Genomic DNA, 288358 nt, shown 5'->3' with positions numbered 1-288358 from the left:
TGAATTCTTTATCATTCTTATATCAATCATTCACAATATTTAATGTAACCCTCAGAGACAAGAAATAAATCCCTTTGAGATAATTTTTTATCACCTTAATGATGTATGAACTATTTGAAATGCTTAAGAAAATCCCAATATTTAATCTTATTGAATTTAATTCCCCTCAAAAGCCCAACAAGATAGTAATGTAGATTGATCAATCAATACAATACTATTGTTTTCCAAACACTGAAATCCCTTATTGCATTCACTCAATTGGATAGTCAATTAAAGAAAACTTTGAAAATTTTATCAAAGGAAATAAAATGAGAGAGACAAAAATGATATCACCAAAAGATCAATTGAGCACATGAATCCTTGTATTGAACTTGAAATACTTTCACCACAAATTACATGTGTTGTTGGTGCATACAAATGGCAAAATCCAAAGTGGACAAATGAATCGACTTCTCTCTATAAAACTATATATAACAATGTCTAGTAATGAAATCTATATCTATTCCAAATTTGTTCCTTATAATTATAGACATTGAATTGGTTACAAAATGAAAAGATGTGATGTTTTGTCTACAAAATTTGAACTAAACTACTAAGTAATAATTAACTATCAGGTAAACAAAACAAGTTTATAAAAGAGAGATTCATTTTGTCAAATCTGATGATGATTATTCCTCAATGAAATTACTGCATTTTTTAATGTGTTCCTAATATTGATCATCTCTAATAAATTCTATATTGTTGATCACCTTTCGGGCTTTAACTCCAATCTCAAACATTTTCTCCATCTGTTGATTGGTCTTTGTCATCTCCAGGTCATCATTTTGTGCTACTGCTAGGGTCTGGTCCTTCATCACATGAAACATTCCCATCCATGTCTCCTAGTAAATCATATTTTTGTATGTATCATGCCAAGATATAACCCCATGTTCTGTTACCAATTCTTCAATCAACCAAAAAGTGGCCTTGAACTCTTGTGAATATATAATGTGATCTTTGATCAATCTTTATGCTTCCTGTATATCTTCATCTTCTTCAATTTTATTCTTTTCCTCAACCAATTTTCTGCATATCTCATTATGTTGTAAGGCCATATATATATATATATATATATATATATATATATCAAACCTACTCCAATTTGATTAGCAACATTCTAAAATGGTTTCTCAATACTATGCCAGATATCTCCTTTCGAATCATAGACACATCCTTCAATTTTTTATTTGCTTCTTGTAACCTTTTCAATTCAACCCTCAAAGCATCATCAGATGATTGGATCATAGGCTACACCTATGACTTTCCTGATTTGAGCATGTTTTCATAGAATACCTTCCAATTGTCTCTCTCAAATGTCATTTTCTTCATTTGGGCTTGATTAAAAAAAGCCATGTCGACTTGCATACCTACTGATTTATTAGGGTCTATCACCCCTACCTTTAGTGTCATCAAATGTCCAAAAGCCTAGTCTACATCAGTAATGTGTGGCCTTTTTGTAGAGGGTATAAAGCCCACAATAACATTGATCTTTCATCCTCAATAAACCTAGAACTGATAATTACATCTTTGACCCCGTGTACATTTAGTTTCATGTCTTGTTTCCTAGATTTGATTACACTATCAAAATTATAACAGGCACTCAAATCCCAACTAGGAAAGACCATAATCTCTATTTAATTTAATAATTGTCTCCCTCTAATTGGAGTCATGTGTTCTACTTCCCTCTTAATATCCTCCTGCAAATTTTTCATTAGTTCCTGTTCATTTTCTAGAAAAATATTTGGGATTCTTTGCCTCAATATTTTCCCTCTATAATTGTATAGAAAAAAAATAAATTCCTTAGATTTAATGAAAGCATCATCATTGAAAAATTTACTTGATTCAAGGATTCTCTCATCCTTCTCAACAAATACTCTGTCAAGCACTTGAACATCATGTTCCAAGGCCTCAAGTACTAGCCTATCCATAGTCCTTATTACTAGAACAAGGGAGTCTAGTATTTTTTGAATATCATCTTTAAAATATTCCTTAGCTTGTTTCCTTTGCTCTTCCAACTCTCTTCTTTGATCTTGAATCTTCTGTTGTACCTCCAACCATTTCATGTTTTTAAAACTTTCTTCATATTCAATACCCTAGTGAATGTAATCACCAAAATTTTGTGATTTTTTGCATGCATGAATATATCCCTCTAGATCATAATGACTCCAAGAATCAATAGTATATATGTGATATTCATTTCACAAATTCTCTCCAATCTTATCATAAGATTTTGTAGCAAAAATAGTAAAATCTCCAAAAGATAGAGTGGCAAGGAGAAAAGTTTATTTTCTTTTCTTCCTTCTAAAATGTTGTTTAGTGGACTCAAAAATCTTCCTTACAATCTCCAAATATGTAATATTGTCACGTACCAATGCTAGCAATTTGAACAACTTCCCTTCAAACCCAAAAAATCTAAAGCAAGTGAAGCAGTCATTAGCACACCAGTCTCTCCAATTATTCTTAATTTTCTATCCCAACCCATTGTCTTTAGGTCTTAGGAACCTTTTAATATCAGGGCTAATAGAGGTTTCACAAAGTGATCTTCAAAGGTGAGATAGTAGGAGGCACTGTATCTATAATCCCATACTGATGTCAACATTTAAATTGGCCTCTCTTCACCATTAGTTTTCCTCACATTTAATTTCAAATTTTCACCCCACAATCCTCTCAATTGATGATAGTACAAAATCATATGCATAAGCAGAGAATAATAACTAAAATTAGGATATTCAACATCATCAAAATTGACAAAAGATGTATGAATGTTGTCAACAACATACTCTACATAATCATAAGGTCTAGGCTTCAACATTTGAATGTCAGATGATAACACCATAGTTCTAATATCCATCAAATTAGGAGCTTCCATTCCTCCTACTTGTTCATAGGATTGATATGTCATGTCCAAGTATGTCATAAACATATTGATAATGTTGAATGGAGGTCCATTAGCTATAGTTAAGGGCTCTTTGACTATGTTGTGCAACATTAGTTTCCACTACATAAATGAGATGTCTGACCTCTCATATTCATTCTTCGATTCTATGAATGATAACCTCTTAGTGCAACCATATGTTAGTCTTAAAACTTCATTTAGAGAATCAATTGATATCTCCATGAATTTTCCCCTAGCATTATTATATATACATCTATCATTAGCATTGTATTTTATGATGATGACCTTAAGCAACTCCACATTGACAAATACATTAGCCACTATCAGCTTCCCTAAATTTATCTTCCAAGGATGAAAAATAGGTGCCTTATGATTTCTTTTGACATAGTGATAAAGAAAAAGCTCATATCCCCTAGTCCTAGTCCAAATATCTCCAACTTCACTATATTTGTCATCTACTTTGTATAGAGAAGTGAACTTTCTTCTTTTGGACTTCAAAATGGAAAAATCCATTTTCTCATTTAAATCTTCGTTCAATTTCGTTGGTAGGACTTCATCATTTGTCTTATGTTTCTTCTTTGTTTTGCCCTTTTTCACTTTCTTGGCTTTCCACTTTTGTGTTGGACCAGAGTTCTCCATATTTTCTTCTCTGAAATTCCCTCTACAATGATTTTCTGCAAAGTTTCTATGTTAACAAAAAATCTCACATCTTTCTTCTAAAAATTTGTGTACAAAACTAGTAATATTTCCCTTTCATTACAAAATATCTAGCATTTGTGCATTTATTCTTCCACATGAATCAAAATCATAAAGCCTTTTTTGATCATTGTAACACTACACTAACTATTAGAAGTCACTTCATGTAATCACCTTCGTGCCTTATAAAATATATTCAAATATTTGATCGTTGCAACTCCTAGAGAAAAGCACATGCATACCTCTGACGCTATATCTCAATTCTAGAAATAATTAACTATTTTTATTTTTATGTTTTATCACTATAATAATGGTGATAATTCCTGCACTCATCACTATACTAAAATTCATATGTCTATGATCTTTGATAAATATTCTTGCTATTAGGTATGGCAATCAAAACCCTCAGAAATTGATACAAGTTTTACTTTATTGCTATAACATACAATAATATGCCAAAGCTCATTGGTAATCGTTATTTCACTATTACTCCAAATGTGATCTGTAATGGACCAATTGGTACATGTAGATGCTCAAAAATGGTTCGCATCTACGACTTCATCACTTATTCATACTAATTTGTCCCATTTTCTCATTCTACTAACTTTGATCTTTTGGCCAGATTGACCATATTTTGTCATTTGTATCCCCTTTCACATCAATTTCATATCAACACAAAATCATATCAAATCAACTCGAAATCATATCAAATCAACTCAAAATCACCCCGAATCAACTTGAAATCACTCGAAATCAGTCCTAATCAACCTGAAACATATCAAACATCCCAAATCAATCATCATTTATCCGCTCCTAGGAATTGTTGTGGCTTTCAATGTCTTGGAAACCTATCAACTTATCAATCTTATCAATCTGACCTTAGTACTGTCATGGCTCTCAGTACTAGGTCAAAATATCATTCATGTCATTCAATCTTTGACGTTGTTGAGGCTTTCAATGTCAGATCATGGCATCATCAACCATTTTAATAATATTGACAGTGTCCGTCAGTGTTATTATGATCAAACCTTATCAATCAATTTCAATCCTGTAGCATTTACAATGTCGGTTAAATGTTACATATCAACCAATTCATGTCATGTGTCCTTGGCATGTTATCAACTTCAATCAATCAATTTGACCATGGCTTTGGTCTACCTTTTTATCATTTTATTTGATATCCATCATCGTCACATTTTTATCAAAGGATACGGTCGCATTCATTTAATCAATTTGGCCAATTATCTACTAATTTTCTCTATAGGATTAAATAACCCATAATTTAATCCTATTCTTTCTAATTATTCTTCCTAATTATCATCCTCAATTAATTAATTTTATTAATTAATTGATTCATTATCTGCAAACCATGGAAATTTACAATTTCCTAAGTTCCATTTTCCATCATTAATTCCATTTTCTACTAATTCTTATTTTGTGGAATAAGAGGATATTTAATTCAAATATTCCATAAAATATTCCATCATCATGACACTTGGATATGACACCTCGTGGATTCTCCTTTGACACTTGGCTAACATTTGTCATAATCAAATATTCTTATCTCTTACAAATGTCCTATTTGGCTTATTCGACATAGATTCTTGGCTTTAAGTGGGTTGAGGAATCTTACGATGCATCATAGATTCTCTTCCAAATTTGACTCTCGTGTGTCATAGAATCTTACTTTTGGCATATTCTATCATATGCGTCATAGGAATTATTATTACCTCTTACGCATGTCCCTATTTGGCTTATTCATCATAGATTCTTGGCTTTAAGTGGGTTGAGGAATCTTATGACGCGTCATAGATTCTCTTCCATATTTAGCCAAATTTGACTCTCATGTGTCATAGAATCTTAAATTTGGCATCTTCTATCATATGTGTCATAGGAATCTCTTGCCACATCGCATGTTTGTGGGTGACAAATCCAATGCTCTCACCCTACATGAAAATTATAAAATGAACACTTTTTCTCTCATTTTGGGTCCTTGAATCCCTGGAATGCTTAAGTTTTGAAAGTCCAAATCTTTGAATCTTTGAGTCTCTACTTCTTTGCATGTTGCATTCTCTCTCACACATAAAATCACACTTCAAGTATTCTCATGGCATTATCACTATCATAGGCTTTTGCTTCAATTTTGTGTGCACTATAGGTAACTTTGGAGCTACAATCATTTGGAGAAGAAAGAAGGACATGGGAGCTACAAACGGAAAAGGGAGTTTTTGATTATGTTTGCTTTCTTTTGTTTATTTTGGCTTTCATGATAGACTAGTGGGTGCTAACGTATGATTATTGAGTTTGTGATTTTCTCATAGTATGTTATGCATTTTAACCAATTTTTCTGGTCCTACAGTACAATACATGGCAATGCCTTCTTAACAATTTTACCTCTTTATCATTGTATACTACAAGGATCATTTAACTTCATCGCTCACCACTGCAACACAACCTAGCTTCCTTCGATCCCTGATAATATTGTTTGTTGTATCCTATAGTGATTTCCTTCAACTTATCACTAATCGCCAAGACTAAAACCTTATTACTTCGATTAGCAATAATCATTGAAATTCATAGTGACATCCTTATTTTATCATTCATTTCCATATTGGTTTTATTTCTTCCCCATATAATGATGAACTTGGATATCTATAAGATATAGTGATATCTCACCAAGATTTTGAAACTGACCCTATTGTTATCGCTATATGATATAGTAGCATCAAATGCTACATTGTTGTAGCTATAGCGATATGCACAAAAATGAGGACATTTGTCAAAATTCCAATAAGTTCATAACCATGATCGATTGATAGGGATCACTGTGTAATGAGTAAGCCCTAGGAGTGTAATTTAAAACATGAGCCTTTGACTTTAGATGGTAAATTATAATTTTCTTCCCATACAAAGAAATGCAGTAAGTGATTCTTTTATTTGATCACAATCATACAATCAACCTAAAGTAGGAAAATGGTACATAATTAATAGTAAATGCATAAGAATCAAAGCAATTAAAAGGTGAAGAAATATTTGTAAAATATTGAGTTCCACCATGATTGAGAGCGGAAGTACTTTTGGAAATTGTGGGAAATTAAAAGGAAAATCAAAGGGGAAGAGGTCTCAATCCAAAGGACCAAGAGATTATTGGTACTGTGCGAAACTAGGGCATAAGAAGAAAGATTATTGGACTTGAAAGAACAATGAAGGATATAAACTAGAAAGAAACAATGATTCTTCGATTTTAGATTTAGGGGATTCATTTCATGCTACACCCCATACAGGTTATTTTATTGATTATGTCTAAGGGGATTTTGGGCTTGTTTATTCGAGGGATAATGAACCCTATTAGATTTTTGGAAAGGGAAAAGTTAAGATTAAATTTCAAAATAGGAATCATTGGCTACTACATGAGGTAAGACATGTTCCTAGGATAAGTATGAATTTAATTTCAATAGGACAACTAGATCATGAGGGTTGTGAAGTTATTTTTAATGATAAAAAGTTAGAAGGTTTCAAAATGTTTCCTTGTAGTAGAAAAAGGTGTGAAAGTAGGAACCTTATATCTTTGTGTTAGTCATATTTACTCTCCCACCAAAATTAGGTTTTTTCTGTCAAATAGGCCCAACAGTCACATTTATTTCAATATTCAAATGACCTAATGTCACAAGAAAATACATTTTAAAACCTTAGGTTATGTTTTATTTCCTAAGTCTCCAAGTCATTGCATGTTATTAAAATTCTGGTAGGCCCACATCCTTTCATCCATCTGAGCTTCCAAGATCTATAGTCATCACTTTGTCATTGTCAGAAATTAAAGGACCAAAATTCATAACAAAATAGTGACAACATGCCATGTATCCTAGGTGGGCCTTCCTTCTCTACAACTGGTGAATTTTTTAGATGAAGTATAGCTAGTGAGATTTTATTGGTACTTCACAAAAGTGGGCTAGTTTCTTAATGTGCCTTGTCCACAGTTAGATTGGAATCGATCAATGATTATTGTCAAATCGCTATTGAAAAATGTCATTTCATTTTCCTTAGCAAGATAGTGATGATGTGACACATGGACATGTGGGTCCTATTTTTGTTGTGGGTCACATGTAAAGGGAAGAGTTTCAAATGAGTTGGCACAGTGTAGGGTTTTCATTTGTCAAAGTACTAACATGAATCAACGCATCTTTGGGACTATCATATTAAAAGTATAGATTGAGCATCATCGTTATGTTGCCAACCAAACATGCAAGGTAATTATCCATGGTGACATAATGACAGGTAGACACATGTCTCAATGGGCTTGGGTGGAGAGTAAAGTAGTGGCAGTTATGATTAAGTTCATGGTTTTGCAAAGGTTAACAATTAATAAGATTAAAAAGGTGGTGAAGTTGTGCCATGTAAATGGTCGATAAGTCAACATAGAGTTAGAAGCCAAACAAGGTGGTAGAATATTTAAATGGCATTGGGCCACATGGTGGATTTGGCAGTCAAACACATTTGACTTGTTGACTTGTCTGACTTGGCATGTTGATAACAAAGAAATACAGTCTTTTAATGGAAAATTAGATCTTCTCAATCATTTGCAACCACTCTTTGTTATTTTCCATGCTTGATAAATGTAAAGGACACTCTTTTCATAACTTGGTTATCCATCTACTTGGTTGAAGTATTAATGGCCACCATTTTTGTCTTCTCAAGGTCTTTATTCAATGAATATGTATGATTTTCTGCATCTAAAGACATACCATGATCAAATTCTTCCCCCAAATTTGCAGTGATTGTTTTCTATCATCTTAAATATAGTTATTGTGCTTTGCCTTAGCATAGAAGCTATCAAAGTTATGCTTGAACTATAAAAGTAGATTTTGTAACACTTATTAGGGTCAATCAATTCTTCTCTAATTAAATAACAACAGTATTCTATACTCTACTATGGTAAGTGAATGTAATCTCAAATGTGCCTTATTCTCCATTAATATAAGTGTAAAACCTTCTTACCTTTGTTGATGTATTTGTTTTCATTCTTCAGTCTGCATAAGAGTATCTACTATATGCCTTTGAATATTGTGGAGTGAAGTTCCTTCCTCATAATATCCACTTGGTTTTTTGATCTCTATGTGGTTGTGGAGTCAAAAAAAGGTTGTGTCTTTTGAGATCATATTCAAAAATAGTGCATTGTTAGGCAAAGATATGACTGAACAAAATATTTTGGTGTATCACCCCCTTTAGATTAGATTAGGTAGTTTTCTTCCATGCATTCCTTCTCCCTTTTTCTTCCATAGGGTAGTTAGGTACACCCTGATGGTAACAAAGTTGGCCTTCTCTAGAGACTCAATCTCATAGTTCAAGTCCCACAACTTGGAGATTATTTCCATGTTTCACAAGGTTACTTGAGAAGTAATTCCTCAGGAAAGGGTGCAAAATTTTGTGACAATAATTTTTGGCATGTCCAGTGGGACTCTCATATTCAAAACATTCTACTATCATTAGTGTCAAAGTGAAGAATTTCAAAAACATGCTGAGGAAATAGTGCTGCTCTTAGTATTCAGGCCTTCAAGAGGCTCAGTTTTAGGTACTTGGCAATTCCAACTCTACATTCTAGTTTCTAAGACCAAGGTTGATGTGATTCATGTCCAAAGCTCATAAAAGGGCATCTTCTAGAGGTAATTTTCAATACACTGAGCTCTCATTTTCAAACCCTAGAAGAAAGAGAAATATATTATCTCTATCACTAGTTAGGAGTGTTGTAGTAACTCATACACTTGCAAGATCTCTTTCCACTCCTCTTGTTGATAGATCACAACCTAGGGTGTCATCCTTCTGTTTGAATAGGTCATTATTCCATATGGCATAGCCTAGAGCACATGTGTTTTCCACCTTCAATGCTGGAATTCCTTTCCATTTGGCTCAAAGACATGATATCCCAGTATCAGCCCTCAAAAGAATACATGATTTTACTGGTGAAACCTCTACTTCCCCTATAGAGCATATCCAAGAAATATCAAATGTCTGCGACATACATGGTATTACTGAAGATGATTTTGTTGATAGGCTTATAGCTTCATCCCTAAAAGGAAAAGCATTACAATGGTATAGAGGTCTTTCTCATAACTATATTACTGATTGGGATGGGTTAGGAGTAGGGATTTGTAAGCATTTTGAGAAAAAAAAAAGTGATCACCTATCACTTTTAGAGTAGCTAACAACTATAAAGAGATCACCCCATGAATATATGATTGATTTTAATTATAGGTTTCAAAAGACATGGGATATAATAGCTACTACAGTAAAGCCTTCCCTTGGTAATGCTTTCTTGCATTATCTCAGAGCCTTCAATAGTGATATAGCTAGTATAGTGCAAACCTTTTGGGGGGGGGGGGATACTTAACCAGATGCTTATGAAATTTCTATAAGGGTAGAAAATATATTGATACAAGAAAGGAAGTTAGCTCCAAGACATCCAATTCCTTTCTTTCCTAACATGCCCAATCATCAACCTACAATAGCCCCTATTCCTACTACTTCTACATGTCAACCCCTTGCTATAGCTCCTCAAGCCTCTACATCTTCTAAGGAATTGGGTGAGTTGATGGCCCTAATGCAAAATATTGACAAGAAGTTGTAGACTCAAGATAAAAAAATTAGAGGTAGTTTCTCAATGGTACAAAAGATACGAAACAAGGTGGTGACCCTAGAAAGGTAGCAAGCTCAAAACAACAAGCCTCTGCAACTTCAATACCAACCCCTATGCACAATAGGCCCCAAAATAAAAATTATATTTATGCTCCACATAATTAGAATAGACCTAATGGAAATAACCCTACTGTAAATACAAGTAGGGCTTTAGTACCTCAAAATAATCTTGCTCAAGATTGAGACTTTTCCCCTTCTTGCAATTATTCATATGGATATTATATGTGCTAGAAGACAAAGTCTTACTTAGCTTTGACTACACAAGCAACATGGTAACAATATAATGTTAGTCAACCTATTGATAGTTCACATACTCAACAACAGAGTGATTTTTCTTTTATGAACCATAAATTAGAGGAGCATTGTCATGCAAATTATGATGTTATAGCCCACAATACCAAAAAAGAGAAGAGCTATTGAGGATGTTACACTTCCCTCACCTAATCAAGCTTCAATTTTAGGTGTTGCTCCTCATGTAATAGTAATGAATGCTCAATCTAATGTTGCCCCTCAATAGGAGTAGAACATAAGCAATACAAGTGTTGTTGAACCTCAAAGTGCTCGATTTTGATCAACAATCCCTATAGCTCCCAAAGCCTCACGCAAAAAAATTAACACTCTTCTCAATATTTTAGATCAAATGAAAAATACTAATTGCCAATGTCCCTATGTGGGATGTTGTTACTACATCATCCTAGAGGAAGTTGTTACAGTAGGAGTTAAAGGGAATAGAAGTAAAGAACCATCTACCTAGAGAAGGAAATGCAATAATCCTAGTGCAACAACTTGAAGGAGGAGAATCAAGTAAGAAAATAAAACCTCCTCCCTTTTATGTTTGCTTGATTATAGGAGATAAAATAGTCCATAATTGTATGATTTATTTAGGGGCTAGTAGCTTTTCTATGCTTAAAAGTGTAGCTAATCTCCTTGGTATCAAGTATGAGCCCATAGTTAGGCATGTCCTTCAGTTGGATGGTAGTTCTGTCAAGACTCTAGGAATCCTAAGAAATGTGAATATGGCATTACATGCTTGCCCTGGTGGCATTGTAACCCAATATATATTAGTAGGATAGGTAGAACCTTATTTTTCCATTTGTCTTTCTAGAGATTTCACTACACAAATCGGGTGCCACATTGCAGTAGATTGGTCCTATATGCTTTTCAGAAGAAGATATGGGGCAAGAGCTTCCTTAAGAGTAGAACCTTTGGCTCATAATCATATAAAGACTTATAACCCAACCCCTATAAACATTAATTTCACTCTTTTTGAAGAAGAGGATGGAAATATAGCAAAGGATAATATTATTTCTTTAGCAGAGGTGCCTGATTATCTCTTGGATGAATGGGCCACTGCTTATCAGTTTGAACCAATACAAGAAGCTCTAGAGACAAGCCTTGGAACATATTTCATATCTAAGAGGGATGTTTCTATCCCTAATCTCATAAAAAAGGAGGAGAATATGGATGGGTTGCAGAGCATGTTTTTTGATGGATCAAGAAATAAAAATGGTTCAAAGGTCAATCTCATGCTCATTTTTCCTAAATTTGCCTAATCACTTTAGAAAGTATCTTCAACCTTGATGATTAGGAAAAGGGAAGAGGTATGAATTTAGTTTCTAACAAAGATGATCACATACCAATTTCCATTATAGAGCAAAGGACTCTTAGCTTGGGAAAGGTATGCTATGAAATTGAGCAAGAAAATTATGTCCATCTACATCAAGAATTCAATGATGTTTTTGCTTGGACATATGATGATTTAAAGGGTTTTGAACCAAGTTTTTTTTAGCATACCATATATTTGAGTGTTAATGCCAAACCTATTAGAAAAAAATAAAGACTAGTCAACCTTAAGATTTAGCCTATGATGAGAAAGGAGTTATCCAAGCTAATAGAGGGTAATATTATCTTTCCTATTAAGCATTCCTCATGGGTAGCTAATAATGTTCCTATTAGGAAGAAGAGTGGAGAAATTATATTGTGTGTAGATTTTAGAGACCTTAATAGGGCTTCTCTAAAAGATCACCATCCTCTCCCTTCCATGGAGCAAATCTTGTCTAAAGTTAGTGGTTTAGAGATATTTTCTTTCTTAAATGGGTTCTCTGGTTATAATCAAAGTGTTGGTCCAAGAATATGATAGATACAAGATTTCTTTCACTACCAAATGGGGTACTTATGCCTATAGCAAGATGCCTTTTAGACTAACTAATGTAGGTGCTACTTTTCAAAAGGCAATGGAGATGACTTTCAAGAATCTAATTGATTAATTTTTTTTGGTCTATCTTGATGATATAATAGTCTACTCCAAGAATATGGTAAACAATTTTGGCCATCTAAGGCAAGTTTTTATTAAGTGTAGAGAATATGGTGTATAACTAAATCCAAGAAAGTGTGTGCTTTCCACTAATCAAGGGAAATTTCTTCGACTTATTATGTCTAAAGAGGGTTTGACTATGATCTAGAGAGAACAAAGGCAATTCCTGCTCTTCCACTTCCTACTCATAAAAAAGGGTTGTAAAAATTCCTTGGTAGAATTAATTTTGTAAGAAGATTTATTCCTAATCTTTCTACCATGGTTAAGCCCCTTACAACTATTCTCAGAAAGAATATGGTCTTCACATGGACAAAGGAGGGGAGAGCTAGTTTTGAAGAGATTTAGTTAGCAATAGCATCAACTCCTACCCTTATCAATCCCAATTTTGATTAGGATTTCATTCTCTATACCCTTTTTGGTGATTCAAGTATATCATATGTCTTGACTCAATTAAATGATCTAAAAATGAAGAACAACCCATAACTTTTTTCAATGAAGGGTTAAAGGACTATGAAGATAAGTACAGTTATGTGGAAAATTAGGCCCTCTCTATCATAAGAGCCTTAAAGAAGTTCAAAAATCTTTTGTCACATAATAAGATCCATCTCTTGGTTCATCATGCAAGTGTGAATGAGTTTCTTTTAAATAAGGATGTCAATGCGAAGAGGGTTGGATGGATCACTAAAGTCATGGAGTATGACATAGATATCAAGATCACAAGCTAGCTAGAGGGAAAGGACTATGTGAACAAATGATTTCAACCCAAGAGCCAACTGAGGTTCCTCTAGTTATATAAAATGTGAAACCACTAGGTGATGGAAATCTAAATGATTGGATGCATGACATGATAACCTTCTTGTCAGGAGGAGGATATCCACAAGGGTTAGACAGAGCCAAAAAAAGGAAATTTAGATTATAGTCTATCCCCTTTGTCTTAGTGGATGTGATTATTTTTAGAAAGGATTTTAATAGAGCCCTATTGAGATGCATCAACACTAATCAAATTGATAGGATGATTAAGGAGTTTCATGATGATCCTAATGATGGCTATTTTTTAGCTAGAACAAAAGCTATGAAGGTCATGAGAGCTAGTTATTATTGGCCAACTCTATTCCATGATTTATATAAAAATGTGAGGAAATGTGAGAAAAATGCCTTTTTCTCAGGTAAATAGCCCTTCCCTTGCATCTTATTCAAGTTGATCAACCATTTACTCAATGGGGGTTAGATTTTATTGGTCCTATTAATCCACCTTCCAACTCTAGCCACAAGTGGATCTTAGTTGTTATAGATTACTTTACAAGGTGGGCAGAGGCAATAGCCTTGAAGGATGCCACAAAGAATTTAGTGGTAGAATTCCTTGATAGAATTGTAGCCAGGTTTGGCACTCCTTCGACCATAATATCTGATAATGCTAAGTCTTTTGTTAGGACCTACATTTTTTCTTGGGCAGTTAACCATGGTATCTACTTGAGTACCTCCTCAAATTACTACCCCAAAGACAATGACTTAGCTAAGTCCTCCAATAAGAACCTAATCAAAATCATGAAGAGGACCATTGAGGATCACCAGAGGTGTTGGCATTCAAAATTAAAGACTACCCTTTGGGCTAACAGAATTACACCTAAGAGGGCTATTGGGAATCCACCTTTCATGTTGATTTATGGAAGAGAGGTCAGACTTCCTATCTCATTAGAGTTCCCTTCCCTAGAATTAGCTCATCAATTAGAACTAGTGGAACATGATGCCATGCATATGAGGTTGGAAAAATTAATGGAGTTGGAGGAATAGAGGCAACAAGTTATGCATACACTTGGAAGACATCAGGAACTAGTCAAGAAGACCTTTGACAGGAGGGCCAAAGCTATGATTTTCAGAGAGGGAGATGTTGTTCTCAAGTGGGATGCAGACAAAGCCAAACTAGGAAAAAACTCTAAATTTGATGCTATCTAGAGTGGACCTTATGTGATCACCAGTTGCAAGCAAGCCAATGCTTTCAACCTATCTAGGTCCAATAGTGATGTACTGCCAATTACAGTCAATAGAATTTATCTCAAACCTTGTTTCTAGTGAGAGTTAGGATATCTTATACATATTAGGTTGGTTCCATTTTTCCAAGAAGTGTCAAGCACGGGTTATCTCTTTGTGAGATAGCCAAGTTTTGAAAATTTTGAGGTTGTAAAGAAGACAAAGGTAGAGTTTTCAGAGTTTTGCTATTACAGAGGTTATAGCTTTTGAATGTTCCAGTATTGTAGACCAGATCTCATGTTTTTTATGACTTTGTAGCCCCCTATATACTTAAGATCATTGGTTGTATGCATAGAAGGCTTGCATCCCCTCTGAGTCACTGAAATTGTTAGTCATATTTTCCTTCCCGCCAAAATTAGATTTTGTTAATAAAATAAACCCAACAGTCACATTTATTTAAATATTCAAATGGCCCGATGTCACAAAAAAATACATTTTAAAACCTTAGGTTATGTTTTATTTCCTAAGTCTCCAAGTGATCGTGTGTTATTAAAATTATGGTGGCTTACATCCTTTCATCAATCTAATCTTCTAAGATCTATGATCCTTGCTTTTTTGTTGTCAAAAATTGTACAACCAAAAGTCATAACAAAATAGTGACATCGTTCCATGTATCCCAGGTGGTCCTTACTTCTCTACAGCTAGTGATCTTGTTAGATGAAGTACAACTGGTGATATTTTATTGGTGTTTCACGAAAGTGAGCCAATTTCCTAACATGCCTTGTCCAATGTCAAATTGGAATTGATCAATGATTGTCATTATATCACTATGCAAAAATGTATGTTAATTTTCCTTAGTAAGATAGCAATGATGTGACAAATGGACATGTGGTCTTGTTTCTATTGTGGGCTATAGGCAAAGGGAAGAGTGTCAGATGAGTTGGCACAGGGCATGGTTTTTACAAGAATTAACACATCTTCGGGATTTTCAAATTGAAAGTATATCAAGCATCATCATTATGTCACCAACAAAAGATGCAAGGTCATTATCCACAGAGACATAATGAGAGGTAAACATGTGTCTCAGTGGGCCTAAGTGGAGAGTAAAGTAGTAATAGTTACAATTAAGTTCACGATTTCACACAGGTTAACAGTTAATAAGATAAAAATGTGGCAAAGTCATGTCCTGTAAATAGTCAATAGGTCAACATGGAGTTAGAAGCCAGAAAAGGTGGTAGAATATTTAAATGGCATTGGGCCACATGGTGGATTTTACAGTCAAACCCATTTGACTTGTTGACTTGTCTGACTTGGCTGATAACAATGAAATATAGTCTTTTAATAGAAAATCTTATCTTCTTAATCATTCTCAACCACTCTTTGTCATTCTCCATGCTTGATAAATGCAAAAGACACCCCTTTCATCACCTGGTTATCTATCTACTTGTTTGAAGTATTAATGGCCATCATTTATCTCTTCCCAGGGCTTTCATTTGATGAATGGATATGATTTTCTACGTCTGAATGTGTACCATGATCAAATTCTTCCTCCAGATTTTTAGTGATTATTCTCTTCCATGATAAATATAGTTGTTGCGCTTTACCTTAGGGTAGAAGGTATCAAGTTATGCTTCAACTATAAAAGTGGATTTTGTAACCCTTATTAGGGTCAATCAATTCTTCTCTAATTTTGTAACAATGGTATTCTATAATCTACTATGGTAAATTCCTTTTTTTTCTATGTGTGAATCTAATCTCTATTGTGCCTTATTCTCCATTAATATAAGTGTAAAACCTTCATACCTTTGTCGATGTATTTTTTTTCATTCTTCAATCTGCATAAGAGTATCTACTATTGACCTTTGAATATTGTGGAGTGAAGTTCCTTCCTCATAATATCCACTTGGTTTTATGATTTGTATGTGGTTGTGGATTCAAAACAAAGGTTGAATCAATGTCTTCTGAGATCATATTCATAAATAGCACATTGTTAGGTAGAGATATGACTAAATAAACTATTTTGGTGTATCACCCCCTTTAGATTAGATTAAGTAGTTTGCTTCCATGCATTCTTTCTCCCTTTTCCTTCCAAAGAGTAGTTAGATGCACCCTGATAGTAAGGAAATTGACCTTCTCCAGAGACTCAATCTCATAGTTCAAGTCCCAAAACTTGGAGATTGTTTCCATGTTTCACAAGGTTTCCTGAGAAGTAGTTCCTCAGGCAAGGGTGCAAACCTTTGTGAAAACACTTTGTAAAATTCATACTATTCCTTCTAATTTAATTATTTTAGAGAAAAATGAATGTTCATGAATACTTGTTGTAGTTGAGCAGGAAGAACAATTGTTGTAGATTTTGATACAACACTATGGCACAATAGACGTAGACACAAGATTGAGAAATTTATGACATTACTTCACTCAAATAAAGTTTTATTGGGTCTAAAATGTGTTAATTGGGATTTCTATGAAAGTTGTGTGTGGAAAACAAAAGAGAGCTAGTTTTGCAAAGAGTGGGAAGGAAAATAAAAATGAGAAATTAGAGCTTGTGCATACAAATGCATGGGGACCATCTCAAGTATCTTCCCTTGGTAGCTCTCATTATTATGTTACATTTATTGATGATTCAACTAGAAAATTATGGTTTTATTTCATTAGACATAAATTCGATGTATCTTAAACTTTTAAGAAATGGAAATGCTTGGTTGAACATGAGACTAGTAAGAGATTAGAATGTCTTAAATCTGATAATGGTGGTGAGTATCGCAATCATGAATTTAAAGATTATTACTCCACTAATGGTATTCACAAACATTAAACTATTCCAAGGACTCTATGGGAAAATGGGGTGGCAAAACATCTGAACAAGACAATAATGGAGCGTGCAAGGAGCATGAGGTTACATGTTGGGTTGCCCTTCAACATGTGGACAAAGGCTACCAATATTGTTGTATATTTAATTAATAGAGGTCTCTCTACTCCTTTGGGCTTTGGTATTCTAAAGGAAGAATTGATTGGTAAGAAGGTGAGTTATTGTTTTCTCAAAACCTTTGGTTGTGAAGCATTTGCACATATAGATTATGAAAATAGAACCAAGTTGGAAGCTAAGTCAAAGAAATTTATATTTGTTCGATATGACATTGATGAATTTTGTTATGGATATAGTATTTTGAAAATTGTAAAATTATAAGAAGAAGAGATGCCATATATAATGAGAAAGTGTTGTACAAAGATTTATTACAGCAATATGAGAAGAAAGAAAATGATTATGTAGTGTTGGATGATACTCTAGAAGATGATGTTCCAATAGTCCTTCATGCTTTACAACAAGTGAAACAACAAATGCCACACACCCTAGTGAATATTAGATGGTCAACAAGGCTTAGTAGACCTCCACAAATATTTTCTCCCTCTTTGTACTATATTTTACTAACTGATGCCGGTGAACCTGAATGTTATGATGAAGCTATGTAGGTGGATACTAAGATTTAGTTGGAGTTTGTGATGGCAAAAGAAATGGACTCCTTGCTGAAAAAATTAGACTTGGGATTTATGCAAGTTACCTGTAGGTGAAAGGGGTTTATATAATAAATGGGTTTACAAGTTGAAAGAAGAGGATGAAGGTAAGAAAATATTTAAATCTAGGTTAGTGCTAAAATTATTTGCACAGAAAAAGGGCATTAATTTTGATGAGATTCTTTCTCCTATTGTTAAAATGACTTCTATTCACATAGTTTTAAGTATTGTGGCTACTAAAGACTTGCATTTGGAGTAGCTCAAGTGTTAAAATAACGTTTCTTTATTTTGATTTGGATGAAGAGATATATATGGCACAACCACAAGGATTTTAGGTCAAAGGTAAGGAGAAATTTGTGTGTAGATTGCATAAAATTTTACATGCTTGAAGCAAGCACCTTGGAAATGGTATTTTAAATTTGACATTTTTATGCATGAGCATGGATATAGTAGGTGTCATTCATATCACTATGTTTATTTTAAGAGGTTGGATGATGAAAACTACTTGAATTTTTCATAATAACTGAGAGGGGAGCGAATCAGTTATCTAGGGTCTAGATGTACAAATAAAACTTTTCACAACTTAGTAAACCCATATCCGTAAAACATTTTCATCATGCGTGCATCCATCAGATCATACAATCACTTAAAATTTGTATGTTATTGTCAAATAAACTTTGCAGAAATGTAAGCATGAAACATAACATATTCAATAACACATTTGACATAATTATTTTACATGGAAACCTAATTTGGGGAAAATCATTAGTAACATGCTATTCATTCTCACTCTTTTGAAGTGATGCCCTATGAAAGGCCCTATTAAAGGTGACAATGTACACTATTAAATGTGACCTGGTTAGAGGATTTCATCACCTTATTAGGAGTGAACTTTGTTATAGGACTTTAGATCATTCATTTGGAATATCACCCAATTAAAGGATTTACATATGACTGTTAGGTCAACCTTAATCCAAAGGATTTAACCTAGATTGGTATAATGATTAGAAAGTAATAATAAGACTTGACCTGATAAAAATTTACAATATAGTTTATAGATTATAGATCTTTGTTTCAGTACTCCATTCTCCTTGGCTTTCACACACTTCAAATCTGATAGCTTGTTCACCCTTCAAGCATCCATACCCTTAAACCTTCTTTCTTTGATAGTAGTCTCTTCTCTTAGGTCATTGAATGAAGCAACACACTAGACTCCTTGTCTTTCTTAAGTTCTCGCACTTGACAACCTTTTCTTCTGATTAACCATCTCTATAAATAGAAAATTAAGATTTTTTGTTGTTCATCCTCCAATGTCTAATTTAGGGTTAGGTTAGATTAGGTAGGATTCAATGATACTACTCATCTTTTCATTTTATTCCCTTCTAGAAACTTTTCATTCAATCCCCTTTGAATTTTCCTAAAAAAATGTTCATCTTGAATTCCGTTCCACCAGCTCATCAAGCTTATCTTCCACATTATTCACACAATCCAAGAAATCAAGCTTGTCGACTCTAATTCATCAAATTCACGATCTTTCTCATAATACTGACACTTGGCATTAACTTGCTTATAATTCTTGACACATACTATGTTGCTTGACATCCACTATCAAAACACTCGACATGAACTAAATTTTATTAGTGCTCGGCATCAACTAAACTTTACCAGGCTTACACTATATCACTCGGCATACACTGAAATTTGACATTGCTCAACTCCAACTAATTTTCTACTCAGCTTACACTAACATTGCTCGATACCTACTATGCAGGATTGTTAAGATTGGCAAACAAAATTTGTTGTGCTTGTTCTTCTAAACTTAATCAATATATCTATCCTTTACAACCTTAAGTAGATAAATAATGTACTATAATGTCACCATTTTAACTAGTCTTTGTACTCATTTTCTATATCATAACTCAACCTTTCCTCTAGGTGCTATTGTTACCTCTTTTGATCAAATCCTTTTCATCAATGAAACAAATTATAGTACTCATATCATCTAAGCAATTATCTTACTAACAAGTAGTGGGTTTGACATCATTGACAAAACAATGATTGAAACACATTTTCATACTTGTATGAATCTATTTTCTACATTATTTTATGTTTATATGTTGATGATATGGTTGTAGCCGAGTCTAACATGGATCACATTAAGGGGTTAAAACAATGGTTAGCACATTCATATTCTTTGAAGGATTTGGGGGAATTAAAATAAATCCTTGGCATGAAAAATTATCAATATGGGAAGAAAAAAAATTGACATTATCTTAGGCTGATTATATTGAGAAGGTGTTGCAATGTTTCTCTATGGAGAATGCTAAAACTAGCAGCACACCTTTACCTGGTCATTTGAAGTTGACTAAGGAGATGTGTCCATAGACACAAGGGTAGGAGGATAAGATGTCCAAGGTACCTTATGCTTTAGTTTTAGGAAGCTTGATAGATATGGTATATACAAGGAAAAATATTGCACATGTAGTGGGAGTCATTAGCAGGTATACAAGTCATCTAGGAATTGAGCATTGGAATGCAGTCAAATAGATTCTCAGATATTTGAGAGGAACATCAGTAAGAGTTTACACTTTGGGGGCTCTACTACTAACTTATAGGGCTATGTTAACTCAAATTTGGTAGAGGATATTGATACAAAACATAGTACTACAGGTTATGTATTTATTGTTGGTGGGCTAGTAGTGAGTTGGGTTTCTCAATTATAGAAGGTGAATGCTTTGTCCACTATAAAGGTAGAGTATGTTGTTGCTACATAGGAAACCAATGAGATGATATGGCTTTAGTTCTTCCTAGAAGAATTGGGACACCCATAAAGGGATAATTATTTGTTTATAAATAGCTAGATTGTCATTCATCTTGCAAATAATTCTACTGTACATTCATAGACAAAACACATATAATTATGGTTACCATTTCATTCGGTCATTTCTAGATGATGAATAGTTAAGATAGAAAAGATGTAGATGAAAAACCAATAGATATGTTTGCAAAGGTAGTGATAGGGGAGAAGTTGAACTCCTCTTCATCTTTGGTTGGTATTCTCAATTGAACAAAATAAAGGTACAACTAAGTCTAGGGTGGCTTGATCCACTGGGAGCCTCATGGAGTAGTGACATTGCTATAGGATCACTCTTTAAGTGGGAGATTATTAGTTTATGGTAACTGATCATGGAAGTAACATACTCCATAATTCCTCGGTGGGGTTCAAGGGCATAGTCTCCTAGAATTATTTCTTTGGAAGCTATTTTATCAATATTTTTGGGTCGACATGTTGTAACTAATTATAACCCTAAAGTGGCAAAAATACTTTTATAAAATGGCTTTTGGTTAGGGATTTCATAAGGTGTAATGTGATAATTACTTCTTGCGGTGGTATTGAGATGTAAGGGATTATAGATTATAATCAGGTTATAATCACTAGATAATAATAATATTGGACTTGTTGTTTAGTGGACATAGCCCAAGGATTGGGTGAACCACATTAAATTTTGGTGTCTTGTGTTCTCTTCTATGTGATTTATTATTTTCTAACATTCGTTATATTTGCATGTAATTTTCATTTTTGTTCGTGGTTAATCGTAACACCTTTAACATCTCAGTATGGGATTGTTAAATACCTCTAGCTTATTATATTCTATTTATAATGAACTCATCCCCAAATGATGAGGACAACATTCATAGTTTAAATACAAGTTAATTATCTGGGTCCTTCACCACACGATATTATAAAAATCATGACAAGCATTAGAAAAGGCTTTCACTAAGATAAGAATAAATAAACTTATCAGACATCTTGAAATAAATTAATCTATTGATAGAAAAATCAATTTGAATATAAAACACATGAAAAAAACATATTACAATTACTTTCCATCAACTTCAAGGAGAAACTATAGATTCATTGTTTCAATTCTTTCTAATTTTTTCTTATCAATTTTACTTCCTTAATGCTTATTTATAACATAATTGTATATAACAAAATGAATATCAAATAAATAGTATGCTAGTCATGTACATGGTTGTATACATTAGAGGAATAATACATTACCTATCATCATTGGTGTACAATAGATTTCACCTTAAAAATTAGTCCAATACCAATGAGATATGCATACTAGTATGATAATGCAATGTCATGCAAAGCTTAAAGTTGGGGCATAATAGACTCCACATATTTTTTGACAGAGATGTATAAGACTATATGAAAGCCTAATGAAAGATAAATCTTAAATTGTGGGCATCATGGAAAACACCTATTCTCTAGTAGAAACAAATTTAAGACTTTAATACTTACTTTCGTATTTGGAAAAAAACAAGATACCACTTTAAAAGCCATAGTTCAAGCGGATCTAAGATATTAAATTATAGTACTTAGACAACCTTAGCCTTGAAATTCCCATTTCTATTGTTATCAAAAAAATTGTATTAAATTTTCAAATTCATCAATTCCTGGAAAGCAATGCCAATAATTTTAATTTTGTAAATTTCAAGAAGACTACCTGGTTTTTTATTCCCATTGAATTAGATTTTTTATCATATCAATATTTCTAGATACTCATAAATATGGTTGTAAAATTTAGTAGTTAATGTGCTACGATTGCCAACTACTTGGTTTCTTTTGCCTTATTGAGAAAAAGGTCCACTTATGTCAAAAAGTAACATTATTTTAAATTTTCATACAATATATACATCATTATTATTCATTTGAGGCTATCACTTGTAAATAGAGTTAAGGGTTATTACAAAATCTAACTTATAGAATATGTTGATGAGACTTGCAAACCAACTTGATACTTGTGGCAATAGATCTTGGTCCATAAAAGAAGCAATAGTATAAATAAGAAATAAGAGATCCTTTAATGTTTGACAGATGATATGTTCTAGTGTCTATGAAGCTTACACAATAGGAGGAGATAGATGTCACAACCACTTCTTCACATACTAAAAAACTCATTATTGGACAGCCACATGGATTAAAACAAATGAATCATTCCTTAATTAAAATCAAATTATTATATTAATTACCTATTCATTTTATCCGATGATGGGAATTTATTAAAAGGAAATAGTTAGTTGCTTTCCAGTGAAGTGAATTCTCTCCACTAAACTTAAAATGGTTTCTTTTTAAAGAAAACCATGGAAATATTTTTGGGGGGGTTGGTATACAATGCATTCTACCACAATAAATCCACTTGGATGATTTCTTCTCAACATCAACAATTTTGCATCTGCCAAAATCTTTTGAGTTCGAAGGTAGCGAAGTTGTGGGACGGCAATGTGGCCATCATTGGTGTTAGAGAAGATGCGTAGACTAAGGTTGAGAATCATCACAATCTACTAGACTAGAGACAATGTTGTGGTTGTTGGCATTGTCAGATCAGGCAAATTTGTTGCTCCTTGTTTTTGGAGATTGTGTTCAGTAGACATGAAGAGTATTTCATCTCCTTCCACTCCTTGAAGAAGAATATTGGACATTAGGCCAAATGTTTCTTCAGGTTTTCCTTTCTTGCAAATTTGGAAGCTTGAAATCTTTGATTTTCTTTAAAGATGGGGTAGAGAAAGTTGTGAAAGATGGCTCTTCCAAAGAAAGTGTAGGAGAAGTTGGTACAGTCTTTAGCTATCCCTTCTGCAACCACAATGCTAGTGGTGAGTGCAAAATTGATAAAACGGATCTCATAGGGGAGGCTAAATGCCAAATATGCCAAGAGAGTTATAGTACCTTTATAAATGCAGAATCAAAAAGAAATGACTAAAACTTTGCATGATAATTTGATTGGTTTTAGGGAAAAGAGGTGGAGAGCAATGACAAGCCAGTGAGGAGATCTTTGGGGCACAATACAACGATATTACTAGGTTCCATTAGAAAACATTCCTTGTTGTTTATGTTGTTAGCTTAAAGTTAGGATTTAAAAAGCCATATTTTACTATAGCAAGGAATTGATTACCAAATCAAATATGCATGATTGTTTCTAGTTAATCTATGAATTCATATGAAATTGATGCTGGCCTATGCGGTTATGATTCTATGTACCTATCCTTAATTGAGAATTGCCTGGGTTAGATGTGGAAAATGTTGACTTTGGAACTAATCCTTCCAATCAGCCTTATTGGCAGACAAAAACCTTAGCTTTTGAGTCTTCGAAAACATTATTGGCATGGAACATTATTGAGGTATAAAACTTACTGTCTAGCTATGCAAAAGTGAAAAAACCTAACTAAATGCGACAGATTCATTAGTAGAAACCTAGTTTTGTATCTTCACCCTTAAATGTCATTTTAAATCTAAAGTCTAAAGGTGTTCTTGATGTATTTCATGCCATGGTATGGTGTCATATATGTATAATTGGCTGAACACGCTCTTTTTAATTGCTTTGATACCACAAGGATGAGTTTGGGAGGTAAGGAAATTGTAGGGTAAAAGTATCTATTTTATCAAAATGTGGCTGCTATTGACAAGAGAAATCAAACTAGTAAAAAAAATTATAGCTGCAACATGTCTTCTTCTTAATCTATGTATGCTAAGATTATCATCATAGCATGAAATATTGTAGATTAGGGAAAAATAAAAACTAAGTCTAATCACATCAAATGAGCAATGTATGTTGTGCCAGACCAATGATGATTGTGCAATTCCATACCTTAGCATTTAAGGATAACTCAAAATATTCCTTCATTCTTGTCCATTAACAAACTAGGTTTAGACTTGTGGATGTACATGTTCAAGAGTACATTATCTTCTTGCTGAAATAATAGATGGAATTATGTTGTAACTTGTATAAATGTTTTTTGTTTTTGTTAAAAGACAAGTAAATTAGTTGTTAACCATTAGATCCATGCATTAAATTTAGTTGCACTAGAAATTTCAAATACGTGAACAAAATGAATGGTCTGAGATTGAAGTCTATCTTTATGGGTTGGCATGAACCTTTATATGAGATGAGGTATTCATTGGCTCATTGTTCTCTTATAGAATTGACATTAGGAATAAATGGGTACTCTTATCAAATTTGTCTATTATTTGTTTAATTTTGGTGAAGTCTCTATCAGTCCTGAATAGGGATAAGGAATGGTTTGGTTTAAGAGTAATTTACTTATTTCCCTTATATTTAGACTTTCTTGAAGTAAAAGACATATCAAACTATATGAATAAATAAAGGAAGCATTATGAAATTGACACTTTTGATAGTTAAGTGGATGATTGCATTCCTTAACATGTATAGAATGCGAATTAGAATCATGATTGCTAATTGTTAATGGAGAGTCTTGGCATAATGTTTCTATATATATGGAATGGAATTAGATATTACAAGGTGTGACTTTGAAGATGATAGGTTGATAAAGTTGTATAATGATTTCATGATGATTTTACATGGCATGTTGAGGATGACACATTATGGATTGCTTATGATTCTTATTTTACATGTTTCACATACATATGTGATGGTTATGATGTGAATTGGAAATAAGGTTTAATTATTTTAATTATGATAAGATAGATAATGATCTAATTAGGTGGTTTTGTGAGTGTCTATGTAGTATATTAGTTTTAGAATATGATTTCTCATGACTACACAACTCCATTACTTTCCTCTTAGTTTTGCTTGTTTAGTCTTCCTTGTTGTCAGGCTAGGTATGTTTCATGTCAGGAAAGATTGCAGGGAAGCTTAACAACTTCATGGTAGGGTGGAAAAGCACTCCTACAATATTCTCGCCCTTTTGTTCCTAGGCAAGTTCTGGAGCTCATTTCAACATTGGTCGTCATGGTTAGCCCATCTGGTATCTGGTATCTGGTATTGTTAAATCTAGTAATGAAATTATAGTTTCTTTTAGAATTGAACATATATGTAAATGTGTCATTTATGTTAAAGTTAATGATAGTTAATTAACTAATGTTGACTAGTCAATATTCAAAACAATTTGACTCTCGTTGAATTTTCCACATTTTGTGGAGATTGTTGATGTGGCATTGGTTTTGCAGGGGAAATCTTTACATATGGTATCAGAGCTCTTGGTTCCACACTTGGGCCTTGAGTTCACTATGCTAGACACATAACTGTAAGTCAACTAGTTTAATTCATTTTGTATGAGATGATGACATGGGTTGCATATTGTATCTCTTAGCTATGATTACTTTTGACATAGAAGGATATAATGTTCCTTATGCATGTCATGATTGTGAGTTAAAAAATTGCATTCCTTTAAAAGTTGTCAAAATGGAAACTTATGGAATGATTGGTAAATTTTGTACCTCATGTGTTTATGATTATATTTAGTTTAAACAATATGATGGTATAATATGCATATTGGAGTATTAACTATTGAGGTAGTCAAAGGATAGTTGACTTTTGCACTAGGTTATGAGAGCCTACCAAATGAAGATTTGGCTTGTGATAGCAATGAAAAATGTCTTTTTATTATGTAAATGATATGTGATGCATGAATTTATTTCTATTTTATGTCAGATTCATGAGGTTCATTGATTAACCTAATATAATAAGTAGGAAGAACATGGATTTCATTTACAAAAGTATTGCATGTTCGATTATGCGTTTAGAAATGTGTGATTATCAAGATAAATTGCATGTGATGCATGAGAAATTTGGTTATGTTCTTAGCGACCCTTGGATGCAAGGTGTTGTTAAACATCTACTCCCTCTTGGTGACTAGTGAGAGTCATTGTGCTTTAAGTGAATTGGGTTTTCATTTTATTATGTTCAGTTTCATGAACTTGGATGTGATGAAGGATTGGCTTGAAATTTTATGTTCTTTATGATCACAAAGCCACCAATTTCTTATGTGACCTATTTACTATGACTCTTGTTCACTTTTATTTTGGTTTTGTATCTCCTTTTGGACTTTGACTTGAGAATTATGAATCTTTTTTTCAAGATTTCTTTAATCTTGAGGTGGCTAGGGTGTGTGTGTATTTTTGATGATGTTATTCTTGTGATTTGGAAGTGATGTCATCTATGTGTTCATTATGGAGCATTGATGGGATGTATAAGGGAGTATATTGTGAAGAACATGTCATTCTTATATGTGAAGAACAATCATATATATGATAAATTAGTTTCAAAAGTAATCAAACAACCTTGATATGATGATTATACCCTACGAAAGGAATAATCATAAGTGTTCTCTTTAATAAAATTAGAATTTGTTGAACATATTGTTGTAGAGCAATGTTGAGATGTATACTCTCCTTCATGGTTGGGTGTAATGTAGCAATTATGGGAAAGATAGATGGATACTTCACCTTTAGTTTCTTCTATCTACCAATTCTATAGAATGGATACATGTTGTTCTTGTTTCTTCTACCATTAAATCTGGCTTTATAAGTGCTTGGCCAAGCCATTTGATTTTTTAAATAGTGCATGTGTGTATCTGGCTATTCTTATTTAGCTTTACTACATATGTGTAGATGTGTAGTTTTATTTTTTATTCCCTACTACATTCTGTGATTAGGCTACTAGGCACATGGCTGCATGTAATGTGTTTCATGGCTACACCAAATCCATTCGATCCATCTTGTTTAGAGAAGCTAGGCTACTCATGCCAAGGTTAAGGAATTCTTCATTTCAGGAAGAATCTCGAGGGAGTAATCACTCTACGGTTAGCAAGGTTAAAGTGCCTCAAACCATATTTTATGTGATGATTTAATGATGTGAAGGTCATACATCACAACATGTGCTTATATGTTGGTTAAGTACACTATGGTGACAAGATGGACTTGAGGGCCTAAGGTCACTAAATTGATAAAAAATGGATTTATTGATCTTTGCAGGTGATTGGTGAGCATACCTAGATGATGTACTTAATGGTGTTGATCATCTAGTGGATGACATTACACTTATATGATGTTCTTATTGTTCCATGTCTGACGTGTAGGTCAACATTTTCTATGATGCCCATTGAGGTATGATGCTTTAAATTATACTTCATATATTTATTAAATCATGCATTTTGATGGATGGATTCCTTGGATAATGTCATGTGTTACATTCTCAAATGGAAAACTATTTTTCTAACTTGTGAACATGGTGAATGCAATAGTTGTTGACTATTCAACTAGGACTTTGCTTTCTTATTTATGTATTCTTGTAATTGATAATGTGGAAATTGCTTAGTAGGACATGGTTCTTACATATGATAGACTAAAGTTGGACATGTAGGTCAACTTCTTTTGATATTTCATTTATGGCATAGTCATGTGATGACATGTTATGCTCAACAATTTGGTTGATAATCAGTTATGATATCATTTTGACATGTAAGTTGGAACATAAAATGAAGTTGTAAAAATTAATTGAAGGATATTGTATCTACTTGTTGATTCAACTAACTTGACTTGAATTTTTGGCCTATGTGGCAAGTGTATGGAAACATGATCTTCCTATGAGAATGGAAAAGGGTATGTATGGATCCTTCCTTTATCTATCTTTGAGAATATATATATTACATATGAGTTCTAATTTATAGAAAGTTCTTGACTCATTTTATTTAGTCAACTTGGTCGATGAATGACAATTGATGATCTGGTCATCTCAAGTTGTAATTTTTGGACTCTTAGCTGATATGTTGTTAAATATAGACTTGGTAATTATGTATTAAACTTATACCTTTGGTCGATATATCTAATTGGGATTTGGGTTTATTATCTAATGATAAAGAATTGTGGTTCAATGTTGTGAGATACATTTGACTATGTGGCCTTTATATCATTTATTCATTTATCATAATGGTTGGATACATGTCATTCATTTTGAGCTAAATGATGTAGTGTGATGTAGATACATTTGGATGTCAACTTTTGCAAGCATTTAGATGCATAATTATGATTAAATGCTAAAGATTACATTCAGGATGTTATATGTGCATGTCATTATATTTTATGATGAATTAGATGTAATGGGATTGCATGATGTGGATGATTAATCACTTAGCGAGTGCAACATGTTAGATGGTATGTATGGTACACATGGTATGAATGACTAATTATTTATGTTACTCATGATCAAGATGTGATTAAAAGATGAGTTAATAAGTCATTAAGTAGAAAAATAATAATTTGACTCCTACTATTTGAAGTGATCTCCTTGAGATACTAATATTGTGAGTGCAAATGTAAAAGTATGGTAGGTTGTAGACAAGAAGTACCTACTAGTGAGGCAAAATCCACAGATGATGCCAAGGTATGGTAAGTGCACAGGTATGTGTGTGATATCATGTGATTTTAAGGTAACATTTTACTAATTTTGAGATGATGAAGTGATTAATTTGATATTCCTTGGGTATTTGATTGATTTGTGATATATGGTGGACTGACATTTGGTGTTGTTTCAGTAATGCAAAAGAGGGCGCACTTCTAACCTTGTAAAACTATAGAGACGTAATGGAATTCACACACTCACACATATAAAATGTTCTTGAAATGATTGCTTATATACAATGTGTGTTATTTTCTCTAAACGTGTTACCTTAACTATGTGTTAACATGTCTTTGAAGAGATAGTTCCATGAGAGTTAATGTATTAATGCAATGTAGGTTTCATTTATCGAACTCAAAATTTGAATTTATTTTAGTAAATGTGAGTCAATTTTGTTGTTGGCATTGTTATAAATAATAGAAGTTAGATTATTGATCATTACAATATGGAATTCTTAAAATTCTATAGGTATGATTGTAAGCATATCTGCATCGGGACAATGCATTTTCTAAGGGAGGGAGGATGTCACAACCACTTCTTCACATACCAAAAAACTCGTTATTGGACTGCCACATGGATTAAAACAACCTTAATTAAAATCAAATTATTATATTAATTACCTGGTCATCTTATCCAATGATGGGAAGTTATTAAAAGGAAACAATTGCTTTCCAGTGAAGCGAATCCTCTCCACTGAACTTAAAATGATTTCTTTTTAAAGAAAACCATGGAAAGATTTTAGGGGGGAGGGGTTGGTATACAATGCACTTTGCCACAAAAAATCTACTTGGACGATTTCTTCTCAACATCACCAATTTTGCATCTACCAAAATCTTTTGAATTTGAAGGTAGAGAAGTTGTGGGAAGGCAATGTGGCCATCATTGGTGTCAGAGAAGATGTGTAGACTGAGGCTTAGAATCACCACAATCTACTAGACCAGAGACAATGTTGTGGTCATTGGCGTTGTCAGATTGGGAAAATCTATCGCTCCTCACTTTCAAAGATTGTGTTTGACAGACATGAAGAGTATTTCATCTTCTTCCACTCCTCAGAGAAGAATATTGGACATTAGGCCAAATTTTTTTTGAGGTTTTCCTTTCTTGCAAATTTGGAAGCTCAAAATCTTTGATTTTTTGTAAAAATGGGGAAGAGAAAGTTGTTGAAGAGGGCTCTACCAAAGAAAAAGTAGGACAAGTTGGGTACAGTCTTCAACTATCCCTTCTTCAACCATGATGTCAGCAGTGAGTGAAAAATCGATAAAAAGTATCTCATAGGGGAGGCTAAATGCCAAATATGCCAAGAGAGTTTCAATACCTCTGCAAATGGAGAAGAAGAAAGAAATGACTAGAAATTTGCATGATAACTTGATTGGTTTTGGGGAAAAGAGGAGCGTGGCGGTTGGAGAGCAAGGACAAGCCAGGGAAGAGATCTTTGGGGCACAATACAATGAGATTACCAAGTTCTATTGGAAAACTTTCCTTCTTTATGTTGTTAGCTTGAAGTTAGGATTAAAAAAATTGTATTTTACTATCTAGCAAGGAATTTATTACCAAATCAAATATGCATGATTGTTTCTAGTTAATCTATGAATTCGTATGAAATTGATGCTAGCTTGTGCGGTTATGATTCTATGTGCCTATCCTTAATTGATAAATTCCTAGATTGGATGTAGAAAATGTTGACTTTGGAACTAATCCTTCTAGTCACCCTTATTGGCAGACAAAAACCTTAACTTCTGAGTCTCCAAAAACATTATTGGCATGGAACATTATTGAGGTATAAAACTTAGTGTCTGGCTATCCAAAAGTGAACAAACCTAATTGAATGTGATAGATTCATTAGTAGAAACTTTATTTCTATATGTTCTCCCTTAAATGTCATTTTAAATCTAAAGTCTAAAGGTTTTCTTGATGTATTTCATGCCATGGTATGGTGTCATATACATATAATTGGCTGAACACCCTCTTTTTAATGGCTTTGATACCGCAACGATGAGTTTGGAAGATAAGGAAATTGTAGGCTAAAAGTATTTATTTTATCAAAATGTGGCTACTATTGATAAGAGAAATCAAACTAGTAAAAAAAAAATACAGTTGTAGCATGTCTTCTTCTTAATCTATGTATGCTGAGATTGTCATCATAGCATGAAATATTGTAGATTAGGGTGATTTAAAAACTAAGTCTAATCACATCAAATGAGTAGCGTATGTTGTGCTAGACCAATGATGATTGTGTAATTCCACACCTTAGCATTTAGGGATAACTCAAAATATTCCTTCATTCTTGTCCATTAACAAAATAGGTTCAGGCTTGTGGTTGTACATATTCAAGAGTACATTATCTTCTTGCTGAAATAATAGATGGAATTATGTTGTAACTTGTATGAATGTTTTGTGCTTTTGTTAAAAGACAAGTAAATTAGTTGTTAACCATTAGATCCATGCATTTAAATTCAATTGCACTCGAAATTTTAGATACATGAACAAAATGAATGTTTTGAGATTGAAGTCTATCTTTATAGGTTGTCATGAACCTTTATATGAGATGAGGTATCCATGGCTCATTGTTCTCTTATAGAATTGGCATTAGGAATAAATGGATACTCTTATCAAATTTGTTTATTATTTGTTTAATTTTGGTGAGGTCTCTATCAGTCCTGAATAGGGATAAGGAATGCTTTGGTTTAAGAGTAATTTACTTATTTCCCTTATATTTAGACTTTCTTAAAGTAAAAGGCATATCAAGCTATACGAATAAATAAAGGAAGCGTTATGAAATTGACATGTTTGACATTTAAGTAGATGATTGCATTCCTCAACATGTATAGAATGTGAATGAGAATCATGATGTGTTAAAGGAGAGTCTTGGCATTATGTTTCTATATGTATGGAATGGAATTAGATATTACAAGGTGTGATTTTGAAGATGATAGGTTGATAAAGTTGTATAATGATTTCACGATGATTTTACATGGCATGTTGAGGATGACACATTATGGATTGCTTATGATTCTTATTTTACATGTTTCACATACATATGTGATGGTTATGATGTGAATTGGAAATAAGGTTAAATTCTTTTAATTATGATAAGATGGATACAGACCTAATTATGTGGTTTTGTGAGTGTTTGTGTAGTATATTAGTTTTAGAATATGATTTCTTGTTACTACACAACTCCATTACTTTCCTCTTAGTTTTTCTTGTTTAGTCTTCCTCGTTATTGGGCTGGGTATCTTTCATGTCAAGAAAGATTCTGGGGAAGTGTAACAGCTTTGTGGTAGGGTGGAAAAGCACTCCTAGAATATTCTCGCCCTTCTATTTTTATGTAGGTTCTGGAGCTCATTCCAACATTGGTCGTCATGGTTAGCCCATTTGGTATCTGGTATCTGGTATTGGTAAATCTGGTAACGAAATTATAGTTTATTTTAGAATTGAGCATATATATAAATGTGTCATTTATGTTAAAGTTAATGATAGTTAATCAATTAATGTTGACTGGTGAATGTTCAAAATAATTTGACTCTCGTTGAATTTTTTGCATTTTATGGAGATTGTTGATGTGGCATTGGTTTTGCAAGGGTAGTCTTTACAATAAAACTTACCATTATTTTTTAAATGTCATTTAAAGGATGTTTCATGCCCATATGAGTAAGATCATACTATCAACAAAATACTAAATTGAAGGGAAAAAAAAAGTTTAAAACATCTCCAATGATAGAAAATGTTAAGTATTCTTAAGAACACCTTCAATGCACTAACTACTAAAAAGGCCTTCATTGTCTATTCCTACTAAAAATCACTTTTCTTTCTAAGATTTGTGTTAATACAGATTGCCTCACATGTAAGCAGCAATGACTAGCCACTAGAACTAGCATAACAATTCATTTTCTCTCTAACACCAAGTATAACAAATCCAACTTTCATTTTTGATATCCAACAAGTGGCCCTATAGATTTTTACTAAGAAATTTTTGGTTGTACATAGCGAAAAACCCAAATTTGATGGTTCACATTTCTTGTGAGACACCATTTTGTGACAATAATTGACCAAATATGTCTGGAAAAGTTAAAAACATTTTCAAATTTTATAGACTAAAACTATACAACAAAAAAGTAATTACTCATAGCTAAAACTATAAATGCCATGTGTTATTATTATTATTTTTGATAGGTAATTGACTAAAGCTTATATTATTTATTATTCATTATTATTTTCATTAAGATTAATTATTATTATGTGTTAGTCATGAGTATATTCAAACCCAAGACCTCCGCGATGAGAGGCTCACAATATATTGACATGTTGTAGGCTCTTGCCTACATTTGTTAAATTTTCAGCGCTACTTAAATGTTAGGTAAAATTTCAAATCTATGGTTTAGAAAATTTAAATTTTATAGTAATGTTACAAACAAGAATACAATAGATTTTGACCTTCCAAACCGAAGATTATCTTGAAATGCAAGGTTGTCATGCACATGGGTTATATTAAGTTGAGCAATCCACTACTCCCAAAGGCCAAATCGATCCCTCCAATAAAATTTTCCTTTGGCTCTAGATATTAAGAGATAAAGTGTAGAGCTAAGTATTATAGACACTACATGTATTGGAGATCACAACAACTAGGATTTTAACCCCTGGATTTATGCTCTAAGGTAATTGAATATGTAAATATTTACATATTTAAATTTAAAAATAAAAATAAAAAATTCAAAGCCTAAAGTAATATCATTGAAGTGAATTTAATCCAAATTAGGGATATACAAAGAATGCCATGACAAGGAAACAATGGGTAGAAATTGCAAAAATGAAAAAATATAATAGAAAAAATTGTTAAAAACAAAAGGCTAACGATCACCCTCTATAGGAGTTATAGTAATCGAACATGCATTTCCTTCCCTTATCACAAGGATTGACCAAGAGAAAGGCATAAAATACTAGCCATAGGAATTGCAAATGTCACAAACACAACAATACTAAACATTGGATTTACAAATGACCGATAACAACAATCACTAATACTAACCGTACATAAATTTCTACACAGTTCCACCAAATGCCCTACATACATTCCTATATGATTAGAACAACTAATGGTAGAAGAAAACATTAGAAATTATTTCTAAAGCTTCTTTGTATTTGCAGTCCTTGACATTGTTTATCTGAATTAAAATAAATAAAAGACGAAGACCAAGTGGTTTTGAAGATAACATTAAGAATTTAGCTTCATTTTGTAAATACAAGATATCTCAATTTTGGATATTGTAATACAAGGTATCTAAATTTTGAGAATTTATATGGTGAACATAGGAGATCTAAAATTCCTATAGGATGATAACACCTACAGACATAAGAAAAAACTAAAATGATCCACAAATATTTGTGTATGGAATCCTCAACATTGCCTCTCTAAAATTCAAGGAAATGAAAAATCTTATTTATTTTTCTTTAAAATGTTGAACTATTAAAGACTTATGGATAGCTTATAGAATGCCACTACAACACAATTATATGGCGGTAAAACCACGATCTAGATTTTTTACAAAATTCCCAAAACAAACTAATATTATGAAATGTTTCCTATTTATATTTATTAAACCCTAAGAAAATTCAATTAGATTTTTTTTATTATAAAATAATAATATTAAAGATCTATGTATTTTAACCTTAGAACAAGTGTCATGTAATGGCTAAGTACTTGCCTTTAGTTATGTAGCTACCTATAGTTTGAATTTTATCTATATATATTTTTTGTAATTTATAATGTCACAAGTATGCAAAGGGGTATATGTTACTATAAAACTTTATATGATAAAAAAAAATCATATACATAAGGTGAATAGATATGATAATACATATTTTGATAATGTTTACTATTTAATATAATTTAATAAACTAACTATTTATTTTGCATAGATTTTTATGATTTTTCATAATTAGGAGATAAATATTCATATCAATGAGCATTAAATGAAAAGAATCTTGAAATCAATTGATTTATTAGAATATGATGAATATAATTACCCACATTATTACTTCCTTGATCTTTAATGTTAATATAGATTTTCAATTAACTAATTTAATTTAGCCGATAGGCTATTTGTGGGAACTTTGTTCCTAGAAATAGAAATTTTAACGAAAAAGTTGTTAGTTAGCCAGAAAAGTTATTAGTTTGGCTAGAAAATTGTAATTCCTTCACGTTAATTACTTACCGGCCAATTTTTTTTATCGCACTCCACTTTTAACTCTTGTTAAAGTAATATTTATTAGTTGTTATTGTTGGAAATATAAGATGAGTAACTAAGAGGGGAGGGCTGAATCAGTTACCATAAAAATAAATCCTAGATCCCTTAAATGTCAATACAAATCATAACATAAACTCTGATTAAATTGTATTATGTTGCTACTTGGTAAACACACAGGCACTCAATTAATGCTAGCAAATCTTGTAACTTGACAAGTATTGAGAATCAACTATAACTTGAATAATGTGATTAATCTTAAGTTTAAATTAGTTGCATACATAAAAGAAATAGCATGAACACAAGTGGCACCGAGATTTAACATGGAAACCCAATTTGGAAAAAACCACCAATTGCAATTAGTTACTGTATTCACTCTTATGAAGTGAGCCCTATTAGGAGCCAACCCTTTTAAAGGTTACAAAACACACTATTAGGTGTGATATTGTTAGAGGATTTAATCACCCTATTAGGAGTGGCCTTGTTAGAGGTCTTCAAGACACTTCAAATAGAAATGCCACGTTGTTAGAGGAATTACAAATAGTTGTTAAGCCAAATCTATTAAGAGATTTAAATCATTGCTACAATGGTTAGAAAGTAACAATGAGATGACCTGATTTCTAATGCAATTGAATTGCAAATTACAAATCTCAATTCTAGCTTGTATACTTGATCCTTCCTGATCAAATGTATCTTTGTAGCTCAATAAGGATATTTTGTTTATCCTTCCAATTTTCTTCCTCTAAGCATCTTCAAATCTTCTATTTTCTTTCACTCATTCAATCCTCCTTGACCATATATTTATATCTTATATATTGTCAAGTCAGCTTGAATACAACTTAGAATACTTAGTATTCATCTCCTCTGTTAGCTAAAACCAACAAACAAATCAATTGAAATTAATATGCCAAAATAGGAAAATCCTTTGTTAGCCAACCCTACTCGGTAGACACTAACCAAAATAGATTTTCCTTTGTTAACCAAGTGAGCTCGATTAACACTAGTTTTCATGCCAACTTTCTTTGTCTCTTGAGTGAATTCGGAAGACACTACCTTCTATGAATTCTCTTTGGTAACCGAGTGAGCTTGATTAACACTCATTATCTTCCAACTTTCCTTAGGCTCTTGAGTGAACTCGATAGACATTAACTTCTGAACTTGGCATAGACACAAATGCTCGAAAGACCTAGAAAATTGTCTTCATTGCTCGAGTAAGCTTGGCATACACTAACTAGCAATGATATGATATTTTGTATAACCACAAAGACAATACACAATTTGTTAGTGTAGTTTTTTATTTTTCTTATTTTGCTAGGTTTTTCCTACACTTTTAATAATCTCGCTTAGGTTAATAAAGCATATCTTATTAGGTGAATGGTTGTGAGGTGTCACCTTCCTACATGTGAGCATCCATTAGCTATCTTGGAAAGATACTTTGCTATCTTTAGTCCGATAGATGGTTGCTCCTCATTGGTTGGTGTTGTCACCTCCTCCCTCTTCCTAGCCTATATAAGCATGCTACCTAGCTTGTATTTGTATCTCTTGTTTTTGCATCCTCTTAATGATATTTTGCTTTCAGCATTTGCATTACTCTCTTGGAGACTAACTCTATGATGCTATTTTGATTTTGTATCATCTGCATTCATAGTTTAGATATTTACTCTTTGCACTAGTTTTCTGGGTTATTAATCTTATCAGATTCTAACATGGTATCAGAGCTTTTTTATGTGCAAGAGTAGATTTTAGTTTCCTTATTTGAGAGATTCGGGGGGGGGGGGGGGGGGGGGGCAAATAAACTTTATTGTAGTTTTTTGAAAAATGAAGTATGCTCTTCTCTTGCATCTTTGGATGATCCTGAGAATCAGAAAAGTTTTGGCAAAAAACTTTTTTTTCTGGGGTTTCAATCTCAAATCTGACAACCAACTTGCATATTTGGAGTTTTCAATCAGTATTGCAGGTTCCAGCATGCCATTGATGGACTTAAGAAGCTGATCCAACATTTGCATGTCATACTCTAGTTGCTGGGGTCATTTTTTGATTTTTGGAGCCATTTTTTACTGTTAAAGACGTTTGATTTACACTACAACAACATCTTTTGTACATCAACAATAAAAACGCTTTTTGGGTTTTGTTCGCAGCCCCAAAAAACCATCTGGGTATCTTTTAGATTTTGCATGCAAGCTGTATATTTTGCAGAATTGAGCATGCAAAGCTACAGCCATACCCCTCTCCGTTGGCAGTTGCAGATTTGAATGCAGTTTTCAAATGTCTTGTTGTTGCTCATACAGACTCTGATTTTGATGATTCTTATTATGAACTTGGCTATTTTTTTGTGCTCTATCCACTAGTGGAGTTGTTTTTTGATTTTCATGCATGAATTCTTCAGAAATTGCAGATTCTCAGTCGTGACTGTGCACAGTTCTCATTTTGGAAACTTCGGAGGATCATAACTTTCTCATACGACCTCGTATCAAGGAAATTCTTTTTTTGAAAGTGCATGATTTTTTGAGTAGATTCAGTTTTTGTTCCTATGTACTAGGCGGATGTAGTGGCTAGGCACCTATGCATTTCGGTGAGATGGTTCATCTACTATATAGACACTCATTCATTCTTACCTTTGGAGGTCACCTCTTTGATTGATCAGCTCTTCAGACTTTGTCTTCTCTACCTGGTCATGCACTATTTCAGTGGGGGTTCCAACAGTTTCTTCTGACAGTGTTTGCAGCTTCATGCTTTGGAGATGCTTCATGCTCTTTTTTGTTCCTCTCTTTGGGACATTTCCTAGATTGGAGGTTTAGTTTCCTTCATCTAGTTCTTTTTCTTGTATTGGGTACCTGATCAGGCCTTGTTGCCGGGACACATTTTCCTGCTTTCATAGCTTTGCTAGGTTAGCATCCACCTAAGCTTCGCTTACGGGGGGTGTTAGTGTAGTTTTTTATTTTTCTTATTTTGCTAGGTTTTTCTTACACTTTTAATAATCTCACTTAGGTTAATAAAGCATATCTTATTAGGTGAATGGTTGTGAGGTGTCACCTTCCTACATGTGAGCATCCATTAGCTATCTTGGAAAGATACTTTGCTATCTTTAGTCCGATAGATGGTTACTCCTCATTGGTTGGTGTTGTCACCTCCTCCCTCTTCCTAGCCTATATAAGCATGCTACTTGGCTTGTATTTGTATCTCTTGTTTTTGCATCCTCTTAATGCTATTTTGCTTCTAGCATTTGCATTACTCTCTTGGAGACTAACTCTATGATGCTATTTTGATTTTGTATCATCTGCATTCATAGTTTAGATATTTACTCTTTGCACTAGTTTTCTGGGTTATTAATCTTATCAGATTCTAACACAATTAACCAATTATTTTCAACAATCTCCCTCTTTGGAATTGATGGCAACACATGTCATAATACGATGAAATTTTTAGAGAAAGAATAAAGTACGAAACATATCAAACATATCCTTACTTTCATTTTGATTATCATTTATGAGAACTCCCTCTATCAATGTGAACTCCCTCTATCTTTAGTTTCTCCCTTTATTAGCAAAACTTTGTCTTCAACATCTTCTTTTGATAGTAGAATCTCCCTTTTTGATATCAGACCAAGTTCATTTTCTTTCTATTCTCCCTCTTTATAAATTTTTCTGTTATATGACAACAAAAAACTCCCCCTCTTTAACATCTCATGTCAAAGATGATATTTAGAGAATATCAATGTACCTTATGTATTGATTCATATGCAATGTTCCCTTTTCAATATTGCATCAACTGATTGATCTTCAACATGCTTTGGTTGATGCATCACTAAACTTCATTTAGTGAGCTTTAGATAGGGGAATGATCCCTAACTTACCTCTTAGATACAAAAATGCATCCTTGGGTAATGGCTTGGTGAATATGTCCGCAAGCTATTCTTTGGTATTCACATATTCCAACCTTACTTCCTTGTCTTGTACCAAGTCTCTTAGAAAATGATATTTTATAGCAATGTGCTTGGTTTTGGTATGCATCACTGGATTCTTTGATATGTTGATTATACTAGTGTTATCATAGAAGATAACCACTAGGTCTTTGATTTCTATCTTCATACCTACCAATAGTTGCTTGAACCAAACAATATTGGAACAATTAACTGTTGCTGCCACATATTCTGCCTTTGTTGTGGACTGAGAGATGCAATTCTTCTTTTTTCTTGTCCAAGGCACTAGTCTTTTACCAAGAAAGAATATCCCACCACTGGTGCTCTTTTTGTCATCAATGCTTCCTACCCAATCAACATCAATGAAGGCTTATAACTCTAAGTTGCCTCCTTTTTTGTACCATAAGCCATAATCTTCAGTACCCTTTAGATACCTCATGATTCTCTTGATTGCCATCCTATGATTTTCTTTAAGATTTGCTGAAAATCTCTCCACCATACCAACTACAAGAGCAATTTCAGGCCTAGTATGTACAACATATTATAAATTTTCAATCATTGATCTGTATGTGGTCTGATCTACCTCCTTGTAATCATCATTTTTGGAAAGCTTATTTCCAATAGACATAGGTGTTCCAACTGATCTTGAATCTTCCATTCCAAATTTCGTTAGTATCTCCTTGATATATTTATGGTGAGTAATGTAGATACCATATTTCTTTTGTTGAAACTACAATCCAACAAAGAATTTTATCTCTCCAAACATGGACATCTCAAATTCTGTACTCATCTCTTGTGAAAATGCTTTGCACAAGTCATCATTTCCAATAAACAATGTGCCATCCACAAAGATTTTTCCCAATATAATTTTCTTGTCTAGTCCTTCTTTGATAAACAGACTATTGTTATCATTTGCTCTTTGAAAACCAATATTTATCAAGTAGTTATGAAGTCTTTCATACCAAGTTCTGGGAACTTTCTTGAGACCATATAATTCTTTGTGTAATTTATAGACTATATCCTTTTTTCTAGGATCCACAAAACCTTCAACTTGTTCTATGTAAACTTCCTCTTCAAGAATGAAAATTTCACATTCATTAGATAAACTTTGAAACCTTTAAATGTTGCATATGCTAGTAAAGTCCTAACACCTTATAATCTTGCAACAGGAGCAAAAGTTTCACCATAATCAATACCTTCTTCTTGATAATAACCTTTACAAACTGACCTTACTTTGTTTCTGGAAACTTTTCCATCTTCATTTAGCTTATTTTTGAAAACCCACTTTGTGCTAATCACATTTTTATCCTTGGATCTAGAAACAAGAGTCCAAGTTTTATTCCTTTCTATCTGTTCTATTTCTTCATTCATAGCTTCAATCCAACTTTCATTATCCAAAGCATCTTTTATTGATCTAGGTTAAAATTCAGCAAGCAAACATGTACCTTTAAATTTGTTTCTTGTCATTGTTCCATTTGACTTCTCTCCAATGATCTAATCAAGTGCATGATACCTTTTGACATATCTTGCTAATACAGGTACTTTGGATTTGGAACTTTTTTCACATAACTCGACAGGATCTTCAAGTTTGGATCCCACTGTCTATGACTCAGGTCCTTTTGATGACTCGGGTTGCACTGAATGCAACTCAATAGCTTTTGATTGTGACTTGGGTCCTTCAAACTATGACTCAGGTTGCACTGGTTGCAACTTAGGTACTTCTAGAGATTTTAGGGACTTGGGAGATGAAACTTCCTAGCTTCCTGTTAGATTTGACAATGTATCAGGTTCATAATACACAAATATTTTGTAATCCTCAAGTTCTTTGTTGCTTTCTTCTTCACTCTTTTCTACAAACTCATCAATTCTCACATGTGCACTTCCTATGTTTTTATGAGTAGTTATATTCAAACACTTGTATACTTTACTTCTACTAGAGTATCCTAGGAATATGCCTTCATCACCTTTGACATCAAATTTACCTTTCCTAGATTCCTTCAAGATATAACATTTGCTACCAAATACTTTCAAGTAACTTACATTAGGTTTGTATTCATACCATAGTTCATAAGAAATTTGATTTGAGTCTTTCTTTAGTTGTACTTTGTTCAATGTATGCACTATAATACTGATTGCTTCCTTCCAGTATTTGATTGTAACACTCTTTTCTATCATTAAGGTTCTTACACAATCCATGATAGATTTGTTCCTTCTTTCTACTATACCATTATGTTGAGGTTACCAGGGGCTAATACTTGTCTTTTGATTCATCTTTTAATGCAAAATTCATTGAACTCATTGGAAATGAATTAACTACCTCTATCTAATCTCAAACACTTTAGTCACTTTCCAATTTCTTTCTCTACTCTTGCCAGATACCACTTAAACTTTTGAAAAGCTTCAAATTTTTCTTTTAGATACATTATAGTCATCATTTTAGAATAATCATCAACAAAAAAAATTAAAAACTTATCTCCAATGTAGCTCTCTATTCCAATAGGTTCACAAAGGTCTATATGAACCAACTCCAAGACTTCTTCATAATGATAATACTTTCATTTGAGACTAGTTTTTCTCATCTTTCTAATATGAAATTTTTTGCATAGACCCATATCAGGTTTCCTTAAACTAGGAATACCTCTTACTCTTTTATTTTTTATTATCTTGACCAGATTGTCAAAGTTCACATGATACAACCCTTTATTCCATAACCAACTTTCTTCTACTTGAGCAATAAAACATGAACTTTCACTAAGATCTAGGTAGAATAGGTTACCTTTTGTTTGTTTGCCAAACCCAAACAATTTTATTTTTCCATCTAGAAGCTTGGCCTTCACATTCATGAATTATACCTTGAATCCAATGTTATTCAAGAGTGCCACACTCAGTAGATTATGCTTTGGTTCTTTAAATCAATAGGTATTGTCACATCTGAGTTCATTAGTTGGTGAAATACAACCTTTTTCTTTTATGCAACAAGGTTCATTATTTCCAAATCTAACATTTCCACCATCATAGTTTTCCATATGTTCAAACTTTGATTTGTCACCAGTCATATGATAAGAGAAACCACTACCAATAATCCATGTATCATTCTTACTAACATGAGAAACAAGCGTCATTTTATCTGATTCATCATTTGATTCATCTTTCACAACTATATATACCATTTCATCATCTTCACTATTATCTGAATCTTTAGCCATAAAACAAGACTTCTTACCTTTTTTCTTTTAGTCCTTGTAGCTCTTGAATTCTTTCTTTCCTTTGAACTTACTGCCTTTCTTTTCATCTTTTCCTTCTTTGTTGGGGCATCTTGCAACAATGTGACCAACTTCTTCACATGAAAAATAGATTAGAGGAATTTTACCTTTGTACTTTCCTCTGCCTTTGGAATATTTCCTTACAACTAGGGTTTCAACAACTTCAAGATCACTGTCTAAACTTTCTTCCTTTTCTTCACTTTCTGATTGTTTGGCTTTTGATTTTCCACCTTTTCTTCTTGAGTGAAAGCTTAGCTTCAAATGCAGACTCAATACCTTTAGAACTAGGGACATACTTATCATAGTTATCCAATTCAAATGTTGCCAATTTTCCCACTAGAGCATCTAGATTTATCTTATTATTTGGATCACATCTCATCTCTTGAATAACAAATACTCTAATTGCATAGATAGGAAGAAGGGTTTTGAGTAATTTGCTTACAACTATTTTGTCATCAATGTCTCCTCTAGATGCTTTGATTGCACTCACACTTGCTTTAATTCACTCAACATATTTTGCAATGTTTTCATCCTCTCTCATCTTTATTTGATCAAACTAGCATCTCAAGCTTTCTGCCTTGGCTCCTTTTATGTTATCATCAACTCCATAGATATTTTTTAGTTTCATCCACATTTCATGAGCAGTAGTGCAACTTTTGACCACATCAAATTCAACATAATTAAGAGTAGAAGCAATGTCAATCATCATGATGTTATGACTTTTATTTTCAACAATCAATTCCATAGTAAATGTTCCAGTAGGAGCCTTGTAAGCATTTTCTAAGTATTTCAAACTTGAATCACTAATGGTTGCCAAGTGCAACTTCATAAGTTTTTTCCATGCTACAAAGTTGTCTTTGTTCAACTTGGGAATCCCTCTTCTGTAAGACATCTCGATCTTAGCTTAGGTCCTTCAAACCTTCTCTACAAGCACCAAAAGCTCTGATACCAATTATTGAAAATATAAGAGGAGTAACTAAGAGGGGAGGGGTAAATCAATTACCACAAAAATAAATCCTAGATTCCTTAGATGTCAATACAAATCAAAACATAAACTCTGATTAAATTGTATTCTATTGTTACTTGGAAAACACACAGGCACTCAGTTAACAATAACAAATACTGTAACTCGAAAAACATTGATAATCAACTATTACTTGAATAATGTGATTAATCTTAAGTTTAACTTAGTTGTATACATAAAATAAATAACATGAACACAAGTTGCACCAAGATTTAACATAGAAACCCAATTTGAAAAAACCACCAATTGCAACTAGTTACTATTTTCACTCTTATAAAATGAGCCCTATTAGGAGTCAACCCTATTAAAGGTTACAAAACACACTATTAGGTGTGACCCTATTAGAGGATTTAATCACCCTGTTAGGAGTGACCTTGTTAGAGGTCTTCAAGAAACTTCAAATAAAAATACCACCTTGTTAGAGGAATTACAAATAACTATTAAGTCAACACTGTTAAGAGATTTAGATCACTGCTACAATGGTTAGAGAGTAACAGTGAGATTACCTGATTTTTGATGCAATTGAATTGCTAATTACAGATTTCAATTCTAGCTTGTATACTTGATCCTTTCTAATCAATTCTATCTTTGCATCTCAGCAAGGATATTCGCCTTATCCTTCCAATTTGCTTCCTCTAAGCATCTTCAAATCTTCTATTTTCTTTCACTCATTCAATCTTGAACTTGACCTTGTATTCATATCTTATATATTGTTAAGTCGACTTGAATACAACTTAGAATACTTAATATTCATCTCCTTAGTCAGCTAAAACACACAAACATATCAATTGAACTTAATATACCAAAACAAGAAAATCCTTCATTAGTTGACCCTGCTCGGTAAACACTAACCAAAATAGATTCTCCTTTGTTAACCAAGTGAGCTCGATTAACACTGGTTTTCATGCCAACTTGCTTTGTCTCTTGAGTGAACTCGGTAAACACTACCTTCTACGAGTCCTCTTTGGTAACCGAGTGAGCTTGGTTGACACTCATTATCTTCCAACTTTCCTTTGTCTCTCGAGTGAACTCAGTAGACACTGACTTCTAAACTCGGCATACACAGGAATACTCAAAAGACATAGGAAACTATCTTCATTGCCGAAATGAGCTCGACATACGTTGACTGTCAATTATATGACATTTTGAGTAACATCAAAGACAATACACAATTACCCAATTGTTTTCAATAGTTATATCCACTTTTAACTATTGCTTTTCTTTTTCTGTTTATTTTAAACAACAATTAGTTATGATCTCCTCATTAGCTCATATTGTGATCTTATTTATTTTACTTTTGACTTTTAAAATTGATTTAGATTTAGATTTTTAATTATTTTTATTGGTTTTAATTTTTAATTTTTTAGTTTCTATAATTTTTTTAGTTAACAGAATATTTATCGTTGCTATTTTTTCAAATTATTATTATTATTCATTTCTCTTATTAATTTTTCATATTAGATTTTTTGATGAGATTTTTAAAATATTTTTTTCTTATTTAATAAATTGAATTTAAATAAATAATATTTATTAATCTATTTAAAAGATTTTAATAAATATTATGTTATTTAAATTGAAAACTATTAATAATCTAATTTGTTCACATAAGATTATATTTTAATTCTCTACTTTTAACTATTATTTTTCTTTTCTTATTTATTTAAAAAAAATTACATGTGATCTCCACATTAGCTAATGTTGCAATCTCTATTTATTTAACTTTTGATCTTTAAAATTGATAGAGGTTTTAGTTTTTAAATTATTTTAATTTTCATTATTATATTAGTTTAGTTTTTCTTTAAATGTTGTTTTTTAGTTTCTATAATTTATTTAGTTAATAGAACATTTGTTAGAGAAGTTATTTTTTCATATTATATTTTTGTATTTCTCTTATTAATTTTTCATATTAGATTATTTGATGGTTTTTTTAATGATTATTTTTTATATTTCATAAATTGAATTTAAATAAATAATATTTATTAATCTATTTAAAATCTTTTAGTAAATATTATGTTATTTAAATAAAAAATTATTAATAATCTAATTTGCTCACTTAACATTATATTTTAAAAAATAATTTTATTATTGAGCACCTATCAACTTATCATTGCAAGCACAAAAATATGCAACTGCTACTTATAATATATTTTAAACATATTTATAATACTTTTAGAAATATAACAAAGATCAAATTATTAATTACATTATTATAATATATAATTTTAATAGTTTTTATATAAATTTTTAAAATTATTATAAAATCTATGTGTAACAAGATTAAATTATTAATTATACTATTGTAGTGTAGTTCTAATTATAATTATAATTCTAATAGTTATCTATATTAATTTTCAAAACTACTGTGAAAATCTATGCGCAAAACAACTAAAGACAAATTCAAATATTTAATAATAAATCATATCTTTTAAATTCACAAATTGACATATAAGACTCCAAATCATTCATCCAATATATATATGAAATATTAATATTTATAGCGAAATATTAAATAAAACAAATTTGAATTTGAATAACTAGTTAATGTGAATCTTCCCATTGTGGTAAGTTTATTAGAAGTGACATTAATAAACAAGTGCCATATAGTGGCTTGTATTTGCAGTTAGAGTAGTCTTGAATTATATTATAGAAAAAATGTATTTGTAAATGATATGATTGAATTTCTAAATAATAAGATTGTATTGTAATGTAGATTTATTTTAATTTTAAAATATTAAATTATATCATTGTATTCTATATAGATTATATAATAGTATAATTTAAATTGTAATACTTATTTATTATTTATAGTATGTATATATTAAAGTTTAATATAATAAATATTTTAGAATAAATATTTGCCATAAATTATACTATTATTTAAAAAATAACAATAAGATATAATAATAATATAATAATAATAAATAAATAAATAAATAAATAAATAAATAAATAAATAAATAAATATATATATATATATATATATATATATATATATATATATATATATATATATATATATATATATATATATATATATATATATATATATATATATATATATATATATAAGATTTGATCTAATATATGAATTATTAATAGATTTATTTATATAATTATATAGTATTATTAGATATAATTATATGTTTGTAGTTTCATAAAACAATATTACTATTAATAAATTGCGAAAAGGGCTTTGAGTCAATAGATAAATAAATTTTATAATATAGAAAATTAATAAATAAATATCAAAATATTACAAATATTCAATTTATCAAAATGGTGTTGCAAGCTTTGGGTTTAACCATGGAGGAAACTTCATAGTTAAGTGTGCTTAGGTTGGAGTAGTACTAGGATGGGTGACCTCCCGAGAAGTCTCGAGGCTTCACCTCTATGAGCATCACCTAGATCCAATGAGTGCGAAGTGTTCCATTTATTCTTAGGAGGGATGAATTTATGTTGAATCACTACTCATGAAATATGGGTCAATGAGTTTGACTCAAAAATCACACAAAATCCTGATAGCAATATCAAAAAAATACTTTTATTTGATTAGTGAAAAATAATACAATTATTATACAAATTGTGTATATTGCTAGTGTGAAATAAAAATATTAGTTCTGTCCAAAAATAAGAATACTATTGAAAAGAATCTGACACATTTACTTTTAAAATAAAAAGAACCTTATTAAGATAATTCCTCAACATACATTATATAATCTACATGTTTATGTTTAAAAAAATAATAATAATTGGGTTTTGTTAACATAACTCATAGTGTAAATGCATATTATGCAACGTAGATGCTTGTGGACGTAATTCAACATTGAAGATCCAGCTTGATTTCCTCCTTTTCGCGCTCCCCCTCTTTCTATTATGTCAAAAAATTCCATGCAGGTCTAGAATTTGACGGTTGCCCCTACCTGTCATACAATTTTTCAATGACAGCTAAATTTTTTTCTTGCCTTTCATTTTACGTTTCAAATGTATACAAAAATTTCTAATTAAAGAAGTTTCTAAGTTAGTAATATAAAATAAATAAATAAATAAATTTTTAAAATTCATTATATTCTTATTTCAACAAAGATAATTAATATAAATATACAATCATCAAAATATAAACATAATTAAATAGAAACAAACAAAGAATAGAAATATATATAAAATAAAATAATACATATTTATCATGCATATATTATACATATAATAAAATCATATTTTTGTATATAATTAAATAAAATATTAAGTTACCTATCGACGGTTTAATAACAAATTTATTTGTCATATTGACGGTTCTTAAAATTTTAGCTATCAATTCATACGGTCATACAATTTTTCACTCTGTCATATATGATTAAAAAGTGCCAAAACAGTCAGTACGACCATCAAATTCCAAGCCTGAATTTCCATGAATCGAAATTAAAAAAACTATGAAATGTTTTTGAGGTCAGAAAATCATGTCTCGGACTCTGAAAATCAGATCCCCATACACCATTTAAATTTTCCTCAATTGGAACCTGTCTCTCCACAGTTTAGTTTCCTATTTTCATGTCTCCCTCTCTTTCTATTATGTCCAACAAAATTCCATGTATCGAAATTAAAAATATCAAATATATGTTGAGCTCTGAATATAATGTCTCGGACTCTGAAAATTATGTCCCCTTACGACATTTAAATCTTTCTTAAATGAAACCTGTCCCTCCACAAGTGTAAACCTGAAGCCTTCTGCATTTAGATTTCCGAATGAGTAACGGCATTGTTTAGATCTCTTCCCAACTTGCGCATGGGTGGAGAAGAGTCCATCAGCAGGGCCCATGTGACCGCCCACTGGTGCTTACCTCGAGCTTCCCGGGAAAGCATAACATACAATAATGGCGGCAGAGGATTGTGACACATTGATGTTGACAGTTTGAGAGATTGAAATGAAGGCAAGTCAAAAGGATGATGAGGCCTGCGATGGGTTCTGCTCATGGGCCCGCCCGGTGCGCCATCAGCGGGACATCATCCATGCATGCCATTTTCTGATGATAACAGCATGCATTGCTAGCTTATTCTACAGCATTTTTTTGAAATTTTGCGTTTGAATTTTGTTAGAGGTTTACTGCCGTGATTTTTATCTATGGCGGAATCCTCACAACAGCGCAGGCAATTGAACGAGAAGAAATGACTCCTTGTTTCTTATATGCTGAAGTAGTGTACATTACTTGTTATCAAATTGGGCTACCATGGCTGTGCCAAGAGCGAAAGAGGGGAAATTTGGGTTTGATTGTGGGAAGTATGTTAGATATAGCGATGAGCAGGTGCAGGCGCTGGAAAGACTTTATCATGAATGCCCGAAACCTAATTCATTCCGTCGTCAGCAGCTTTTGAGGGAATGTCCAATCCTGTCTAATATCGAGTCCAAGCAAATCAAGGTCTGGTTCCAGAATAGAAGGTAGGAAAATCTTTCAACGTTTTTCCTCATTATTTAGGCATGATTATGGCTTCTCAAATTGCAGCCAACCAGAATGGATCCTGTTCAGTTTAAGACTTTATCGTTTTGTGTGGTGTGAATTGCGTCGGATGGGTTCCCAGATGCCGTGAGAAGCAGCGCACAGAAGCTACTCGTCTGTTGGCACTGAATGAGAAGCTTACGGCGATGAATAAGGTTCTGGTGAAGCAAAATGATAATCTGTCCAAACAGGCATTTCGATTTGTACATCAGAATAAAGGCTTGAGACAGCAGCTGAAGCAGTTGAAAGAGCAAATTGTTGATTTTGATGAAAACAAGGTATCTTCCCGGTTTCTTCGAATTCCCAAAATAATCCCCCTCTAAGCTTGGAACAGCTAGTTTATGGATGATAAGCTTTTTAGTCTAGCTGGTTGGTCGGAGCTTGCCTTAAGAATTTGTTATCCCATTTGCTCCTTAATATTTTACTTTGTGCCGTTATGCTGATTAAACTAGCAACGATAAAATCATGCAATGTGTCAAGATTGGGAAGCTGACAGCGTGTTTATCTCATGGCCTGGTGCCTAGATGCACCTTGAATGCCTTATTGTGGCACAGCACAAAGAATTAGCACTGTAAATGCCTTAGGGTGGCACGATAGAAAAACGAGTTTCTTACTGGAGACCCCAATTTGCCTTTGATTGTAATGCAGTTGAATTCAGAAGTATTTGATTCTTAGTTCTATCATAATCACATAGTAACTCATGAAGAATTTATACTGATATAAAATGTACATAGAGAGAACATTAAATTTCATAACAATACTTCACCTTAAGGCATTTTAGTAAGGGATTATTCCAAGTTTCTAACTAGTGAACGCTATAAGTTAATGCCGAAGGCAGCATTCCTAGCTAGATTTGTTTTTACCCCCTTACACCCATATTGATTTCGTACTTACACAGTTCCATCAATATTGTCGCAGCAAATGTCAGATGTTTAAGCACGCCACACATAATCTTGGATCAAATTAACTCGTTAAACAAATTACTAAACAAGAAACGGAAAAATTTCCAAACTCTTAGTCTCAGATGACTGCGTACTTTGTCAGGGTGCACCAAACATGCGCTGTATAGACAATTTACTGTTAAGCTTTAATCTATACAACAGTACCTGACATGGAAAATATGTGGAGAAATCTTCGATTTTTACTTTGCTGGCCATAAGTTGATGGAAGCCGCTATGCAGCCATCAAAATCTAAATTCTTACCAATGAGGGACTTGCTATATTTTTTTTCAACTCTCCTTGGTAATATTTAGAATCTGATGGCCGGATAGACGCTGGCTAATTTGATGGCCAGATTCATATTTATGAGCAAGCATCGTATAATCAAAGGGAACATGTTGTATAAGCCTTAAAAGGCCTACGCCTTGCCACCTATGCAATGGAACAGATTAGTCTTACATGGGGAACAAATTCAGTTTGCCATTTACAGTGCAGTGCTCGAACCTACTAAAGTTGCATAAATATTTAACTGCCCCTGGTAGTATTAAGGATCGTGTAAAAGTTTGAGACAGCACCCCCAGATTATCTTGCTATTACTCTTTCCTTTTCCTGTCTCCCTTTTCTTTCATTGCCATTGACAGCTATTGGAATAATAGCTGAAGTTACGGTGTCTGTTATTCTTTGTGCTTTATGCAGGATGCTTTGGCCACAGCAGAAAAAAGCTCAGACTATAGACTTACACGTAGATTGAGCAGGCGCCCTCCACCACAGCCACCACTGCAGGATCTGAATCCTGCATGGTATGTAAGAGTATTTCTGTTTATTGATTGGTATGGTATCTAGGTTAGGAGTAATTCATGGGATTTTATGTTTTTATTACATATCTGCATAGAGAAGTTTAAGACACATTTGGCAAGTAATTTCATCAAGTACTATGGTTGGGAAGATTACTGAATACATATTTGACTTCCTTTTAACTGAATTTTACAGATTACGTTTGTGTTTCTTTATTAACCTGTCATACTAATTTTAAATGCCTAAAATGTCTTAAATGCAGGCTTTTGACTTTTGCAGAAGAAATTCTTTCAGAGTTTCTAGCGAAGGCCACAGGCACTGACCTAGATTGGATTCAAATACCTGGGATGAAGGTTGGTTTTTCCTGAAGTCAACTTGTGCAGCTACATCATCTGGAGAACTCTTAAACAATGATCTTGATATCACGTTTTTTTTTGGTCAGCCTGGTCCGGATCCCATTGGAGTCGTGGCAGTAGGTCACGATTGTGATGGAGTGGCTGCTCGAGCGTGTGGCCTTGTAGGGATGGATTCCAGCAGGGTAAGAAAGCCCTATCTAACAATATAGGATTTCAAAAAATATTTAAAGTTGATATTGCCTATCAATTAGATCTTGTCAAGGGAAATGACATTGTTGATATCTAATCTCAAATATAAAAATATTCTTATGCTTGACTAAACTGATTAAAGCTAAAACGTCACAAAGTATATCCTTGTAAGCTAATCAGATTTTTATTTTACTTCATAATCTTCTCCACTTCAAAATTTTTCCTATCATCTTTCATTTATATGGCATGATGTACTTTGAGTATTAGTAAGTTTTGCACAACAATTCATTGATCTATTTGGAGCATCCCAATGCTTGACCAACTTTTTGGATTCATAGAATAGGGAATTCACTTCCTGGCCTGATGCAGGTGTTGATGATCCATTCATCTAATGAAATTTTTTCCAAGATAGTAAACCAATAATTTTTGATTTACTATCAATGATAATTCATTTCTGTGATTCCAATGCAGGCAAACTTTGTCTATCTTGATTGATGGGAAGAAGCAATTAAAATTTAAAATCATTGTCTACAAACGAACTCAGTTAGTCAGTGGGGACTTGGAAGTATGCCCAATTAACATAATGTTCTAACAAAAAGAATCCTAGAATCTGAATGACTAAACATAATTTAGTGTAAACATAACAAGAAGGTTAAAATCCATGTGGGTAAAAGTCAAACTACATGATCCAACGAGAAGTACAAATAGCCATCTGAGAGGGGAAGAATCCTCAAGGAAACACGGTGCTGATAAGACCAGCTTGGAGCAAGGATGGTAATTGGTGTTGTTACACATCTGCAACAAATGTTATAGCAGAGGAACCAACAGTTCACCATACACTGCCATGACAAATTGATGTAAATATTACTAGAAGAGCCAAACCCATGTGGGTAAACCCAACCTGTATGATCAAACTTTAAATACAATTACCATGTGAGGGAAGAAGACCTCCCAAGGAAACGTTGATCTGATGAAGACCAAATATGAAGGCCAAGGATGATGATCAGCACTGTTACACAAATGTAACAAATTTTGTGGTAGAAGAAGCAACAACATTGTCACGTTCCCTTTTGTACAATACTTTTGGCTGGGTCACAAATGCCTACTTTTTAATTTTCATGTCTTTCTTGGTCCATTTGTGTGTAAATATTTTCCCTCTTCTGCCCTCTTATGTCTCTCTTAGGTCCTTCAAGTCTCTTAAGTGTTGGGGTATCTCCTATCTTTTAAGTGCTTGTCAGCCATAGTAGTTTTGGAGCTCCTCAATTTGGCATGCCTTTATAAATATCTAAGTCTGATCTTCCCTTAGTCGCTTTTATGCTGGACTTTCAGACTGTCCATCTAGTCATGCTTTCCTTTCATTCCCTGCTAGTGTTGGAGCTTCCTTTCCTTGGTTACCCTTCCTATGTCATCCTTGACTCTGAACTCTTGATTGGATATTTTTTCTATTACTTTGTAAGATTGGACTTATGGATTTACCTCTACCTAAGTATCTCTTTCTTGTTATGCTCGACTCTTGAACCCCACCAATAAGTATTTACAATTCATTGGAGTTAGAAGTTCTTTAATTCCCTTACCTAATTACTTCTTCCTATGCATCTCCATTCTTCAATGCTTAGTAATGTCTTTCCCATAAGTTGTTGGAGTTGGTAGATATGGTCTTCCCATAAATGTGGTATTAGGCATGAGACATCTCTGATCCCTAACAGCTTCCACTCCCCTCTATCTGGATATGCTTGTTTGGACTTCCCCTCTTTTATTTGCTTTAATGGAATAAGCTTTTTGTGTCCTTGAACTCCGAATCTTGAAACTCCCACTCTTTCTCATTGTTCTCCTCACCCATCTCCAAGGATGACTAAGAATGCCATTAATTCTTTGTTTGGCACTGTAACTTCTAAACAAGGGGTTCCTTCCAGCAAGAAACAATATTTAATGTTTAGGGCCTGGACCTAAGTGTACCTCCAGCTGCAAAATAGAGAAAATGATCCTTGCCAACATTAAAACAATGGTTAAGGTTTCAAAACTTGCGAGACTTCTCATTATTATTATAGAAAGCATTTCGAGTCACGAGAAGAACATCAAATACAACTTGCATATATGGGTGCAAAGCCCAAGGGAGAATGACACCGATGGCTTCATTCTTTGATGATTCACTCATTCATTCATATCACCAATAAATCCTAGTGGGAGTGTAATGCCCTCTTATAAGATCTTATAGGGTTTGGGACTAATAACTTCAATTTCAAGGGACTTCTCTTTATTAAACTTAAACAAAGTGGGAGGGTGGCAAATGCATTGTCAATTATCTGCAAGGATTAGATTGTCCAATAACACTTGCATAAAGATGGGAATTTCAATGATCAACCAATTGAATAAACGTTGACTTATGGATCTGATATTTATATGGAATGTAATTGTAATGAATTACTGATATATAAGATAGATCCAAATATGCTGATATGTATTGAATTGCAATGGTTTTCTGATATACAAGATGGATATGTTTATGACATCCTATCTCTATGAATATTGTGTTATACAATATGAAACGATTATATTGATAAAATATCTATTCAATGTATATATAAATGATATCTTTCAATGTAAGTGTGATATTCAGGTCTGCAGTATATAAGCCTTATTAATTTGATGTTATGACATTTGTCTTGCAAACTCTGGAACAATATAAGAATATTGCTGTTTCAGATGTCACTGTATGATGTATGCAAATGTACTGTAATCAGTGGGTTGTTCCAAGGAACGATACCTCAGGGTTGGTTGAAAGAGGGAAACAAAAGTCAGTTGGATCTTTTCCAAAGCTACTGTACCTTTATCTCGGTTTCTAACTGCAAGAAAGAAGAGTTATGTACTGACATCCGTGGGAACCTATATAAAGAAGGGGTAGCCCCCCTGCTTCAGTAGATTAGTAGCCATAGAGAACTCAAATCACTCCCTTGTTTTTGGTGAAGAGACAACAGGGGGACAAGTCACCAGCTCGACATTGGCGTTAGACCCCTGAGCTCTACCAGAAGCAAAGAGATCCATTCCCATCTGGATCAGTAGTGGAACATTCTGTGAATTGGAGAAGGGATCCTATATATCGGGCGTTCATTCCATTTTCAAAAATTGTGGTGGGGTTGCCCTTAGAATGGTAGGGGAGCTTTGTGCGGAAAGTCGGACAAGCATCAACTGCTACATCTGTCTCTATTTCCCTTCTGATGTCTTATTGTATATAATCTTATGAAATGATGATGAGATAATGATTGCTGTTTTTGATATACTTGATAAGTATTCAAGGATGCTGCTGTTCGGTCTGATAAGATCTCCCACTTTAATATTATTGCTTGTTTGGTGTAAATGATTTTGATGGTGATTTCCCCTGGCGCTGTTTCTGATCTTTAACACTGAATACATGTGCCCTAACCTTTTATGGCTGCTGCTCAAACTTGAGCGATCCAATTCTGGATGTAAAAAAATTAAAAAATGTTTGATATTTCATTTTGGAAATGATGTCTGATATCCTTTTAATATGCCATGAAGAGTTATGGGGATGGGGTTGTAACCCTTCATTTCCATAAGCAGATTGCACCCTTTTGGTTAATGATCAAATAATACTTGGTGATCGCTACTTCAACTAATATTAGTAAATCTCTCTTTACTAAGGCTTTGACAAATGATAATAAGCGATGTTGCTTGCCTCTTTGAATAAGTCGAATCTGATTTGTTTTATTTACATTGCTGACTTGTCAATTAACTGCTGCTCATTATTAGTCAATCCCCAACATACAAACTCTTCTTCCATACAGAACTAACATCATGGCTGTCTTAGTTGTATTCGAACGATGTTCATGAATTGCTACACACATCTTTAGACTACATTTTGGAGAATCAGCCATATAGGCAATCAACCATATAGAACATGATCTCTAATGGACTACGTGGTTTTCTTATACATAATTGGTGATTACTGATTGCTTAAACATGATCAATCTTTTATTTCTAATATGCCTTCATACATAGTTGACTTTAAGCATTTCTCTTCCCATAATAATGTCGGTTAAAACTTTGACTTTGACTTCTACCATAATGGTGACCACGATATCCTTGACAACCCATTGCACCTTATCACAGTTTAATCTCTGCTTTAGTGTTTGGTTATTGACTCTGGATTAATTTTGGAAATAAATTCCATCATTGTTCATGATGAATCATAAAACTTGCAGCATATAGTAGTCATTCTCCCCTCCTTGTATTATCCTTTTGCTCTTTTGGTTTGGAGCTTGCATGGGGACATCACAGACTCTCCTCCTTGAATTTGCTTTCCCTCAAGCAATCTTAAATTCCTCATGTTGTTACCTTGATCCCAGGGTTTGTAGTGCTATTCCCTTAGAGCACAATCTTGTTGTCCACTAGTAAAGATGACCTTTTGAAGACCAGCAAGGAGCAGGCCAATCCACCACACAAAATCTTTCAACCATTTTCTATATCATCATTGATTGTCTGATTTTCAGCCATTTTTTAACTCCAAACCATTCCTAGGTTCTAAATCATCTTTACTACCACACATTGATGTTGTGCTACCCTACCTCAATCTGATTATCATAACCAAAGGGCATACTTCTTGAAATTTCAAAAAGTGGTTATTCATTAGCTCCAAACAAGAATGTATAAAGGTGTCCCTCATGGTGTTAGAGGAAAATTCCAAATCCTTTGCATACTTGGAATAAGGAGTTCCAAATTCTGACTTGGAAAACCTCTCTCTATTAACTGCCTTGGAATTAGACTGGTTCAAAATATTCTTGACCACAAACTGATGTCGTTAAACAAGGGTAAAGGTGATCGACATGCAACCTCATAGGAAGTATTCACATTGTTGTAGAGACATGCTTTAAACATTTGAGATTTGACTGTTGAGTGAAAGAACAGATTTTAGTACTTGTAAATAGAGGGTGGCTAATAGCAACACCACTAGGACTTATCTTGCTTTGATCATGTCTTACCTTTTTATTGATGGAGAACGGACCTGGATCCCAAGCTTTGTGATTGACTTCAATCTCATAACATTGTTTCAGAGTAATTGCATTATCCAAGTTGAAGAGAAGATTATCATAGGTCTTATTAGCTTCGTCCTCAAACAAGGGATTAATAATAAGATGAAAGTTATCCTTGCCTCTAGTACCAATTTTATCTTCTTTCAAACTTACTTCCTTGGATGAATCATCTTCCAATATTGGTTGAGATTTTTGACTCAGTGAGTGTATGTGTGGAACTATTGAGGTAATGTTTGAATCACAATTACGAGTTTGGAAATCTATCTCTTGTTCATCTAAGTGTTGATGCCTTCACTTGATATTCTGGAAATTTTCTCTTGCAGATGAGGAAGGGTTCCAAGTGGAGCTCTTCAAGCTTGGTATTATGGTCTTGGGCTCCTTTCTCCCAGTGCTCTTCAACAGAGTGGTCTCTATTGGCTTTCCCAACTCTTGGTCATGGCACATTATCTATCCAATACATAAGACCAGGTCGTTCTTGGCCCTTGACAACTAGAGGACCATCATGGTTGGGCATATGTTTGCCAAACTTTGCACCACAATGTTGAACACTGTCTTATCCATGGAGCTTGACTGTTGACACTGTTGGGTGGATATTTTGCAATCGATAGTTTTGGGTAAAAATCTAGTCGCAAAATAGGATGACCAACCACAGCGTGTGAGACAAAGTCTCTCCTACCTTAAAGGGAAGGCTCCCCCTTCTCACCGTTCCTTGGATCAACTCAAGGTAAGCAAGAAGTCGAGAGATTTTTATAAAATGGGTGTTACCAATATCCTTTCTTCTTAACTTTCAAGAAAGAATCCACTTACTCGTGGAGCGAGTAATGGGTAGGGTGATTCCCTAACTACACTTCTATCAAGAGCTGGAAACAATGATATCGATAAACCTTCCCTAACTCAAAGGCTAGCTGAAAATGTACCGGTTTGGCTCTAAGTCCGGTCGTACTTCTATATGGATAAGCTTTACAATTAGGGCACAAAGACTCCTAAAAGTAAGAATAACTTAACTATTTTGTGAATTAAGAAAGAAGTATAAACTACAGACAAAGCTTCTAGCTATATATTTCCACAATCACTCCCAGTCAAAGCTTCGGCTCCGATTGCTTCTTAAATCACTATGCTCTTTTCTTAAACACACAGTAATTACATGAATCAAGACAATATGCACAAATTATAGTCAAAGCTTCTAGTTTGCTCTATCACAATTGCTTCCAATCAAAGCTTTGAATCCAATTGTTTCTTTTATTCACTTTTCTTCCAAATTTATACTACACAATCAAAGTTATGCTTGCACAAATGTGGCAGAGCTTTCTTGCATACAACAAAAGATGATTTTGACAATGAGGGGGCACTCCTTTATATAGGCACAAGAGTTGAGAAAAAGTTGGAGGAAAAACTAGGAGCAACTCAACCAACTTTGACCTAGTCTAACTATAGAAGAAAATAAAGGGTTACATGTAACTACACATGCAACTCGCATTACATCCTTTAACACACATGTAACTCGCATTACGTGTAATTATGCTTTTTCATGTAATGCATTCTTTTCAACTACAAAGAAGAAGAAAGACGGAAGAGAATTGAAACAGTTCTAGGGATTGTCCTAAAAGGCCTTGTATTTGGTGATGCTATCCTGGATGATAACAAGATTGGGAGTTCCTGTACTTTGTACTGCTGCATTCACCTTGATAACCATGGTGTTACGTCTTTTGATAGCTTCCAACTTTGATGAATTGTCCATTGTCATGTGGAAACTTGATGTGATCCAACTTTTCTTGCTCAAGTTGTCGTGAATTCTGCTTTGTAGATTGGCACAAATTGGAGTCTCTGACACTTTGAAAACCTTTTTGATGATGTCCGGATGTACACTCGGAACAACTTTCCATCAGCACCTTTAACTTTTTGTTTTTTGTTTTTGTTTGAACTAAAGTGCTTGGCGCATGGGAATACATGCAAATGGAGATTGCTGATTTCTAAAATGTGACTTGGGGTCTTCAAGACGTTATTGCATGAAAAATGATTACTTGTAAGTGCAACATGTAACAAGGAATGAAAAGTGAGATAACATGCGAATGTGGATGGTGGACTAGCTTTTACATCTAAGTGCAAATGGAAGAGATGCAAAGCATGTAATGATATGGGAAGTGGAAAAACATGTATTTGTTCATGGAGGCGCGGATGCATATGGAGAGGCAAGAATGAAAATGGAAGCAAAAAATGGGAAAACATGTAATCGCATTTGTTTGATGAGATGTGATGTGTTGTGACATGGAAAATAGAAGTGAAATGTGATGATGCTTTTGCATGAAGTGAAGCAAAAACAAGTTCTTGGGAAAGAACTTGTAACTTCCCAAAGTGGAGAAAATCAATAAGCAAGCACAAAGCGCAAAAACAAGCACAAAACAAACACATGCCTTTGGCAAAAGACTCAAACATGTTAACAAGGAAGTCACTTCAACATGCAAATTTGAATTTCGAGTTTAGGGAAATTCCAAAGTGTAAAAATGAGAGTTTTTATCATTTTTAAAGGCAAAATGCACTTTTCATGGCATATATATGGACAAATGTGCAATTTCAAGCTAAAATATGCATGGAAATAGCAAGATAAGCATGAATTGATGAGCAAATTTGAAAATGTCCACTTACTTGGAGGTTAAAGAGCCAAAATAGCAAGTTTTATAGACTTGAAGACCCATTCTTCCTCAAATCTGGATTTTCAAACAACTTCTTGACTTTTTCCGTACTTGCATTTAACAAAAATTAATGAGCAATGAAGGGTCGAATTTGACATGAAAGTGCCAAATGTATGGTCTTCAAAGACAATATCATGCATTTAAAACTCAAAAACAATCCCTCTTGATCAAAGGTATGGGCTGGAAATGCATTTTTTTGAGTTTTTTGAACAAAAACATGACTTTTTTAATGCAAAAATCTGGGCCATTCTTGCAAAAACGTGGCCAAAAAATGCATGTTTTTGATTCATTTTTGACTTGTGAATGCAAAAACAACTTCCCCAAATGTATATACATGGACCAAAATGCAAAAATGTGGCTTCAAAATGCATAAAAGTGGATTAATATGTCAATTTTCTGGGCATTTTAAGCAAAAACATGATTCATAGAAGGCATAAAACAAAAATGTTTTGGCTTTTAAACACCAAAATATGTATCAATATGTAATGCAATCCCAAAAAGAAGTCAAATCAATTTGCTTTGGAGTCAAAACATGGAGCACAAATAGATTTATTTGAAAATTTTTCCAAAAAACGTGCCCTAGATGGGAGCTTGGGAAAACATTTTTTAGCAAGATAATTCCATTTTTGATGTTAGAAAATCCATTGCCAAGAAAAAACGATCCTATTGAAGAAAATCTCATGCAAAACCATCAAGTAAATCTCTCACAATCTCCAAAATCGGGTTCTTGGAGGGCAAAGACATGTTCTTCAAAATCAGACTTTTTGGAGGTCATTGCACATATTAAAACATGTTTTTGGTTAAAATCGGACCTTTTTGGGTCAATAACATATTTTAAAATGTGCAAACAAGGCAAATCAGACCTTTTTGGGTCAATGACATGTTTTAAAATGTGCAAGCAATCAAAATCGGACCGTTAGATGCAATTACACATTTTAAGTTACATCTCACATTTTGGATGCAAAGACATGAAAACTTAACTTTTGATGCAATGACATCAAAAAGGTCCACCTTTGATAACCTTTTGATGTAATGACATCAAAAAAGTCCACCAAGTTGAACTTTATATGCAGTGACATGTAAAATGTCCACTTTTGATGGATTTTACATGTAATTGCATATAAAATGTCCACTTTTGATGACTTTAAGTCATTTAATTCACTTCAAATTATAAAAATGTTACAAAATGGGCCATAAACAATATTTATTTATCATATTTAGAAATAGAACATATAAACATCATTTAAAGTAACATTTAAATAAACATTTGATTTTTAAAATAAAAAATTAAATTGAAACTATATAGTTATATAGTTAATTTAAGTGAAAAATTAAAAAGTAACTCAACTTAAAATTATAACATAAAGTGCACTATAGTCACTTTAAGTTAAAATTTTAAAGTAAAGTAACTTGAAAACATAACCAAAAGTGAATATAAGTTAAATTTTTCAAAAAGTGAAATTCAAATTGAAAATATAACCCCATAGTTAAGCGCGCTCAGGTTGGAGTAGTACTGGGATGGGTGACCTTCCGGGAAGTCCTGGTGCTTCACCCCTGTGAGCATCACCTAGATCCAATGAATGCTAGGTGTTCCATTTATTCTCATGAGAGATGGATTCATGTTGAATCACTACTCATGAAACATGGATCAATGAGTTTGACTCAAAAATCACACAGTTAAAATCTTGATAGCAATATCACAATTTGACTTGCTGTGGAAATTATCTCCTACTTATCAATTGATGAGCTTAAGGGTCTTTCTAATGAATGGTTCATAAGGCACAAACACTTGGTGAAGGTTTTGCAAATGGGGTTGCAAGCTTTGGGTTTAACCATGGAGGAAATTCCGTAGTTAAGCGCGCTCAGGCTAGAGTAGTACTAGGATGGGTGACCTCCCGGGAAGTCCTAGTGCTTCACCCCTGTGAGCATCACCTAGATCCAGTGAGTGCTAAGTGTTCCATTTATTCTCATGATAGATGGATTCATGTTGAATCACTACTCATGAAACATGGGTCAATGAGTTTGACTCAAAAATCACATAGTTAAAATCTTGATAGCAATATCACAATTTGACTTGTTGTGGAAATTATCTCCTACTTATCAATTGATGAGCTTAAGGGGCTCTCTAATGAATGGTTCATAAGGCACAACACTTGGTGAAGGTGTTGCAAACTTTGGGTTTAACCATGGAGGAAACTCCATAGTTAAGCACGCTCAGGCTGGAGTAGTACTGGGATGGGTGACCTCCTAGGAAGTCCCGATGCTTCACCCCTGTGAGCATCACCTAGATCCAATGAGTGCTAAGTGTTCCATTTATTCTCATGAGAGATGGATTCATGTTGAATCACTACTCATGAAACATGGGTCAATGAGTTTGACTCAAAAATCACACAGTTAAAATCTTGATAGCAATATCACAATTTGACTTGCTGTGGAAATTATCTCCTACTTATCAATATAACATCATATTTTTAATTCGTGGTGTTGCACCCAAAAGGTTCAGTTTTGAAGCACTAAAATGGACATATCTCTTGACTGACAACTCCGATTGATCTCTAGGTTAGACCGAATCGAAGGGAAAAACGAAAGGCATGACATGACCAAAACTAAAAGATAAAAAAAAAGCAAACACAAACTCAAAAACAAAGAACGAACGATGAAGGCTTCAAAAATCAAGCAAAGGCTTGACAGAAAGAAAAACGACAAAGACTTGACGAAGACCTTTAGTAAAAGGATTCATTGCATCAATTGATATTGATTGGTTCATCAATACTAACCAATTAAATAACGAACTAAACTCAAAGAAATGTGAAACTAAGCTTGAAAAAGTTTTGTGCTGTTACCAACATTTTGTGATGACAAAATGTAGGTCAACAGACACTATCGGGCTCAGGGGCAGGTTAGTTTCCGAACTGATTTCCAGAGCATGGATCATATTCGGACTTTGTAGACTATCATTGAGGAGGCTCGACACCACTTTGTGAAAGTCTATTGCTTCTTTGTAGACTTTCGCAAGGCGTTTGGTTTTGTTCCTCGGATGACCCTCTTTTAAAGCCTTAGGGACATTGGGATCTCTAAGACTCTCTTGATGTCTATTAGGAGGTTATATGAGAGGGTTTTGGGCAGGTTCAAGACTTCTTAGGGGTTTTCGGACCATATTCAGAGCACCATCAGGGTGAAGTTGGGATGCCCTCTCTCCCCTACCCTTTTTGGTATCTACATTGATGAGCTCAAGACTTTCCTCTATGACTTCTCGCTTCCTGACGATGGTTTTTACTTGCACAATGTTTTGATCCCTATTTTCCTCTTTGCCAATGATGTGGTTCTTTTGGCTTCCTCTCTGAAGGGGATCCAACGACTTCTTGATGGGTTAGCTTCATTTTTTAATTCTCAGTAGCTAATGGTGAATCTGGGCAAGATGTGGGTGATGACCTTCAACTTCTTAAAGACCTTGCACCTCCATTTTTACTTTCAAGGTGAGGAGATTGATATCACTTCCTCCTATACTTACCTAGGGGTTAAGTTCTTCAGACGCTTTAGTTTGAGACTTGCTATGTAGTCTTGGGTGAATAAGGTATTGGCTCCCTTGCTATGCTCGAGAGACGGTTCTTTAGACATCACTTCCAAGACACCACGAGCAAGATGTCCCTTCTAGACTCTTTGGTTAGACCAATTGTCCTCTACAGATCCATTGTGTGGGGGCCCTCTCTTCTCGAATCTGATTGGGCTTTTGGTGAGCAGGTCCACACCCTCCTTCAGCACATTATCAGATGTCATTGGTCCACCCCTTATAGTGTCATCTTGGTTGAGTTTTGTGCTCATCCTTTCAAGACCATCTTTGATCTGGTTTAGTTTCTCTATTAGTTGCGGGGCTTCTTGGAATCCTTTGAGGGTCAGCACAAATAGTCCTACCGGATGTACTACTCCTCTGAGGCAACGATTCTTTGGGTCACGCCAGATCTTTGAGACTTTGTAGAGGGTACAATGGCAAAACCACACTTTCTTCAGTGGCTTGACAAGACGGTTCAGGGCACACCCTAACCTAGAATTGTACCCCTCGGTTCCAAACTAGTTCTCATTTGTGAAGAGTATTTAGTCTTCTTTTGGTTTTTGTTCTCCTACTTTCCTATTTTGTTCTTTTTGCAGACACTATTTGGTGCTCCTGCTACTGGCAGTTGCCTTGCTGTACACTATTTTGCCCCTTAGACCCTTGTGGTCTCTTGTTGGACATTAATAAATTTATCTTTTCCTATCTTTCTTGTGAAGCTATCATCTTGGGATGCTTAGTTTTTTCATTTCACCATTCATATAGTCGTAGAGATATTTCTGTTAGTTTCTGTGGTTCTTTGCTTGCCATTGACTCATAAAAGAGTTTTCTCATCTGTTCATCCCTATCTTTTGATGTCACATTCTTTTGTTTACTTTCTTCAAGGTGATTAGATTCGACACACGATATACGTTTTAATTCACTTTCAGTAGAAGTAGTACTCTTCTCATTCAGAGCCATGTTAGTATTTGCTAGTACTCTTTAAGAGATGTAGGATCATTAGTGCCATTCTAATTTCTAGAATCACTGGACAAATAATCCTCAATACATGATTCTTGAGATGGAGTGAGGGCAATTTCTTAATCCTCATGAGTCATTTCATTGGTGATTGAAAAAGCATAAGAAGGTATAATTATCTTTTTATTTTAGGAATGTTACAGATCATTTTCCTTCTTTTGACTTTCTTGAATCACTAGCATAAGATCATGGTCAATTCTAAGCTCCTTAGTAGCATCTTCTTCAATTGTGATGTTTGGATGGGTGACTAGGTTATTCTTCAATTTCTCCTTTCTGAAACGCTTATTTGTAACTCTGGGTCCTTCTTTATGTAAGTTATTTCTCCTTTTATAATAATCTCTATTTCCTTTAGGCAATTACTTTGTTCATAGGTCTATATAGTCATTTCGAGCCATATCATGTCGTAATCCTCCATTTATCCAATCTCGCTGAAATTGATCTTGTAAGTCACTCGTGGGTTTATTGCATTCTTGATGTTCAGTCTACATGGGAATGTTGGTAGTATTGACCTTGAACTTGTTGTAGGCATACATCTATTTGGAGTGTCGTCATTGATGGATTGATTTCCATTATCTATATTGCCTCTTTTTTCCCATTACAGATGTTCTTGTTGTTTATTTGTGTTAGCATGTCCAACAATTTAACCAGTCCCTTAAGTGTTTCTATGTCCTGTCATGAATTGGTTCATTTTATCGTTGAGTCCATGTCAGTTGTCTATATTCTACTCATCTGAAAGGTTTCCCCACAGTTTAGCAGGTTCGTTAGCTCTGAAATCTTTTTTAATATCCTCTTATAAATATTTGAGGGTTTGGGACTAATTTCTTTTAACTTCAATTTCAAGAGACCTCTTTCTATTAAAATTAAACAAATTGGGAGAGTGCCAGATCAAATGTCAATTATCTGCAAGGATTAGATTGTCCAATAATACTAATATAAAGATGGTGATTTCTATGATCAACCAATTGCATAAACCTTGACTTGTGGATTTGATATGTATATGGAATGTAATTGTAATGAATTACTGATATATAAGATAAATCTGAATGTGCTTATATGTATTGAATTGTTATGTGTTTCTGATATACAAGATGAATATGTGAAAGGACTATATCAATACGATTATATTATCTATTCAATGTATATATAAATGATATCTTTTAACATTAGTGAGAGATTAAGATCTGCAGTATATAAGTCTTATTGATTTGATGTTATGAAGTTTGTCTTGCAAATTCTTGTACAATATAAGGATATTTCTGTTTCAGACATCACTCAATGATGTATGCAAATGATCTCCTCCTGATTTCTTATCAGATATAATCTTATGAAATGGCCTTAAGATAATGATTGCTGTTTTTGATACAGCTCTATAAGTGGGCAAGGATGCTGCTGTTCGGTCTGATAAGACCTCCCACTTTGATATTTTTGCTTGTTTGGTGTAAATGATTATAATAGTGATTTCCCTTGGTGCTGTTTCTGATCTTTATCACTAAATATATGTGCCCTAGCCTTTTATCGCTACTATTCAAACAGTAAACTTGAGCGGCCCAATGCTGGATATAAAATAAAAATAAGAAATGTTCTATATTTGATTATTTGGAAATGTTGTCTGATATCCTTCTAATATGCCATGAAGAGTTATGAGTATGGGGTTGCAACCTTTCATTTTCTTTAGTAGATCTTACTGTTTTGGTTAATGGTCAGATATGTTACTATAATTTATATTAGTAAATCTCTCTGTAAAAGCTTTTTTAAGGTGACGACAAAGGATAGGAAGCCTAAGCTGCTTGCCTCTTACTTTGGAAAATCTGACTTGTTTTATTTGTATTGCTGAATTGTCAATTACCTACTGCTCATTATTAGTCAATCACTAATATACAATTTCTCCTTGCAGACAGAACTAACATCGTTGCTGTCTTTCATATTCCAATGCTGTTCATGAATTGCTGCACACATCTTTAGATTACATTTTTCGGAATCATCCATATAGGCAACCAACCATATAGAACATGATCTCTTTTGAAATATCCAATCTAAGAATTTCTCAATAGATTTTTGCAATTTGATTTTATTGATTGCAATTCTTTGTTTTTTGAGCATAGTCATTGAAAGCATGTAATTCTAAGTATAGACTTCAAAATTGGTGTATGGCACCCAAGACCTTGCTAGAATCCTAGAAGGAATTCAGAACATTGTAAGATGTCATAAGGTCTCTTATAAACCATTTCCTATGATGATGCTATGTAATAAGGCCAATAGAGCCATTTTGTTACTTGTAATGTACTTAGATGCATTTAGGTCTTGGTGGTCAAATTTGGTGAATGACCAACATAGGTTGATAGGAGGACATCACATGTTGTTTCATGGTCATTTGGAATCAAATTGTCATGTTTTGGTTTGGTTATGAGAACAAATGCAACTTTTGCCAAAGGTTATCAAAGTTGTCAATATTGTATTCAAATTTCTGTTGAAGCCGGTTGGGGTAGTTGTTGGAAGGATCTATAAGATTAGTATGGTCACTTCAAGATGTAACCTGAAGCTTTTGGTGAATGAGGAGATTTTGAGACTGTTTTCAAGTAGTTTCCAAGCGATTATTCTATTTATTGCTTTTGTACAGATATTATTTCATTGGCCTGGCAAAACTATGATTATGGCTGTGTAGTAGATTGAATTAACTTTCAATTGCAACTGATTTTGAGTCATTTGGTGATCAGACAAGAGAGATCCATTCAATTTTGTGGAAACTTGTCATTAAAGCATTCAAATCCTAGATATTGGACACAGATGGATTAGTAATTGAGTTGCAAAAGTGGAAGTTGGTTGTGTGGGTGTGAAAGAAGGATTGTTTGAGTTCTTTTGAGAATGGAAAAACATGTTGGAATGAGACATTGGTCAAAGAAAATTGACGGGTGAAGAGTTTTTGCAAACCCTAACCTAACTAGCAATCTAGGGCTAATTTAGCCACTTTCTGGTTGATTGGGTTAACATCAAAACCCAAATTTTTAGATATTTTGTATAAAGGCCAAAAGGGTATTAGGAAATACAATTTTTTCAAGACCTTGTTCAGGTGAATTGGGAGTTAAGGGACATAAATTAAATTTGGAGGGCTAATTACTAATAGGTCTCCTAATAGGGCTAATTGAGCAAGATAGGGTTTTGGGAATTTTGGGCTTTTTCCAAAGGGTCATATTTTTTAAGTAAGGTGTTAGGACGATGAGTAACACCCACACAAACCAAATTGCAATATATGGTGAAAAGATCTTAACTTTCTAGGAGTGTAGGTTGCACTAAGTTTTCTCTAGAGTTGGGTTTGATGTGAGAAATTGTATCACCTAAAGGGAGATTGAATTGCTTAGTGAGTTGGTCACAAGGCGAAGGGCTAGGAGAAAGTTGAAGGATATTGAAGCCTTTTGGGAAAGGCAAGTGTGTTGAAGCATTGCATGGTGCCAAGAAGAAGCCTAAAGTAGTGTTCAACCCTAAGAGAAGCTTAAACAATCCTAGAATCTTGGCATAAAAAATGAAAGTACATTAAAGACACCTTATCAAACATGCAAGAAAATTTGAAAATATGATCTTTTTAAGGATGTCTATGACGTACAACAAATTTTTAATAAACAACAATGATTTATAGTTATGGTTGTAGCAATATTAGTTTGTAATAAATTCAAGAACAACATTTTGGAGTGCTACAATCCAATATGCCTTTTCAACTTCTTGTGCTAAATGAGAAGCTCTGATTTTTGATGAAGTGTGATTGAACTCGCAATTTTAACCTTTCCTATCCCTGAGCGTATTGCTTCAGAATTTGCAGCCACTGGAACTATTGGAGACACCTTTGAACTGTTGAACTATGATTGAAGATTGCAATAAAATACTTAGATTTTATGCAGGTTGGCTACGAGTACTTGGGATTGTGTCCATGCCTCAACTTCTCACGTTTTTTGTCTTAAAATGCGGAGTCCAATCCTTTTAAAGAGAAGAATAACAAAAGAACTTTGATAGATGCATGAATGAATTTTTCTTCCATCGAAGTCTTTTTATACATTGTCTTTTCCCTAAAAAGTTGTGATCTTTCCTTCAAACCCTTTAACTTGTGTGAACTTGGCAAATATTAATATTTGCCTCTTATTACATAGTCCACCATTGTGTCATTGACAACGATTATTAAGTGGGCCCCGTTTTAATGATGACATTGCAATATTATTAATTTCTTATCATCCCAAACCAAAGCTTTTTGGTTCAAATACTTGATTATTAAATTACATATCTTTATTACATTATTAAGTAGCCTATGGAATGAAAACATAATAGGCTAACTTACTTATTTATTTACTAGGCAAGAGGGGATATTACAGTCTTCCCTTCCCGAGATCATTTGTCCTTAGCAATCACAAATTAGGGTGTTGTAAAATATCTTCACCTCCCTTGTTGCATCTTCAATGTGTAAGTCCTTCTATTTCTTGAAATAATCCTTGACCACCTTGTTTCTCAACTTCCTCTCTCCAATCATCAATACTTTCAGGAACTAGTACCAAATATCCTTCCTTGTCAAGTGCAGACAGCTTTGGAGATGCAACCATATGCTAGGCCAATGTCTTATTAAGGAAACAGACATAGAAAGCACTATGAATCTTATTGCCTTCTAGACATTCTAATTCATATGCAACTTCACCTACTCTTCTTAGTAGCTTTTAGGGGCCAAAGAAACGTGGGTTTAATTCTTTTGCACCACTCATTTTAAAAATGGATTGCTTGCGTCGCTGTAGACATAAGAAAATCAAGTCTCAAGCCTTAAATGATCTTGCAACTTTATGCCTATCTACGTGCTTTCTTGTTTATTCTGAGCATGTTGAATATTATAGTGTCCTGAGAATATATTAATAATTCAAAATTGCCTCCTTTGCACGAGGGACCTTACTATCATGAAATGCCAAGTCTCCAAATGATAGAGTATTACACTGCGACAAGACCCAAAATGGAGACATGCCAATCGACATATGAAAGTTGTTACTATAACAATACTCACCTAAGTGAAGTCATCTAATCCAAGCACCGTGTTTTCTTGAAACCTAATTTCTAAGATAACCCTCAATCTACTTATTTACAATTTATTTTTGTCCATCTGTTCGAGGGTGGTAGTTGGTGCTTGGTGCCAATTTTGTATCCATCAATCAAAACAACTACCAAAACATGCTGGTAATTCGGCTGTCTTAATCATTAGCTAGGATCGTGGGAAATCCACACAATCTAAACACCTCTTTGAAAAATAAATCTGCCACTTGAGTTGCTGAATAATTCATAACAATGGAAAAGAAGTGTGAATACTTTGTCAACTTGTCCATAACTACAAAGATATAGTCTTTCCTTTGAACTCACGACATTTTTATAATAGAATCCATGTAATCACCCCAAATAGAGCCTTAATTTGTTGTACAATTCTAAATTTAGGGTTTGCATTGTACTAAGGGATTGTAATGTTTCAAGCTAAGAGAGTGTCAATTGCCAATCATATGTCATTATGCATAGAAATAATATTTAGTGACAATACATACTTAGGCCTTAATACCTTAATACTCTCCCAATCACTAACCCTAATGTAGATGATAGAATAAATATGCTCAAGTAGAAACAATCTCCAAGGGGCTCCCTTGTGAACAAAACCCATTTTGGGAATCATCTTCTCATTGTGATCGGGTTACTCTTCCCTTCACAAACTCCCTATCCGCTCAGTTGTACTAGTGGGGGATGAAAGAATTAGTTAAGTATTATAATCTTATTTATACGTTACAAATATTAATATATAATGGTGATTTTCATTATTAATAATAGATATATACTATATGTAACTATTAGATTATTCATATATAATTCTAACATATGCTTAATATATATTTTCAATATACATATATACTTTGAATTTGCTATTCATAGAATATATAATTGCTATATACACTAGTCCATATATATATATATATATATTTCTAACTCATATCTAATATATATTATTTTAATTATCTTTATTGTCATATATTTTAATTATATAGGAAAGGTATAAAGATGAAAGGAAACATGGAATATATATACTTCTATAAATTACCTATTTAATTTATTTCATATTCATTAAGTAATAAGAGTTTCATACTTATTAACATTAAAATATTTAATAAATTATTTTGCCCAAATTACTTCATGTAGGGCTGCCTTATACCTGAAAGGTATTAGACATATGTATCAAAATCTTAAAATGAAGTTACATGCCTTATAGAGGGATTCCTTATAAGAAGGGAAGTTAACTTCTTACTTTCCATGTGAATTTCTTTTCTTATTTCATATGTTTTATTTTTGCTGCTCTATTCCACATGTAATAAATCCTTCCTCCTTTTTCTCATATATTTTCTCCTCCTTTTTCTCGTAATTTTTTATTGTTTAAAATAAAAATGGAAAGTAAACCACTGTGTCTTTCTTTGCTAGTTTCATGTCATTTAAATATTCTTACAAAGGGTCGTAACTTTCCAAGTTGAGTGTTATTAATGTTGATTTAATATTTAATATTAATATTATATATATTGATTTATTAATATGTTGGGTGGATATTTTGCAACCAAAAGTTTTGGGTAAAAATCCATTCGCAAAATAGGATAACCAGCCATAGCATGTGAGACAAAGTCTCTCCTACCTTAAAATGAAGGCTCCCCCTTCTCACCATTCCTTGGATCAACTCAAAGTAAACAAGAAGTTGAGAGATTTTATAAGATGGGAGTTACCAATATCCTTTCTTCTTAACTTTCAAGAAAGAATCCACTTACTCGTGGAGTGAGTAATGGGCAGGGTGAATCTCTAACTACACTTCTATCAAGTGCTGGAAATAGTGATACCGATAAACCTTCACTAACTCAAAGGTTAGCTGAACATGTACTGGTTCGGCTTTAAGTCCGGTCGTACTTCTATATGGAAAAGCTTTACAATTAGGGAATAAAGACTCCTAAAAGTAAAAATAACTTAACTATTTTGCAAATTAAGAAAGAAGTATAAGCTACAAACAAAGCTTCTAGCTATACATTTCTACAATTGCTCTTGGTCAAAGCTCCAACTCAAATTGCTTCTTAACTTTTTTTTTTTATATTCAATTCACAAGATGCAATTACCCAAAACAAGATAACATGAATCAAAGACAACTTAGATGAATTATAGACAAAGCTTATAACTCACACAAGTAACAATCTCACTTAATCAAAGTTAAGTCTCAAATGCTCCTTTGTATTCACTTCCTCTCAAAATAGTGCTACACAAACAAAATTCTGTTGGCACAATTTCTCCAAAGCTCTCTTGCATAAAGATAATGATGATTTTTACCATGAGGGGGCACTCCTTTATATAGGCACAGGAGTTGAGCAAAAGGTGGAGGAAAAAGTGGGAGCAACTCAACCAACTTTGACCTAGTCTAACTAAAAGAGAAACTATAGGGTTACATGCAATTGCACATGCAAGTCACATTACATCCTTTTACATACATGTAACTTGCATTACATGTAATTACACCTTTTCATGTAATGCATCCTTATAGACTTGCAAACATGAAATAAAAACAAAAACAACAATCCTAAAGATTGTTTCTCAGTGCTTTGAATTTGACGATGATATCACGCATTGCGGGAAGATCAGCAATTTCCATGGTCTTTGATATGGTTTCGATCCTCACTGCATCTGCATACACTGATTGCACCAGTTTGGAATTTTCTGCCACAGAATCCAACAAGTGTTTTGTTGAGGATTTATAGAAGACAAACTTATTCATTATATGCAAACCAAAGTCTTTAGAATGTACATCAGCATTGATCTTGATTGTATGTTCCGAGCTTACCCTTTCAACTGCAATGAGATTATCAGATTCATCAATAACATGGCATCCCATCTATTCCAAATCAAAACTAACACCTATTTCAACTGCTTGACAATCTCCAGTTGTTGCTTGCAACTTTGTGATCAGATTCCTCAATGTTTCCTCTTTGTAAACAATCAGTCCTTGAAATCTGAAGAACATTTCACATGGTAGAAGAATGTCACATGAGACCAAGGCATCTAGATCAAAACTTTCCATTTCATCTCAATCATTGAGAATTTCCTTCAGATTATCTGCTTCTCGAGTCAAAGAAGTGATCAAGTTTCACTCTATTCCATTCATTTCTTTGACGCGCCTAAGAACTATAGATGTCTCTGTGATGGCTCACAATCCTTCAACGATGATCTCTCCTATGCAAGACTTGGTGGCTTCAATTAGCTTTTTCTCCTTGGGTGTCTGAGATATAACAATAACACTTTGAGAAGATTGTTGCCGAATTATCTCGTTCAGGCGAGAAACCTCCTGTTTTAGTTGATTTTTCTTTTCCCATAGGTCATGATTACTCTTTGATACATTAGCCAATGCATCTTGAGCATCCTGTAAACAATTCAGACATGATTGCTTCCCGATTTCAACCTTAGTGAACTTGTAATCAGAACGAGTAAGTTCTTCTGTAGGTTTGTCCACCAAGGGCTCAACAACTTCAAAAAACTCGGTCTTATTTGAATCAACCAAAATCCTTGAAACAATCTTATCTTTCAAAGATTTGGATTTGGTCTTCTTAATAGGGAAATTATTTGGCAGTACAACCACTTTTCTTCTCTTTGTTTTGATTTTTCTCAACCATGCAGGCAAGTTGAAATCTTCATCCGTAGAAGCAGATATAGTGGAGACCATTGGCATTGATCTAGTTTGTATTTCCGTTGTAACAAAATAAGATTCAGTCTGCAACTGAAGGCATAGGAACATGTTGAGAGGATTCTGTCATAAAAAGCTCAAAACCTGTCAAAGATGTATAAAATTGGGGAACTTGACCACTTGTGAGAATTGGAAAATCCTCAAAACACATTTTCCAAATGCTCATATTGGTCATTTGTAGGAACGAGAGGAGCAATAGAAGAAATTGGAAGGGCCATTGTATTAACTTTCGAGATTGGAGTAGGAGTGAAAACCGTGGAGAAACAATCCACATCATCATCCACCTCATCTAGAAAAGTTTCTTCATGAACAGATGGTACATGAGTTTGTGTAGGCTTTTGGGGAGATATGATCATGACTTCTCCTTCTTCATCTGTATCTTCCTTATCTGATTTTGTCTCTAGTTCCTCTTCTAATTCTTCCTCTGACTCTTGAACTGGTTTAGAGATCTGAGAAGACTTAGAACCTTTTCCACCCTTCAATTTGAATTTGATGAAACCCTTAGCATCAAAAGATGAGGCACAATCTTTCCCTATAATCTCTAGTTGTGACTTCTTGCCAGGAGGGCCAAAGCTTCCACGAGCCAATCCCATCTTAGGATTAACTCTTTTAAGGCCTTTATTTTTTTTATGAAGTAAAGTGCTTGGAAGGATGAAAATGCTTTGAAACATGAAAGTGAAATGCATGGGAATGCGTGCAAATGAAGTTGCTGATTTTCAAATGTGACTTTGGATTTTCACGGCATTTTTCATGGAAAATGGATTACATGTAAGTGCAACATGTAATAAGGAATGAAAAGTGAGATGAGATGTGAATGTGGATGGAGGATGCGCTTTGCATCTAAGTGCAGATGGAAGATGAGATGTGAAGCATGGAAAGATGAGGAAATATGTATTTTCTCATGAAGGCGTGAATGCATATGTAGAGATGGAAATGGAAAATGGAAGAGGGACCATGAACTTTATAGTCATCTTTGGTGAAAAGGTGAAGTCAAAGTACATGGAAGATGAAAATGACATCTTTTTGACTTTTCAAAAAGTTACTTTAAGGCAAAATCAGGGTTTTGAGATGCTATTACACATAAGACGTTTCATGTAATCGCGTTGTATAAGTGGATGTGAAAAGTGAGATGAGTGAAAATGGAAGTGGAAAATGGAATTCCATGCATGTGCGGATGGTGAATGAGATGGAAAACATGTAATTGCATTTGTCAGATGAGATCCGAAGTGTTGTGACATGGAAGATGGAAGTGAAACGTGATGATGCTTTTGCATGAATTGAAACAACAACAAGTTCTTGGGAAAGAACTTGTGACTTCTCCAAAGTGGAGAAAATCGGCAAGCAAACACAAAGCACAAAAACTCAAAAGAAAAATGTACCTTTGGAAAGTGACTCAAACATATTAAGATACAAAGCACTTTAACACACAAATTTGAATTTGAAAATTGGGGAAAAACCAAAAATGAACAATTTTTTCATTTTTAAAGGAAAAATGCACTTTCCATGGCATTTATTTCAGCAAGTGGCAATCATCAAGCAATAATGTGCATAAAATTAACAAGATAAGCACAAATTAAATAGCAAGAAAGAATAAGTCCACTTCATGAAGATTAAGTGCCAAAAATGAAGAAAAAAGATACTCCAATGTTGAAAATGTCTTCAAAAACACTTAGACTTTTTCCAACTTTGCAAATTCGAATGGGAGAGGGCAGAAAACAAGGAGTTCTTGTTGAAAGATGCCAAAACATGCCCTATTCATGCTTCATGATCCAATGTTTTTGGATGCTCATGCTTGTGGGACGTTTTTGGTGAAAAACGTGTTTCATAAAGCAGCATGATCAAAACGTTTTGATCATTAAAGGTCAAAATGTGCATCAATATACAATGCAATCACCATAAAATACCAAATCGATTCATCATTGTTTAAAAACGTGGGTCAAAAATGGATCTATTTGGAGTTATTTCCAAAAATGTGCCCTAGGATAGAACTTCCAAAAACGATTTTCAGCATAATAAATCCATTCTTGATGTTAGAAAAACCATTGCCAAGCAAAACGACCCTAATGGGAAAGATCTCATGCAAATCCACCAAGTAAATCTCTCACAATGAGCAAAATTGGGTTCTTCGAGAGAAAATGCATGTGTTCTTCCAAAATTGGACATTTTGGAGTGATATGCATGTTTTAAAATATGCTTTTGGTCAAATCGGATCTTTTGGAGTGACTTGCATATTTTAAAAACTCTCAACAAAGAAAATCAAACCTTTTGGAGAGCATAACACATTTTAAAACATGCATATGTTCAAAATTAGACCTTTTGGAGAGGACTGCATATTTTAAGTGACATCTCATGTTTTTGATGCAATGACATAACAACTCATCTTTTGATATAATGACACCAAAAAGGTCCACTTTTGATAGTGCTATGCTTATAAGTTGAACTTTATATGTAGTGACATGTAAAATGTCTAGTTTCGATGGATTTTACATGTAATTGCATATAAAATGTTCACTTTTGATGACTTAAAGTCATTTAACAAACATATATCCATTTAATTTCATTAAATGTTACTTTAATAGGACATAAACAATATTTATATATCAAATTAAAAATATAACCCATAAATATCATTTAAAAAGTAACATTTAAATGAACATCTGATTTAAAAATAAAAAATTAAGCAGAAACTATAGTGACTTTAAGTCAAAAATCAAAAGGTAATTCAACTTAAAATTATAACATAAAGTGCACTATAGTTACTTTAAGTGAAAAACTTAATGATAAAGTAATTTAAAAATATAACATAAAGTAAATTTAAGTTATATTTTATTACAATAATAGATAAATCTATTATTAGTTAATGGTTATCTATTGTAAATATCTAATTAGCTTTAGTTTGCTTTCGTTTTTTGCTTTCTCTAGAATAGAATGTTTCTATTCTTTAGGATCGTTTTCTAAAGAAACATTGTCTCATTCTTTTGTATAAACTGACCGTCTGGTCTTTGTTAATAACAAGCAATTTTTTACCAATTACTTTCGTAATATGGTATCAGAGCATATTTCTTAATTTTTTTCAAAAATTATAATTTCTTTTACAAAATTATCAGAGCCTTTTTTTGAAATTATTCTGTGATACTTGCTACGTAATATCAAAACCTTGACTTTTTTCAAACTAGGGTTTTGCCAGAGGTTTCATATTTCTTGGAAAATCGCGGGTTTTTCTTGGAAAAATTGTGGTTCTCTCTGGCAACGACAATCTGAAACATGCTTGCACCTGTGCGATATTTTCATGTCTGGTTTCTTCCGACTCATGCGCTCAGACAGCTCACGACTTGGTCGTTCGCTCATGGCTCAAATTCTCTCTGGTGTTTGGTTGTTTTTGTGTCTTGCAGCTCATGACCTGGTCTTTCTTGTTTGACGTTTTCAGGCGGCTTTGCGTTTTAAAAAATAAAAAATAAAAACACCAACCACTGCCAAATCTGCCATTCTTTAGAGGTCACCCACTATTTTCAAGCACCGTCTCAGTCTATAATTGTGCTCTGGGAAGCAGATCGACCATTTTTTCTAGCAAATCACCATTCTTTCTACAAATCTGACCTTCTAAGTTGCCAGCTAGGGTTTTGCATGAAACTCTATAATTTGTGCTTGGAAATTATTTTTGCTTGCAAATTCTTGGTGGGTTTTTCGAGAGCTCAACTGGGTTGTCATCTGTTTTTTGGTTGCTTTGATTTTTGTGCCTCGATTTTCAAGCCAGCAGATCCAAAAAATGATAGCATATTCCTTCTAGGTTTTTCGATCTCTCTTCTGGGTCCCTCTTTGATTTTTTTGGGTGTTCCATTTTTTGCCTTGAAAAATGTGCCATGGCATCTCTGACAAACATTATGCTCGAGCATAACTCCAAATTCAATGGTCGCAATTATGGCACCTGGAAGCAGTAGATCATCGCCATTTTTGAATATCGGAACACCGATCAACTTGTTCTGGGTGTTACAAAGCGTCTGACTTCTCCATTTTGTGATCAATCGAGAGGCAATGATGCTTCGCAAATTATCTATGGCCGATGATCAGCTTTTTCAGATTCCATCTAGTAAGATAGCTGCCAAGATTTGGACACATCTCAAAGGTCTTCATGAGACTTCTGACAAAAGTAGAGCCTTCTTTCTGAAAAACACTTTGTTTTCTATTGTTATGGATGAGTGCACCTCACTCCAGGGACACCTAAATCGGATTCAGGAAATCCGTGATCAGTTACTTGCCATCGGTCACAAGATGGAGGAAGAGGATATTGTGGTTATCACTCTTCGAAGTTTACCAAAATCCTATGGGCATTTTATCGAGACTCTCAACATCACATCTTCTAGTGTTGATTTGAAGTTCACTGATCTTTGCATACTGTTGCTTCAGCAAGATCGATAGAAACAACAGTTCGGTAGCAGCTCTAGTTCCACCTCCACGGAGCAAGCCTTTGCTGCGAAATCCTTTCAGAAGGATATAGGCAAGTTTCAGTAGCCATCTCAGTAGAAGTCTTCTGCTCCAGCATCAAATGGTTCTCGAAAGAACATTCAATGCAACTACTGCCACAAGTTTGGACATATGAAGGTTGAATGTTGGAAATGCTTGGCTGCGCAGTCTAAGCAATCGGGTTCGCAGCCCAAAGTGAACAGTTCAGAGCACACTGAGTAGGCAGAATCTGCCTTTTACACCTTCATGGCTAAAAGACCTGCAGATCATGTGAAGTCATCTGTCTGGTACATTGATTCAGGTGCCTCTCGTCATTTCACTCATCGCAGAGATTGGTTTATTGACTACCAGCCTTATTCAGACTCTGTTATTTTTGGTGGCAGAGTAGAGTACACGGTTGTCGATAAAGGCAACATTCAGATTCAGTCTGTTGGGAGGAATCTCATATTCCTTAATGTGTACTATGTTCCAGGGATGGAAGTAAATCTACTCTCAGTCAGTCAGTCGTTGCGACATTCTCTACATTTGGCAGTCACCTTCATTTCACATCAGTGCACCATCACTGATTAGGCGACTAAGTTTAGTGTTGTAGTAGATCTTGAGGATCATGGTCTTTTCAGACTTACTGAATCTGGTGATTCTCAGGACTTAGCTATGGCTGCTTGGCGATCTTCTGTTAGCACACTTTGGCATCAGTGATATGGGCACTTAAATGTGCATTATCTCTCATAGCTTGCTCAGGATGAGCTTGTTCTTGGCTTGCCAGAGATTCAGACTCAACAACTTGGAGTTTGTGATGCATGCCAGCCTGGGAAGCAACATCACACACTTTTTACGAGTGGCGACTCATGGCGAGCTTCTTAGGTACTTCAACTTGTACATGCCGGTATCTGCAACCCTATGGCCACTCCTATTGGGTTCAGGTATTTTCTGTTGTCTGTTGATGATTTTAGTATGTATTTCAAAAGTTTAAACCTTCAGTTGAAAAAAAGTCTGGGAAATCTATTATTACTCTTAGATCAGACAATGGGGGGGAATTTTGTTCTAATGTTTTCTCTAGCTTCTTGGATACACATGGCATCAAACGCCAGTTAATCACACCCCACACGCCACAACAGAAGTGTAGTTGAACGTTGAAACAAGACAATGATCGAGATGGCTCGATCCATACTTGAACATAGACATGATCCGAAGTAGTTTTGGGCAGAAGCAGTTAACACTGCAGTTTATTTGTTGAACCGGTCACCCACAATAGTAGTCAAAGGTAAAACTCCGGAAGAGCCTTGGTCAGGTCGCAAGTCTAGAGTTAGTCACCTGAAGGTTTTTGGCTCTCTTGCTTTTGTTTGGATCCCTGATGCATCATGCACCAAGTTGGATGCCAATAGTTAGAAACTGATGCTTGCTAGGTATAGCAGTCTTCACAAAGCCTACTGCCTGATCGATGTTGAGACATCTCGTCTCATCTACAGTCGAGATGTAGTCTTTGATGAGCAGTGAGGACCATTCGTGCCTGTTTCTCCTGTTCCTGATCCAGCAGACTCGCCTATGATGGCTCATGATTTGGGAGTTCGGCTTCCATTAGGTCCATTTGATGGGAGGGCTCCGGTAGCTTCTGCAGCTCCAGTTATACCAATGATACCTGTACAGACACCTCCAGCTTCTCTTGCAGGATCACCTCGCTTTATAGATGCTTCACCTGAGTTTGATCCAGATTCTTCTGATGAGGATCCTGCTGATGATCTAGATTCTTCTCATGAGGATCTTGCTGATCAAGCATCTCCTGGTACTAATGTTGGTCATTCTCCTATCTGACCTAAGTGGTGGGCTAAGACACTTGTTGATCTTCGTGATGATGAGCTCATTGATGGGAGAATTGCTCAAAAAAAGAGCAAAACTACAGAATCTGTTAACTTTGCTCTCATGGCCAACATTGACAATGTGTTTGAACCTAAAACATATTCTGAGGCTAAAGGAATTCCAGAGTGGGAATAGGCCATGACATCTGAACACTAGAGCCTGCTAAAGAACAACACTTGGGTCCTTTCTAAACTTCCACTAGGGAATAAAACCATTGGCTACAAATGGGTCTATGAAATTAAATACAAATTGGATGGTACTTTGGATAAGTACAAAGCTTGTTTAGTGGAAAAGGGCTTTTCTTAGCATTAGGGCATTGATTATGAGGAGACCTTTGCTCCTACTGCAAAGATGAGCACCATCAGATTAGTTCTAGCCATGGCAGCACAGTTTGGCTAGAAGGTCCATTAGATGGATGTCAAGAGTGCTTTCTTGAATGGTGATCTCCATGAAGAGGTCTACATGATGTAGCCTCCTAGTTTCAAGGTTGCTGGTAAAGACCATCAAGTTCTCAGATTGGTAAAAGCTCTCTATGGCTTGAAGTAGGCCCCTCGAGCATAGTACATAAAAATTGATAAGTACCTCAGTGATCAAGGCTTCAAGAGGAGCTTTTTAGACTCAAATCTGTACATCAAGACTACTGACAGTGACATCATCCTTTTGGTTATTTATGTGGATGATGTGATCCTCTCTGACAGTTCGGCATCTTTGATTTAGGGAATCAAACATAATTTATGCCAATCTTTTGATATGACTGACCTTGGGCTTATGCATTATTGCCTAGGTGTTGAAGTTTGGCAACAATCTTCTGGTATATTCATCTCTCAGTCCAAATATGCTAGGGCCTTGTTAGACAAATTTTGTATGCAGGATTGCAAATCTGCATCTACACCTATGGAGAAAGGTCTCAAGTTATCCGCAAAGTCTGATTCTCCTTCCGTTGATGATACTACATACAAGCAACTAGTAAGCAGCCTCATCTACCTCTTTGCTACTAGGCCTGATATCAGCTTCGCAATCAGCTATATTTCACGCTTTATGACAGCTCCTAAGGCTGATCATTGGATGGTAGGAAAGCGTGTGCTTCGTTATGTGAAGGGCACTTCAGATTATGAACTTTTGTACTCTCGAAGTTCCAATTCTAAACTCAATGGGTTCACAAATTTAGATTGGCTAGGCTCTGTTGATTATAAAAAGTCAACCTCTGGATATGTGTTCAGTTTGGGATCCGACGTAGTCACATGGACCAATAAGAAGCAACAGGCAGTTTCTCTCTCTCCTCTACAGAGGGACTGTTAATGCAGGATGTGAAGCTGTTTGTGTAATGTCCCCGTTTTGGAGGTAATTTGATTTAATTAATTTAATTAATTAAGTTGTCCAAAATAATGAATATTTTATGAGGATGACTAATTAATTATTTTAATTAAATAAATAAGTGGTATTAAGTTAATTATTTATAAAGTTATCAAATAAATAAATATTAAAAGGTAACTTTATATTTAATTAATTTAATAAAGTGACTTGAATTATAAAATGTTTTATAAAGTCACTTCATAAAATAATGTTCTAGAAGTTTTTGGAGAAAGTGGAGAAAAAGAATAAATAGGCATCTTGGGCTTCATTTTGAGGGGGAAGATTTGATGTTGTTGTTTCACTTTGTGGAGCCTAGGGTTCCTACAGATTACTTCTTTGTTATAGGAAACGAAAACTTCCTATTGATAGCAATTTTGAGGGTGTGAAATGTCACTTGAATTATTGCAGCTGGGAGGAAGATACTTCAGTCTTCTATTTGTGCTACATTGAGAAAAAATATTCGAGTACAATAACTGATGTATTATTGTACTTTCTGAATAAAGGATAAAAACAATCCGAAAAAACAGTCCGAAAAAGAAGATCTGAAAAAGCAGTTCGAAAAAGAAAAGCGAAAAAGCAGATCCGAAAAAGCAAAGAGGAAAGACAGCATTGGTGAAAATTATTACAGCCATCTACAATCAGATTCCTTTGGATATTTCATGCATTTTTCTTATTATTTAGATGCATATTAGAAGGTAAGGCTGTAGGTGAAAGTTTGTAACAGATTTAAGCATTATTCTTGCGGATGTAAGCCAAGAGTCTTGGTCATTTTCATACTAGCATTGTAATTGACATTTTATGTGCAATAAAGGAGACATAAGTTGCTGGTCTGATATAGTTGTAATTGAATATGAATTTATCATTCATGATCAGCTTATTAGTTTGCATGCCAATTGTTTGACAAAATGTCAACTGGCTGTAGGTTCTTTTTTTGGCATAAACAATGTTATAATTCTGCATACCAAGTGTTTGTATTAATGCCACTTGGCTATAAGTGCATTAACGCCATCATAGGTTGCATCCAAAGTGTTTGTCATAATTACTATTTGCTGTAATAGCATATTGCAAGTAGTTTTTAGTTACATATATGCATTGAATATTGTCAAAATAAGTTGCACATTCATGTTAGGTCATTGTGTAGTCAATTTTGAGTCTTCTTGCAAAAGATTCTCATTGATGCAAATTGAAGAAAGAGTCATTAAAGCAAACTGAAATACTATATCAATCATATGACTCTTGCATGTGAGTCGTTTGATGAAATTTCTTGAGCCTTTATCAGCATTTTGAGATCAGATTTGATCAGGGACATTATAGTTTGGCTTTGTCGGATGCTTGGGGATATGCAGATGTCACTAGCAGGACTGACTACTTTGTTTGTTGATAATGAAGGCATTATCAAGTTAGCAAAAAATCCAGTCTTCCATGAACAAACCAAGCATGTGGATGTTCACTATCATTACATACGACATCTGGTTGAAGACAGGACTATAGAGTTGCAGTATGTTCCTACCATAGATTAGACTGCAGACATTCTCACCAAGCCTCTTGGTCCTGATAAGTTTGTCAAATTCAGAGGACAACTTGGTGTGTTAGATAGATTAACCATTAAGGAAGGGTATTACAATAATAGATAAGTTGTCTATTATTAGTTAATGGTTATCTATTGTAAATATCTAATTAGCTATAGTTTGCTTTCATTTTTTGCTTTTTGTAGAATAGAATGTTTCTATTCTTTATGATCGTTTCTTAAGGAAACATCGTCTCATTCTTTTGTATAAATTGACCATCTGGTCCTTGTTAATAACAAGCAATTTTTTACCAATTACTTTCGTAATGTATTTTTTCAAAAAGTGAATGTCAAATTGAAAATATAACATGATATTCTAAATTCGTGTTGTATAAAAAATGTCCACTTTTGAGGCACTAAAACAACCATATCTCTTGATTGACAACTCTAATTATGCTCTAGGTTAGATCAAATCAAAGGGGAAAGTGAAAGACATGAAATGAGTAAAACCAAAGGACTAAAAACCAACAAACGCAAACTCAAAAGAAAAGAAAAGGACGAAGGCCTCAAAAATCAATCAAAGGCTCGACAAAAAGCAAAATGAAAAAGTCTCAACGAAAGCCTTCAGTAAAACAATTTGATATATGAATTGAAGTCGATTGATCGATCAACATTAAACAATTGAAAATCAAATTCAAACTTGAGATACGTGAAACTAGCTTGATAACTTTTTGTGCTGTTACCAACATTTTGTGGTGACAAAATGTAGGACAACATAATATTTAATATTAATATTATATTCATATTATTGATATTAGTTTGTTAGTATTAATATTAATGGTTGCATTTATTGATATTGCTTTGTTAATATTACTAATGATAACTATATTAATATTATTACATTGATTAATAATATTAATTGTATATTAATCAATTCTATATTGATTAATTATTAGCATTATATTGATTAATAATTTTATTAGTATTGATTATTGAATATTAATTTGATTAATATTATTAAATATGAATTGATAAATAATATTATTAATGCTGATTATTAAGTAGACTTAGCAATATTCAAACCAATTCACATACACACATCAATTATGGTTCATGACAATCCATGGATATTCCTTCCCACTTCTATTCAAGTATGGGCAATGGCTAAAGAAGGCTTGCAGGAAAGGTGTGTTGTGGCTTGTTCCGCTGACAAGTCAAACATTTTGTACAACATGTTGTCCTTAAGACTTTTCCAAAGGAATCTCTCCCACACCTAACGATATGTTCAAAAAATCCTGAATGTCTTGCTAGACGGGTATTATGCAACACTCTTATAACCTTGTCCTTCAATTTAGAACCTGGTACAAGATAGATTATGTTCTTATAATAAATCACATCATCTATGATGGAATACTTGTCATCTTGCACCTGTCTATCAACCAAGTCACAAACAAATGTGTTTTTGGAATACTTGACCAATCAGTTGAAATCTCAATTAGAGAGTAGAGGGTGGGTTTCTTGGAAAAAGTATTAGAAATAGTATTTTTTTCCCTTTATAAAATTCCACATTAAAATCTTATTCTTGAATCTTGCTTACCCATTTTTGTTGTCATTCATTGTGATCTTTTAGTTCTAGGAAATGCTTAAGACTATTGTGATTAGTCCTGATAGAAAATTTCGCATCTACTAGTACTATCTAAACTTAGCTAGCACGTACGTGATAGCTAACATCTCTTTATAATAAGTGGATTACAATTTCTCCCGATCTCTGAGTTTCTTGCTCTCAAATGCAATAGGGTGTTTGTTCAACATTAGAACTGCTCTAGTCCCTTGACTTGATGCATCACACTCAATAGGAAATGGTTTTGCGAAGTTAGGTCATGCCAACTGTGGGCATGTGCTCATAACTTCCTAAGCTTATCAAATGTCACCTGTGCCTCACTAGGCCAATGAAATGCTCCATTTTTGTACTATTTGTCAAGGGTGATACCATCTGTGAAAAACCTCACAAAAATATCTTGTAGTAACAACACAGCAAAAATATTTTCTCAAATTTGATATGTTTTTGGGAGGTGGTTGATCTAAGATTGCTTTTATTTTCTCTTGGTGTACCTTAACACCATCAAATCCAATCACATGTTCCAAATAAAGAATCTTTTTCATTCAAAACTGACAGTTGGAAACCTTCACAAATAGTGACTATGTCTCCATGATACTCGAGACTAAATCCAAATGTTGCAAATGTTTATCCCACATCTTAGTACATATCAAGATTTCTTCAAAGAAAACCGTACAAACTTCCGCAACTGCTCATGGAATGTGTGATGCATGCAAGATTGAAATGTTGCTGAATGACATAAGAAGGATCTCAAAGTGCTCACAATGACAACAAAAAGGAGTCTTATGTATATCCTCTTCTAGATGCTACTTTGATGATAACCTGAAGGAAGTTGATTTTAGAAATATATATGGCTCCGTGTAGCTCATCTAGAAGCTCATCAATCTTGACAATGAGTTACCTATTCTTTAGGGTCTTCTTGTTTAGGGCTTTGTAGTGTATGCACATGCATAGCGTTTCATCCTTATTTTTGACCAATACAATTGAAGAAGTGAAAAGGCTAGAACTAGGAAGTATGTGACCCATTTTTAATAGTTCCTTTATTGTTTTATCAATTTCCTCCTTAAAATGGCACATATGTCTATAGGGCGTAGTGATAACTAGCTTTGTGCCCTCCCCAAGATCAATGACATGCTCGAACCTATAATTAGGTGAATGGCCCAGAGGAATATCTCCAAATATTGCACTATGCTTATCCAACACAATTTGGCTATGGATATGATATCGGGGTTCACTGCTAGGGGAAGATTTTCTAGATACAAAACATTGGGCTGCTTGCTGATGGAGTCCCACTTTTTTGAAAAAATTTGGGACCTCCATTTATGAAACATTGTTTGAGATTTGTGATGGAAATGTGAAATATGTAAAGACAAAGAGGGATACCAATGATCATGAAGAAGATGGTTGATGATATATTGAATGATGTCTATGAAGAAGTTAAGTCAATGCTGGTATGTGCTCATATATGAAGACTAAACAATGATTGTAAGAAAATGAACATATAAGTCGAGAAGAGCCAGATCCAACACAAAGGATATCTTGAAGGCTGATATCAATTATGGAAGACACGATGGTCTCAAGTGGATATGAAGAGTTGTAATGAGTGAGAAAACAAGACTCAACAAAAATGCCCTTATGATTCCAATGAGTAGACGACTTCACCAGTAACAATTACACATCATTTATGCCTTGGGATGGTTATCAGTTATAAGATAGCAAAAGTGAAGATGAAACACAACACACAGCACATGCAAAATCAAAGGAATGGACATGATTTAGAATATAGAAGAGAATGATTGTGAAACCTATCCTTATCACAGAAGCAACAATTTCAAATAGATTGCATACATATTTGAATAAAGTCAATGGAAAAGAATGATTTTGTGAATAAATTTAATGGAAATGAACGATTTTGTGAAGTATATATTATGATTCATTTAAGAAATCTGAGGAATGTCAAGTGAAGAAATGATTCTGGATGAACATAAGAAATAGAACAGACCGGAAAGTGCAAAGCAGCACAGGTGTTTGTAGATTCTAGCGCAACCGATTTCCAAAAACAATGACCCTTGTTTGGAGATTTCAACGTGTCAAAAAGTCTTCATACACCTTCAAACATGGACAATGAATTCATGCGGAAGAGTCTTTGAGTGTGTAGGTGTCTTAGAAAAATACAAACACAAGACATTTAGTGTCACCTTTCATGTTATGGGTAGTGTCATAATGTCTAAGGTAAAAAGCGAAAGCCCCACACATGGGGTGACCACCGTGAGTACATCAACGCAGGGGCAAAGGAAATCACCGTTGAAAGATTGGATGTTTATGATATGCAAAAGGGCTGTTTTCTCATCCACGATAGTGATCAATAAATTTTTTGATGACAACACATAGGGGCGATGGAATATACATATCGTTTCTAACTATCCTAGAATTGCCAAGCACGAGATCCATTTATGGTATCTGGGGCAACTTGAGACATCGGTCAAAAGGAAGAGTTCAGAGTTTGAACGAGTATAGAAGGGACGACAAGAAGACAGTGCTTATAGTCAACGATAATCAACTCTATAGCAACTCGATATGTTTTTGGCAAGGTTGGATACATATTTCATGGTAGGTAGAAACTTGAGTGAAATGACATTTTGACAATAAACAAGTTAACAAAGTTCAGCATATTATTTAGAAGTAACATTATGCTAAATAAAATTATAATTATTAGAGATGAAAGAGTATGATTCTTCATTTGAAAAGTCATGAACTTAGAATAAGAAGTGAAGACATATTTGACAAGGATATACATTCGAAAAAAGCATTGGACAAGAAAAAGTATTTTACATACACTTGTAAGGAGGAATACGAGCAAAAATATGGCTTTGTAATATAAGTTCAAATACAATATTTTAATGGTAAATTAAAAACCTTTTGTTTATATTTAAGGCATAGAGAATTAAATTGCATTTGCGTTTGTCCTTTATAATCATCTTTAAATTCTATAAACAATTATGGTCATTTAACATCTTAAATGTCATCATCATCGATATCATGAAATATCAAATTTTTCCATATCTGTGTCCAGTTTGTCTCCCTACCATAGAAGTTAAAGTTCAATCTAGACTAATTTAAGATTGCATATATATATATATTTGATTTGTCACATCTTGATTATTAAATTGTTGATGGTATAAGTACGTAGAACTTTATAAAGTTGTATGTGAAAATCTTCATTGTAGTTGACTCTATTGCCCGAATAAGAAAAGGCACTGGTCCTTTGAATCATTGAAGTATTACTGGATTTATATTTGAAGTTAGAAAATTTATATCTTCCTTCTTACAAGCATCAAATTCATTGTTGACAAATATTATACAAAACATTTATTCAATTCAAACATTCATCATTCAACCATTTTAAGCACTTGACATTCAATTTCATTTTGATTGAGTTTGAGAACCTTGCCAACCGAAAAATTCACAAAGCTTAAATTCTCTATAGAAAAGCTTCGGATCAGGTGATTAGTTTTGGAGTAAAGGTATACCCACCTAGGTGTACTAAAGCCTAAAGTGCAGGGGAATCAAGGTGATTCTCGTTCATTGGCCAGACCTGATTGTGGAATCCTGTTGTAGAATTGGCAAAATCTTGGATTTTGAATTTATGGTTTTGGGAACCAATAGATTGGCGACTCTACTAGGGAGAGTTGCTCACAACAAGTGTTGTGAAGTTACCCAAAATTTCAGATTTCGTAGACCAAAATCAGAAAGCAGCCGTATCAGTTGATTTGGAAGTGTACTCTGCTAGAAGCAATAACCCGTAAGATCACAAATTAATACATTCCTTATAAGAGGTGGCGACTTTATGCAATAAAATTTCAGTTGGTAGTTTTGTCGAGGAAAAGACTTGGAAGGAGATGGTGGATTGTATTTTCAAATGTATCAATCATTTCAAAGAAAGCCTTTTATTCTAGAGGGCATTAGGCTGTTGGATTTCAACAATTTTGGTTATGAACCTAGCAAGTTATCCCCAAAAACTTTCACAACTTGTACAAAAGTTCCATGGAGAATGGGATGAATCGACAATTTGGCATTTGGATGTGTTTTATACATTCATAGAGGACTATGAGGTTTGCATAGAGGATCAGGTGATGAAGCTATTTGTCAGAAGATTGAAGGACAATGCAAGACAGGCGTATGAATCATTACCCACACAATGTATCTCATCTCAGAAAGAATTTGAACAATGATTCCCATACAAATTTCATGATGCAAGTGAGGAAGATGAGATGTGTTATGAACAGTATGAAGATCAAAATTGCAGCATGGAAGAAAATCTTGACATGTCTCCACTTGATGCCTTTTTCAGTTTGGAAAGATTTGAAGGGGAGTCTTTGATGCATTTGTAAATGAGAATGACAAACATTTATCATGAGATACCATCGGACATCATGCCCCCATATGTGGAATTTATAAAGATTTTTTTTGAGTTGGGAGTCTCACCAAGTGACCCTGATTTGAAGCTTCTTTTTCAGATAATGGAATAAGCTGATGGAGATGAAGAAAGATATACAAGAACATAATGATCTTTCAGACTTGAATAGAGAAGAAATTTGTGGACAGTCTGAGGAAGAGTCCAATCATGATGATACTTGTATAACAGAAAATATCAGTGAATGCGAAAATGAGGAAGAGGATTCTCTCAGTGTGGAAGAAATTTGAGCCTTGTTAGATTTGAAATATCAGATTATGTTGAAAGAAATGGTCCAATTTTTTTCTCAATTCACCACGGTAAGCAAGTTGATGGAGCAACACATATTCAGGGGATAGATGAAGGAGATGATAATTCCCAGGAGTCATATAGTGGAGATGAAATAGAACTACATAGGGTGTATGAATAGGAGGAAGTTTCAGGAGATAATGTAAATGAAGATATTAATCTTTTTGATGAAACACTTGATGATCCGGATGAAGGTTCTCATGATAGTATGCTTGATTTTTCTATGTTCTTGAATCCATTGTTTGAAGAGGATTTTGTATGCAATCAAGTCCATCAGCATTATAATGAACATTTTGAATTTGATATAACTCATGATATGCATTCAGAAGGTGAGATGTCTTTTAGTTCATCCTATGAGCAGGAGTTGTATCAAACATGTGAAAATGAGCATGGTTTTGAAAACCCTCCAATTGCCCCATTTGATCAAACTTTTGATGAAAAGGAAGTAATATCCTATGAATGTGAGCCATCTTTGAAAACTGCTTGTAATGAGAAGTATCTTGAAGATGGGGCAGATTGTGTGCAAAAGGAAAATCAAACAAAGGATACTCATTTTGTTGTAGGTATGATTGATCAAATACATAGGGACCTCAATTCAACAAAGATCACAATGCACTTGATGACCTTTCAAAGGATGAACAAAAGTCATACAGTGTTGATAAAGAAATAAGTGCTGTCCATAAGAATGATGCATCAAATACATCAAGGTGCAAACTGTTACATGATCAAAATTGGGTGTTTGATAGAGGGAAGAAGCAGTGTTCACTTTTTGGGAGGTTTGGGGCCACTTGATTTCACCTTGCATCATGTTAAGCATGGATGCTCAGTTTGCTTCTTCAGAGATAGTTGGAGTCTCATTATGCCCACAAGGGGCATATGTCCCCAATAAGACTCACTGACCCCCATTTATGAAACATTGTTTAAGATTTGTGATGGAAATCTGAAAGAAGTGAAGAAAAAGATGGATACCAATGATCATGATGAAGATGATTGATGATATATTGAATGATATCTATGAAGAAGTGAAGTCAATGCTGGTATGTGCTCATATATGAAGACTAATCAATGATTGTAAGCAAATCAACATATAAGTCGAGAAGAGCTAGATCCATCACAAAGGATATCTCGAAGGCTGATATCAATTATGGAAGACACGATGGTCTCAAGAGGATATGAAGAGTTGTAATGAGTGATAAAACAAGATTCAACAAAGATGCCCTTGCAATTCCAATGACTAGTCGACTTCACCAATAACAATTACACAACATCATTTTTTCCTTGGGATGGTTATCAGTTATACATCAGCAATAGTGAAGATTAGACACAACACACCGCACAGTTAAATCGATGGAATGGACATGATTCACGATATAGAAGAGAATGATTATGAAACCTATCCTTATTACAGAAGCAACAACGTCAAATAGAGTGCATACATATTTGAATAAAGTCAATGGCAAAGAATGATTTTGTGAAGTATATATTGTGATTCTGTTAAGAAATCTAAGGAATATCAAGTGAAGAAATGATTCTGAACATCAGAAATAGAATAGACGGGAAAGTGCAAAGCGGCAAGGTGTTTGTAGATTCTAGCGCAACCCCTTTCCAAAATGCAATGACCCTTGTTTGGAGATTTCAATGTGTCAAAAAGTCTTCATACACCTTCAGACATGGACAATGAATTAGTGTGGAAGAGTCTTTGAGTGTGCAAGTGTCAGAAAAATACAAACACAAGACATTTAGTGTCAACTTTCACATTATGAGAAGATCCAGAAGGTTTGGGGTGAAAAGCGAAAGCCCCCCACAAGGGGAGACCATCGTGAGCACATCAACGTAGGGGTAGAGGAAATCGCCGTTGAAAGATTGGATGTTTACGATATGCAAAAGGGTCATTTTCTCATCCAAGATAGTGATCAATTGATTTGCTTATGACAATACATAGGAGTGATAGAATATACATATCGTTTCTGACTATGCTAGAGTTGTCAAGCACAAGATCCATTTATGGTATCTTGAGTAGCTTGAGACATCAGTCAAAAGGAAGAGTTCAAAGTTTGGACAAGTATAGAAGGGGCAGTAGGAAGAAAGTGCTCAGAATCAATGATAATCGACTCTATAGCAACCCAATATGTTTTTGGCAAGGTTCGACGCATATTTCATGGTGGGAAGAAACCTGAGTGAAACAACGTTTCAACAATAAACAAGTCGACAAATTTCAACATATTATTTAGAAGTAACAATATGCTAAATAAAATTATAATTGTTAGAGATGAAAGAGTATGATTCTTCATTTGAAAAGTCATGAACTTAGAATAAGAAGATATAAATAAGAAGTGAAGACATATTTGACAAAGATATACATTCGAAAAAAGTATTGGACAAGAAAAAGTATTTTATATTCACTTTCAAGGAGGAATAAGGAGCAAAAATATGGCTTTGTAATATAAAATTCAAATATAAAATTTTAATGATAAATAAAAAACCTTTTGTTTATATTTAAGGCATAGAGAATAAAATTGCATTTGGATTCATCTTTTATAATCATCTTTAAATCTGTAAATAATTTAAATGCCAGAGAAGTGGACATGGTCATTTAGCATCTTAAGTGTGACCATCATAGATATGGTGAAACATCAAATTGTTTCCGTATTTGTGTCCAATTTGTCTCCCTACCATAGAAGTTAAAGTTCAATCTGGACTAATTTAAGATTGCATATATATTTGATCTATCACATCTTGATTATTAAATTGTTGACAGTATAAGTGCGTAGTACTTTATAAAGTTGTTTGTTAAAATATTCATTGTAGTTGACTTTGCTGCCCGAATAAGAAAAGGCACTGGTCCTTTGAATCATTGAAGTATTATTAGATTTATCTTCGAACTCAGAGAATCTATATCTTCCTTCTTACAAGCATCAAATTCATTATTGACAAATATTATACAAAACATTTATTCAATTCAAACATTCAACAATCAACCATTTTAAGCACTTAGCATTCAATTTCATTTTGACTGAGTTTGTTTACCTTGTCAACCAGAGAACTCGCAAAGCTTAAATTCTCTATAGAAAAGCTTTGAATTAGGGGATTAAGTTTGGAGTAAAGGTTTACCCGCCTAGGTGTAGGGAAGCCTAAAGTGTAGGGGGAATCAAGGTGATTCTCGTTCGTTGGCCAGAATTGATTGTGGAATCCTGTTGGAGAATTGACAAGCTCATGGATTTCCAATCCATGGTTTTGGGAGCCAACACCCTCTCCATGTCATCATGTCTAATAGAGCCTCCATCCTCCTTGCTAAAACCACCCGGGGACAACCATCCCTTATAGGCTTAAATGTATTTTTCTTACCATCAACCATTTATTCCAATTACATTTGCCTGAAGTTTTGAACATATTGCTCTAGTTACTTAACCACGATGGTCCCAATATAGCATCCACATTGTTTAGTTGAAGCACATAAAAGTCAACTGTCAATGTGTTATAATTAATTTTTATATTATTAATGTTACTAAAATTCTATACATTTTGGAATTTTATCTTAAACAGTAACATTGCATAAGAATTCATACAAATTATTCATTTCCTATTCATTTGCATTTTTACAATTTTTGCAAATCATATAGAAATCATGAGAAAAAGAAGAGAATAATGATCATTGTATAAATCATCAACTAATGTGTACAATTTTCAGTTTTGCAAACATAGAATGAATTGAAAATGCTGAAAGTAAAGATCTCACAGAAGCCGTGAGTTTAACTACTACCATTCATACATATTGAGAATATGAAAAAAATAATACATATGAAGGTAGGGTTAGAGGTAACCAATCATTGCCTTTTCAGCTTTTGACTGGTTAAATGATCCTTGATGCTGCTCTGGTCTAGCTTTTCATCTGCCAAGTTCCGGTCTTTATTTCCCTGCATAAGGAAAAGAGTGGGGTTAGATCTTGAAAGATCTAAGCAATGACTGAATACCTATATCTAGTCATCCCGCATATATACTATCTTTCCCCATTCTGAATATATATCAAAAATAGCAAAATCATAGAAAATGATTTATGGGTGTCACGAGCCCGTGCTCTTGAATCTCATAAATAATTTTTATTTGCTGGAGTTGTATCTATTTCAAGCAAGGAAATGAAACCCCAAAGTTTAAGCATACTCAAAATATTCAATATAAGCCCAGCTGCAAATGGACAACAGCATTACCTCATAATATACTGGTTTCAAATTCCAACTCATAGCAGTGGCAGAGAAAGTGCAAGATCGGAAACTAAAACCCATGTTTTAGTCACAGAATTTCCAGCAAACATAAAGTGTTTTACAAATCAAGAAGCTGGTTAGGAAACATAAATCTATGCTTACAAATGAAAAGAGTAAAGCTGTATAGGTAAACTCAAAATATTGCAACAGATGGGGGTTTAAAGATTGAAGCTATAAATTTCAATCATGAAATATTGTGAAATTCATCTATAGCTGCTATACAAACAGGAAATCAGAAATTTGAAGAGCAAGTGCAACAAATGAAATGGGATGTTTCACACACAATGGAAAAAGGGGAAAGATTGTGGACTTGACATCCTTTATGAAATTTCCTTCAGAAAAACCTATGATGACACTCTTCTTCTATTGATTAATGGAGCTGGTTTAACCAAATAAGAAACCCTTGTTGCTGCATATCAATGTCAAGGTTAAAAGAGTGTCATAGATATAGATTAAGCCAACAATAACAATCAGATCCAAGCAAGTAAAGGCTAAGAGCTGAACACGAACCAGTTATGGTAGCAAATGTAAAAGATAATGAAACGCAGTTGCAGTTTTAAAGATTTCTTCAATATGGAACAGAGGAGCATTTTGGAAATCAGGGTATGCATAAGGGTTACAACAAATACCCATGCCAACTAAAATGATATTGAGAAACATTAAGACTTTCTACAGCATACATAAGCCTGAACATTCCTCTAGTATGGGAATAGCAGACAAGGAGAGAAGTTATCATTGTTGAACCAGTATCAAGCAACAAGAAGATGTAAGTTATATGCTCAAGATTCTTATGACAAAGTTTTTCACAATACCCGGAAGCAACAACAGTTTTAAACAGAATAGTCAACATGGCGGCTAAGTAGCAAAGATCATCTAAAGCCAGGCAACCGTAATATGGTGGCTTTGAACCCAGATTTCTCTTGTTAAGACAAACAACAAAACTATTTTGAAAGCAACAGAGGAAATACACTAGAATTTGCGTAGATAAAAGTATGTAATAGCAGAGAAGATACAAATGCTACACTGAAATCCCAGAGAGATGCATCAAAGAATGGTGTGAATCATTCTTACCCAGCAGATGTGACAATAAAAGTTGAATAAATCAACAACTGTGAGTTGAATCCAATTATGGCGGCCTCAAAAGATAATTACAGGAGTATTTTAAATTCCAGTCAAAGAAATGAATCAAACAACAAAACCATGGCGGCTGTCAAACCCTAGCTGCAAGCTCTCCAAGAAATACAATGTAAAAAATGCAAAGAAATGTATAAGGTTTTCACATTCTGAAGGTAATAGTGGCTTCAAGAAATGCACGGGAACCCGTGTAATGGCGGCCTTCAAAGAAGAACTCTAGATCTTCACTCAAACAGCAAGTGGAAGTCAAGAGAAAACAACAGGAATTTTTGAACGCTCAAAGTCATCAAGTATAACCTTCAAAACCTAATAAACACATATTTACGGTTGCAAATAAAGGTAGATTTCTGCTATGGTACCTGAAAAGGGCATTTAAAAATGCCAGAATCCTGATATGTAGCAAAGATTTACTATCAAATGAACAATGAAACGTGCCCATTCCAATCGTAGAAGGTGGCTTCATAGGAGAAGAATTCCAATTTTTTTTCTTGAAACCCTTATTTCCTCCTTACTCTTGAAACTTCCTAATTTGCATAATGAATGAATTTTAGAGTTGCAGTGAGAAATGTATATTGCCCCAAATAAGGATTCATAAGTTTTGAAGTCCAGGAGATTAAGATGGGGATTTTTATTTGCCAAGTTCAAATTGAAGGTGTGTTGTCGGGGTTTGAAGTAATGAACTTAGGTGTCATCACTTTATTCATAGGTTAATAAACCATGTTGGTAAATCTTTTTATTATCTTGTATAAGTCTTCTTTGTAAAAGCGAATATTAATGGTACCATTATAAACCATTTAATATTTTTCTATTTTTCATGCCAAATAGAAGTGATGGACTTATTCATAGATATGAGTGACGTGTTTAAAATACTAAGTCTTAGGAGTTATTGTTTTCAAAGGCTTAGTACTATCATTTAAAGTCATGGAGAGACTATCTAGGGGATTTTTGAGTCATTTTAGGATTGTGGGTCGAGTTTTGACCTTGTCCTAGCAGTTTGAGTGTCTTAATGACCTTTTTGAGTGTTTTTAGGGCAATTAAGCATGAACCATTGGTTTCATTATAACTTAGTGGAGTTAATGGGGCAGTGAATCATCATTTTCAATTGTTATGACTCCTATTTCAGAGGCACTTTTTAGGAATTCAACCCTAAGGGGTTTGTATTTAGTATTTTGAACTTTGATTTTGGAGAGAGTTTTGATTATGCAAAGGAAGCTTATGTGACATTTTTTTTGTCCTTAGCATTTTTGTGCAGAAATTTGTAACTCATTTTGGAAAGATCAAATACAAGTGACAGTGACTGTGTTTATGTTATCTGAATCTATTTTGGAGCCTTCTCTTCTTTCTATAATTCTGTGTGTATTTTCAGGTGATTTGATATAGACAACTAGTGAATCGTCATTTTTCCATGTTGCTTTGTCTCACCCAAACACCTAGTTGCAGAAAAGTATGTTTGTTTGCAGGTTGTAGTTCATGTTTTGAAAGGTGAAACTCATAAGAGAGGCATCTATTTTCCTCCTTGTTCTGGTTCATTTTTAAAACTTTATTACAAAATATTTATGCAAGCCTATACATAAAGGAAGTGTTTTGTATTCATTTAGATAGTTTAGTAATCCCTCCTAGTTACTAGTATTTGAACTTTCATATCATATTTTGGCTATCACTTGGTTCTCTAGTTTAGAGTTTAAGATCTTAGGTTCATTTCAGTAACTTCTATCCCTTTTCTCCACAAGTTCATGTTAGTTTTCTGGAGTTATTAGTGATTATCCAATACGAACCGACCTAGAATCCGAAGGTTTTATTTCTAGGTAAGCATTTCCACATGCAGAAATGAATCCCATGTTAGGCAGGATTGTTAAACTAAACAAACTTGTTTAGTTTAACAGGGTGCAAAATTTTAGCGTTAACTATTAACAAGTTCATGAACTGATTTAAGTTGATCAATTCCCTTCATCATCTAGACATTGTGTGTTTATATCATAGGCTTCCACAATATCATTTGTGATGCATGTATTCGGTTTCTCTTCGTCCAAAATTGGTTCTTTTTCAACTTGACAAGTTAGAATTGTGGGAGAGAATGGTCAATCAGACCTTGTATCTATAGTCTTGACAACATTAGAAGCTTCTCTATCTTGGTCCCAAGCTTTGTTGTGTTCACTACAAGACCTTGATCTTGTATGATCAATTCTCCGTTGACCCATAGTTGTGATCATTAAATCCTAAAACTTTTGTAGCATTTGTTGCTGTTTTTGGAAAAAGACTCTTAGAGAATTATTGAGTTGATTATTCATATCTCGAGGTACCACCACTCATATGCTACTCCCTCCAAGTGCATGGTAGCAAAATGTATTGTCATTTTTATTCCATGGGTTTGAGTACCAAGAATGTGTCTAGCCTATGAACTCATGACCTTCCTAAAATCTATTTGATTCCATTAAAGGTTTTTATAAATTTTTAATTCAAAGCATCCTTATAATCCTCATGCTAAGTGCCATTGCCTAACTTGCCCTCTAGGCCTCCTAGCTTGCTTCTCTATAATGGGCTACCTTGTTACTGTAATTGCTTCTTCAATTGAGACCTTATAAAATTCAAACAAAGATGCTGGGCGCTAATTGTATATTTATTTGAACAAAGCATAATAGTAAATAATTGCAATGCAAATTGGTGTCTAGAGATAAACAGTCATTCATGAAAAAATGCGAGTCTCTCTAGTAACGGCCCCAATTAGGAAAGGGAATCGAACAATTATAGGTGGCTATGCCAGAGATGATAGAATATATACCCTAGGGATCATAACTTCTTTTCCATACTGGTCTTGACCTCACGACCCTGTGAACCTCCAATGGTGTCTTTAGTTGTTGCTCGGCTTCGCATCCATAGCAACAATGTTGACTAGGTAAGGTGTGACTACAATCCCATGAGTTGCATTGAGACCGGTCACCATGGAGGAGTGCAATTGATGAGATTCCCAACTTGCTCTTTGTTATACGCCACTAACAACCATGTGCTTCTGACACCCTAGTCACAATAATGGTTTGGCCTTAGCAAGTCATGTACTTCCTACTGAGTTTTCTAGTCTCCAAATTCACTTACTCCCCCCTTGTTTTGACTAATACGACTATGTCATTTTCCTTACAAAGGTCTGTTCGATGGCACATTATGAGCTCATTTTTTGAGATTCGCTTCAGTCACAACTTCACTCTACAACCGAAAAATTTATCATACCTTCATTCTCGATGCTGTAGACTGGTTTATTATTGATGTCTATCCTGAGCCAGAGTTGTCCCCTTGCCAAAGGTAGATTAGTAACAATGGCAAAACTTTACACTTTAGATGTTAGGCCACCTGTTCTAAAATCTCCCCACTTCCACTACTAACTCTTCCTCCAATTCCTTGGGCACCAAGAGGCCATAAGAATCCTTGCAATAATCACAGAGATTGCTCCAGTGCTTTGGGATGAACCTTCAGTTCTTGTCAGTATTGACAAAATAAGCTTATTCTTCTTTGCTTCCGACTGGCATTCTTCTCATACAAATCTCCCCCATCCTATAACACCTCAAGCCTTCTTGTTTTCCCAGGCCACACTGGCAAGGCAGGCCTACAACCATTTGAGTCACCGTCTGATTCATCTTGATTTTTCTTTTTCCCTCTCACTTCCTTTTTGAATATATATTTATAATAAAATTACTTAGTACCAGTGTCTACAAACATATATATTATTTTATTGATTTATCAAATGCAAAGAAAGGAGCAAAGAAGCATTTAATAAATTCTTTTTGTGTTATTAACTTAGAGAGGGACATTATAGTTCCCCCTCCCCACGAATTGCTTGCCCTCAAGCAATTTCAATGCTGGGTGCATCAGGACCTGCTCGTTTTCCCAGGTTGCATCCTCTATTGGTAAATTCTTCCAGTTCACTAAGTACTCCTTGATGACACGCTTATGAAGGTTCCTTTCCCTTGTCTTGATGATGGCTTCAAGCTCTAAGACTAACCTCCCTTCATCATCCAACGGTGGTAAAACTGCTAAGGGACTCACTTTGTGTCCAAAGGCCTTTTTGAGCCTAGATACATGAAAAACATTATGTACCATGCTGTTCGTAGGTAGCTCCAGCTCATAAGCTACCTCTCCTATCTGCTAGATTACCTTATACGGTCCATAAACACTTGGTTTCAATTTCTCGGCTCTACTATTCTTGAGAGAGGATGGTTGGTAAGGCTGCAACCTCAAGTACACTAAGTCCCCCACCTTGAAATGCCTCTCAATCATGTGCTTGTTAGTATAATGCTTCTGTTGGTTTTCAACCTATTGGATGTTCTCTTGCAATGCTTTTACTATGTCCTTACTCGGCTGTAATAAGTCTGAAGCTTTGGGTACCATGCTATCCATCAAAACCAAATCTAAAATACTTGGTGGTTCATAACCGTAGAGTGCCATGTAAGGTGACATCTTGATGGATATGTGATAGGTGGAGTTATAACAATACTCACTCATTTGCAACCAATTTACCCATGCTTTCTGTTGCCTTGAAACAAAATTGCTTAAGTAACCTTCCAACCACTTGTTAACAATCTCAATTTGACTATCCGTTTGTGGATGATAACTCGTACTGGGAGTGAGCTTGGTTCCACATAAATTGAACAATTCTTCCCAAAATAAACTCATGAGCTTACTATCCCTGTCACTTACTATATTCCTAGGAAGCCCATGAAGTCTGAAAATTTATTTGAAGAAGAGGTCTGCTACTTGTACCGCGGTGTATGTAGCTGATATTGCAAAAAAAGTGCAAATTTGGTCAACCTGTCAACCACAACATAGATGCAATTTTTACCTTGAGCTGCTAGTAGACCAGTTATGAAGTCCATTGAAATACTCTCCCACTTTTGGTTTGGAATTTGTAAGGGCTGTAATAAACCTGTTGGATATGTGTTTTCATTTTTGTTTTGTTGGCATGTTGGGCACTCTTGTATAAATCTTTGAACTTCAGGTTTTAATCCTTTCGAGCTGAATCTTTCTCTAATTTGCTTATATTATAGAAAGACTTCAAAATCTCTAGTTTAAACTTGGAATTCGGCAATAAGAAGATCCTATCATTATATAATATCACCTCATTTTGCACCTTATACCTGTCATCATGAGATTCGCCTTCAAGCAAGTTCGAGGCCCAATCATCTTTGGCATGTTCAGTTGTAATATTCTTCTTCAAATCAGCTGTTATCTCTACTATGGAACATAAATGTGGTCTCCTAGATAAGGCATTAGCCACAATGTTTCTTTTCCACTACACATAGATGAAAGTCATAGGCTTGCAATTTACTCACCCATTTTTGTTGTCTTTGCTCAGGTCTTGCTGATTCAAGAAGTATTTGAGACTACTGTGATCTATTTTAACAGTAAACTTATTTCCCACTAAATATTGTCTAAATTTGGCAAGAGTGTGCATTATTGCCAACATCTCTTTGTCATAGATTGAGTAGTTCTTTGGCACCTCTCAACTTCCTGCTTTCAAAAGCAACGGGATGTTTATTTTGTGTTAGAAGTTAGAACACCCATCCCTTCACCTGATGCATCACATTCTAGATCAAATGGTTTAGTAAAATATGGTATTGCCAACATTGGACATGAACTAACTAGTTCCTTAAATTGGTTAAAACATTTTTGAGCTTCTTTTGACCATGTAGAGGCCCTTTTTTTTGTCAAGTCAGTCAATGGGGCAGCCACCTGTAAAAACCTTTGACAAATCTTCTATAAAACCCACACAAACCAAAGAAGCCTTTCAGCTGTGATAAATTAGTAGGAGGAGGCCAATCTATGATTGCCTTGATTTTTTCCGGATCCAAACTAACTCCTTTAGAGCTAGTAATGTGACCAAGGTACAACTGTTCCATTAACCCAAATTCACATTTAGACTCCTTCACAAACAAAGCTTCCTTCTCCAAAGTACTAAGAACATCCTCTAAATGTTTCAAGTGTTCATCCCATGTTTTGCTATATATTATAATGTCATCAGAGAATATCAAAGCAAACTTATTGAGATCCTTGATAAAAATTTGGTTCATACAAGATTGGAAGGTGGCTGGTGCATTAGTCAGCCCAAAGGGCATGACTAGAAACTCATAGCACCCATAATGACACCTAAAAGTTGTCATCTCCACATCCTCTCCACTTATTCTGATTTAGTGTTACCGGGATCTCAAATCTATATTGGAAAACAAGCAAGCTCCATGCAGCTCATCAATGCGTGAAATGGGGTAACAGTTCTTGTTTGTTTTGCTATTCAAGGCCCTATAATAAATGCACATGTGTATGGTTCCATCTTTCTTCTTCACTAAGACCACTAAAGAGGCAAAGGGGCTCTTACTTGGCCTTATGTGTCCCATTTCCAGCTGCTCATTAATTGCTTTTTCCATCTCATCTTTGTGTCTTTTTGAGTGCCTATAGGGTGTGGTTATGACTGGTTTCGCGCCTTCCTCTAATTCTATTATGTGCTTAATGCCTCTATCCAGTGGAATACCATGTGGGATGTCACTAAATACCTTGTTGTACTTATCCAAAAGCACCTTAATCTCAGGCTGAAAACTCTCGTCTGGTTGTCCCAAATCTTTTGGTGAGAAGACACACTCTTTTGCCCACTCGACTTGATCATGCCTCATTAATCTTTCCATTTTTTTAAAGGAAACAATCTTTGGACTACCACTTGTCATTCCTCTAAGAATAAACTTTTTCCCTTCAACTTCAAACTTCATTTCCATGCTTTACAAATTCATCTTAAATTGACCAAGTGACCGTAGCGATTGGATGCCAAGCACTGCATTCGTGTCCCCAATGCTAACTAGATAGAAATCATCCTTCAATTCATATTCTCCCAGCTGAATTCATAAATCTGATATCTTACGTGTGCAAGTGATTGTGAATCCATCTGCAACCATTACTCGAAATCCTTCACATTCTTTAGTCCTCAACCCTCTTCATGCGACAGATCCATTTATGAAGTTATGGGTTGCACCGGTGTTTATCAAAGTGAATATTTGTTGACCATACAACACTCGTATAACTCTAAAAGATCCAATTTTTGCAAGCTTGTTAGTTGGTCTATGATACTCCTCCTTTTACGTTCACTTGCTGACTCGTCCGAAGTAGAATCTACTTCACTTGAACTTGTTTCAGAGTGTTGCTCTGAATTTTTGGAACTTGATTTAGGGCCTGTGAAGTATTCTAACAGTTATACCTTTTCCTTCAATGGACACTTGTGAGTTGGGTCTCAAGTTTCCCTACATTGGAAACATAATTTCTTTTTCAGCTCATTTGATTGCTCATCATCCAATCTGATCTGTGTTTTCTTGGACTGATCCACATCCTTGTGAGAGTACTTTTTGTCCTTGCCCCTCTTGTGATGGATATTCCTAGGGAAGTGTTTGCTTCTTGAAGTAGACGTTTCCGTTTCTATTTCCTTTTTAATGGTGTTGTAGTGATATCTACTGGGTTGGCTCAGAAATATTGAACTTTGGCTATGAGAATTCATCAAACAGTTGTTATGTGAACTAGTCTTTAAGCAAAAATATGATTGCCTTCCCAAATTACTCTCTTTGAACTAAGACTGATAAGAGAATATACAAATCAATTTTACCCAGAACTCAACTAAATATAGAACCAACAACTTGAACACATTAAAAAATGCCAACGTTTTTAATAAAAGTTTTACTAAACTGATGACAGAATCATAGTCCCCGTATACGAGTTTACAATGTGCAGAACTAAGCAAATACGGGGGAAAGGATAATGAGACCCTTGATTTTCTTTATGCCAGTATGGTGGTCGGAACCTGCAGTGGAGATTTGACCCAACGTCACTTCCAATACTCAGCTAGCCTGCCGTCTATCGATGCGTATTATGTCCTGAACCCGCTGTACTGTATTACCTTCACATCTCCCAGATTCTATGCTGCTACAGTCATGGTAATTGCTTGTGACCCGTGAATGTTGAACCCAACTTGTTGTTGGTGCAAGCCGATGAGCCACTGCCTATCTCAAACCCGTCTAGAAATTACGTTACCATTGTGGTTTACTCCTATGAGTATCCCTGCCCTGTTCGCTTGGAATGAAGTTACATTGCTACTGACCCTTATTCCAATATGCAGATGCTAACCAACCTTTGACTGTTGCTCATGCTCAGTTTTGGATAAGTATCCAAAATACATATCCAGATTATGCTCAATCCCACTATGAAATTCAATACCAAAGCCTGCTACTTGTTATGTGTTCCAGAAGTCTAAAAACAATGTATCCACTCACTGTTATCTCAAAACCTGCACGTGAATACTAGGTTTGCATCTAGTATCACTACTTTCCTTAAGGGGTTTCGTCCTTAGGAAGAATCCAGTCACACTTAAGCAACCATTAGGATTTTGTAGAATTATCACATATTCATTCATGGTGTTAATCCCAAAGCAAAAAGCTTTCTTAAGTAACCTCAAAGTGTGGGGAGATACAAACATCTTAGCAATGTGGGATAAAAGACTATTTCATCTTTTAATCACTTAAGTCATTTTGTCCCAAAGTGACTTTAAATAATAAAGTACTTTATATCTCAATCCCATAAAAGAAAGTGACTAAAACCTTAGGATTTCTCATTTAAATCTCCTCAGTTGAAACCCAAACTCTTGTGATTGGCTGGCATGCTAAAACATATGCCATTAGCCTATCCGGATGGAAAGATAGACCAACTAGGCGCCATTAAGGCTAGTGCGGAGAAGGGGACATTATAGGTGTCTTGCAAATTAGTTGGGTTTAAAGCCTTAACCCAACCCCTTAATGGCTCCATTAATTCATCTATGAAGAACATCAACATCCTCTCTGAAATGTTTGTCACTGAGACTTAAATCTTTTAAAAATGAGAAATATAACTCTCCATGGTTCCCCATTGTTTTAACTGTGCGAACTCTTTGAAGTCCAAGTCAGGATCTTTCTTATCAAATCGATCAATCAGCCTCTCGGTAAATTCAGCGTAAGTTACAATTTGATCATGTCCCAAGGTAATCAACCCGTGATACCACCAATTGTGAGCAATCCCCTCCAAATGCAAGGTTGCATATTTAATTGCTTCATTTTCAGCCATATATTTAAGCTGGAAAAAAGTATCCAACTTTTGAACCCACAATCTTGCTGACATTTTTCTTTTGACCCATCAAAGTATGGTATAGATACTTTACCCACAATCTTGCTGACATTTTTCTTGACCTGTCAAAGTATGGTATAGATACTTTACCCACTATTCGCTACAAATCTTGATTTTGGTACCTATCACCATTTCTCCTCCTTGCCCTGTTCCTTTCCCTAAAAGCAATATAATTTGGAAATGGCATTTCATCTTGAAAATATACTTCGAGTGCTTGCCAATTAACCCATACTTGTCTGTGGAATTCTTGGTCTGTGGGCTCATTCACTGCTGGTGTATTGTTAGTTTGATTGAAGCTAGGCATTAGAGGCTTGGAATGAATCGTTGAGCCATTATTCCCGTGCACATATTACGTAGAACTTTGTCCCCTATTCCCATTATTTCCTTGGTTTGTGATGTTGTCACGGTTTCCATCATCTGGTCATTGTTGAACCAAGTATGTGAGCATTTGAGTCATTTGCTGTTGAGATTGGATCATTAGATTCATCATGTCTCGTTGTGTCCTCGCTAATTCACCCAAAGTATTCTCGATACCACTGGCATTTGGATCTTTGTCAATTATTTCAATTTGAAAGGTGGATTGCCCAATCTTAGGTTGCTGGTCCAAAATGGTGTTTTACTTGTTCCTATGGATGTAGTGCTATAATGGCCACATAACTAGTGAGCTACCCAAGAGCTTATCAAAGCCTGATACAACTATAATGGGCTACCCTGTTAGTCTAACTGCGTCTTCAATTGAGACCTTATAAAATTCAAACACAGATGCTAGGCGTCAATTGTGTATTTATTTGAACAAAGCAAAATAGTAAATAATTGTGATGCAAATTGGTGTCCAGAGAGACAATCGTTCATGAGAAAATCTAGAATCTTTCTACTAACGGCCCCTATTAGGAAATAAAATTGAACAATTACAGTTGGCTATGCCAGAGATGATAGGATAAATACCCAAGGGTTCACGGTTTCTTTTCTAGACTGGTCTTGACCTCACGCGTCCATGAACCTCCACAGCAACAATTGTGACTGGGTATGGTGTGTCTATAATCCCATTAGTTGCATCAACACTAGTTACTGTGGAGTGCAACTAATGAGATTCCCAACTCGCTCTTTGTTGGGTGCCAGTAACAACCATGTGCTTCCGACACCACAATCACGATAATGGTTTGGCCTTGGCAAGTCGTGTGCTGCCTACCGAGTTTTCTAGTCTGCTAATGCCCGGAAAGATTGTAGCAGCTTCAACACTTACTTCCCCCTTTTTTCGACTAACACGGCTATGTTGTTTTCCTCACAAAGTTTTGTTCAACGATACATAATGAGCTCATTTTCTAAGACTTGCTTCAATCACAAATTCACCCTACAACTGAAAAGTTTATCATACCTTCATTCTCGATGTTGTATATTGATTTAGTATTGATGTCTATCCTGAGCCAGAGTCGGCCCCTTTCCAAAGATAGACTAGTAAAAATGACGAAACTTTGCACTTAGCAGACGTCAGGCCACTTGTTCTAAAATCTCCCCACTTCCACTACTAACTCTTCCTCAAATTCCCAGGGCACCAAGAGGCCATAGGAATCAGAGTGACGAGTCCTGCAATAATCACAAAGGTCGCTCCAGTGCTTTGTCTGAACCTTTAGTTCCTGTTAGTATCAGTAAAATTAGCTTATTCGTCTCTACCTCCGACTGGTGTTCTTCTCATACAAAACTTCCCCATCTTGTAATGCCTTGAGCCTTCTTGTTTTCCCAAGTGACACTGGCAAGGCAGGCCTACACCCATCTGAGTCACCGCTTGATTCATCTTGATTTGTCTTTTTCCCTCCTACATTCTTTTGGATATATGTATATAATAAAATTACTTAGTAGCAATGTCTACAAATATATATATTGTTTTATTGATTTATCAAATGCAAAGAAAAGAGAAAAGAAGAATATGATAAATTCTTTCTGTGTTATTAACTTAGAGAGGGACATTGCACAAAAAGCATTGTCATTTTTGTTCAATGGGCTCGAGTATCAAGAATGTGTACAACCTATGAACCCATGACCTCCTAAAATATCTTTTATTCCATTAAAGGTTTTTATAAATGTTTAATTCAAAGCATCCTTATATTCCTCATGCTAAGTGCCATTGCCTAACTTGCCCTCTAGGCCTCCTACCTTGCTTCTCTAGATAGTTTCTAGCCTTGTCCTTACACTAGTTCTATTGGTAACTGCAATGTTTCCCTTCAGGATTTGTGAGATGGCTTAATTGCCTTTTGTGTTCTACAAGTCTAGTGGTTGTATCAGGCATTGAAAGGTCGATCTTTTGGTGCAGCAACAACCCTAGCTTGTAGCAAGCGGTATCGGATCTTGGTCATTGGTTTGAATCTCCTTGGGTAACGATAAGGGGGGGATTATTGGACTAACCGCAAATGTTCACCTTCGGGATTCATGACATGACTTTAACACCTCTTGTGTTCAATAAGTCTAGTGATCTTATTGGGCATTGAAAGGTCCATCTTTTGTTGCAACAAAAACCCTAGCTTCTAACAAGTTCATGAACTGATTTAAGTTAACCAATTTCCTCACATCATCTAGAAGGTGCATGTTTTCATCATAGGCTTCCACAATATCATCTGTGATGCAATTATTCACTTTCTCTTCATCCGGAATTGGTTCTCTTTCAACTTGACAAGGTAAAATTGTGGGAGGTAATGGTCAAATAGACCTTGTATCCACAGTCTTCACAACATTAGAAGCTTATATATCTTGGTCCCCAAGCTCTGCTTCATTCTTGGCCCTGTTGTGTTTACTACAAGACCTTGATCTTGTATGGTCGATTCTCCGTTGACCCATAGTTGTAATCATTCAATCCTGAAATCGTTGTAGCATTTGTTGCTGTTGTTGGAAAAAGACTCATAGGGAATTGTTGAGTTGGTTATTCGTATCTAAAGGTGAGCTCTCTTCTATTCTTTCTCCCATCATTATTTGATCTAGGTCGCTTCCAAATCCTTCCACTTTTTGTCCAAAACTACTTCTTGTGTTATACTTGTGTGGTTCAAACCATAGTAACACAGAGACGACTGGGTTGCTTACAAATCCTTCCACTTTTTGTCCAAACCTACTTCTTGGGTTATACTTATGTGGTTCAAAACATAGTAACATGGAGATGTGTCCTCCCCCTTTTTGCCCTGCGTCTCAGAGACAAGGTCTTGGGGACTTTGTCACCCCATCCCCAGTAGCGCCACCATATTCTGCTACCGCTGCTAAGGATGAGGGACATCCCGTTGTTGACTATTTGTTGATTCTACTATTTTTCAATGTTCGATGTTTGATGTTCTAATTTAAAGCAATGTTCTAGTATTTACTCTTTTACATCTTTATATCTTATATTACAATGCATATTTTCATAACCAGCATTTTAAGTACCATATGTATAATATATACAACTCCCCCGCCCCCCCATCACCATCCCCTTGCTGTCCCCAAATTAAGGCCCCTTTGTTGCTCTATTCCGCCATACCCCCATCCCCCCGTCCCCCAGGACTGTGTAACTATGCTTCAAACCCTCTAGAGTGCATAAAACCACTGTATCTGACATGCATTTGATTAGGAGTAACATGCAATCATGATTTCTATCATGCAACCACCTAGATTGACCCCATTCAAACATGCACAATGAATGCGACACATGATGGCTCTGATACCACTGGAATATTCTAACTACAAATTTCTCAATAGATTTTTGCGATTTGATTTTATTGATTACAATTCTTTGTTTTTTGAGCATAATCACTGAAAGCATGCAACTTTATGTATAGACTTCAAAATGAAAATATATGAAAGAAACTTTATCAAACATGCAAGAAAATTTGAAAATCTGACCTTCAAGGATGTTTGTAACATACAAAAGTCTGCAATAAACATCAATGGTTATGAAAAATGGCTGTAGCAGTACAAGTTTGTAATAAATCCAGTAACAACTGTTTTGGAGTGCCACAACCCAATATACCTTTGCAATTTGCTCTGCTGAATGAGAAGCTCCAGTTTTTGATGAAGAAGTGGGATTATTATTTCAATGGAGACAATTTTATGAATGTTAAAAAAATTAGCATATCCCGTGCTTACCAGGCTTTTATATTATTTGCTTGATAGTTTAAAGTCTCCATAAATTGCAACTCAATTCATTGTAAATAGTTTAGGAATTGAAAGGATGTATGCCAAGTGTTTGTGAAAATGTTCATTGGCTGTAGGTGTACATTTTACATGTAGAAGTCATATGTATGCATTCAAAAAGACAAAAGGATTGCATTTGCATTTTAGTCTTTGCCTAGATATGTTAGCAATCATTTAAATTTCATTTGAAACCTGTTATCTAAAATTTCATTTGAAACCTGTTATCTAAATTTTCATCCCGGCTCAATTCAGGTAGAGCCATAGTTATGTCAATCAATGGTGCATTTTTGTTTTAGTCAAATATAAGAGCTTTGGTTATGTAAATAAGGAAAGCAGCATCATTACATTTGATGAAGAAAGAGCATCACATAAAACTAATTTTTACAAGCTTTATGTTGAAATGTTTCACACAAGCTTGAAACTAGCGAAGGAACAAATTCAAAGCTTGAATTTGAAAACAGGAACACATGTGTGAAAGGAAGAATAAGTTATAAGAGTCATGGGCTTTAGTCATTGTCTGAATGACTAGCAGTGTTGCTACTAGCTTTGACCATGTACACCCTCGCTTCCCTGCTGCTCCCGCGTTCTTGCATCCTCACTGCCTTGAATCCTAAAAAGAATGAAAACAAGAATGAGATTAGATCCAAGGATCCAAGCAATGACTAACCTATCTCATCATTACACCCCACACATGCATCCACATTGTGAAACCCAAGCCCTGGTTTGTTTCTAACTAGCGATGAGCAACAAATATTTGAGTTAGTCATTTAACAGCAGTGATAGAGACCAATGTCATCACCAAAAGTGCAAAGAAAGGAGCAAATTTATGCTTTCACCAGCTACGGATCTGACCATAATATCTTGAAAAATCTAAATAAAAGTATGAATGCACATAAATCTGAAAGGTTTTTATACATCACGACCTGTAGAGTTCATTCTCTAAATTTAGAGCTATAAAGAGCAGAAGCCATAAGAATGGAAAAATCTCAGATTTTGTGAGAAAGAAATGAGTTTTAATTCTTTTTCAAATAGAAAGTCTTTGCATTAAGTTTCCAGATTTTCATGCATAGAAAAGGCCACAAGAAGAACCTTTCATACCTTGAAAGATCTGCAAGAGAAAAGCACAAAATGGTGCTGTTCAAGTTCAAAATCTCCAACAAAAAATGCATAAAATGATCTGTTGTTCAAGCCCTAAGAATGTCAAAAGTTTCATAGCAGCAGGCCTGTGTTTTTTTCCAAGAGAAAGGGCCAAAAACGCACAACAGATCTGCGTTTTTCTTCAGCAAAAATCTCTATGACAGCCAGAAAGAGAAAAATTGCCCGGAAAATGCTAAGTTCGAACTCCACGTGTGCCCAACAAATCCTCTTTTTCATTCATGGCAGCTTCTTCAACATGATGTCAACAAGCATGAAACACAACATAAAAAGAACACAGAAGGAAAGGGCAGGAAAAAAATGCATATCCAGCTCCATTCTTTACCAGAAGGTCTGCGTTTCTAACTTCACCAAACACTCATCTTCCCAGGCAGTGGCAAAAGCAGATGAATGCAAAGCAAACATGAAAAAAGTGAAATTCTTTTAGGGTTCGAATGCCCTTATTCCTTCCTTTCATTTTTTATTTTTTCTCAATCTCTTTTAAACTCCCAAGTGTATCATGAATGCTAAGGCGTTTTCCTTTGATTTTATTTACATCTCCTTCATACCTGTTGTGAGGTTTTCACACATCGCCCCAAAATCTTGGGGACCCCCTTTTAATCGCCTTTAGGGCCAGTGGAGAAGGTTAGATGTATTTTTCGCCCGGTTTCAACTTGATTTTCCAGAGCTATCAGTTCTATCCTTAGGCCGAATAAGTTCAAAATTGATTTCAACTTGGCAGGATAAGATTGTGAATTTTGTACTTAGACGATTTCTTTTGAAAATTTGGATTTAATTGTAAATTTGAATGATTTTCAAATAAGGAAATTTTTCGTTAGACTTAGGTTCTTGGAAAATCTTATTTTTTTGGTGAAATAGAATTTAATTTTGTAAGATGAAGTTAAATTGCAAAATTGATTTTTACTCTAGAGGCAATTTTATTTTTTGTCATAAAATTTTAATTATTTAGTAAAATCGATTTAAAGGAAATTTGCAAAAATTGGCTTTAATAGATTAAATTTGCCTTGAAAGCTTTTGGTATTTAATGAAATTGGTAAATTAAATTTAAGAAATGGCTTTTGGTTAGCCAAAATTCAACTTCAAGGATGTATTAATTAGCAAACCCTCATTAAATAGAAATTTTTAGCATCCCCAAGGCACCATTCAATTTCGTTTTGCAATTTGTGGTTAATTAGTAAATTAAAAGTGCAGTTTTCATTTTAGAAAATTAAAATTTTGGCAAAGTATTTAAAGTGGGCCACTAACTTAGCTTTAATTTTGGTTTTTTTTTTCATCTATAGGACCAAGTCGGCCAGCCTGGGAGGAAGGTGAAAGCTGCTATAAAGGGAGTCCCCTCCCATTTCATTTTCATCAATTCATTTGCTCCTCATGCTTGGGCGAATTTGAAGCAAGGGCAGATTTCCAGACTTGGGCGAAATTGGTGGAAGGCAGTCTTTTGGCGATTTTTGGGCAATTTCTCCATTGCCATTGTTGGGCGATTTGTCTAAGGGCTAGATTTTTTGCGTTTTTGGGGATTTTTGCTCCACTTTGTGGGCTGCGATTTGTGCCCTAGGTGGCAGATTTTACAGATTTTGCTCCTTCTTTGCTTGGGCGAATTTTGTGGAAGGGCAGATTTTTTTTTTCATGCTTAGCCGAATTTTGTGGGAGCCGAATTTTGTGAGGGCCGAAATTTGTGGAAGACAAAATTCTGATTTTCTAGAGGGGCTGCAATTTTTATATCAGATTTGGGCAATTTTGTTGGGAGAAGAGATACATATGAAAGTTTGATTTTTGCATAGAAGGCAAGTGTTGGATAAGCTTAGAGGCTTTGTTTTCTAATTTGCAAAGGGATTTGTAATTCTTTGATGTCATATCCCGGGTTCCGAAAAGTTGCTGTAAGATTATTAGTTAAGGTGAAAGTCATCATCTAGAGTTGCAAGGAGTGCTTAAGCTGACATCCATTCTTTCGCTCTTTTCTAAGAATTGCACTACTTGGTTCTTCTTGCCTTTTGGTCCACCACTCTACCATCCCGTAATAGGGCGACGAGCATGGAGGATGATAGTGCAAGTAAGAATCCCAAGTGGGCAAACGCTAAGAAAGACAAAGAGGATATGACGCCCAAAACTTCCTTCTTCTCGAAAATGAAGAAAATAACCGATACTAATATCGCTACAGTGGACATGATACGGATGAGGGACAGACTAAAGGAAGGACAATCCCCCTTGGCAAAGAGGATATACAAGAGCGGAATTGTACATGCAGCAGCTTTTCCTCCTACTTTGCCTTGTCCGGAATTGATTATGGAGTGTGCATCCAGATTTGATCTAGACAGTAAATCCATCATTTTTGGCGAAGGGAAGAGAGTGTTGGCCAACATTAGCGAACAAGCAATTGAAGAGACATTTAATATTCCCCAGAGCAAGGGCATGACAGTTGTAATGGTGGATCAGGCGGCCAAATCATTTCAAGGTAACCAAGAGGCCTACTTCTCACATCTAAAGCGGAATTGGATACACGAAGGAAGGAAAGGAGTTAACAAATCAACAAGGCTTACAGTGGCAGATTTCAAGCCGGAATATGATGATCTCATTGTTCTTCTCAGCCGGATCATGGGCCTAGCTCAAGCTATGCAATTCGAAAACTGGATGTACTTCTTCATTGATGAAATTGAAAAGGGAAAAGGAAAATTTGATTGGGCTAGGATCATAAGTGAAAATTTAGAGTTGCAACTTAGAACAGTTCAAAACCAAAGGCAATTCTACATGGGATCCTATCTGTTTTACTTAATTGCTAGATTGTATGAGAGTCCGGGACTTTGGGCCTTAGGAGAGATTGGTAATGGGCCGGGGCAATATTTGGTGCATGAATGCTATCCGCAGCTTTATTTGCACAATAACAAGGATTACAAGATGTTTTGCGATGCATTCGCCATGAAGACAGTAAGGGTATTACAAGGGGCGCCTGCTAAGAGACTTTCATCGGAAGCAGAAGCAAGGATTAAGAAGTTTGGGAGTTGGTTCATCCAATTCCCGCAATTCACATACATTAGAGTGGCAGGAAGTACAGTTTGTCCCAAGAGGCTTCCAAGATACCCGCCTGACAAGGTAGTTTTGATGGAACTGGCTAGGCAGCTTGAGCACTATGATAGAGTAATGAGGAATGAGGGGAAAACAGGCGTTTCCTTCTCAATTATAATTGGCAATGATAGTTGCCCAAATCGGGCCACCTTTGAGGCTGCGGAAAAGGAATTGGAGTGGTATCATCTAGGATGGTACAGAGCAAGGCAAGGATTCGACCCTGTTGGTCTTATCAAGGCATCTCATGGAAGCGAATTTAAGCATGTTCCCACTATAGAGGACTTTTGGGCCAATGCAAAGGATGATTTTCACGTGAGAAAGCTAGCTTTCTCGAGATTGTCGGTGAACATGATGAGAGATATCAGATGGAGAGGCCTTGATATTCCCGATCAATTGGAGGATGATCGTAGTGTGTTGAGAGAAGACTATGAGACAGTAGTTGGAACAGAGTTGAATCCAGTGGATTGGGACGATCATCAGGATCCTTCCTTGGAGGCAGTCACAAGGACAGTAGATTTGCATACCGAGTCGTGGTATAATGCCAAGTTGAGAAAGCTACAAAGACAAAAGGTTCTCCTTACTTATGAGATGATGAAACCGAAGGAAGGTCTAGTAGAATCAATCGGACAGAAGGGTGAAGGAAGTGGCCGGCAATCGGAGACAGTTAGAAATAGCAAGAAGAGGGCTTTGGAGGTAGAGAAAAGCCAAGAACGTTCGGAACCTCCAGCCAAGAGACAGCGGGCAGCGTCGTCAAGGGGGAGTATAACTAAGGCTAGAAGCCAAGAGGTCAATTCGAGTGATAAAGGGGCCGCAGTGGAGGTGAGCTCTGATTCGAAATCAAGTGGCTACAGTGAAAGTACGGAGTACTCTCGTCTCTCGGAGAACGAGCAAGGAAATATGGCAGAAACTAGTAGAGAAGAAGATGGGCCGATTGATATTGAAGAGATAAGTCAGGCGTCTAAGGCCGTTGGTGATGCTTTGTTGGTCGAACCGAATCCGGATTTGGGGAGATGCACTGCACCACTATGGTTAAGGCAAATGCTTATGCCGAGAGGCGAGGTGGTAATGGCTCACGCAGTTGATGATATCCAAAGACTAATAGAAAAGGATGATAGCGAGAACCAAAAACAGATGGCAAATACGGTGGCAAGGGTAATCAGAAGTGACAGTGATGGTCACCGAAGGGTTTAGATTGCTATACCAACAGTCAATAAGGCAACGGATGAGATTGCAACCCAGGAGTATGAAATAGTAGAACATAATTTGGGAAGAAATACAGATGATATGGAATGTGAGGAGGTTCAGGAAGGCATAGCATCAATCAGAGAAAGATTGAGGAAGGCAAACGAAAAGATAGTAAAGTTGGAGGCCGAAAACAAATATTGGAGAGATTGCCAGCCAATCCAACAGCTGCATCAGGCAGCCCTTCCTCAAGACAGCGGGAGCAATTCAGAAGAGGTATCAGCTCAGTTACATGAAGTAAGGGGTTGGATCTATGATACAATCCAAGATGGGCGAAATTTCTTGCCCTCCTTCATCTCAACATTCCAGTCATGGGTGACTGTTAGAAACAAATTCAGATTATTTGAAGAGGAATGGAAGAATTTTCTTCCCATCAAGGATTTGGTTATTCCTAGGCTGCAGGCGTTCATTAGGCTACCGGAGGCATATTTGGAAAGAGCCCGGTTGGTTGATGAGAGAGGATTGAGCATAGTTGAATCTTGGTATGTTGCATTGACTACCAGATTCAGAACACTTGAAGAAATTCATGATGAGATTGCACAACACGGCCCAAGCGTCGACACTTCCATTTCGACCATGATGAGCGACGTTGGGGTGGCGCTTGATTTTGAGGGTATTAGAGAGGAGGATGTCAGTGAGACAGGATTTGGATCGAGATTGGATGAGTTAGGAAAGGCTGCCGTCAAAAGGAAACATCTGAACACCCTTTCCTCACTCAATGCTTTTATTGGGTTTGCAAAGGACTATGAGAAGGATCACGAAAGGATACTACAAGCAGCAAACAGCGTGGCAAAGTCAGCAGAACTCCGAGCGAAGCACACACCTTGTCCTCCTATGGAAGAAGTTAACGAAAGGCTAGCTAAGTTCATTGCCTTAGCTAAAAGAACAAAAGAAAAAGGAAGAATTATATTAGAAGATCATCTTATGTAAGCCCAAGTGGCAACTTTCTCTTTCTTCTAGGATAGGACAAGTGTTTGTTTCTGATTGGCCACCATTTCGGTGCCTTCTCATTGGTTGCCACTTTTGCACTTTTTTCATTGGTCCATTGATGAGGTGGCATCTTCTCATTGGCCGATGGGGTGGCAACCCTAATTAGGGTTTTGGATCCAATCTGGATCGTCGATCTTGTTTTGATCTCTACCGTCCATTGTATTTTGGACCTCTATATAGGGCCATTGGCTCTCATTTGTAAAGGGAGGGGTTGGAGAAATTGTTGCGAAAATAATACCAAAGTGCTCTCTTTTTCATTGCATGTTGACTAAGAGCATTGGGTGTTATTGCATGTTTTCTACTTCCACATAGTTAAATTTTCTTTTCAAGTTGAAGCAATTTCATTTCAAGTTGTTAGAGTAAGAGTAAAATAAAATGGATAGTTGCATGGTAGCTTTGGTAGATGTTTGATAGGGGTCAACACTAGGCCACTAGCATCCTAGCGGCTGGTTGGGAGGCTTTGTGTGGTGATCTAGTTTACTTTCCTTTGAAGCGTTGCATCTATGGAGGTAGGGCTGCTGGTTAGCCTTCATTAGATTCGATCCCCGTCCATCTGCTAACCTTCCATTCTTAGGAGTAGGAGTAGTTGGGTAGCCAAATTTCATGCTTAGAAGAGGTTAGTTAGAGAAGTAAACCAAAACATCGGCATTCTCACCTTCCATCGCCATTCACCCTACATTGCCATCATCGCGCCATCAACATCATCTAGCATTCACACCGAACCACCATCTCCATTTTCTCACCAAGATCCAAATTTTTCTCAAACAGGAAAACGTAAGGCCGCCTACGTGATTACCAGCAAATCACATTGATAAAACTAAGCGAGTATCCAACGGTGTAAGGAACATTCGAGTATCCTTCTTCATGGTCCCAATCCCAAGGAAGCTCATTGCCTTCATAACCTCGATATGAGGGGAAGTACAAATAACTAGGCAATGTCGGATAAAAGCCAATTTCGTCTTCTAGTCACTTAAGTTACTTTTGTTATAAAATGAGTTTAAGTCATAAAGTAACTTTATAAATCCACTTTAATAAATTAAGTGACTTAACTATAGAAAAAGCTTATCCACTTAAATATTTCCCCAACGAAACCAAATAAACTCCTGTGACTAGTTGGCATCCTTACGATCAATGTCGTTAGCCTATTGGGATGGTGAGATAGACCAACAAGGTGCCAGTAAGGTCTAGCACGGAGAAGGGGACATTACAGTTCTCCCTTCTCGGGATTGCTTGCCCTCAAGCAATCTCAGTGCTCCATGTTGCAGGATTGATTCGCCCTCCAAAGTGGTGTCTTCATATGGAAAATCTTTCCAGCGGACTAAATACTCCCTGATGGATCTGTTATGCAGCTTTCTCTCCTTGATCTCAATCACCTCTATTGGAACCAAAACCAGTTTCCCTTCATCAAGTGGGGGTAATCCAACAGAAGGCACTACATGCTGACCAATTGCCTTCTTGAGGCATGATACGTGAAAAACATTATGGATTCTACTATCACTTGGTAAATCCAGCTCATATGCCACCTCTCCAACCCTCTTCGTAATGCGATAGGGACCATAAAATCTAGGCTGAAGCTTCTCGGATCCACTCTTCTTCAAGGAACTCTACTTGTAAGGTTGGAGACAAAGGTAAACCATGTAGCCCAACTCAAAACTCCACTTTGTCTGGTGGCGATCAATGTACATCTTTTGTTGATTCTGAGCCTATAGGATATTGTTCCGAATAGACCAAAGGATGTCTTGCTAATCCTATATCCAATCTCCAGCTAACGGTGCTCTGCTGTCTTGTAAGGCTAGATCTACGAATGATAGAGGTTCGTTGCCATAGAGAGTCTGAAATGGTGTCATCCGGATGGACATGTGGTAGGAGGAGTTGTAATAGTACTCCCCTAAATATAACCATTTAATCCAAGCTCTCTATTGCTCCACTACATAGTTCTGGAGATAACCCTCCACCAATTTGTTTACTATCTCAGTCTGCTCGTCTGTTTGTGGGTTGTAACTTGTACTGGGTGTCAATTCTGTACTTGCCAATTTGAATAATCCTTGCCAAAATGTGTTGAGAAATTTGCTATCCCTATTGCTCACAATGGTTTGAGGTAGGCCATGTAGATGAAAAACCTCTCGAAAAAATAACTTAGCTACCTGAGAGGCCGAGCAATCCGCTGCTATAGCATAGAAATGAGCAAACTTAGTCAATCTGTCCACAACCACAAAGATGGAATCTCTGCCCTGCACTCTCGGTAATCTTGTAATGAAGTCCATGGAGATACTTTCCCATTTTTGTGCTGGAATAGAGAGAGGCTGTAATAACCTGACCAAAAACTCGTGCTCCGACTTTTTTTGCTGACAAGTCGGGCATTCTTTGACATGCTGAAGGATATCGTCCTTGAGGCTCTTCCATGAAAACCTTTCTCTAACCTACTCATAGGTTTTGAAGAAACTTGGTGTCCAGCTGATGGTGCATCATGAAGAGTGTTGTTGGCAAAATGTATAGTGTAGCCGACGGGTAGAATAGTATCCGAATGGGCGCGTGACGCTTGAGTCACCCCTTCGGAAAGGTATATGTACACATCCAAGATGGACTTTGGAATCATTGTTGTAATCATTGTGATCATTGTAGTCATTGTATTCGGATTGTAATTAGTAAATGCATATATGAATAAAGTATCTGTTCCCCGTTGAATCGTGTTACACGTGTTAAGCTTTTATCCTGTACGGTAAACAAAGAGTCTCCATAATTTTTTCCTTGAGCTTAGACTCTGGCACGAGATTGATCTTATCCTTATAAAAAAATCACATCATCAATTATTGTGTACCTGCTGTCTTGGAGCTGCCCATCCATGATCTGACAAGCTTGAGTATTCTTAGAATACTTAACCAGTAATTGGGACTTCCAATTTGTCGATATCTCTGAAATGGCACAACACTCTACCACTGAAGGTCTCTTGGAAAGCGCATCAACAACTACATTGTTCTTACCCTTGACATACTTAATGTTAAAATCATAAGCTTGGATCTTGTTGACCCACTTTTGCTGTCTTTTATTGAGATCCTTCTGTTCTGAGAAATATTGCAAACTGTTGTGGTCTGTTTTAACCGTGAATTTTCCACTCATCAAGTACTGAATAAACTTGGCTATAGCGTACATAATGGCGAGCATTTCTTTGTCATAGGTGGAGTACGATCTTTCACTGTCCTTGAGCTTCCGACTCTCATAAGCTATCGGATGCCTATCTTGCATAATAACTGTGCCAATTCCACTCCTTGAAGCATCACACTCTAGGACAAAAGGGTGAGAGAAGTCGGGAAGTGCTAGAACAAGAGCTTATCAAAGGTCACCTCTGCATCATCTGTCCGCTCAAGGCCCCTTTCTGTGTGAGATTGGTGAGGGGAGCTGCTGTTTGAGAGAAGCCTCTAGCGAACCTTCTGTAATAAGAGAAAAGACCAAGGAGGCCCCTCAAATTTGATACGTTCCTCGGAGGTGGCCAATCTAGGATTGCCTGAATCTTTTCCTGATGTACCTTCACCCCATTTGCACCAATCACATGTCCAAGGTAAAGAATCTTAATCAATCTGAACTCATAGTTTGATTCCTTTGCAAACAATGAATGCTCCTCCATAATGTTAAGTAACTCATCTAGGTGCTATAAATGCTCCTAAGTTCTGCTGAAAACTAGGATATCATCAAAGTATACCAGCACGCTCTTGCGCAACTGTGTTCTAAAAATATGGTTCATACATGATTGAAATGTGGCCGGTGCATTAGTGAGCCCAAATGGCATGACTAAGAACTCATAATGTCCATAGTGACATCGAAAAGCTGTCTTATGCACATCCTCCTCACGAACCTGTATTTGATGGTATCGAGATCTAAGATCTATCTTCAAAAAGTAGACTGCCCCATGTAGTTCGTTTAATAACTCATCAATGTGAGTAATAGGGTACCTATTCTTAATGATCCTCTTGTTGAGAGCTCCATAATTAATACACATGCGAAGAGTATCATCCTTCTTCACCAAAACCACCGAAAAAGAAAAAGGATTGGAGCTAGGTTTGATGTGTCCCATGTCTAGGAGTTCCTAAATCGTCCTTTCTATTCCTCTTTATAGTGCCTGGGTTGACAATAAAGAGTGGCCACCCTCCTCTAACTCAATGATATGCTCAAACCCTCTATTTGGGGGAATACCCGGTGGTATGTCTTCAAAAACCCTCTTGTGCTTATCAAGCACTGGCTGAATGTCAACATGAAGCTGCGGTCTTGAACCTAATGAAGCCTTAGAGGAAGTGAAATAGTGTGCTGCCCACTCCATGTCATCATACCTCATAATAGCCTCCATCCTGTGAGTTGAAATCAACTTGGGTTCACTCTCTGGCATGGCCTTGAGAATCACTTGCCGACCATCTTGTAAGAATTTTAGTTGCATCTTATAATGATCAACTATGTACCTACCTACTCTTTGTAACCACTGCCTACCCAACATGGCATCTAACCCATCCAAGTCTACTACGTAAAAATTTGCCTCTAAGAGATAGTCATCAAAGTGAATCGAGAGCCCTGACACTTTTCCTGTGCACCTTAGTCTATCACCTCCTGCTACCTTAACTTCAAACTTGGGTATATCATCAACCTTTAACCTCCTCTTTGATACCCAACATGTGCTTATGAAAATATGGAATGCACTTGTATCCAAAAGGCACACAATGCGTTGCCCTCTAACTACACCTTTCAAGCAAAAGGTGTAACCTGTGGGATTGCTAGAAAGGGAAGCTATGATAGGGGTTTGTCCCGGAGTGGATTCCTTCCTCCTTTCTTTAGGAGGTTGCTCCTCACTATCTTCCTCCTCACTGCCATCAACATCACTGCCCCCTTGTTGCTCATCCTCCTCTTCTGAGAGAACTTCGACATAATGTATTTTACCTTTGCCAAAGGCATCCGTGATCCGATGTCCATGAATCCCTACAAATGAAGCATAGCTTCTTCCTTCTAAGTTCATTTCGTGTCTCAAAGTCCAATTTGGGAGGGGAAGTCTTATGCTGATTCTTGTTCTTCAGGAACAAAGTAGACCCCTTATAAGGTTTCTTAGGAGGCTGAAGTGTCAAAGCAGGTCCGAATGCTAACAAGAATGTCAGTATGTAGGTGATTGTACAGTGATGGGAGGGTTTTCGTATGTGAGAGATTGGGGTGGAATGTATATGTCATATGATGGAGAGAAAGGGATGCGTTGGAGTTGTATGGTGAGAAGAGGAATAGGCATATGGTGAGATTAGTGGTATATGTATAGTGGGGGAGAGAAGGTATGGTGGTGTAGCTTTCAACTCATATGGAGGGGAAGATGCTATAGGCATATGGAGTTGAAGCCGTACGAGGAGTAATGATGAAGAGATGTGCTTATGGTGTATGGTGGAGAGTGAGGTGGTTGTATGGATTGTGTTCGAATGGAAGGAATGTATACAATCTGTAAAGGGGTATTAGAGAATTGCCAAAAAAAACGCAAAGATTGATAATTACCTTCAAATTACCAAATGAAAGAAACACTAAATATGCACAGAACATCAATTTGTAGTTGAAAAGGGATTATAGTTGCAAACAATGATGGTGATCCAATTTGTTAGATCCGAGAAAAGTAATACAAAGAATGGAATAGGGTGGGGTTGAATCCCACCAAAACTGGAATAGCCAAGTAGGGAAGATCCTCCATTCCGAAATGGTGAACAATATTGAATTCCAACAGGAATTTGAAGTACAAATAAAATAATCCAAATCGCATACCAAAACAACTCAACCTCATTAACATATATACCTTGTTGAGGGAGAAATTATATGGTGACAGAAGACACTGATTACTCCTATGAAAATAAAAATAAAATTGGGTCTGAGGTATGCTAAATCAATCGGTCCATAAACAAAGTTTTAATATTTTATTTATTTTATGACAAGAACATTGCATTCCTCCTATCCTAGAATTTGCTTGCCCTCAAGAAAACACAATGTTGGATGTTGAAGAACTTGTTCTCTTTCCCAAGTGGCGTCGTTGAGTGGTAGATGTTTCCAACGTACCAAGTATTCCTTGATGGTGCGATTTTATAGTTTCTTCTCACGTACATCAAGGATTTCGATAGGTTCCAATATCAACATCCCTTCTTCATTCAGAGGTAGTAGGTTGGTGGATACAATGATATTTTGTCCCACGACCTTCTTTAGGCACGATACATGGAAGACATTATGGATCAACCTTCTGGTAGCTCAAGCTCGTAAGCAACTTTGTCTACGTGTTGAGTTATGCGGCATGGATCATAAAATCATGGCTTTAGATTTTCTTTAATAGTTACCTTTAGGGACGAATGTCTTTGTGGTTGAAGATAGAGATATATCGGATCACTTGCCTCAAAACTTCTCTCACTTCGATGTCTCTCTCTACACACATCTTTTTTGGATTGTGTGCCTGTTGGATGTTTTCTTGCAAGACTCTCAAAATGTCATGCCATTATTACAGCCAATCCTTTTCCCTCGGTGCGTGATTGTAACCCAAAACTATATCTACAAATGAGGGGGTTTCATATTTGTAAAGTGCCTTGAAAGGTGCCATCCTGATGGACATGTGGTAAGTGGTGTTATAGCTGTACTACCTGAGATGTAGCCATTTGACCCATGCCTTTTGTTGTGCCAAAACATAGTTGTGGAGGTACCCCTCTATCCTTTTGTTCACAATTTATGTTTGTCCATCCATCTAGGGGTGATAATTGGTACTTGGCAACAATTCTGTCCTGGCCAACCAAAATAGTTATGCCCAGAAAGTGCTGAGGAATCGACAATCCCTGCCCCTTACTATGTTTAGTGATAATCTGTGTAGGTGGAAAATCTCTTTAAAAAATAGGTCCGCGACTTGTGCTTCCTAGAACTTAGGGGAGATGACGAAGAAATGTGCGTACTTTGTTAGTCCATCGACTACAGCAAAAATGTAGTCTCAGTCATTTACCTTTGAAAGTCTTGTGACAAAGTACATGGAGATGCTATGCTACTTTTGTTTAGGGATTGGCAATGGTTGTAGCAAGCCTGCAGATAATGTATTTTTGGATTTGTTTTGTCGACATATCACACATTCCCGCATGTATTGCAAGACATCATTTGTAATATCCTTCCATGAAAATCTCTCTCTGATTGGTTTGTAGGTTTTGAGGAATCCCAGTGTCCAACTAACAGGGAGGAGCACATTTCCTTCAAAACTTTATGCTTCATGGATTCACGTACCAAATTTATCTTGTCCTTGCACAAGATGATGTCATCGACTACCTTGTATTAGACGTCTTGATGTTGTCATCCATCGGTTTGCATGCAAAAGTGTTCTTGGAGTACTACACCAATAAGTATGCTTTCTAATTGATTGAAATTTGAGATAATGAATAGATGTCATGTTTTCTTGACAAATCATTTGCTACGAGATTACTCTTTCCCTTTACATATTCAATGTCAAAATCAAAAGCTTGAATCTTACTTATCCATTTTTGTTGTTTCTTGCTTAGATCCTTTTGCTCCAAAAAATATATCTAGCTATTATGATCGATACAGATGACAAACTTGGCACCAACCAAATATTGTCGAAACTTGGTCAGGTTGTGCATGACGGCCAACATCTCTTTGTCATAGATGGAATATAGGCATTCACGTTGTGTAAGTTTCCAATTCTCATAGGCTATCAGACGGCCTTCTGCATCAATACAATGCCAATGCCCTCTTCGGAAGCATCACACTCCAAAATGAAAAGTTGAATGAAGTCAGGTAAAGCAAGAATTGGGCAAGTACTCATTGCTTCTTTTAACATATCAAAAGTGTGTTGTGCTTTTTCATTCCACTGGAATGTTCCCTTCTTAGTCAAATCTGTTAATGGTGCGTTGTGTTAAGAGAATCCTTTTACAAACCTCTTGTAGTAACTGCACAACCCAACGAAACCTCTCAATTTTGAGAATAATTTTGGTGAAGGCCAATCAACAATAGCTTGGATCTTCTCTTGGTGAACCTGTACTCCATATCTACTGACATATCCTAGGTATAATATCTCTATCATCTTGAATTTGCGCTTTGATTGTTTGGGAAGTAATGACTGTGGTTCCATAATTTTGAGGAATTTATCCAAATGCTTTAAATGTTCTTCCCATGTTATACTCTAAATAAGAATGTCATCAAACAATACCAGCAAGAATTTACGCAACTATCTGTTGAAGATGCGATCCATTCAAGACTGAAATGTATCTAGCACATTCATTAATCCAAATGGCATGACCAAGAACTCATAATGCCCGTTGTGACATTGGAAAGTCATCTTTTCCACATCTTCTTGCATATAGATTTGATGATATTTGGAACGAAAATATGTTTTAGAAAAAAAATTGCACCATGCAACTAATCACACAATTCATCGATCCTAGGAATTGGGTATCTATTTTTTATTGTCTTTTTGTTTAACGCAGGGTGGTCCACACACATGCATAGCCTCGCATCCTTCTTTTTTACTAACACCACTGATGATGCCAAAGGGCTAGAGTTGGGACAGATCCATCACTTGTCTAGTAGTTCTTGAATTATTTTCTCAATCTCATCTTTAAATTTCCTGGGATGGCGATATGTTGTGGTTTGATGTCGGCTTTCAAGTCGATGGTATGCTCAAAACCTCGATGGGGAGGTATGCTAAGAGGAATGCTTGGAAAAACTCTACTATGTTCCTCCAAAATGGCCTAGAGTTTATCATCTTGATGTTATGCTTGTTGCCCTTTTACTGGTTTCGTTGACATGAAGAAATGTGCAGCCTATGCAATGTCATCATGTTGGAAGATGGCCTTCATCTCTCTTATGGATACTTCCTTCGGTCCCTCATTTGCCATCCCTCAGAGGATAAACTTCTTTCCATCGATGACAAAAGTGAAGTCCATTCATTTGAAGCTTTTTGTGTATTTATCCAATGATTCCATTCACTATATCCCCAAGATGATCTCCATATCATCCAGATCCACTATAAAGAAATCCTCCATCACCGTGGGGCTAGCCATGGTGATACTAAGTTGGGGAACAAGGTGTGTGCAAGGTAAGAGCATTCTTCTGATGACCTTGATTTGGAAACCTGCATGCGCCTTTGTAGGTAAACCTCTTTGTTTTACAAGTGATGAGTTTATGAAATTTAGAGTGGCTCCACCGTCTAGCATAACAACGACCCTTTGTCCCTAGAGGGTTCCCCATATGCTGAAGACTGTACACCTCAGGCTTCCAGACAGGGCGATAGTTCCTCCACGTTGTACCAAATGTGGTAATCCTCTTAGTATGGTTTACGATGGCCTCCTTAGGGTCCTCATGTTGGTGATCACCTTTTGTAGATAATTGCTCCTATTCGTCCTCACCATTATATAGTACCTCAATGTAGTGTATTTTCCCCTTAGCTAGGCATTTGTGCCCTAATTCCAATGGCTCCTTACAAGTAAAGCATAATTTTTTCCTTCGGAGTTCCTCTCTAATAGCTTCATTCATGGAAGGCTTCTTCGGTAGGGGTTGGTTGTCTTTGTCCCTCAGAACCTATGACGGTTTGGAGTGAAAGTAACCTTGAGAGGAAGATGCGGATGATGATGTCATACTTCATGCCTTTTTGATAGCCCACGAGAGGGTGGTAGGATTGAAACTCTTTACCCAACCCCTGTAATGTCCCTATTTTTGCCAGCATTGGAGTTTGAGAGATTAGCCTATTATTGGATCCTCGTAGGCTAATTATTGTGGACTAAGGGTCTTCTGAGGCATTGGCTTGGCTTGGAAGGTTTTTGTCTTCTCCACAATTCAAAAAGCTACAGGTTGTTCTTCGTTTGGCTTAGATTGGACTTTGTTTGGGCTTAGTTTTGTGTACTTACTATTTGTGGTAAGTTGGGTGTTGATTGAGACGGACTCTTTCTCTTTCTATTTTTGGAAATGGCATTTGGTCACATGGAGAAATAATAGGCATGGCTCCTATTTCAGACGACATACTTAAATGATGAGTATTTTGGGAGTTATTATATTTTTAGTGGCCAAATTATTATTAAATTATTAAATGGCTTATTGTAAAGTTATAATTTAAGTTTATAACTTCACTTAAGTTGAAGGTTGAGTCATCATTAGAAGGGGCTATTTATTATATGCCGAAGCCAAGTATTAAATGTTACTAAAAGAGTTGTGTTGGAAAGTTTCAAGGGCTGAGTTCTTTTGGAAAACTTTCGTAGTTTCTGAAATTGAGTTCTTTTGGAAAAATTGTCAACAAAGAATTATAAATATGAGCTCATTTTATTGGAAAAATGATGCTTGAATATTTATTATCTTTTGTTTCCTTTTTGGCTTTTCAGAGGTTCTAGTTTTCAAATCCCTTGCTGTGGTATAAGAGTTTGATTTGAGGTTTTTCTCCATTGCTGAAGTATAGTGGAGATTGGATTCTTGCAAATTATGAGATTTTCATTCATGGTGGCTTCTCCTACTGTTTCTCACTGTGACTAAGAAGTTGGTTGATAGCTGAAAGAATTGGTGGACATTACCTCTGTTTTGGTAGCACTTATATCTGTTGTGGCTGGCATCCATCTTGTTATTTGTGGCCAATTTAAATCTCTGTTATTGGGCTCCCTAGGGCGCCTAATTCACTATTGCATTGGTGTAAGGAATTACTGAGAAAATTGGCACTAGGGTTTGGTAATTTTACTTTGATTTACTAGTTTTTTATAGGCTCAGATATACTTACAATGGGATGTGAATTTAATGGTATTCTGGAATTTCTGAATATTATTTCCATTCCAATTGTGGGACTATTATATATTGGCTGCGAGTTATATTCTGCATCTGCAAACTCCATTATTGGTGATCTGTTTGGTAGCTGCAACACCTAATTGTGGCATCACATTCTCTGCACAATTAATGCTAAGTAACTTCATCTTGGAGACATTGACTGGGGACTTTAATTCTGCTGTTGTTCCATTGACCGTTGCTGCTGTTCAAATACCCCCAGGTTCAATGTTCTATTTTATAAATGAATAAATTGTAATCTGCAAATGATTAGTGTGCAAAGTAGTGAATAATACAGGGAATTTCTCTTTGTTTCATCACTTCACTGGCCTCATAATTCATTCAGTACAAAGACTAAAACTTAGTGAGTAAATGTTCATAGTTGTCCGATAATGCCAATTTAGTTTATTATTTATTGATAGCTAGTTATCAATTTGTTACTTAGTTCAGGGAAGAGCACTTATTTATATGTCCATTAGCACAAACTAGTATTAGAGTATACTAGCCAAGTGTTTGACAAAATGCCAAACCACTTATTAATAGAGGAAATTGGTGTTGAAGAAAGCAATATCTGGGTGGGGTTATTACAGTGGTATTAGAGAGGTTTCCTGCTAGCCTGTAGTAATTGGGCTCAAAATTATTTGATCAGTGATTTGTTCAAGAGTCGATAGCATTTTTTTGGTTTGGCATTTAGTAGTTATGGATGGTGACATGAGATTCATTCTAGGTAGACATTATACCTGCAAAGGGCGTACTTAACCACCTAGGGATGAGGAACCTGTGATACAGTTTGATATTCTGAAATAGTTGAATGTGTTAGTTAATAATTTGAATCAAAGTCACAAAAATATCACCCAAGTGATTTCAAATCCGAGATTTGAGCAAAGCATGATATCACTTTTTCAAAGAGTGAAATGTGATGATACAGTGGTGGCTACAGATGTGCGGGACATTTCTTATGAGACATCACATGAGTTAGACATGGTGAATGTGGAGTATGATGGAAATTCATGTCAGGTTGAGTAAGATGATATAGTTGCTGACATGAGCCTCTAGGATTGTGTGTTTGGTGCGATGTAGTGATAGTGGAGGTAGGAGCATGCGAGGATATTGTCATATCAGCAACCACTTTTGTGTTGGTTGAGCCATCTACCAAGGAGTTTAGCAGCATGTGTGCAATTGTAGATGTGTGCTTTGATGATAGTACACATGTTATTGATGATGAGGAGACAGAGTTATGTTATACTGCTAATCAACAAAGTTTTGATATTCACTTTGTAGACAATTCTATGTTCGACATGGATGTAGCATTGTCTTATGACAATCCCCTTTTTGAGATTGATGTTAAAGACTCACCTTAGTGGAGTTGGACTTAGTTTTCACCATTCACAGACACGGTTTAGTCTCATATAGCTACAATTGGTCATGTTCCTGTACCAACAGATTTTGATGAGGATTTAGTTACATCCATTGCACTTACAATTATTGTTGGGATGAGTGCATTTGTTGACATCGACAGAGAACCCCATGTTGCACGAGGTTCTCCTGTAGCTACATCTTTTATGGGGGTTGATGATCAGGGTTCCAGTCAAGTATATATTATGTGGGTGGTGACTAAGAAGAAGGGTATGCTGAGATTTCCTGTGGAGTTGTCTTTTGGTGATATCCTAACTCCTACATCATCAACATAAGTTTTGAATGCTATACTGCAAGTTTTGTTATTGGTCCTAATGATGTTAGAGGTATGCAGTTGATACAATATTGATAGGGGTGTCACGTACTCTTTCATTTGGGATCTAGGTGGAAGTTGGAGTTCACTGTGTTGCCGGATTGCTTGAGGACAAGCACTCTCGGGGAGGGAGGACTGTAATGTCTTTATATTGGCCAACTTTAGAGTTTGAGAGATTGGCCTATTATTGGATCCTCATAGGCTAATTATTGTGGATAGAGGGTCTTTTGAGGCAATGGCTTGGCTTGGAAGGGTCTCGTCTTCTCCAAAATTCAATAAGTTACAAGTTAGTCTTCGTTTGTCTCAAATTTGACTTTGTTTGGGCTTAGTTTTGTGTACTTACTTTTTGTGCTAAGTTGGGTGTTGATTGAGATGGACCCTTTATATTTTTGGAAAATGCATTTGGTCATATGGAGACAATAGGTGTGGATCCTATTTCAGATGACATATTTAAATGATGAGTATTTTGTGAGTTATTATATTTTTAGTGGCCAAATTATTATTAGATATTAAATGGCTTATTGTAAAGTTATAATTTAACTTTATAGCTTCACTTAAGTTGAGGGTTGAGTCATCATTGGAAGTGGCCATTTATTTAATTAATTATATGCCGAAGAGTTGTGTTGGAAAGTTTCAAGAGATGAGTTCTTTTGGCAAACTTTTGTAGTTTCCAAAGTTGAGTTCTTTTGGGAAACTTTTGTCAACAAGAGATTATAAATATGAGCTCATTTCATTGGAAAAATGATGCTTGAATATTTTTGTGCTTTTGTTGCCTTTGTGGCTTTTTTGATGTTCTGGTTTTCAAATCCCTTACTGAGGTATAAGGGTTTGATTAGACGTTGGTTTGATTAGACATTTTTCTCCGTTGCGTAAGTAATATTGGAGATTGAAGTCTTGTGAATTTTGAGATTTTAATTCATGGTGACTTCTCCTACTATTTCTCATTGTGACTAAGAAGTTGGTTGATAGCTGAAATAATCGGTAGACATTACCTCTTCTTTGGTGGCACTTCTATTTGTTGTTGGCTGACGTCCATCTTGTTATTTATGGAAAATTTATATCTTTGTTATTGGGCCATCTAGGGTGCCCAATCCACTACTGCATTGGCGTGAGGAATTACTTAGCAAATTAGCGATGGGGTTTAGTAATTTTACTTGTGATTTACTAGTTTTTTATAGGCTCTGATACACTTGCTGTGGGATGTGGATTTAAAGGTATTTTGGAATTTTTGAACATTATTTTCATTCCTATCATGGGACTTGTTGGGTGGATATTTTGCAACCGACAATTTTGGGCAAAATCCAGTTGCAAATAGGATGATCAGCCACATCGTGTGAGACATAATCTCTCCTACCTTAAAGGGAAGGCTCTCCCATCTCACTGTTCCTTGGATCAACTCAAGGTAAGCAAGAGGTTGAGAGATTTGAAAGGTTATTACCATTAGTCTTTCCTCTTAGTTTTTAGGAAGGAATCCACTTACTCATGGAGCGAGTAATGGGCAAGAGGAAACCTTGAATTACACTTCTATCTAGAGTTGTAAACATGATATCAATAAAATCACACTAACTCAAAGGCTAGCTGAAAGTGTACCGATTTGGCTCTAAGTTCGGTCTTAATCTATTCTGTAAGAATAATATTTACTATTGGGGCACAAAGACTTCCAAAAGTAAAGGATTCTAACTATTTATTAAATCAAGAAAGAGATATAAGCTACAGTCAAAGCTTCTAGTCTATATATCTCTACAACCACTCCCAGTCAAAGCTTCGGCTCCGATTGCTTCCTAATTCTTTTTATACTCAATTATCAACAATTCAAAAACACATGAATCAAAGATAACAAATGCAAATCATAGTCAAAGCTTCTAACTTGCACAAGTAACTGTTACGTACATTTTCATTGCCGGCTCAGTTCAGGTAGAGTCATAGTTATGTCAATCAATGGTGCATTTTTGTTTGAGCCAAATACAAGAGTCATATTTGCAGCAAGTTGAAGGGTTACAAAGCAACAAGGCTACATCCGCAATACTGTAAGAGGAAGCACAGTTATCCTGTATAAAACTTTACCCCAAGGTTTTAGATCTAAAGAGAAATCAACAAAGAGCTTCCAGATTTTTGGAAATGATAACAAGCTTCAAATCCTTTTTATTTCTGTAAGTTTGTATTGTATTTTTTTTAATGATATTTATGAATGATCTTTTATAAATCATTTATTTGATATTATTTAAAAAATACAAAATATGTAAATTGGCTTTTAAAATAAAAATAAAAATATTATTTTGTATCATTTAATAAAAAAATATTAAATAATCTATAATCTATTATTTTAATGAACATTATTATATTAATAATATTGTTAAGTGATTTAATTATCACTCAATAAATATTGTTAACATAATTAATTTTGTTTAAATAGTAAATATTAATTATCTAATAATTGTTAAATAAACGTATTAAATACTTTTTAGTTCATTACTTAATTGATATTTATTAAGTAAATGGATTAGAGTAATTTAATAATTATTACTTAAAAAGTGCAAGATAGGAGATTTATTTTTATGTCTAAAAGTCAAATAGAGATATTTTGGAGAGTTATGGCAAGGTGTAATGTCATATTAATGGGATGTGAAGATCAAGAAGTTATTACTTTTCAGAGACTTTATTGGGATATTTTGAGAGATAAGAGTGCATTTGTGAAGAACCTTTATGTGGGAGCTGATAAAGCGTGACTTTTTGAGCACTTATTTACCTTTTTGGAGTGTTTTAAGGGACCCAAAAAAGTGGCTTGATTGTGGAATCTAACCCAGCATTCATTGTGCTTCATTGATCAGTGCATTTGGCTGAAAAATTATATAAGTTTGTGCTGAGTCTTCATGAAAAGGCAGTTCTTTTTCCCTTTAGTTGGCTGTTATGTAATTTCTTTAAGTTCTTGACAACAATTAATGGAGTTATTGTAACTCATGTACCAAAGTGTATGGCAGAATTTTGGCAGCTTGGTGATCAATAAATTTTTTGTTTTCCTTCTCATTTTCTGTTATTCTGTGTGCTAAGTGTCATAGTGCAGTTTCTTGTGAAGTTATCTTTCCATTTCCTTGATCTTGCACTTTACCAAATAGTACCTCTATGCAGAAATGTATATCTACTTGCAGGTTACAAGTCGTATTAATATGGAAAGCAGTTTTGAGGTGTGAGGACATAATTTCTTCCTGTTAAAATTATGATCATTTCATGATCTTCTTTTAAATTGTTGATGCAAGGACATATGTAATACTGAGTTGTGTATGCGAGAGTTGAGTTGTGGATCAAGTTGTCTAAGGTTTTGTTATGCAATTTTAGCCAAGCTTTACCTGGTGCATCACCTTTTAGGAGTTAGTAGGTTTCATTTTATGTTATCCTTCTATCCCTTTCCCTCAGAAAGTGAAGTGTTAAGCTTGAGGTGAATGTATCTTATAAGAACCGGTCTAGAATCCAGAGGTTCTTTCCAATTGGGTGACCCACAAACCTTGGAAAGATCCCATGTTTCTCTAGAAGGCTAAGTTCTGTAACTTGGCACAAGGGTGCAACTTTTGAGAGATAACGGTAACAATTTCACTCAATCAAAGTTCAGTTTTAATTGATTCTTTGTATTCACTTTTCTTTCAAAATGGTGTTACACAATCAAAGTTATGCATGCACAATTTCTTTAGAGCTCTCTTGCATACAATAAAAGATGATTTTTACAATGAGGGGCCACTCCTTTATATAGGCAAAGGAGTTGAGAAGAAGGAGAAAAAAGTGGGAGCAACTCAACCAACTTTGACCTGGTCTACCTAACAAGAGAAATTATTGGATTACATGTCTTACACATGTAAATTGTATTACATGTAATTTCACAATTTCTTGCAATACATCCTCTCCAACGACAAACATGAAAGAAGAAGAAGAAGAAGAAGAAGAAAGAGTTGGGGCTATAGATTCTAAATGAACCAATCATGTGGATTGTTGGAAAAGGCCTTGTACTTGATGATGATCATGGGATCGAGGATTCTTGCATTCTATTCCATTGCATTCACCATGATGAGTTTCTAGTTGTGATTTGAAAACTCGATGTGATCAAGCTTTTCCTCATTCCAAGTTGTGAATTATCTTGTCAGACTTGCACATTTTTGGCACTTTGAAGACCTTCTCGATGATGTCCGGAGTTAAAATTGGAACAACTTTCTGACAAGCATCTGCAACTTCTATTTTCCTTTTTTTGAAACAAAGTGCTTGACACATTTCCACACAAACTCAGGTTCTTAGACAACCACTAGAAAAGTGGAGACCAAATGAATTACTGCTTCTTTTGAATCAAAGCATATCTTCTCGCCGGGATTTCTTTGTTCTTTGAAAAAGTTCTAACATATCTTGAAGAGTTCGTTGTAACATGAAAGTCTCAATGGGATTGAATCCATCATTGGAAGATATGGATTTCGACTCCATGAGAATATTGGCAAAATTGATTTTTGAGAAACAATATATTAGGAGTACTGATTAGATACTCATGGAATATATGCAATGAATTGGATGTGATATGGAAAGTACATGTGGAGGGCTAAAATGGGCCTTAGGAAGATGGATGGCATGTAAATGCATATGGAAAAAGGATGAGTTCTTATAAAGATGCCTTGAAGAATGAAGGCTAGGCGCATGAGAATGTGTACAAATGATAACTTTTGACTTTAAAAAGCGTGACCTTTAGTAAAAAATGGGTCCTTTGGATGTCATCACATGTAAAGTGGATTACATGTAAAACGAACATGCATTTAGGTTTGGAAGATGGAAATGCATGTAAGTGGGAATGAAGAATGAGATTAAATCTAAGTGCGGATGGAGGGTGAGATTACATGTAATCGCATGTGGAGAATGAGATGAAATGTGCTATGGCATGTTATGATGAAGGTGGAATGAAACGATGCATTAGCACGAAGAGGTGAAGAGATGGCATCGAGGGAAAAACTCTGTAAGTTCTTGGGAAAGAACTTGTAATTTCGTGCAAAATGAAGAAAAATGAGAAAGCAAGTAAACAAACAACGAAAACAAGCACAAAGAAAACACATACCTTTGGTCTTAAACTCATACATATCAACAAGAAAGTTGCTTTAAAGTGCAAATTCGAATTTGGAATTTGGGGAAAATCCAAAAGTGTGAAAATGAGAGTTTTCATCATATTTAAAGGAAAAATGCACTTTTCATGGCGTATATATTGACAAATGTGCAAGTTCAAGCTAAAATATGCATGGAAATAGCAAGATAAGCATGAATTGATGAGCAAGTTTGAAAAAATCCACTGGGAGATCAAAGAGCCAAAATAGCAAGAATCATAGACTTTGAAGACCTATTCTCTTCCAAATCCGGATTCTCAAACAATAATTTGACTTCTTCCACACTTGCATTCAAGGAATATTAATGAGCAATGAAAGGTCGAATTTGACATGAGAATGCCAAAAATGTGGTCTTCAAAGGCAATAGCATGCATTAAAACTCAAAAATGACCTCTATTGATCCAAACATATGGGCTGAAAATGCTATTTTTTTGGTGTTTTAAACAAAAATGTGCCCTTTTCATGCAAAAATCTGGGTCATTTTTGCAAAAATGTGGCTCACAAATGCATATAAATTGATCAATTTTGACTTGTGAATGGAAAAACGACTTCCCCAAATGCTAATACATGGATCCAAATGCAAAAATGTGGCTCCAAAATGCATAAAAGTGGATAAAAAACCTAATTTTCTGGATGCTTTTAGCAAAAATGTGATTCATAGAAGGCATTAAATGAAGCATTTCTGACCTCTAAAGGCATAAACGTGTTCTTCAATAGAAAATGTATAGATCAAAACCTCACAACGACTTCTATTTGAGCCAAAACGTGATTGAAATTTCCCCAAATTTGGGCTTTTTTCACCAAAACGTGGCTCAAAAATGCAAAAATCTGAGTCGTTTTTGACTTGGATATGCAAAATCATGACCCCCAAATGCATGTATATGCATGAAAACTCAAAAGTGCCCCCCTTGTAATGGATTTTAAGCCATTATATGGGCAAATCTAAGCATTTTTAGTGTAAAACATGTTCTTGGAGGGCATGTGCATGGAGTTTTTCCTTCAATCTTCAAAATTGGGTTTAATGAAGATATATGCATGCATTTGAGGGAAAATCACACATTTTGGGGAAGATTACATGTTTTAAAAATATGTATTAGAGTCTCCCCATTCAAATTGCACCTTTTGGGTGCATGTACATATTTAAGAAAACATTGTAATGGAGTCCAAGAACAAAATCACACCTTTTGGGGTGCATTGCATATTTCAAAGACATGTAATAGAAGTCCAAATGCAAATCACACCTTTTGGGTGCATATGCATATTTTAAAATTTAATCACAAATGACCCTTAGTGCAAAATCGTACCTTTTGGGGATCACTGCATGTTTTGAAAACACTTAAATATGCATGTCTCACCTTTTGGGAGGCAATTACATATTTTGATGTAAATGTGCTTGTAGAGATGTTATGCACAACTTAAGTGATGAATTAAGCACACGTCAATTTAATTTTTTAAGAAATATTACTTAAATGAGTCAAATAATATTTCCACTATATAGATAAATATATAATGTGCGAATATCATTCAAAAAGTAATATTTACTAAGATGTTTGAATTAAAATTAAAAAATTAAACCAAAACTATTAAGTTAATATATTCACTTAAGTGAAAAATAAAAAAGCAACTCAACTTTAAAATATAACATAAAGTGCTCTATAGTTACTTCAAATGAAAAATTAAAATGATAAAGAAACTTAAAAACATAACATAAAGTGAATTTATGTTATATTTTTCAAAAAGTGAATGACAAGTTCAAAATATAACATGATATTTTAATTTGTGCAATTGCATCTGGAAAGTCCAGTTTTTGGGCACTAAAATGGTCATATTTTTTGATTGTCAATTCTGATTAAGTCTTAAGATAGACTGAATTGAAAGGAAAACCAAAAGCAATGACTTGAGCAAAACCAAAAGACCAAATGCCAACAAACACAGTAAAAAACGAGAAAAAGTACGTTGAAAGCTTCAAAAATCAAGCATAGGCTCAACAAACAAAAAAACTAAAAAGACTTGACGAAAGCCTTCAGTAAAAGGATTCATTATATCAATTGGGGTTGATTGATTGAGCAATGTTATCCAATTAAATAATGATCTAACTCAGAGAAAAATGAAACTAAGTTGAAAAAGTTTTATACTGTTACCTACATTTTGTGGTGACAAAATGTAGGACAACATGACTATTATATCTTGGCTGTGAGTTATATTCTGCGCCTGCAAACTCCATTATTGGTGATCTATTTGGTAGCTACATCACCCAATTATGGCATCACATTCTTTGCACAATGAATGCTAAGTAACTTCATCTTGGAGACATTGACTGGGGACTTTAATTTTCTGTTATTCCATTGACCGTTGCTGCTGTTCAAATACCTCTAGGTTCAATGTTCTATTTTATAAATAAATAAATTGTAATCTGCAAATGATTAGTGTGCAAAGCAGTGAATGATAGAGGGAATTGCTCTTTGTTTCATCACTATATTGGTCTCATAATTCATTTAGTACAAAGACTGAAATTTAATGAGTAAATCTTCAGGGTTTTGTGATATTGACAATTTAGTTTATTATTTATTAATAGCTAAGTATCAATTTGTTAGTTCATACAAGAGCACTTATTTATATATCTAGTAGCACAAACTAGTATCAGAGTATACTAGTCAAGTGTTTGACAAAATGCCAAACCGCTGATTAATAGAGGAGATTGGTGTTAAACAAAGCAATAACCGGGTTGGGTTATAACAACCCCTCAGTGGTTCTATCAATCTGTCCATGAATAATACTATACATCTCCTTTCAAAAGGTCCATAACTAGTATGAAGAGTTTCTGAAATTCAGTGATGTAATAATCAACCAATCCTATTTGTCTTAACCGTGCTAGTTCTTTAAAATTGAGTTCAAGTTCTTTGCCATTAAACTGATCTATCAGTTTTTAAGTGGATTTAACATAGGTATTTACTTGGTCATGTCCGAACGCAATTGTACCATGATTCCACCATTCATGCACCACTCCCTCTAGGCGAAGTGCAACGAATTTAATTGCTTCCTCATCTGGTATATTGTTGAGATGGAAGTAGGTAGCGACCTTCATTACCCATGCATATGCAAATATTGATCCAAATCTATTAAATGATGACATATTCACTTTACTTAATTTCCTTTTGAGATCATCGTTGAAATACCCTTGGTTGCCACCATCGAAATATCTCATTCTTAGTTCTGCATAATCCTCATATGATATGTCCCCTTCCATGTTTACATTTTCCCAATCTTCTCACAATTATTCTTGAACTTCTTCAAAGGTTGGTTCCCTTCCTTTGTCCAACACCTCTGTTTGTGGAAGGAAAGTTAGCATTGAAGGTCGAGAGCATGCTAGGTGGGGATTTTCCTTTCTAGAAACTCAATCGTCGTCGTGGCCATTTTGGTTCGCCACATATTTTACTTTTGGCTAGTTGCCGCAAAGTTTCTTCCATTAGCCGCTGAGTGTCGTTCATTTGTACCTAATTCCTTGAAATCTCCCTTAGTAATGCCATGACTTTAGCAGTAGTGGGTTCTCTTGAATCTCCCATTCTATGAACTGAGTGTTATTTCCTTCATTTCTAGCTATAAACTTTCATTCACTATCTACCAGCTGGCAGGATCATTGGCTTTGATACGGCTGCAATGTTCTGAATTCACTTTGCTTTTGTATACACCAAATCTGTCAAACGTTGAAGCGATGTCCGTATGGGTCTGGTCAAAGGAATGACATACATTGGCAACAATTGTTCGTAGGGTAGGTGATTGTACAGTGATGGGAGGGTTGTCATACGTGAGAGACTGAGGTGGAATGTAGATGTCGTACGGTGGAGAGAAGGGAAGTTTAATGGATGTGTTGAAGTCGTATGGTGAGTAGAGGAATAGTCATATGGTGAGATTGGTGGTGTATGTATGGTGGGGGAGAGAAGGGTATGGTGGTGTAGTTTGCAGTTAGTACGGAGGGGAGGAAGATATATGCATATTGAGTTGAAGCTGTACGGGGAGGAGTAATGATGGAGATTTGTGCTTATGGTGTATGGTGGAGAGTGAGGTGGCCGTATGGACTATGTTCATAAGAAAGAAATCTATACAATCTGTGAAGGGGTATTACAAATTTGCCACAAACAAACACAGAGTGATAATTACATGCGAATTTCCAAATGAAAGAAACAATGAATATGCATAAAATATCAATTTGTAGCCGAACAAATATTATAGTTGCAAACAATGATGGTGCTCCAATTAGCTAGATCTGAGCAAAGTAATACAGAAAATGGATTAGGGTGAGGGTTGAATCCCACCAAAACTGAAATGGCCAAGTAGGGAAGGTCTTCCACTTCCAAAATGGCAAACAATACTGAATAAAATAATCCAAATCACACACCAAAACAACTCAACCTCATGGACATATATACCACGTCAAGGGAGAAACTATATGCCAATAGAAGCCATGAAAAACTCTTACAAAATAAAAATAAAAATGGGTCTGAGATATACTAAATTGGCTTATAAACAAAGTTTTAATATATTATTTATTTGATGATGGGAACATTACAAATAAGGTGGTGTGCAATTTTTCATATCAAAGGCTTCCGTAACTAAAAGGTACACTATTTATTCCTTCCACCATCTCCCTCCAGTAAGGTGATCTAACTAAGTTGAATGGAACACCATTTGCAAAGAGGCAACCTCCAATTTTTCATTAGCTAGATCTTTCAACTCATTTTGAAAAGCCTTATCTAATTCTTGTGCGTGTTGTGCTTTGGTTCTTCTACATCATCATCATCATCCATAGAAGGTATAGGCAAGAAAGGATGTCTAGAGGCTTGGTGAGTGGGTGGTGTTATTGATTTTTTCCCACTAGAAGAACTATGTTTCCCTTTTGAAAGTATTTTATATCATTTTCTTGTTCTTTTAAAAATACTGCCATTTGCCCAATTGACAAGCCTTTCTTATCAATCCCCTCACACATATTAATACCTTTACCTCTAGGGCCCAAGAAATGAAGTTTGACTCTAGAGTAGGAGCTTCTATATTGTGCTTGGTAAAAATTACATTTCCAAATGAAACCCCCACCTCTGCTACAATGTGAAATTCTTGTAGTGTCTCCATAAAGGAGACCATCAATTTTTAAATTGTTGATATCCCTCCCCACCCACTGAGCTTTGACTACTCATGGTTGCACTTGCAATCTATAACAAAAATAAATTTGTTTTTTCAAAAGTTGTACAAACCATGGAATAAATTTGAAAACTTTAGAAAAACTGAAGACAATGAATAAAAAAATGAGAATGGTTCAAATGTATACCTTCAACACTCAAATCTATCTTCAAGCAAGAATGTATCACTCCACAATCAACCTCTTAGGCATTCAATCACTTCACTTCAAACTTGCAAGAATGAAAGAGCAAAATGAGAGATCAAATGCATCTAAAATGAGTTAGACATCAAGTATAAAGGGGTGTATTAAGGTTAGGTAAGAAAAAACATAAAATAAATTCCTTTATTACTATTATTTTTGGCTCCCAACATTTTTGGCTTCTGGAGCTGCCCTGGTCCACACAAGCTCCATGTTTGACCTTGTGGGTTCGAGCGGATTTGTGGACCCTACGTGGACCGATTTGTAATTCTAGATCGAGTATGGACCAGGATCCAAACCTAGTTCCTGCTCTGAATGCACGAAACTGGTAACTTAGAAAAATTCAAAATTGTGGCCATGAAGAACATTTAGGAAATTTCACATTTGTAAAACAAACCCAAACTTTTACACTTATTGGAAATTTCTTCATTTGACTTTAAGTGAATAAAAACAATATTTTGGAATTTCAAGTTTTTTTCTACATTTCACATCACTGTCTTTGACTTGGTATTTTCTAGGTTGAGATTTCTTGGACGAGCTTGAAAGGAAAATCAAAATGTGCATGAGATTTCAAGTTTGCAAAGGAAGCCCTTATTTGTGCATATTGCAAACATATTAGAAATCTAGAAATATATATGCATCCTCATTTCAAAGGATTTTGTAAGTATATGACCATTATTGAACCATTTGGCATTTCTTAGCCAGGATTTTACATCCTTCATGTTTTGTGATGTCCTTGTTCGGACAAAGAGGCGGATGGAGGGGGAGGTACGGATGGATGGAGGAGTACAGATGAAAGGAGGTAGTACAACAGATGTTGGGGGAAGTATGGATGGATGGAGGAGTACGGATGGAGGGAGGAGTAAAGTTGGAGGAGTGCGATTGGAGGAGGAGTACTTGAGTATTGTACAGAAATTGGAAAGAGCATACAAACTCATATACAAGTAATATTAGAATACAACACCATCAAGCAAATGTCAAGCATGAATAGATATTGAATACCGATATTCTCCAATTAATACTCACAGACAAAGATGGTTCTCCGATTTGCTAGATCCGAGCAAAGTATTATAGGCGACAAAATAGGGTGAGGGTTGACTCCCATCAAAACCAGAAAGACGAGTAGGGAAGATCTTTCACTTTTGAAATGGCGAACAATAGAGGACTCGAACAAGAATTCGCAGTGCAAAGAAAATAATCCAAATAGCATGCCTATAACAACGCACAAGAAGGCTTTATAAAGGGCTTTGGGGAAACTTCCTGAAGGATTACAAAATGGCAATAAGCCGACAAGTACTAAACAAAAATAAAGAGTGGGCCCGAGAGATTTAAAAACATTGATTCTCAACCACATACAAAAATATTATTATTTAATAATATTGGGGACACCCATTGTAGTGTCCCTTGTCCGAACAAAGAGGCAGTGGATACAAGACCGCACGGCAATAAGCTGACAAGTACTAAACAAAAATAAACAGTGGGCCCGTGAGATTTAAAAACATTGATTGTCGACCACATACAAAAATATTATTATTTAATAATATTGGGGACACCCACTGTAGTGTCCCTTGTCCGAACAAAGAGGCGGTGGATACAAGACCGTACGTCAAACTTTTTGTGACTACAGGGGGTTATATGAACTGTGGTGTATGTACGGTGAAGAGGACCCTAGTACGGTGGTTGGTAGTGGAAGATCAAAATTGAAGTATGAAGGGAATGGAAATGTATGGAATATGAAATGTGGAATATGGAAGTATATGGAGTACGGAGGGGTGGTAGTACATCGGATGGAGGGAGGAGTACAAATAGAGGGGGTAGTACGGTGGATGGAGGGGGAGGTACAAATGGAGGGAGGAGTACGGATGGAAGGAGGTAGTATGATAGATGTTGGAGGAAGTATGGATGGATGGAAGAGTATTGATGGAGTATGATCAGAGGGAGAGGTACAGAGGGAGGTGAATGGAGGAGTATGTCGGGTATTTTATAGAAATTAGAAAGAACATACAAAATCATTTGCAAATAATATTAGAACACAACTCCATCAAATAAATGCCAAGCACGAATAGATATTGAATACCGATATTCTCCAATTAATACTCACAGACAAAGATGATGCTCCGATTTGCCAAATCCGAGCAAAGTATTATAGGTGATGGAATAGGGTGAGGGTTGAATCCCACCAAAATCAGAAAGCCAAGTAGGGAAGATCTTTTACTTCCAAAATGGCGAACAATAGAGAATTCCAATAGGAATTTGTAGTACAAAGAGAATAATCCAAATTGTATGCCTAAAACAACTTATAAGAAGGCATTATAAAGGGCTTCGGGGAAACTTCCCGAAGGATTATAAAATGGCAATAAGCCGACAAGTACTAAAAATCAAGGGCGGGCCCAAGAGATTAAAAGCATTGAGTCTCGACCACAACAAAATATTATTATGTAATAAAATTGGGGACATTACAAATCCTCGCTGGCCAAAGATTGCTTGTCCTCAAGCAATACGCAAACTCTAGGATCCCAAAACATTCGTAGATGCAGATTGCTAAAAACTTCATGCTTCTTTAGGATCACTTGTGCATAATTGAATTCAATTGAGATGAGTAGACCACCATTCATGCTCTGTTGCGCCACTCTGATATAAATATTGTTCCGTCTTGAGTCACCAAGATCCTAGACTTGAAATTCATCTGTGTAATCCATCATGATTGCCATTGGGGAATAGATTTCATAATCAGCCAATTGTAAAGATTGCTCTTGCAAATAATCCTCGATTGAATCTACATCACCAAGAGGCTGAACAACTACTGATAGAGCTTGCTTATTCGGAGGGTCGTTGGTAGAACCCAAAGTTCCATCAAGTTGATTGTCGAGCATTGGTTTAATGTTATTTGTGCAAGTAGCTTCTTCCATAATCATTTCCTTCATCTTTGATTTGGGTACCAAATAGATTTTTTCTTTGTTGTAAATGACATTGCCAACCATCTTGTACCTGTCATCTTGCACTTGACCATCCAACAGTTGGCACGCAAAAGTATTCTTGGAGTATTCGACTAACAGATGTGCCCTCCAATTAGATGGAAACTGATCCATAGTTGTAATCCAAGTCATAGTTCTCCATTCTCCCATATGGATGGCAAAATCACCAGCTCTAATACCACTGTAATGTCCCTTGTCCGGACAATGAGGTGGATGGAGGGGGAGGTACGGATGGAGGGAGGAGTACGGATGGAAGGAGGTGGTACGGAAAATGTTGGGGGAAGTATGGATGGATGGAGTAGGGATGGAGGGAGGAGTACGGTTGGAGGAGTACGATTGAAGGAGTACGTAGGGTATTGTACAAAAATTGGAAAGAGCATACAAACTCATATACAAGTAATATTAGAATACAACAGCATCAAGTAAATGCCAAGCATGAATAGATATTGAATACTAATATTCTCCAATTAATACTCACAAACAAAGATGGTTCTTCGATTTGCCAGATCTGAGCAAAGTATTACAAGTGACAAAATAGGGTGAGGGTTGAATCCCACCGAAATCGGAAGCCAAGTAGGGAAGATCTTTCACTTCCAAAATGGCAAACAATAGAGAACTCCAACAGGAATTCACAGTACAAAGAAAATAATTTAAATAGCATGCCTAAAACAATTTACAAGAAGGCCTTATAAAGGTCTTCGGGGAAACTTCCCGAAGGATTACAAAATGGCAATAAGCCAACAAGTACTAAATAAAAATAAAGAGTGGGCCCAAGAGATTTAAAAACATTGATTCTCGGCCATTTACAAAAATATTATTATTTAATAAAATTGGGGACATTACAAAGTCTGTAATGCCCCTTGTCTAGACAAAGAGGTAGTGGATACAAGTCCGTACGTCAAACTTTTTCTGAATATGGAGGGATATATGAACTGTGGTGTACATACAATGAAAAGGACCCTAGTACAGTGGTTGGAAGTGGAAGATTAAATTTGAAGTACGAAGGGAATGGAAATGTATGGAATATGAAATGTGGAATATGGAAGTTTATGGAGGAGTACGGAGGGGGGTAGTACGAATGACGGATGGAGGGGGAGGTACGGATGGAAGGAGGTAGTATGATAGATGTTCGGGTATGGATGGATGGAAGAGTACGGATGGAGGGAGGTGGTACAACAGATGGAGGTAGGAGTACAAATGGGGGGAGGAGTATGGATGGAGGGAGGTAGTATGTCAGATGGAAGGAGGAGTACGAATGGAGGGAGGAGTATGGATGGAGGAGTACGTCGAGTATTATACAAAAATTGGAAAGAGCATACAAACTCATACAAATAATATTAGATCATAATTCCATCAAATAAATACCAAGCATGAATAGATATTGAGTACCGATATTCTAAATCTGAGCGAAGTATTACAGGCAACAGAATAGGCTGAGGGTTGAATCTCACCGAAACCGGAAAGCCAAGTAGGGAGGATCCTTTACTTCCGAAATGGTGAACAATAGAGAACTCCAACAGGAATTTGCAGTACAAAGAAAATAATCCAAATAGCATGCCTAAAACAACTTACAAGAAGGCCTTATAAAGGGCTTTGGGGAAACTTCCCAAAGGATTACAAAATGGCAATAAGCCAACAAGTACTAAACAAAAATAAAGAGAGGGCCTGAGAGATTTAAAAACATTGATTCTTGGCCACATACAAAAATATTATTATTTAATAAAACTGGGGACATTACATGTTTTAATCAGCTGAAACCTTGTAAACTGGGGTAGAGACAAATAGAATTATGGGCTTTATTTGTTCAGACAGCCACCTGGTGAGTTTTTGAGAGTGACTTGAAGTGGCAATAGAATGAATAGATTCGTCTACTTGTTTGCTCAAAACCCTTCCTTTTTGACTTGCTATTCATCTTGTCTTGTTGATGAGCAATTATTGATAGAGTTGCACTGGTCTGCAGAACTTCTTCTAGGTCTGATTGATATGACCATAGTTTGCAAACTCTGCAAGTACTCTCCAAGTTGCTGAGTACTTTTTTTTTTTGCTACATGATTTTTTACAACTCTCAACTCTCATGCATTTATAAGTACAAGATAAACATTGATAAAATGATACAATCACCAATGTGAGTAAAACACTGGTTTCACATGATTTTTTTCTATAAAACCATGCATTTTCATTTTTGAGATTCCAATTTTTAATTTTAAAAACATTTTTTAATTGAATTTTGCAAAATAAAAAGCCATTTAAGAAATTATAATTTTTAGTATTCTCTAACTTGCTGAGTTTTAACCAAGTCAAATTTTCTTTGGGCTTGTCGAGTACTCTCCGAGCCTGAGTCTGCAAATTATGAATTTGAGTACATTCTTTGACGTGCTGTTGTTAATATGAGCTCCGTTAAGTCTTGGTGAAGGACAGTTTTTTGTATAGCCTGGGTTGTCTGTGAGATGCCTTAAGGGTCTTGTTGAAATCATTATCTTCTTTGATAAAGTGATATCGATGTGATGGTTAGCTTGGTGTTGGCGATTAGAAGGTTCCGATGAAACTTTGGTGTATCTATGGAGAGGCTTATGGGTTTTGGCGACGTCCTTACCTTCTATGATGGAGCAATTTTCAATGGGATGTTTATTCTGTCTTGTTGAAATGGTGTTTGCGATGAAGTTATGAGGATCTGTGGGAGTTCTTATGAGTCTTGCTGAAGTGCTTACCTACTTCAACAAAGAGATTAATGAGACACTGTGCACCCTTATTGACTGCCATGGTAGACATATATGCAAAATGTGGAAGCACAGGGCAAGCTGCTTAACTGTTTGACAATTCTTCAGAGGAATGTGGTCTCAGAAGTTGGCATGACTGCTGGAATGTGAAACAGAGCAGAGACATGAAGTATTTGACAAAAAGTTTGGCGATTATGAGTGCAAAATGAGAAGCAAAAGTAGAGCAATATAACTGTTTGCTAAAATGCCTCATTGAGATGTCATTTGTTGGAATGAAATTACTCCATGATTTGTGCAGAGCAATTTGGAAAGAGAAGTGTCTCTCTATGGTAGTTTCATCAAGGTTAATGTATCCAGCTTAGAGTCACTGTTGGAATGAGGATCGACTTAAATGCATGCTAAAAGGCATTACTTTTATGCATTCATAATGATCGATCTAATGAAGTTATTTAGGTATTCGAGATGGATGACGCTAATCCGCTTAGGGTAGAAGGAGAAGGATTAGATGTTCTAATTTAGGAGCATGTTCCAGTATTAAAACCTTTTTCATCAATTGCAAATACTTCATGAGAAGAATAAAGGGGCAAACAAAAGCAATTTACAGAAAAGGACAAAAGTATATGTTCAGTCAGAGAATTATCAGCAGGACAAAGGGAAAGTGTAAATATTAAATTGAAATTGCAGATAATTTTAAAGTCTGATTATCAGTAGAATAGAGTGAAGTAACAGGTATATGCAGAAAAATGACAAATTGCGGGCATTAATATCATATTGAAGACCACAGACATAGAGGAGATAAAGATCAGTAAAGGTAAAACCAGATTGCCAGGATATGGTCAGTTTTTGCAGAATGGATCAGAGATTTTGTAGAGCATGTCAGAGAAGGAAGATAGCTGTTTACTTGCACAGCAGAAATACTTTTGCAAATCGAATTTTAAATTGTATAAAAGGAAGCCAGATGTCAATATTGAGTTAGTTTTAGTACTTCCTCTCTCTTCTATTTATCTCTTCTTTCTCTCTGATTAGGATTAGATTCCCAATTTCATTCCATTCTAGTAGTATTTCTATCTTAAACTTTAAATGCAAGGCATTCATTTTGTTAAGTAGTTATTCTTTGATTTAGTTGGCTTTTTCTTTTGGATTTTTCAGTGTGAATATCTCAGCCATGTATACGTATTTCTGATTATACTTGCCTTACTCAGGTTGAGCTTTAATGAAAGCTCAAGGTGCGCACCTTTTTTCAATTGTCTCCATGATGGTGAATGATATTCTTTCAAGCAATGGGATTAAGGATCCACTTTCTTTTGTCTACTTAATATTTTATGTTGCATATTTCAGTTATGACTTTCATCTAAGGGGTGAATTAAATTGTTGTAAATGGAATGTGGAGGATTGTGTTTTAACTTTTTAGTATGGATTGTTAGTCAGTGTTGCAAGAAAACTTATCTTTGGGTGTATCTTTGCAAGGCATTGATGCATATATACCCCCTGATTATGGATTCACTAGTATTTTGAAGAGGTCTTTGCATTGTGCTGCATTTGACTCCACTGCCCAAACAGGCACTGGTCTAGGAAACTGCTTGCTCAGGGGTTCAAATAGACATGGTGAATCAAACCCAAATTAGTTAATCTTGTTTCTTTTCAGTTCTGTTATTTGTTTTAAGTTTGTTTCAGTTTTCAGTTTAGGATTAGTTTTAGTCCGTTCTCATGATGTAAAGGATTATAAAATCAAGTACATAGAAAAAACAATTTTAGATCAAACATTTATTCGGTTTCAAGTATTGAGAACGTACCTGTTGTAATACTCATCAAATGAAGATTTAAGATGAAGAGAGCATCATATTGAGCTAACCTGCCCTGGTTTAACAGAGCCAAAAGTGGAGAGAGCTGTGATTAGCCCATTGTCCCTAATCATACTCTGTTATGTTGGCCATCTGACCCAATCTGTGAAGACTAAATATTGGCTACTTTATAGAGGTTTTGCACCATTAGTTGGAAATGCCAAACAGAGTGGTCAGATTCCAACCTCTCCAAGTCCAAGGTTGTACATGGAGGGGTTGCATTCCGGCCTCACCAAGTACCGACCTCATTTAAATATTTATTTTCATGGAAACACTTGTTCATTTTCTCACTTGTAATTCCACTTTTGCTTGAAGTATAATGATTTGTGTTGATGTTCAGTTTTAATTCAGAGATTGACTGATGAAGCCCTTGCTTCTGAAGATCTGAATCTCATGTTTGAATGGAAAAAAATCCCCTTTATTATATAGATCAGATCTGACATGCTTGGAAGCATTCATTTTCATGCTAGAAGTTAATATGAGGTCAAAATGTGCCTTCTTCTTGTGGGTGGAAATCATCGGTCCTATGTACAAGTTTGGACTTGGTGAGGTCAGAATTCAACCTCCCCAAGTCCTGGCTCCATGTTATTTTCCTTTTGACTTCATGTGCCATTTTGGCCTCTACCAACCTTCTTTTATTTCAACTTGTTCATTGTGATGGCTTGGACACTGATTTCAACTTGAAAGGTTGGACTTAATCATGTGTCTTCTTCTTGATTGCAGGTATGATCATGATGTTTTCATGGAAAGTTGAGCCTCAAACTACTTAAATCAGACTTGATTTGATGAGGAGTCTTTCTTTACACCTTGAAATCTCTATATTTCTATGCAAGGAAGCATGTGAAAATTGAAATCTAATCACAAAAGAAGGATGGAATTTTGGGGGTTGAAGTCTCATCATCTACTTGGGGAGGTCAGATGCCGACCTGTCAAGCTATGTAGTTGGGGAAGTCAAATTCCTAGTAGCAATACCACAATTAGAGTTGATTTGGCGAGGAGTCTTGCTTTACACCTTGAAATCTCTACATTTCTATGTAAGGAGTCATGTGAAATTGTAATTTGTTCACAAAAGAAGGGAAGAATTTTGGGGGTTGAAGTCCCATTGTGTACTTGGGGAGGTCAGGTTTTGACTTGTCCAAGTACAAGATTGTATTTGAGGTCATATTCCAACCTCATCCTAGTACAACTTTCCAAATTTGTTATGTCTTTGCTTTCCAAAATTCTGACTTCCTAATGAAATTTCATTATTTGTTATCATTTTGGGAGACTTTAGAGTACAAACTAGAGATCTTCATACCCCATCCATGACCGTGGGTCTGATGCAGTTTGTACGACTGAGTCGGATCTGACCACCTTGGGTTTGCATTGTGCTTTAGAGGACAGCTAGAGACTCCTCACTAGATACAATCCTCATCTACTATAGTTATGTGAGTCCTCATACTTGTTGATCTTGAATGATCTTCCTTGCTTCTCTGGTTCTGACCTTTTCACATATTGGGCCCATTTCAATAGTGTGAGCGTTATTGACTATGCTCTCTCCTGAACCTCCTTCATCTCTTCCATTAGCTGCTTCAGCATCTCTTGTATCCCCTTGGCTAATCACACCCTTCTTAGTCTTATGCTCAGATGCTTCCCTCTCCCTCAACCCCACAATCTTCCCCCGCCTGCAACCACTCTCCACACTCCCTCCACTTGTACCTCCTTTTGCTTCACTGATAGTGACTGTGACCTCTTTGTCCACCACCTTAGACGCATCCTCTCCTGGGATTCTTTCATTGACTTTGGGGATGTGCCCTTTATGTTTTTCAAGCTTGTTGTTGTTTTGTGGGAGGCTTCCCTCCATTCCGTTCCTCACCGCTCCTCCCTCTTTCGTAGCCTCATGCGTAGGCGCACCTGCCACATGAATCAATCGTTCGACGAGGATCGCAAGTCCTTTCACCACTTGATTCGCTCAACCTTCCACACCCTTTCCCCTCCCTTGTTCATCCAGTTGAGGCTCGCCTTTCGCCACTTTCTTCACCATAAGAAGCAGTTGTTTGTTTCCATTCAGTGTAGATCTCTTTGTGCCTCTCTTCTACATTTTCAAAAGCTTTTCTTGTGCACCATGTTCCCTTGCCACCTTCCTCCTTCCACCCTGGATCACTGCTTCCTCATCTCACACACTCCCACTCTCTATGAGATTCCTGACCAACCCCCTCTCCACCTCATCCCCCTGCTCCATCGCCACCTTTCCACTTCCTCCAACATTAGTGAGGCTATTAGAAGCATGATTCAATAGGACAACAGATGAGGAAGGGTTCTAAGTGGAGCTCTTCACAATTGGTACTTCGACTTTGGGGTCCTTTCTCATAGTGCTCTTAACAAAGTTATTTGAACAGGCTTTCTTGATTCTTGATCATTTCATATTATCTATCCGATTCATAAGTCTAGGTTGGCTTCAGACCTCAAAAAGTACAGGGCCATCATGATTGGGCATATGTTTTCCAAACTCTATGCCCCTGTACTGAACACTATCTTATCTAAAGAGCTTAATCAATGACACTGTCAAGCTTGGGGGAAGGCTCAATTCTGTATTGATTTATAGACCATGAACTATATTTCGACACTTTCAACTATCATTGAGGAGTCTCGACACTGCTTTGCGAAAATTTATTGTTGTTTGTTGACTTTCGCAAAGCTTTTGACTTTGTTCCTTGGTCAACTCTCTTTCAATGGATTAGGGACATAGGGATCTCAGAGACTCTTTTGGTGGTTATCACGAGGCTCTATGAGAGTATTTTGGGCAGAATTAGGACTCTGTAGGGGTTCTCGGACCCTATTCTAAGCACCATTGTGTTGAAGTAGGGCTGCCCTCTCTCCCCTACTCTTTTTGATATTTACATTGATGAGCTCAAGGCTTTCTTCTAGGACTTCTTGCTCCTTGGCAATGATTGCGATCTCCATTTTACTATTTGCTGATGATATGGTTCTTTTGGCTTCTTTCTTGAAGGGGCTTCAACAACTTCTTGATGGTTTAGCTTCCTTTTATGACTGGCAAGAGTTAGCTGTGAACCTGGGTAAGACCCAGGTGGTGGTCTTCAATTGGTTGAAGACCTCACATGTCCATTTCTACTTTTAGGGCATGGAGATCAAGATCACACCCGCCTATATTTATCTGGAGGTTAAGTTCTCTGGTCCCCGTTTTAGTATGAGACTTGCCATGTAGCCGCGAGTAAATAAGGGTCTCAACTCCTTCGCTATGCTTGAGAGACAATGCTTTAGACATCACTTTTTGGATAACACGACCAAATCATCCGTCTTGGACTCCTTGGTTAGGCCTATTGTCCTCTATGGCTCTATTGTGTAGGGGCTCTCTCTCCGTGAGTTTGATTGGGCTTCGGTTAAGAGATTCCAGACCCTCATTCAACATATTATCAAATGTTATTGGTCTACTTCCCACAATATTGCCTTGGTTGAGTTTGGGACTCATCCTTTCAGGATTGGGACTATCTTTGATTTGGTTTGGTTTCTCCATCGGCTTTTGGCTTTGCGGACTTTGTTGAAGGCCATCACAAGTATTCCTATCTAGCCTCTTGCTCTTCAAAAGTGGTTGTTGGGTCCGAACCTATTGGCTGGCAGGGCCCATTATTGGTTCATCCAAGCCTCTTCTCTTCTTGGTTCGATTGGGATTGCGATGGACCACCTACCCCCCTTTTTGTTCTTTTTGGATGCCCCTACTCGCCTCCTTCCTTTCCAATAGGAGCTGAATGAGTACATCAAGCTTTATATTATATTACCACGACATGGACCCTCTGGGGGAACTTCCCAAGGATGACCTTTTATGTGGAGCACTACATGATCATTCAGGACAAGATTGTTGTGCACCCTTGGTACCTCACACGCCGTTGGACTCATGCCCTTTGCATCTCTGGGGGATCCTTTAGGGTGGGCTCTCACCAACTACGTATTCAGATTGACCACCTGATTGATAGAGAGGACAATACTTGTTACCTCTAGTGTTACACAAAAACATAACCCCTATGTTTTTGGGGTCGTGCCTATCTCAGGGATGAAACAAGGATGTGAGGATAGATTTTTGTATTCCCCAAAGCTGTCCCTTTTCTACCAAATTTGGAAACCTTCATTAGATGACCATTTTTTTGTAGGAAATTTGGAGATGCGTAACAGTACCAAGGACGACTTTTTCGTTTCTCATCTGCCCTTAATACTACTGGTCGTCCCCTTTTTCTATCCAGCCTACTAATATCGAAACACCTGCAAGAAATCATTTAACAAAAATTATTGTCCGTGTGGGCCCCTAGTGGTCTTAAAGACAATAAAAATATGCAAACCCTATTTGATTTGTTAAACAACTAAAACGCTAACTCTTCTACTCATTTTTAGATTTTTTGTACTTGCTAAGAGGAAGAAAAAAACATAGAGTAGTAGCAACAGTCAGGACAAATTGCATTTAGTATTTAGGGTTTACTATTTTAGTTCTATTGTTCTTCATTTCATTCTGATTTGATGCATTCATACTTTATTGTCCGTGTGGGCCCCTAGTGGTCTTAAAGACAATAAAAATATGCAAACCCTATTTGATCTGTTAGAACACTAAAACGCTAACTCTTCTACTCATTTTTAGATTTTCTGTACTTGCTAAGAGGAAGAAAAAAACATAGAGTAGCAGCAACAGTCAGGACAAATTGCATTTAGTATTTAGGGTTTACTATTTTAGTTCTATTGTTCTTCATTTCATTTTGATTTTATGCATTCATACTTGGAGCCCTTAGAAATTTTGATTTTTGCTATATGTATACAATATTGTTATAATGGAAGTACTTACTATTTGTCATTTGATAATTTTCGATGTATTGATCTTCTAAAATGTCTATGGTGAATGGTTTATCAATGTTATGATATGCATATTTGAATTTTATTTATTTATAAACACATCCCCTATTTTTTTAGTCATCCCCTAAATTTTGGCTTTGACTCGTACCCATACCAGAAACATGTCGTCATTCTTGTCTCAGAAACTCCATGGAGCATTCGTCGCCTTTGCTTCCTTGGGCAGGCAGAGTTCGAGACCCATTTTATTTTTTGATGCCCCATCAACTATGAGATCAGGGGGAGGTTCCATTGCTTATTTAGAGAGTGCACGTCTGTCTCCTCTTTCTTCAGTTACTTTGATCAATGTTGTCTCGTCCTGTATCTTGAGGAGACCATGTGGCTTGGTGATCATATCATGATGTCCCTGTTTTCGTTGAGGCATACCCCTAACCATCTCATCACTACTTTCTTCATGCCTTGGGCTCCTGCCCGCGAGAAGAAATGGCCTCTTGACCATGTTTCTTTAGGTCACATTAAATTTGTGCAGTCTCGTAGAGGACGCATTCAACAACTTCACCCTTCTTCTAGTGCCTCCTCCAGATGGTCCATGACATAACCTCATCACAGAATATATTCTTTGGTTTTGGTGTACTCCTTTCCTGTGTAGAGTACTTAGTCTTTTTTGGTTCTGTTCTTTTTCTTTCTTGCTTGCTCTTTCCATGGTTGGTTTGGTGCTCTCGTTGCAGGCTGTTGCCTTGTTAATGCATTCTCTAGTCCCCTAGATCCTCTTGGTCTCTTGTTGGACATTAATAAAGTTATTTCAGTCTCTTCTTCTTATGGTTTTCTTTCTCATTTATTTTTCTAGAGACTTCAAACTCCACGCCCTTCAAGCTCAAACTTCATCTCATGGTTGTAACTTTCCTTGCATTCTCATGTAGACTTCACATCAAAAAATTGTTTCATTTTCATATTAATCTCATTTCTTTAGATCCAATTACTCATGTGGTTTCACTTCCCATTTTGCAACTGGACTTCCACTCTCTATTGGTGCTTGGATCTTGAACTAAGATCAACCTTCCCATCATCATCTCAAACTTCAAAATTTCTTAGGACTTGACTATATGTTCAATACCTCACTCACAATTCCACTCTCTAAACTAGATTAACTCCTAAGCGGAGAAAAGTTTCTCAAAATCATTTCACCAGCCTAGAGACTTTGAAAAATACTACCAAGTAATGAAAACTAAGGCCCTACTTGAGGCAACAATTAGTCTACCACTAAGAAAAACTTTAAGGTTTGCATTTGCATTGGTGTGTGTGTGTTTTGAAACACAGGAGGCCCATCATACTATCATGTGTTCCAATTAGAAGATTCTGGGTAGATTGCTTAGATGATTTTGAAATTTGGAAGAGAAATTGGATAAGGTTAAGCCTCAAGGAGATAATTGATTTTGTTACAAGCTAGGGTTATTATTGCACCAAAGATTAACCTGTAAATTCCCGATACAACCACTAGACTTATAGAACACAAGAGGTAGTTAAGACATGTCACAAATTTTGTAATGTCCCCTTTTTGGGACATTAAGAATTTTGAAGTCAAATTCATAAAATTTTAATTTTGGCTTAAGGGAGCTTAATGCAAATTTATTAAATGGGTCAAGTTAATATCATAAAGTGGGTGTAAGGTGACAAGAAGGAAAAAGATGAAAGGAGAGTAGAAAATTGTAGGGTTACCATTTTGACCATAAAAAGAAGGATGAGGAGTTCATTTTCAACATGCTTGGTTTTGAGATTGGTTTTTTTGGTCTCTCTTTGGAGAACATAAGAAAGCTTCAACTTCTATTTAGGATCTGAGGACACAAAGAGGAGTAAGAAGGAACAAGAAAAAGAGGAGAACCAAGATTTTTCAGCTTGTTCAAGAGATTTGTGAAGCAAAAGGTAGGGTTTTTCTTGGTTTTTTAATTTTATTTTTATTGTGCATGTCAAGATCATTGTTTTTTTTCTAGTTTGTAGCTTTTAGTTCTTAGTTGAATTTCATTTCTAGATTTTAGTAGATGTTTCTTGTTTCATTTCCAAATTTTTGTTGCTTTAATTTTACTTCAAAAAATTATGATTTTAAAGAAGGGCGGGCATAGGCTGAAAGCATGTATTTATTTTATATTTTTTTCATTTTGTGAAATGCAGTGTCAAAATGAGCTCCCATAGTCATGACTCAAGTGGATCAAATTACAGTCACGATCAGATGGATTTAGAGGCCCATTCTCATAGTGATAGCAACCAAGAAAATTATAACCGTAACGTTGGTCATGATGAAGAGAATGAAGAAACTGATTCAAAATCAACAAATAATTGGTGATTTGGTCCCCCAACTACGGATTGCCCCTCCACTCTTTTAGCAAAGTGAGCACTAGGGGTAGTTATGACCCTAAATCTCCTCTTAGACAGTTTGCAACAAGGATAATTGCACGCATAGCTATAGGTGGTGGTACAAGGAAGTGGAAATATAATAGTTGTAAGACGAAATGGTTTAGGAGCATCACTAGAGTGAATGCACGTCTCCTCTTTTGGATAGGAAAAGGTGTGGGTGTATGCAAGTTCTTGATGAAAACGAAAAATCTGCATTACATAATTGAGTTCACCAATCTTTGGGGTGTTCCAAATGCCTTGGGCATTGAGGTCCCTACCACCTTGACTAGTAGGCAATAGGTTCAGAGTCTTCAGAAAGCTTATGAGTAGAGGCAGCCACATTTTTCTACTCCTAGTCCTAGGGGTAGACCACAATAGAGACCTATGGCTACATCATTTGGAGGGGCAGCCTCAGGTCCTTCTACATCTAGTGCTATGCCTGAAGCACAGTCCAACAAGGGGAAAAGAAAGGTGTCATCTAAAAGTAACCCCATTGCTGATTTATTTATTGCCCGCTTGAGAGAGGAGCTAGAGGAGGCCATTGGTAGATTTCTTTTTTCCAATGGTATACCTCTTCATGTGACACAATCTCCTTATTATAAGGAGATGATGTAGCTGGTGGCAAGGGGAGGAGGATTGTCATTTGTGCCACTGGGTGAGCACAAATTGCAATCTATAATCTTAGATAAAGAGTATGCCAAGATTGCTTTAGAGAAGGATTACTTGAGGACTGTTTGGGAGGAGTATGGTTGCAACATCATCATGGATGGGTGGACAAACATTAGGAACCATCCACTCATCAATATCATCATTACATGCACAGAGGGGCCATTTTTTCTTAGGGCTATTGATTGTTTAGGGCATTGAAAGGACGCTGATTTTCAGTTTAATATACTTCAGGATGCTATTGAGGAGGTTGGGCCACAAAATGTGGTCCAAGTAGTGACAGATGAAACACCTGTGTAGAGCAGCAGGGAGACGTATTGAGACAACTTAAAGACATATTTGGTGGACTTCGTGTTGTGTGCATGCCATGAACAATGCACTGAAGGACATGGAGAATATTCCTTGGATTAAGGGAGTAGTGAGTGATGCTCGAGATGTCTAGATGTTTATCTGCAATCACCACACATCACATGCCCTTTTCAAGAGCTTCACAAGGAAGGAGTTCTTGAAATCAGTTGAGACCCAATATGCATCCTACTTCATTATTGTGGAGAGAATTATTGAGTTGCAAGAGCCATTGCAACTCATGGTTATGACGAATGAGTGGAATAGGTGGGATGGGTTTAGGATAGAGTAGGGGTTGAGGGTGAAGGAGATAGTGAAGAGCGATGTATTTTGGAGTGATGCAAAATACATTCTCTTTTATCGCTCCAGTTTTCCAGGTCATCAAATATGGGGATGTGGATGGAGCTATTCTTGGAGAGGTGTACGAGTGCATTAATGCTATGCTTGGCCAAATGAGGGCAGTTGTGTGAGAGAGGGACCTGACTTTAGCATTTTACACTAAGCAGATTTGGCCTATTATTCAGTATAGATGGGATAGCCTCAACACTCCCTTACATATGGTTGCTTATGTATTAAGTCCGAAGTGGTACATGCCTAGGCCTAGGAGAGTTACACCACTGAATGATGATGTCGTAATCTATTATCAATTTTGAATTTAGTACACTTGTACTTGAAAGTTAGAACTAGAGGTTAGTACACTAGCACTTATGAATATTTAATTTGTTAATTTATTGATTTTAAAATTTGAATTTCACGTGAAGGAAAGATTCTTGAAATGCATTGATAGGATGTATGACATTGAGACAACAGGGAAGGTTTGCACTGAGTGGACCAAATTTTCTATTCTTAGGGGCTATCTAGCTAGAGCAAAGGCCAACATAAAAACAATGACACAAGAGGATCCTATTTTGTGGTGGAATTGTCATGGACCCAAATCAATAACTACCACACTAGCCATTCGTCTCCTGTCTCAGGTTTCATAATCTTCAACTTTATTCCCTTTTCTTTTCAATTTCAAATTTCAATTTCACTTTTACTTTTAGTCATGAATTTCAACTTCAATTTTGTCATTCTCATACTAGTCATTTGATTGTTATCTTAGGTATCTAGTTCTTCACCTTCTCAGAGGAATTGGTCTACTTATAGCTTCATCCACTCTCTTAAGAGGAATAGACTTACCTCTGAGAAAACAAAGAAGCTAGTGGTTGTACATTATGCCTTGTGTATCAAAGATCGCAAGACATGTGTCTACAAGGAGAGCCCTACAACATGATGGGATGTAGATACCTATGATGTGGGGTTGGTTGGTATTCCTCTCGTGGCTCTTACCCTTGAAGATGCTGAGAGTTCGGAGGATGAGTTCGTTGAGCTTGAGCCTCAGGTTGACATGGATGATTAGAGGCCTCTAGGCAACCTCTACTGCATTTTGGTGGCCCTTGGGCCTTTAGTACTTGACATTTTGTCTTTTGATTTTTTAGTTTGTACTTGAGACTTGGAGTTGGATATTATGATTATCATATTTGTCACTAACTCATTTGGAGTTTGAAACATTGAACATTGAACATTGTGATCATATCATGGTTGTTGCTATTTGATGTAATTTTAAATTAAGTTTATGATGCCATTGAATGATTGATGAGATAATGATACTCATACTTTGATGCCATTTGAATCTTCAATCTTTTGTTATTTAAGTTATTAAAATTTAAATTTCATAGATGATATAAGTTAGATTTCTTTTATTGTTCATTGTTCAATGTTCAATGCAATATAAAACTAAACTAGCAATAACAGTCTTGATGAACTTATACTTCATATTTATGTCTTATACAACTTTTCATAATCAGCATTTCAAGTAACATATGTATAGTATATACCATATTTCCCCGTTCCCCCGCCATCCCCAAATTGAGGCCCCTTTGTCCTCTCATCCTAGAAACTTGTCCCCCTGTCCCCCCGTCCCTGTGTCCCCTAGGACGGTGTAACTATGCTTTATATTCAATGGGGCCATGACCCTTCACTTAAGTGGCTTAAAGTGCAATTAATGGATTATATTTTGGAGGCTAAAATATTGAAGTATCTTATAAATTCAATGTGCACGCTAGTTATATTATTCTAAATGATATTAAGAGTGCATTTATAGTCCATGACTTTGAGCGCCCAAGTTTGGAGTCTTATTATAAAGTTTTATTAAAAACCTAAAAGTGGATTTAAATGCGTTTAACGAGATTGGAGTTATAAAAGCACATCAAAAGCAAAAATTCTCATTATTGAAGATCATTTGTCTTTGCAGTTGTGCAATTGAAACAAGGGTTTCAGGTGTACCAGGGCATTAGAGATTGTTCAATCTTCATTGTTCTTTGCAGATTTGAGGTTGTGAGAGATCAATTGAATTATTTCCTTGGAGGACTTCATACAGGAGTTCTACTGGTGTTTCAGTTGGAGAATTACATCAAGGGTTTGAAGGTTTCTGAAGGTTCATCGATTGCAGGCTCAAATGTTCATTATTGGCTGACATTTCTACCAGATTTCAAGCATCAACTTACAGTTACAATTTAAAATCTCACCCAGATTTCTAAGGAAGGGCTTTCTTTGCTATGAAGCTACATATAAGAGCTTATCTGGCATTTAATATTAGTCTGAATTTGACTCCAGTAGTACCATGTGTTCACCTAGTAATCTAGGCATTGGATTTTTTGGATCATTTGCTGTTGTCTCAGAATTCCTGAGTGCTGATAATCATTTCCAAATTTTTCCTAAGTCTTCTATAATACTTTTGGGTATGAACATTGATGTTGGAAAGCATATTTGATCATGTATTGAACCCTTAATAATATTGCAGCCATTGTTTTTCCATTCATTATATTTGAATTGCAAATGTTATATATTATCCTTTCTGGGCAACTTCTTCATTTTATTTATTGAATTGCAAAACATCACAAACCCAAGTTGTTGAATTGGATAACGCAAGTGGTAATTACACATTGACATGGGTCCCCTAAATAAAGATGAAGAATTGCATAACTTTTAAGGTCACGACCATCAAATTGATGGAGAGGATAGAAAGGGATAAATATGATAAGGACAAGTTGAAGATGATGGTTGATGTATTGACAGATTTCTTATCTATCTAAAATATTCAAGAAGATAATCACTTTGGTCATGTGACCACAGTTGGATTCAGAGGATTAAAGATAACAAATCCCCTTTTATTGATAGTATGCATGAAACATATCACGAGCTCATTCCAACTAGGAGTTGTGTAAGGTCTGGGATTGAAGCCACAAAACAACAAGATGCTATTCATGAGCAGATCATGAGCGAGCTCCAAGAGATTGTGAGCATAGACCCAAACACTGTCATGGCTGACAAGATACTTGGAGATGCCTAGGACAACCATTATGTTATACGAGTTGAAAGCCTCAAATGACAAGTGCGCCATCTTGGAACAAAACATTAAGTAACATAACAAATTATTGAGAGAGGCTGATAAGACAATAGAGGTGTAGAACACATATTTACTAGTAAAGGGGGAAGGGAGGGGGATGGCTGAATTAGTAGTAACTAAAATTTCTGTTTTTATTCAATCCAATTCATAATCAATTCTGCATAATGAAATGTAAGTGCCAAATTGGAAAGAAGTAAAGCGTCACAAGACAAGAACACAATGCACAAGAATACGATGTGGAAACCCGGAAAGGGAAAAATCACGGTGAGTGATGCTGCTAGGATGTACTGTCCTAATGTAGCCTCACAAATCTGAATCCAATTACAATCTTTAAGGGCTCCAACCCTAAGGAGTCTCCATACTCCCTATATAGTACTAACTTTCCTCAATAGTCTATATGCCTTAGCACAGACTTTTAGAACACCAACTCTAAAACATTTAAACTTACAATTGACTATAATAACTCTGATCAAACACTTGCAAATTTCCACAGTTAAATCTCTGCACACTGAATATTATCAATGAATAATGAAGTTGTCAACAAATGTTTCAAGTACAATAACACCTCTTCTTTTTCGCGATGAAATCTGTTCTGAATCAACTACAACTATTACTGGATTCAAACTGATATAATAAATCTTGTAAATGAAATTCAACCTGTCTCAATATCAGTGTCAAGATATTATCTGACATAACTCTGCTTAGCCATGCAACAGAGTGCTCAACATATACATACTTCAGATGAAACTGGAACCAACTTCAAAACTGTATAATGTATATGCTTTATTGGAGAGTTATCAGGCTTTATTGCAAAAGATAATAGAGAAAGGACTACTGTTATTGATATAACTCTCAGATACCGATTCGTGCCAGTAGGGCCTGGATTCCGCATCCGATGCGGACGGATGTGGGAAGCCTCTGGATGCGCTGTGGGTGCTGCCCGGAAGCCACCCGCACTGCGGGTGGCTTCCGGGCAGCACCCGCAGGGAATCCGGGAGCATCCGGACACATCCGCGGGAGTTAGGCGGGAAAACAATAAAATATAGTATATTTTAACTTGACTAAAAGCATTTTTAAAAGTGTTTTTTCACAATAAAACCCTAAAACAACCCTAGAAGACAACATAGAAGCATTCACAAGAGTCATTTTAGAATTTTGTTTGCACCTACAGCCACTCCTTCATTGTGAAGCTAAGTTCAGCATTTTCGAAAAGGATCGATCGAAGAGGGAGAGATAGCTTTCTCAAAGAAGTTTAAACCATTCAAGGTAAGTGATCAATTCTTTTCTTGAGTATTTAGATGATTTTTTTTGAGTTTTTGATGATTTTTTTCAAGTTCTTGAAGATTTTTTAAAAGTTTTTTTTCAATTTTTTTTTGAAAGATATGTAGAAGCAACTTTGGGTATCTATTTTAGTAGTTTTTCTCACTTCTTTCCACTTGTATGCATGATCATTGATGTTCATAGTTGTTAGGAACTAATTAAAATTTATTTATTTTCTTATAAAAGAGGCCCATTGGACACCGCATTTAAAATGGGGGCAAGAGACCGCGTTGAAGAAGCTATTGCACGTTGCCTTTATGCGAATGGGCTTTCTTTCAACTTGGAGAGATCACCATATTGGAAGGAAATGGTGGCAGCAATCAAAGAATCACTAGCTGACTACACAAGCCCGGGCTATGTTAGTGTGGCACGTGGTGCATCTAGCATAAGTGGAACCATGGTTGGTTCAAATGATCTTTCAGCAGTTGGAGATGACAATGAGAATGTGGATTTTCTTGCGAATCCCTATGATTCAATGTCAGACTCTGATTGATTGAATCTTCAGACTTCAATCGTTTACCATGTTTTTAAATTTTATTTTGTTGGAATCTTGAACATGACCTATTTGAACTTATTGTTTAAGAGTCAAGACTAAACGCTAATGTTGGACAAGCACATATTGATATTGATATATGAATATCATATGAATTTTGAAATATCTTGAATTTTGTTTAAGGGTTCCAGTTAACTGTTAAGTATCATAGATTCATAGTCATATTATGATTTATCAAATGATTTGATTTTGTGTATTTCTTGCATTTCTTTGCATATGTTAATATTATAATATATATATATATATATATATATATATATATATATATACACACACACACGTTTCCTTTCGCATCCGCATCCTTAAAAAAAAAATCCCCGCATCCCGTATCCGCTTCGGAATCCGCATCCGAATCAGTAACTTAGATATAACTATGTTAAAGACATAGTATTAGCCATTGTTATCAATATACCTATATATTTCTTTCAGATTGTGCTAGAGATCATCAAAACTTGAAATCTTTCCTTTCTTTATGCCTGTGATAATTTTCCAATCATTCTTTGTCATCTCACATCCATTTGAGAAAAACATTCTCATCTGTTTCATTAAACCTTGGAGATAACCATCATATTGCTGTGTATTTCTTTTGTTTCAGAGAGAAACATATATACTAGATATTTTTGGACTTTATATATTTTTCTTTCTCAAAAGAACAAAGTTCATATAACCATCGGGTTCAACCCAACTATCTCCAAACTTCTTCTAACAGAAAAACTGTCTTCAACTGCTGCCGTGGCTCTCAAACTAAATCACTGAACTCTTAAACAAAAGTAAATTTGTTTATGTAGGAGCAATTGACTTAACAGATGATAGGACTGTTCTCAGCTTTTACAACCCTATAATTTTTGTTTGTATTGGGGAAAGTTTGATTTTGACAAATCTTTTATTATTTTATCTCATCAATTGTCATAGACAAAGACCACCATTTTATTCCAAAATGATTATTGACAAATGCACTGTCTTCTTGAAGCTTTTCAATAACCTAGAAACCTTATAATTATTATGTTTGAACATATCTGAAACTTGACAAAGTCTAAAAGAGGTCATTCGAGCATGTAGAAGCCAACCTTCAACCTGACATTTGTGTTCTTTAATTGTGTGGAGATTATTCATTTTTTCTGAGATATAAAGAATGAACAGTAACTTTAGTATTATTGTGCCTTTGTATGGAAAGCATTGTGGTTGTTAATGTTCTGAAAACTACACCATCTCCAAAATGTCCAGTGTATGGAAATATCATGCTATACATGTTTCCTTCAACGTTCAACAATGGATTCATGCCTCTCACAAATGTGAATCTGTGTAGTAACATGTGCAGATGATAGCAACTTCTGAACCTTTCCAACGCACACACTGTTTATTTGAATTTTGTATGATACAGGGAACTATCATTTTTCATATGTGATGGTGATTTATGTGACAAAGGTATATGTGTATAATACTGATTCTTTCATCAACATATTTTTGTTATTGTTTGATATTCAGTCAAGACCAAAATGATAGCCATCACCACTATTTTCAGTCAAGACCAAAACAATACCCATCACCACCATTTTTGATGTTCTGCAACCATAATATGATATTTGCACATTTACTGTTGACATCAATGACAAGATTATAATAGGGGCTAACAAGAGGATCTTGTGTAGGGATTTTCTGATATTGGCTGTTAGATTAGGAGAAGCCACAACAGAGGAGATGCTACCATGGGGGAACTCAAAAAAGACTTCGAGAGTGTTATTAAAATATATCTGATTATCAGACCTTCAATGTAGAATCACATAGTAAATTAGCATGGATTGACTCCTCCTTGACCTGGTGTGCAAATCATACTAAAACTCTTTCCACAAGAAAATGATTCTATCAGGTCTGGCAGGGCTTTGTGGGGGCTGAGGTCAATGATTGTGATCGCAATGAGTGGATAGGAGATACAAGTGACCATAAAATCTTTAAGAGATTATAAAGGCAAGCAAGCACAACAAGGTCCATATGAGAAAACAAGAGCCACAACTCAATAGATGGGTGCATCTACTCAATCATACGATTTCCATTATTTCTATTTGTCCACAGGACTGTTAAAATGTTAATTTGAAAAGTCTTTTTGTCTCTTATGCTTTTATTTTCTATTGTATGCAATTCTTATAAAGAATTGTTTTTAAAATTTACAGGTACGAAGTTATGAACTGAACTTGATAAATATATAATAAATGAATGAGGAAGGGTCAGCATTTTTGATCCCCCTTATTCTTTAACATAGGACTGAGACTTGATCAAATTTGGACCATCAATCGGTTTGTAGATGGAGTTTTTGAACATTCATCTATCTTTGTGCATTTGAAATCATCAATGCTTGTGTCTTTTGTTGATCTTTGAGTTTATAACTTTATGCAATCTGTGTAGATTATTCTTTGAAGTAACAATACTTTCATAAGTGATTTTCATGTTTTCTGAATCTACCGTTCAAGATTAGAATTCATTATGTCTTTTTATGTTTTGACAATAAATCTTTGAGTTGGTACATCAACATGTATAAAAATCATCTGCATGTTTCAACGATAAATTCATGATTTTTGAAAATTCATTTATCATTCAAGTTGTTGTCTGGTGATTAGTTTGCATTTGTCTCATGGTGATGGACAAGTAATTGCACCTTTACTGCTTTCTGGTTAGCATACCCACATTTATAGATTTCGAAAGGGAGCTGTACATTATTAAATTCAGAGATCAAACTATTTTATATTTTTTCTGACTGTTGTTTGATAATTTGGTCTTCCATTTGGCAAAAAGTTTCTCTAAGCTTTGAAGGGACCAATCTGTTTACCTTCCCTCTTTCATTGTGTGTTATACTGTTATCCTTCACTTGCATATTTCTTCTAAAGTGGAAGAGTAGCAAAAACATGACATCCAATAACTTTAAGCTTTTTCAGGTTGCAGATGTTCTGAAAGATCGTCCTGCATGGCTTTGTGATTGTCGTCGAATGGAAATGCTTGGTGCTTTGACAACTAGCAGTGGTGCAACAGTGGAGTTGTTGTACACACAAGTAACTTGAAAATTTTCAAACTTTAGGCATATAAAAAGAGTCTTCTGGATTTATTGTGCCTTATTTCAGATTTTCTTTGTAGAGAATGATTGTTCTTGTTCCTGTGATTCTATGTTTGACATGGTTTCTATTATATTTTTCTGCAGACGATATGTTGTATTTCTTCATTTCTATTTTGTTTCGTATGATTCAGAAATGCAGTGACTTTTATGATGCAGATCTATTCTCCAACCATTCTTACCCAGGCTCGAGATTTCTGCACAATTCGATATACATCAGTTCTCGAGGACAGAAATTTGGTGGTATGATGTTTCAAATATTAAATTTACCAGTTGTCTCTTTTTACATTCCCTGGACATTAATTTTTTGTTCTAATGTCTCTTTCGCTTACGTGTTTCTGTTAAGCTGTGTGGTTTACTTGTACTTCATTGATGGGATGCAAATATTTCTAAGATTTTGGGATTCAAATATCCTAATGTAGGTCCTTTGATTGGACAATGATATTTCTCTCAATTTCTAGGTATGTGAGCGCTCACTGAATCTGGGCATGGTACCACCCAGGGAAGGTTTTGTTAGAGCAGAGATGCTGTCAAGTGGATATCTTATCCGACCCTGTGGAGGGGTAGGATCAATTGTTTATATTGTTGACCACTTGGATTTTGAGGTCTGTATTTGTTGCTATATTTGAGGCTTCAGAAGGATCTAACTTTATTCCTAGACAGATTTTTGTCATTCAAGAATTTATTGATTGTAAGAAAAAAATTTCAATTTCTTAATTGTAGTTATTTTTGATCTTTATGTAATAGCTTGTAGCTTAGCTTGTGGTGCATTAGGAGAACAGCCTTTTAACTAAGAACAAGAAGATTTCCACAATCAAATCCAGAAGCATAAAATTTGATAGCTTTTTAACTTTTTTCTTGGAGCATGTCCTGATAATAATATTTGATTTAATCAACTAGTATGACATTTTTTCTGTTAAGATTTTCATTTAGTGTCAAGTGTCTTGCAATTAGAGATGGCTAAATAATGCTTGGCTACTGGTCATCCATTTACATTTGGTTATGTATTGTACAAATATGCGTATCCTGTTTTGGGTGCTCCAAATATTAATTGCACTGCCTTTTTCATCTGTCTATTTTTTCTCTCCATTAACAAATCATTTCTTTTAAAATGCTCAAGTTAATGTCCTTTCATTATCAAGTTAACACCACTGCAGGTTAGTATTTCAGGGTGATGCATAAAGTTGGGAGTCAGGATCAATTAATATGAATTATATATGGGTTGTAAAGATTTTGAAGAAAACTAAAGAACAGATTTTTCCATCAATATATCAAATTACATTGAGAGTTATCCATCGTTAATTCAGGATATCTTACAACTTAATCATTGATGTAATCTATGAAAACTTAATTCTCCCATGAACAATATATTGTCAATTCTATTTACATATTGCTCATATGTGCTTATTGTGCTCTTTACACCTTTATCGTCATCTTATTAGGGTTCTCTTCTCACCATTTTCAGTTCAATGCATTTCTCAGTCTCAACTGAATGCCCTTACAAATTAAAATTGCAAGAAAATGAACACTAGGTGTAATGTTAGGATCATAAGAACCATATATGTACTTATGTCAACTCTAGCAAGTTATTACTCCCTCTCTGTTCCATGCAAAAGCTCTTTTGTACTTTTTGATATTGTTTGTAAACCATGGACTTGCAGAACAATATAGTGACATACCCCCGAAAAAATGCCAAGTTCTACTTCACTGTAGGACATAACATTATATGCACCTACAGAAAATTTGTTTAACTGCTGTGTATTTTTTCCCTTGTTTTAGATGGAAAAGGCTACTTCCCCTTTCTACAAATTTCATGTTTAATTTTTTGAAGTCTTGGCATAGAGGTGCAACCTGAATATCACTTATTTCCTTACGAATAATATTACAATGATTTTACAACTGATTAATTTTTTTCTTCTCTCCTTGATTACAATAATGCTATCAACTATTGAGTTAAGATGCCTAGCTCTTCTCGTTAGAAATTTTTAGCATATAATACTATATCGTATTGCTAGCTTTGGTCAAGAAAATGATACCAATATAGAATCTAGATAGATGTACTAGGCTTTTGAAAGCCCTGATTGTGGTTTGTTTGTCTTCTGATATAGGCAGGACAAGCCCCTGAGGTGCTAAGACCGTTGTATGAGTCATCTGCTGTTATGGCACAAAAAATAACTATTGCTGTAAGTATAAAGATTTGTAAACTGCACATAAAATGGGTTGCCTTTTCTGCATGCCATACAAAGCTTTGAAAATCTAAAGAATTTTTGTTTTATTAAATAAAAATGCTTAAATGTCAATAGGTTTAATTGGTTTCTCTACATGTTTCCCTAGGCATTACGACATCTGCGTTCATTGGCACAAGAGGCTGCTGGTGAGGTTATAACTGGTGGCACACTGCAACCAGCTGCATTGCGCGAGTTGAGCCTTCGAATTGCTAGGTGGTAACTCTAATTAGATAAAAATTCGAATTCATTATGCTCTCCACAACAGGTGTTCCTCTTACTAGATCTCAATATGTGATATTTTGTCAGTGACATTAATGCAGGAGTTTCAATGATGCTATAAACACGTTTTCTGAAGATGGATGGTTGTCTATTGCTAGTGATGGAACAGATGACGTTAGTATTGCACTCAATTCATCTTTGAGCCCTAGACTGGCCGATCTTGAATGTGCACCCTCTAATAAATTATATTCTGATGGTGGTGTTCTATGCGCAAAAGCTTCAATGCTTTTACAGGTATACCAGATTTGAGATGCTATCTCGTTTATGATTATAGCTCAAAAATTACTTTCATTTCAACATCTTCCACCTTTTAACTGGGTATTTTTGTGGTGCAGAATGTTCCTCCTGCAGTATTAATACGTTTTCTTCGGGAACATCGATCAGAATGGGCAGATTGGATGGATTGTGATCTTGATACAGGTTGTTCAAACACTTGGAAAACTCATGTATATGGTGCCTCAGCAGTAGCCGGAGCTGAATTCAGAAGACGACAAATACTGATGCCTCTAGCCCATTCTGTGGAGCATGAAGAGGTGAGTTTTTGGGCTAAGATGTGGAAAGTACAAAACTATTTATTTTCCATTAGAAGTTAACTTGTAACAGAAAGTATAATATTTTCACTTGTTAGTTCAAATCTTCATCCTACATTGTTCTAATACCATGACACTCAGAACCATACATTTTAGAGATCTAATTACATTTGTGTAATCACTTGAACTGTATCTTTGTCCTTTTTATGCAATTTCTACAGATAATGGAGCTGGTGAAATATGAAGGTTATGATCCTGTTAGAGATGGTGCCTTGGTGTCGAAGGAGATGTACTTACTTCAGGTTTTCACAATGGACATCTTTGTTTTCCATATGGCATGTAATAGTTGCTAACAAGTTTTCTATATTTATATGCACTAAAATTGTGTATTACTTTATCTCAGCTTTGCAATGGCATTGATGAAACTGCTATTGGTGACTGTGCACAATTAGTTTTTGCACCTGTCAACGGTGCACTTTCTGATGACACACCATTATTGCCATCTGGTTTTCGCATCATACCATTGGACACAGCCTTTATGGTAAGGTCATTGACCTTGTTTATCCTTCTCTTTTCTGTTGTTTTGGACAATTTGTTGCAGATTATAATATTATCATCTTGTTTGCATGTTGTAATATTTCATCAATGTGTAGGATGGATATGGTGTATCCTACAGCTTTAATCTAGCTTCCACACATGAAGCTGACTCAGACATGGGCAGGGTTGTCACTGAAAATGGAACTGCATCTAACCATTTCCGCTCTGTTGTCACTATAGCATTTCAATTTCGGTATGATACTCATAACTGTGACAGTGTATCTATTTCTGCTCGCAAATACATGCGTACTGTTATTGCTTCTGTTCAACGTATAGCAATGGCTATTGCTCCTCGAGTGGGCTCAACACTGGGTTTGAGGAATATTTGTGATACAACAGAAATGCTGACTCTGGTCAAACAAATAGTTTCAAGCTACAGGTGTTTTCCATTCATCTACTTTTATTTTTCTGAGAATATGCTTAGTTGACTTCTTTACAATTTCAATAATCGTTTGTTTAATTTCTAAAATATCATATTAACTTTTTTCTATCAGGGTAAAATTTGAAATAAATCTTTTAGCAGAACAGCCTTCGAACAATGATGAACTGTTCAAGATGTTGTGGCATCATCCTAATGCTATTGTCTGTTGCATATGCAAGGTTTGTACTTGAAATCTTATTTTAGTACTCAGGGTTGTGCAACTGCACATTGTTGTCATGATATGATTTGATTCATTAAAATAGATACAAAAGTATATAAAAGTTAAAATGGTATTGAAGTTATAAACCCAGCTCTTTGACTAGGCTGCAAAAGACTATACGTGTAGAAAAGTTCCAACATTTTGTTCAATAACAGATTCCTTAGATATTAATGGAGTTTAATTTATTTTCATAATTTTTGCTGGACTGGCTTTTAAAACTGGGAGCTTTATTTTGTGTGCAAAACCCGAGATGAATGAATGAAAAATGTGCAAAGAAATGAAATTAAAGGAGGAAAAATTAGCAAGAAAAAATAGCTGTACAAAATTTCATAGAGTGAACCATGATCAAAATTGTTTCTTGGTCTCACTCCACACAAGCCTTGCACAAATATGGTTACATTATTCTTTACGTTATTGTTTGTTTTTTCTTGGTGATTATAATGTTGTAGTGGGGTGGAAGTTTCTAGTCATTTGTGGGGTTAGGTGGTGAGCATGGAAAGGAGGGTGCATTAGACAAGAGAGTGACCAGTGGCTATACAGCCAACTAAACCTCATGGTAGATAAGGATTAGAAAATAAGATAAAAGTCTGTGCTTGGTAGGTCATGCTTTTTATTTTACTGTTTAGACATTTCCATGGGAGTGGGGGATTGAGTGTAACGTCATCTTTTTTCAAGTGATCATCCAGTGGTATTCTCTGGCCTATTTTATTCCTTTATGCTAAGGTGGGATATTATAAGGGAATGAATTAAATCAAATTAATTATTCTAAAGTTCTCCCAATGAAGCCAATCTTAAAGATAACTTTATTTTAATTAACATAATTAATTGACTTAAGTGGAATATAAAATAAATATTATACAATAAGTTTATTAAATACTTCTTAAGTGATTCTTGTAGAAGGTTCAAAGTGGTTACTTCTAGAGGACTTTCTCGGGGCTTCAAAAGAGAGGACAATGAGGAACCTATGACGAAAAACCTTTGGTTCATGGTTGATTGGATGAACTAAAGATTATTATTGCTGATTTGTAAAGAATTGTGGTAGCATAGCATTACCGCTTATAGCTTTGTTGAAGAACAAGGGTATTGGGGAAGCTAAGATAACCATGTGCTTGACTTTAGTTCTGGCTGCCCTAATTTTTTTGTTTTGATTTTGTTACTAATAGAAACCAGGTTACAATTTGAGCTGAATGCCCAAACAAGTACACAAAGAGAACACATTTAAAACACACAATAATCCAACTACAAAACAAAGTTAAAGAGGTTTTACATCTGAAATGGAGATCAAAATCCGAAAACATTGTTACATAGTTACATACTACAACTCTCATTACCTCTTTCCCTGTAAGAAAGTAAAGTCCACCAAGATAATTGAGAGGGGAGGGGAGCGGGGGTGTATCAATTATGTAATTAAAACAACTCTCAATATCTTTATTAACTTTGAAACATGTAAACAGTAGATGCAACACCCATAGAAAGATAACCATGCACAATAGCACCATGTATGTTAACTAGAGAAACCCTTGATTAGAGGGAAAACTTTGGTGGGGATGGTACCCACAAAATGATGTACTAATATAAAAGTTCCTTGTTAGAGGATAGACATTGTTAGGAGTCAATGAAATAGAATTAGTACATATGAGTTTTTCTTAGGAGACTTTGAATCTGTGTTAGGAGATTCCAACCTTGTTAGGAGGTGAAAGGAAGACCATTGAACCCATTGTCCAAATAGCCTCTGTACTATTCCTTCCGAATAATACAATGTGAAAAAATTGTCCAACCAACAACTTGTTTTGCCAACTACAATTTCTTTTGAGCTCACCGTGCCTCAACTGCACCAAACTCTTCTCTGATCTCCACAAATTCACACACCAAGTAAATAGATATTACAAATATATGACTACATACTACCATACATCCAAGGAAAACATCTTTTCTTTATACGATGTCCTAAAACAAGTTATTGAGTCTTCCTTGAGGCTTTCCCAATTTACAATAATAATATAGGACCATCTTAAGATCTTACAATACACATTACATTACAATTTTACACTTTATCCAAGATTATACACAAATTGTCAGCTCACAGTATTCATAACTTGTCACTCTGATGTCTAGATTACGCCCTTTGAACCAAAGCATCTCTAACATGTCTTCAACCTTTGTCTCAGTTCGCATAAGTCAATTCCATCTCTGTGAGAAGATAGAATCAAAAGATCAATACCCTTTTTCTAGAAATGCTGTTTGAAAGCTACCTTCATCAAAATCTTCATAACTCTGTCTAGTCTTCATATTTCCATACACGCTCTTAATTGTAGCATCTATTCATACTGTAGAACATTATTTCAAGTGCTCATAAGCTGATCTTCAATCCTCGAACCACGCCAAATGCTTCTACCTCTGTAACTTTGCCAGTCTTTACAGAATAACCAGTATGTTGACATCAATAAAAATAATGTCACGAATGCATCACATAAGCTCTAAATCATATCTCCAACAATGCTCATAGACTCCTCCATAGGAATATCATCAGCATTCATGCTAACAATCTCCCCTTTTGGCATTGATGACAACATAGATGAAAATAATCTAAGTTCCACGAATACCAAATATACTTCTTCCTCATCTGCTTGTGATCCCCCATTCATGTTGCTCATGAATGCATAAGGAAGGTATTAATCTCCCCCATAAATCAACATCTTTTATAAATCCTCTTCATCAATCAGTAATCTCTCTTCGAGGTACATATCTCTCCCCAAACGCATGTCTCCCCAAATGTAATGTTTTTCATGTATAGTAATCAATATCAGCAACTACTATGCACATCTCTCCCCCAAAGGATGTTTTTCATGGAACATATCTCTCCCCTCGTTAACATCAATGGAAAAGGTATCATTATGTCAACTCTCAAAGTTCAATCATTTCCAAAACAACCTGTTCAAGCTCTAGTGTACAAAGACATTATAGAATACCAATACTAAGAATCTTCAATGACTTAGCTCAAGAACAAATACTCCCCCATGGAGGAAGCATCAAGCATCTAGTCCAGATAATAATAGTGCTCTACTACTAGATGGATTGGTGCAATCTCTGAATCAACTACTCTAAAGTAGGTTGGGGCATGACTCCAAGCATACCTCTCAACTACTCAAATGTGTCCTTAGCCAAAGGTTTTGTAAATATGTTTGCTAGCTCCTCCTTTGTCTAACATATTCCAATTTGATCTCTGTTTCTACAACTCTCTCTCAAAAAGTGATAATAGATATATGATTTTTCTTTGAATGTAACACAGGATTCTTTGACATACTTACAGTACTTGTGTTATCACAATGTATGACAATAAGCTCAGTGGATTCTATCCCAATGTCTTTCAACATTTACTTCATCCAAATAATCTGATTATAATTGTTTGTTGTTGCTACATTTTCTGCTTTTGCCGTACTCTGTGGAATGCAATCCTGTTTCTTTCTCAGCTAAGAAACCAATCTTCCTCACAAGAAGAATGTTCCACCACTGGTGCTCATTCTATCATCTACACTTGTTACCCAATCAACATCAGTGTATGCACATAAAGTGAAATCATGTGATCTGTCATACCTTAATACATAATCAAGTGTGCTTTTCAAATATCTGAAAATTCTTTTTACTGCTGCATAATGTATCTCTTTAGGATCTTCGTGGAATCTTGCCACAATTCCAACTACATTAGCCATATCAGGTCTAGTGTGTGTCAAATACTGCAACCCACCAATCATAGATCTGTACTTTTTTTGTTCAACAGTAGGGGATTCATCTTTACTAGATAACTTATATCCAGTTACCATAGGTGTTCCAACATGTTTACAATTTTCCAATCCAAATCTATTTAGAATTTTTCTTAAGATACTTTTTTTGTGATATAAAAATGCCATCAATGTTCTATACAATCTGCATCGCAAGAAATATTTCATCTCTCCAATCATATTCATCTCAAATTCTTTAATTTCTTGTAAAAATGCCTCGCTTCGTCATTACCTCCAAAAATAATGTCATCCACAAATACTAAAACAATCAATAATCCTTTATCTTTCTTTCTTATATACAAGTTACTATCAACACTACCTTTCACAAATCCCAAATTTGTTGAGTGTTTATCCAATCTTGCATACCAAGCTCTAGGTGCTTGTTTTAGTCCATACAATGCCTTCTTCAATCTGCAAACCATCTTATCTTTATCTATCAAAGGAAAACCATCAGGTTGTTCAATGTATACCTCTTCTTCTAGTTCTCCATTTAGAAAAGTTGATTTGACATCCATTTGATAAACTTTAAAGTTCTTGTACTTTGCATATGCCAAAAATATTCTTACTGCCTCTAGTCTAGAAAAAAGTGCAAAAGTTTCTTCAAAATCGGTTCCTTCTTCCCATGAATAACCTTTAGATACCAATCTTGCTTTGTTTCTCACAACTTCATCCTGTTCATTCATCTTGTTTCTAAATACCCATTTAGTTCCAATAACATTCTTATCTTTAAGTCTAGGAACCAACTACCAAGTCTTGTTCTTTTCAATTTGATCCAATTATTCTTTCATAGCATTTATCCAATAATCATCTTTACAAGCCTCATCAGCATTCTTAGGTTCAACTTGAGAAACTAAACATAATTCTTCATGTACTTTGTTTCTTGTCATAACTCCTTTGTCTTTGCTTCCAATGATCTATTCAACATGATGATTCTTTGTCACATTCTTGTTAGGTGCCACTTGTTCAATTCTAACTTATATTGGTTCCAGTCTAAATTCTCTCCTTTTTTCTCTTAATTCAATTTGCAAATCAGTGTTAGTTTCATAAAATAATTCTTGCTCAACATTCTGCATGTTAGTTCTTAGATTAGTTTTTTGTCAGAATTAATCAAGTATTCTTTCTTAAATCCTAAACTTTTTATTAACTCTCACATTAGCACTCTCAACAATAGTCTTTGATCTTTGATTAAAACATCTATATGCTTTTTTTTTCAATGAATATCCAATAAACATTCCTTCATCACTTCTAGAATCAAACTTTCCAATGTCATCATCTCTCTCAATATAGCATTTACTTCCAAAGATTCTAAAGTACTTCACAGTAGGTGCATGTCCAAACCAAAGTTCATAGGGGGTTTTACCAGTACCTTTTGTGATCTGCACTCAATTCATAGTGTATACTTTTGTATTTACTGCTTCTCTCCAAAAGATATGTTATACATTGGTTTCCGACATCATTGTTCTTGCTGCTTTAGTTATTGACCTATTTCTCCTTTCTGCTATCCCATTCTACTCAGGTGTCTTAGAGGTTTAAATTTGTCTTTTTATACTATTGTCTTCACAAAAATTGTTAAACTCATTTGAAATGAGTTCTCCTCTATCAAATCTCAAGCATTAAATTTTCAAACCAGATTCATTCTCAACCCTACTCTTAAATAGCTTGAATTTCTCAAAAGCTTTAGATTTTTCTTTAGGAAATACAACCCACATCATTTTAGTGAAATCATCAACAAGAACCATAAAATACCTTTCACCATAAAATGCTATTGTATTTGTAGGACCACTCAAATTTGTGTGCACAATTTCCAATTTCACTAAAGTAGTAAAAATTTTTCTCGGAAAAGAACTTTTCTTCTGTTTTGCCTTCACACATTTTTTACACATCATGTTAGTAGGTTTCACAATCTTTAGACAAATCTCTAACTGCAAATATAGTACTAACTTTTCACAATGTTATCAAAGTTGATGTGACAAAATCTCTTATGCCATAGCCAACTGTCATCCACCTTAGCAACTAAACATGTCATTTCAATAGGATTCAACTGAAATAAATTACCTCTTGTTCTTGTACCAATATTAATTAATGTACCATTCTTATCCTTGATAATACAAGTCTTCTATGTGAACTGAAACTGATATCCCTTATCAGCAAGCTATCCAATACTCAAAAGGTTATGTTTCAAACCATCTACAAAGTAAACATCCTCAGTGTTAGTCTTTCCATCAAGTGTAATAGATCCTTTTCCTTTTATGTGACATGTTGCATTTTTTCCAACTCTAACTATTCCACCACCATAACTATTGAATTCAACGAATTTGTTCATATCTCCTGTCATATGATGAGAACAACCACTATGTATGATATAATCAAATTTCTTCTTTTCAAATTGTGATACTAATGCTCTTTCCTCTTTTTCAGGGCTCTCTTTTTCTTTATAGAAACTAATCCAATTTCATTATCTTCCTCATTATCATCCTCATTATCACTATCATTCAAGAAGTCTACCATTTTGAAATCAAATTCACCATCCTCATTAATATAAAAGAAATCATTAAGTACTCTTGACTTGTAGGATTTTTTCTTAAATTCTCTTCTCTTTTAGGACATTTAGAGGAATAATGGCCAAATTCTTTATATGTCCAAGAAACAAGAATTTTGTTACCTTTAGGTTCTCTCTTCATAAGTAGGGCAAGTCCTTCAATCTTCTTGTCTTCTCCATCTCTTGTTCAGATAGTCTCCACTTGTACTAGCTCTTGTTGTCAATATAGGTCTATCTCTCTGTACACTGAAAGTAGTCTCCGCTCTAGGAAATTCTTCACTTTGTTTCATCCATATCTCAAATGTCTCCAATCTTGCAAGAAGAGTCTCTTTTGTAAAGTTAGGTGTGCAAGAAATAACATGTTCAATCATATGCACTATTTGTTTATAAGCAGGTGTCAAGGTCTTCAATATTTTCCATACAACTTCATCTTCTGACTTTTCTTCTCCGCAATTCTTTATCCCTGTGACAATCTTTGATATTCTAGAAAATTATCCTCATAGTTTTATCTTCCAACATCTTAGCATCTTGGAATAAACATATCCAATCCTTTAGTCTAGCCTTCTTAGCATGTTTATCACCTTCAAATATAATTTGTAAAGCATTCCAAATCTCATTAACAAGTCTTAAAGATTTTACCTCTCCATAGTTAGCTTTAGAAAGAGCTGACAATAGTGTTTCTCTAGCAAGCATATTCTGCATGAATAAATTTTTCTCTGCTTCCTCACAATACTCAAGCTTGTCTTCTTTAATCACAGTTTTAATCTTTGTAGTAACCAACCAAAACTCCGAACCCATGCATAGCTAGTGTGTCTTCATCTTTTCTTTCCAGCAGTCATAGTTAAGCCCACCAAACTTTGAACTATCTTTCTTGAAATATGCCTAGATCTCCTTAAGTTGTCAAGCTTTTCCTTCAAAGATCTAATGCTCTGATACCAATTGTTAGAAAGCAAGTCCACCAAGATAACTGAGAGGGGGTTGGGGGGTAGGGGTTAATTAGATACATAATTAAAACAACTCTGTAATATTCTCGTTATAAAATAATTCATTTATCAAACTATTGTTAATGGGTCGATTGATTTAATACAAAGTAACAAGAATCGGAATCGGATCGGAATCGGCAAGGCCGAATCAAATCGTGAATCGGCCATGAATTGGAATCGAATCGGCCATGAATCGAAAAATTTAAAAAACCCTTGAAATTTAGTGAGTAACTTATTTCATAAACCCTTTATCGCTGATTCGATTCACCGATTCACAAAAAATCGTTTGGCTTGAATCGAATCGCCGAATCGCGTGAATCGCATGAATCGCCGTGATTCTTGGAACTATGATTTAATATATCTCAGACCCATTTTTATTTTGTTTCTGTAGTTTGTGTCGCCATCGGCTATCTTTGTACACCCTCAAGAAGTTTTTCCAATGGGTATTTAAGCATGGCTTGTAGGTAGTCTTAGGGCATGCTTTTTGGATTATTTCTATGTACTGCGAATTCTTGTTAGAGTTCTGGATTGCTCACCATTTCGGAAGTGAAAGATCTTCCCTATTTGGCTCTCTAGTTTCGGTGGGATTTAATCCTCACCCTATTTCGTCTATGTTCTACTTGGCTCAGATCTGGCAAATTGAAGGATTACTTGTATGTGGAAATATCATTACTATTTGGTAACAAGTGTGTATTTTTTTGGATTCTGGCTTCTGCAAATTATATGTTTAATATTTTGCATTCTGCATTCTAAAGTCAAATCACCGAATTACCTTCTATCACCCCAACCCTCCATACACTCATCGTACGGACACCTTGGCCTTCACATAGCATCCATCCATCATTCTACATTTGGTAGTATATACTGTACGACATCATCATACCACTGTATGACCATTTTGTACGGCCCTCCCAATCACTCTTTCCTACTTCACTCACAGTCACCAGCTTATTTCTTCCCATTGTACAACCATCTCTCCCCACCGTACAATCACTTCCATCTGCTGTACCTCCCACACTCCCCTTGGCACACCACACAACCATCTAGAGCCCAGTGTACAACCAACAATACCCGACCATACGGCCTCTGTATTTACCCTCTATTCCAATCCGTATGGCCTTCTAGTTTGTGCATACCTGGTCACATCCGTACGGACATTCTGGATTCTGTAACTTGTTTTTAGTTTGGAATTATTCGAAACATTACAATGGTATTAGAGTTCTTCGATCTTGCCAACCTATGAACCGTGAATGAGAGTTTATAGCCAGAAGAGACAAAGAACCCATTCTGTTGATAGAATGGTTGCTGAACTTGTGGCACTACTGAGAGAACTTGCAAAGAATTAGGCACAAATCACTGATACTCAGCGACTCATAGAAGAGACTCTCAAGAAGTTGGCAAATAATAAAATATCCGGATGGTCATAGTGTGGACTCGGTGTCAAGTAAAAAAAACTCTCATCTAGCACACTCTCGACCTTCCATGTCATTTTTTCAAACATCACACAGAAAGAAACAACCAACCTTTGAAGATATGCAAGAACAACTAAGAGAAGACTGGAAGAATGTGAATTTTAAGGAAGATATATCCTACAAAGATTACGGGGATCTGAGAATGAGATATTCGGGAGGCGGAAATCGATGATATTATAACGATGATCTCAGAAGAAAGTTGAGTAAAGTAAATTTGTCTCCATCTGACGGATCCAGATCCATATCTACGCAAGCGTGGGTAATGAAGGCCGATACTTCCAATTGAATTCTATGCTAGAAGAAGAAGCAATCAAATTTGTGGCATTGCACTTGAAGGGAGTTGTGCATGAATGGTAGCATCATGACGTCATTACACTGGGGCATGATCAAATAAATACTTATGTGGAATTCACTGAGAGATTAATAGAGCAATTTGATGGTAAAGATCCGAAACTCAATTTCAAAGATTTGACACAGCTGAAGCAAACTGAATCTGTCGACCAGTATATTGTGGAATTTTAGAAACTCTCTGTTTTGGTCACAGAGATTTCTGAAAGAAGACGGATAGTGCTCTTCATGGATGGATTGACAGAACCACTGAAAGGTTGGGTGAAAGGGTTCAATCCTGCCACCCTGTCGGAAGCTATTAAGAAAGCATGGAGCATGGCATCATCATCGACATCATCCTCTCGAAGTTACTCACACCCCAAACCATCAACATTTTTGAGAGACAGAGATAATAAACCTCCGCCCAGGAAGCCATCATTGGACGGAGTTGCCAGATAGGAACTCCGAAGGAAGAAATTATGTTTCAACTGCAAGGGACCTTGAGAACTTGGCCACAAATGCCTTGGAAAAGGAAAAATACACTACATTGTAGTCGTGTCCGATGATGAGGATGAACAAGAAGAAACACTTGCCGAAGACAATCAACATCACGACAACACCAACATGAGTAGTTTGAACCGTACATAAAGGATTGCAGCGTTAGTATGACGCAGAGGAATTATCGCCCTAGCCAGTAGCCCAAGGTGCACAATGTTTTGTGTACAGGGAACCCTTCAAGGACAAAGGGTTATGGTGATGCTTGATAGCAGAGCTATGCTAAACTTCATAAACTCCTCTCCAGTGAAATGAAGAGGTCTACCTACAGAGACGCACACAGGATTTCAGGTCAAGGTTGCCAAAGGGACTTTGCTGCCCTGCACACACCTTGTTCCTCAGCTAAGTATCACATTGGCAAATCACATGGTGACTGAGGATTTCTTCATACTAGAACTTGATGATATGGAGGTTATTCTAGGCATACAGTGGATGGAGAGTCTTGATGATTACACTCAGAGTTTCAAACAGATGAACTTCACTTTTGTTGTTGATGGAAAGAAGGTTGTTCCCACGAAATGGAAAATGAAGGTCCGAAGGAAGTTTTTGCACATCGGATGGAGGCAATTTTTCAATGTGATGATGTTGCGTGGGCTACACTTTGTTTTGTCTTAGTGGAACCTATGAAAGGACAATGGACACCTCCTCACGATGATGATCTCTAGAATATTTTGAGTAAACATGATAAAGTTTTCATTGACATTCCTCCTAGCATACCACCTCATCAAGGGGTTGAACATACTATCGAGTTGGAAGTTGGAGCCAAGCCGGTCATAACCACACCCTACCGACATCCCAAGAAATTCAAAGACGAGATCGAAAAGACTATTTAGGAACTATTGGAGAAAGGATGGATCCATCCCAGTTCTAGCTCTTTTGCATCATCAGTAGTATTAGTCAAGAATAGATCTTTGTTCCGGATACCATCAGATTCGCATGCGGGAGGAAGACATAGAAAAGACAGCCTTCCGTTGTCACTATGGGCATTATGAATTTCTAGTCATGCAGTTCGGATTAACAAATGCACCTACTACATTCCAATCATGCATGAATCGCATCTTCAACAAACAATTGCGTAAGTACTTATTGGTATTTTTTGATGATCTTATTTATAGCAGGACATGGGAGGAGCACCTAAAGCATTTAGATAAAATCCTAAGGATCATGGAGGAGCAGTCTTTGTTCGCTAAGCAATCCAAGTGTGAATTTGGCATGACAGAAATATTGTACCTGGGGCATGTTGTCAGTAAATACAAAGTTCAAGTTCATTAGGAGAAGATTCAAGCTATCCCTAATTGGCCTCCCTCAAAATCACTCACGGATTTGTGAGGGTTTTTCGGACTGTGGAACTATTACTGGAGGTTCGTTAAAGGATTCTCTCAGCTCAGCGCACCCTTAATGGATCTGACAAGGAAGGGGTCTTTCCAGTGAGACAAAAATGCACAACTTACTTTTGATAAACTGAAAGAGGCAATGAGCACCTGTCTAGTACTTGCATTACCTAATTTCATTCGACTATTCATTTTGAAGTGTGACGCATCCGGAGAAGGCATTGGTGTGGTACTGATGCAGGATAGACACCCCATAGCTTATGAGAGCAGGAAGTTTACACAAACGGAACGCTTATATTCCGTCTACGACAAAGAAATGTTGGCCATAGTACATGCACTAACCAATTTTAGTAGTATCTAATGGTTTCCAAGTTTGTTGTCCGTACGGATTACAATAGTTCGAGATATTTTCTGGAGCAATAGGACTTGAACAAGAGGCAACAAAAATGGGTAAGCAAGGTTTAGGCTTTTGATTTTGACATTGAAGATGTGAAAGGGAAGAACAATGTGGTTGCAGATGCCTTGTCTAGGAAACCCGCCATTTGCTCACTAAACCAGATTTCAATTGACTAGAAGGCACACTTGTTAGTAGAATATTCCAAAAACACATTTTCTTGTGAGCTAATGGATGGCAACACCCAACATGATCAGTACAGGGTGCTGGATGACATCATCTACGATAAGAAGGATATTTTTAGTGCAAGAATCCAAATTGAAGCAAAATTTTTTGAAGTACAAGAATCACCCTTGGCAGGATACCTGGGTTTCCTCAAAACTTACAGAAGTATCTGGGAGAGGTTTTCATGGAAAGGACTTAAAGGGGACGTGTTGCAGTATGTAAGAGAATGCACAATTTGCCAGCAGAACAAATCCGAACATACTCTACCAGTCGGGTTACCGCAACTGCTGCCAATTCCAGAACATAAGTGGGAAAGTATCTTGATGGATTTCATAACGGGTCTTCCCAAGGTGAACGGAAAGTATTGTATTTTCATGGTGGTTGACAGATTGACAAAGTACACACATTTCTTTGCCATCCCCTTAGATTTTCAAGCTGCACAAGTTGCCGATCTGTTTTCTAGAGAAGTTTTTTGTCTGCAGGAGTTACCCTGAAACATTGTCAGTGATCGGGATGGGTGATTCATCAGTATCTTCTTGACAAAACTGTTTCAATTGGTAGGGATTGAATTATCACCACGTACTAGTTTCCACCCTCAGACAGACAGACAAATGGAGATTGTGAACAAGTGGCTCGAAGGATACCTTGAAAACTATGTTTTAGCATGTAGTGTCCCCGTTTTGGAGGTAATTTCATTTAATTAATTTAATTAAGTTGTCCAAAATAATGAATATTTTATGAGGATGACTAATTAATTATTTTAATTAAATAAATAAGTGGTATTAAGTTAATTATTTATAAAGTTATCAAACAAATAAATATAAAAAGGTAACTTTATATTTAATTAATTTAATAAAGTGACTTGAATTATAAAATATCTTATAAAGTCACTTAATAAATAAAATAAAATAATGTTCTAGAAGTTTCTGGAGAAAGTGGAGAAAATAAATAAATAGGTATCCTGGGCTTCATTCTCATCATCCAGATTTTGTTGTTGATGTTGATGTTTGATGGTTGTGGAACCTAAGGTTTCTGCAGTTGTCTTTGGCCATTGAGAACGAAGACTCTTAATTGGTGTGCAATTTTGAGGGTGTGAGATATCACTTGAATTATTACAGCTGGGAGAAAGTTACTTCAGACTTTTTATTTGAGCTCCATTGTTAAAACTTAGTGGCCTTTGGCCAAGTTTTTGCATGATTCGATTTAGGGCTTTGTGGAGACATTTTGGTGTTAAGTCTTCCGCAAGTTTGGCATGAAGGAGTTCGATTGCATGCTCAGATTTTTATATCAGTCATTTCCAGAATTTCTGTCTTCATATCAGCTTGTGTGAGAGGTTCAATTTTGCTCATAGACACTTCATCTTGGGACAATTTCATCTAGGAGTGGAGGCGCCTCATATTAGAGGTCTAGGCGATCTTGTTGGAGGCTTTGTTGGCAACCAAGAGGCTGCATGTTATTTTATATCTGCCATTGCTTCAGGAACAGGGGCGGTAGCATAGGTGGCTTGATTTGGGTTCATGAGGTCTTCATCTTCTAGGATAATGCTTGCTTCACCATTGGAGGCTCAAGTCAACTTCAAGCTACAGGTTCCTTGAAGATTTCATGCTATCCACATATCATTTAGATGCATTTTATAGAGCTGCTGTAGATGTTCATTTTGGTATCCGACTTGATTTTAAATTCAATATTGTCATTGTATTTGTTCATCATTTTTATTCAAGCTGTGATAATCAACATCTTTTAATCTTTGGAGTTGCATTGTAAATCACAATTACTAGCTACTGCTGTAGGTAGATGTTGTAATCAGACTTTGGCATTTATAGTTGGGTCATGTTGTAAGCCAAGAGTCTTGGCATTTCCATGAAAACTTGTGCAGGCAATTGCATTTCAATAAAATATCGTCTTTGGGAAGTCTCACATGGTTGTAATGTTTATTTGAATGTGATATGAAGATGTATGCCAACTATTTGACAAAATGTCAATGGCCGTAGATGTTCTTATCAACATATAGGTTGCATACCAATTGTTTGCTAAAATTACCAGTTGGCTGTAGCTGCATGTTTTGTATTTAGAAGCCATATATGAGCATTGTTAAAGATTAAATTGAGTCATTAATGCTTCTAGGTTAGAGTTTATGCATTGTAGTTTGATTTCTTAGCGTTTGGAGTACTTTGGTTTCTTCTAGAAGCATTTATATCAGTCTGATCACATAAACCAGCAAGCGGGGAGGTTGCAAGTGAATTGTTTGACGATATTCCTTGAGTTCCTTATTAGCACTTTGCGACCAGATTTGAGCAGGGACATTACACGGCACAACAATGGGTGTGGGTCAAGTGGATACGTCTAGGAGAATATTGTTACAATACCACGTATCACATGTCCATCGGGACGACACCATTCAAAGCTCTATATGGGTACGAAATCGTCTCCTTCATTGATACAGTGCTGGGAGACAGCTGTGCACCAAGGTTGAGGGACTGGCTTCAGAAGGGACAGGACATCCTATGATACCTGAAGGAAAACTTACAATGGGCATAGAATCAACAAAAGATGTATGCCGATAGACACCGAATGGAGAGGAGTTTCGAAGTATGGGACTTGGTTTATCTTAGGCTCTAACTATATTGACAATCCTCATTGAAGGAAAAGGGAAAAGAAAAATTGAAGCCATGATTTTATGGCCCTTATCACATAATCCATCGCATTGGCGAAGTCGCTTACGAGTTGGAACTTTCGGAGGGAAGCCGTATTCATAACGTCTTTCTTGTGTCATGCCTAAAGAAGGTCGTAGGGAAGAACATCATGGTAGCCACAGATCTTCCACCACTCAATGAAGAGGAAAACTCATATTGGAACCAACTGAGATCATCAAAGTACATGAGAAGATTTTGCGGAACTGCACGACGAAGGAATAATTGGTGCATTGGAAACACTTGCCATTGGACGACGCGATGTGGGAGGGCGAGCACATTCTCCAGCACTCGGCATTGCATTTGCTTGAGGACAAGCAAAATTTGGGACCGAAGGACTGTAATATTTCCGTTATAAAATAAATCATTTATCAAACTATTGTTAATGGGCTGGTTGATTTAATATATCTCGGACTCACTTTTATTTTGTTTCCGTAGTTTGTGTTGCCATTGGCTATCTTTGTACACCCTTAGAAAGTTTTCTTGACGGGTATGTAAGCACAATTTGTAGGTAGTCTTAGGGCATGCATTTTGGATTATTTCTATGTACTGCAAATTCCTGTTGGAGTTCTGGATTGTTCACCATTTTAGAAGTGAAAGATCTTCTCTATTTGGCTCTCCAGTTTTGGTGGGATTTAACCCTCACCCTATTTCATCTGTGTTTTGCTTGGCTCGGATCTAAAAAATTGAAGCATTACTTGTATGTGGAAATATCATTACTATTTGGTAACAAGTTTGTATCTTTTCGGATTCTAGCTTCTGCAAATTATTTGTGTTTAATATATTGCATTCTCCATTCTAAAGTTGCATCACCGAATTTCCTTGTATCACCCCAACCCTCAATACACTCACCGTACGGACACCTTGGCCTTCACATAGTGTCCATTCATCATTCTACATTTGGTAGTATATACCGTATGACATCATCATACCATCGTATGACCATTTTGTATGGCCCTACCAATCACCCTTTCCTACTTTACTCATAGTCATCGTATGACTCACCGCACGGCCTATTTCTTCCCACTGTACGGTCCATATCTCCCCATCATACGGTCACTTCCATCTGCGGTACTTCCCACACTCCTCTTGGCACATTGTATGACCATCTAGAGCCTAGTGTACGGCCAGCAATACCCGACCGTACGACCTTTGTATTTACTCTCCATTCCAATCTGTACGGCCTTCTAGTTTGTGCATACTTGGTTACATCGGTACGACCATTCTGGGTTCTGTAACTCGTTTTCAGTTTGAAGTTATTCAGAACATTACAAACTCTCAATATCTTTATTAACTTTGAAACATGTAAACAATAGATGCAACAACCATAGAAAGATAACCGTGCACAATAACACCAAATATGTTAACTAGGGAAACCTTTGATCAGAGGGAAAACCCTGGTGGGGATGGTACCCACAAAATGATGTACTAATATAAAAGTTTCTTGTTAGAGAATAGACCCTATTAGGAGTTAATAAAATACAATCAATACATATGAGTCCCTATTAAGAGACTTTGAATCCCTGTTAGGAGATTCCAACCCTGTTAGGAGTTGAAATGAAGACCACTGAACCCACAGTCCAAATAGCCTCTATACTATTCCTTCTGAATAATACAATGTGAAATAACAATTGTTCAACCAGCAACTTGTTTTCCCAAATACAGTTATTTTTAAGCTCATCATGCCTCAACTGCACCAAACTTTGCTTTGATCTCCACAAATTTGCATACCAAGTTCGCACAATAGATATTACAAGGATATGACCGCATACCATACCATACATCCAAGGAAAATATCTTTCCTATATACCATGCTCAAAAACAAGTTATTGAGTCTTCCTTGAGCCTTTCCCAATTTACAATAATAATATAGGACCATCTTAAGATATTACAATACATGTAACATTACAATTTTACTCTTTATCCAAGAGTATACACAAATTGTCGGCTTACTCTCTTCATAACTTTTCACTCGATGATCTCCAGATTATGCCCTTTAAACCAAAGCATCTCTAACATGTTTTTAACCTCTGTCTCAGTCCCCATAAGCCAATTCCATCTATGTGAGAAGATAGAATCAAAACATTAGTAGTCGCTTTCCAGAAATGTTGTCTGAAAGCTGCCTTTACCAAAATCTTCATGACTCTGTCCATTCTTCATATTTCCGTACATGCTCTTCAATCTAGCATCTATTCATACTGTAGAACATAACCTCAAGTGTGCATAAGATGATCTTCAATCCTCAAACCTCACCAAACACTTCTACCTCTATAAGTCTGCTAGTCTTCACATAAATCACCATTATGTTGACATCAATGACAAACACTATCATTAATACAACACATAAGCTCTAAATCATATCTCCTACAATGCTAATATAATCCCCCATAGGAATATCATCAGCACTCATGCTAACATTCCCAACCAAAGAAACCAGTTGGACGGGAGATCTTGAACACGATATCATTTGACCTTACCACCAGCTTTGCATTGGTACAATCTCAATAATTCTTTCCTTTAAGCTCATGCCGTCAAGCAACATATCATATGTGTGATTGTTGTAGTGCTTTATATGAAAACCCGGTAGCTTTTGACAAATGTTTTATGACCTTTCGAATAAGGCCAATACTTAGCAAGTTTTATCTTATAATTTTTTATATTGGCGAACCTAGTATCAAGAAACTCTTTGAGTTTATCATTAGATATATCTAGCGTAAGTTAATCTACATAGAAAAAATAATGAATAGAGTGAGTCTCTTGGAGGACTTAGTAATTTGCCTCCTCTTCCCTTGGAACATATTTTTTATCATTTTCCACAAGGAGCAAAGAACCTCAATAGTTAAGCAAGTTAAAAATATCATATTTGACATTTAAACCATCTTTATAATAAAACAAATTTCCATTCCAAGAAAAGTTGTTAGATCTTTCCCAACCCCCAATTTCACTAAGAAAAAGATTCTAAATGGACCTGACATACACATCATCAAAGAAAAGATGTTCCATAATGTAATGCCCATATTTTAGGTTATCTTGCATTGCAGTTGGTTTTGACCTTCTTGGTGGGTGGTTGTCTTGCTCAAGGATTTGATGTTGTCGGTGAGCTCAGTTAGTTTTGAGGACTATAAAGCCACTTTTTGGTTCAATTTTGACCTCTAGTGTGTTCTGCAGGAATCTTGGAAAGGATCTCTATTTATAATTGTCACCAAGTCCTCCATTTTTCATTATTCATCACTGGGATCACTGCAATTCAGTCATATTTCGATTCTAATATGTTTCTACAGTTTCTAAAAAGTGGGTGTATTAATGGCTTCATTTTAATTATTTTACGAATGCTGCTTAATATTGAAATGCACCTTGGTGTTATAGCTTGTTGCAACTAGGATGAAAAGCTTTAAATCATGGTGTAACACAAGGGATTGCGTGTGAAATTATCATTATTTTAACAAATGGGGCTTTTCAGATCTAAAAGGGAGTTTTAATTAAAATGGTATTGTTGATGTGAGTTTTATCCCACTACAACATACTTAATCAAACCGTTAATATTTCAGAGTGAAACACCAAATATGCATTCCTCTATTGATATAAGGTCATTTCTCATGCTAAGCTTGCAAAGTAAGATTGTGAAATGACTTGAAGGTTCCTTTAGTTATGGATACTCGCTCGGTGGAATAATGTGATTTGTCGGTAATCACTTAGTAGACTTACACTATTCATTCATTGTTTAACTCTTGCACTTCTAAAGATTTGTCTTCACCATGTGCAATGAAAATATGTTTTGACTTTTCCACTTCAGCTCTAAATTAAACTTCTAATTGTAACAACCAGATTTCCCGGGTCTAATTTATCAATCAACTTACTCAAGGAGTACAATTATTTCTTCGTTTCATAGGAGGGCAGTTACATCATTCATGTTCATGTGAAGAAGATTTTACCTTTAAAAACAGTTAAACAAAATTTCTTAACAAAATACTTGAAATACCATCAAATTAAATTACTACAGAAATTACAGACCACATACCTCGAGAACTAACTTTGAAATCAAAACTAGGGATGCTTTTGCAACCACCCAGGTTAGACCACAAATACACTATAACATTTTCATATGACAACTACCATCTAAAAACCACTATCTTAAAAATCAAATGATAATTTCAATTAAATACCACCATATTTTAAATTAGGGCATCACATACCACTGTATCAATTAGGGCATTGTTTACCTTCAGTTCATTTAGGGCTTCTGATACCGCTATCTCACTTAGGGCTTTCAATATCACGGATTCATTTAAGGGCTTCCACGACCATGAATTCAATTTAGGGCTTCTGCAACGATGGATTCAATTTAGGGCTTCCGCGACCACGGATTCAGCTAGGGCTTCCAATACCACTGTATCATTTAAGGTTCCAATTGTCACCCAATCAATTAGGGCTTCAGATTTCTTTTCCTTCCAATCACATATCTTTGCTTTGGTCTCAACAAGAATGTCCACGGATTGAAGGCAAATAGGCAAAGTGACGGCATGTCATTCTCCCACATAGGGATTTACTAAGTGTAGGCCTGGCTCTGCGAGCTATCTTCTCTAAATGATTTGAAAATCTTGCGCTTGAATACACCTTCCGTTCCTGAACTGTTACCCGTAGCATGATAAGGAAATTTGATGAACATGAATTTAATCTCTGAGTTATGTTATCTTGGTCTGGTGGTAACGTGTTTGAAAGGCTAAAGGAAAAAGGATCCTATTTTCGATACCACTATGGGAGTCTAGTAAATTAATAATAAAGTGCCCGACTCTAAGGCTTCTCACCGTTACAAGAAACTATACGAATTCCACTCAAATCAAAAACTTTTAAAAGGGAAATAAAGTTTGAAAAATAATTACACAATTCAAATTATCAAACAATTAAATCGATCTCCCCGCCAAGTATTATCGTTAAAAAGCAAGGAATATTAAATCGAAAAGAAAAGAGTTGGAAAGTTATAATTCGGGAATTATAATAATTGAAATGTTATTATAATTCTAACATTATTAAAGTCTTATAGGCAACATTACTTTATTAATTATTAAATTATAATAGTACCAAATCATTTTATATTTAAAATCATGTAATTAAATATTTATTAAAAATAATATAACAAAAGATAAATTAAAATCCTTTAAGATACGTTTTATATTTAAACTCAATTATTTTAATTAAATTATTAAATAACTCACGCGAATCCCGCAGATGTAATTCTCTTTTAGATCATTGGGTCTTTTATCCGTTTGCCTAGTGATGGTGATGCCTTGCCAAATTCTTTTCTGACAATGCTTTCACCCCTTCAACATGCTCCCTACAAGGAATTCCTACATAATTAAATTATAAATTATTTAATCTTAAATAATCATAATAACTAACCTTTCATCTTAATTCCATGAATTTGCAATTAACGATCAACTAACATGTCATCTTCACTTGAAATCATAGCGACCAACTATCTTACCATTTCGCCAGATTATATCAAATTAAATTGCCAACTGACTTCATGCGAACCTCAATGGCTATATTTCAAGCTACGTCAAAAATTGGGATGTAACACTAACCTCTACATCTACTCCTACTTCTACTATGAATGCAAGGAATCATGGACGGGCTTGGACTCTACTAGATGTAGCTTAATCAACAACTCCACCCACCTAATGCAAGCTTCTAAGGATATACTTAAATGGTTTTCAAATCAATATCTACCCTCTTCAATCCCATCAATGGATGCAAACTAAAGATTGGATATCAATTGAAGTTAAGTACGTTCACTAGCTCACTACACAAGGCACTCCTACCATCGGCAAGAGGCTAGTGGCCTAGTTTATATTCGAGCCAAATAAGTAAACAACCATAATTCTTTCATCTGACTAAACTACAAAACGACATGAAATGAAATCCTAAGCTAAGTGATGAAATATGGATCACTAGGCAATAATGCAAACTTGATCACAACAATTCACTATTCAAGACACAACAATGAAAAGTAGAGCAAATTTGGCATTATATTCAAGACAATTTACCAACAAGTCCTGCTTTACAAATGAGCGGTGTGGGGTTTATATAGGAGCCCCAATTATAATGAACGACCAAGATTGATTTAAAATCAAGGGCCTAGATTAATCTATTACAAACCCTAATTAGGGCAACCAAAAGTAGCCAATAGTAAAGAAGCACCACAAATGAGCCAATGAAAAAAATTCAAAGGCTTAGGGACCAATAAGAAACATATAAGCTGCCAAGTCATTGTACAAGTCATTGCCAAGATGTAAACTTCCTTGCTCTTCTCCTTTCTAGCAAAATTAAGGAACTTAAGCAAAATTTCACTAAGTTCCCCCATGTCACTACCAGGAAGGCCTCCATGTTACAACTTCATGAACTCTTAAATTCTCAATGCAATCTGTCTTAATTCCACCACCTTACCCAAGGGATTCTTCATCGTTCTTGGACTTCTTTCTCTTGAATGGATGGACTTCACAGTGCTTGAAGTCCTAGTATTTTCACCTTCATTGTTTGAATTCTTTTGTCTTCTTCATCTTCGGATTTGATCCTTGGAGCAATCCATTGAACACATTAACATCTTCCTTGGCATATTAAGTCCATTTCCTTGTGTGGCTCGATCATCATGAAGATCACGCCCCTTGTTACCCGCACTTTAAGTCTTAGCCTTTTAAACACTTTTTTGAGTCTTTTGTGAAAAATCAGGTTTGAGCTTGAACCAATAGGTTCAAGGTTCAAAAGTTCAATGTCACCAAAGTGCCTTGAGAATGTCTCCCTTAGTTTTTGGTTTCATGACATGTTCTTCCCAAGTCTGAACCTTGAAATTCAACTCTTGAACCGTTGGTTTGAGGTTTATAGTTCAAGAGTTTAGATCACGACAGTATGAGTAATTCTCAATTGCGCTCATGGTATCAAGTAGATCTCGGTGCTCTTTTCAAACTTGAACATTGAACCGTTAAGGTTCAAGTTCAGAGTTCCGTGTTAAAACGAAATCTTTTGGTCATGTCAAGTTAGTACATAAGTAGCATATCCCAATATTCTAAGACTATTGAACTTGAACCTTGAATCTTTCCCTACGGTTCAAGAGTTCAAAATTCATTGGTTTGAAAGGCATGGGAATAATGACAAGCAGCGGTACAGAAATAAACAAATATTTTCCGAAAAGATAGAAAGGACATGCTTTGATGGCTAATTGGTGCGAAAGGTGGTGAAAAGATTTGGTATTGTTAAGCGACACTCATTAATGATTAGAAAACCCTATCAAATTGATACTTGCCTCATTCATCCAAGATGTGCTTTCCTATTTAAATTGTTAAAAGTTTCCCTTCTTGTTCATTCTGCCATCGCTGCATGAGGTAAGTGTTTTGATTTTCTTGGAGATGCAAGCAGCCTGCAACATAGTCTTTTTTGTTAGGAGATTTGTTGTGTCTTCCTCCCGGTGAGTCTCATTCCTTTTCCTCATTAGCTACTGTTAATTCTGTTTAAAAACTGGTCTTTTTTCTTTTTTCTTTTCTTGCAGTTAAATTTGTAATCTTCCTTCTGCCATGGTTGCTTCCCACCCTAAGTTATGTAAAGAAAAGACAACCACCACCCTAACCAGTTTCTTACCAGAACTAGGAGATACCTTTCTTGCTAATGAGGATATCATAAAACTGATGACAAGGTTTTGAAGACCTAAGCCTGGATCTATTGTAGAAAAGGTAGCTAAGAGTGGCTTGTTGCAAGCGGGGGGTTTTCTAGAAGCAGTTCATTGCCCAGAGATGGTTTTGGCATGTAGAGATAAGTATGATGCTACCTAAAGATGCATTAGAATACAAACTAGGGAAGCGTTAGTGTATGTCAATGGAGTAATAGTAATGGGTGCTCTGAGAATCCCTCCACATAAAGAATATGAAGCCTAGACCACCAGTCTATTTGACTCCCAATTCACCATTGACCCTAGCCAATTTAATAATGCCATAGCTAAGAATTGGTTGCTCAAACCTGAGAAAGGATGTTCTCGTCTTCTTCACTCCCTGATGTGAGAACACATGATTCTTGAGATTAAAGACATGATCACTTTTTTGAACAGAATCAAAGGGAATAAGAATTCCTTTTTCTAGGAAAATTGGATGTATTTCTTTGTTCAAACCATTCTAAGCAAAGGAAAGGATATTGACTGGGCTGAAATTATAGCAAACCAACTGCATTAAGAGATTTCACAAGCATCTGGGTTTTTGGTTTTTATATGACTTCTTATTCGTTTTATATCCTAGCATGTTGTAAAGAATGGGAAGGTTTTCCCCACTTAGATTGGATAAATGATATGGCTATCTATGACTAATTTCTCCTGCTGTAGAAAGAGAAGAATCCCTAGGATTTCAAAAGGGTACAGGCTACTTTCCTTGCTATGCTGGTTTTTGAGCTCCAAGGTAAATAGCATAGGAGATTATCTGAAGAAGCAACTCAATTTGTCACTAACATGGTAGCTTCTTCACCCAATTTCCCAAGTTTACATACATAAGGGTAGGTAGGTATGAAGGTAAACCTCTGAAATTAACTAGATATTGCCTAGATTGCTATGTCCTAATTGAAGTTTGTAGGAAGGTAGCTAAAGTGGATAAAAATTGTAAAGCTAGAAAAGGTTTTGGTTTTATCTTCCCTATCGACCTTGGCCATTATCGATGCAAAAGCATTCAAGATGCTTTTGGTCTTGAAATTGAATTAAAAACTATGAACTTGGCATTTTATTTTGCACAATCAAGGTTCGATAGTAAAGGTTTCGCACAATCTCAGTTTTAATTGCACCCATCTTTTACCCATATTCCTCAGCTAGAAGATTTTGGGGCAAATTGCAAAGAAGACTATGAGGTAAGGAAAAGATGGTGTTCCAGATTCACCTTGAAGAAAATTAAAGAGTTCAAGCTACATATGGATGTTAAAAGAGTAAAAGTAGACAAGAGTGAAGAAATAGTTGATCCCTTCTATGCAGCTCAGGGCGAAGCTTTTCCCCTACCTGAAATAGACTGGAATTTACTAGAGGAAGATGATCATCAAGCTAGGAGTATCCCTGTCATTGAGAGAACTAAGAATTGCCTAGTAGAGAAAATGAGGTCCAAGTTAGGGCATGCCGAGTTGCAACTTCATAAGGGCTCTACCAATTCTAGATCGGAGTTGCCTAGTCATTGTATTGATAAAATTGTCACATTTTCCTATGGAGGTGCCTTGAACCCTAAACCTGAGGTTGAAACTGAAATTGTTGTTCAAAATTCAGTTTGACCTTCAACTTCAGCTAGGCAGACTCATTCTTGCACTCAAAAGTAAAGAGCTTAACAAGCCGTCATGGTAAATCCCAGTGCAGAACCAATTGAAGTCAAAATTGTAGCTAAATCTGCAGGAGATAACCCGATTGAAATCATGGATCAAAACAACCAACAAGCAGTGGATGGAGCTCATGCCTTGAGTGCACTGGTTGTCGAGACTTCCCTTGTTCCTCAGAGTCCTCCACCAAAGAGTGGCCCAGCTACACCGAATTGGTTCAATCTGTCTGCAAGTAAGAAAAGAAGCATAGTTTTGGTGAATGTCTCAGTGGAAGACATGGTTGGAAAGTGCCTGGGTGAAACCCCGAAAAGGAAAAAGGCCAAAATAGAGATCTTATTAGATGCAGATGAGAAAACATGACATTGGGTAGTTGATGTTTATAAATCATCTGTAGATAAGAATTTGGATGATATTACACCTTAGGATTATACAGTGGAGAAGATGATTCTTGGGCCGGCTTCCAGTGCTGCTGACATGGAAATCCTTGATGTTGGTCACGCAAGAGTCACCGGCTGAATTTGGAAAGATTGGAAGGGGAAGAAAGAACTAAAGCAATCTATCTGATTGCTAGCGTAGTATATCCACACTCTGTAGAATGCTGAAGCTGAAGCTCAACCCCATGCCATCTTTGTGGTTGATGTGACTTCTGCGAATCAACAATTCATCGACCAAGTCAAAAGGGATAGATCGGTTTCTCATGCATTTGACTAGTGGATTGAATCAGTGATCTCCCGTGAAGTCAATTAAATTGCCCACCTTGTTGAGACAAGGACGAAAGTTGGTCAGATGATGGTTGATCTAGACTCAAAGTTGAATGCTTGGGAAGCAGAGAAAGTAAAATGGGATGAAGTGATCATCCAGATGACTAAAGTCCTAGAGTATGGAACAAATAAGTTCCTAGTAGAGAGACCTAGTTCCAGCTTAGATGCTGATTTCCTATATGTATCCATGACTAATCTAGAATGGAGAAATATGGTGATTGAGCAATGCTTGGAAGTGCTCGGAACTTTTTAAAGAACTAGAATGTCTGAAGTAGATTCTAGACAATGACAATAAAATGCATTGATGTGGAAATCATGGGGAACAAGGATCAGCCAAGTAACGTTTTGAATGATGTATGTGCCGCTTGTCAAGACAAACTGAGAGCCATGAAAGAAACCAAAGAGGTCTTTGTTGTGAACTTTATTATCACAGCTTGGGCAGATTCCATGATTATCGTTTGTGAAGATCAATTGATGGTTCAAGACAAGAAATTGGAGCAAGCTTGCAAATTGATTACTATATGGCAATTAAGAATAGAGCAACTAGGAATCCCATAGCAATAAGAAATTGTGGAGTTTGAAGTCACCTATAAGGAGTGGAAAGAAGTAGGTGGGAACACGCCTACAGATCATGAACAACAAACCACCTCGGTCAACGTAGCTGGCAGTTAGATAGAAATTAGGGGCTTTGGCCAATTGCTGTGCTTATTTTTGGTTAGCCGTGTTAGGCTTTAAGTTCAAAACAATTTAATAACTCCTTATGGAGTTAGTTTTAAAAACTACTTTCAAAAGCCCTGCGTGGCTATAAAGACTGTTTTATTTGATAATGCAGGGGTTGATAATCTGGATATTTTTTTTATAGTAATTAGATATCAGATTTAGTCGAAAGAAAGATTTATGATGATGCTACTTTTGTATAAATTAATAGAAAAGTGATGAATCTGTTGGTTTTTCTGGTGATATTGTCTCTGACTTGAAATCTTATGGTTTTGAGTAAATTGGATTGGTTTCATAAGGAATGCAATCTTAATTGTGGGGTATTGATTGTATATCATTTCTGTGAATGCCATTCGGATCAATTATGTTTAGTGTAATTGATCAGTTCATATGATTCTTTTTCATTTTATAAGTCTTAAGGCTTATTTATGGAACATTTTCTTATCAGCAATGCTTTTACATGTTTATGAAAAAGTGTTTTGAATGCCTTTAGTTATTTCTGGTTAAAAGAACTGTTTTCATTTCATTCTTTTAAAATAAAGGATATTATTGTTGAATTTATCTTGGAGGGAGCCGTGCCTCTAAACATAGAGAGTTTCAAATGGAGAACTCATATGTTGTGGAGTACTTTTTCTTGCTATCAAAATATAAAGAGCGCATATCAGTTAAAAAAGAAAAACTATTCACCAATGCCCCTGATGAGAGTCTTGTCCTTGAATTCCTTCTTGCTCTCAACCTCTGATTTTTCCTTATGTCCTTGCTTGACGATGATTTGATCTTTGGATACTTCCTTCATCTTGATCCTTGAAGTTTCTTTCCTTTGTTCTAGCTTCAGAGTGCATCATCTTGAAGTGTGGTCCTTTGAACTTGATTTCTTTGAGGCTAGTCCTCTTCCATTGCTATCCTGGGCCTTGAGCTTGAACTTGTCTTCCAACCTCTTTCGTTCACTTTCTTTGTGACTATCCCTTCTCTTGGTCTGAACATGATTCCTATTACAAAGCTCAAAGTAATAAGGAATAAAGACTTATGAAAATATTCAGTCTATATCATGAAACTGCTTGAATGTATCCATGGATTAAATAATTAATTTCACACTTAGTTTTAATGAACTAATCCAAGGGAAGCAACAATCAAAATGCAAGAAACAGTATCAAAAGACCAAAGATCCATAATACTTAGACAAACTTATGAATTCTGATTTTCAAATCAGTCATGATAACATCCTCAAATCAGTCCCCTAACTTATCGAATTAACTCCAAATCATGACCTAAGATTCATACAAGACCTTGGAAACAAATGACAATCCAATCATGACAATGAACTAGTTACTTGGAACACCTAAAACTTCTGATGACAAGTCTGCAATTTCATTTTAATTCATCCTATGATGATCCCAACATTCCAAACTAAGCAAAGTCCGAGTTTAGGAACTCATTGGTAAACAATGAACAAAATCATCAAGTGGTAAAACCAAGTTCATCATCAAAACTAACCAAAACTTTTCTAACGACAAGCCTGAAAATGATTTGTATCTGATCCAAATCAGGCCCAAAATCCATGCACTATAATTGTAATTAAGGTTTGGAACCTGAGTTTGTGCTTATTCGTGAGTTAGAACAATAATCCATCACTTACAATAATAGAATCAAACCTAAGAAAAGTTCTGATTTTTTGAAAACAATCCATGGAAAGTCTGAAAATGCCCACATACCAGTCCTAATTTATCTTAGATCATGACTCAAAGTCTCACTATGGAGTAAGAATCAAGTTGGAGATCAAACATAACAGCAAATTCATCATCATTATTCTGAAATTCTTTTCAGGACAGGGCATGGTAAGTCTGAAGACATGCCTGCAACATACATCCACTGTGGCAAATTGACTTAAAAGTTAGTGATCCCTGCACAAGTGTAAGAACAAAGTTGGAGATCAAACATAACAGCAAATTCATCATCATTATTCTGAAATTCTTCTGAGGACAGGGCATGGTAAGTCTGAAGACATGCCTGCAACATACATCCACTGTGGCAATTTGACTTAAAAGTTAGTGATCCCTGCACAAGAACAAGTCCCTGACACTTAGTAATGATCCTTAGGATGATCTTTCAAGTTGGTCACTTATGGGGGATTTTGTTTTTCAAAATCGCCCCTGTACATGGATGCCTCATCTTTGGTCTGTAACTTTCGTTTTCAGACTTGCAGACAGCTTAGAATGTGCCTTAAGATGTTACCAAAAGCCTGCAACGGGGTTAGGATCAGATTGCAAACAAAAAACAAACCTACATTTTTTGAAAGAAAACTAGATTTTTAGCCCCTGTCCTTAGACTTTTATTCATGGCAGCCTTGCCTTAGACTTTCACTAACCAATAATGGTTGGAAATGATGAGCAATGGGCAGGATAAGAATCAGCAAACAAGTTTGGACAAATTCAGGTTATAAATTATTTTCCATGAATTCTGAAAAAATTGCCCCTGTGAAGGTCTGCAACTTTGGGTCTGAAATCATCTTGTTTTGAGCCCTTTAATGGCTACAATATGATGCCAAATGACTAAGAAGTGATGCCCAAACAAGTCCAACAAGTTTGGCTTTGAATTGATTTTCTTAAAAATTCCCATGTCCAGACTGTCTGTAGATCCGGGCCTGCAACACTCCAATTTAGCCCCTTAGTGCCCCCAATGTCACAAGAAAATGGTCTTCTTTTAGCCTCAAATCAGTCTTCACTCATGGGGATATCAGTCTCCTTTCCAGATCTTGGAAATTCTCTAGCATCCACTTCCATCCACCTTGAGTTGGAATGATGTTGTACACAGCTATTTTGATCAAAACTTTCAGCCACTTGGCCCTTTGTCTTTATAAATTCTTGTGATTTCTTTTCTTAATTCATGGCCTTTTAAAGGGGTTTAGCTTTTTTTAACCTCCCACAAGCAACGTGGGATAAAAGTTGATACCCTTCTAGAGGCTTCTTACTTTATCAATTTCCCTTTTTTTACTTTATTTAATAATAAAAAAGGCCATAAAATGGGAAAATGGCCCAGGTATGTTTTCCCCCCAAAACAAGGCTTAAATCCACATTTCCCTCTCCAACACATCATCCATGGATCCAAAGGCCACATCCACATTCAAATTTCATCCATGCAAAGTGGGAAAATCAATCAAGGTTTGGATAGGATTCATTTTGTACTTAGAAAAAAATCAATCTTGCTTTGCCATCACGAGGGGGAAAATCCACCCTACTATGGACACTCTCAACACTTAAAATTTCCACATTTTTCTCCTGGCAGGAAAATCCACCTTAGTTTGGGCATTTCCAACACTTCCTAAAATTTCCACCCTTCCAAACTCTCCTTGAGGGAAAAATCACCCTAGTTAGAACAAATTTGACACTTATATATTTGTTGGAATCCATACTTGCCTCCTAGGGAAAAATGGCCCTAGTTGGATAGCTTCCACACTTTAGAAAAAATTCCATGTTCCGCTCTTGGTCTTGGGGGAAAAACAACCCCTGTTTGGATAAATTTCATACTTCAAAAAATTTTGAGCTCGCTCTTGAAGGAAAATCACCCCTTGTCTGGATTATTCAAACACTTAGCAAAATTTTCAAGCCAAGATCCCTCAAAGTGGTGGAAATTCATGGAATGCTTGGATTTGACTTCCAATACTTCGATTTTTTCTTGATAATGCCAAAATAATAAGGGAAATTTAGTGTGTAGTCTGGATTTTGGCCAAAATATGAAGGGAAATCCATGTATAGTCCAATTTTGGCCAAAATATGAAGGGAAATTCATGTACAGTCCGGATTTTGTGTATTTTTAAAAAGAAAATTTGATTTTCCTTAGGATTTTAGCCATTTTAAGTGTGGAAATCAATTTTTATAAGGATTTTAAGGCACTTATGCATGAAACACGCCTTTATATTGAATTTTGGACTAATTGACTAGCCAAAATTTAAATACACTTAGGATTTTATGTTCAATTGATTATAGCATGGTCCCAACAAACTTCAATTTTAACATTCCCATTTTAAAATCACAACTTGCAAATTTGGTTTTCTACGTTACTCCTTAGTTTTAAAGCTCTAAATTTCTAGACTTACCACTAAAACCTAACTGACCTAACAACTACGAGCAAAAAGAGGGGGTCCCCATTTGCAATGGGCTGATGGTGTGACAACCTTAGAACAGGTACCTCTTGGAATTCAGTGGGAAAAAATAAAAAAGGCATTTGAGGGACTCATTTTGATTATGCAAATTATGTTATTTCTCTCTAGTGAAAGCCCTTGTGATTTTGGGAATTGATTGTCTCAACCTTTTGAAGGACATAAACCATCTCGAAGAAGACTAACTATAGTGGTGAAGTCCCACCTTGGTTATTACAGAAGAAATTGGAAAATATTTTCTTGTTATTAATAGTGATCAAGTGATCAATTTATGCAAGAGACTGAATGATGTTCCCTGAGAAACAATTGTAAAGAATAGAAACATTCTATTTTAGAAACAAAAAATTAAATATTAGAAACATTCTAATATTTATAGGAGATTACAATAGATAACCATTAGATACTAAACAAAGATAATAGAAACTATCTATTTTCGTAATACCCTCCCTTAATAGTTAATCTATCTAGAGCATGAAGCTGTCAAAAAGCATAAAAGGCAGATTCTATCTACGTAAGGTGCTCCGCACTGTTCATTGTAGCTGCGAACCAAATTTCTTAGATAGGGCAGCTAAGCACTTCTGACATTCAACCTTCATGTGACCAAACTTGTGGCAAATTGGCAATAGTTGCATTGAATGTTCTTCTTCTAGGAGCCTTTTGGATCTAGAGTAGAGGATGTCTGCTGAGAAGAATATTGATGGTACTTTGGATAATACCCCAAAACTTTGCAAATGAGCATAATGCTCCAAAACAAACCACAAAAAGCCATGATTTTCGAGGTGAAAAATCAATCAAAACCCAACATGATTTTTGAGGTGAAAAATCAATCAAAACCCAACATGATTTTTGAGGTGAAAAGACAATCAAAATTTGACAATACAAAGCTTTGTTTTTTCTTTGGAAAAAAGGGTAAAACCCAACAGATAATTTTTGAGGAAAAAATTACAAACCCAAAAAAGTAATCCACACAAATTTGCAAATTACAGAATCATAAATTTTTAGGAAAAATTTATAGAAACCCATAAGAATTTTATTTTTTAGAGGAAAAAAATTGAAAGCCTATTAGAACTTTTTTTTTAGAGAAAAATAAATTATGAAAACCCACCAGAATTTTTAAGGGAAGCAAAACACGAGACCTTGCATGGTAAAGCAGCACATGCAAACAACATGCAAGTACATGCAACAAACATGCAAATACATGCAACCCTCAAAAAGTAGAGACCTAGAAAATTTGAAGGGTGACCCAAAAGAGAGCTCGAAAAACTCAGAAAGAAAGAATATGCTGTGAGATTGATTGAGAGTCTCAGCTTGGGTGAAAAGGAGTTCACAAAATTCAAAGTTGAAAAGTTTGGTCTTTGATTCAGTTTTGCAGGTTTGAAAGATAAGATTTGTGAGGTCATTTTGAGCAGTGTGTGCACACTGTATATTGCCTTTGCTGGTTGCTATTCCAAAGAAGAAATAAATTAGTAGCACTTATAAGTTTGAAAGAGACAAGTTTTTATGGAAATGGTGAAAAAGACAAAAAAGGCATCGGTTTGAGGAATTTCAAGTTAATAATACTTCCAGCAAGGAACTAGCTTACCTTCTTTTACTGTAGCTACCTTAAGGATATTTAGGTCCCATTAAGGAAGTTGAATGAAAAAGTAAAGAGAACTTCTCTCTTGATTTTTGGTTCTAATAATAATGGAGGTTAACTCATGTTAAAATCATGAGTATCCACCTAAGATATGCATTGGATTTTATTTGCATGCCTACAGTGATATTCTAATATGAATCAGGTTGCTAGAGAAAACGTAGGAGAAGAAGAAGAAGAAATTATTTGAACATCCACGAGGCTAATCTTAGCCTATGGGACACACAACCTCACAAACTGATTCTCTGCATTTCAATCCTTTTTCTTATGTAACTTGATGACGAGTGTCCTTAACTACTCAACTCACCCCTTGCTGAATAAATCAACCCAAGAGTTAGTTGTAAAGATATTTACAAATTTGTCCCTGCTGTCCTTGAAGGAATCACACTCTAAAATGAATCGTTTTCCACTTTCCACTTTTTAAGAAATGCAAAAAATACACTCTTTCTTCCCACACTTCTTTTGGTTTTCTCAATGCCCAATTTCACAATGAAGTTAATGAGAGTTAGTTCTTAACCAAGCAATACAAATTTTGGCTGTCCAAGAGATATTGGCTCCTATGAACACTTTTCAGTGATGATTGTGAGTGGGACTGAGCTCTTCAATATGATACTTTTGCTTTCTCCTTAACCCTGTGCCTCGAGAACATTTGTAGAACTTATCCATAACAAAAGTCTTTACCTCTTTACTATTCATGGGGGATGTAATAAAGTAAATATCCCATTTATTAAATGCTAAACCATTTGTTGCTATGCTACATCAAGTCTTATTTCTTTTTGTACAATATGTCATTGAAGATAACCTTGGGCAATCTTCCCTCTTCCATTTTCTCAATTCTTTTTGAATATCTTATAAGTCTCACTGTAGCAATTGCTTTAGTAGTTGAAGCAACAATTTCACTCAACATGATATTGTAAGGGATTGAACTTTTAATCATGAATTTGTTTATAATCAAGTAGTTTGGATTTTCTCTATTTCCTTTCATTGTAGATTAGAGGTACTGCCAGCATCAATAGCATAGACATCATTAAAATGTGTAAAGTTGGGAGTTTGGCACCTCAAAAAGAAATCACTAATAGTGTGGGAATATAAATCCAAGTCAACATGGGCTTCACCAAGTAAAGATCTGATAAAAAGACATGGAGATTTTCCTTGCTAAAGTTATGCATATTACATTGCTAGGCATGGGTTATTGCAAGTTTAGAGGCATTGTGATGTTTCTTAAGGACATGTTGATTGATTAGGATAGGCTCTGAAACTGCCTTAAGTTCCATTCCTTCCACCTTTGGGTGTTTGCACTTTGAAGCTTCATCCCTGGAGTTTCTCCTCTTGGACTAGCAAGTGCACCACTGTGAGGAATTAATGATCTCTTTGATATTCAAGGGTGAATGCCTACAAAAAGAATGTGAGGAGAGAATAAACTCGGCGCAAGACTTTGGAACTTGATGAATGCCTGCAGTTGTTTGTGCTAGTTCAAATGTAAGGGGAAATAGGAGATTATCAACTGATTTGTGGGCCTTTCAGTGCCAAAGAATATAATTTGTCTGCAGCATTCTTCCAGGTTAGAAGTTTGTCAGTATTAATATTAATTATATGCTCACTGTTTTGCTGACTTGTCAAAACTTTTGTTATACTCAGATTTATGCCAATCTCTATCAAAGTTATTTATGCACTATCTGTCTAGTAATAGCTGATCATAAAATAAAATCTAGTTGCTATTCGTTTTGCAAATTCCTCTGTTATTGGATAAAGATTGAATGCAAATATGTTGAAAGGAAAACGCTACTCTATAAACTCTCTAAGTTAATATCACAAAGGCTGCAACATAAATTATAGAACAGTTAAGGCAAACCGTCAATGACATAATGCTCTTCATTGAACTTGGGAAAGCTAAACATATGGAGATCTCAGACGGGTATATATATGTGTGTGCGCGCGTGTCATGGTGATTCAAAGCTATCAAAAAACTATCAAAAACTATATCTGAAAGCTTTCCAGTAGAATGACTCAAAAGTTGATGTAGGGCAATAACACAATTCATGAAATTAGGTGAAAACATGTGGAATAAACTCAACTTAAACCTTCCAATACCACCCTGCTCAGAGATGCACACAGAAGCTACACATAATTCATTGAAACCACAGAGAACATAAGGCTAGATGCAACATATTTTGTAGGTGTAACTATTTCACTTCAAATAAAAAGAAAACACAACATGCCCGACTATGAGGCCTTCCCGGTTGTGGCCTTGTATAAATGAATTTAATATCCCAGAGCCTCAGCTTGCATCTTCTATCTTCAACAGTCTAATCCCATTCTATCTAATGCTTTCCTAAAACTAACCAAGCTTCTTTTATAGCTAGCTAAGCCACAAGTTGGCTAGGGAAGCATTTAATTACAATATAGGTCAATACTTGGAAGAGTAAACCATAATCCACGCAAAGGACAATATGGAACTATGCACACTTAAAGGTAGGTCCAGACGTGCTAGGAGTCAGCTCCTAACTACGCAAGATGCCATGTAATCAATAGAAACTGTGCCAATCGGAACATGCTTCATTGAATGAAAATAGAAGGGAACAAGGACCACAAAGAACAACACAGAGGTTGAGAAATATAGAATGTTGGAACTCATGCACTTAGGAAAAGGATCTAGGATAGGTCCCTGACATGATGACAACTCATGAAACATGGGTCATCGAGTTTGACTCAAAATCACACAGTTAAATCCTGATATTCACATCACAATTTGACTAGCTGTGGAAATCATGTCCTACTTATCAATTGATGAGCTTAAGGGGCTTTCTAATAAATGGTTCATAAGGCACAACACTTGGTGAAGGTTTTGCAAATGGGGTTGCAAGCTTTGGGTTTAACTGTGGAGGAAACTCCGTAGTTAAGCGCGCTCAGGCTGGAGTAGTACTGGGATGGGTGACCTCCCGGGAAGTCCCGGTGCTTCACCCCTGTGAGCATCACCTAGATCCAATGAGTGCTAAGTGTTCCATTTATTCTCATGAGAGATGGATTCATGTTGAATCACTACTCATGAAACATGGGTCATCGAGTTTGACTCAAAATCACACAGTTAAATCCTGATATTCACATCACAATTTGACTAGCTGTGGAAATCATGTCCTACTTATCAAATGATGACAACTACGAGCAACATGAAAATAAAAGCAACAATGGCTACTTCGCGAACAACATACTAGAACATAAAACAAGAAATACTTTTGGTTGATGCAAGATTGCTCAAAGACCCAAGATGCTCCTGCATCAAACACTTGGGGTCAATAAAGAACAGATGTCCACATCAGGCATAACTGGTATTCTAACTTGAATCATAAAGATTCAACTTAGCTTGTGTAATCCATGAACTGTCTTCAACTAGTTTGTTTCTCCAGTGCACTAGGTATTCCATGTAGTCTTTTCCTTTGGTGCTCTTACTTTTTCTGCTATTCAAAATCCTTTCAATGCTATCTGTCTTCTTCTTAGGATAATCCAAGTTATTGTTCAACTCATCATCAGATTCAAAATACTCAAAGATATCTGCAATGTTGAATATAGGTGAAATATCCATGTCTCCTAGCAATTCAACTTCAAAAGCATTTCCACTATCAAACTTTCACAGAATTTTACAAGGACCAAGCTTCTTCATTTTTATCTTACTTTAGGTACCAACTGGAATTCTATTCTTCAAATGAATCATAACCTTATCACCAACTTTATAGATTTGTCTCTTCCTCTTATCAGCTCTCTATTTGTATTCCTAATTTTGTCCTCCAAGTTCATTTTTACTTCCTCATGCAAAGTCTTCAGCTTTAGCACTTGTCTTTGTCTCAAGGTTCAGATCTCTCAATTCAATAGTTCCCTTAGGATTTATTCTAGTAACAACCTCAAGAGGTGTCTTCTTAGTGCTCCTGTTTACAAAATTATTGTATGCAAACTGTGCTTGTGCCAAAATCAAATCCCAATTAGTAAGTTAATCTCCAACCAAACATCTCAACAAGTTACCCAAACTTCTGTTCACAACTTCAGTTTGTTCATCAGTTTATGAATGAAATGTAGAACTAAACTTTAACTCCGTATTCAGCAGATTCCAAAGTCTCCTCCAGAAATAACTAGTAAACTTAATATCTTTATTTGAAACAATAGTTTTAGGCAAAGCATACAATTTTACCACTTTCTTAAAGAATAACTCAGCTACATGTACAATATTTATTGCCCGCCTATTCGTAAGTATATATGGATATTTATATATTTTCATTCAATTTCTAATTTAGGAGGGGAGCTCTTTGATATTTGGACGCTTGTTTATATTATCCGCTTACATACTTACATAAGCATATAGTTTGAGAGGTGTTTGTTCTATTGTTTTAAAATTTTTTTCTTTTATTTTATCTTTTTATTATTTTTTGTATTTATTTGGTTATTCCCCCACATTATTTGTTATTACTTTTTATTACTAATGGGTAGACTTTCTAAAACACCCTCTAAACATGTACGCTTCAAATCATTTATAATGGTCTCTCGTGGTGCTTTCTCTTTATGTCTGGGGTGGTTTTGTCTCCCCCATGCTTGTTTTTGTGTGTTTTAATCTTTTATTTTGACTTCTTTTGACTTGCGTTGGGGAGTGTGCAGTCCCTCTCTTCTTGGTCTCCTTAAATTGTGACGCTATGCCAAATCTGCTTCTTACATAATTTGACATCTCTTGCTCTCTCTTCCTGATGATGGATCACGTAGTGTGATTCGAAACGTTGATGAAAAATCTCTACACAATCTATTCCAGAAAATCAACATTATAAATCATGGATTGTGGAAATCTGATTGCATTACATGTACAATATCAGAAGTCTTCTTACAAGCTATGAAATGAGCCATATTTGAAAATTTGTCCACTACTACCAAAATAGAATCATTATTTCTCTGAGTTCTAGGAAAACCAAGAACATAATCCATATTGATAGCTTCTCAAGGCTTACCAGGTACAAGTAATGGTGAATACAATCCCAAATTCTGACTAGTTACTTTTGTTGTTTGACAAATTCGACAACTTCTCACTATCTTCTGCACATCCTTATAAATATGCGGCCAAAAGTACCTATCTGAAATCAATTTCATTGTCTCATCAATCCCAAAGTGTCCAACAAGTCCACCATTATGCTTCTCCTTCATGATATTCTCTCATAGATCCTCTAGGTATACACAACTGAATTCCCTTAAACAACATATCTTCTTGAATTCCACGCAACATGATACGGTTTAGGATGTCTCAATCTCTACAATTGCAACCGCAACTTGTTAACCAGCTTCTCAGATGCCAAATTATGAGAACTTCTACTATTAATAATTACCTTGCAGTATTTTCTATCTATTGTACATCTGGTTTTGAATAAACTTCTTCCCAAAACAGGTCTCCATCATTTTCGTCATTCCACAAGATCCTTCTTAACATCAGGTTCTCACCATTTTGAGGTTCATTAGGTGTTTCAACAACTTTTTCACAAACCAAAGTGCTTCTACTATTACCTCCAGTCTTCTTTTTGGAGTTAGTACATTGAAAGACTATGTCTTTCACCACAATAAGTACCCTTAAACTAAGATCTTTCCTCTCTTTTTCGACCATTATTATTCCTAGTGTAACCAGTATAGCTACCTCTAGTGTAATTACTTCTACCAATAGGTTCTTCCTTTCATTCTAATTTTCCTTTAGCTTGTATTGCATTGTCAAATTTGCTACTTTCTCCATATGTTGTACCTTTGTTGCTCTGAAATCTGCCACCTCTTCCTCTTTGTCTTTGATCATGTCTCTTTGCCAATCTTTCTTCAACCTTCAAACCATACTGATATGCTTCTTCTACACTGTCCATCTTAACATAGTTGATCTCTCCTTAAATTGATGTCCTCAAACCATTCAGGTATCTAGCCACTTTCTCAACCTCATCATCCACATGTCCAGATCAAATATCTAATTTGTAGAATTCCTCAGTATATTCCTTCACATTCAATGCCCTTTTGCCTCAAATTTTACATTCAACTCAACAAATTAACTTGGGAATCTGCAGGGAGAAACTTCTTTTTTCATCTTTCCAATCATCTTCATCCATGTCTTGATCTTTTCCTTTACACTATTTTGTCTCTCAATTTGCAAGCGATCCCACCAAAGTGAAGCATGACCCTTCAACTTTGTGACTGCTATCTTAACCTTCTTTTTATCAAGAGTACCTTCATACTCAAACTATTTATCCATCTTAGCAATCGAACCCAATACAACATTAGTCTCAAGTCTTCCATCATAGCAAGCAACTTGAACATTAGGTCTAGCATTTGCCCTAAACAAAACTCTTAGAAGCCTTTCCTCATCTTGTTAAACCTCAGGTTCAGGGTTAGGATTCGGTGCTGCCTCTTCATCATCACTAACATCTTCAAGATGTACACCTCTTTTTTGCGCTGTTTCTACAACTTCAAGTCTCGCCACAATCTGCCTCAACATGTCCATAATAGCATTATTAGCATTTCCTCTACCACAAACCATCTTGACAATAGTTCCTGTAAGATCGTAACCTTTTGCATGTTATAGGTCAGATTTCAGATCTGCCACCCTACAACCAATTCGACAAGGTAGTCACGATCCAAGCCTCAAGAAAGAACTCGCTCTGATACTGCCTGATGCAAGGAAATAACTTAATTCATGAAATTGGGTGAAAACATGTGGAATAAACTCAACTTAATCCTTCTACCACCCTGATTAGAGATGCACATGGAAGATACACATAATTCAATGAAACCACAGAGAACATAAGGCTAGATGCAACATATTTTGTAGGTGTAATTATTTCACTTCATATAAAAAGAAACCACAACATGCTCGGCTGTGAGGCCTTCTGGGTTGTAGCCTTGTATAAAAGAATTTACAATCTTAGAGCCTCAGTTCACATCTTCTATCTTCTATCCTCGAATCTTGTTCTATCGGATGCTTTCCTACAACTAACGAAGCTTCTTTTATAGCTACTTAGCCACAAGTTGGCTAGTGAAGTATTTAATTACAATATAGGTCAATAGTTGGAAGAGTAAACCATAATCCATGCAAAGGACAATATGGAACCATGCCCACTTAAAGGTAGCTCCACACGTGTGTTAGGAGTCGGCTCCTAACTACTCTAGACGCTACATAATCAACAAAAACTACACCAATCAAAACAACATGCTTCGCTAGATGAAAACATAAGGAAATAGGGACCACAACGAATGACATAGAAATCAAGAAATATAGAACATTAGAACTTGCGCACTTAGGACAAGGATCTAGGATAGGTCCTCGACATAGTTACAATTGCACACAACATGAAAATAAAAACAAAAATGGCTACTTCGTGAACAAAAGACTGGAATAGAAAACAATAAATATTTATGGTTGATGCAAGATTGCTCAAAGACCCAAGATGCTCTTGCATCAAATCTGTTTTTCCTAACGACAGTTCAACCTTGGGAAAGAACTGCAAAAGAATGGTGTAAAAATTGGGGTGGCATCTTACTTGGTATTAGAGTATAATGAGGAAAGATGATATTACGTTTGCTTCTTATAACTTTATAAGTGAATAACACATATGCATATCGGTTGCAGGTGAGAGTTATTTAGTGAGAAAGATAAAGTCTATGCAAAAGTTTCAAAAATATTAGAACAATATAATAAAATTGTTAGGGCATCTTGAGTTGATGGAACCTTATTAGTTGACAAAAAATATTAAGAGCTGTCATTAAAGAAAAAAGAGGAGTCAAAGAAGATCATTGAATAGGACCCAATATCTATTGACAGGATAGGTAAGAAGATGAGGAGTCCATTGATAACAAATTAGACTTAATTACATGGAGTTGATATTGTGGAAATGCCTAGTGACTTGGTTGATTAGGATCCATAGCTTGCTATCAAAAGTTGTAATAGAGAGGCACGAGAGACTTGGGATAGTCATGGAGTCACTGCTAAAGTGTATGGAGTTCTAATTTCTACATGCATCATAATAGTAGTCCAGTATCCTTATGTAATGTCCCCATTCTGTAAGTTGCTATCTTTTGTAATCATTAACCTATCTGTGGAGGTCCCATAAATTAATACAGTGGATAGGGAGACTATTTAGGGGTCTTGTGGCCTTTTGGGTGGTTTGTGTGGCATTTCAAGAGCTCAGAGTTAAGTCTCTTGTTTTTCTAGAGATTGGTAGTTCACATGTTGACCATCCAGAGCTTACGGAGCCTTGTAGGGGGCTTAATAAGCCATTTTAGTTGTTTGGAGACAACTTTTTAGTGGCGGACTCTATTTTTCAGGAGTGACCCTATGTTTTAGGAGACTAGGAGATCACTTGCTATGTTGTATGAGCCATTTTGGATGATCAAATACAATTTCCTTTTTTTTTGGAGTAGACTGATAGTTGGCCTGGTATATTTAGAAATCACTGAGGATCAGGTGCAATATTTGTTTTTAGTTGGAGAGGTCAGGCTATAGTGTCAAGGATAATTTTTTTAAATATTAAAGTTATTTATACTTGACATGAATTTATTAATTTAATAAATTAGAGTTAAGTTATAAAGTGACTTCAAAATAATCGAAGCTACTTGAAAATAACTTATAAAGTAACAGTAGCTCACATGATTTGTAGCAGATTTTCTTGAGTACTTATATATAGATGTTGGTTCCTCCTCTATTGTTTTTTGGTGTTCAATATTAATTGTGAGTGTTTTGATTCAAATATTGTGTTTAGCCCTTTGCTTGATCAAATTTCTTTTTAATATTAAATGTGGAATATGATATCTTTTGGTGTAGGTCTGCAATTATGTCTTCCATTTTAGTTTCTTGATTCGTGAAAATATTGGGTTTTCCTCAAGGATCAGGATAACCAAGCTTTTTGTAAGATTCAATTTTGTAGAGATTGTTCGGTTGAATTGTGAACCCTAGGTGTCCTATTTGTAGGTGGTTTTTGTGAAAGATTTTAGCTGTAAGTCATATCATTTTGGTGTACCACCCACATAGATATAGGTTTCAGTTTTCTACAATGTTCTGTCTTTTTCTTGTCAAAGGTAGTTTAGGTGATTCAACTTGGAAGCTGACCCAAAATCTGAAGATTGACTTCCACAATAGACATACCCATAGGCCTACAAGTCATTCCATGTTTCATTAATAAAGTTACTTATTTAAGACAAAATGCTGCAATAAAGTGGACACCTCTTTTTGGAGAAACAAAATAGAGAAAATAAAATGAACATTCTATTGTTTATTCAAAACTAAATTAAAGGTACCATGAAAGGGTACACATAATGCCACAAGTAGAGAAAACCTAAGCCTACATGATAACAAGGTTGAAGAGGGTACTTGCATGGAGCTTGCCAAGCTAACATTGATCAATCAACCGCACGGAGATGGGAACACTACTAGTGACCCTTTTCATGGGTAAGGTCTACAGTTTGTTGTATATGGAGTTCTTCTTTTTGTAGAACATGCACTAGACATGATAATTGTTTTTCAAAAAGAGTGACATCTATATGGGAAGAAGAAGTTACAAACGAGTTTTGAGATTCAAGACCATCATTTTTGGTGATTGATTAGCATGATGGCATAACAACCTGGAATCTAGGCATCATTGTGTTTGAAGATTAGCTTCACTATGATCCTGTTGACTCGGTGCATATCAATGTTTATATCAAAGTAGAGCAGCGGAAGTTTGATAAAGATTTACTCTTCTCGATTTCTTCAAAACGCGTCCATATAGTCATATTACCACATGGAGATTTTAATGAATATGGCTATGGGTGTTTGTGCTTGGTTTGGTTCCCTAGGGTTTTGCAACAGGAAAACCATTTGATGATAGATTGCTTGAGGAAAATAAATCTTTGCACAACAAGGATTTGTAATGTTCCCAAATTTTTAGTAAAGAAACATAATTAAATTAATTAATTGATGTTGAAATTTTGGTAGCATTGATAGGTATTATTCATACTGTTGATAGTTTTCTATTTTCTTAGTTCTTTGTAATGCCTCCATTTTTATTAGGTTCTTGCATTTGGCTAGGTCAGTTCACCATCGCGATCCTTGTGAACTGACAATAGGATTTGAGTGTCTCGCTTGTGTGGTTATAGGCTTTCTAGCAGCCTATGGTGTGTTTTGGCTCCGTTTAAGGGACTTACTCTTTATAGAAAGTCAATTTGTTGGTTTCGATGAGCTCAGATGAGTCGGAGGAGTTGGAGGACGGTCTTAGTTTTTATTTCGGGCTTCTAGTTTGGGCTCCAAGAATCTTGGAGGGAGTGTCTATTTATAGTAAGTCACTCCATCAGGTTCATTCATCATCTTTCATCATCAGGATCACTTTGGTGTTGTCAGATTTTGATTTTGATGCTTCTTCAGTTGTTTTTGCAAGACGAGTAAATTATTATTATTATTCATCTAAATACATTGAGGTTGCCATTTTTGTTGGCGTTGTTGGTCGGTCACCTCAGTATCATAGCTCGTTGGAACTGAGACGAGAATTTTTAAATCATGGGAACAAGAAACATTGGCCTTATGTGTTAGAATTTGAAGTTATGGTAGAAAAGGTCATTTTCGGAGCCAAAAGCAATTAATTTATTAGTTTATAATGACACTTTATTATGTTTTAATGTTGTGTGTGGGAAGCTTCTTAAGTGAAATTCATTTGAGAAACTTTGTGCCATTTGGAGATTACAAATATGAGCCTATTTGATGAGTAAAGCATCCAATTGATTATTTTCTTTTGTTGCCTAGGAAGAGTTTCTGAGTTTGCCGATTTCTTGCCCTTGCTGAAGTATAAGGGTTTGGAATTAAGAAGTTCTTGGTAATTCACAACTAAGGTATTGTGAATTTATTTTGAGAATTGTCTTAATTAAATTATAGTATTTCTCATTTGTTATGTATTGTACTTGGGAATTTTATTGTGGCTGGAAAATTTGTGATTTGGAACACCATTATTGTCTACTATTTGGCGTAGTTAAAGAGGAATGTACTTTGGTTGTCGTCCTTGTATTTGGCAGCAATTTCAGACTTTGTGGAGGGTTGCAATCAATTATTGGGGGGTAGCAATCAAGTTTTAGAGCACCTGCAATTATAAGCGAGGAGCATGTATTTCTGAACTTGCTAGTAAATTGGATTATTTCTTGAGAGCTGTAGTCCATATTTCATCTGTTAGAAGTCAATTTCCAGGTTCATTATTGCATTCTTGTAAATTTCTAAAAGTCAATCTTTAAATTGGATATTAGTAGCATTGCCATCAATTATAGAATCACTTCTGAATTGTTTAGTGGTGTTCATTTGTCCAAATTGATAAAGACTTAATCAATTAAAATTGTAAGTAGCTGGTTGTGAATTTGAAGAATTATTTATTGAGTGATAATAATTTGCCTACCAAATGTTTGATGGATTATCAAATTGTTGATTAGCAAAAGCAAATTGATGTTTGTTAAGGATATAGCCTATTGAAGGTTTTTACATTCTCTATTTATGTGTCCTCTAGAGATGCTTCCTTCTTTCAAAGAGATGTCATTGTTTTCTATCTGTTGATATCTTTTGAGGAAGATTCGTATCAGTTGGAAATGGTTAATGACTTCTCTCTATTTTTGTTCCACCCCACTAAGTCATTGTTTGGATTCTTCGTCATGGTCAAGTTGTTTGTGAAGTGTTTTATTTGTCTATTTATTTCCGTCCATTTGGCATTGGTTTTCTTATCCATTTAATTGTTGATTCATAATGACTTGTCATCTTGGTCTCTGTGTTTCTTCGACAATTCATGGTTGGAGGTGTTGTCAGATTGTGTTGGCATTTACTATCAATGTTGATGAAGGCATTGTCAGTAGATGTCACTATCGACTGGTGGCTTTCTGCAAGAGACACAAAGTTACTTTTTGGTGTCGGTTAGTTGAAGCATTGTCGAGACATCAAATATCCTCTTTTGATAGTGTGTAGAAGTTATATCATTTTTTTGTGTAGTGTTTGGGTAATAATTGATGAGAAAAACTACAACCTTAGATGCAATTCTTTAGAGATCATTATTCACACCTTGTGAGTTTCTGCATTTTCTTCATGTGAACTTATTGGTGACTATTATTTAAAGATATAAAGCTTATTGATTGATTGTAAAAGTGTCTTCAATAATAAGCGAGAAAATTTTGTATTTGGTTTTAGAATCGAATAAAGGTATCATCTTTTGAGGACTTGGTTTTTCACCCTCAAGTGGAGAGTTTTCCTAGGCTAAGTCTTCTGTGCTCTTTGCTATTTCATGTGTTTCATTTCTTTGTATCTTGGTTCGAAAACATTAACAATTAAGTGGTTCCAAACTTTAAATAATATTATTAAGGACCTTTAAATAATCAATAAAGGGGGGCTCAAGTAATAAAATAATAAATAAAGTAAGTTGGCCTATTTGTAACCCTTAGTGACATTAGGGAGGCCCTTTAGAAGGCCATGTTGATATTGCAGGAAGGTGTCATGGATTTTATATTTTCTTTGTATTTGTGAATTCTAGTTGGAGTTTGGTGTCGTTACAATTCTGAAGGTGCAAGGCCCTCCCTATCCTGTATTTGTAGTTTCGGTGTTTAGCAGTCACCCTAGTCTGCCATTATAGATCACTCAAATATTTCACTTTGTACTCCATTATTAGATCTATCCTGTGAAGAAATTTTGTACTTGTCAAAAGATTCATTCCTGCATTTGCACAATTTCCTCCATTACAACTATGCAATTTACTAACTATGGTGTTCTTGAATAAATGTTGATTTAGTATACATCGATAACTTCCTACTATTTGGTAGTGATAGTATTGGAAGGCATGTTTGTAGCATCCACCTTGCTCTCCCAATCTCGCACAACATCCAAAAGTGCGTGAAGGACGTAGGTAATATAGTCCAAACTTAAGTGTGCACAAAGAAATATTTAGACACCATACATGTGACATATCATCACTGCACAACACCAAAGCCACTATCAAGTGACTCATCATCACCGTACAACATCAAACACCTGTTAAGGTGACTCATTATCACTGTATGATAGAGTGATCACCTAACGACATCAGGGGGACTACCATGCAGGTAAAGAGGTGAGGCCCACATGTCATGCATATAGCTTGCTGTACATGATTTATAGTTGATAGAGGAGGCCATATAGAGTCGGCAAATAGGAAAAATTTCTTTTGGGACATCATAGTACAACAACCTAAAGGATGAATTAAATCATTTTTATTTAATTTATGCAAACCCCAAAAGTAGCATGGTTTTTGGCAAAAAGAATAAAGGACTTTGGTGGCTTAGGATGATTCTTTCTAGAGCTTTGAAAATTGGTAATTGACTTCTTGTGGAGAGCAAGGGTTTCAATAGTATTTTTAGGTTTTGGGAATGTAAGCTCTAAGGTGATGGAGAATTACAAGATGATTGCTTCCATTCAAATGAGGACTCAAGCTTTGTGCATGATTTATAAAGAATATCAATTTGTCAAAGAGAAAACTATCCTAGGATTGCAAGCAATAAGAGAAACTTCTAAGCCTATGTTGGAGAAGGGTAAGGTAATAAAAGCACAAGAAATGAGTGATTTCAATGGATGGTATTGTCCATTGGCTTTAAAAAGGGACACCCTTGAGAAGGTGAAGTGAGGCTACCGGTGGGTAAAAGAAAAAATTCAAGAAATCCAAGATGAAATCCTCATAGCACTAAGGGTAAAGTTTCAGTTTGGTGACAATAAAGAAGAGAACATGGAAATGGAAATTTTGAGAGTAAAGATGAAAGCTATCTACTTCAAAGAAACCAACATTGTTTATAGGAAACAATTGAGAAATGTTGCATCATTCAAACTCTTATGGCCACATCTCACGACAATGCTCCTGATTGGGAGAAGACTTTTGCCAAATGTACAACTGAATTTGATGTTGTTGAACGGAAGGTCTAGCATGTGCCAATTGTTCCAATCAAAGAGCTCAACAATATTGTGTCTAGGCTCATTGAATTTGCAAAAAGAGAAAAAGCCAAAGGAAAGAAATCTTGTGAAAGAAGATTTGTTGGAAGCTCATGCGACATTGGATTTTCTTATTGGTTCCGAGCTAGGTGTTTTGATTGGCCCATTGGTTGGTTCTTTTTCTGCTTTTGGTTTCTTTCTAACCCACTTTCTTATTGGCTTACCAAGGGTATGTAATTTTTTTATTAGTCCAGAATGTGGCGTTGCATTGTAATTGGGTCATCATTTAAAAAATTTAAGTGGAAGTTGCGGAAACCCTTCTTAAGGCTTTATTGAATTAATTGGACTGTTGATTTCAAATTAATCTTGGCCATTCATTGTACTTGAGCTCCGTATATAAGGCTTTCTCCTCTTATTTGTAAAAAGAGATTGTTGGAGAAATCGCTGCCAATTGTTAATGTTGTAGCTTCAGTTGGATTGAATTGACCTAGAGATAATCCTTCTATGGTTATTGGTTAATCATCAATTAGACAAACCCTTATATATCTACTTATATTTATTATATATTATTATATATTAATGTTAATATTATATAATTGATGATTAATTTGTAAATTACCTTAGAGACATGTCTCTTCATTAGACATGTCTCTTTTGTGCATATTTTTATAACATTCAATATGCATTTGGAACACAGAAATAATCAGGAGCATTATTATATTTGCAGAGATCTTTCCCCAACATGGTATCAGAGCCAGGCTGCACATGTAGCAAAGAAGATCTGAAGTGTACCTTGTTGTGATGACTACAAAAGGGGCTTGGGATCAGGCAGAATTTGATGGACATGCAAATGTTAGATCAATAAAGGAAGAGCCCGCATTGAGTATTGATCTCCATGCTGAAGCGAACGTCAAGCTAATTTGAGATCTACTTAAGCACACAATTTGTGGTAGAAAATAACATTTATATTCGAGCATTATAATAAGAATCAATTCGCGATAAGCCAAACCAAAAATATTCTATACGGCTTGTTTAGTCTGATGGATTGGCAGCGATGTGTTTTTTTGACATGCTTGACATTATATTTCTTTATTCTTTTCTTTTTTGTATATCTTGGATTATTACCATTAGTATATGCTCTACATCGAATGCATTAACAAAGAATCAGATCAATGCAAAATGTGTGCATCCCGTACTCTCTTCTTCCTCACAGATGAAGGAATTCTGAGGGTTGTTGCGATCAAATTGTCTTTGCCATTTTGCAGAATAAAGGTGGAAAGAAGATCTACATATAGAATAAATATTTTAAATCCCATTAAACATTCCTAACAATCTACAACTTATAGATTTAAAGAACGTGAATAATATGAAACAATCAAGGAAGATAGTTGATATGAAGTAAATTACATATAGTTTGGCCATTTGGGCTATATCATTTGATGACTATTAACTTTATTCTTTTAAGAAATACTTGTGTGAGCAACACACTCTTAGTGATCTGCCTGTTCATTGCAAAGGAGGGCTTATTTATAGTGCGTGACTCATTAAATCGCACTTGCTAGTTATTTGAAATTTTGACCTACATTGGAATGCCTCCAAGTCATATCAACCATAGTGTAAAGAACCTAGATTGCAGAAACCTCATAGTAGAAGCAAAAGATCATGCACAAAGGAATGCATAATTTCTCCTGCGTGCAACCTACAATGGAATGCTAAACCAAAGGTAGTCGAAATGACATCATGCTAGACACGATAGAACTTTCTTCATCCACAAGAGAACTGAATCTTCATTACACAGAACCCTCCATAAAACCTTATTATGATCAGCACACCGTGCATACACAAAATGTCCAAAGAGATATAGAGATTGTTGAAGCGTTCAAATTATATATAAGGCAGGTGCAATACTATTGAATCATTGATTTGGTACAGACAATCATCGGATATACTTATAACGATCAATAAAAGCATGTTTAGTAGTAGATAGTGAATTTCTCATTCAAGCTTGATTTAGGCATAATATTCAGTGTTGAATAACTCAACATCTGATATTATATATCAATTTATATGTTTGATGTTGTTTTTAGCATTAGTGACCACCATCGTTCCGTATCAGAGCTTTGAGGAGTAAATATTGCCTTTCATCATTACTACTCATTATATATCCGTGGTGATTGTTTGGATCACACTACTAATTATAAATATATCTAGTTGTGCAGTATCCTTTGCAAACTGCATTACATTGACAACTGTCTAGACAAATTTAGAGAGATACAAGAAGGGACATGGGTACATGATGCTAGAGGCATCGAACACTTAAAGAAATGTACAAGGTGTGACTTGCCAATGTACAAAATTGTGGTGACACATTCTGTCACATGAATATTGCTGCTAAAGGCATCAACCAATAAAATGCAAAGAACATATTTGGAAAGGATCGTGGATCGAATAAGAGGAGTCAAACTTCAACATATGGAGTATAAAGAAATTCATTCACTGGAAATTTGGTACAAACTTATCCTCTTCGGTAGTATTGTCCATATCAGCTAACATGAGGACCATTACAAATTTTCAAATTACTTTATGCATAGCAAGTGAGAAATATGGCTAACTAGGACTCAGAGGGTAGTCAAATTCCAAGACTCTCGGCGATGTTGCTTTGGATGACATTATATTTGGAAACTTCCTTAGATCTGAAATCCATGTCGACCTTGACTCAGATTGAGGTAGGTGATTGACGTCAATGTTTCAAAATGAATATGCAGTCAAAATTACGTAAGTCAACCTAATGAAAGTAGGTCATATAATATCGACTATGATAAGATGGTATGGCAAAAAAGACTACTGTGGAAGGCATTAAATGAAATGAATAGACCCAGGATAGTTACGATAAAATTGATAGCAATACTGATAAAATATATTATGGAGAGGCATGAGTTAGTAAGTAATACCAATGAGTATAATATCAATTAATGTGATCATATACTTATTGGAGGAGACTATGACATGACCTACACATCAGAAGAACTATTGCTCTATACCACAAATACATAATCATTATAATATAGAAAATAAATAAAGATTACTTTGTGATTATAAATTATGGTAGACAACAATAATCCAAATGAGCAAAGGATGAATATGATACAATACATAGAACGTCCACAATCGGTGGGTGGTCACGTTGGAAAGATGGATCCACCATGATTGATTAATAAGGAGATCAAAGGAATCAAATAAATGTCCCTCCTTGACGGCTATACACTCACCATGGGTACAAAGGGATCCACCACTAAATGTTATAAATTATTGTGATATCATAAAATAGATTGACCAACCTGAAGTTTATTGGCTGGAAGTAATTGAAGGGTATTAATATTCATCAGGACGAAGAAAAATAAAAGTAATTGGGTGTAGACTTCTGTTTTAGATGATTACATATTCTAGTCACTATTGACTGTAGTTTTGTTTAGTGATAGCAGGGTATTGGTAGTCAAGTTGGGATCTATCTGTAATAACCACTTTTCCTGGGTCTGAATTAACAACTAACATACTCAAAGAAATACAGTTATCATTTCATCTTCATAGGAAGTCAGTTAAATCAGTTTTCGTTCATATGAAAGAGAATGATAGTTAAAATCAGTTAAACAAAATTTCTTAATGAAGAGCTGAAAACACCATCAATGAAAATTACTATAGAAGTTAAAAACCACGTACCATGAAATTTGAGATTGAGATCAAAACTAGGGATGCTTCTGCAACCTTGGGTTAGTCCACAAATACCACTATAACAATATCACGTGACGAATACCATCTAAAAATTGCTATCTCAAAATCAAATGATAATTACGATTAAATACCACTATATTTAAAATTAGGGCATCACATACCACTGTATCAATTAGGGCATCGATTATCATTGGATCATTTAGGGCTTTTAGATGCCACAATGTCACTTAGGGCTTCCGATACCACTGATTCAAATAGGGCTTCTGATACCACTGATTCAATTAGGGCTTCCGATACCACTATATCATTTAGGGTTCCAGTTACCACTGAATCAATTAGGGCTTCAAATTCCTTTCCTTCCGATTACTTAACTGTGGAAGTAACTCAAGATTAGAAAATATGCTCATATTCGATATTCATATAAATGGAAAACAAACCATAAATCTATCTCTCGCATCTAGGTGTAAAATACTTGTAACTATTAAATAACTCAATTAATCTTACTTTCTTGCATATATATCATAAAAGTGATATTACCTGTTTTCGACAAACAATTTAATGTACAACTTATCTTTGTCTGTTGTTTGTCTAACAACTTGGAGAGAGGTGAAACATTGTTAGGGGCTTAACCACCCAACTTCGGACCTTAACTTATTCCCCACACAATCTCTAATGAGAAAGGCCCTCCCTAACCGAAATAGACAGGGACCATCTTGTTATCAGCTGAGCAACTGGTATCTAACCATACCCCTCGACTTGACAGCAAGAGATGACCTTAAACGGAATCATGCATGAGCTATTAATTAATTCATGATAAACATTGATATGTCAAAATTGATTACTATTTTTATGTTATTTCAGATTCCTTTCTCTCACCTCATCACCCATTTCCTTGGCTACACAGCTGGGTGAGTCCTAGGTGTTCGAAATTCTCAGAACAACCGGTTCTACCAATTATACAAGAAGATTACATGCATGCAGCATTTCACAATCTGTGATTACATGATCATGTTCTTTAAAGATTCCAGAATTTTGATTGTTTAATTCTAATATCCATCGGTAAATGATTATGGATCCATACTATGTTTTTCTTGGCTTCAACAAAAGATTCATAATACTTGTCTTTCATAAGAGTATAGAAACATTTTATATTCTCAGCCAATACGTTCTACTCAAATTGGTTATATGGCTTCACAAAGGATTCATGTTACTTGTGAATTATTTACTGGTTCTTGTTGAAGGTGTTGTCTCTTAGCTTAGAGAAGTATGGAAAATGCACTTGTATAAATTTGCACTGAAAAGAATTCTTTCTAAACAAAGTTCTAATAAAAAAAACAATATTCTGATTTGTTTTACACGTCTTCACCAATTCTATGACTTCTTTGCTGGGTGAATTTCTTGGTGTCAAAGTATTCTAAATATGTCTGGAAAGTTTATAAAAACATGTGCATTGATGTGGATTTATGTAATCAATCAAGTCTAATACAACTACCAAATGAATTCATAGATGATATAAATAGTCAGTAATTCTAGTGCATGGTCTCATATACACTTCAGAATAAATTGATCTCTATTTATCAAGCTTGGCCGGCTACGGTTGGTTACTCAAATCAGAGAGAAAAAGGATTTGAAAAAGAAATGTATTTGATTTGCTCACAATCCTATCATTATGAATCGGCTAAAGATGGAAATTAAACTTAGTAAAAGAAAAATAATTGGTTCATGATATACATTGCCTCTATAGTATTCAATCTTAAAAGAAATAGAAGGATTTGCTTCTAGTCGGCTCATCATGAGCATAAATTAAAAAAAAGAAAACAGGATTTGGATCTTGAACTTGGATTGGAACTCTCGTGCTCTGGCCGGTCTCTTGCCCAACTGCTAACTTTGAGGCTACTTCCTTACTTTAGACGCCGGTAGTCTTAAAGAAAAAGACAGGGATTCAAGGGTGTGTAATAAAAAAGATAGTCTACTGAGAACTTCCTAACTCGGCTTAATAAGAAAATGCAGCAGTATGGAATTAAGAGGGAATGAGAGATGGAAAGAGGCATCCTCTGCCTAATTTGATCATGGCTTCAGCAATGATAACAATGTATGACAGACTTGAAGCAGAGTATGGATTTGAAATGGAGCTGCCATAAACAAGGGAAAATAATGGTTTTAAAAAAAAAAGGGGAATGAAAATATATATCCTCCCCAACTCCTCTCACGGCTCCCATATAAGGAACGAGCCGTGACTACTTGAATCCCATCGGTTTCAAGCTAATAAACCATTCGATTTCCAAACATTAAATCGATTGGAAAAAGAGAAGAATAGGAAAATATAAAGGTTGGAAGAGAAGTTGGAAAGATATTAAGATAACTCAAATTGCCAAATATTAAATCGATTTATCATGCCAAGTGTTAATCGATTAAAAGAAAGAATATTAAATTGGAAAGAATAGAGTTGGAAGATTATAGTTCGAATATTATAATAATTCAAATGTTATTATAATTTGAATATTATTATAATCTTATATGTACATGTAAACTTAACCTTATTAAATTATAATGGTGCCAAATCATTTTTATATTATATGCATGTATATAAATATTTATTAAAATATTATGATGAAAGATAAATTAAAATCATTTGAGATATGTTTTATATTTTAACTCAATTATTTTCTCAATTTATTTATTTAAATAGCTCATGCAGGTCCCATAGATGTATCTTGTTTCAAGTCGCCGGGTTCTCGACCCATTTACTCAGTGATGGTGATGCTCCTGCCTAATTCTTTTCTGACAATGCTTCCTACAAGGAAATTCTCCACAGTTAAATTATATTACCATAATAATTTATTTAATTATAAATAATCACGATGGTTAACCATCTTCTTAATTCCATGAATTCGTGATTAACAATCAACTAACATGTTATATTCACTAACTATCTTACCCTTCGCTAGATTATAACAAATTAAATTGCTAGCTAATTTCATGTGAACCTCAACGGCTATATTTCAAATTAGGTCAAAAATTGGGATGTAACACTATGCATCTAGTCCATTGACATTAGTGGTCTAAGCATAGATGAGTAATATTTTCCAAGGACATATTGTGATTGCATCATAGTATATGTGAAACTCCTTGGCTCTCTATTCATTGCATAAGACTTTAATTACGTGACTCTTAGATTAGATACATTTATCACTAGGATCTCGAGCATTAAAGGTCTTTATTATAGATCATAGCTCTAAAGAAATGTTTATAAGAATACATAGAGTTTGAGGAATATAAGGTTGCATACTATGGAATTGGCTCATTCTCCGTGAATACAAAATGATATATATTTTGAGGATGGAAGTAGACTAAGGTTCTAAGATCTATCAAATAAAGGGATGAACGAAGAAGTGTTAGAGATTGCAGTGAAGGAAGAAGGATCGTGATGTGTGTAGTCATGAAATTAAATAGCGACTGAAAACTCTTGAAAATGGAGTAAGTGGGAATTTTACGTTGTGGCAAGGTGGGGGGGGGGGGGGGGAATGATAAACAATGTTCTATTCCCACTTGAACCATCTTTAAAGGGAAGATGTTTTATTCTTGTGCAGATAAGTATTTTTTATCTTTGAGTATTACATTTATTTACTCATTGTATCCTCTCTTAATTGTATATCTATATGTACTATAAAAAGCCATTTGCTTTCATTTTTTCCTTTATGTCTAGGAAATTCTTGCAAGAAAATAAGGTTGGTACTTTACACATGCTACCAAATATTGTGCAGACTCAATCTTATGATAGTAGCTTCAAAGAAGATATGATCTAGAGTACATTAGTCATTTGATGATCAGGCTGGATAAAGTGAGGCACTCGAAGTGAATTTCTTTGATAATTGAGGTTATGAGTATCCTATATTAAGAGGGAGTCTAAAAATATGTGTGTGATTGCATGATTTTGATGGGCATACCCCTACATACATCATGAGGAAGTGACGACTTATCACAAAAAAGTTGAAAGATTGATATCAGTTTCAGAGGGAGTTTAACAGTTTATCTTAGGCATCCTTGGACGAAGAGAGCTTCTAAGGGAATAGCTAGAGGATGTGAGTTCCCAAAATCTTTGTTCAGAGGGATAGTTTCGAGGTGCAATTCCTTGTTAATGAGTTCTCTACAAAAGAAAAGTTCAAGGTGAAATTCCTTGTGCATTCTTCTTTGTGAGAGAGAAGTTTAAGGTGAAAACCCTTGTTCTACCCTCTAGGAGCAGCTATGGTGGATCCACCCTCTGACATGGTTCATGGTGGATATCATGGGTTTCTACATGATTCTGTTGGAAAACATCATGAGAGGTGACAATCGTTCATTGATGTTTGTGTTGTGAGGTTGCTATTAATAAGGTGACGATCTTAACAATGACTTGACCTATTATCATGATGGACTACATTAAGTTGTTCCGTGGAATGTGCTGGAGATCATGATACTACATTTGTTTTTCTTGAGTTCTTGATCTATTATCATGATAACTACATTAAATTGTTGTATCAGAATATGTCAGAGATCATGATAACTAATGTATCACAATAAACTACATTAAGGTGATATCCTGAAGTGTGTCGAAGATTGTGATAGTTGTCATAATGGAAACTACTTTGTTGTCCTTGAGATCAAGGTTCTTATCTAATAGACTACATTTAGTCGTTTTGCTGGAGTATGTTGGAGATTAGATAACCCATATCCTTCTAGGATATAACATATTCTTTTGGTAGGCATCATGAACATGATTCCAATGCACATACCAAGAGAATATAAGTATGGTAAATATCATATGATTGATATTTCTTGTTGAATCATACTTTGGATGATATCAAATGCTAACATCTAAGTGGATGGATATATGTTGATATCCTTAAATATGCCATTCCAAGAATATCATATTGAGATGATCTCTCTCTCTCTCTCTATATGCTTGAGATCCTATTGTGTTCCATAACAATCCTCCCTAGCTAAGAGGGAGTGTAAATGCTGCATCTTCAATCAAATTGAATTGACCTAGAGATAATCTTTCTATGGTTATTGGTTAATCATTAATTAGAAAAACCCTCATATATCCACTTATATTTATTATATATATTATATATTATCATATATGTAATATGTTTAGATATGTTATATATTAATGTTAATATTATCTAATTGATGATTAATTTATAAATTAACATAGAAACATTTCTCTTCAGGAGACATGTCTCTTCTACTTTTTAAATTTTTGTTTTCCGCGATGACTCCTTCCACCTTCCTTGACCATTTCTTTTCCTCCCATGAACTTTCCCATGCTTTTGTTTCCTGCGAGGACTATGTTCATGGTCATCACCAGAGCTCCTTGCAGATTTTTGTTGGTGTTCGAGTACTCCTTGTTGGTGCCCGATTGCTCCTTGTTGGTGTTTGAGTGCTCTCTTTTGCTATGGGTGATCACATTTTATATGTGCTCACGTTCCTTTTCCTTCTAACTTCCGCGGGTGTTCCTAGTTGTTGCAGGTGTTTTGTGCGGTTTTCTTGCTTCTCGTGGCTCTGTATCTGTTAGTTCTATGAGGGCTTATCCTTCTTCTTCATGCGTTTGTGAGTTTGTGTGGCCCTGTGTGTATGCTAGTTTCACGTGGGCTCCTTCCTCTTCATGCGATGACTGTTTCTTATCTTGTAATGTTCCTGACCTTCGTGTGGTGACTCAACTGACCTCAAGCCAATAGGATTGTATGATATATAGTATGATTGCACAATGTAGTTGAACTATGGGCCGTATGGTGTTGGAGGGTGTAGAAAGCCGTATGATTGCTTAGTAACAACATGTTGATAGACAGGGTTGAGTGGATGAAGGCTGTATGGTGGATTGGGGTCAATGCCGTACAGTGTTCAAAGTAGCCATATGGTGAGAAGGCTATGGTGGCTATGTGGTATGGGCACACTACGAAAGTGACAGCCAGGAGGTCGTACAGTGGTGCAACTTGCTATGCGGTGGGAGGGTGGTGGAGAAGAAGTACGGCGTGAATGAATGGTTGTGCAATAGGAAGGCCGTATGATCAAGATACCATGCAACAGGAGGGCCATATGGTCAATTATATTATGAAACAGAGGAAGGTTGTAAGGAACACACGGAATGCCGTACAGTGATGTGTTGTTTCCTTGGCATATAATGATGTATTGTTTTTTTTGAGTATGGAAAGATGAATGGTGTGCAGATGAAAGGAAAAACTCAATAATGCAATCTAAACTTAGAGATCTAAATTTATCAGATAGAATCAAATAATAATGGAAATTAGAATACAATTAACGTTCAATTAGTATTTGCCAAAAGATGATGCTCCGATTTGCTAGATCCAAGCGAAGTGTTACAGGCGACCAAATAGGGTGAGGGTTAAATCCCACCGAAACCGAATAAACCAAATAGGGAAGGTCTTTCACTTTCGAAATGGTGAACAACAACAAACTCCAACAGGAATTCCCAGTACAGAGAAAATAATCCAAATTGCATAGCTAAATACTACCTACAAGCCGTGCTTAAAATACCTGTCGGGGAAATTTTTTTGAGGGTGTACAAAGATAGCCAACGACAACACAAACTATGGAACAAAAATAAAAATGGGTCCGAGATATATAAAATCAACCGGCCCAATTACAATAGGTTAATTAAAATTTATTTTATAACGGGAACATTATAGTCCTCCTAGGCAAGAGCCTACAATGCATCGGTAAATTGCGAGCCTCTCATCGGGGAGGTCTTGGGTTCGAATCTACTTGTGATTAACACATAATAGTAATTAATCTTAATAATAATAAATAACCTAGGCTTCAACCATTTACCTATAAATTTAAAAAAAATAAAAAAAGTAAATAAATTATAGTCCTCCCGTCCCAAATTTTGCTTGTCCTCAAGCAAATGCAATGCCGGATGCTGTAGAATGTGCTTGCCCTCCCATGTTGTGTCATCCAACGGCAAGTGTTTCCAACATACCAAATATTCCTTCACCGTGCAGTTCCGCAAGGTCTTCTCACGTTTTTCAATGATCTCAACTGGTTCCAATGCAAGCTTTCCTTCTTCATTGAGCGATGGAAGGTCTGCCGCTACTTGACGTTCTGTCCCATAGCTTTCTTAAAACAGGAGACATGAAAAACGTTATGAATACAACTCTCCTTTGCAAGTTCCAACTCATAGGCATCTTCATCGATGCGGAAAACTACTCGATAAGGACCATAAAGTCGTGGCTTCAATTTTTCTTTCCCCCTTTCCTTTAATGAGGATTGCCGATATGGTTGAAGTCTGAGATAGACCAAGTCTCCCGCTTCGAAAGTTATCTCGATTCGATGTCTGTCAGCATAGTTTTTTTGTTGATTCTGTGCTCATTGTAAGTTTTCCTTCAAGCATCTCAGTATGTCCTATCCCTCTTAAAGCCAGTGCCTCACCCTTGGTACACGACTGTCACCTAGAATTGTGTCGATGAAGGAAAGGGGTTTATACTCATATAGTGCTTTGAACGGTGCCATCCCGATGGACATGTGGTAAGTGGTATTGTAACAATATTCCCCTAGGTGCATCCATTTGACGCATGCACGTTGTTGTGCCAAAACGTAATTCCGAAGGTAACTTTCAAGCCACTTGTTCACAATCTCTGTCTATCCATTTGTCTGAGGGTAATAATTAGTGCTTGGCGACAATTTTGTTCTCGCCAATTGAAACAGTTCTATCTAGAAGATACTAATAAATTGTCCATCCTGATCACTGACATGTTTCAATGTAACCCGTGGAGACGAAAAACTTCTATAAAAAATAGATCGGCTACCTGTGCGGCCTGAAAGTTTAAGGAGACGGCGAAGAAATGTGTGTACTTAGTCAGTTTGTCACCACGTAAATACAATCCTTTCCGTTCACCTTGGGAAGTCCAATAATGAAACCCATCGAGATACTTTCCCACTTTTGTTCTGGAATTGGCAAAGGTTGCAGTAACTCGGGAGGTAGAGTATGTTCGGATTTGTTCTGTTGACAAACTGCACACTCTCTTACATACTACAATACGTCTCTTTTAAGACCCTTCCATGAAAATCTCTCCTTAAGATGTTGGTAAGTTTTGAGGAAGCCCAAGTGTCCTGCCAAGGGTGAGTCGTGGACCTCCTTCAAGATTTTTTGCTTCGGTTTGGATTCCAGCACAAAATATTCGATGCTTATAGTAAATGATGTCATCCACCACTTTGTACCGATCATCTTGGGTGTTGCCATCAATTACCTCATAGGCAAATGTGTTTTTGGAATACTCTACCAACAAATGTGCCTTCCAGTCAGCTGAAATCTGGACTAGTAAGCAGATAGTGGGTTTCCTGGACAAAGCATTTGCAACCACATTGTTCTTCCTTTTCACATTTTCAATGTCAAAATCAAAAGCCTGAACCTTGCTTACCCATTTTTGTTGCCTCTCGTTCAAGTTCCACTGCTCCAGAAAAAATCACAAACTATTGTGATCCGTACGAACAACAAACTTGACACCCACTAGATATTGTCAGAACTTGGTTAGTGCATGTACGATGGCCAACATCTTTTTGTCATAAATGGAATATAAGCCTTCTATTTGCGTAGCCTTCCTGCTCTCATAGGCTATAGGGTGTCTATCTTGCATTAGTACCGTGCCAATGCCTTCTTCGGATGCATCGTACTCTAGAATGAAAGGTCGAGTGAAATCAAGCAATGCAAGTACGAGACAAGTGCTCACTGCTTTTTTCAGCTTATCAAAAGTGAGTTGTGCTTTTTCATTCCATTGGAAGGAACCCTTTCTTGTTAGATCTGCTAATGGGGTGCTGAGCTAAGAGAACCCTTTTACAAACCTCCGATAATAACTGCACAGTACAAAAAATTCTAGCAACTACATGAGTGATTTCGGGGGAGGCCAATCAAGGATAGCTTGAATCTTCTCTTGATGAACTTGAACTCCATATCTACTGACAACATGCCCCAAGTACAATATTTCCGTTGTACCGAATTCACACTTGGATTGCTTGGTGAACAAGGATTGATCCTTCATGATCTGTAGGACTTCGTCCAGATGCTTCAGGTGCTCTTCCCATGTCCTGCTATAAATAAGAATATCATCAAAAAATACTAGTAAGTACTTATGCAATTGTTTGTTGAAGATGTGATTCATGCATGACTGGAATGTAGCAGGTGCATTTGTTAATCTGAACAGCATGACCAGGAACTCATAATGCCCGTAGTGACAACGAAAGGTTGTTTTCTCCATGTCTTCCTCCCTCATGTAGATCTGATGGTATCCGGATGGAGATCTATTTTTGAAAAATAGATTGCGCCATGTAATTCATCCAACAACTCATCTATCCTTGGAATGGGATATTTTTTTTTATTTTTTATTTGTTCAACGCACAGTAGTCCACACACATGCGCATTGTCCCGTCCTTCCTTTTGACGAATACCACTGTTGATGCAAAGGGGCTAGAATTGGGATGGAACCATCCTTTCTCCAACAGTTCCTGAATAGTCTTTTTGATCTCATCTTTGAATTTCTTGGGATGGCAGTAGGGTGTGATTATGACTAGATTGGCTCTAGCTTCCAACTCGATAGTATGTTCAAACCCTCGATGAGGCGGCATGCCAGGAGGAATGTCAATGAAAACTTTATCATGTTCACTCAATATATTCTGGAGATCATCATCCTGGGGAGGTGTCCATTGCCCTTTTATAGGTTCTACTGAAACAAAACAATGTGCAACCCAAGCAACATCATCACGCCGAAAAATTGCCTCCACCAATGTGCAAGAACTTCCTTCGGACCTCCATTTGCCATTCCGTGGAGAACAACCTTCTTTCCATCGACAACAAAAGTGGAGTCCATCCATTTGAAGCTCTGAGTGTATTCATCATTTGCTCCATCCACTGTATGCCTAGAATAACCTCCATATCATCAAGATCCACTATGAAGAAATCCTCGATCACCGTGTGATACGCCATTGTGATACTTAGCTGAGGAACAAGGTGTGTGCAGGGCAGGTTAGTCCCTTCGGCAACCTTGACTTGAAATCCTACGTGCATCTCTGTAGGTAGACCTCTTCGTTTCACCAGAGAGGAGTTTACGAAATTTAGAGTAGCTCCACTATCGAGTATCACCATAACCCTTTGTCCTTGAAGGGTTCCACATACACGAAACATTGTGCACCTTGGGCTACCGATTAGGGCAATAGTTCTTCTGCGTTGTACCAATATTGCAATTCCTTCCGTATGATTGAAACTAACCATTTTGGTGTTCTCATGGGGTTGGCTATCTTCGGTGGGTATATCTTCCTATTCATCTTCATCATCAGACAAGACCTCAATGTAGTGGATGTTGCCTTTCTTGAGGCATATGTGTCTAGGTTCCAATGGTCCTTTGTAGTTGAAATATAGTTTCTTCCTTTGGAGCTCTTGTCTGGTAGATTCATCCAACGACAATTTCCTCGAGGGAGGTTTATTATCTTTGTCCCTCAGAAAGATTGACAGTTTGCAATGTAACACCGAGAGGATGATGTTGATGATGATGCCATACTTTGTGCTTTCTTAATGGGCTCCGACAGGGTGGCAGGATTGAACCCCTTTACCCATTCCCTTCAATGGTTCTGTCAGCCTGTCCATGAAGAGCACTATCCGTCTTCATTCAGAAATGTTCATGACCAAAATAGAGAGTTTATAAAATTATGCAATGTACTGGTCAACTGATCCAGTTTGCCTTAGCTATGCCAAATCTTTGAAATTGAGTTCTACATATTTTCCATCAAATTGATCTATCAATCTCTCAGTGAATTCCGTATAGGTATTTATTTGATCATGCCCTAGTGTGATGGTGCCATGATGCCACCATTCATGCGCAATTCCCTCCAAATGTAACGCCGCAAATTTAATTGGTTCTTCTTTCGGAATTGGATCTAGCTGGAAGTAAGTGCCAGCCTTCATTACCCATGCTTGCGTAGATATGGATATGGACTTGTCAAATAGAGATAAATTTACTTTACTCAACTTCCCCCTGAGATCATCGTTAAAATATCCTCAGTTTCCACCTTCAAAATATCTCATTCTCAGATCTGTGTAGTCTTTGTAAGATATATCTTCCTCAAAATTCACATTCTTCCAGTCCTCTCTCAGTTGTTCTTGAACCTCCTCAAAAGTTGGTTTCTTTTGTCCCTATGGTGCCTTCGTTCGTGGGGGAAAAGACGGTATGGAAGGTCGCAAACATGTAGGATGAGGGTTTTCTTTACGCAACGCAGAGTCCACGTTGTGACTATTCTATTCACTAGATACTTTATTGTCTGCCAATTTCTTGAGAGTTTCTTCCTTGAGTCATTGAGTATCATTGATCTGATATGTGCCTGATTCCTTGCAAGTTCTCTTAGCAGTGCCACGAGTTCGCCCATTGTGGGTTTCGGTTTTGTCACCATTCTATCAACCGAATGGGTTCTCCTTCTCTTCTGGCTATAAGCTCTCATTCACTGTTCATAGGTTGGTAGGATCAAAGCTCTGATACTGCTGTAATGTTTCTAACCTCAATGTGGTGACTCAATTGACCTCAAGCCAATAGGATTGTATGGTATATAGTATGACTGCACGGTGTAGTTGTATTGTGTTGGAGGGTGGAGGAAGCCGTATGGTTGCTTGGTGATAGTACGGTGATAGACAGGGTGAAGTACATGAAGGCTGTACGGTGGATTGGGGTCAATGTTGCACAGTGTGTAGAGTAGCCGTATGGTGAGGAGGCTATGGTGGTCATGCAGTATGGGGACACTACAGAAGTGACAACCAGGAGGCCGTATGGTAGTGCAACTTGTTGTATGGTGGGGAGTTGTGGAGAAGAAGTACGGCATGAATGAATGGTTGTGCAACAGGAAGGCCATACAGTCAAGATACCATGCAAAAGGAGGGTCGCATGGTCAATTATATTATGCAATAGAGGAAGGCCATATGGAACACAAGGATGTCGTACAGTGATGTGTTGTTTCCTTGGTGTATAATGATCTATTGTTTTGTTTGAGTACGGAAAGATTAATGGTGTGCGGATGAAAGGAAAAACTCAATAATGCAATCTAAACTTAAAGATCCAAATTTATCAAATAGAATCAAATTATAATAGAAATTATAACACAAGTAACCTTCAATTAGTATTTTCCAAAAGATGATGCTCCGATTTGCTAGATTCGAGTGAAGTGTTATAGGCGATGGAATAGGGTGAGGGTTAAATCCCACCAAAATTGGATAAACCAAATAGGGAAGGTCTTTCACTTCCGAAATGGCGAACAATAGAGAACTTCAACAGGAATTCGTAATACAAAGAAAATAATCCAAATTGCATACCTAATGACTACTTACAAGCTGTGCTTAAAATACCCATCAGGGAAAACTTTCTGAGCGTGTACAAAAATAGTCGATGGCAACACAAACTACTAAAAAAACAAAAAAAAGGGTCTGAGATATATTAAATCAACTGGCCAAATTACAATAGCTTAATTAAAATTTATTTTATAATGGGAATATTACATATCTGCTAGTTCCGCGTGGGCTCCCCTTCTGTGATTTTCCTCTTTGGTTGAATTATAGCTTCTAGCTTCCATTTCTTATTGTCTTTGCGGAACTCCTCAAGGGCTCCCGATTCTTGTCTCTGTGTGTGCTCTTGACAGATTGGTAGCTATTTATTGGTGTCTCTTGTCCTTCTACTGGCTCTCGATAATGTCTGACGTTGGTGATTCATACTCATCGCAAGGTCAACAAACTCTGGCCTACCAAAGGCTCTGCGATAGGATTTCAAAGCTAGAGATGTATAACCAATAACTAAAAGAACAAATTATCTCTTTGACTAATACTATCTTGGAACTCAAAACTACCTCAAGTTCCAATTCATCTCAGATCCAGAGTTTTTCTAATACTTTCATCTCTGAGACTACAAGTTTACAAACCCATATTCAGTGAAGCATTCTTCTCTGATTTTTGAAACCGAATAGAAAGTGAAATCGTGGGCCTCTCTCTGCAATAATACAACTGCTACTATGCCTTTAGCTAGTTTTGACAAGATGGTTTAGGGGAAGATTGAGGATGAGTTGGTGAGGTGGGCTTGTGAGCTCAATCTACGAGTCTGCGGCCTCCCTCCCACTTTTGACCCTCTGTCTGTTGGACGCTCTTTCCTTAGTGATCAGCTTGGTCTCTTCGACATCATACTGGATAAAAGTTGGATTGGCCATGGTGACATCCTTTTCATCTAGTTTCTCAAATCTTCAGATAGGCTTTGTGCTCTGAGAGCAAAGAGGAAGTTGTTCTTTCTCCCTTCTAAGATTTTTCTAGATGATCTCATGAAGGCTCAGGTTGTAGAGCTGAAGCATGCTCGTGGTATTGTGGTGGAGGCTAAATAGGCTGGTAAATGGACAATTATTAGGAATCTCAAAGCAGTTATTCGGGAGTCCCCCCCAGTGGATGGGAAGTGAGACAGGCTTCCAAGACCAAATGATAGTCTTGCTAGTAGTCGGACAAGAGGGAGACCCCCACTTGCTCTCTTCTTGTTAATTGCTAGAATGTTAATGGTTCTTTATGGTCATTACCCGGTCTCTTACACGATGCAGTGGGGTCCACTGATATACTTGTCATCACTGAGACCGAGAAGAGTCCTGTGCGTCCTCTTCTGAGGTTTACAAGTCATTAGTGGTTATCTGTTTGTAGATAGGAGGTTTGTGCTTTTGGTGGGGTCCGTGGGTTTGGTAGTGTTGCTTGTTTGATTAGAGATGATATTTTCTGCTGTACTTCTATTGTACACTTTGATATGTATGCTAGGTTCATGTGGGTCTGTATTAACCGTAAGAGTCATGGTCAGAGAGATTTCTTTATTGCTGTTTGTTATTCCCCACCAGCTTCCTCTCATTATGCTATCCATGATACCGAGGACAAAGACCCATTTGTTGACCTTTGTGAGAGTGTCTCTCAGATCGCTGCTTTGGGAGACATCATCATTCTCGATGATTTGAATGCAAGGACCAGAGAATTCTAGACTCCACTTTATGACTGATTCTATGATTCCATTTGCTCCATAGAGATTGATCCGACTACTTTGGGACTTAAATGTATTTATGATGATGCTCTTGTACCAATTTCCTACTATGGTCATCATCTTCTACAACTTTGTGAGTCCTATAGACTTGTGATGTTGAATGGTCTTTCATGTTTTCCTAGATCTGAGCTCTTTACTTGCTTGGCTCATTGTGGTGGTGCTACCGTTGTTGACTATGTCCTCACCTCTCCCTCCATCCCCTTCATCCATAGCTTCACCATCTTACGCCTTCCTCTTGCGGACCATGCTCTCCTTTGTATTCACATTTCTCCTCATTCATTGTGTCCTCTTCAATCTCCTCACCTCTTTCCTCCCGCTCCCTGTCCCCTTGCTTGCTTCTGCTTCCTCAATGGTGACAGTGAGCTCTTTTCTCTCATCTTACGAGACTCCTTAATCCTGCATGTTTTTCAAATTCTTGTGAGGCCTCCTCTATGTTTGATTTGCTTGCAAAGGCCATTTGGAAGTCCACATCCTTTCCATGCCTCACCGTCCTTCGCTCTCCCTCTGTAGAAAATGTCGTAATACATGCCTTATGAACCAATGGTTCAATGTTGACTGCAAAGCTTTTCATCACTTGGTGTGTTCTGCTTTCGAGGCTCACTCTCCCGCTTTTTCTCACCTTCGGTTGTCTTACCTTCATTTTCTTCGTTGTAAGAAATGATCCTTTATTGCATCCCAGTGTAAATCCCTATGCTCTACGTTGATCCACAATCCCCATCTTTTTTGGCGCACCTTGTTTCCCCACTGTCTCGCTCTATCCTCCATCTTGACTTTCGCTCCTTAAACTCTCACACCACGGCTCTCTATGACATTCCTAGGCAGCCTTCTATCCACCCCATTTTGCCTCCTTTTTGTCACTTGTTCATCCCCTCTTACATTTACTAGGCCATCAAACCCATGAGATGCAGTAGAGTGGTGGATGAGGAGGGGTTCCAGGCTGAACTCTTCATGTTTGGTGCCTCAGTTCTGGGCCCCTATCTCTCTATACTCTTTAATAGAATGGTTTGTCTTGGGTTTCTGGTTTCTTGGTCCAGGCATCTGAGTTATTCGATCCACAAGACCGGTCTTGTCTCTGACCCTGGTAATTACATGACCATTATGATTGGGCACACATTTGCCAAACTATATGCTACAACCCTCAATGCTATGTTATCCAAAGAGCTTGACAGGAGAGGTTGTAGAGCTAGAGGGCAGTTCGGTTTCCGAGCTGACTACCAGACCATGGATCACATTTTCACTTTACGGGCTATTATTGAGGAGGCTAGACATAGATCAGCAAAAGTTTACTGTTGCTTTGTTGATTTTCGCAAGGCATTTGATTCTTTTCCTAGGACAACTCTATTTCAAACACTTTAGGTGATTGGGATTTTAGATATGTTACTAATTGCTATCATGAGATTACGTGAAACTGTGGTTGGTAGATTCAAAACTCCTAAGGGATTCTCATTTCCGATCTATAGCACCATTGGGGTTAAACAAGGCTGCCCTCTCTCCCCACTTTGTTCGGTTTGTAAATTGATGAGCCAGAGGACTTCCTTTTGAAGTCCTCGCTCCTAGATGACAATTGCTACTTATATCTGCTAGGTTTTGATCTCCATTCTTCTTGTCGCAGATGATGTGGTTCTTGTTGCTTCCTCTCCAAAGAGTTTATAGAGGCTTCTTGATGGTTTGACTTCCTTTTGTGATCAGCGATATCTTGTGGTTAACTTGTGTAAGACTCGGGTTATGGTCTTTAATTGCTTAAAGACTTCTAATCTTCACTCTTTTTTTAGGGACATGAGATTGAGATCACTTCTTATATGTATTTGGGAGTGAAGTTTTGTGAACCCCGCTTCAATATGAAACCAGTGATACAGTCCAAAGTTAGTAAGGGTATGGATTCTCTTGCTATGCTTGAGAAACAATGTTTTAGACACCATTTTCAGGATACCTCGTCCAAGTTATCCCTCTTGGACTCCCTTGTTCAACCAATTGTTTTTTATCATTCAATGGTTTGGGGGCCTTCTCTCCTTGTTTCTAATTGGGCCTCGATCAAACGGGTTTTGACATTGCTTTTACGGCGTATCATTAGATGTCAGAGGTTCACTTCTCATAGTATCGTTCTTGCTAAGTTCGGTGCTCATCCCTTTAGTCATGCGGCCATATTTGATCTGATTTGGTTCCTTTATCGCCTTTGTGGTTTTGCGGATTTGGTTGGAGAACGTGATAGATACTCCTACCTGGCGTATTGTTCTTCTATTGCTCTTGTGAGTTCTGATACTAACTCTCGAGCTCATTGCTGGTATGCGTAGGCATCCTCTCTGCTGAGCTCGATTGGGATTGATATTGACTGTCTCCCTCCTTATTAGTTCTCACTGAATGCCCCTGCTCATCTCCTCTTCTCATGATAGGAGTTAAATGAGCATGTCAGAGTGGATATCTACAGGCAATATATTATCACCACGTAGACTAATCCTTCTTGTGACTTACGTCCTAGTTACCTATCTCGACGATGGTGTCATGCCTTGCGTATCTCTCTGGGGTCCTTCAGAGTTGGTTCTCACCATATTCGGGTTTAGAGCGACCATGATATTGATAGCAGAGAATGGATTTGTAAGCTGTGTACTTTAGCGGAGGTCGAGACAAAGACTCACTTTATTTTCCATTGCCCTGTCTTTTATGAGATCAAAGGGAGATTTTATTGTCTGTTCCAGGGCTGTTTTTCTCTTTCAGCTTTCTTCAATTATAGTGACCAGCGGTGTCTTGCGCTCTATCTTTAGGAGGCCACCCTGCTTCATTATAGTACTTCACAGTCACTACTTTCTTGCCGACATACCTCTGATCAGCTCTTTATTGCCTTTTTCTCACCCTTATCTCCTTTACATGGTGTGAAAAGGCCGTTTAGTTCTACTAGTTCTACTGGTCATTCTAGGTCTGTCAGACCCTGCAACGGTTTCTTACGTCAACGACACTCCTCCATGAGCTCACAGAGACAGATCAGGACTCTTGTCCACTTGCAGTCTTATCCTTCTGTGACTGATTTCTTTTTGCCAAGAAAGGACTCCTAGTCTTTTTCTTGGCTTTTCTTTGTGCCTCTCTCTTCCTCTTCTTGTTTAGTGTTGTTTTGCTTTTGTCAGACACCATTTGGTGCTCCTTCTATTGCCAGCTGTCATGTTTTAAACTCTCAGTCCCATAGACCTTTTGTGGTCTTTTGTTGGACATTAATATTTTTATCTTATCTTATCTTATTTTATTTTATCTATGCATATTTATATAACATTCAATCTGCATTTGGAACACACAAAAATAATCAAGAGCATTATTACATTTGCAGAGATCTTTCCCCAACACCAATATACTGCCAAAATTGCTCTATATTCATTGTTGTGTTTGTATGGTGAATACTTATGAGATGTTTGGAGTACTGCATGGTTTCCTACATCCTTAACTTAGTTTAGAATTTGCTTTACATATTTAGTTTAGAATTTTTGAGTAGTTTTGTTAGATGAAAGAAATTTCTGAATTAGTCTTTGTGAACCTCGCATATTCCATACTGCCGGCAATTTTCTGATTGTAAGTTTTCCTTGCATGGTTAACTAGAAGATTAATGAGACATACTTCAATTAGTGTTTGTACATTAATATGCATCCATTGATGGTGTTGATGTAATGGTAATAGTTTGAATATTGTTCATTTACCTTAGAAGATTGCACGACCTTGGTGGAAGTTGATGATAAAGTCAAGCCTAGTAGAGTTCACAAATGCATTCATGGTCTCTCTCATCTTAGCAGTATAAATTTTTAAACACATATATCATTTGTACTTTATTCCAAGTCAATGTTAGAATTAGTTATTGCACTTTCATTGCCATATCATTCCCAATAAGATTGATAAGTCTAAGTGAATTAGCATAAGTGTCCTTGCAAAACTAAAATACATGATAGTCAAAGAAGCTCATCTCCACATTAAAGTCACAAGTTCATAGTGTTGGTTCCCAAAACTGCAGATTGAAAATCCAAGAGCCTAACATTTTCCCAATAGGATTTATCAATTAGTTCTGGCCAACAAACGGGAATACTTCTTGATTCCCCTGCACTTCAGGCTCCGTTACACCTAGGCGGATAGAACTTCTCCTCAAATGCTGATTGCTTGGTTCAAGGCTTTTCTATAGCGAATTTAAGCTTTGGAGTTCTCTGACTAGCAAGGCCCTTGAACTCGATGAAATTAAAATTGGATGTTTAGTGTTTGAATGTTTTGTATAAGGTTTGTTAATAATGGATTTGATGCTTGTAGGAAGGAAGTTATAGATTTTCTGACTTAATAATAAAAAGACTAGTGCCTCTGCTCATTCGGGCAATAGAGTCAACTTCAGTGAATTTTCACGCACAACTCTATAATGTTTTACACACTTTAGTGCCAATAATTAAATAATCAAGATGCGATAGGTCAAATATATATGCAATCTTAAATTAGTCCAGATTGAACTTTAACTGCTTTGGTCGGGAGACAAATTGGAAATAGATATGGAAACAATTTAATATTTCACAATATCTGTGACGATTGAACTTAAAATACGAAATGATCATGTCCACTTATCCAACATTTAAATTGTATACAGAATTCCAAAAAATAATTATAAACGACGATTCATTTGCAGTTTAAATCTCCATGCCATTTAGAAATAAACAAAGAACATTTTATTTTATTATTAAAATAAAATAATAGAATTTACATTAGAAAAGCCATATGAAAGCTCCTTATCCCTCCATACAAAATAATATAAAATGCTTCTTTGAGAATATGAATCTGAATGTTTTCGATTATGTTTTTTTAAAATGAAATAACTCTACAACTATTTATATTGTGTATACAATAGGATGTGACCTTTAAATTCAAAAGTCATATTATTTAATCTCATTGCTTCATTAATAAAATATCCTTATTTTGATTGTCTAATAAACTTCACACTTAATATTATCATGGCTTCCCCTTTTTTAAATCAAGATATTTAGTCATTGCCATTAGAACATTATTCATTTGTTGAGCACAGGTGATGGTTTTTGTTTAATAATCAATCAATGAAGTTCCTCCTCTTCCACATTTCACTAGTTATTGGCATCCCCAAATATCACTTTGCTCTCGTTAAGAAAAGAACAAATGTTTTCCCCTTTTCAATCTTCAATCCTTATCAAAGTATGAAGGTAATTCCACCTTAGCATATCTCCGTTCTGGTGCATACAACTTCAATTTGTTTGACTGCGGTACATTCTCTTTGCAATGATATTCATCCCTTGACTCAGTTGATGAAACTCTTGTCCGCACCTATAGGCTTCTAGAATTCGTTTCAAATATTTATTTGTATACTTAATGGCTCTGTGATGTCCACGCCTTTCCTCTTGCTAGGTCTGTTTGCACTCTATATTGCTCTTGCCATCTCAAAACACAAAGGGAGATTGTGAACACATGAGTCAACAGGCTTCCATATTGTGCGCTCGGTATAGTTTTTTGATGAAATATGCACTTTCTAGTTCTGATTTGTATGTGTTGGGTATTCTTGCGATGAATATCTTAGGTTAGAAACAATTGTATGAAAGAATGACAACTAGCTTCTTGTATCATTGTTCGTTGATACTATGGAGTCCTTTCTCCATCGAGACTAAACCTTTACCAATTATCGCTTGAGATCATTTTTGATGTTCTTTTCCACTGACTTCTTGTTTTATTCAAATAATTATTAAATTGATATAAGATTATTTGTCATTATGCTGTTGATTCCATCTCTGTATACTATGTATTGTATCAAGCTCTGGGTTTGAAGAATGTAAAGCTACTCCTATGGCTAGATATTCTTAAGGCTGATGAATGTGCATGCCTATTGTAAATGTTCTTGTCGTCAGCTAGCCTTTCGATTTGATCTTTCTCATCACCTTGCAAAATATACCATATGCTATTGTTACATTGGTGCATTTTGGTTTGAGCATATACTCTTCTGGCTCTTTCAAAATCATAAATATCTTGTCACCTTTTAGAAAGTAGCTTTATGCTTTAGATGCTCAATGACACCAAGATATCATTGTATTTATGTGTGCTGCTATTACATAGTCAATCTTCTACTACACATTGTTGTATGTTTACTCTTATAGATAAGGAAGTTGCCAGTATTATTGGTTTTTCTTATACTTTCAACATCAATGACAATGTTTTATGAAAACTCCAACATCAAATCTCAAATGGAGGCTCAAAGTTTTGCAAAAAATCAGAGCTCCATTAGTGGCTCTTGTTGGGGACATATGCTCCTTGTGGGCATAATGAGATTCCAACTATCTCCGAAGGAGCAGACCGAGCATCCATGCATAACATGATGCAAGGTGAAATTGGGTGGCCCTAGGCCCCCCAAAAAGTGAACATTGCTTCTTACCTCTATTGAACACTCGATTCTGATTGTGTAACACTTTGAACCTGCTGAATATGGTATTATATTGTTCCTTAATAAAATCTGATCTATTAACAAGTGTTAGAAAACAATCATCATGTGAGATACGCCTTTCTTTCATCTCCTTGGTTTGCTGTCCATCTTTCAAATCTACATTAGGTGAATCATCTTTATAGACTATACATATTGGCTTTGTTTCATCAACATGGTCTTTGCTAAATGGAAGATCTTTTGAGTAACACCTTTGAGCAGTTGTACAAGCATCTTCTTGGATGTCCTTCACACAATCTGCCCCATTACCATGCTCAAGAAATTGTTTCTCCTTATAAACAAGTTCTAAAAATAAGTCAAATTCAGGAACTTCTTTTTGATCAGCTAGGACACATGGAAAATTTTCACAACTATTCTTCACTCTATCTTCCTTACCATGCATGGCTTATTCCATCTTATCTTCACATGTTTCATACAATTTCTGCTCATAGGATGAATTGAAAGAAGGCTCATCTTCTGAACACACATCTGTTGGAGTTGAGGAAAGCCAACTCCGAAGACGCCAAGATCACCTGCATGCGAACCTGTCAAAGAGAAGCCATAGAAGGGGAGGAGCATGGAGCACGGGCAAAACCCTAAACGGACATGAGAGCCATCATAATGCAAACACAAGAAGAAATGTATTTACAATAAGAAATGATATGATGATGTGTTAATACAATGAGAGAGAGCCCGAATATAAAGAGCTCATGGAAGCTTGTAGAACAAGCTGGAAGGAGGTAGAAGATAAGGATGACAACAAGAAGGGAACAAACTCCCGTGTTGTCAACAACTAACCACTACATGCATTAAATATGAAATATTAAATAAATGCATGACCTAAGTAAGCTTAAGCAATAGAATAAATAATTAAATATTAATTATTTACTCTAACACCCCCCCTTAAGTGCAACTTAGGGAAATGCCTTAAGCTCACGAAACTAAGATGAAATGCATAATGGGTCCCGGCAACGAGGCCATTTTAGGTACCCAAGTACAATGCAAGAAAAAATGCAACCTCTGTAAGCGAGGAAAGAGAGAAAACCACATGGGAAAAACCCTCCCCCAAAAAGAGGTAAGAACCCAGTGAAGAGCTGAAGAAGTCTCCAACTAGGGAAATTGTCCCCTAAAACAGGAACAAGGAATGATCATGAAGAAGCAGCATCACTGAAGCATGAAGAAGCCGCAAATCTGTCAAACTGCTGATCTGAAGAAACCTCCATGGAAGAAGAAGGCACGAACTGAGCATGTCTATATGGTAGATGATCCATCTCACCGAAATGCATAGGTAGCCAGCCACTGCAATCGCCTTGTATGTAGGATCAACCACTAAATACATAGTTCACACTATCGAACCATCGAACCATGGATGCATTAGAACACAGCATAACCCCCCCTTAATGCAGACGGGGTGTGATGACAGGCAACTGAGAAGGTGAGCCAAAATCTCTTGCAAACGAACCAAGAACGAGGAAAGAGGAAAAGAGGTACAGACACCGATAAAGACACGGTCTAACTGACTCTGCATGGGCTAATGTCGTGGAAGGGACACTCACTTGACAAAGGGAGAATGCCTAAAACAACAAACAAATAATCCCCCCCATGGTGCTTTATGAAATAGTGCATGCACAGCTGACTCAAAACAACGTTCATGACCCCCAGAATGCAAAAGTGACAATTTATCTCAGTGCGAAATAGAAAAGTGCTTCAAAAGGATAGCTACAATGATCAGAACTGAAAAAGAGCTGAACCAAAAGAAAGTACAGCCGAAAAGAAAGCAAACCATGCCAGGAAAACGATCCTCGGGCCTAAAACACTCAAAATATCCACCATAGAGAAAAAACGCCAAAACTATGATAGAAAGAGCTGAGGCCAAAAAAGAAGAAAAAAGACTACAGTTCTGAAAAGATGAGAAAACCAGCTTTCCAAAAAAATAAAGTTTTCAAAAAACTGACATGGGACGCAAAAGATATGCATGCCGAAGTCAAAAACAGGACTTCGGACTTCAACAGAAAAAACGAGCAATAAAAATGCATCAAAACCAAAAAATACCTGCACCAAAATCTCCGTCTCGGAACCAGCTTTCCGGCGCTTCTTTCGGATCGGAAAAATACCTCCGTATGCAAGAGTTATGGCCAAAAAACCACAAGTAGGTCCAAAAGAGAACTTGAAGGAGAGTGCAAGCAAGGATGATGATAGCGCTGACGTCAGCAAGTCATGCGATTAAATTTGACGGCTTGGAGGCCGTCGCAGCAAAAAAGGGTGCCACGTGGCAGTACGGATGATGACGTGGCAGGGCCACGTGGCAGGCCTGCCACGTGTCACTCACAAACTGGTGCTGACTATGCAGAAAACGACTGAATGGTCGCTGACTCGGCTGCATAGCTGGCGGGCGGAGGCGGCCGCAGGGGCGGCGGAGCCGGGTAGCCGCAGGGCGGCGACAAGGAGGAGCCGCTGGCGGAGGGCGGCAGACGGGCGGCGGCCGGGAGGAGGCTGGGCCGCGGCGGAGCGCGGGCGGCGCTGCCTGCTGCGGCCGCTGCGGGCTGCGCGCAGGTGGCGCGGTGGTGGCCCGGCGGTGGCGCGGCGGCGGCGCGCCCGAAAATATATTTTTTTAAAAAAAAAATCCGTCGCTGCGTCTGTACGACCGTACGGCAGACTCCTGGAGGCCTCAAAAATTCGCCAAAATTGCCCTGTCTCCAAAAATGACAAGTTTTATATGAATCCTGACTGCAAACGGCCTTCCGGATCCAATGGTGATGTCCGTTCGGTCCCAAAGTGCTCCGAAAAATCGCTGATCCCCTGATTTGAAGAAAAATTGCACAAACAAACTAGGGTTTGTGACTCCAAATCATGGCTTCAAAATTTCTTCAACGAAGCAGCAGCAGGAAGGCTCTGATACCATGTTGGAGTTGAGGAAAGCCAACTCTGAAGACGCCAAGATCACCTGCATGCGAACCTGTCAAAGAGAAGCCATAGAAGGGGAGGAGCATGGAGCACGGGCAAAACCCTAAACGGACATGAGAGCCATCATAATGCAAACACAAGAAGAAATGTATTTACAATAAGAAATGATATGATGATGTGTTAATACAATGAGAGAGAGCCCGAATATAAAGAGCTCATGGAAGCTTGTAGAACAAGTTGGAAGGAGGTAGAAGATAAGGATGACAACAAGAAGGGAACAAACTCCCGTGTTGTCAACAACTAACCACTACATGCATTAAATATGAAATATTAAATAAATGCATGACCTAAGTAAGCTTAAGCAATAGAATAAATAATTAAATATTAATTATTTACTCTAACAACATCCTCATTCATATCTTGAGTTTCATCATCTTCAAAATTATCATCAGGTTTGTTATTTTCATCGTGATGCTGATGGATTTGGCTGCATGGAAGATCTTCCTCAAATAAAGGATTCAAGAACATAGAAAATTCAGACCTATCTTCTAGTACTTCTTCTTCGAACAATGGGTTCAAGAATATAGAGAATTCAGCCATACTATGATGAGAGCTTTCATCCAGATCATCAAGTGTGTCATCAACAAGACTAATGTCTTCATCAACATTATCTTCTGAAACTTCCCCATGTTCATACATTGTATGCAGTTCTACTCCATCCTCACTATATGATTCCTCGGAATGATCATCTGTTTCATCCAATGCCCCTTGAGAATGTACTTTTCCATCAACTTGCTCACCTTGGTGAACCGAGAAAATTTTTGAGCCATTTTTCTCAACATACCTCTGATATTCCATGTCCAATAAGGCTGAAATTTCTTCCACACTAAGAGAATCCTCTTCCCTATTTTCACATTCACTGTCACCTATAGGCATATAAGTATTATCATGGGCTGATTCTCCTTTAGAATGTTCAAAAATTTCATCTCCATTCAAATTTGAAACTTCACTTGACTCATATATTACTTCAGTCTCGTATTCATTTTCCTCTGCAACTAGTTCATTATCCATAAGTTTGAGAAAGTTAAGAAACTGATGATCATATAAGAGGCCTAACTCACGCATGTTGTAGAGAAGATCAGATGATGGAGGTTTGTATTCTGAAGGTATTTCTTGATAGGCATTAAACATCCTCATAAAAAAATGTGTTTCGAATTCCTCTTCTTGCTTTTCTAAGTTAAAAAATGCATCCAAAGGAGATATATAACAGGGACTTTCATCCAATATTTGGAAGAGAAGCATCAAATTAGGATCTTCTGGCGAGATTCCAAGCCGACGAAACTTTCTTATCAGTTCCTTGTGTGGAGGCATGATGTTTGAAGGTACTTCCCAAAAAAATCCACCATCCTTATAAAAGAGTATGCCGATGTCTCACCTTCATATCTTTCCAAATTGAAAAATACATCCAAGGGGTGTATGTCTACTTCCTCCATGGTCTAACATAGATCCGCTTCCTGATCATAGTACATATTGTCCATGTTAGGTAATGAAATCATTTCCTTCAGAGTCTTCTCCCTCAGCAGAGCTACCAACTAAAACTTTATTGAATAGAGTCGCCACCTCTTTCAAGGAACGTGTTGATCTTCTGGGATCCTACTTCCAGCAGAGTACACTTCCAATCAAACTGATAGAACTACCTTCTGATTTTGGTCTTACGAAATCTGAAAATCTGGGTAACTTCACAAAACCTGTTGCAAGAAACTCTCCCAAGTAGAGTCACCAATTTGTTGGTTCCCAAAATCGTAGATTGGAAATCCAAGAGCCTGCCACTTCTCGATAGAATTTCTCAATCAGTTCTAGCCAACAAACGGGAATACTTATCGATTCCCCTGCACTTCAAGCTCCGCTATACCTAGGCGGGTAGACCTTCTCCTCAAATGCTGACTGCCTGGTCCAAGGCTTTTCTAGAGTGAATTTAAGCTTTGGAGTTCTTCGACTGGCAAGGTCCTTGAACTCGATGAAGCTGAAACTAGATGCTAAGTGTTTGAATGTTTTGTATAAGGTTTGTTACTAATGGATTTGATGGTTGTAGGAAGTTATAGAGTTTCCGACTTCGATAATAAAAAGACTAGTGCCTCTGCTCATTCGGGCAATAGAGTCAATTTCAGTGAATTTTCACGTACAACTTTATAATGTTTTACACACTTTACTGCCAACAATTAAATAATCAAGATGCGACAGATCAAATATATACACAATCTTAAATTAGTCTAGATTGAACTTTAACTCCTTTGGTAGGGAGACAAACTAGACACAAATAAGGAAACAATTTAATATTTCACAATATCTTCGATGATTGAACTTAAAATACTAAATGATCATGTCCACTTATCTGACATTTAAATTGTATACAAAATTCCAAAAAATAATTATGAAGGATAATTCATCGACAGTTTAAATCTCCATGCCATTTAGAACTAAACAAAGAAATTTTTATTTTATTATTAAAATAAAATAATAGAATTTACATTAGAAAAGCCATATTAAGCTCCTTATCCCTCCCTAAAAAAAATATATATAATGCTTCTTCTTTGAGAATATGAATCTAAATATTTTCGAATATGTTTTTTTAAAAAAATGAAATAACTCTACAACTATTTATATTGTGTATACAATAGGATTTGACCTTCTAATTCAAAAGTCATTATTTAATCACATTGCTTCATTAATAAAATATCCTTATTTTGATTGTATAATAAACTTCACACTAAATGTTATCGTGGCTTCCCCTTTTTTAAAATCAAGATATTTAGTCATTGCCATTAGAACATTATTCATCTGTCGAGCACGAGGGATGATCTTTGTTTAATAATCAATCGATGAAGTTCCTCCTCTTCCGCGTTTCACTGGTTAAGCAAGGGTGTCCGCTATCTCCAACATTGTTCGGGCTCTATATTGACAAGTTAGAAGAGTGGATAAACAAGACCAATGGTGAGGGGGTGCAGTTGGCCCACTTTGTGATAAGATTGCTCTTATATGCAGATGATCTCATAATTCTTGCTAGAATAGCTAAAGGTTTGAAAGAGCACTTGATAGCACTAGAAAGTTTTTGTCATGAAGTAGGAATGCAAGTTAACACTAGCAAAACCAAAATTATGATCTTCTCACTGAAGAAGAATAGGAGCATACAAGACGAGTTTCTATTTGAAAATAGACCACTTGAGATTGTGGAAGAGTACAAATACTTGGGCATCGATTTTCATAACAAACTCAATTGGGATACTTGTAGATCAAAAAGGATCCAAGGGGGCTGGAAGGCGTTATACTCTTTACAAAACAAGTGTAGGAACGCAAAATTATGGGATTGGACGACCATGAAAACTCTTTTTGGTTTGCTGGTCACTCCGGTTATTCTATACGGATGTGAAGTGTGGGGAGGTAGTATGTCCGAACAGAAATGGCGGCAAGTAGAAAGAATTCAAAAACACTTCATCACATGCAATCTTAAATTCAAGACCACAGTTCCGTATGAGATCCTTTTGGCGGAGGTGGGTTCCTTTCCATTAGAGGCCGTTGCTTTGGTCCGGATGATAAGCTACTTAAAGAAAACCCAAGGGCTGGAAACACATCGTTGGCCCAAGTTGATCATAGAGGAAAAACTTGTGAGGCAGAAAAGCACATGGATGAAGCAAAATGACAAATGGTTGCGAAAATGGGATATCAACATCCAAACCTGCCCGGATAACATTATAGAAATAAAAAAGTTTGTCAATGAAAAATTTCGCAATATTCTGTGGACAAGACGCATAGGGCGGAAAAAATCTTATTACATTAAAGAATTTAATCCCACTTCTAGTCATGATGAAAAGGCCTATATAAGAGCACCTATTAACTGAAAAGCAAAAATGTTGATGGCACAACTTCGAACTAGTTCACATCAGTTGCGATGTGAAACTGGTCGGTGGCAAGTTCCAAAGGAAGAGTGGGCAGATAGAACATGTTTATTTTGTAATATGGGAATAGTTGAGACAGAGCAGCACTTTGTCAAAGACTGCCCGGCTTACAATGACATCAGATCTGGCTATACAAAAATATTGCAGAACAGGGACTTCAACTATTTATTCGAGGAAGATCAAGTGAAGAGAGCAGCGGATTTGATTACCAAACTTCAGAGAAGGAGAGACAAGTTAACCGAAACTTTACAACTGACTAGTTTCGCTCCTGACTCAGGAGGGTGATTGCATGGGTCCCATAGACTACTTTAGTCTCGTGGACGTCATTAAAATATATCATATCATATCATATCATATCGCCAAATATCGCTTTGCTCTTGTTAAGAAAAGAACAAATGTTTTCCCCTTTGCAATCTTCAATCCTTATCGAAGTATGAAGGTAATTCCGCCTTTGCATATCTCTGTTCTGGTGCATACAGCTTTGATTTGTCTGACTGCGGCACATTCTCTTTGTGATGGTATTCATCCCTTGACTCATTTGATGAAACTGCTGTCCGCACCTGTAGGCTTCGGGAATTCATTTCAAATATTTATTGGTATACTCAACGGCACTTTGATGTCCACGCCTTTCCTCTTGCCAGGTCTGTTTGCACTCTGTATTGCTCTTGCTGTCTCAAAACACAAAGGGAGATTGTGAAAGCATGAGTCAACAGGCTTCCATATCGTGCACTTGGCATAGTTTTTTGATGAAATATGCACCTTCCAATTCTGATTTGTATGTGTTGGGTATTCTTGCGATGAATACCTTAGGTTAGAAACAGCTGTATGAAAGAATGACAACTAGCTTCTTGTATCATTGTTCGTTGATGCTATGGAGTCCTTCCTCCATCAAGACTATACCTTTACCAATTATCACTTGAGATCATTTTTGATCTTCTTTTCCACTGATTTCTTGTGTTATTCAAATAATTATTAAATTGATATAAGATTATTGGTCATCATGATGTTAATTCCATCTCTGTATACTGCATATTGTATCAAGCTCCGGGTTTGAAGAATATAAAGCTGCTCCTATGGCTAGATATTTCTTAAAGCTGAAGAATGTGCATGCCTATTGTAAATGTCCTTGTGCTCAGCTAGCCTTTTGATTTGATCTTTCTCATCACCTTGCAGAATATACCATATGGTACTGTTACATTGGTGCATTTTGGTCTGAGCATATACTCTTCTGGCTATTTCAAAATCATAAATATCTTGTTGCCTTTTAGAAAGTAGCTTTATGCTTTAGATGCTCAATGATACCAGGATATCATTGCATTTATGTGTGCTGCTATTACATAGTCAATCTTCTACGACACATTGCTGTATGTTTACTCTTATAGATAAGGAAGTTGCCAGTATTATTTGTTTTTCTTATACTCTCAACATCAATGACAATGTTTTATGAAAACTCCAACATCAAATCTCAAATGGAGGCTCAAAGTTTTGCAAAAAATCAGAGCTCCATCACATAGTTTGATCTTTGGATTTGTGTCTGTGGTCTTTTGTGTAATCTTAGCATACATGCTTATTTTGTCAAGGGAGGATAGATTATTTTGGCACTTTATCTGTGTTGGTGTGGTCATAAAACACTCATCAAAAAACAGTAGTAAGTTGATGCCATTATTATTGCAATCCTGTGTTAAGCCCACCATTTCATTATTTTATATTTTCTGTATAACAACTTGTCACAATGATCATAAGCATTGTGAAATGTCATGGCTTTGTATTTTGTTATGAATGTTTAATTTTTCATTGATCAAGAAATCACAATTATGGTTTCAGATTATTGATGGGAATGTCAAGGCATATTTTGTTGTCGGAAATGGTGGTCTCACTATTGTGAGACTATCTCTAATTAGAGTTTGGTTGGGATAATGGCAATACATAATTGCTTTTCTATAATATGAGAAATTATATAGTAATATCTCATTCCAATTTGGTGATTAATTGACTGATTGAATGCATTCGGGTTATTTGATGATGGAAGGTACTGGTGAGTAATGATAAAGTGATTGTTGATTTAATAGATTCATACTTGATATCTGACTTGTTCTCTTCCTTGATCCCAAGGCGAAGTGGTGATTGATATGGATTTGATGATTGTTTTCTTGATCTTGCTGATTGATTGATATCATGAGCGATTTATGGTTGTTGAATTCAGGAGTGATGATTGATCGGTGATTTTTTGTACTTTATTGGTGAAAGAGGCATCAACTTTCATAGAGTCCGAGTCACCACTTTTAATTGTCTTTTATATTGAAAGAAGTGTAACTACGGTGTTATCCCTTTGCACAACCACCCCAAGGGTGTACAGTAAATAGGATATACAATAGTAACACATTATCACTAAACTATGAATATCAAAAACAACAAAACATAACAATCAGCATCATCATCAAAAGGAACTATAACCTCTGCAACTCTTGTCCAGTGAGCCATTTAAACTAGCATGTCTTACAAAAAAGTCACTTAAGGATATCCACAGTAATATGAGTAATTGATCTACTTTAAGTTTCAAAGCTCTAAACGGAAACAACTTTAGAAGTCTTAACATAATGCCAACTATTTCCATTAACAGAAAAAATGAAAAGATAGAATGGATGCCATTTGTTGGGTGGATATTTTGCAACCCATAGTTTTTAGGATCAATTGCAAAATAGTGGTTCCAGCCACAACATGTGAAACACAGTCTCTCCAACTTCTCTAGGAAGGCTCCCTCTCTTATTACTAGTGGAATCAACAACACACTTAACTACTATTTACAATAAGCTAAACCAGGGAAGGACATTCATCACATTCTCTTATCTTAGACTAGATGTTACTTTACAATACAATCTTAAAGCAATAGTGTAATTTACTTACAAAGCATCAATTGGGGCAATAATCTCAATAAATAGAAGATTAGACGTAAAAATAGTCTTTGGTGTATTGACATTTTATGTGACTAGGAAGGTCATGAAATATCAGTTTTTTTCCATGGCTCCTTATGAGATTTGAACACATCCATGTATTTGTAATGTCCCTTTCCCGAGGTGACCACGGAAGTCTTTTCCCCATGTAAAAATGCACTATTTAGAACACAACTCTTGCTAGTCCCTATGTCTATACAAAGAGGGAGGAGAAGAGGCCGTATGGCTCAAGGAGGCAGGCCGTATGGTAGAATAAACATGTGATGGTTGTACGGTATTAGGAGGGAATTTGTACAGTCAAGGGGTGTAGCCATACGGTGAAGGTGAGGGGTGGTTTATGGTGTGGAGTTGGCAACCTTGCGGGAGGGGAGGTTATAAGGTCGTACAGTATCATAAACTAGGCCGTACGGTGAGAGTATTGCAGGGCCGTACGGTTGTGTGTGGGAAGGCTCATGGAGGTGTATGGAGGATGTCGTGGTGTGTTGGGGACGTGGGGTATGGATGTATGGTGATGCAATAGGGGAAGGGGAATGCAGAGAAGTTTGGCAACGCAGTTTGTAATGCGAATAAAATACGTTAAACACAAATAACTCACAGAAGCCAGAGATCAAATAAATACACACTTATTACCGAATAGTAATGATATTTCCACATATAAATGATGCTCCGACTTGCTAGAACCGAGCCGAGAAATACACAACGGAATAGGGTGAGGGTTGAATCCCTCTGAAACCGCACGAGCCAAATAGGGAAGATCTTTCACTTTCGAAATGGTGAACAAAATCAAAACTCCGACAGGAATTCATAGTACAAAGAAAATAATCCAAAAATGCATACTTAAAGACTATCTACAAGCCATGCTTAAATACTTGTTGGGGAAAGCTTTCTGAGGGTGTACACAGATAGCTAACAACAACACAAACTATGGAAACAAAATGAAAATGGGTTCGAGATATATTAAATGAATCGGCCCATTAACAAAAGTTTGATTAATAATCTGTTTTATGACCGGGATATTATAGTCCTCTCGTCCCAAAGTTTGCATGTCCTCAAGCAAATCCAATGCCAGATACTGTAGAATGATGTGTCGTCCGCTACCAAGTGTTTCTAGCACACCAAATATTCCTTCACCATTCGGTTCCGCAAGGTCTTCTCACATACTTCAATAATCTTTGCTGGTTCCAATATGAGATTTCCTTTTTCATTGAGCGGTGGAAGATCTGTAGCTATCATGACATTCTGTCCCACAGCTTTCATTAGGCAGGAAACATGAAAAACGTTATGAATATGGCTCCTCTCTGGAAGTTCCAACTCATAGGTGACTTCACTGTGGTGAAGCACTACACGATAAGGGCCATAAAATCGTGGCTTCAGTTTTTCTTTTCCCTTTTCTTTCAATGAGGATTGTCGGTATGGCTGGAGCCTGAGGTAGACCAAGTCTCCTACTTTGAAACTCCTCTCTATTTGGTGCCTATCGGCATACATCTTTTGTTTATTCTATGCCCGTTGTAAGTTTTCCTTCAGGTATCTTAGGATGTCCTTTCCCTCTTGAAGCTAGTCCCTTGCCCTTGGTGCACGACTGTCTCCCAGAACTTTGTTGATGAAAGAGAGGGGTTCATACCTGTATAGAGCTTTGAATTGTGCCATCTTACTGGACATGTGGTACGTGGTAGTGCAACAATATTCCCCTACGTGTATCCATTTGACCCATGCCCGTTGTTGTGCTGAAATGTAGTTCCAAAGGTACCCTTCGAGCAGCTTGTTCACAATCTCTGTTTGTCCGTCTGTCTGAGGGTGGTAACTAGAAATTGGTGACAATTTTGTCCCTGCCAAATGAAACAATTTTGTCTAGAAGATACTGATGAATCGCCCATCCCGATCACTGACAATGTTTTGAGGTAACTCGTGCAGATGAAAGACTTCTCTAAAAACAAATCGACAACTTGCGCGGCTTGAAAATATGAGGGGATGGAAAAGAAATGTGCGTAGTTTTTCAATCTGTCAACCACCACGAAGATACAATCCTTTCCGTTCACCTTAGGAAGTCCAGTTATGAAATCCATCGAGATATTTTCCCACTTATGTTCTAGAATTGGCAGAGCTTGTAGTAACATGACAGGTAGAGTATGTTCGGATTTGTTTTTCTAGTAGACCGTACACTCTCTTACATACTGCAATATGTCTCCTTTAAGTCCTTTCCATGAAAACTTCTCCTTCAGACGTTTGTACATTTTGAGGAAGCCCGGGTGTCCTGCCAAGGGTGAGTCATGTACTTCCTTCAAGATTTTTTGCTTCAATTTGGATTCCGGTACTAAAAATATCCGATTCTTATAGTAAATAATGTCATCCACCACTTTGTACCAATCATCCTGGGTGTTGCCATCCATTAGCTCATAAGAAAATGTGTTTTTGGAATATTCTACCAACAAATGTGCTTTCCAATCAGCTGAAATTTGTGTTAGTAAATAGATGGCGGGTTTCTTGGACAAAGCATCTACAACCACATTGTTTTTTCCTTTCACATATTCAATGTCAAAATCAAAAGCCTGAACCTTGCTTACCCATTTTTGTTGCCTCTTGTTCAAGTCCTGTTGCTCTAGAAAATGTCTCAAACTATTGTGATTCAGATGAATGACAAACTTGGCACCTACCAGATACTGTCGGAATTTGGTTAGTACATGTATGATGGCAACCATCTCTTTGTCGTAGATGGAATATAAGCGTTCTGTTTGCGTAAGCTTCCTGCTCTTATAAGCTATGGGGTATCTATCTTGCATCAGTATGTGTCACACTCCATAATGAACGGTCGAGTGAAATCGAGTAAACCTAGCACGAGACAAGTGCTCATTGCTTCCTTCAGTTTATCAAAAGTGAGTTGTGCCTTTTCTTTCCACTGGAAGGACTCTTTTCTTGTCATATCTGTTAGTGATGCACTGAGCTAAGAGAACTCCTTTACAAACCTCTGGTAATAACTGTACAGTCAAAAAAATCCTCGCAACTTTGTGAGTGATTTTGAGGGAGGCCAATCAAGGATAGCCTGAATCGTCCCCAGATGAACTTGAACGCCATATTTACTGACATGTCCCAGGTACACTATTTCTGTCATACCAAATTCACACTTGGATTGCTTGGTGAACAAAGACTGATCCTTCATGATCCTTAGGACCTCATCCAGATGCTTGATGTCCTGCTATAAATAAGAATGTCATCAAAAAATACTAGTAAGTACTTACGCAATTGTTTGTTGAAAATGCGATTCATGCATGATTGGAATGTAGCAGGTGCATTCGTTAATCGGAACGGCATGACTAGGAACTCATAATGCTCATAGTGACAACAAAAAGCCGTCTTTTCCACGTCTTCCTCTCTCATGTGGATCTGATGGTATTCAGAACAAAGATCTATTTTTGAAAAATAGACTGCACCATGTAATTCATCTAGCAACTCATCTATCCTTGGAATGGGATTATCTATTCTTTATTGTTTTTTTTTTTAACGCACGGTAGTCCATGCACATTTGCATCGTCCCATCCTTCTTTTTGATCAATACCATTGATGACATGAAAGGGCTAGAATTGGGATAGATCCATCCTTTCCCTAGCAGTTCTTGAATCCTCTTTTTGATCTCATCTTTGAATTTCTTGGGATGGCGGTAGGGTGTGGTTATGATTGGCTTGGCTCCTACTTCCAACTCAATAGTATGTGATTCAGTATGCCAAGAGGAATGTCTATAAAAACTTTATCGTGATTGCTCAAAATATTTTGGAGATCATTATCCTGGGGAGGTGTCCATTGCCTTTTTATAGGTTCTACCAAGACAAAACAATGTGCAGCCTAAGCAACGTCATCATGCTGAAAAATTTCCTCCATCCGATGTGCAAAAACTTCCCTTGGACCCTCATTTGCCATTCCATGGAGAACAACCTTCTTTCCATCGACAACAAAAGTGAAATCCATCCGTTTGAAGCTCTAAGTGTATTCATCAAGTGTCTCCATTCACTGTATGCCCAAAATAACCTCCATGTTATCAAGGTCCACTATGAAGAAATCCTTGGTCACCCTGTGATTCGCCCTTGTGATACTTAGCTGAGGAACAACGTGTGTGTAGGGCAGAAGAGTTTCTCTAATAACCTTGACTTGGAATCCTACGTGCGTCTCCATAGGTAGACCTCTTCATTTCATTAGAGATGAGTTTATGAAATTTAGGGTGGCCCCACTATCAAGCATCACCATAACCCTTTGTCCTTGAAGGGTTCCCCATACACGAAATACTGTGCACCTTGGGCTACTAGCTAGGGCGATAGTTCCTCCGCGTCGCACCAATGCTCCAATTCTTTCCATACGGTTCAAAATAACCATTTTGGTGTCTTCGTGGGGTTGGTTGTCTTCGGAGGGTATATCTTCCTGTTCGTTCTCATCATCAAACACAACCTCAATGTAGTGGATTTTTCCTTTCCCCATGCATCTATGCCCAAGTTCCCATGGTCCTTTGTAGTTGAAACATAGTTTCTTCCTTTGGAGCTCTTGTCTAGTAGCTTCGTCCAACGACAACTTTCTTAGTGGAGGTTTGTTATCTTTATCCCTCGGAAATATCGGCGGTTTGGAATGTGAGTAACTTTGTAAGGATGATGTCGTTGATGATGCCATACTCCTTGCCTTCGTAATGGCCTCCGACTGAGTCGTTGGATTGAACCCTTTTACCCAACTTTTTAGTGGTTCTGTCAGTCCATCAATGAAGAGCACTATCTGTCTTCTATCAAAAATGAACGTGACCAAAACAAAGAGCTTCTGAAATTATGCAATGTATTGGTCAACCGATCCAATTTGCCTCAGTTGTGCCAAATTTTTGAAATTGAGTTCCAGATCTTTACTGTCAAATCGATCTATCAATCTTTCAGTGAATTCCACATAGGTATTTATTTGATCATGCCCCAGTGTGATGGTGTTGTGATGCCACTATTCATGCACAACTACCTCCAAGTGTAAGGCCGCAAATTTGATTGCTTCTTTTAACATGGGATTAAGCTAGAAGTAAGTATCTTCCTTCATTACCCATGCTTGCACAGATATGGATCCAGATCCGTCAAATGGTGACATATTTACTTTACTCAACTTTCTTCTGAGATCATCATTAAAATATCCTCCATTTTTGCCTCCTGAATATCTCATTCTCAGATCTGCATAATCTTTGTAGGATATATCTCCCTCAAAATTTGCATTCTTCCAGTCTTCTATCAGTTGTTCTTGCATTTCTTCAAAGGTCAGTTTCTTCCCTTCGGGTGGTGTCCCTGTCCATGGGGGAAAAGACAGGATGGAAGGTCGAGAGTGTGCTAGGTGAGGGTTTGCTTTACCTGACACCGAGTCCGCACTGTGACCATTTTGTTCTTCAGATATTTTATTGTTTGCCAACTTCTTGAGAGTCTCTTCCATGAGTTCTTGAGTATCATTGATCTGTGCCTGATTCCTCACAAGTTCTCTTAATAGTGCCACGAGTTCGACAACTGTGGGTTTCGGTTCGATAGCCATTATATCCACGGAATGGATTCTTCTTCTCTTCTGGCTATAAACTCTCATTCACTGTCCACAGGCTAGCAGGATTGAAGCTCTGATACCACTGTAATGTCCCTTTTTCGAGGTGACCACGAAAGTCAAAGTGTTTTAAATAGTGCATTTTTACACGGGCAAAAGACTTCCGTGGTCACCTCGGGAAAGGGACATTACAGTATCTGCAAATTTGCTTACTGATAGGGATGTTGGTCATCCATTTAACATTCTCCCTACTAGGTGAGACCTCAAGAAATAATAAATCAAACACATAACTAATGGCCCAAATCTAAAACCATATTCACTTTCAACAGTCATCTCCATATTCTTAAGAAAATTTTCAAGCAACATTTTACAAAGATCTATTTGTACATTTTCCCTTACAATTTTATGTGAAATATAAACAACAAATGATAAAGTGCCACCATCACAATTTCAAAACTGAATTTTATAAGAAATGCCATATGCGACATGCCTCACAATTGAATCTTCTAGGTTATTGATAAGAAGTGCATTTTGATCATGACCAATTTTTGTCAGTTCTTCTACCTCCTCGTAGCTTTTTGACTTCTTCCCAGGTAACTCATTGACATTGCAAAATCCTGTAATAACTTCAATTACCTCCTTCATCACTAGTACTAGGTTTCACCCTGAAACTAACTTAGCATGAAAAACACACTCTTTGTTGTCACACTAGGGAAACTCTCTCGAATATCCATTCCAAGATTTGTTTGCATATCTTCAGTAGGAGATTAAAAACCTAATTTCTTAATTCTTCCATGATCAAACTCCTTTATCTTAACCTTCTTCATTTTCTTTATTACAATGCACCGACACTTTGAACAACCAATTGAGATTCCATTATTACTCTCAATTTCTTTCTCAACTTAATCTTCTTGCTACAATACCAAATAATTTCAAACTTCTTCCTTTATAGCCATAATCCATTATAGTTGATATTCTCGCCAAATTTAATTATTATTGATACAATACAATTATTCTACGCACATCACTCAACTAATACATCTATCATCTTTATTACTTCATCCTTCCTACTGAAAACAAGCTTGATGCAATTGGTATAACTTGGGAGCAAGGGAGGTGTATGATTTAGCATGTTGATACTCTCCTTGTGCCAAAACATTTGTCTTAGTTGTCAGAAGAGCTAATACCATAGGGCTCTCCACATCAACAACATTCTTCTTACATTTCATATTTGTCTTTTGAAATTCACTCAAAATTGTGTTAGTGTTACCATCTTCAATATTTACTAGAACACCACCAGATCTGCATGTGTTTGCAATAGCATAATGACCAACTTACCATGTTTGAAACAACTAACATTCCTCTTACCAAATCTCACTAATTGAATTCTAGATCTGCACCGACTAGCCATTTGACCATAGCTGCGACACAAATAGAAATTCCCATGAAAGATATTATACACTACATTCTTCTTTTCCAAATTTGAAACTTAACTTTTATATTGACTTTCCTTTTGACCAACCTTATGACAACTAAAGCATTGGACATTTTGTTCATGATTTTACAATCAACTACCTTATGAACTAAATTCTTGCAAATGTAACCATTATAAGATAAAAACCTTTGAGCATTCGGTTATCTTACTGGAGGCTTTCTTGTGAATGTGTTTTGATTTTTGACCTTGCTTGTTTTCCCAACCTTCACTTCATTTTCAACTACTTTCTCTTTGCCCTTGTCCTGACTTGGGATTCACTGGAAAATCCTAATCCTTCTTTATCCTCGTGACCATTCTATAGGGATAATAATTGAGCCAAGATAGTACTTCTCTCACAAACCTTTGCTTCAGATCTTGGCTTTTTAAATTCCAACTCCATCTTCTCATTTTCGTTTGTCTTAATTTTGATAATGATTTTGAGATTCTCTTCTGATTCCATCCATTTGTCCATTTCAATCTCTAGTTCGTCTCTAGTCTTTCTAATACCTTTCATTTTATGCTTCAATCCATCTTTGATAAACTCCTCAGTATTTTTCTTGGCATACAATTTCTTTTCCAAATCTGTCACCTTTTCTTTTGGTACCCTTACTTCCTGTTCAAAGTTGCTAGATTTTCCTTTGATTCCTTCAATTTCTGACTAACTTCAATATGTCTTGTTTAACTTCCAAATTTGATCTCTCATCTTTTTGATACATGCATTTGCTTCTTTTAGATTCTCTTTCAACTCCTCTTTCTTTGATTCAGTACTCTTAATGTCACCCATCATCAACATAATATCTCCCTTCCATCTGTTCAAACATCCAACATCTCCCATAAGGAGTTAAGCTATATCTACAAGGGACTAGGCTTTGATACCAATTGTTGAACAAGTCAAATGAATGAGAAGGAGGGTGAATTGGTTATTCACGAACACTTTATAAAACTTTTACCAAGTCCGTAAACTCACAAACCATAAAATGATAATAGTAGTTATATTGTTGTTAAATTATGATCTGTTGGTAGCCATGTCAAACAATTATAATAGATGTAAACATAAAAACACAACCACCAATACAAAGAGCAATAGAATTTACCTGGAAACTTAAACTAGGAAAAAACCATTGAGAGGCTAATTCTCATGAAATGAAACACTTGATAAGGTAGTTTTTACAAAGTTTCGATACCGTTTTCTTGCTCTCAATTGGGCTAACTACGTTGATTATGAATATGGCTAACTGCCAATACAAGCTTCATTGATTAAAGATGAACTGATAGAATTGCATCTAACAATGCGTGAAATAGTTCCAATTGATAGCACACAAAATTACTGACAACAAAGATCCAATACAGATCCTTTGCTAGTAAATGCCAATCTTTTGCTGCTCAATATATAAAGCCTCTCTCTGCAATTCTCAGCTTCAACCACTCTGCTACCTAATAACCGAAGCAGACTCCCACTATGTCACCTTCAGATCTATGTTTCATGTGCTTACACTATACTTCTCTTATATTATTTTGTGCTACACTCCTCTATCTTGGATACAAAAAGGTTTTATTTATTTATTAAAGTATCCAACCATACATATGTCAATCACACCAAATGTGTGTTTTGGCCCCAATTCAAAAAGACATTACAATTGTATTAAATGTATTACCATTGGTCCTAAATGTAGGACATACTTAAGAAGACTTTACAACATGCTACCATGGGACCTAACTTTAGGTTTTACATACAATGCTCATTACATTTACTGAAACTATTGGAACTCCACAACCAAGTCCATGTCTTGATAACCAAATCTATAAACCCACAGAATGCTGAAACTAGATAGACCATGTCCAAAATACTATACCAAAAGCCAAGTAATAAACTGCAAGAAAGCCCATGTATCAGGAACACCTTGAAGAACACAACAAGTATAGTAGTCAACAAATACTAATAGAAAAACATCGTTCAACTCCAAATACCGATATCATAAAAGTGCACCAAAACATATAACCCATGGCTAGATCCAAGTACACTTGTCATCGAACACTAAAACTGTGCATATTGAGCCTGTCTCGCATATAACTGATTCCACTGATACTTCACTATCAACACATTGATAGCTAAGCTGTTAGTACGAAGGTTTTGATATCAATGACAATAATGCCAATTACATTTGTAACGTATTGCTCTTTTGCATTTATGAATACCTTCATCTTCTCAAGCATTGAGTCAATGCCATCATACATATGTCCAATGTAAGCTTCATCCATGTCAGTGTAGCGAGTTATGCTCATAATGGGCTTAGTGAATTTAAGGAGATTCTCCACATGATCCTACTACGAGTCATCTAATATTCATTGCTGGCTTCTTGTTCTCCTCTCAATGTTGTTTTGCCTCTGTTGACTAATTATGGTTGAGCATCATATTACAAAATGCAACTTTAACTTTCACAAGTCATGTCAAGGCGATTGTGTTGGATGCAAAATGGGTCTTTACAACCTATAACAGAAATTAAAGCCACAATGATTAAAAAAATAACTTTAAAGAAGATTATGCATTTCCCAAACAAATTATGAAAATGAAAATCAGAGTGTAAAATGCTAATTTATTTAACTAAATTACCAGTTCATGCTTGCTTAGTTTAAGTAGCTCCAAAGTTGAAAATGTTTTGAAAATTGCTGGAGTCATGTGGTGGTTGGTGATGAACATCCAGGTGTCCTCAACCTTTGCATACACCTCTTTGATCCACCCAATTTTATTACCTATCATTGTAGTATAAGATTAAGTCAGTGGAGTATACAAGGTGTCTAAAAGATATCTTGATATTGCTCCTCAACTAATAGACCACTTGCTCTACAAGTCTTTGTAATTATGACTTGAACAATGTTTCTAGGTCCCACTGTCTCAATGACATAGATGAGGATATTAACAAAAAATTGTCCTTCTTTTACTTGCCCCTCACAATCCATGTCAAAACTTAGGGTACGTCACTATGAGTTTGATCAAGGGATGACTTCTTATATCTTTCCACCCATCTAAAGCAATAGATACACCTGGCTCAACTGATGAATCCCTTGTGGGCTTTAATGCATCTCCAACCTTGTTGATCTCTCTTTTCAACAATGTGTTGTGCAACTTCTGATAACCCCATGCCCTTATACCCTCTTGAAGCTTCATTAACACTTTTCAACATCTTGTTTCAATATGGGGAGTGAAAAACATTGATAGACAACCCATTTGCATGTATGCATCTTGCCACATCTTGGTCAACAATGTCTTGACTCTCATTTTGAAATGAAGTTTCAAAAGGTCCCTTTCTTTTTTGGGAAATGGGTGGTTCACTTTTAGTTCCAAGCTTAACTTTGGTAGTAAGAAATGGGTTGTCATCTATCACAATATTAGAAGATAATGGTTGCATTCCTTCTAAATTTCCTCAGTGGGTGAATTTTGTTGATGTGCTTCTCCCTTTCTTTTTCTTCTTCATGCTCTGTAATATATTTTAACATTGCATCAGTTGGTATAGGAGTATTTTTAGGGCATTTCTTGACTCCTCTTAAAGGGAATCCACACAAATGGCATGCAACATGATAATATGAACTATCTTTCTTTACATCACAACCTTGACATTTCCAATAGATCACCCACTTCCTAGAAGCGGTTTTATAGAGAAACATACTTCCACATAGGAGAATTAGTTGGATCTATTTTTTCTCATTGATTTGTGCCTATGTAGGAAGAGGTAGATGCCATTATAGTTCCTATGACAAGAAATTTTATAGACATTCAAAATAAAAACTAGAAAATGGAAAAAAGGGTAGATCTCTTTTTTCATTTATAAGAGGCCGAAGCCATTGATTAAAATATATAGTTAAAAATTACAACCCAACTCGACAGGCATTGAGAGGACAGAGTTGGGTAGAATTCCTTCAGTTTTGCCTGTCGTTTGAAAGATGGAAAAGAGAGATACAATATGTGAATCAGAATTTTCTTCCTCCATTCTATTGCTCATTCAAAATCCCTTTATCCAGTTCAGTCCTGAAATAACACAGCCAAACCACCAAACAACTCCTGTTCTACTTTGTTAATCTTTTAGTTCATAATATAATACAACTTCAGATTTGGAATTTGTCATTTTTTAAAACTATATAGCTGAAAAGGAGATAAGAGGACTAAGAACTATCATTAACGAAACAAAGAAGAGGTACAAAACATATATATGAATGTAAGAAGAATTTGTTTATTTAAAAACTGAATTCAAAGTACACAACCCTAATAAAAAGTCAATCAGTAGGCATAAAAGAAGGGGATTGAGGTTCTTCCTCCTCTAGGATCCCTTCATCCTTTGCTGCTGAGGTATCCAAACATCATTGCCAAAATACATTGCCTTTTTAGCAAGATCTCACTCACAATTTTACCATATTTGTCAGCATATTTATCCCTTTAATGATGTTTTATCTTCATTAATATATAAATATTAACTACCATAGCTTATTACAAGATCGATTCCCTGATTAGCTAACTCATCTGCCCTCTTATTCTCTTCATGATATATATGGTTGATTAAAACTTTCAAAATAATTACAAAACACTAGTAAGGTCTTTGGATAGTTGAGCATCTAATCTCCAGTTAGTGAGGGAGCCTTTTGTGAGGGCATTGATTATTATGGATGAGTCACCATCTATTTCTAGTTTCTTAAGTCTCAATTCCTTACAAAGATCCAACTCCTCTACCAAAGAAGAAATTTCTGCCCAATTGTTGGTAGCTTCCCCAATTTCTTTGGCTATACATGCAATCTCTATCCTTTCATCATTATGAATGTTGCATCCTATACCAGCCTTACCAAGATTCCCCTTAGATACTCCGTCGAAATTGAGCTTATACCATCCTCTCTTAGGAGCCTTCCAAACACATTCTTGCCTGCTTATGTTACTTTGAAGGTCCCCCTTTTCCAAGAAGGTGTTAGAAATAGGGATTACTAAGAGGGAGGGTGAATCAATAATCTACAAACTTTAGTCACCAACTGGATATTATTACTTACTTTAAACCATGCATAACAAAGCAATAAAGTAATGCTGAACAGTAACAATAGCAATACACAAAGATAACTCATAACACCATATTTTGTTAACTAGGGAAACCCTGGCCAAGGGAAAACCTCGGTGGGGATGATACCCACTAGATAATATACTGATATATAAGTTCCTTGTTAGGAGTCAATGAACAAATTCAGTATAAGGAGTCCCTGTTAGGAGACTTTGAATCCCTGTTAGGAGATTCCAACTCTATTAAGAGTTGTGCTAACCCTGTTAGGAGTTGTAGTATAATGTATGCAAGAAGAGCCCACCACCCAAACATGCAATTTCAACTACAAGAAGAGCTCACTACTCAAACAAGTAATTTACTGTTACTTGTCTGACCTTTGATCTCCAACTCGATCTCGGATCACCAGATAGTTCATATAAAACTTTGCATATATCATTTTCACAAAAGTTTGCTTATCATAATTCTTTTACAATCTCACATGCACACTTCTTATTGCAAGAAGTCTTTTGCACAAATACCATGCCTTTACATAAAATACTGCTAGGTCGGCTAAGACCACAATTCACTTTTCCAAATTAGAGTAAACATCTAGGATGTCGGCCCTAATTAGACAAGTAATTTTTTTGTAAACAAAACAATTCTTTGCTTCAATTCCGCTGTCCTGCTTCATCAAAACACAACTAACTTTGTTCCTTACAGTCCATACAAACTTTCGAGGTTATACACGTCATCACCAACATGTATACTATCTCCATGTAACTTCGCTTGTCATAATATGACGTCTGCAACATGTTATAAACAAAACAATACACTGCTATAAACCAAATTCTATACTTAGACAATTTTTTGATTACCAAACACTTAATATCTTTATTTCCGAAGTTTCTTGTCAACATGTACATCATGTGTTGCCATTAATGACAACAATTACATATCACTATTAGCCAATTGTCAATAGAAAAGTTCATCCTAATCCAATCCAGCTACCACACATCTTCTCATCCTAATGAGACATGTTTTTCTGTTTGGGGTCATAGACATCAATCAATTGTTTGTTAATTTTGTTGATTTCATGAGGATCTGTTGCAAATGTAATAGCACTGCCACAATGTTTTGGTATGTGTTTTCCAAATGGCAACCATCTCTCTAATATAGGATGAATTATAGATAGACATGTTTCTTCAAGGGACATGTCTGTTCATTAGAATGCAATTAATATAATGAAAAATAAATCTCATATGTTTAATATATTAATCTATATATTATATCTTACACTTATATATGATGTATATTTGCACTATAGTTTATCCAACTAAAGCTACCAATTATTAACACTCCCTCTTAGCTAGGGAGGATAAACAAGATTCATACACAATTTGAATAACATATTACCTCAATGTAAATAATGGTTTCTGGAATGTCAACTTATTTGACTTCCCGGTTTATTGAATGCCAACTCATTTGACATCTAATCGATGCTACAAACATCAACACTACCTCTTAGCTAGGGAAGATAAATGATATAATCATATTACATATCTTGTGATCACATAACACATGATATGAAGTATCATCTAACATATAATACCTAGTTTTACATATCACCTAACATGTGATATGAGGAATCACTTAACACTTGATACTAAGTTTTACATATCACCTTACATGTGATATGAGGAATCACCTAACACGTGATACCTAGTTTTATATATCACCTAACACGTAATACCTAGTTTTACATATCGCCTAACACATGATATGAGGAATCATCTAGCACATGATACCCAGTTTTATATATCACCTAACTCGTGATATGAAGGAATCACCTAGCACATGATACCCAGTTTTAGATATCATCTCAATATGATATCAGAGATATGGTCTGACCAAGAATATCAAGTCACGTGATATTCACCATAACTCAAAATTATTCAAAGGTAATGTGCACTTACCATAGGAACATTCATAATCTATTGTGATTGGTTTCAACCATCACATGATGTCTATTACAATCTAGAAGGTCATGGTCTGTTTAAGGAACTGAATCCACCATGCTATAAATCATCTATTATGATTTATTTTAGTCATCACACGATGTCTATCATGATAGAAGATTAAGTTATTAAAAGATTTTTCATTTGCTAATAACATCAACAAATACAAGTGATAATCATTTGGAATTTGTCACTTCCTCATTATTTACACAGGGCCCATAAGGCATTAAATGATCTCATTAGTATAATAATCAATTAAATTAAGTTTACCTCATAAGTGTTTCACCTTCAACAGTGAAACTCCCTCTCCATCACTGTGATCGAGATTGTCACAAGTTGATTGAACCCAACTGCTCCCTCAAAAGCTCGAGTTTATTGACATTTAAACCTCTTTGAAGATGCCAGACTCCCTCAGGATCTCCCTCTAAATCTGAATTCCATATGCTTTCATCCTTGTGTTTCAAATATTTCCTTTAATACGGTGAGCCCATATAGGAAATATAATGCACGAATCAATTTTCATCCTTAATTGAATATTTATCGCTTTGACTCTACCATCTGTTGACTAGATATAAAGTCTGAATTTCTTATTATATCTCCAACCCATAAGGTTGCTGACTATAGAAATATAAACCCCCTAATTGAAAGAGAGTGCTGACTGCATTCCCTAAGTCCGTCCTATGCCCATGATAGTTTCCCTTATAACCAATAACATGTCTAGATTCCAATTGCTTCCTTTCATTTGTCCATTTCCTTCATATTAATTGATATTCATATGTGAATGATTGACTTTCATTGAAGGTTGACTGAATTATATTCTCTATCTACTCCTTCAGACGAATGTGTCAGACTCCCTCTGAACATTAATCTTCCAAGCTTTTCTTTTTTCTTTTTTCTTTGAAGAAGTGTCAAATTCTCTATTTTTCCTGCAAGAACATTCTCGGAGAAAAGATCAAGGCAAATAGCTCCGATTGTACATATAGAAATATGAATAAAGGAGAGACTATGAGTAAATAAATGTAATATTAACAAATAATAAATACTAATCTACACTTCTTGAATACGAGTTACTTCTATTAAAATAACCTTCATATTTCTTTTTAATGCTCACTATTGTATCTTATTATATCTCTGTAAATATTAGAATGTTTCTAATATTTAGGTGTAGTCTAGAATAGAATGTTTCTATTCTATTCGACTCTCCTCTTTGTATATATAGATCAGTTTGATCTCTGATTAATTCATTCAAGTATTCCACCATTTACATTTGTAACATGGTATCAGAGCTAGGGTTTAAACCCTCTATGCAAATCGACTGAAAAATTGTGTCTTCAGCTACTGGTGTTCTTGAAAAATCGTGGATTTGTTTTCTACAATTTTTTTTTCTTGGAAACCCATGGCTTAGTTTGTAAATCACAAATTTGAAGGTCGTTTTTTCAAATCCGGAGGTCGTTTTTTCAAATCTGTTCACACCCAGATCTCAAAAAGTGGGATTTTTTGGTTTTTTTTTTTCAAAAACGGGTTCGCCTATCCATGTTGGATATTTTGCTCACGTTTCTGTTGCTGGGTTTTGTTTTGTTTTTAACCTGCAAACATCTTTTTTCTGCCTCTTTGACCTCTTTGGCTGCTGACTTTTATTCTGCTCGAAACCCTAGTTTTTTGACTTCGAAAATTTTTTATGATCACATTCTTGGTGGGTTTTTTGAAATCTCAAATGGGTCTTCATTAGATTTTTGTGGTTGCCTCGCTTTTTGTGCTTCAATTTTCGAGTAAGCGTATCCAGATTCCGACAATATTTTATTTCTGGGTTTTTCGAGCTCTTTTTAGGGTACTCCAATTTTTTTGGGTCTTTCATTTTCTCACCTCAAAGTTTGTGCCATTTGAAATATTCACATATTATAAGCATCTGTATCAGCAGCATCAGAAGTCAGATTCAATTAAACAGCAAGCCAATGTTGCCCAACACTCAAAGCAGAAAAATCTATCTACCATGCCTTTATGGCCAGCATACCTGCAAATCATGTGAAATCTTTTGCCTGGTACATCGATTCTGGTGCCTCCCGACATTTCACTCATAGGCGTGATTGGTTTGTTGAATTCACTCCCTATTCTGACTTAGTAATCTTTGGAGGCGGCGAAGAATACAATATTTTCGGCAAGGGCAATGTTCAGATTCAGTCTGGAGGAAGAAAACTCATGTTTCTCAATGTATGTTATGTTCCTGGCATGAAACATAATCTTCTGTCTATTAGTCAGATTATGAAGCACTCTCCTCAGTTGGATGTCGTTTTCAGTGGAAATAAGTGTTCGATTATTGATCATGCTTCTCGCACTACCCTTTCTTTTGGTCTTGAGGATCATGGTATTTATAGGCTTGTAGATTCAGGTGATTCCCTTGAGCATGCCTTCATCGCCGAATCATCCGCTCTCAGCAGTCTCTGGCATCAGCGATACGGTCATCTAAACATTCAATATCTAGCACAACTTGCTCGGGATAATTTAGTCCATGGCCTACCTAATATTCAGACCTAGAACCATCGCGTTTGCGAAGCTTGCCAAGCAGGGAAGCAACATAGGACACCATTTAAGAATGGTGAATCATGGCGGGCATCTAGAGTACTCCAGCTGGTCCATGCTGATGTATGTGGTCCTATGAATACTCCTTCTATTACTGGGAACAGGTATTCTTTACTCTTTATGGATGATTTCAGTTGCAAAATGTGGGTATATTTTCTTAAGCAAAAATCATATGCCTTGTATTTCAGCAGTTTAAAGCTCTAGTAGAAAAAGAGTCTGGTTCCTTCATCCATACTCTTAGGATCGATAATGGGGGGGAATTCTGTTCTTCTGCTTTCTCTGCCTTTTGTACTACTCATGGCATTAGACGTCAGTTCACCACACCTCACACCCCTCAGCAAAATGGTGTTGTAGAGCATTGAAATCGTACCATCACAGAAATGGCTAGGGCTATGCTAGAACATAGAAATGTTCCCAGAAAATATTAGGCAGAAGCAGTATCCACAACTGTTTACCTTCTTAACCGGTCACACACCCTTGCAGTTAATCATAAGACTCCTGAGGAAGCATGGTCTGGTCGCAAACCTAGGATCAACCATTTGAAAGTTTTTATCTCTTTGGCATATGTATGGATTCCTGATGCCAAACACACTAAGTTGGATTCCAAAAGCCAGAAACTTATGTTTAGAGGATACAGTCACACACATAAGGCCTACAGACTGATTGATGTAAATACTGATCATTTAATCTTCAGTCGTGATGTTGTGTTTGATGAGGAACTCAGACCATTTCCGCTCTTTGACTCCCCACCACATTCCGAGATTCAGTCTTCAGCAATCTCTGACTTGGGTTTTTCTATTTTATATGAGTCATCTAATGCTACTGATACACCACCTCAGTCACTTCCAGATAATACAACTCTTGCTCGTGCTTCTCATCCAGCTATTCCGACAGCATTTGATATTAGCTCCTTGACTCTTTGGCCAAAATGGTGGGCTCAAACGACTAGTGATCTTCATCCTGATGAACTCATTGAGGGTAGAACCTCCAAAAATAAGAGCCTTCAGCACAACACAATTAATATAGCTCTTATGGCCAACATCCACAGTATCCCTGAGCCCCAGATATATGCAGAGGCCAAAGGAATTCCAGAATGGGAACAAGCAATGGATGCTGAGCTTCAGAGTTTTCAAAAGAACCACACTTGTGTTCTTTCAGATCTCCCTCCTGGGAAGAAACCCATTAGCTGTAAATGGGTCTATAAGGTCAAGTACCATGCAGATGGTACCTTGGACAAATGCAAAGCCAGACTTGTTGCTCGAGGATTCACCCAGTGCGAAGGCATTGATTATGAGGAGACATTTGCTCCGACAGCCAAGATGAGCACTGTTCGCATTCTTCTTGCAATTGTAGCTCAGTATGGTTGGAAAGTTCATCAGATGGATGTGAAGAGCGCCTTTCTCAATGGTGAATTACAAGAAGTCTGCATGACGCAGCCCCCAGGTTTTAAGGTTGCCGGTTCATAACACAAAGTATGTAGACTCCAGAAGGCCCTTTATGATCTTAAACAGGCCCCTAGGGCTTGGTACATAAAGATTGATCATTACTTGGTTGCTCAAGGATTTCAGCGTAGTCCATCAGACAGTAATCTGTATATTAAACACTCTGGTAATGATATTCTTTTTCTTGTTGTCTATGTGGATGATTTGATCATTACTGGAAATTCAAAACATTTGATTTCAGAAATCAAACAGGATCTATGCAAAACTTTTGATATGACAGATCTCGGATTGCTTCATTATTGTTTAGGTATTGAGGTTTGGCAGATTGAGAACAGTATTTTTTTGTCTCAGTCCAAGTATGCCAGAAGTTTGCTTGATAGGTTTCGAATGCAAGATTGCAAATCTGCCTCCACTCCTATGGAGACTAGTCTGAAATTGTCCGCACAATTTCTTTTTCCTCTTGTAGATGAAACACTCTTCAGGCAGCTAGTAGGTAGTCTCATCTACCTTACTACTACTAGACCTGATCTTAGTTTTGCAGTCAGCTACATCTCACGGTTCATGATAAATCCCAAGACTAATCATTGGATTGCAGCGAAACGTGTGTTACGCTATGTACATGGTACTTCAGATTATGGTCTTCTTTACACAAGGAGTACTACTCCTCAGCTCAGTGGATTCACCGATTCCGATTGGGCCGGCTCAGTTGATGACAGGAAATCTACTTCTGGCTATGTGTTTAGTATCGGATCTGCAATAGTTACTTGGACTAGCAAGAAGCAACAGGCACATGCACTCTCCTCTACAGAAGCAGAATATAGAGGAGCTGTCAAGGCAGCTTGTGAAGCAGTTTGGCTCCGGCAGATGCTTGTAGATATGCATATTCCTCAAGCAGTTCCAACTTCTTTGTTTTCAGACAATCAAGGCGTACTCAAACTTGCCAAGAACCCAGTGTTCCATGAATGAACCAAGCACATAGAGCTTCATTGCCATTACATCCGACAATTAGTAGAAGATGGATCTATTCAGTTACGCTATGTCCCTACCTCAGAGCAATCAGCAAATATTTTCACAAAACCCCTTGGTCCTGACAAGTTTTTTAAATTCAAGGGATCTATTGGTGTAGTAAATAGATTGAGCATTAAGGGGGGTATTAAAATAACCTTCATATTTCTTTTTAATGCTCACTATTGTATCTTATTATATCTCTGTAAATATTAGAATGTTTCTAATATTTAGGTGTAATCTAGAATAGAATGTTTCTATTCTATTCGACTCTCCTCTTTGTATATATAGATCAGTTTGATCTCTGATTAATTCATTCAAGTATTCCACCATTTACATTTGTAACAGCTTCAATACTCCAAATCAGAAAATGTCTCCTCATGAATATTTGTCAAACAAGAACCATAAATTCACAAATTTAGAATCAACTCTAATCGATATAGACACCAACTGATGTAGCTCCTTTCAAGAATCTAGATGGTGTTAAGTTTCACTCTTTGTTTCCATTTTAGATATATGTTGCTAGATTAGCAATATGTGATGACCACAAATCTTTCACCCTGCCTAAGGTGGTCCATATATCGGCAACGTTGGATAGTGTTTTACAAGATTTTCAAGGGGTTTATATTTAAATAATACTATAGGCCACAACGTGATAAATTTGCAACTAATATAATTGAGATATTTTAAAAATGTCAAATATGCCCTCCCCTTTGTATACTCTCTCCATAACTCGATCCACTTGCCAATTCACTTTTTGGGCCTACCAAAATCTAGGGAGACGGGAGAGACGATTTGCGACTTTGTAATAATGAGAGACCAACATCGCAAGATCCAAATCTGATGATCGTTAGTCACCCAAATCCTGTGTCAGGTACCAATTTCTTCCTCAAGATTACAAATTTTAATCGACATATCAGGGAATGATATAATGTTGCAGGGCTCTACCAACACTCGCTTCCAAAGATAATGCTCGCGATGCAGAGCTAGATGGCCGATCGTAGACTATAGCATCTTTCTATCCAATCATAGCATTTTGGGTATCCATTATAGTAACAATCTCATGGCCATGATATTTGTGCCCTCACTTCACATGGCGGGAAACAATATTATTAGCATCACTATCTGCCCTACAAATACGGGAGTTGTACTGACATATTTCCGAGATGCTAACTCCTGATCGGAGCATGTGCGACTACCATATCTTTTGTGTCAAGGAATTATCAACCAACTCTTTCATTTAATATTTTCTCCATGGTAGTTTGCGAATAATTATTTCAAATATCTCTGTAGTTTTAAGAAAATATTTGTTCCCAAAAGTTATTGTTTCAAACATTAATATCTTCAAATATTATATCTCAGACATTATACTACACAATTATTATTTACCAATGTCAATGAAGGCAATAATCAAACCCTGTGATAAATGATTTCACTCAATCTTCTATAATTGAACATTTCACATTGAACCCTGATATAAATTTTTCCGAAGTGAATAAGTTGTGTACTCCACTTCTATTGTCATCACTGCAATTTTACCAAAATACATTTTCCCGTTAATACATCATGCTTTGAACTCCATGTTTATCAAACTATATGCTTAATATATTCTGAAATAAGGATCCCAATAATGCATAGTGCTTGAATATTTCCCTGTTGGCCCACTCATAATCTCCACGACAAATACAAACCTCTGATTGTTAAAATTTATTTTCTCTGAATCTCACATGCTGGTGCAAGAACATTTGCTATCTGGCCCTGATACCATATTGATTTCATGAGGATCTGTTGCAAATGCAATAGCACTGCCATAATGTTTTGGTATGTGTTTTCCAAATGGCAGCCATCTCTCTAATATAGGATGAAGTATGGATAGACACGTCTCTTCAAGGGACATGTCTATTCATTAGAATGTAATTAATATAATGAAAAATAAATATCTCATATGTTTAATATATTAATATATATTATATCTCACACTTATATATATAATGTATATTTGCACTATAGTTTATCCAACTAAAGCTACCAGTTATTAACAAATTCAATGTTTGAGGCTTCAATTTTATTGACAAGATGATCAACTTTCATTTTGTTGTCCAGAAATATTCTTCTATTTCTCCTTCTATAGTTCCCAAAGATCTATGGAAGGAGAGGAGATTGAAAGGTTCTTGTAAATGCTATTCAGTTTCAGCAAGGGCCAAGTTGAAAGAAAACTTATGATTGAGTTAGGGAAGACCGAACTCCGCCTAAATTTATAACACATTTCCACCAATAGTGGTTTGAGAAAGGACAATTAAGAAAAAAGCGATCTGTCAATTCCTCTTTTGATTCATAAAGGGGGCATCTACTAAGACCCTACTAGTGCATTCTTCTAAACCTATCTGTCATAAAGGCTCTAATGTGGAGAACAATCTAGGTGCATACTCTTGCCTTGGGGAGGCAAAATCTACCCCAACAGAGATTATACTCTTAGAGAACCCTAGAGAGGATTCTATAAGTTTATAACCCATCCTAGAACTATAAACACCTCTCTTGCATCCATCCCAAATAAGGGAATCTTTACCTCTCTGAAACATAATTTTCCTAGAGGATAGCATATTCTTCAAAAAGTCCTCACTTAAAGGAATGTCCTCCTCATCCATGCTTTTCCAATGCCATTTAAGACTGACTTGTTCAAAAACCACATAATCCTTAACTCTAGAACCCCACTTGGGATCTAAATAATCCATTGAATGGAGAAGACAAGGAAATTTGTCTAAGGCTTTGTAACCACCTCAAGAGTGATGTCGAAAAAGTGCATCCTCTCCATTCCCTAAATCCCAAGTTAAGTTATTCTGAATGGTAGATCTACATTAAGCAAGAAATTCCAAATTCTTGAGTCTTTAGGGGGATTGGCTTCTCTAAATAGATTAGAGGGAATCAGAGAGGTAGGGTATTTGTGACAGAGGATCCTAACCCATTTTAGGTTGGGGAACTTTAGCTTTCTCCATGCTAGCTTAGCTCCCAAAGCCTCCCCTTGTAATTTGATATTGTTGATACCAGCCCACCTTGCTCTTTTGGTTTACAAACTTAATCCCAAGATACAAGGGGAAACTTTTTCTTCTCGTTAACCCCTGCCAAAAAAAAGTTCTAAGAAACCTATTAATTTCATTTAGTTTACTACTTGGTAGGTCCAAACAGGAAATTTGATAGATAGGTGGGCTTGATAAGATTGATTGAACTAAAGTAACTCTTCCTCTAGATGAGAGTCATTTGCCTTTCCATCCTGCCACTCTTTTTTGAAGCTTCTCTAAAATAGAATCCCATAATTTGGTTGATCGAGTACTAGAGTTTAAAGGTATCCCTAAGTATTTACAGGGAAGTGATCCCTTTTAGAAGTAAAAACTATCACAAATCTGATCTTCCACACTTGGTTGTGTGTTAAGGAAAAAGATGTCTAATAGATCTTTGTCGATCTCTTGACCAAAGGCCAAAGAGTACTGCATTAAGATTCCATTTAAAGAAGTAGCCTCCTCAATCGTGCTCTGACCTAAAGCATGGTATCATCAACAAGATGTTGATTCGTAGTCAGTTCTAAATCACTAGTAATAGACGGTCCTCTAATTTGGTTTGAAGAGCTAGCTTAGACAAAGATCTACAAAAAGCATCGGCCATAAGTATAAACAAAAAGGGAGAGATTAGATCCCCTTGCCTTAAACCTCTTGAAATACTAAAGAAGCCCTCTGGAGAGCTCTTAATTAGGTTATATAATTTTGGTGTCAAGATGCATTCAAAAACCACGTTTATCCATTGCTTAGAGAAACCATAAGCTTCCAGACATTTCCATAGGAATCTCTAGTCTACTCTATCATATGCCTTTTTGATGTCCAGTTTGATCTACATAATTGGTTTTTTGATGACTTGGACAAAGTGTATCACTTGTGCTATAATAATTCCATCATAAATCGATCGACCAGGGACAAAACCTGTTTGATCCTCACTAGTAAGAGGTAAGAGCACCTAAAGTCAGTTAACCAAAGTCTTGGTAAGCAATTTGTAAAGATTCTTATAGAGTGCTATAGGTCGAAAGTCATCAAAAGACTCTAGTTTCTCTTTTCGAGGGATGAGAACAATAAAGGTATTATTTACTTCTCTCAAAAGTTTACCCGAGTTCATAACTCCTTCTAGAGCACTTGTTATGTCGTCACCTAACAAATCCCAACATTTTTGAAAGAAGGCTGCTGGGAAGCCATCAAGCCTAGGCGATTTATCTAGGTTCATAAGATTTAGAGTTGTCTGAATTTCTTGCTTAGTGAACTTTTGCATTATCTTTTTCTTTTGTTCCTCAGAGATAAGTTTGGGAATTGAGGCTAAAATATCCTTCTAGGCCCTAAGGTTGGAGCTTTTTGTATTGTCATAGATGTGATCAAAATATGAGATGCTGTCAAGCTAATATCTTCTAGAGAATCCCTAACTTGACCTTTAGCATCTCTAATGGATGTTATACAATTAGTCATTCTCCTTTATTTGGTGCTATTGTGAAAGAACTTTGTGTTCTTGTCCCCTGCATCTAACTCGGTATCCCTAGACGTCTACCTCCAGAAGCGTTCCTCCTTAGCTAGGACATCTCCATACTGTTGCATGAGCTTCTTCTCTTTAAGGAATTAGGGTAAACCTGTCCCATGTTCCAAAACCTCTTTGTTGAGAGATTCCAATTTATCCTCCAGGGTGAGTTTGTCCTAAAAAAATTTCCAAGGAAATCTAAGTTCCATTCATTTAGTTTTAATTTAATAATCTTCAATTTACTAACCACCTAAAAAAGTTTGGAGCCAAAGACTTTGGTTTCATTCCACCATTGCTTGATCAAATTAAGGCAGTTTTCATCCTTAAGCAACATTTGTTCGAACTTAAAAGGGCAATTACTTGGTCTTTTATCCTTAATAATTGGAGCTCCACAGGGAAGTGGTTTGATCTCGAAACTGGTTTAACTTCAGCTATGAATGAAATAGAGAAGGTAGATAAATCCCCATGAATGAAGAACCTATCAAGCTTTTCAACAATATTACTAAAACCTTTCCTCCTATTATTCCAATTGAAAGAGTTCGAGGAGCATTCAATTTCCAGTAGACCAATTCTATGGAACCAGTCCGCAAAATCTTTGGACGCTAAGGGGAGATAGATGCTTCCACCTCATTTCTTTGAAGGTCTAAGGATAGCATTAAAAGCTCCTCCTAAAATAGAAATCTTTGATCCCCCTAGACTAATCCTATCTTATGTTTCCTTCCACACCCTTACTTTATCCTAGTTGCTTGTTGGACCATAAGTGTTGAAGAGTCTGAAAGGGACATCAGATCTAATTCCCTTTACTAGTCTACACATCCAATTCCTGTGAAACTCTAGGGAAGATATTGAAACATTTCTAGGATCCCACAAAATAGCAAGCTCCCTTGAGGTGCCCTTTCCTTCCAACATAGGGATCTTCTAATTTATCCATCTCTTCCTTAGCTAGTTTGGTTTCTTGGATAAGGATGATATCAGCTCTAGTTGACGAGATACAACGTTTTTGAAGACACTATCTGTTAGGGGCATTAAGACCCCTAATATTCAAGGTTAAGATATTCATCTTCCCCCTCTCAACATAAAATAAATCCGTTAATTTCGATTGCCTACGAGCTACGTCATCTCTAGATCTAAGCTCCTAAAGAGATTTACAGCCACAATTCTTTAAGAATTTGGAACAATCCAGGTTTTGTCGGCTTGGCTGGTGGAAAGCAAGCCCTAGAGAATCCTTATCCCTATTTGACACTATATCTTGATCTAAAAAAACCATCCCATCATCTGGGCTGGGGGGGGGGGGGGGGATCCGCCACATGCTCCTCATCATTTTTAAGAATCAAATCGATGAGAATTGATTTTTGTCTTCTAATTTAAAATTTATGTTTAAAAGGAAAAAGAAACCTACCTCTTTCACCAATAGAAGTTTGCAAAGGATTAGGAATGAAGCTCAATCACTTGATCAAGCTTCACAAATCAATCTTCCAACTCCCTCTTGTTTAACCAAACTTTTGCTCAACCTCAAGAGAACATTTTTTTTTCACAAGTGAGCCAAAAATCCCAACTTAAGTATTTTAAAAATACCATTTTAGGGTTGTGGATATCAAAAAAAATTGAACTCAAAAAAAATTCATTTTTGTCATTTGTTGGCCAAGTTCCCTTATGTCCAGCCAAATTTTCTCGGATTCACTTTTGGTCTAGCCAAATTCACCCAAGTTCAAACCTGGTTTGGCTAGACAAACTGGTCACCTTGTGCGTGGACCCTTATCTCGACCCACAGCTAGATCAGGCCCGGTCCCAGACTTGATTTGAACTGTATCGATACTAGGCCTAGGAGCCATGAACCTGGTAATGTAGCAAAACACAGCTGCAATATGTACTAAATGAGTTTACGGTTTGGGAAAAATGCCCCCAATAGGTTTGAGTGCTAGTGTTCCTTATGGGTGTTTGCGGAAGTGTCCTTGACTCCTTGATAGGGTTTGGTGGATTCCTCACCACTATTGCCAAATATAGATCTTGAAAAGCAAATAGAATTTCTCAGTGCACACCATTTTTCATAATTTTTTGAAAGGTGATAAATATTGCTTTTAAAGTTAATATTTGAAATTCTAAAAAAAAAATGTTCTTCAATTCATATTAAAATATCCTTCCAATTTTCTCTACAATTCTCTTATGCTTTTGGATATGTTCAACATGGCCAAATAGGGATTATAAAGGCATTCCTGTGTTAAAGTGATTTTCTGTTCTTGATACATTTTAGGTGCCGTGTGAATGAACCTATTGAATTTTTTGTGTACTTGTTGAGTACTCACCCAAAATGCTTGCAGTTTATAATTGAAAACTTGGCACACAAATTAGTGAGTCAAACTTGCAAGAACTTGAGGCTGCAAAATATTAATCAGCGACTTACTGAGTCTATAAATGATGCTTGAAATATAGTGTCATATTACCTAAGATTTTTTACCTTTCTCTAACTATCCTTGAGAACTAAAAGGTAGGGAATAGGTTAGGTGGTCTAGCTAGGGATCAAACTTACTCCCATCCACTGTCTCATTACGGGAGGTCGACATTTGATCCAACTGTAAACCAATGGAGCTAGAAAAGAGATGGACTCATAGTGGTTTGTAATGATGCTCTCCTCTTTTTTGACTGATTGATGGATATGAAGTGATTAAATGCAATAAGGCTGGGTACAAGACAATAAATTGTGCATTTATTAGCACAAACAAAGAGTTGCAATAAAATAATATTGAACACAGATTTGGAAAGGAGAATTAGAGAGGAACCCATCACTAAAATTGAGGCTCAAATGGTAGGGCAATAGCTGGGAACCATTGTCTCGGTAGACCCAAAAATAATATCGTTTACAGATCCAAAATCAAAATGTCACTTTGATGCTTCCTCTAGAAAAACCCTGAAAAAATCCTTGACTAATTCACTAACTGCAGACTCTGCACAAAAGTTGGAAGCCTCCAAGTCCCTTTTTCAGAATCAGAATCTTCTTGTCTTTGTCCAGCTTCTCTAGATCAGCAGCACTTCACCTTAGGATCTGTGAACGTATACACAAGGGGGAGAAAAATGGTGTTTGAGTTGTGGATGATTGAGAATGATGTTGGATGATAACAAATGAGGAGAGGATGCTCTTATATATTGTTCCCAAGGTATTTCATAAATTAGGCTGATAAGTGGTGGTAACTGACATGTCATCGTATCCAAATTTGGGCCCAATTTGGAGGGACTATGGTGCTTAGCGCCATAGTCCACAAGGACCATTGTGCTTAGTGCCATAGTCCAAAGGGACCATTGTGCTTAGCACCGTAGTCCACCAAGACTATGGCATCCATTACTGTGTCCACCCAAAAAAGGGTTGGAATAGTGGCACATGGAACATGCAATGATTTAATCTTCTTACTGGAAAATGACAACAGTTTGATAATGAAAAGGGCCAGAAATAGGCTTGGAAAGAGAAAATGAGGAGACACACTAAGGCAACGGAACAAAAGGGAATATAAAGTTATCAATTTGCGATGCTACAGGAATATGATCTCAGATGTGCTTTAATTGTAAGACCTTGGTGCTTTATAATACCTTGCGTGATGTTCCTTTACTATTGATGATGACATGCACTTGTTCTATGACCCAACACATTGTATGGATGAGATACTTGTATCCCTTCAAAGTAGAAATTATCATGACACTTGTGTTGATACACTGAACCTACTAATTAGCAGACTTGGGTTGTCAGAGATTTGACGTGACTTGCATCTGAAGAGGTTGTTAATGCGGTGTTGAATATTGGTACGAAATTGTGCTTTAATGATGGAATCATTTTATCACTACACTTCTTCTTGCCTTTGTTCTTGCTTGGCATGGACAATGTCCAAATCGTATCATGATCTCTCCTGTGCTGCACACTGAGCTATGCCATCAATTGATCATTGATGTAGATGTTTTTGAGGGTGCAAAAGAAAATTTCTTTGTAACTGTGAAGTGATTTACAAAGAAATGTTTCTAATCATTGTGCCCAAATATCCAATATTTTCAATTTTACCTTGAAAGTCAAAATATCCAAATTGACATCTACCTTGAAAGGATTTGTTCTTGTGCGGTTAGAAGCTATTTAGTGCATTGCAGTGCCAGGCTAAGTTGAGTCATGGAATTCCAGAATTTGTAGCACTATGCTTCCAAAGCTTCATTGATCATGCATTGAATGTTGGAAGACGTATTTGACAAGTTCTTTGCATCTGCTATATCAAAACTGCTCCATTATGTATATAGTAGCTTGAAGATGAAGCAAGAAAACAACCTTACCTCTTCTATTGTATGTGTTTGTACTAGCATGCCAAAACATTGCTTTCATATCAAGGATTATGTTGAGCCTAGGAGATGCATGGAGGACAAACCAGACTTATGAAGGATGGGTTTTATATATTATGCTAAAGGAAAACAAGAATGGTAAACCATTCGGACAATTGAAGCAGCTGATATTAGCAAATATGTTGTAAACATTTTCACCAGCAAATGAATATGGGACAGTCTTTTCATAGAGTTTGGAAGCTAAGAATGAAGATTCCCGTGAACCAGAAGATGGAAACACATCTAATTCTGTTGTTTATGTCTGTACAATGTCCACTGACAACTTTCTTAATGTGAGAGATACATGGATGTAAATAGAATACAACATGGCTACAAAACAAGAAAGACAAATTGTAATGATCCATTTCTGAACTGTCCACATTCTGCAGCCTTGTTAGTTGCACTTCCTAACAGTTCACATTCTGTAATGTGGCCAAAATGCGTCCATGTATAACACTGTTGAATTCTCCAGGTATCCTGTGCGGGGTTATACTTGCTTATGCATGGGAATGTGTGATGATCATGTTGCATTGCTCACTTGATAACACTGTCTTATGTGTGGTGGTATCTGATGACAATGAAAGTTATGGGTTCCAAATGCTGAAAAGATGAGTGCAGAAGATTTTGTGTGTGCAAAGGTTCTAGTGTCTTGTGTGGTTGCGCTTTGATTGCTCACTTAAAAGTTCCATACAAAATGAAGATTCGTTATATTAGATATATCTTCAAGATTTACCCCCCTATTAGGCAATATATGGTGGGTATAAATGTTATGAGGCATTCCTTACTATTATAGCACATGAAAAAATCAAGTTGCCTTTTTATAAGAAAAATCATGCAAATGTTTGGTATCCCGTTCATATTTCTTATGATACTTTTAGTTATAATGTGGGACATTATGATACATAGCTGCAGTTTGTTTTGAAGGAAGTCTCGTGAATGAAACTGGTTTTAATTTTGCTTGCAGTCATTACCAGAATTCATATTTGCAAATGAGTCAGGTCTAGATATGCTAGAAACTACATTTGGATGTTTACAAGACCTTAGGTGGGACCAGACTCTAGATGAAAGTGAAAAGAAAAATGCTTATTCAGATATCACAAAAGTGATGCAGCAGGTATAAAGAGAATTATTTTTTCAACCTTGGTTTAGAATCTTTCTTGTTCAGAATGCTGGATCTGGAAATTTTAAGCCATAACATTCAATATTACGCAATATACTTTTGTTTGCAGGGTTTTGCTCATCTTACATCTGGAATTCGTCTCTCTAGTTTGGGACGACCTGTTGCTTATGAGAGAGCTATAGCATGGAATATACTAGATGACAATGACAGCATGGCGTGTATTGCTTTCATGTTCATCAATTGGTCATTTTAATTTGGTTTCACTGAAGCAGTGTTATACAATTTTTCTCAGTTTTACAGCTGCACAAAATGTTGCTAACATGTCTAGATTCTCTGTTTGAGTGAATTGCTGTCTAAGAACAAAATTCCTGCCATGAAGGTGATATTTAGAAGACCACGGGTATTTCATTATACACTCTCGTGTTCATTTGGAGTTATATTACTATTTACTATTGACTATTTGTGGATATAAGTACTGTTTGAAGGTTCATTTGTTTGCTATTTCAATGAACTGATATTAATTGCAGGCAATCCCATGTAAATTACAATACTAGTTTATCAGTTGAATCATTTGACCATGATATACCAAATCCCATGTAGAGTCAATTCAAGCCCGCTTGACATTCAATCTGCATTCCAATTTTATGAAAAAATCTAGGCTTTGAAACTCTGGGGGTATGGCAATAAACTGAAACTCGAGTAAAGAGTTCGTCCACTTTTCCAATTCAATCCTTGCAACCGTAAATCAACTTCATGGATTGATTCATCTTGTTTATTTCATTATTCATTCACGGATTTGGTGCAAGTTTTTATTGCTTATTTTTCTTATCGTAGTATTCTTGAGGATAATGTGAGCTTAGTTGAATCTTCTCATGATTTATCTTTAGATGTTTGTCCAACCTCTCTATCTATACAGCTTATTTGTCCTCTCAACCTAGTTTTCATGTTAAGCCATTACCTCTCATGTTCTACCTACTCTTTATTCCAAAAACAATAACAAGTATCATATATTTGGACATACATATCAGCATTTGACTAAAGGTCAAATTTTTCATCTCAATAGCTTGTTTTACCATAATGTTTAGTTTATACTTTTCTTGCATCAAAGCACATATCCAAGGAACCTAAGGAATATGATATAATAAAGCCTTCCTAAGATATCTTTTAGGGAATTAGTATGTGATATATATATGTGTGTGATAATGTTTAGTTCTGCTTCTCTCGCGCATATCCAAGGAACCTAAAGAATATAATATTTTTGAGACTTCCTAAGATATCTCTTAGTATGTGATATATATGTGTGTGTTCATTACATGTAGAGACATTTCAAAAAGATTAGTACCACTCTATAACTAGTAATTTCTTTGATAAAATTTATTGGTCATAAAGAAAATGCTATTTTATTTAATGGCATAGATATCCTAGTATTTTAGTTATCTATGAGCAATTACCCTTACACATTGTGGTTAGATATGATAACTTGAACTGAAATGTTACTTGGCTAATAATAGATCTTGTTTAATCTAAATGATTATATTGATTGTTTTCTGAAAATTATAAATATTGTTATTTCAAAATTTCAAAATTAGATCTTAGTACTGAGAAATTTGAAAATGTTGATAGCCATTGTTTGAGTATGAGTATTCAATCCCACACAATAGGTCCACTTGAGATAAATTATCTTATGTGATGCCTATATTGTTGTCTTATAATATGTACTAAGGGTTGCCATGGTTGCAAGTTATGTGAAACTTGCTTACGTTGCATCGATGTATCGATTTTTGGCATAATGGTAAAGATGTTGGATATTAGTAGATCCACAAAACATTTCTTTTGAAGTGAGACGATTGATGTGTTTCAAGATTGTATTATACAATCAATCAATCAAAGATGAGCTTATGAAGGAAGACCCACCACTAAATGATAATGCATTTTATCTTATGATGAATAGGGCATATTAGGCTTTACACCCTCTTGTGCATGAAAGTTGAAGATTGATTGTAGAGTTGACATTATTTGTATTATTTACATTGATCCATCCATATATTAATGACTGCTTAAGCACAAAATGACGACAACTCTGTGAAAATTAACACTATTGCAGTCATTGATTATTAATCTCCTATCTTAAATGATTATTAAACTGCCGAAAATAAATTTACAATTAATATTGAAAAATATCACAATTGCAACTTCACCAATAACATGCGGAAAGAAATTCACAACACAATGAACACAATATTTTCGGACAAATCATCCTTGGAAAACCCCCTAAGGGAAAACCAGTTCTATAGATGGAAAATATATTAACTTCAGCAAATCAAGAAATACAAAATTCTTTGCATCTCATTGGCAGAATTTAGACAATCTTAATTTCTTCTGCATCACTACAAACTCATTTGCTAATATTGCAAATGCTTCTACAAACTTGTGTACTCCAAATGCCTCCTTGACCCCCTTTTATACTACCTAACCAAGAGGTTTCTAGTTGCTTCTTGATCAAGACAACTTAACCAAGAAGTTTCTAGTTGCTTCTTGATTAAAACAACCTAATTAATAGGTTTACTAGTTTCTTCTAGGAGTAAATTAATTAACAAATATTTGCCAATTAATCACATAAGGACGAACAACTGTTCAAGCCACCTAAACTAACACTCCCTCTTAGCAAGGAAGTTGTTTTGCATGACACCCAACTTATCTTTGAAGAAGATGAATTTAGCCTTCTCCAATGCCTTAGAATGTCTGCTACCTGCTCGTCTGTAGGTATGTACTGTAGCTGAACAAACCCTCATTGTACACAATCTCTGATGAAGTGATATCTAATGTCTATATGTTTAGACATATCATGAAACACTAGATTCTTAGACAACTCGATGCAACTCTGATTATCGTAGTGTATCACAGTAGTCTAAACCTTCTGACCAAACAAGGCTACTAACAACTTCTGAAGCCATATAGCTTCACATGTCACCATCCTAGCTACTATGTGTTATGCTTCTGCTAAACTCAGAGCCACAAATTTATGTTTCTTGCTGAACTGAGATACAACTCCTGATCCCAAATGGAAATAATGCCTTGAAGTGATCCTTTTGTCTATTGTACTTCTTGCTCAATCTACATCAGTATAGCCTATCAATCTGATACCTTTACCTCAAACATATTTGATCCCATACTCAACAGTACCACGGAAGTAACACAATACATGCTTGATCGTTGTCCAATGCACTATCTTTGGTTCAACCATGAACTAAGTGAGTTCACTACAAATGCAACATTTGGCCTGATGTTGACCAAGTACATAAGTGAACCAATCAATTGCCTATGTAAGGTGTGATCTACATCCTTCTCCTTAGATGTATCTACTTTCTTCCAATTCATGATCATGGGTGTAGACATGGCTTTGCAATCCTCTATCTCGAATCTCTTCAAGACTTCAATGCAATATTTCCCTTGACCAAGGAAAATGTCTCCATCTGTCTACCACACCTCCATGCCTAGAAAGTAGTGCATAAGTCCCAAATCCTTCATCTCAAACTCTTCTACAAGGTCCCTCTTGCAGTCTTATATGAGCCGTAGTGCACCTGTAAGAAACAAGTCGTCCACATAAAGAACAAGAATGAGAATCTCACCCCCAACCACCAAGTAGTAGAGGTTAGCATCCACTTCACTCTTCACAAAGCCCATTTCTTGCAAGTATGTATCAATGCGCTCATACCATGCTTTGGGAGCCTACTTGAGTTCGTACAATGCTCTCTTCAATATGCACATGTGGGTCTCTTTGTTGTGTGCTACAAAGCCTTCTGGTTGCTCTATGTATACATCCTCCTTCAATTCACCATTAAAGAATGTTGTCTTGACATCCATTTGATGGATCTACCATCCCAGTTGTGCTACAAATGAGATCACAGCTCATATAGAAGTATTCGTGGCCACTGGAGCAAATGTCTCTTTGTAGTCTATTTCCTCCTTCTGAGAGAACCCCTTGGCCACAAACCTTGCCTTGTATTTTTTGATACCACCATCTACACTGTGCTTTATCTTATAGATCTAGCGTGATCCAACTACTGCTCTATATGTTGGTCTAGGAACTACCTCCCACACATCATTCTGCATTATTGAAGAATATTCCTCAACCATAGCATCTCGCCATACCAGATGCTCTATAGCCTCCTGATGGCTAGAAGGTTCACTATCTACCAACTAGATAACTAATACCACATAGTCATTGAACTTGGCTGGTTGTCTCTATTGTCTAGTACTTTTCCTAGGAGCTCCCACAAACTCTTGAGTATCCCTTGGTATCTCTTGAACCTCGCAGTTCCTGCTACCAATTGTAGAGGATGGAATATCAACCTCTAAGTCATCTAGATGAATTTCTTGTTGCTCCATGCTTTGTGAAACTTCACCACGTGAGCCTACACTTGTACTGGTAACTATACTTCTGCTTTGTTGCCCTTGACTAGGCCTTGGAGCTTCTGTTGGTTGCTCACTCTAATCATCTACTGGAAAATCTATGGACCTTCTAAATGCCCTGTCCTCCATGAACTTTACATCATGTTTGACAATAATTCTTTTGGTCTTGGGGATAAAAAAATCCTATATGCCTTTGAGGTTTCACTATACCCAACAAAGTACCCCCTCGTTGCAGTTCGATCTAACTTGGTACGTGTATCACCTGGAATATGACTATGCCAAATTCCCAAATATTCTGAAATGATCAACATCTAGCTTCTTTCCTGTGAAAGCTTCCTTTGGTGTCATCTTGTCTAGTACCTTGTGTGGAACCTTGTTTTGAATGTAGATTGTTGTACTACATGTCGTTGCCCATAAATAGCAGGGCATATCTTGGTCATGTAGCATAACTCTTGTTGCCTCTGATATAGAATGATTCTTCCTCTCAACAACTCAATTTTGTTGTGGATTGTAAGGAACAATCCACTTTCTCTTTATTCCTTCTCTTGTACAAAACTCCTGGACGTTATTTCCTTTGTACTCGCTTCCATTGTCTGACCGAAGAACCTTTATCTTACTTCTCGTCAAATTCTACATAAGAGCCTTGAACTCTTGGAACTAACTAAAAACCTCATCCTTGGTCTTCAAGAAGTATATCTAGGTCTTCTTGGAGAAATCATCGATAAAAGTAACATAGTACTCATATCCTCTGAGAGACTTTGTCGACATCGGTCCACAAACATCTAAATGTACTAGATCAAGAACACCTCCAAATATGGTGTCACTCCTTGGAAATGATGCTTTCACAGGATTCCGCAACATGCATCCCTTACATACATCATCATGCTCTATGCTCACCTCTAGAACACCTATCACAGTCTCACGAAGCAATTTAAGCACTCAATGGTGAATATGGCCCATCCTCTTATGCCACAGCTCTTCAAGATCTCTAGGATTATTGCTAGTCATGAGTGCCTTAGGAGTATCAAACTGCAACCTATAAAGGCGATCACTCCTAACTTCAATAGTTATGGGTGATTTCCAATCCTTGTGCTTAATTAACACATGTCCCTCTAAAGAGTACATTGTACCCCTTATCCTGAAGAACAGATATGGAAATCAAATTAATACCTAAGCCTAGCACATGAATACATCATGAACTGGAATTATCTTTCCATTCTCCCTTTGAAACTAAACAGCCCCTTTCCCAACTGAGTTGAGTTTGGACAAGCTTCCCATAGAAATCTAGATATTGGTGTTCTCCTTATAACTGGAGAAGTACTCTCTAACCACTGTCATATGAAATAAAACCCCACTATCTATATATCAGATATTCTATAAGATTGAGCTTACCATACAAGCTACAAGTACAAACTCATCTTCCATTCTACTACAGAGGTCTTCTACACTTGCTGAAGTTGTCACCTGCTTCTTTGCCTTCTTCCTTTCTAGGCAATCATTGACATAGTGACCATACTCATGAGAACCAAAGCACTTGACCTCAGAAAGGTCCTTTTTCTTCTCGCTTTGTGAATTCGATCCTTTTCTAGATCCCTTCTTTGCTTTCCCTTTCCTTGCTAGGGCAACGTTTTCTTGTTCCACCTCACTTTTCTTACTCTTGTTGGCCCCATTGATAAGACTTAGTCTAAACTCCCCCTGAGTGAAATCAATCCATAGTCGATCGCAACTCGGTAAGGTATCTCGTCCACTAACAACTTGAACAAAGACACTTCACTATTTAGAAAACCCATTTAGGGCTATTCTCACTAGCTCATCATCACTAGGACTACTTCCAACAACTATGAACTCATCCTTGACAAGTCTAAAATTGGTGAGGTAACTTATAATGTCTTCTCTATGGTTCATTTGGGTATTCTTCAACTTCTCTCTGAAAATCATCTTCCTATTGGTGGTAGCATTTTGGTATAGATTCAAAATGACATCACATGTCTTCTTCATCATGTCTAGCTCTGAGATATGTGAAACAATATGATCCTTGACACCATCAAGGATAATCCTCCTCGCCTTGGCATTGTCCTTATATGTTGCAAGTTGTGTTGCATCGGTTGGTATAGGTACAACACTAGTAACATGATCCTTGATACCATTCTCTTCCAACAATAAAGAAATTTTGGCCTTCTAGACACCAAAATTCGAGGCACCATCCAATATGTCCTGATCTCTCAAACCAGCTGAAGCCATCTCAAGGGATTAAAGCAATTATAATTCTCAAGAGATCACACTACATTATATAAACCCTTAATTTCTTTCCTAGGGAGAATCTTTTCTAGCCTCAACACTACTCTAATACCATGTGAAAATTAGCACTATTGCAATCACTGATTATTAATCTCCTATCTTAAATGATTATTAAACTACTGAAAATAAATTTACAGCTAATATAAAAAAATAAGACAATTGCAACTTCACCAATAAAATACGGAAAGAAATTCACAACACAATGAACACAATATTTTCGGACAAATCATCCTTGGAAAAACCCCTAAGGGAAAATCAGTTCTACATATGGAAAATATATTAACTTCAGCAAATCAAGAGACACAATTCCTTGCCTCTCACTGGCAAAATTCAAACAACCTCCTAATTTCTCTTGCTAATATTCCCTATTGCTATCCGCAATGCTATCACTACGCCTTTGCTAACACTGCAAGACTATTTGCTATCACTGCAAACTCATTTGCTAACACTGCAAATGCTTCTACAAACTTGTGTACTCCAAATGCCTCCCTTGACCCCTTTTTATACTAACCAAGAGGTTTCTAGTTGCTTCTTGATTAAGACAACCTAACCAAAAAGTTTTTAGTTGCTTCTTGATAACAACCTAACTAAGAAGTTTCTAGTTGCTTCTTGATTAAAACAACCTAACCAATAGGTTACTAGTTGCTTCTAGAAGGAGTCAATAATTAACAAATATTTTCTAATTAATCACATAAGGACAAACAGTTGTCCAAGCTACCTAAACTAACAAACTCAACTTGATCAATTATATGGTGGTGTATCTAAGATTGTACAAAAGCCTTTGGAAGCATAAAATACTTGAGGCATTAGTTTTTCATCAAAGTAGAAAACAATATGGGAATGCTTATATTTTCAATGGTATAAGGTAATAGTTAAATAATTGAAACAAAAGAAAGTGAACATCATGCAAGTATGATTGGTATTGATTTTTAGTGATATCATTAGCATGGTATTATAGTTGACTTAGTTTATGGTTATGAGATTTATTTTATTGTATTGATTGATTCATTCTAAAATGATTTCATGATAAACATTAACCCTATTGGGGTAGATATTTATCAACATTAAACATTTATTACTTTGGACTTTTCAACTAGGAAAGAGAGAAGGTTTATAGTCATACTTTGTGAACAAGAGAAAATCCTTCCTATTCCACCAGAAAATTGTAAGAGCCCCTTTGTTTGTGAGAATTGAACTGGATTAAAATGACCAATTGATGAACCTTCATGATTGTATTCATGTCACATTTATACTAGATTCATATCATCAAGCAGTTGTTGACATTCATGGTTGTATTCTCATGTAAACTATAAATGTTGTTATACTGGATAAATGATCCAATGAGATTTCTTGGGAGTTTGAGACCATGTAGAAGACTCGAGTGGCTAGGTTTTTAACTTGTTTGTCTAGCCATTTCCCTATGCGTATAGTTTGGAGCCAAAATTATCCTTATGTAAGTTGCCTCTAATCTTCCAATGTTTACGCATGGTATGGTGAAAATTGGGTAATAGTTTGAAAATGAATTAGGTGCCATCATGGTAGGGGTGATACTTAAGTAGTTGGAGGTGTGACTGTAATGGTTGAATTTTCTCACACCCACTAAACAACTACACCATTTTATCACAACACTAGTTCTCCAAGTCATAGTGTAATACAGAGGAATGTGATCATTGTTTGTCCAAAATAATTGAGAGCCCATGTGAAATTAACTCAAAATTTGATCCACTCTTCAAAATTATAAATTATACCGAGAACTAGGTAATATTTTATTTGGCATTGTCCTAGAATTTTTATTGAGTTTCTTCCAGTGTGTATCATGTGCATTGTCCTAGAATTTTTGTAGGTAATATTTTATTTGGCATTGTCCTAGAATTTTTATTAAGTTTCTTAAGGTGTCATGTAATCTGTAGAAGTTATAGATGAGACGATAGGACATTATAGAGGCACAATATAAAATAAAGGGTGTCGAATGTTCAAAACAGATTTCAGTACAATTTGACGAGATAAAATATCTTCCCCATTAAATTCTACAAGAATAAAATGGGTACAATCATATTCTCAAAACCAAATTCTAGATTGACAAATCCAACATCTAACAAATTCTAGTATTAGACAAATGTTGCATTTCCTAATTCCAGGTAATATTTTATTTGGCATTGTCCTAGAATTTTTATTGAGTTTCTTGAGGTGTCATGTAATCTGTAGAAGTCATAGATGAGATGATAGGACATTATAGAGGCACAATATAAAATAAAGGGTGTCAAATGTTCAAAACAGATTTCAGTGCAATTCGACGAGATAAAATATCTTCCCCATTAAATTCCACAAGAATAAAATGGGTCCAATCATATTCTCAAAACCAAATTCTAGATTGACAAATCCAACATCTAACAAACTCTAGTATTAGACAAATGTTGCATTTCCTAATTCATTGATGGGACCTAAGAGATTGATAAGCATTGACTAAGGAGAGAACTTGTTGCCATGTCCCCGTGAAGGGTTGGTGATAGGAGACCAAGGAAGATATTCAACATCAAATTTCTCTTGTGATTCTATCTATTTAAAATGATGCCTTGGTTGTTTACAAATTATAATAGACTTTTCTTATCTCAAGTTTTCTTCATAGAATTCTAATGGTCTTTCCCTATATTTTTAACAATTAGATCAAAATTAAAATCCATTAATTTAATGCCTAGAAAAATAATTAATGATTCCTCTAATGATTTCTTGTTGAATCTTGGTTTGGTTTCTTGTTGAACCTCAACTCTAGGAAGCTTGATGATCATCCACAGACAAAACTATTTGTTATTGAATAAAATGCAAATTATGAAAAACTTGAGTATAAATTCATCATAAATGTATTTTGGAAATGTACAACAAACCTATAAATCTTTAGAAGGATATTTCTCTTATTTATTTAGAAACTTAAAGCACTAACATAATCACTCCCAGTTCTTATGCTTAAGAAATGTTAATTAATATAGGCTTTGACTTTTAGGGAACTATCATTACAAATTGAAAAGTAGGAGAGATAGGTTCATGTGAATCACTACTCATGAAACAAGGGTCAATGAGTTTGACTGAAATACTACATAGTTAATCTTGATAACAATATCACTATCAAGTGAAATATGAATTTATACGTTTATCTCAATCAAATTGAGACTAAGATATACGAATTCCAAATATGGTCCAAACTATAATGTTTTACATATTGACTCCTAAATATGGTCCAATTATAATATTTTATATAATGACTCTTTTAAAGATGAAAATTTTATTTAATTAGGAATACTTAGGAATATAATAAAATAAGTAATAATACAAAATAAAGACCTTAATAGCTTTTGAACATAACTAAAAATTAAAAATTACTTATCCTTGAATATATATGGCTTGATTAGTAGCATGTTTTTAAATAAATCAACGATAAAAAATCTTTCTTTAATGCATTTGTTTATGGAAAACATAGAAAACTACTTGACGAGTGTTTGACTTTATTTAAATTCTAGAAAATTAATTATAGCAATTTACTTTGAAATGATGTAAATAAGAAAAAATTCTTACTAGTCCATAGACCTAATATCTTAATTTACATTTTTTATCGACTTAACTTTTGAGAGAAAACACAATTACATGGTGTAAGAATTTTAGTTTAAATGGATAAGAGAAACATGCCAAGTCATTATAAACACTCTTCAATTTAATTATGTTCTTCATCTCATGATAATATAATTATATATAGGAGAAGGATAAAAAATTAAGAGTTAAAAAATATTAGTTTTAGTACCCTTTCTAACATAAGTATTGATTGATAATGCAAGATAAAAGAATAACATAATTTCCTTGGTGTAGGAGCACCTAGGTAAGACTACTTAGTAACTTAGGGTTCCTTGTTGAGTTTTGTCTTGTAGTGGCCTTAGCCAAGCCACTAGTGTAATAAAGGTGCTAGTGAGTCCTAGAGTATGACTTTTCCACTAGGAGGTCTAATTAGGTCCTTAGGAACATGCAATGTTACTTGGTTGCCCAATGTTGCTAAGTGTGATGCAATTGTTGCCATTCTTGTTAAAAGTGGCATTTGTGCATTTGAAGGGCTAAATTGGACATGAAAAGGGTGAAATGGTAGTTTCATGTCCGAAGTGACATATTCAAGAATTTAGTAGAGTTTCAGAAGGCTCTGACCAAGCCTGGTCAAGTTAGACAAAAAGTTGTCAAGTAGCAGGACAATTTTGCAAAATTGTAAAAGTTGTCATGACAACTTTTATTGCCAAAAGTGCAATTTCAAGCAGAAGGTTTGTTGGGTGGATATTTTGCAACTAATAGTTTTGGGTAAAATCCAGTCATAAAATAGGATGACTAGCCGCAGTGTGTGAGACAGAGTCTCTCCTATCTTAAAGGGAAGACTCCCCCTTCTCATCGTTCCTTGGATCAACTCAAGATAAGCAAGAAGTAGAGAGTTTTTGTAAGGGGCATTACCAATATTCTTTCCTTTTATCTTTCATAAAAGAATCCACTTACCCGCAGAGCGAGTAATGGGCAATATGAAACCTCAAACTACACTTTTATCTAAAGTTGTAAATAGTGATACTGATAAACTAACACTAACTCAAAGACTAACTGAAAGCATACTAGATTGGCTTTAAGTCCTTCTTTAACCTATTCTATAAAAATAACCTCTACCATTGGGGCACAAAGACTTCCATAAGTAGGGAATCTTAACTATTTTTTGTGAATTTGAGATGGTAATACAAGCTACAATCAAAGCTCCTAGTCTATGTATTGCCACAACCACTCCCAGTCAAGGCTTCGACTTTGATTGCTTCTTAAATCACTATACTCTATTATTGAACACACAATAATAACATGAATCAAAGACAATATGCACAAATTATAGTTAAAGCTTCTAATTTGCTCTATCACAATTGCTTCTAGTCAAAGCTTAGAATCCAATTGCTGTTTTTTATTCACTTTTCTCTCAACTTCGTACTACACAATCAAAGTTATGCTTGCACAAATGTGGTAGAGCTTTCTTGCATACAAAAAAAGATTATTTTTACAATGAGGGGGCAATACTCCTTTATATGGGCAAAGGAGTTGAGAAAAAAATGGAGGAAAAAGTGGGAGCAACTCAACCAACTTTGATCCGGTTTAACTAAAAGAGTAATTATTGGGTTATATGCAACTACACGTGTAACTCACAATACATGTAATTACACATTTTCATGTAATACATCCTCTTCAATTACAAACATGAAGCAAGAAGAAGAAGAAAGACGAAAGAGAATTGAAACAATCCTAGGGATTTTCCTGGAAGGCCTTATACTTGGTGATGCTATCCCAGATGATCATAGGATCGGGAGTTCCTATATTTTGTGCCACTACATTCACCTTGATAACCATGGTCTTGCATATTTTGATATACCTTTGACTCTCTTTGATGAATTGTCCATTGTTATTTAAAATCTTGATGTGATCAAGCTTTTCTCGTTCAAGTTGTCGTGAATTCTCCTTTGTAGATAGGTACATTCTAGATTCTTTGACACTTTGAAAACCTTTTCGACGATGTTCGAATGTAAACTCAGAATAACTTTCCATCAACACCTTTTACTCTCTTTTTTTGAAGTAAAGTGCTTGGGGCATGTGAATGTGTGCAAATGACAACTTTTGACTTTAAAAGTGTGACCTTTAGTCAAAAATGGGATCTCAAATGTCATTACACATAAAGTGAATTACATGTAAATGCAACATGTAATGAGGAATGAAAAATGAGATGACATGCGAATGCGGATGGAGAATGAGCTTACATGTAAGTGTGTATGAAGGACAAGATGAAATGCACAATGACACAGGAAGTAGAATAACATGTATTTGCTCATGAAAGTGTAAGTGCATATGGAAAGATGGAAATGGAATTAAATGATGCTCTTGCATGAAATGAAAAGTGGAGTGAAAGTGAAACATGCTCAAGTTCTTGGGAAAGAACTTGCAATTTCTTCCAAAAGAAGAAAAACGAAAAAGCAAGCAAGCAAACAATGAAAACAAACACATGCCTTTGGTCTTAAACTCAAACATGTCAACAAGAAAGTTGCTTTGAAGTGAAAATTCGAATTTGGAATTTGAAAATTTTTGAAAAAGTGTGAAAATAAGAGTTTTCATCATTTTTATAGGCAAAATGCACTTTTCATGGCATACATTTAGACAAATGTGCAACTTCAAGTTAAAATATGCATGGAAATAGCAAGATAAATATGAATTGATGAGAAAGTTTAAAAATGTCCACTTACTTGGAGATCAAAGAACCAAAATAGCAATAATAATAGACTTTGAAGACCAATCCTCCTCCAAATCTAGATTCTCAAACAATAATTTAACTTTTTCCATACTTGCATTCAACAAGTATTAATGAGCAATGAAGGGTCAAATTTGACATGAAAATACAAAATACATAGTCTCCAAAGACAAAATCATGCATTAAAACTCAAAAATGACCCCTCTTGATCAAAGGTATGGGTTGGGAATGCCAGTTTTTGAGTTTTTTGAACAAAAATGTGACTTTTTATACAAAAATCAAGGCCATTTTTGCAAAAACGTGGCCAGAAAATGCATGTTTTTTAGTCATTTTTTACTTGTGTTTGCAAAAAATGACTTCCTCAAATGCTAATACATGAATCCAAATGCAAAAAAGTGACTTCAAAACACATAAAAGTGGATAAAAAGCCTAATTTTAGGGGCATTTTTAGCAAAAATGTGATTCATAAAAGGCATGAAACAAAAACGTTTTGACTTCCAAACACCAAAATGTGACCCAAGATGCAATGTAAACCACTTAAAATGCCAAATTGATTTCTCCTCTTGCCAAAATGTGAGCAAAAAATGAATATTTTTGGTGATTTTCTAAAAAATGTGCCCTTGAAAGGAGTTAAAAATAACATTTTTTAGCAAGAAAAACCCACATTCATTGTTTGAAAACCTAGGGATTGGAAAAAACAACCCTATTAGAGAAGATTTCAAGAAAAACTATGAATGAAATCAATCAAAATCTTCAAAAATGGGTTCTTGAGAGTTCTTTGCATGTGTTTTTCTCCACAATGGAGTTTAGAAGGGCAAAAACATGAGATTTCATGCAAAAGACACCTTTTTATGGTTAGTGCATATTTAAAAAACATGCCAAGATGCAAAACTCACTTTTTTGAGGTGAAAATATATATTAAAAACTCACTTTTAGTGAAAAACTCACCTTTTTGATGTGGATGCATGTTTTAAGTGAAAACTCAACTTTTTGGTGTAATTACATGTTTAAGTTATACAACTCACCTTTTTGATGTCATTGCACATTTCAAGTGAGTTTATATGCAATTGCATCAAAAGGTCCACTTTTGATGACTTTATACTTCTAAGTTGAAATTTACATACAATAACATGAAAAAAGTCTACTATTGATGGATTTTACATGTAAAGACATAAAATTGTCCACTTTTGATGACTTTAAATGATTTAATTAACACATGTCAATTTGAATTCATTAAAATATTATTTAAATGGAACATAAATTATATTTACACATCAAATTATCAATATAACATGTAAATATCATTTAATAAGTAATATTTACTAAAGCATTTGATATAAATGCTAAAAATTAAATTGAATTATATAGTTCGTAGAGTCACTTAAGTGAAATTTTTTTTTAAAAAATCAACTTGAAAATATAACATAAAGTGCACTATAGTTATTTTAAGTAAAAATTTAATTGATAAAGTAACTTAAAAACATAACATTAAGTGCATTTAAGTTATATTTTTCAAAAAGTGAATGTCAAATTAGAAATATAACATGATATTTTTAATTCATGTTGTTGCATAAAACATGTCCATTTTTTGGGCACTAAAATGACCATATCTTTTGACTGACAACTTTGATTAAGCTCTAGGCTAAATCAAATCAAAAGGGATTTTGAAAGCCATAACTTGAGCAAAACCAAAGGACTAAAATCCAACAAACACGCACTCAAAAGAAAAAGAAAAGGATGATGAAGGCATCAAAAATCAAGCATAGGCTTGACAAATAGAGAAATGAAAAAGGACTTGACGAAAGCCTTCAGTAAAAGAGTCCATTATATCAATTGATATTGATTAGTTGATCAATACTAACCAATTAAATAATGAACTAAACTCAGAGAAATGTGAAACTAATTTGAAAAAGTTTCGTACTATTATCTACATTTTGTGATGACAAAATGCAGGACAACAAGGTTGAATAACCATCTCAAAGCAATTGGAGCATATGTAATGGATCTATATAAGGCCTCCCTCGACCTGTAACAAGGGTTGGATGGCATTGTGAAAGAATTTTGGTTAATGAACATTTTTTTTATTGAGTTATTTTACCATAGTCAGGGTCTTTTGCTTCATTAGGGTACTTAATGGATTGAACTCTATACAATGTCTTGTTTTCAAGTTGGTAGATGTAAATACTAGGTTTTGTGTATGATTAGATAGTACTTTCAGTAACATTTCTTTGTATTTTGAAAATATTTTTGTTTTCCCCACTATCACTAGTCTGAACTAGGTAGTTTTGGAAGATGGGGTCATAACTCACTTTTCCACCATGGAAACTATGCGGTCTCTTGGAATGTTTCAGATGACTCCTTATACTATAGGCATACAAGCGCTTAGGCCCTAGAAAGCAAGTTTTGTCTTTTTATAGTAATGCCCTAAGAAAGCCAAGTGAGCATGGTTGAGGATCACAAAGATTGGAACAACATTTAGTGGGATTGAGCGCATTGATTTATTTAATCCAAGTGGATGGGAAGAAGGATATGAGGATGGATAATTCATATGTCCAAGTTGAAGTCCTGGAAATATGATTTGATAGCAATTTGAACAAACCCTTGTGAACTTTGTC

At 35.9% G+C, this 288358-nt stretch overlaps 1 protein-coding gene across 1 annotated transcript; it reads left to right on the top strand.

Moving 5' to 3' along the window:
* Positions 1-48841: 48841 nt before the first annotated feature.
* LOC149572946 (homeobox-leucine zipper protein ATHB-15-like) lies at positions 48842-273233 on the top strand. Its single transcript, XM_089814064.1, has 18 exons — positions 48842-49220; positions 49361-49556; positions 50914-51017; positions 51275-51365; positions 51455-51550; positions 160345-160458; positions 160677-160760; positions 160979-161122; positions 162626-162700; positions 162852-162958; positions 163066-163258; positions 163360-163557; positions 163776-163856; positions 163958-164095; positions 164208-164530; positions 164646-164751; positions 272588-272737; positions 272853-273233. Exons 1-18 carry the CDS (start codon positions 49012-49014, stop codon positions 272994-272996), a joined length of 2553 nt encoding a protein of 850 aa, XP_089670190.1. The 5' UTR covers positions 48842-49011; the 3' UTR covers positions 272997-273233.
* The last annotated feature ends 15125 nt before the right edge of the window (positions 273234-288358 follow it).

Source organism: Cupressus sempervirens, chromosome 2 (genome assembly GCF_028749045.1).
Source record: "Cupressus sempervirens isolate cs-2001-9-10 chromosome 2, ASM2874904v1, whole genome shotgun sequence".
Classification (NCBI taxonomy): domain Eukaryota; kingdom Viridiplantae; phylum Streptophyta; class Pinopsida; order Cupressales; family Cupressaceae; genus Cupressus; species Cupressus sempervirens.
Note: the sequence above shows the minus strand (reverse complement) of the source record. Positions and strands in the feature narration are given on the sequence as shown.

What these genes read in the sequence shown, in the direction of transcription:
- LOC149572946 (XM_089814064.1), top strand. Translation starts at nt 49,012, where the DNA reads ATGGCTGTGCCAAGAGCGAAAGAGGGGAAATTTGGGTTTGATTGTGGG. An exon ending in AAGCTTCAATGCTTTTACAG is followed by an intron (nt 163,259 to 163,359) that starts GTATACCAGATT and finishes TTTGTGGTGCAG; the next exon opens with AATGTTCCTCCTGCAGTATT. An exon ending in AGGAGATGTACTTACTTCAG is followed by an intron (nt 163,857 to 163,957) that starts GTTTTCACAATG and finishes ACTTTATCTCAG; the next exon opens with CTTTGCAATGGCATTGATGA.